Genomic DNA, 251,136 nt, shown 5'->3' on the forward strand with positions numbered 1-251,136 from the left:
GACACTGTAAGACACTGTCTTGTGGCACTTAACTATGTAAATATCTACGAAAATAGACGTAAGCCATGTAACTTATATTTTATAATTTTATACAGAAAACTGTTTTTTATATTGCAGAACTGCTTGTAAATGACAAACAGTCGAGAAGAGATTTGTCGCATGTAAATGACGAGCTATTGAAAATCATTGTGCAGCAGAAAACGGGAAAATATTGTGAGTGTGTGGGTTTTATTTTGTCAAGTTGCGCTGCAAGAAATAATTTCCACCTCACACTACTACATAAGTCAGACAGACGCTCCTAATGTGCCAACAAGAACTGCTTGAAACACATTCAGCAACAAATATCTTCTGGAGTCGTCCACTGTGATGAAAAGACACAAAAATATTCTATATATTCTTATGTAACTAGTTGAATACTTGGGTACTGGAGTATTGCTAGTTAGTGTAAGAAAAACATTAAACGAACGAAAAATATTATTTATTGCAAAAAATTCTGAGACATCAAGTAAAACATTTTCTTATAAAATAGTAAATTTCCAGGTTCTTTTCGGAACAGTAGTTAGCCTCTTATGGATAGGAATGCTATTACTTTACAAAGTATGGAACGCTTCTTTTCTCCTTTTCTTTAAGAATGTTATTTACTCGGCAGAATGGCTGAGAGCCGCGCCTACAGAACTTGAATAACTTTTCTAGGTATGGTCAAGGCTGTTGCGTGAGAAATGTGATGGGGTGTACTGTTATGGAGGACAGATGGGGCTTGGCATATGCTGTACTGCACAATACCATGAACTGCGATGACTGCTGCCTGTGTCACTCGCTGCTGACAAATAACACAACTATCCCTTTCTATCTGGATTGACCTTCGCCTATGCCTTGATGAAGTCAAGGACTCCTATCCGCCCCTAGTCTAACTATTGGCGTGGTACACTGGTCAGATAACCAGTCCGCAGCGATGCCACTCAATATTCGCTCGCAGGCGTTTAACTAGTACTCTGTCCATGTTCACACCGCACAATAAGTGTGGCAGCCAACACAGTGAACAACGCTTAATCGCAAGCGACTCAGTATAGAGTATCACTCCGATTCGCTAATGACAGAGGTGCTCTCCCAGTGAAGTACTGAGGAGAGACTTTGTTCCTCGCTCTTTGCGTATACGTACGAGCACACTCGCTCTCGTTACGTGTTCCCGCTCCAAGAGCGACAACGGAACGGCCCCTTGTTCTGGAAAAGTTGCAAGGGTATATCATTCGCTGCCTTCCCTCACTCCTCTGGCTATTTGCACCAGAAATATTCCGCCAATCAGCGTTGCTCTTTTAAATGGGAGAATGACGTTTCCTTTGAGTCGACCAATGCGGAAATCTGTAGCATCTCCATTAGGTGTATAGTGTGCTCCTGTGAGAACTCCATAACTATGCAGTCAGTCCATGAAAAAATGCGTCTTCTGGGCGCTTCCACACATTGTAGCGGTATTTGCTTTTAACTCGAACACGGGGGTCATTATCCCTTTGCTCCAGCAAAAGCTGTCTTCTCTCTGGGTGGTCGCTTCGGCCGAAGTAGATATGTTGTTGATATCAGGGCTCATATCTAAGGAGCAGTATTGTATTGAAAACTGACTCATTTGTAAATCTTTGTATCTGTATATATTTCAACATTCCAATCTACTGCTAGCAACTGAGCTGCAACTACAGCAAACAAAGTTATGTATTACTACTATTTGACATTAGATGTAGGATAAACTAATACCTGAGTTATCAGTCCACGAATCGCATCTGTTCCTCACTGCTGTACCCACTAACGAACCACAAAGCGTACAAAGGAAGTTACAACAACCACATTACCCTTATTACGCGATTATGTGCTGCAAACACTTTTTCCCTCAGAGTTATACTGCATTTGTGACTGAAAATGAGAAAATCACTTCAACCATGTGATATTTATGTCCGTCAAAATGTAATGTTATTCATAACATAAACGTCTAAAGTTTACGATCTGTATTGTATGTGGCTTCTGGTTAAGGTTATTATCAGTATAAACAGGTATGAAATTAGGGTATTCTGTTTCATTTATTGATTTAACCTTAAACAATATTTACAACAGGGGGATCAGACCTTGTGCAATATAACATTACATGTGTTTTGTCTACGTCTGGTGCAATCCATTTCCAGAAGACCACAAACTAATTATTTTATTTAAATATTAAATGTCCTAGTGTTGAAGTTCCTCCATTAAGCATTATTGTAATAGATGGATCGGCAGCAAAGGGAACTATTTCTTCCTTCTGAATATATGATGAAATCAGTTAAACATATATATCAAGAACAAAAGTGGACTTAATATATACTCCTGTGGTAAACGTATAGTGATTATTCCCCTTTCTGAAAATGCTACGTCTTTGTGTGCTCTCCCTCGGTTTGTTAATACAGTGCTGTTTTTCGACCTTTTACTGCGTCCTTGACGCCGTGACAGATGTCGGAGGAAGGAAGGAAGGAAGTTTGAGTTTAACGTCCCGTCGACATCGAGGACATTAGAGACGGGACAGCCATCGCCAAAGTCCATAAACTCATTGGGAGCGGAGGAGGAACTCTCTAAAGATGGGATCTTGTATTCTGAAAGCAAATATTGTGGACGGGAACCGACACCAAAGAAACCTGAATGACGCTTCAGTTTCTAGTACGTACCAGTTACGTTTAATTAGGCATGGTCAATTCCGAAGCAAGGACCATTTGAGTGCATACATGTTTGCAGCCTTTGCTTGGAGAACATTTGTGCAAGTAGTTTTCTCTAAGACTGCGCAGGGTTCCGCCAGTTCGGCTTCCCACTGAACGCATGACTACAGCTCTAGTAAACTGATGACCTGTGCCACTGCGCCGATCTATTGTGGTGAAATTTGTCACACCGTAGGTAGACAATTACGGTAATTTGATTTAAGAAACAGCAAACACCAATTCATTTGTTTTATATTTGGAAATTGTGGAGGTTCAGCATCTTACGGTCCTATTCCCTTTACCAAGCGGGCTTTCACTTGGTGTGGCGCTATTTTTCTGGAATCTCTGTAGGAGTACTGGAGCTACACGGCAAGGAAAAAAAAAGTGTTCACTATTCCGACACTTGGTTCTGAAGTTCGGACCACTAACTACTATTCATGGTTTTACATTTGTGAGACACGATGTCCTCGTTGCCCCGTTTTGATAAACAGATACTTGTGATCACTTCTGTTCTGGATCAGTAATCTTTATTTGCACGAGCACGTCATATCAGCTCCAGAGGTCATGGTCGGTTCCTCCTTGTTGATGTTGTTGTTAACGTTGCGGTCTTCAGTCCAAAGACTAGTCGGGAGCAGCACTCCACGTTATATTCCCTGCATATCTGCTCGAATGTCCGCCCCGATAGCTGAGTGGTCAGCATGACGGATTGCCGTCCTACGGGCCCGGGTTCGATTCCCGGCTGGGTCGCGGATTTTCTCCAGTCAGCGATTGGGTGTTGTGTTGTCTTCATTATCAATTCATCTCCCTCCGGCGTGCAGGTCACCCAATGTGGCGTCGAATGTAATAAGACCTGCACCAAGGCGGCCGGATCTGCCCCGTAAGGAGCCTCCCGGCCAATGACGCCAAACACTTCAGCAACCTTCTGTCGCACAACATTTCAAAACTTTGTATTCTTATTTTGTGTAAACAGTTTATCATTCACGTATAATTTACGTTTAAAGCTACACTCAGAACAAATATAGTTGGGAAAGAATTTCTAACATTTAAATATATATTCAGTGTTAACTAATTTCTCTTTCTCAAACGTGGTTTCCTTGCTACTGCCAGCCAGTTTCTTATATCATTTCTTCTTCGGCGACAGTGATTTTCCTTCTCAAAAAGCAAAACTGATTAACTACTTTTAATGTCTCATTTCCTGATTCCCTTACCATCGGCAAATTTAATTCGACTGCATTCCATTAGCCTTTCATATTCATCTGACAGCTTCTTCCCAGGAGCCTAAATCTGCCGTTCAATGATCTCTCAACTCCTTTTCAGTCTCTAACAAGACTACAACGTCACTGACAAATTTCCAAGTTATTTTGTCTTCTTCCTGAAATTTAATGCCCGTTATAAATTTCTCCTCTGTTCCCCTTACTGCTTGCTCAACGAACAGATAGAATTAAATAGGAGATTGGCAATCACTGTCTCATTCGCATCTCGGCTATTGTCAGTTCTTCATATCCGACAACTCTTGTTACAGTCTGGTTTCTGTAAGAACACCCTATATTTTATCGCTGCTACCTTAAGAACTTTAAAGTGTATGTTCCAGTCAAAATTCTTAAAAGTGTTCCGTAAATTTTGTTACTCCACTGTAAAGATAGGTTTATTTTATCTTTTTCTGATATCTTTCCCGAGATCGGCTTCTACGACTTTCAGCTTTTCTGTATAAAATTCTTGTCCGTATTTCGTGTAAGATAAAGAGTACACTTTTTCGCAATTTACACACACACATTCGTATATGTGGCTGCCGCTTGAAAATGAAGTTTCTCCGAAACTGATCATGCCTCGGAATGAAATAAAATATACTAATAAAAGTTAATCATGTGGTATCTTCTTTAGTTCTTATGTAACGCTCCCAAAACGAAAGAATTATTTTTTGGAGGGAAAACGCGAGATGCCTATAACAGTTACCAAAACGAAACTTTGTCTTTAAACCTGGCAGGAAATCCAAAGATATTCTGGTCGTATGTGAAGTATGTTAGTGACAAGAAACAATCAATGCTTTCTCTGCGCGATAGCAATGGAGATACTATCGAAGACAGCGCTGCCAAAGCAGAGTTACTAAACGCCGCCTTCCGAAATGTCTTCACAAAAGTAGACGAAGTAAATATTCCAGAATTCGAATCGAGAACAGCTACCAACATGTGTAACGTAGAAGTAAATATCATCGGAGTAGGGAAGCAACTTAAATAACTCAATAAAAGCAATTCTTCTGGTCCAGACTGTATACTAATTAGGTTCCTTTCGGAGTATGGTGTTGCATTAGCTCCATACTTAACAATCATATACAACCGTTCGCTCTAGGAAAGATCCGTACCCACAGACTGGAAAGTTGCACAGGTCACACCAATATTCAAGAAAGGTAGTAGGAGTAATCCGCTAAATTACAGGCCCATATCGTTAACATCGATATGCAGCAGGATTTTAGAACATATCTTGTGTTCAAACTTTATGAATTACCTCAAAGAAAACGGTCTATTGACACACAGTCAACATGGGTTTAGAAAACATCGTTCTTGTGAAACACAACTAGCTCTTTATTCGCATGAAGTCTTGAGTGCTATTGACAAGTGATTTCAGATCGATTCCGTATTTTTGGATTTCCGGAAGGCTTTTGACACTGTACCACACAAGTGGCTCGTAGTGAAATTGCGTGCTTATGGAATATCGTCTCAGTTATATGACTAGATTTGTGATTTTCTGTCAGAGGGGTCACAGTTCATAGTAACTGACGGAAATTCATCGAGTAAAACAGAAGTGATTTCTGGTGTTCCCGAAGGTAGTGTGTAAGTAGGCTGTTTAGGTTTTCTTATTGGTAACGCCATGTAGCGCTCTATATGAAAATCACTGGCTGTGCTGTGTGCAGTCTGTGGCTGGTTTGCATTGTTGTTGGCTATTGTAGTGTTGGGCAGCTGGATGTTAACAGCGCGTAGCGTTGCGCAGTTGGAGGTGAGCCGTCAGCAGTGGTGGATGTGGGGAGAGAAATGGCGGAGTTTTGAAATTTGTAAGACTGTATGTCATGAACTGCTATGTATATTAAGATTTTTCAACACTATTAAGGTAAATACATTGTTTGTTCTCTATTAAAATCTTTCATTTGCTAACTATGCCTATCAGTAGTTAGTGCCTTCCGTTGTTTGAATCTTTTTTTTAGCGGGCAGTAGTGGCGCTCGCTGTATTGCAGTAGTTCGAGTAACGAAGATTTTTGTGAGGTAAGTGATTTGTGAAAGGTATAGGTTAATGTTAGTCAGGGCCATTCTTTTGTAGGGATTACTGAAAGTCAGATTGCGTTGCGCCAAAAATATTGTATATCATTTTAAGCACAGTCTTGTACAATTTACCATAGGGGACGTTTCATATGGCGACCGTTAGCCGAGGATACCTCACTGGAATCTTCTGACTTTTTCTTGTAGTTTGTGTAATTAGTGTAGCTTTTGTTTATTGCTAGCGCGTAATTGTAGAGAGAATCTCCTTTGTAGTTGCAGTCTTTCACTGTTGTACAATAAAACAGTTGTGGCATGCATGTAGATTTGCACCAAGTATTTCGCAGCTGCGCTTGCAATTAACTAGATATTATTTTCAGCGCTATGTTAATGTGTTCTCTTATTTTTGCTCTTCAAATTGTGCTTTTCTGTGTTATCGTGTGAAATATTGTGACAATAATGGCGTGTGAAAAACGTAACACTAGGCTCCAAAGTAAACTGAGAAATAATAGTGACGACGAGCGTAGCTTACCAGCACCACTGTGTAATGAATTAACAGACATTCAAAGTGGTAATTTGGTAACTGTGCATAGGGAAATGGAGCGGGCGTCAAATAATGGTGTAGACAGTGAAACAGGTAGTGAACAGGGAAGCATTATCGATCGATCGGTCGGCAACAGCTCGCCTCAGGAATCGGGAATGACAGAACACAATATTGCAAATACTGTAGACTCAGGTTTTGGGTTCTCACCGTTTTCTCAAATGAGGCAAGACACATTTTCCGCTTGTCAAAATGTGAATGTTGCCGGTGCAAATTCACTGCCGAAAAGCACTGAGGAACATGTTTCAGACACCAGTGCATTGTTATTACAATTAAAGCAACAAATGGGACAAAAGCTTCAAAAGTTAGACACAATGGAACAAAATCGGAGACAAACACAGCAAAAGCTTCAAAAATTAGACACAATGGAACAAAATATTCAAAAGTTAGACACAATGGAACAAAATCTTCGGAAGTTAGACACCACGCTTGAACAAACACGTGAAGATTTAACTAATGAGTTACATAACATCGAATCGAAATGTCAAAAAGTCTGTAATGACGTAAAAACACAAATTTGTGAGCATTTTCAACCTATTTTTTCGCGGCATGAAAATGCATTACAGAATCACGAAGCATCCATAAAAGAACTGCAAACTATTGTTCATGAAAATCATGAGACCTTGCAAGCTAAAATTGACTCAGCTGCATCTACCGATTCGGTTATGCAACTTGCAAAAACTCATGAAAACTTAAAGGACACAGTAGATACTCTGAAAATTGGTTCAGAAAGACACATGGAGGAAATTAGTTCATTATCAGATAAAGTAGTCGAACTTTCGGATCAGCTAAATAATTTATCTACAAAGGTAGATGATGAGATGATTGACACAAGACCTGTAGCCTTCACTGACACTGAAGAGTATGAACAAATTAGAAAATTCAAACAAAATCAAAATCAAATCAATACACAGGACAAAGAGAAATCCAGGAAGTACAAGATCAGTTGGCACAAGTAATACAAGAATTACATATTTCAGAGGACACTCGTGCTCCAACACGGGAAGAGGAACTTAGAAATACGGAAAAGTCACAAAATAATAACACAGGGCATTTCGGAAATTATGAAAGAAATTGGCAAGGTGCACCGAATTTTGAGATGGAACCGCCGACACGACGTAACAATGACCGATATGCGACTCGCCGACATGATGATTTTGACTATAAGCTGTTTATTACTACACGTAAATTCAAACCATTTAAGAATTCCGGCAACGACATTCATCCACAAGTGTGGCTTCATCAATTCTCTCATTGTTTTCCTCCCAACTGGTCATTAGAGCACAGATTAGAATTTATGTGTGGCTATTTAGAGAATGAACCAGCTGTAAGAATGCGATCGGTTATTCACGATTGCCACAGTGAAGGAGAATTTTATCATGCCTTCCTCTCAGCATATTGGTCTCAAGCTACACAAGACTGAGTAAAACATAGCATCATAATGATGAAACATTTCGAACAATCTGAATTCTCCAGTCTTGTGAAATATTTTGAAGACATGTTGCACAAGAATCAGTACCTGTCAAACCCATACAGCCCCTAAGAACTCATCCGCATTTGCTTAATCAAATTACCTGAACATTTACGACATATTATTTTGGCAGGACGTTGCAAAGACGACATTGAAGCTTTTCAGGGACTCTTACAAGAATTAGAAATTGACGCTGACAATCGCGGAACGCAAAAACAGGAACACAACAATTACAGGTCACATCCGTCGCAATTCCCTGATGAAAGAAATAATAACTGGACACAACAAGGCTATTCTCACAACACAAATCGTGACCAAAACAGACACCACCCATATGACAACCGTTGGCAGAGTAGTAATAATTACAGGGAAAGATCACCTCCCCGCAGTAGTGACTATCACAGAGACAATCAGAGAAACAGACATTATGAGAACCAAAATAATTATTATCAAAGGAGACAGAATAACTTTAGACGCAACGGTCAAGCGCGCAGTTACGATTCATGGAGAAATTCTCCACCACGTGACCGACAAGAAAGAAACTATAGAATCTACCGACATGACGACAGACGATATGATCGTAACAGACCTGAATTGCATCAGAACTGGCGGGATTCAAACAGGGCGGGGCCCTCTCGACAAGGTGAATTTGTAGAAGTTAGGTCTCCAAATCCCAATAACGACGCGCGCCAACAAAGGAACAGACAATGACTCGCACCACAGGCAGCCGTGTGCGCCGGCTGGCTCAGAGAAAAATAACATAGACGCTAACCTTGAGAAAAATTTTACCATTCCTTATCAACGTATACCACATGATAATTACTTTGAAGTTGAAACTTTGTGCTCTAAAAATGGTAAAGGTTTACGCCACATTTCACATGTAAAACCGTTTATTGAAAGATAATCTGCTTTTTAACTTTGGCTTTGTCATATGACTTTTCACTTTACATTACTAGAATGCTTAGTCAGACTTAGAATCTGTTAACATGCAACAATGTTTGAAGTTAAATATCCAGTCAAGAACCTAGAGAATTTATTTAGACAGTAATTACGAATGCATTGTTATAGTGAACAGACGACACAGTGTTATTGTGTGTGTACATTCTTGCTTGTTAGTGGCACAATTACGTAACGACCATAACGCTCACATACTTAGAACGTGTACCGGTACTGCTAATGAGATTTTAATGCAACATTTTGGTTTATTTGAAAATACATTCTGGATTTAAAGTACTTTCTGAGAGATATCAGATGACACAGTGGTTAGTTTATTTGACAGCTACACGATTATTTCACGACGCTACTAATGAGTGACAATTTTCGATGTTGCTTTTGCAGTGTTTCTGTTTTATATCTGCACAGTTTTTCTGTATTATTCTGCAAAGTAAAAATGTTTTAGTAGTAACTTTTGTGGTATAGCTACAATGAGACTGCCTTTTTCGTAGCACAACAATATGTTACAGCACAGTACTTTCTTGATCAAGGCAATAAGCGTAATAACTAAGATATCTATACACAAAGCATTTCACTTTTGTTTATCATGAGGTAAGTACATTGGCTTCTGCAGAACTTAGCTTTCGGAGGACAGTAACTACGACACTTCCACAGAGGTTATCTTACAGCAAGACGCACATTTAGCGCTACAGGACACGTATTTGAGTGATTAATTTTGTACTTAAAACATTTATTTTTAAAGATTTTTGAATTACAATGATACAAAGGTTTTCCTTGATACATTTCACTCCATTGCTGTAATCTGTAACACCTGAGGGTATAATTACATTAATCCTCAGGGGGGTACACGCTTACTTTGTGTATCATGTGTTTGGCAAGCACAAGGAGCCCTAGCTATGGTATTTGCTTATACAACTTTACACATCAGTACCATATTTCTCTAAGACAGAATTACACAGCTATCTGATCATTTAATTGAGAGAGACAAACATTTTTTTTTGCTACATCAGTGACAGATGTTTACGCAATTACACAGCTGGATAACTTCACACTTATGAAATTGTATTTTGTCTGTACTGTGTGAACCCTTCATATATTTTGGAACCACTGTGATGCTATGAGAGCTTTGAATGATGTATTTGGTATGGGATCATGATTTTTAAAGTACGTTTGAGGTAGATGACACTATTGAAATGAGCAGAGAATTTTTTTTAGGTTTTGACATTATTGCAGAGAGCTACGACGTTTTTGAGATTTGACTGAGGTGTTATGATGTTATTTTTATGACTATGATGTGTATTATGCTGTTGAGGTATGTTCATGATCAATAAAATGATGCTACCATATATGAGGAATTTGATTATGCTACGTATTTATTATGATGAAATATTGAAGAAGTGTCAACGAATACGAATATAAATAATGAGTAGTGGTTAGGGACTCTGACTTGTGAAAAAGGTTGTTGGAATCTAAGAATCGTACTTTAAGAGCTATGAAATGTGTGTAAATGCGTGAATGTATCAGAATGCCGGCGAAAATTTTTTGGACACTGTTATATTTATAGGATTTTGTTTCTACTCATTTGCAACACAAATTCTCAGCCTGTGAAATTTTTTTATATGAGACTGCCACTGTAGCGGAAACTACTGTCGTAAATATTTTGGTAAGAAAGTTAAGTGACCACCTGCACGTAATGCGTCATGGGCACTCAGCTGCGTGACAGTCGCCTGAAAAAAAGCCATTAGTGTGTGCCTTTCAGAGGCACAGGTAGGAAAAAAAGAGGCCATTATCCTCGCTATTGACATTTCTTTGTAGAAAGCGTCGCAAATACGACACGCTCAAACTTGAAAACATATGATAACACTGTGGAGCTCTTAATTTATGATATTTACTGAAATGCCTAATGAAATGACGAGAAATATTTTTATGTCTATACACCTGATTATGACTACTGTATTTCTAGTTGAGAGATTTTTTTACTACCTTATGAAATGCCATATGGCTAATGAATGATGTTTCATGTCTTCCTTTGTACATATTTGCTCATTTTCTTTAATATCTCGTTTCTAGCTGCACTGCAGCATTGGTTATTATAAAATTTAATAGATGAACTAATATAACTATTTTCTGTCTACAGACCCAGTAAAGAATACGTTTATGATGTACTTTCTTAGAAAAGAGAGCACAAATAGACATTTTCCTTCACAGGAATTGCATAAATAATTTTTTTAATGACTTGGTAACTTTTGTGCAGAGTAAGTTTTTGTGATGCATCTCTCTAGTGTTAAGATGTGACATAGGTATTAAAAATGGCCATTTTTACTGTAATTTTTTTTCTGCTTGAGCTATGTCATGTTTAGATATAAGTTATTGCATTTGCTGCTGCTGTTTGCCAGGCATAGTGTTACTGAATTTGACTTTGTATTACTCTGTTAAGGCAGTTTTGCTACTGATTTATTTTTATTGTTTGCTGCACATTGCATTATATTAGTTGTAATATTGCAATTGCTCTGCTAATTTATTTTAGTGCTGCTTGCTTTGCCAATTTCCATTTTTTTTTCATTGCTGTTTGTGTTAATTGTTTTGTGTTGCTGCATTGCCTCGTCCCTTAGTTTAGCATCTGAGTTCAGTAGATTTAAGTTAGCTTAAGAAGGGGTAGACTATATAAGAGAATGTGTTGCGATGAATTGGAAGAAATGCATTGAAAAGTTACACGAAAAAAGTACAGAAAGCAGGTATAGATAGGACTTTTTGGGAGTAATGATGAACGAAGTGAGATCTCCAAGAAAAAAAAGGTTTTTTTTGCAAAATACTGCAGTACCAAATGTTACACTGAAAACAAACCCTGTCCTTTCCCCCTGTGTTATTCTGCTATGTGTTTGTGTACTCTTGTATATTTGTGTTTTTCCTGTCTTTATGTGTTTAGCTAATAAGATTTATGTTGTAGAATTTTTCAAATACTATGTTATTTTCTTTGTAAAGATGTTTAGACATTATTTATTCTGTTTTGTTTTAATGCTCATGTTGATGTTTAGATAGTTATTATGACCTTTTATTTATGTCATAATTCCTGTAACACTGATGTGTATGTATATTTCTATTCCTTTGTAAAGCCTTTATTACTACAAATGTTATCTGTATTGTTATGTTCTTTAATGATGTATTTTGTACCTTTGTTATTGTATTCTCATGTTATAATATTGTAATTGACACCAGTTCATCAAATTAAGTAACTTGTAAGCATTCATTTCACTGCACACATTTCTGTTGGTCATAGTACTGCACAATATGTGAGAAGTAGGTACTGTTAGTGTTTGCAAGTGTGTTAATAATTCAACAAGGGACTGGATAACAGCATTGCTGGTTCTAAGGACAATTCCAAAAACTTTGTGAGTGCACAAGTGGTGGTTATGGACTTGCTATATCATCTGCAAGACTCTTCGATGGTGATTGTGCAACTGCATAGTTGCAACAGATGGCTGCTGGCCGTCTCTACAAGGACTACAGTGGGTCTGCATCTTTGATGGCCCACCAATACCATTATCTCTACAAGGACTATAGTGGATCTACATCTTTGATGGCCCACCAATACCGTCATCTCTACCAAGACTGCAGTGGGTCTGCTCTGTGATGACCTACCTACCAATATTCTTCAAAACTTCGACTGACTCTGCTGTGGGTTTGCTCTGTTGTGGCCCATTACCTGTCTTCATGTCAAGAGTCAGCACTGTCTTTCCGTTGGAAAGACAACACTACTTCTTTAAGACTGCATAGAAATCCACTATTTCCGTGTGCATTTTCTTTTACTGCTCAGACACTGAGAAAAACACTGCTATTTTACTGTGATGAACGAACAGGACTGTCTTTATGGACTGTGAGAAAATTTTTGCTTTTGACTAACATTGTATCAATAAGTGTGTGCATTTGATATCTTTGTTATTGTAATTACGAAAAATTTCTTCAAATCTGTATTATTGCGTGTCAGTTTAAGCACAGTCTTGTACAATTTTCCAAAGGGGACGTTTCAAGTGTTATAGGCTCTTTGCTGTTCCTTGTGTATATAAACTATTTGGGAGACAATCTGAGCAGCCGTCTTCGGTTGTTTGCAGATGACGCTGGTGTTTATCGACTATAAAGTCATAAGAAGATCAAAACAAACTGCAAAACGATTTAGAAAAGTTTTCTGAATGGTACGAAAAGTGGCAGTTGACCCTAAATAACGGAGAATGTGAGGTCATCCACAGTAATGCTAAAAGGAACTCGTTAAACTTCGGTTACACGATGAATCAGTATAATCTAAAAGCCGTAAATTCAACTAAATACTTAGGTATTACAATTACGAACAACTTATATTTGAAGGAACATACAGAAAATGTTGTGGGGAAGACTAACCAAAGACTGCGCGTTATTGGCAGGACACTTAGAAAATGTAACAGAGCTACTAAGGAGACTGCCTACACTACACTTGTCCATCCTCTTTTAGAATACTGCTGCGCGGTGTGGGATAATTACAAGATAGGACTGACGGTGTACATCGAAAAAGTTCAATGAAAGGCACCACGTTTTGTATTATTGCGAAATATGGGAGAGAGTGTCACAGAAATGATACAGGATTTATACTGGACATCATTAAAATAAAGGTGTTTTTCGTTGCCACGGAATCTTCTCACGAAATTCCAATCACCAACTTTCTCCTCCGAATGCGAAAATATTTTGTTGACACCGACCTACATAGGGAGGAACGATCACCACGATAAAATAAGGGAAATAAGAGCTCGAACGGAAAGATATAGGTGTTCATTCTTTGCGCGCGCTGTACGAGATTGGAATAATAGAGAATTGTGAAGGTGGTTCGATGAATCCTGTCAGGCACCTAAATGTGATTTACAGAGTATCCACGTAGATGTAGATGTAGAGGATCTGACACTCCACTCTTTTTCACAGACGTCAGCAAAAACACCATGTGAGTGCGTTAATGTCATTAGAATAAATTAGTGGGGTTAGGAGTGGGCCCTTATTCTATTATAGAAAACATCAATGTTTATCTGTAAAATTTGTTTAATTTCTCTGTTGTTGTCAAAGAAGCACATGTGTTTACATAGATTGTGACAGTTGTCAAGATGTATTACGTCTTGTTTAGCAGATATAACACTGAACACAATATCAGATTTAAATAGAAGGTTCTCTACAAAATTTTTCTTACTTCTAGACGGTGAAACCTTGTCTGTGTTGGTCAATATTACAACAAATCATCCTATTCCAGTTCTAAGTTCGGTACTATTTAAGATAGCAATCAAATGGTTCAAATGGCTCGGAGCACTATGGGACTTAACATCTATGGTCATCAGTCCCCTAGAACTTAGAACTACTTAAACCTAACTAACCTATGGACATCACACAACACCCAGTCATCACGTAAGTCTGCAGAGGATGGTTAGTTTTTGTGAAAGGTGAGGAAAAGATTCCTCAAGGTTGCTGATGTTCACAGTGGACGCAAGCTGGTGACCCAACAATTTTATGCCTCTGCCAGCAGCATTTACCTTTAGCTGGGACGTGCTGGCGCATGCATGGCTGCTTTCACCCGCCTGAAAATTCTATAAAAAGCTGATCAAAATCTGTACTGATTTTATCAGCTGAAACTGTCCTCTGTTTCTCGTTAGGTGAGAAAACATGCACTCATCCCTAGCCTGGAAAAATATGGGGATGTGCACGTGCACAGACGGAGCAGTGTGTATACTTCAACGCCCTCTCAGTTCTCGCAAGAACAATTCACTACGTGGCTGTTTCTTTTCTCCGCTATCGGAGCTCAACGAGTCTTCAGCTAATTTCTTGCTGAATGTCAGGCAAAGTGAATGCAGTGTTCACACAAAAGTTCCTATTTTGGCGTCGTTCAGAGCGTGATCCACCCTGTTTTACACTTGACACTTGTTCAGAAGAGAGTCCCCGAAGTTTTCGGTACTGTGTCTTTCGTAGCAAACTCTCCCCCAACTGTGTCCTTTCGTGCTTCACGCCGCGACTTTTTCAGACCAATGGGAGCGTTCCTTTCATCTTGTGGGTCTACTCCTGCCAATTGCAAAGGGTCTACCTTTAAACTGCGTCGAAATATCGCCCCTTTTTCTCCTTATGCGTTTATTCCAGCCAATCGGACATTTTGTGCCCACTCCTGACGCCTAAAAGCTGCACACGTACACAGGCTTTCATGTGATCAGCTGCGTGTCTGGCTTGTTTGTATCATTTGGAAATTCTCCAACGCAGTTATCTAAAGAATCTCTCCGTCTCTGGCAGCGCTGGACCGCTACCTGCTCCTCTCGCTGTATCGCCCAGTGCGTTCGTTATATCTCTCGCTGTGGTACACCAACTCCTGTTAGAAGCGTTTTGTTGTATGCAGGCCATGACGGTGCAACTGACGCCTGCCCCCAGACTAAATTGCTTCTTCCAGCAGCTTTTTTGACCTTTTGCTCATTGACATGCAGGATTTGCGTTCAGTGTGTTAATACTGCTGAATCGAGTGTCATCCCATTTGGCATTACCTACTGTACGTTTTGATAGGCAGATCTGCTCACTACCACTGAAGTATGTCAGGTGACATATCTATCTACTTGTTACGACGTACAAAACTCATGTAAGGTGCGAAATTAACATAATGCCATTGTAACCAACTGTTAACTACACTATCTTTCTGCATTATTAGCCTTTTTTTTAAAACCATGTTTCCAAACATGTTTGCTTTCAGTAAGTTATTGTAGGTCATTACTTACAGTATTTGACTATAAGTTTCACTTTCAAAGTCAAAAAGTGTCACCGTCAACTTCAGTGCATACTGAAACACTTGGCCTGCCGGAGTGGCCGAGTGGTTCTAGGCGCTTCAGTCTGGAACCGCGCGACCAAATGGCTCTGAGCACTATGGGACTTAACATCTGTGGTCATCAGTCCCCTAGGACTTATAACTACTTAAACCTAACTAACCTAAGGACATCACACACATCCATGCCCGAGGCAGGATTCGAACCTACGACCGTAGTAGTCGCGCGGTTCCGGACTGAGCGCCTGAACCGCTAGACCACCGCGGCCGGCAACCGCAGGTTCGAATCCTGCCTCGGGCATGGATGTGTGCGATGTCCTTCGGTTAGTTAGGTTTAAGTAGATCTAAGTTCTAGGGGACTGATGACCTCAGATGTTAACTCCCATAGTGCTCAGAGCCATTTGAAACACATGCAGATAGATGTTCTCCTAATCGTAGCTGGTTTCCTTACGACAGGGGACCGCACCCTAACCACGAAAAATATCCCTATATCGTGTTATCACCTCCTTTGTACCCCTCTGTTGGCGCTACAGATGATGGAAGGTAAATTCCTCCAGTATTCGCGAAGCTCAAACGCTTCTGACGCATTTCACTAGGGGAAAGCGTGGTGCGTCTCCACAAATCACTCGCTTCCAGTCCATTGGTGGTGTTCTTTGCACCATCTCAAGCGTCGCTTACCACTGACTACAGAAACATGTGGCTTATGAGGACCTGCTCGACCATAGTACCCCATTCTTCTTAACTCCATATGCACCGCCAATGTGCTAACGGGACTACTGGCAGCAATTTGGAACTCACAAGTGGTTCCTTCCGCTGGTTCCGCACTATTTCTAACAACCACTCTCCGCAATGCTCAACGGTCTATGTCCATCTGTATGCAAGGTCTGCTCAGTCTTGATTTAGCTGTGGTTGTTTCTTCGCGTTTCATTTCACAGACTTATCACTAACAGTCTTCCTGGTTGGCTTTAGAAGAGTTGTAATGCATCCGATGGCTTTATTACTCGTATGACGACCACTGACTAGTTCACGATTCGAAATCATGCAGCTCTCCTGACGTACCCCTTCTGCTATTACTGTTTATCTAATGATCACACAATACTGCCCGCCTCCTTTCAAACTGGAGGGTCTGTCTTTCGTGAAATCTACTGTATCCTCACTACGTAGGGGTGTCCAGCTACTTTTGATTAGTGTATGTGAATTAAAATTCAAGGATAATTTATTTGAGTCATAATGAGGGTGTTTATTTATTTATATTTTTCTCTGCAGGTCTAATTTCTTTACTAACGACTCTAGGCTTCTATGTCGTTTTGTTAACCAGTTTTTGTTTCTCAAAGTACCAAATGTAGAGTATTTCCATTTTTTTAATTTCTGGTTAGCGATATGGTACTCGACTAATCCTTAAATATTCATGTATTGAAATCATGGGGATTACTGGCACGTTACCTCTTGATAACATAGATTACAAAAATCCGATTAACCCATATGAGTGAGTTGTTTTTCGTTTTGGGATAGTATTTTGCTTCTGGCCTTATCAGCAATTTCCGGACTGCAATGTATTTGTACTCTTCTAGCGATCAGTTCAATGTTTGTTACTGCACTAATTCCACCTGTTTTTTTCTCGCCACACGGAAACTGTAATGTAGTGTCTCTCGTGTGTGGTGTTTATTTCAGACACTGCTTTCCATCACACAGTTACGTGTAGCCCTCGTTGTTGACCACTACGTAGTCGACTATTTTGTACCACGCGTACTGTGTGAATTTGACTGCTCACACTTCTACATAGATTGCATCAAGGTTCCTTTTCTCGGTATTGCTTCATCTCTCTCGTTCCCACATTTTACTTAGTATTGTTTTCATTTTCTTCTAGGTGGTTTTCCAGATGATCTCGATTTAGTAAAACGGTTGCAGTTTGAAATTAATTGTTTTCCCCGTTAATGAATGGTTCAGATGCTACAGCTTGAGACTGTCAAAGGCGTGTCCGACAGATGTACGAATTTATCAGTTTCAATCTGGTGCACTAAAATTAATTCACCATTTTTGCTCTTCTTTTGGCTTTGACTGTAAAGTGTAAGCAGTCCATATTCTCATACGAATCATTTCATGGCGACGTAAGATTTTTAATTTTTATGTAGGGCAAAGGCAATATTTGTGCAAATGTAGTATTCATTGGACAGCACACATGGTAATTATGGATCTATTACTCTGGATTACATCGCTACGTCACGGTTTATTCTTTAGTAAGGCCCCTTCAAATTTTGTCACGATGTTTCTTCAATTGAGTTCTACAACTTTTACTGAACACATTAAAAGTAACTCCTTTTGAGATTTGTTGCTTGTCGGACTATGCTCAAGCTATGTCCGTTCCTTCTAACTAAGATTCAAAATAATGCTTGAATCCATATTAATTTTACCTACACTTGGTACAAATAAAGAGATAATTAGCCAGGAAAGTAGTGAATGTGAACTCGGCACTAGCTCAATAAATTTGAATAAGACGTACGTTTCCAGTGAGTAAATCAGCATAATAGTACAGTCGCCACACGAGATGTCCACATGTGTGCTGACAGAAGGACGAGGGACCGCGGAACATGAGCAGCGAAGTCCTGATTTAAGAATCAACCATTTGACAAACTGCCTGTTTGCTTCTGTCTCGGGTTCTTCGGCCGACGTTCATCTAATGATCTCATAGATACTGTTGTAAGTGGGATAATACTGGTAGTTGAGACTGTGGCGTTGGCACCAGCTCATATCCCTCCAAGCTGCTACACCTTCTTTTGACGCGAGGTAGGATGTGTTCCTGAGAAGTACGGTGGATCAGTCCACGGTTATGTTTGGATTACCCTTCAATTTGTGTGGGCCGGAGAACATGAAGTGGCAGTGTATTAACGTTGACTTTATTGGGTTATTCCTGGTGTTGCAGCCTCAGCCGCAGGCCTAATCTCACAACCAACCAAGGGGTGTCCAGGCGCTACCGTTGAGTGCTAAAACGGTGCTGACGCAGCATTGTGCAATACAACAGTCTGCCGTAGTTTTGGGCTGGGTTTCCATACTTCATGATACAATGCTCTGCTTCCACAGGCTCCTACGTGACAGTGCGCGGACTGCTGTCACAACACAGCTAGCCAGAGCGACTCTAAGTGCTACTAGATCATTGTTAGTTCTAGTTTTTCATCTACTTCTAACCCCCGCAGACGGTTTGAGATTCTCTGCGGCACGTGGCAGTCCAATGTGGGGACGAGGACAAGAAACTCATCCAAGGAGGGTCGTTAGATAGGTGAAGACGCAGGTCTACGATCCACAAGCTAGGCGTGATGGTTCCGGATCTCGAGCAGGTACTGTCTAGTGGAGGCCACTTCCAGGGTGTCATTCTTAGTCTCTCTGAGCGGTTTCAAGGGTTCTGGGTTTGGTGCACGGCGCCTGCACATTTGGGCGGCTGCTTCTAGCTGCCTGCAATCCATCGTAACCTGGCAGGCTGCTGGGCTGAACCCATCCTTGGCGCCAGCAAGGCCGTTGCACCGACTGTTGCTACTATGTTGTGGCGGCACCCCTCTGCACCAGTATACGCACCTGGCACCGTGGGGCCACGTGCGTTGCTATTATGTTGTGCTGAGGTAGCAAGTTGCTGCCTTGGAGGATCACTGCTGTCGGATGCATCGGGACATTACGCAGAATCAGTGTCGACGAGTGTCAATGTGTATCCAACCGGGATCTCCCACTTACTAGGCAGGTGCGTTAAGCACTACGTCATCCGGGACACAACATTACCGCAACTGTGCGGACTATCTCGGCAGGCCTCACGGCTGATCCATATTCCCATCGAGTGCCACCAACCCACAGTCTCTGTCCATTCCTTCCATGTTTACTACTCTGAGATTCCCGCAGAAGATCGGCTGCACTTGGGGAATTACACTGAAGAATGTGAATCCATTACCCAGCTACGAGTATCAGTTATACAGGGTGTTACAAAAAGGTAGGCCAAACTTTCAGGAAACATTCCTCACACACAAATAAAGAAAAGATGTTATGTGGACATGTGTCCGGAAACTCTTAATTTCCATGTTAGAGCCCATTTTAGTTTCATCAGTATGTATTGTACTTCCTCGATTCACCGCCAGTTGGCCCAATTGAAGGAAGGTAATGTTGACTGCGGTGCTTGTGTTGACATGCGACTCATTGCTCTACAGTACTAGCATCAAGCACATTAGTACGTAGCATCAACAGGTGAGTGTTCATCACGATTGTGGCTTTGCAGTCAGTGCAATGTTCACAAATGCGGAGTTGGCAGATACCCATTTGATGTATGGATTAGCACGGGGCAATAGCCGTGGCGCGGTACGTTTGTATCGATACAGATTTCCAGAACGAAAGTGTCCCGGAAGACGTTCGAAGCAATTGATCGGCGTCTTAGGGAGCACGGAACATTGCAGCCTATGACACGTGACTGGGGAAGACCTACAACGACGAGGACACCTGCAATGGACGAGGCAATTCTTCGTGCAGCTGACGATAACCCTAATGTCAGCGTCAGAGAAGATGCTGCTGTACAAGGTAACGTTGACCACGTCACTGTATGGAGAGTGCTAAGGGAGAACCAGTTGTTTCCGTACCATGTACAGCGTGTGCAGGCACTATCAGCAGCTGATTGGCCTCCACGGGTACACTTCTGCGAATGGTTCATCCAACAATGTGTCAATCCTCATTTCAGTGCAAATGTTCTCTTTACGGATGAGGCTTCATTCCAACGTGATCAAATTGTAAATTTTCACAATCAACATGTGTGGGCTGACGAGGATCCGCACGCAATTGTGCAAACATGTCATCAACATATATTTTCTGTGAACGTTTTGTAAGTAGGCTGTTTAGGTTTTTCTATTGGTAACGCCACCTCTGTATAAAAATCACTGACTGTGCTGTGTGCAGTCTGTGGCTAGTTTGCATTGTTGTCTGCCATTGTAGTGTTGGGCAGCGGCAGCTGGATGTGAACAGCGCGTAGCGTTGCGCAGTTGGAGGTGAGCCGCCAGCAGTGGTGGATGTGGGGAGAGAGACGGCGGAGTTTTGAAATTTGATGATGATATTAAGGTAAATACATTGTTTGTTCTCTATTAATATCTTTCATTTGCTAACTATCCCTATCAGTAGTTAGTGCCTTCCATGGTTTAAATCTTTTATTTAGCTGGCATTGTTTGTTCTCTATTAATATCTTTCATTTGCTAACTATCCCTATCAGTAGTTAGTGCCTTCCATGGTTTGAATCTTTTATTTAGCTGGCAGTAGTGGCGCTTGCTGTATTTCAGTAGTTCGTGTAACCAAGATTTTTGTGAGGTAAGCGATTTGTGAAACGCATAGGTTAATGTTAGTCAGGGCCATTTTTTTTGTAGGGATTTTTGAAAGTCAGATTGCGTTGCGCTAAAAAAAACAATGTATTTACCTTAATATCATCATATATATATATATATATATATATATATATATATATATAGCAGTTCATGACAAATTTCAAAACTCCGCCATCTCTCTCCCCACATCCACCACTGCTGGCGGCTCACCTCCAACAGCGCAACGCTACGCGCTGTTCACATCCAGCTGCCGCTGCCCAACACTCCAATGGCAGACAACAATGCAAACTAGCCACAGGCTGCACACAGCACAGCCAGTGATTTTTATACAGAGGTGACGTTACCAATAAAAAAAACCTAAACATCCTACTTACAGTTTGGGCAGGCATTGTTGGTGATGTCTTGATTGGGCCCCATGTTCTTCCACCTGCGCTCAATGGAGCACGTTATCATGATTTCATACGGGATACTCTACCTGTGCTGCTAGAACATGTGCCTTTACAAGTACGACACAACATGTGGTTCATGCACGATGGAGCTCCTGCACATTTCAGTCGAAGTGTTCGTACGCTTCTCAACAACAGATTCGGTGACCGATGGATTGGTAGAGGCGGACCAATTCCATGGCCTCCACGCTCTCCTGACCTCAACCCTCTTGACTTTCATTTATGGGGGCATTTGAAAGCTCTTGTCTACGCAGCCCCGGCACCAAATGTAGAGACTCTTCGTGCTCGTATTGTGGATGGACGGTTGTGATACAATACGCCATTCTCCAGGGTTGCATCAGCGCATCAGGGATTCCATGCGACGGATGGTGGATGCATGTATCCTCGCTAACGGAGGACATTTTGAACATTTCCTGTAACAAAGTGTTTGAAGTCACGCTGGTACGTTCTGTTGGTGTGTGTTTCCATTCCATGATTGATGTGATTTGAAGAGAAGTAATAAAATGAGCTCTAACATGGAAAGCAAGCGTTTCCGGACACATGTCCACATAACATATTTTGTTTCTTTGTGTGTGAGGAATGTTTCCTGAAAGTTTGGCCGTACCTTTTTGTAACATCCTGTATGAATGTGTGGTGTCGGTTCTTTCGTACATGTCCGAACCACGCACTCATTGCTTGTCAAAATATAGCGTTATCTTGGCACTGCCACCTAACTGGAAATTCAAAAGCCTTTCACCAGACTTTGGAACTTAGATGGAACATGGAAAGAGCAGCCAGGTATAATGGAGGACATGGGAGTGCTCAAATCGATGGCAATAATGTGAGACAGTGTCGACGAAACGGATCGTTCAGTGATGAGGCAGGCGTGGAACGTGTGGCGGATGTTGAGAGTTGCTAAGCAGTAACGGCATGTGGATGAGATGGATAACAGCGGGCTGTGAACGTTTGATGGGAAGAGTTTTATGACAGTACATGTCGTGGAATTTGCTTGAGATATTGGTTAGGTTGACGGTTGTGGATTTGCACTATATATACTACACCATTACTTTATATTTGCATCATTTGACTAAGGAAATAGCGTGTTACCCCAGTCTTGGGATTCATAAATTGTTCAAAATAGTTTTGTGCGACACTCAATACTTGCATATTTCATTTTTGATCGGAAAACTTAATTTTTTATATTCTTTTGACCACAAGCAATCGCAACATGTAGCCACCTTTATATCGAAGCAAATGATATATTCTCAGTGCACTCCAGTAGAGCGCGCTGTGTCTCCCATATTTTCAGAACAGTGAGGCTTGTGTACTCATTTCAATGTGTTGTCATACCATGAAGATTCATTTAAAGCGCAGGCTGTGCTCAAAATGCCTCTTCACGGCGAGGAATATCGTCAGCGCGAGAGATTTACGGTGGGACACCTGAGCGACGTCTTTCGTTCATTCATCATTCAAAACACTCAAGATCTGCCTCCTTGTGGTAGTCCGATATCTGTAGTACAGCTGATTATCTCCGTGCACAAATTGTAGCTCGTTGAGAGCCCAACGAGAAAACACAACAGGACTGCGCGCGATGTTGGTGGCGCCAGATAGAAGGGCAGTCGTCACCGTACGAAAAATTTGCCATCTAAACGTCACTTACAATCAACAATACAATCCCTCCCTCCTCTTCCAAACACCGAGGTGTGCTTAGAATGTTGGCAAGGGAACGCCAGTATTGGAACATAGATCAGTGGCATCGGGTTCTCTTCGCCAACGAGTGGAGGAGTTATGTGAAATCTGATGATCATCGAAGTGTGTGGGAGGCGGCTAGAACCAATGCATATCTACAGGCGTCGTTACACGTACCGTACATTCGAACGTCAACGTTGAGCGTCGCAAGTTTCGGAAGTTATAGGGCGGAAAAAAACACGCTGAGGAGCCTTTCCGAACATGCAGAGACGTTATATATTCTGAATGTGTATTTGAACGTAGACCAGTGACAATGCTACCTACCTACGCCAGATGCAAAGCTATATCCCTTTCTCTCTCTTTTGAGTAAAGAGTTTGGAGACACCAGCGCATCGTGGATCTCTCGAAAAAGCGTCCTTATTGGTATAATTTGTTGTAATGAAATGACGGGGAAACTTCAGACAGCTAGTTAAAGAATTTTCCTATTTAGATGTTTTTGCATTGTAGTTTGCGTGTTATGAAAGTATGCCGTTTCAAGGCACAGCGCAACGAAGACCTATCAAAAACTCGTTGTTCTTGGTATGACTTTTCATAGTTAAATGTTTCTCAGTGACAAATCGACGATTAAAGTATTCGCGAGGTGGTAACAACATAACATGGAGGTGTTTTGTGGGAGTTCAGTGTAGGATAATGAATAGCGACGTGGGGCTACGGAACCCTTTGTGTGATCAGTAGATGGCTAGCACCTCGCTAAATCCAAAACACTTTTTTAATTATCATCGCGTTTTCTAGAGTGATCCAGGACTTTTCTTACAAATTGAATAGAAGTATGTTCTGTAATATTCGATGTTACGTAAATGTAAGTCCCAGGAGAGCTTGCACTACTTGCAGTAAGATATTTTGCACTTCCATATGTCAAGTCTTGTATTTAATTGTTGAACACCATTCAAAAGCCAAGATCGCGCGAAACATTTTTTTAATTTAAGATAACAAGTTTCAACAGTCTTTGCTGTCATCTTCAGGTCTTAAACATCTTTTTGTAGTAAAACATGTTCGTCTTACGCTGAACCTCATGCACAAGACGTCAAATAGATAAAACTCAATATTTTATAAACGTTTGACAGCGCTCAAATATTGTATATGGACATGGTCTCTTGGACAATGTGCTTGGTGTTTTTAAATCTTCTAGCAGTGACGAACGTTTATAATTTGCCGAGTTTTATACGCTTGACATCTTGTGCATGACGTACGGCGTAAAATGAACATGTTTTACTACAAAAAGACGTTTAAGACCTGAATATGACAGAAAAGACTGTTGAAACGGGTTGGCTTGAATAAAAAATTTTGTGCGATATTGGACTCTGAATAGTTTTCAACAATTAAAACATATCGCCCTTCAATTCTCTCATAATGAGAAAATTCAGTCTTGCATTTCATAAGTTGTAGCTTAGTGTTTTACTAAAAAGTGACAATTATGAAACAATTTTCATCTTATGTGTAAGACTGAGAAATCTGTATCGCGTATTTTGTAATGAAGCTACTAAAACATGATGATGTAACTGACTGGACATGGAGCTTTCCTTTTTGCCTTATAATGTGTTCATGGCTACTGTAGTCTTAATTTATGTGTACCACAGACAGAACAACATGACTAGCATACGGACAATGGAGTAAAATGCGTGTTTTAATAAAGCTAAAGTACGAATTTTACGTCCGTCTGTTTCGCAAAACAAAGTCTGTGATTTGCGAGGCGGACAACTGCTGCCGGGTAGCGTCACAGTCGCAAATCACCAATTTTTTTTTTCATAGACAAATCACGTTTAGCAGCACATCCGATGTGACTCTGGTGCTGTGCCTCGAAGCCAGCTGGCTCGTCCCGTGTGAGGATGAGTTAAAGCTAGGTTACACTTGGGCGTCGCGTATGCTACGTTGGGGCTCACGTATCGTATGGTTCATATGGCTCTAAGCACTATGAGACTTAACATCTGAGATTATCAGTCCCCTAGACTTACAACTACTTAAACCTAACTAACCTAAGGACATCACACACACCCATGCCCGAGGCAGGATTCAAACCTGCGACCGTAGCAGCTGCGCGGTTCCCGACTGAAGCACCTAGAACTGCTCGGTCACAGAGGCCGGCTCGTACCGTATGCATAAGCCGATCGTTTCTGACTGTTCAGCAACGCGGTGGAGATCAAGTCAGCGCGTTGCATGTTGAAGGCCACGGCTCATGTGGCGACGGCTTAAGGCAGTCCGACACTTTCAGCAGGGAGGTGACTCAGCCGTGTTTCGGGCTTGTATCACGTTCAGATGTCACGCGTCTCTCATAGTTGTCGAAGGGAGTTTAAGATAGGGCTGGCGGTTGTCACTGAAACAACCGGGTTTCTGTTATATCGATTTTTTTCAGTTTCTGAAATAACCGATTTTCGGTTTTTTAATAAACAAGAAATCAAAGATTGAAAAATTCTGACAGTTTCGAGATATATAGAATCACAATGTTAAATTAAATAGGCAAATAAAAGAAAACGTAGTCCTTCCACCGACTGCTACTTTTTCTGAAAGGTGGTAAATCGTTGAATACTAGAAAATAACTAGTATTCTCTAGTTGATTCTAATTTTTTGAAACTCTGCTCAAAAATCCTGTTGTAATCTCGGATCATACCACTATTTGGGCATTACGAATGCTAAAGGGTGAAAACTAAGTTTGAAGAACACTGTTTTTTTGTTATTTGTTGGGTTTCAAGGGCCACAATCAGATAAAGGCGTATTACGTAGACACAGGAAACAGGTCAGCTAATTTCTATTTTCATTATAAACTATGAAAGAATTGTTACGTTTTAAGTTTTCTCCTTATGTGATCTCGCAAAACTGTTGTGCCTCCTCCCGTTTTTTATCTTTTAAAGCAAATAGAGCGCTGTTCTTTATTGATACTGTACTTTGTTAAATACTTCCAGACTAGGGTTGGTGTCAGTCTGTGTTACAGTTAATGTCCAACAACGACAGCGAGAAACCATCATATAGACCAGATGGGGCAAGTCTGGCACAGTGCATGCGCAGACATTCCATTTAATACAGAGCCCCACGTGGTAACAGGAGCTTCATTGTCTCTGCAATGCTGTAGCAATACTAATGCCGTTTCTTTGTTGCTCTTTTCCGTCGGCATTGTTATTAAAATAGCACATCGCTTTCTTCTACTCCCTCCCCTACAGTCGAATTCCAATAAGGGATGAGTATTAGATTTTCATCTCCTTCTACAAATCACATTTAAGAGCCTGGCAGAGGATTCATCCAACAACCTCCACAATTCTCTATCATTCCCATCTCGTATAGTGCGCGGAAACAATGAACACCTATATCTTTCCGTACAAGCTCTGATTTCCCTTATTTTATAGTGGTGATCGTTCCTCCCTATGTAGGTCGGTGTCAACAAAATATTTTCGCATTCGGAGGAGGAAGTTGGTGATTGGAGTTTCGTGAGAAGATTCCGTCGCAACTAAAAACGCCTTTCTTTTAATGATTTCCAGCACAAATTCTGTATCATTTCTGTGACACTCTCTCCCATATTTCGGGCTAATACAAAATGTGCTGCCTTTCCTTGAACTTTTTCAATGACTCCGTCAGTCCTATCTGGTAAGTTTTGTATCCCGCCTGGGAGGCGGCGTGTGGGTAGGAACCGGAAAAGATAATACAAGTCGGTACTGCAAGAAAATGGTTTACTGCTGCAAAAGCAAAGTGATAAACGATTACATAACTTCGTACGTAGGTGCGATGCTGAAGCGAAGTGTCCTGGCTGGCTGCACCTGATGAAATGGGCTGAATCTGTAGCGGAGCTCGTAGACCTCGACAGCCCCTGCTAGAGGGCGCTCTCCGCGGTGTCTCGTAGTAGTGCCAACCTAGCAGAGCGCAACTACGCTGTGGCATCGTAGCTATCGATACCACAGTAAGGATCCCACACCGCGCAGCAGTATTCTAAGAGAACGGACAAGCGTAGTGTAGGCAGTCTCCTTAGTAGGTCTGTTACATTTTCTAAGTGTCCTGCCAATAAAACGCAGTCTTTGGTTAGCCTTCCCCACAACATTTTCTATATGTTCTTTCCAATTTAAGTTGTTCGTAATTGTAATACATAGGTATTTAGTTGAATTTACGTCTTTTAGATTAGACTGATTTACCTGATAGCACTTATGTGGGTGACCTCACACTTTTCGTTATTTAGGGTCAACTGCCACTTTTCGCACCTTTCAGATATTTTTTTTTTCTAAATCGTTTTGCAGTTTGTTTTGATCTTCCGCTGAATTTACTGGTCGATAAACGACAGCGTCATTTGCAAACAACCGAAGATGGCTGCTCAGATTGTCTCCCAAATCGTTTATATATGTAAGGAACAGCAAAGGGACTATAACACTACCTTGGGGAACGCCAGAAATCACTTCTGTTTTACTCGACGACTTTCCGTCAATTACTACGAACTGTGACCTCTCTGACAGGACAGTCACATAACTGAGATGATATTCCATAAGCACGCAGTTTCACTACGAGCCGGGTGTGTGGTACAGTGTCAAAAGCCTTCCGGAAATCCAGTAATACGGAATCGATCACTTCATGTGAATAAAGGGCTAGTTGTGTTTCACAGGAACGATGTTTTCTTAACCCATGTTGACGGTGTGTCAATAGTCAGTTTCCTTCGAGGTATTACCCATCCAGTATCCTCGTGTACTTTGTCTAGTTTTGATTACTTAGAAAGGGGCTATACCTTTTTTCTTTTCATTTCGTGTACTGTTCGTCGCATTTGGTTGGGGCGGACGTCACATGACACCCACTGAAGCTCATCGTCGATCCCTCCACTTAGTTTTATTATTATTATTATTATTATTATTATTACTACAGAGGGTAGCAAGCTTTCTGACCGAACTTGCTGGGCTACCGTGCCGGCATTCCTAGACCACGGTGCTGTCTAGTTTACGCTTGTCCATTTCAGCAACTCGTGTGTGTTGTGTAGTTCACGCACATCACTCATTACCGCGAATTGTCGCTGGAGCGCGCTGTGGTCGCGTATGCCACGTCGAGGCACACGCACTGTACGCACTGTGCAGCTACACGGTCGAGGCAGGTCAGGAAGTTAAATGTTGAATATCACGGCCAGTGTAACAACATCTGAAGGTGGATCGACACTTTCAGCATGGGGGTGGCTCAGCCATGTTTTGGGCTATTATCAGTTATCACATACCACTGTTGCGGCAGCGTCCCTCTTCCTCCATACACTAATTTACTAGGGATAAGTTGTTTTCTGAGCCAATCCGCCCGTAAGGAACCTATGCACACATAGTTCGTGTTATCGTCCTAAGCGAATCCATACGAATCCGTGAACTGTGTAACTATCCCCGTAGTTGTCAACTGTTTCACAATAGCATTTCACCCTTGCTTTGGTATATCTGACTACACAGAGATTGCTGAGGGCGAACTCGACTGTGCCAAGTCTGGTGTAAAATTACCTCTTCGTCCGAAAAACTCATTTGCGTCGGATAAATTAATATTTACAAAAGTGCTTCGCCTATTCTACGTCCAGAAACAACCTTGATGAACCCAAACAATAAAATCCTATGATAATATCTGACTATCGTTCCACAACATAGACCAGTAAAATCCAGTATACTGAATCAAGTGCAACAACGTTTAAAATGCACGCCATCGTATTTTCCTATAAGTTATACAGACAAGCCCCATTTGAAGTCTTTTGTTTTATTTCGACTTTTTATACAGTTTTAGTGCTCGTACATCCACAGAAACCGATCTAGTCTATTCGGCGCTGAATCCATCAACAGCAAAGCACATAGATACTGCTACGGAACAGCAATTTCATTTTACTCATTTTTTCATGGACGTAAAAAAAAAGAAGGCAGATGGCACTATACACTTACGATGCATGCTTTTTGAAGCCAGAGTGAGCGGGACCTGCAGCTACCGCAAATAGGCCAAAACATCAGCTAGAACCCGTTGCCAGCGATGTGGAAGGCGTAGTATACCATTAGCAGAGCCTGTTCAGTTGATGGTGCGAATAGAGCAATCTTCTGCCTGTCGAATCTCTGGAACAGTTCTGAAACGAATCCCATGAAGTGGTTCCTTCATATTTGGAATCAAATCAAAGTCACAAGAACTTAAGTCTAAGGAATATGGTGGATGGTACAGTACTAACCAGTGCCATCGACCGAACAGAGCAGCCACAGCTTGCGCTGTATGCGCCCTCACATTGTCGTGCAAAGTGATGGGTAGGTTGCGCAGGAAGTGTCGCCGCTTCTTTCGCAAAGCTGGTCGCATCTGATGCTCCAAAAACGAACAGTAATACCACTTGAGTCCTTTCGACTTTGACTAGATTCAGAAGATGAAGAAACCACTTCGTGGAATTCGCTTCAGAACTGTTCCAGAGATTCGACAGGCAGCAGACCGCTCTATTCGCACCACCAACAGAACAGACTCTGCTAACGGTATACTACGCCTTCCACAACGCTAGCAACGGGTTCTACACAATGCTTTGACTACTCTGAAGGACAGTAACAGGTGCAAACATGTAACTCTTTTGTATCGGTTGTGAACAAGTAGTTGCCACTATTTAAGATCCAACCCTTGTATTTCGAAAAAACCAAGAAAAGCAAGGTGTGGTGTGAAAAAGATGCTTTCGTAATCAATTTGATTTCATTTTTACTATATTAGTATCGATAGCAAATGAAGTTGTTTGCTTACTGGTACTGATTTTTGTTTTCAGCTTTCAATTCTTATGCACAATACTTTTAAGAATTACTTTTGCATAAAACTTACCTACATCATCTGTGTTAGTCCAGAAACGTGTACAATGAGGGGAAAAACAAGGCATGCTGTCGCCTCTTGTGCGTGTCCACAAAGTGAACGTTTATTGAAAGGTTAACTAAACAGAACTGCATAGAGGTGTATCCCCAGGAGTAATAGAGTTCTTGTTGTCTCAGATTGTCAGTGCATTGGTCTCACAGTAGTTTACACATCTTCTCTCCCCTATGGTGCGACATTCAGTGCGTGACCAATAATAGCAACTCACGGTGTAAAAATAAGCAACACACTCGAAGTTCATGTAAACAAAAGAAAACATGGCTTAAAAAGTTCCACTTACGAATGAAATGTAAGTCCTTTAAATTTTAGAGTACGATCGGATCGATTAGTACATCCGCAAAAGACCCAAGATGGCGTTTTTTTGCGAAACAACAACGTCTCCACTGAATCAAAGGACCAGATGCTATTTTGAATACGACCACAAAGGCGGCAGATATCTCCAACGCTTGAAACTGGACACGGGTACTTCAGAGTGACGTCAGGGGAAGTACTACTGCGGTGAAACATTGAGACATGAATGCGGTGATCTTAATGTTTTGGCCTATTTAAGACGGCGGACATCGGCTTCGAGTTTGTGACCTAGGCCTAATGACACTCCCTTCCTTTTTTAACCTCCATGTATGTTTTGGCATTAATCTTCTGCGCCGGGTCTTTTTGGTGCCTATTCATCCCCGCCTGGCCGTTGACTGCCTGCTGTTACTAACCACCTGTACTGAATCCCCTGATTGTTTAGCTGCAGCGCCACCCCATAACTTATACTAATCTTTCTCTAACAGTTTACAACTTACGTTGATACAAAAACACGCCCCAGCTTCGGACAGTGTTTGCCGATTCGCAGTTATCCTTGTAATTTCTCATTCCAACATGCCTGAATCCCCTGATTGTTTAGCTGCAGCGCCACCCCATAACTTATACTAATCTTTCTCTAACAGTTTACAACTTACATTGATACAAGAACACGCCCAGGCTTCGGACAGTGTTTGCCGATTAGCAGTTATCCTTGTAACTTCTCATTCCAACATGCCATAAACTGTGTCTATTAGAATTAAAGATGGCCGATATAGCGTGACCGTAACAGTGTCAGATGCCTATCATCGTTGTCGAGAGTAATTTGAGGGCTGTACAGTATCGGAACTGGATGTGCAATCTACTGCCCATCCCCACAGTCAACATTTCGGCGGTCGCTTTGTCTATCAAAACGACGAAGCGCGATTACATGGCGTCCAACTCGTGCACTCCTTCAACCAGGACGCAAGGATCAACCAAATGCGAAGTTGTATCGGCTGACATGTACCAGAGTGAGCACGTCGGGGACAACTAAAACTCTCAGTGTGTAATCGCAGAAAACCTTCCATCAGTTCTGGAAGGCTGCCGTGAAAGATTTGGAGGGGCTTGAGCGACTATGTCTCGACATCCTTGTCCAGCAACCATGTCTGTGATTTTGCATGGGTTGGACCAAAATTGTATTGAAAATTTATCTTTAAATTCAAGCTCACTCTTGTACCCATGTTAGCCTACGAATAATTTGGTTTTTGGGTAGGTTCCGTCTTGAGCAAACAATTTTTTAACCACTTCCACGACATACTGTTTATCAGCACAACCCTGCTACTGAGTGTTACTTCGGAGTTTATTGTCCTCACTTTTATAGATTTACAAGTTCTCATCATTGTGAAAGTGAAATTTCTATCCTATAACAGGAATAATGCTTTTCCTCTGTCTGTAGAAACAGATATTCAGTTTTAAATAATTTATTCACACATTTTAAAAATGATTATTTAATATCTTGTTAATAGATGCTGTGATTTCTGTTGCTTTCTGTGCTTTAGATTATAGGTCTTTTTCTTTTAAACTTTCTCATCTACAACCATAGATAAAATGTGAAAAACTTATTTGCATCGAAAATTAGGCTGTCGCGGTTTACATCAACTTACTCTTAGTGAAAGATTGTCTGCACGTGTGTTTGTACGCAGTATGTTTACACTTTGTTTTACAAAATGGCTCTGAGCACTATGGGACTTGACATCTGAGATCATCAGTTCCTAGAACTTAGAACTACTTAAACCGTAACTAACCTAAGGACATCACACACATCCATGCCCGGGGCAGGATTCGAACCTGCGACCGTAGCGGCCGTGCGGTTCCAGACTGAAGCGCCTAGAACCGCTCAGCCACACCGCTCGGCCTTTGTTTTACAGATTTACACTGTGTCATCACTGTGAATGTACACTTTACGCTTTCTATGTCTCACTGTTTACAAGATACTAAACCAAGATGGCAGACTATTTGAATAAGGTTTGGGGCAGGAGTTTTGATCTTGTTTTGACCTTCGGCTTTGAGAAGCGAGAGGTCTCTCTCTCTCTCTCTCTCTCTCTCTCTCTCCCTCCCCATTTGTTTATATGTGTGTTTGGGGGGGAGGGGCGAAGGGGGGGGGGGCGGCGCTTGCGTGCGTGCGTGAATAAGATCAGGGTGTATACACGGACAAGGAAAAAAATCCCAGTTTTTTCCCGGATCCATCGGTTGAAAATACGCTTTTTCCCTGGTGAAAATACACGGTTTCTGTGTTTAAGTGACAGTAACCTTTCCCTCAGAACTGTGAAACTTATCAATCCTTTGAATGGTCAAGGTTTTATACACCGGTGTGGAACTTCCAGGCACTTTTTAGAATACGAACACCACCACGGAAAAAAAACGTGCTTTGGAAAGATTTTCGATGTGCAGCATCAAGTACCCTGCATATTTTCGTACTACGAAAGTATATATTCGAGTTCCATCAAACACAACACTTAGTTTCCGAAGCATTGAAATCTAGATTGCTATACACTTTTGTAAGCCAGTCATAATTTATGTCAAGTGATCTTGCCAGCCGATGATAGCAAATATTCAGAGCACAGGATTCGTGATGTAGTCAGCCAATGACATCACTGTTAAAAAGCGCAAGCACACAAATAGGAAAAGTTAATGGTTTAAATTAATATACATAGAAAAGCTAAGTTTTCACATATAATATTGGTCTTCTTTCCGTGTGTTACACTTTAAGAAACATCACGCAAATGTGACAGTAAAATTTTACATAATGACCTAAATGTCTGGTCTTCTGCGCTCGAGATTTTTCTACGTAACTGCCCTTCGGTGTTAAGCTTTACATGAGAGTCAAACGCTCTGTAGTTTAAGAAATTCAAAGGACATTCTTGCACGTAACATAATTCATCTTGCTTACAGTAAAATTTGCTTTAAACGTAACGCTCTTCAAACCACCATTCGTAATATTTTCCTGCGACCTGTTAGAATTCGTTTCAGCAATTGTCAGAGAGCACAAGAAAATTAGCTTTACTGCACCTGCGTAATTACAATGAAGTAGGAAGCCCGTATGTTCGTACATTGTAGCATTAAGAGATCTTAAAATGTAAGAAACAGGACATCAGATAATACTCCGAGAACACCGTAATTTCGTAAATCACACTAAAATACATAATTCGGCATAAAGTGCGTAATCGTATGCCCAGATTCACAAAGATATACGCCCCAAACTGATATTAAGGTTTTTCAGTGTGGTTTTCGGTTTGAAAATTTTCTTGGAGTACCAGCACTGTGTTATCTCATGTTTCGCTCTTTATTATGGCATAATGCCATACGTGCTGGAAGATGAAAACGTGCATTTCAAATTCAGCAAACATTTGAAACTAACCAATGGTGTGGAATGAAACACTTCGTTTCAAATAAATTAATTTTTTTCAGCAAATCGACAAAAATAGCTTCATTGCTCTGCAAGGCGATTAATGCTTGAATGCCAAAAACGTGGAAATAAAATAAAATCAGAAAACTGAAACTAATAACATACTTTGAACTTCCCTTTTTACTGAAATGTATTTTAATTCACTTGGATAGCTCCCGGCCACAGAATTCTATTTTGGTTTCATTTGACGTGAGAGCTGTAAACGAAGAGGAAACAGCAAAATCACTAAAAGTCACCTGGAAACCACTTCCCTCCCCACTACAACTCAGACTGCTCTGCGCATGTGTGAATCTGGCAGTTTGGGCTCGGCATAAAAATTTTACCGGGAGCATTCGGCTGTTTGTTGCTACTACTGAGACAAGTAGCCAGAAGTGGAAGCAGATATTGCTCATACGCGACTGATCTGCCCATGCGCATGAGCCCGTTGGCAACTGTTCGGACGAACCTAATGCGAGCAGTTCTGACGTCACACTCATCATAAGCAGTTTGTTGTTAAGATGATCTGTATAATATTCGTCCTAAAGCCGTTGACACGTTTTGATCTTGGCAGACGCTTGAATGTGCTCTGTGTTTCGTTGTTGTAAATAGCGCATTTCCTTTTATTTTGGTTTTTTTCTCTCGTTTAAGTTTTATTTAGATTTTTTTGTCTCGTTTATGTTTTATGGCCGCAGTATTGTTCTGCAGTGACGGGATAAAGTAAAATTCTTTGTCAGGGTATCAGTTCTTGCCAGTCAAAATTACAAAAATTTAACCGAAAACTAAAACAATGAATAATTCCCGGAATTCTGAAAAATTGTTTTTCCCGGATGAATAAATTCCCGGGTTTTCTCTGGATTTGCCGTTTGTCCCGGAGCGTATACACCCTAAAGATTGTGTAAGAATGAGTGTGTGAATAGAGAAAGAATAAAAGGGGGAGGCTTCAGACCTTCGTTCAACAGACTTACATTTTTCAGCAGGCTGCCTTTGTTTTGATTATTGTTTGGTTTTATTTCGCATTAACGTTAGAATTTTAGTTTCATAATGCTAACTGAATTTCCTACACCCCTGGAATCTAAACCCTCACAAAAGATGTGGAGGTGTTGCAGAACGTTTGTTGAGTAGTTCGTTTGGCCGTTCTTTTGCGAATGGTCAGCAACTAAAATTATACTCTACTTTTTAAGGTTGTCGGACCTGCTTATACAGGGTGTTCCAAAAAGGTACGGCCAAACTTTCAGGAAACATCATTCCTCACACACAAAGAAAGAAAATATGTTCTGTGGACATGTGTCCGGAAACGCTTACTTTCCATGTTAGAGCTCATTTTATTACCTCTCTTCAAATAACATTAATCATGGAATGGAAAAACACAGCAACACAACGTACCAGCGTGACTATAAACACTTTGTTACAGGAACTGTTCAAAATGTCCTCCGTTAGCGAGGATACATGCATCCACCCTCCGTCGCATGGAATCCCTAATGCGCTGACGCAGCCCTGGAGAATGGCGTATTGTATCACAGCCGTCCACAATACGAACACGATGAGTCTCTACATTTGGTGCCGGGGTTGCGTAGACAAGAGCTTTCTAATGCCACCATAAATGAAAGTCAAGAGGGTTGAGGTCAGGAGAGCGTGGAGGCCATGGAATTGGTCCGCCTCTACCAATCCATCGGTCACCGAATCTGTTGTTGAGAAGCGTACGAACACTTGGACTGAAATGTGCAGGAGCTCCATCGTGCATGAACCACATGTTGTGTCGTACTTGTAAAGGTACATGTTCTAGCAGCACAGGTAGAGTATCTCGTATGAAATCATGATAACGTGCTCCATTGGGCGTAGGTGGAAGAACATGGGGCCAAATCAAGACATCACCAACAATGCCTGCCCAAACGTTCACAGAAAATCTATGTTGATGACGTGATTGCACAATTGCGTGCGGATCCTCGTCAGCCCACACATGTTGATTGTGAAAATTTACAATTTGATCACGTTGGAATGAAGTCTCATCCGTAAAGAGAACATTTGCACTGAAATGAGGATTGACACATTGTTGGATGAACCATTCGCAGAAGTGTACCCGTGGAGGCCAATCAGCTGCTGATAGTGCCTGCACACGCTGTACATGGTACGGAAACAACTGGTTCTCCCGTAGCACTCTCCATACAGTGACGTGGTCAACGTTACCTTGTACAGCAACATCTACTCTGACGCTGATTTTAGGGTTATCGTCAACTGCACGAAGAATTGCCTCGTCCATTGCAGGTGTCCCCGTCGTTGTAGGTCTTCCCCAGTCGCGAGTCATAGGCTGAAATGTTCCGCGTTCCCTAAGACGCCGATCAATTGCTTCGAACGTCTTCCTGTCGAGACATTTTCGTTCTGGAAATCTGTATCGATACAAACGTTCCGCGCCACGACTATTGCCCCGTGCTAATCCATACATCAAATGGGTATCTGCCAACTCCGCATTTGTAAACATTGCACTGATTGCAAAACCACGTTCGTGATGAACACTAACCTGTTGATGCTACGTACTGATGTGCTTGATGCTAGTACTGTACAGCAATGAGTCGCATGTCAACACAAGCACCGAAGTCAACATTACCTTTCTTCATTTGGGCCAACTGGCGGTAAATCGAGGAAGTACAGTACATACTGACTAAACTAAAATGAGCTCTAACATGGAAATTAAGAGTTTCCGGACACATGTGCACATAACATCTTTTCTTTATTTGTGTGTGAGGAATGTTTCCTGAAAGTTTGGCCGTACCTTTTTGTAACATCCTGTATAGTCTAATCAGGAGATCTTGCGGTACACTACTAACAAACAAATAACTTCTAACATATTAACGCATTAGCAGCGTAAACTGAATGCTTGATTCTGCCTCAGTACTAAAACGTTGTATCTACAACTGCTGACTCACAGTAGCCACGCGAATGGCGTGCATGCTCCTGAAGCGTGTGCAGATAATGGTGCAAGTGACGTCACGGTCCTCTTATTTGTAAGCTGTTATCTTCAGCTAAGGTCGACATGCATGACAAATTTGTTGCTATCCTGCTGTTGCTCCGCTTCTCATTCAGTCACAAGACTCAAATATAACGGACGGCCCGCTTATCATCAAAATATTTACCGCCTGCAACACGTGCTTGTTTCCCAACACGACGCTGCTACTTACAATGACTTGACAGCTTGTTAATCCTTAGGAAATTGAAGGCCGGCCGAGGTGGCCGCTCGGTTCTAGGCGCTAGTCTGTAACCACGCGCCCGCTAAGGTCGCAGGTTCGAATCCTGCCTCGGGCATGAATGTATGTGATGTCCTTAGATTAGTTAGGTTTAAGTGGTTCTAAGTTCTAGGGAACTGATGACCTCAGAAGTTAAGTCCCATAGTGCTCAGAGCCATTTGAACCATTTTTAGGAAATTGAAACCATTATAGACACACTAATGCAAGAAATTTTCAACAGTACCTGAAAAAGTCATTAAATGGTTCTCGGCGAACCCTATAATATCGGTTAAACTTCAGCATATCAGATGGTTTGTGTTGATACTAAGGCCAGTCACTTTTTAATCCCTTTTTAAAACAGTTTTATTATTCCATTAACTAGTTTTCGAGGTATAGTAGGTTTACCTTTAGATGTTACACTTTTACACGCACTTTATGTTTTAGTTAGTTGCTGGAATAGAGACACTGGTAAGATAGAAGGCGTAAAGGTGTTTGGATCTTTTTTTTTTGCTTCTTGTGTGTTTTATTTCAACACAGACTTCTAATCCTGTTAAAAATCAATTTATTCAGCCCTCCAATGTATGTTTTGAACAGTACATAACCCGCTCCCTGGTTTAATGTTTTTACACGTAAGACATATTTCCGTAGCTCACTATCTGCCGTATCGTGGTAGTTACATTAAATCTCTTGTTGGCCTACTAAGCAGGAATATCCTGTTAACATTTTGTATGATGCATCTATCTCTTACCTGCGTCTTTAAAATCTTTTCCCTACTGCATAAGCTTGTAACAAACTATTTATACCTTCCTATCACGCCTATAAATTCCTGACATCTGTCTCTACCTATGTGTTTGCAAAAGAGCAGCTGTATTTGCTGATGCTTTGAAAGTAAAAATAAATAACAAATTAAAAAATAGTATCAACAGCCAAAGAAAAACATTTCCCGCATTGCATGAGGTCAATCAGAACATGCTGTCCCCGATTACATAGTTAAAGCTGAGGCCTTTTACAAGGGTTGGAACTTTAATAGTGGCAACTATTTATTAATAGCTCGTACAAAATAGATACGTGTTCCAAAGTGACCTTCAAAGTAGTCACCAGCATTGTGTATAACATGTTGCCAGCGATGTGGAAGTCGTAGGATACTCTTAGCTGTACCAGTTGTGCTGACAGTTCGAGCGGCGCGGTCTTTTGCCCAACGAATTTGTAACAGTTCTGAAGCGAGTGCCGTGAAGGGTTTCCTTCAGTTTAGAAATCGAGTTGAACTTACAAGGGCTTAAGTCAGAGGAGTGCAGTAGGTGGTATAGCACTCAGCAGCCCCATCAGTAAAAACGAATCAGTAACAGCTTGCACTGTGCGAGCTTGAGAATTGTCCTCAAAAATGATGGGCAGGTCCTGCAGAAAGTGTCATCACTTCCGTCTCTAAGCTGGTCGTAGGTTGTGTTTCGAACATGAACAGCTTAGAGACAGAAGTGATGACACTTTCTGCAGGACCTGGCCATCTTTTTGCAGGACAATGCTCAAGCAGGTACAGTGCAAGCTGTTTCTGATTTGTTTGACTGATGGGGCTGCTAAGTGGTATACCACCTACTGCACTCCCCTGACTTAAGCCTTCGTGGGTTCAATTCAATTTCTAAACTGAAGGAAACACTTCACGGCATTCACTTCAGAACTGCTACAAATTCGTCGGGCAATAGACCGCGCCGCTCGAACTGTCAACACAAATGGAACTGCTAAGAGTATCCTACGACTTCCACATCGCTGGCAACGGGTTATACACAAAACTGATGACTACTTTGAAGGTCAGCAAAAGTTTGAAACTGGTATGTATTTTGTACGAGCTGTAAATAAATAGTTGCCACTATTAAAGTTCCAACCCTCCTATTTCTCTATAATAAACATAATCATATTGCTTCAGTGAATTTTACTTATGCTCTGGATGTCCGCATATTTAGGGTCGTAACATACACACTCCTGCAAATTGAAATAAGAACACCGTGAATTCATTGTCCCAGGAAGGGGAAACTTTATTGACACATTCCTGGGGTCAGATACATCACATGATCACACTGACAGAACCACAGGCACATAGACACAGGCAACAGAGCATGCACAATGTCGGCACTAGTACAGTGTATATCCACCTTTCGCAGCAATGCAGGCTGCTGTTCTCCCATGGAGACGATCGTAGAGATGCTGGATGTAGTCCTGTGGAACGGCTTGCCATGCCATTTCCACCTGGCGCCTCAGTTGGACCAGCGTTCGTGCTGGACGTGCAGACTGCGTGAGACGACGCTTCATCCAGTCCCAAACATGCTCAATGGGGGACAGATCCGGAGATCTTGCTGGCCAGGGTAGTTGACTTACACCTTCTAGAGCACGTTGGGTGGCACGGGATACATGCGGACGTGCATTGTCCTGTTGGAACAGCAAGTTCCCTTGCCGCTCTAGGAATGGTAGAACGATGGGTTCGATGACGGTTTGGATGTACCGTGCACTATTCAGTGTCTCCTCGACGATCACCAGTGGTGTACGGCCAGTGTAGGAGATCGCTCCCCACATCATGATGCCGGGTGTTGGCCCTGTGTGCCTCGGACGTATGCAGTCCTGATTGTGGCGCTCACCTGCACGGCGCCAAACACGCATACGACCATCATTGGCACCAAGGCAGAAGCGACTCTCATCGCTGAAGACGACACGTCTCCATTCGTCCCTCCATTCACGCCTGTCGCCACACCACTGGAGGCGGGCTGCACGATGTTGGGGCGTGAGCGGAAGACGGCCTAACGGTGTGCGGGACCGTAGCCTAGCTTCATGGAGACGGTTGCGAATGGTCCTCGCCGATACCCCAGGAGCAACAGTGTCCCTAATTTGCTGGGAAGTGGCGGTGCGGTCCCCTACGGCACTGCGTAGGATCCTACGGTCTTGGGGTGCATCCGTGCGTCGCTGCGGTCCGGTCCCAGGTCGACGGGCACGTGCACCTTCCGCCGACCACTGGCGACAACATCGATGTACTGTGGAGACCTCACGCCCCACGTGTTGAGCAATTCGGCGGTACGTCCACCCGGCCTCCCGCATGCCCACTATACGCCCTCGCTCAAAGTCCGTCAACTGCACATACGGTTCACGTCCACGCTGTCGCGGCATGCTACCAGTGTTAAAGACTGCGATGGAGCTCCGTATGCCACGGCAAACTGGCTGACACTGACGGCGGCGGTGCACAAATGCTGCGCAGCTAGCGCCATTCGACGGCCAACACCGCGGCTCCTGGTGTGCCCGCTGTGCCGTGCGTGTGATCATTGCTTGTACAGCCCTCTCGCAGTGTCAGGAGCAAGTATGGTGGGTCTGACACACCGGTGTCAATGTGTTCTTTTTTCCATTTCCGGGAGTGTATATCTTCATCTAACACTACATTAAATGATTTTGACGTGGCTATATATTATATCTTTCGTCAACTGATATCAGCATGCTGAAGAACACTACTGGCCTTTAAATTGCTATACCACAAAGATGACGTGCTACAGACGCGAAATTTAACCGACTGGAAGAAGATGCTGTGATATGCAAATGATCAGCTTTTCAGAGCATTCACACAAGTTTGGCACCGGTGGCGACACCTACAACGTGCTGACAGGAGGAAAGTTTCCAACCGATTTCTCATAAACAAACAGCAGCTGACCGGCGTTGCCTGGTGAAACGTTGTTGTGATGCCTCGTGTAAGGAGGAGAAATGCGTACCATCACGTTTTCCGACTTTGATAATGGTCGGATTATAGCCTATCGCGATTGCGGTTTATCGTATCGCGACACTGCTGCTCGCGTTGGTCGAGATCCACTGACTGTTAGCAGAATATGGAATCTGTGGGTTCATATGGTTATAGTTGGTTGGGACTTCAACCTTCCCTCGATATGTTGGCTAAAATACTTATTCAAAACCGGTGGTAGGCAGAAAACATCTTCCGAGATGGTCCTAAATGCTTTCTCCGAAAATTATTTCGAGCAGTTAGTCCACGAATCCACGCGAATTGTAAATAGTTGCGAAAACACACTTGACCTCTTAGCCACAAACAATCCAGAGCTAATAGAGAGCATCATGACTGATACAGGGATTAGCGATCACAAGGTCGCTGTGGCTAGGCTCAATACCGTTTCTTCCAAATCCACCAGAAACAAACGCAAACTAAATTTCTTTAAAAAAGCGTATAAAGTGTCACTAGAAGCCTTCCTAAGAGACAATCTCCATTCCTTCCGAACTGACTATGCAAATGTAGACGACATGTGGCTCAAATTCAAAGATATAGTAGCAACAGTAATTGAGAGATTCATACCTCATAAATTGATAAGAGATGGAACTGATGCCCCATGGTACGCAAAACACGTCCGAACGTTGTTGCAGAGGCAACGGAAAAAGCATGCGAAGTTTAGAAGAACGCGAAATGCCGAAGATTGGCTAAAATTTACAGACGCGCGAAATTTGGCACGGACTTCAATGCGAGATGCCTTTAATAGGTTCGACAACGAAACATTGTCTCGAAATTTGGTAGAAAATCCGACGAAATTCTGGTCGGATGTAAAGTACACAAGCGGCAAGACGCAGTCAATACCTTCGCTGCGCAGTGCCGATGGTACTGTTACCGACGACTATGCCGCTAAAGCGGAGTTACTGAACGCAGTTTTCCGAAATTCCTTCACCAGGGAAGACGAATGGAATAGTCCAGAATTTGAAACACGAACAGCTGCTGGTATGAGTTTCTTAGAAGTAGATACCTTAGGGGTTGCGAAGCAACTCAAATCGCTTGATACAGGCAAGTCTTCAGGTCGAGATTGTATACCGATTAGGTTCCTTTCAGATTACGCTGATACAATAGCTCCCTACTTGGCAATCATATACAACCGCTCGCTCACCGATGAATCTGTACCTACAGATTGGAAAATTGCGCAGGTCGCACCAGTGTTTAAGAAGGGTAGTAGGAGTAATCCATCGAACTACAGACCTATATCACCGACGTCGGTTTGCAGTAGGGTTTTGGAGCATATACTGTTTTCAAACATTATGAATCACCTCGAAGGGAACGATCTACTAATACGTAATCAGCATGGTTTCAGAAAACATCGTTCTTGTGCAACGCAGCTAGCTCTTTATTCGCACGAAGTAATGGCCGCTATCGACAGGGGATCTCAAGTTGATTCCGTATTTTTAGATTTCCGGAAAGCTTTTGACACCTTTCCCCACAAGCGACTTCTAATCAAGCTGCGGGCCTATGGGGTATCGTCTCAGTTGTGCGACTGGATTCGTGATTTCCTGTCAGGAAGGTCGCATTTCGTAGTAACAGACGGCAAATCATCGAGTAAAACTGAAGTGATATCAGGTGTTCCCCAGGGAAGCGTCCTGGGACCTCTGCTGTTCCTGATTTATATAAATGACCTGGGTGACAATCTGAGCAGTGGTCTTAGGCTGTTCGCAGATGATGCTGTAATTTACCGTCTAGTAAGGTCATCCGAAGACCAGTATCAGTTGCAAAGCGATTTAGAAAAGACTACTGTATGGTGTGGCAGGTGGCAGTTGACGCTAAATAACGGAAAGTGTGAGTTGATCCACATGAGTTCCAAAAGAAATCCGTTGGAATTCGATTACTCGATAAATAGTACAATTCTCAAGGCTGTCAATTCAACTAAGTACCTGTGTGTTAAAATTACGAACAACTTCAGTTGGAAAGACCACATAGATAATATTGTGGGGAACGCGAGCCAAAGGTTGCGTTTCATTGGCAGGACACTTAGAAGATGCAACAAGTCTACTAAAGAGACGGCTTACACTACACTCGTTCGTCCGCTGTTAGAATATTGCTGCGCGGTGTGGGATCCTTACCAGGTGGGATTCACGGAGGACATCGAAAGGGTGCAAAAAAGGGCAGCTCGTTTTGTATTATCACTTAATAGGGGAGAGAGTGTGGCAGATATGATACGCGGGATGGAAGTCATTAAAGAATAGACGTTTTTCGTCGCGGCGAGATCTATTTACGAAATTTCAGTCACCAACTTTCTCTTCCGAATGCGAAAATATTTTGTTGAGCCCAACCTACATAGGTAGGAATGATCATCAAAATAAAATAAGAGAAATCAGAGCTCGAACAAGAAGGTTGAGGTGCTCGTTTTTCCCACGCGCTGTTCGCGAGTGGAATGGTAGAGAGATAGTATGATTGTGGTTCGATTAACCCTCTGCGAAGCACTTAAATGTGAATTGCAGAGCCTGCCGTGGTGGCCGTGCGGTTCTAGGCGCTTCAGTCCGGAACCCCGCGACTGCTACGGTCGCAGGTTCGAATCCTGCGTCGGGCATGGATGTGTGTGATGCCGTTAGGTTAGTTAGGTTTAATTAGTTTTAAGTTCTAGGGGATTGATGACCTCAGATGTGCTCAGAGCCATTTGAAACATTTTTGAATTGCAGGGTAATCATGTAGATGTAGGAGGGTAATACGGAACGCCGTCCTGGATCCCAATGGCCTCGTATCACTAGCAGTCGAGATGACAGGCATCTTATTCGCATGGCTGTAACGGATGATGCAGCCACGTCTCGATCCCTGAGTCAACAGCTGGGGACGTCTGCAAGACAGCAACCATCTGCACGAACAGTTCGATGACGTTTGCAGCAGCATGGACTATCAGCTCAGAGGCCACGGCTGCGGTTACCCTTGACGCTGCATCACAGACAGAAGCGCCTGCGAGTGTGTACTCAACGACGAACCTGGGTGCACGAATGGCAATTTTTTCGGATGAATCCGGATTCTGTTTACAGCATCACGATGGTCGCATCCGAGTTTGGCGACATCACGGTGAACGCACACTGGAAGCGTGTATTCGTCATTACCATACTGGCGTATTACCCGGCGTGATGGTATGGGGTGCCATTGGTTACACGTATCGGTCACCTCTTGTCCGCATTGACGGCACTTTGAACAGTGGACGTTACATTTCAGATGTGTTACGACCCGTGGCTCTACCCTTCATTCGATCCCTTCGAAACCCCACATTTCAGCAGGATAATGCACGACCGCACGTTGCAGGTCCTGTACGGGCCTTTCTAGATACAGAAAATGTTTGACTGCTGCCCTTGCCAGCACATTCTCCAGATCTCTCACCAACTGAAAACGTATGGTCCATGGTGGCCGAGGAACTCGCTCGTCACAATACGCCAGTCACTACTCTTGATGAACTGTGGTATTGTGTTGAAGCTGCATGGGCAGCTGTACCTGTACACGCCATCCAAGCTGTGTTTGACTCAATGCTCAGGTGTATCAAGGCCGTTATTACGTCCAGAGGTGGTTGTTCTGGGTACTGATATCTCAGGATCTATGCATCCAAATGTAATCACATGTCAGTTCTAGTATAATATAGCTGTCTAATGAATACCCGTTTATCATTTGCATTTTTTTCTTGGTGTAGCAATTTTAATGGCCAGTAGTGTATGTGATGTAGTAACTTGTTGTACTCAAAATAAATTACTCTTAGAGCATAAGACGAATGTCTCTACAAAAGTTGTGATACGTTTTTTGCAGTTCTCAAGGCTGCGGGGAGTGAAAGGACCATGTCCATCGAGGATTTTCAATAACAAATTTCATTTACCATAACGTAATAGCACGGCACACTGGTATCAGCATAGATATTCAGACTACAGTAACTGCTTCTCAGCTGGTAAACTAAATGAAATGTAACAACGTAATGAAAAACTAAAACAGACAACATATTAAATTTATAGACTGGCGCCACGGGCTATTCGCCCGTGATATGTAACACACAGAAACTAAAAATGTAACTTCTTAATAAGAAATAGAACTTCTATGAATGCCTCAGTGTAAAACAGAATCAATGCTAGGCACGAGCAGTGAAATATCTCAACTGAACTTAAATTTCAGTTTCAAATATCGCAATTCCATAAAAAATTAATCATTACAAGGCTGCAACCAATCCTTTTTAAGCAAAGCAAAGCAATTTTACAGCATTTAAATAAACTTATTTTAGAGAAAAATAGAATGACACAAAATGCTTCAAAGAGCTATTTTAGTTTTTCTGCAGCCTGATGGACCCAATATAATCAGTATCCTCTACTTCCTATTAAGTAAGATAGCATGATTTACAACTAAAAACTTTTTAAAGAAAGCAGTTTATGATCAACTCTGTGTTCCTGCACAACGGTACCCTTGATAGAGCGTAGGCCCCACTGACTGTGCCCGACGGCAGCCACACCTAACGCATGCCCGGACGTCAGACAAATTATTTGCACTCTGCAACATATGGAAAAACCAATAAATTTATAACTAATCTTTGTGACTCCTGTGAAGCCATGAGCCTTTTACCTACTTCTAAATTAAGGTAGCAAACACCGAATTCACCAATCAGAGGAATCAATTATTCGGTAAATACCACAGAACTCACGTTGTGGTTCATAAATACCAACTTTTAGGCAAGGAGGAGAAAATTAATTACGACTAATCGGATTCTACCTTTCTTGTTTAGATAATTACAGTGAAAAATAATAGCGTATTAGTATTTAATTACACAATAGAAATTCTAGAACACTCTGAGGAGGCTTAACTAACCGAAGTAACACCAAATACCGGTAACGCCCAGCAGAAAGATCTGAAAATTTCAGTGTTCATAATGACAAAATCCAAATTGACTGTAGCTTAAGAATTACTAACAGAACTACACGTGCTTAGCGTTTTATTCACTGGCTTCACACTGAAACGTTTTATATGATACGTGCCTGGCACAACCATATAAACTCATTCTTACGTCACAATCGTTAACACTGGCATCATTAACACTTACAACAAACTGATTTAAATATGAATAACAGTATAGAAGGGGCATAACCCGAGCGCAAGTGAGCGAGAAAGTAAAACAGTGCAATCGTAACAGAGTATAATATTACAGGGCCGTATAACATTACAGATCGGGATTAATCTATGACGTCTTGAATATCTTATTTGTGTCAGTTGGTATGGATAAATGGCGATTTGGAGGATTTCTTTATATAGTTTTGCGTGATTAAGTCCCGACGCTATGCAAAGCTGTCATTTAGTTACGTGCGATTTGCGATCTGTTACGTGTTACTTTCCGATAGACGGCCTGGTTGGCCGTGCGGTCTAACGCACGGTTTTCCGGGCGGGAAGGAGCGCCTGGTCCCCGGCACGAATTCCCCCGGCGGCTTTGTGTCGAGTTCCAGTGAACCGGCCAGTCTGCGGATGGTTTTTAGGCGGTGTTCCATCTGCCTCGGCGCATGCGGGCTGGTTCCCCTTGTTCCGCCTCAGTTACACTATGTCGGCGATTGCTGCGCGAACAAGTTTTCCACGTACGCGTACACCACCATTACTCTACCACGCAAACATAGGGGTTACACTCGTCTGATGTTAGACGTTCCCTGGGGGGTCCACTGGGGGGCCAAACCGCACGATAACCCTGGTTTCGGTGTGGGGCGGCGGAGGGGTGTAGTGGACTGCGGTAGTAGTCGTGGGGTTGTGGACTACTGCGACTGCGACGGGGATGGAGCCTCTCCGTCGTTTCTAGGTCCCCGGTTAACATACAATACAATACTTTCCGATAATAAATCATATTTTTTCTGATTACCGTTAAAATATAATGGCGATAAATGTTTGAGATCATTTGGAATAATATTTTAATAACTATGTAGATGACGTGACATCATTCGTTTACTCTTAGAAAAAAAAGTGTTAATTGTGCGTTTATGGGCGGTCAGTGTCGGGAACAGTGATTACAATTCCAGAAATAATTGATTGGACAAAGTTCAATTGCACACAGTCGTGTAGGGCGAATTATGACTTTGAAATTGGCTTTAGATGTAAGTAGGTCAATTTCGTGACAGGCTAGTAAGAGTCGCGAGTGTGTCGCGGTATCAAGACTGCTTTCGCGCCACCGATGGTTTGCTTTAAACTCGCGAAAATACAATTCACGCTAATTCTTAATTGTTGCGAAAGGGTAGAATATTTGATGAGCCATTGTGGAGGACGTAAGTTTGGATAGGAAGATCGATTTAAAAATCCAATTTAAATCCTGTTGATCGAAGTAGCCTAACAACCCAGAGGCTCATACGTGGTTATCAGCAGAAAAAGTGTACTATTTTTCCATGCACAGGTTTACAGTCTGCATCGAGGTGTGGATGATTTGTGGGCGTGAAACAAATATTTGAAAGCATTTGATTAAATAAAAAGGAAAAATTTTAAGAATTTTAATCGTTTATTTCGTTATTTCATGAACAGTGATATTTTCTTGTAGTGGTGTAGAGCCTTACGTATTATTGGCTCTGAGCACTATGGGACTTAACATCGGAGGTCATCAGTCCCCTAGACTTAGAACTACTTAAACCTAACTAACCTAAGGACATCACAAACATCCATGCCCGAGGCAGGATTCGAACCTGCGACCGTAGCTGTCGCGCGGTTCCTGACTGTAGCGCCTAGAACCGCTCGGCCACAATGGCCGGTGACGACAACAAATAGGTAAACACTAACATAAACGTTTCTCATGTTCTGATATCGACGAGGGAAAGAAGAGACGACAACGACGACATACACGTATACATATAGAAACGGTATACGTGGCGCCTTACAATACAACTACAAAACAGACGTCACGATATAACAGTACGGTTTCCAACAGAAAAATGACCGCCAACAACTTGGTTTTCAGAGCACAGAACTTAAAACGGCTAACCCTCTAGAAAGGACGCCTCAATAACAGCAGCGCGAGGGTTGAAGATCCTGCGTGACGCCGCAGGACGGGTCTCAGCCCTACCCAGGCCTAAACCGCCCACGGACAGCAACGGCTTCCACTGCGCACACTGCTAACCCCAGTTCCGCTACGACAACCTGGCCTCGCCTCACCGACCTACTCAGCTGTGTCGCTCCTCCGCGTCACGCCAGACCAACAAGCAGCCCCGCACTGCTCCAGCGCTGACTGGCCGCTGCGACCGAAGAAGCCGTTCCACACTCGTTTTTTTTTCTTTATTGTATTTCGATTCCTCCCGAAGGGGGCGGACTGGCAGCAGCTTAGTATGCCGCTCTTCAGCCTACATACTTTGTTTTAAAAAAGGAGAAGATAGTATATAATAAAAAACAGGCGACAGAATCGGAGACAAAGGGTAACATCGCGAAAAAATCGTGGAACTTAAAACATAGAACAAAGGGATGATGATGCTAATGAAATACGTATGAAGCAGACAGGTAAAATAATATACAGACAATTACAAAACACAGCGACAGTCTGGTTTCTGTTCGCAAAAGACATAAAATTCACACCCAGCGACAGCATGGTGTCTGTTCACAACAGGGAAAAAAGCGAAACAACACTGAATAGTCACTGGAACACTGCACTGAAATATGACATACCACAGCCGAGAGCAGATGGAGGGAAACTGGACAGATGATGGGAAAATAAAAAAGGGGGGAAGGTGAGGAAAAGCGAAGAGGGCGAGGGGGGAAAGGAGCCAATGGAGGATGAGGACCCATAAGAGGGGCGGGGGGGGCTGGGCAGACACGACAGGGAGTGGGGAAGGCAGAGGATGGGAAAAGGGCTCGTGGGGGGGGGGGGGCGAGAAGGGAGGTACGGAGAGGTTAGGCGGGGCGAAACACAGGATGGAAGGGGGGAAGAGGGAGCCCAGGGAAAGGACGGAGGAAAGGAGGGGGAGGTGAGGATAGGAGGGATAGATGGAGGGAGAGAGGGCATCATCTGGGAGAGGGAGTTGATGGAAGCCACCTTGGGAAAGGAGATGAAGGGTGTAGAGATGGAAGGTAGGGGAGACAACAGGGAAGGTGTGGCAGGGGGTGGGGACGGGAGAGGAAAGGAGCAACCAGGGGGTGAGAGGGATCACGGCGGCAGGAGGTGTAGAGTATGCGGATATGTTCGAGGAACAGGAGCAGATGGGGGAAAGGAATGAGGTCATAGAGGATCCACGTGGGGGCACACTTGTTACACGTAGAGAGCCTATTTAGGGACAGAGTGGCCAATCGGCCCGTAGCCGCCATGTTTTTACCAGATTGCACGTGGGGCGTGCAATTAGGTAGCGACGCAAGCAGGAAGCTAGCCACTTCACGAGTAAAATAAGGCATGTGTTTGACGCATGAGACCAAAGCAGATCTTTTAGCTTAATACTCGGTACATGATTAAAACAAATGCCATTCGTCTATTTTTATATAGGCCTAATAAATATGTTAGCAAATGGAAGTATCATGAAGCAGTGTGTATGTCTGCCGAATGTCAAGAGCTGTATTTTATGGCTAATGGCTCTGAGCTCTATGGGACTTTAAGCTGTAGCGCCTAGAACCGCTCGGCTACACCGGCCGGCCTGAATTTTATAATGCTACATAAACATTGACAACTGATTAATGAGAAAAAGAAGTTTCATTTAATGTGTCTCAGAGTACATGATGCTATTTCAGATTTTTCCGTGCGGATACTCATCGCTGAAACTGGTAAACTCTTGTCTCTTTCTGTCCCCACATAATGCATTTTAAGTGTATGTCGATCTTATAACATTTTCTCATGCTGGCAAAACATGTCATTCTGTACACACTTTAAGGAACTTTATACCACAGAAAATCGGAAAAATATCAATACTTAGGTACTCTACTGAAACAGCAGAAAGTAATTCAAAATAGGTAACTGAATATCCACACGATAATTATAATTTACAGGAATATGAGTAGCCATGACTACAGAGCCTAGTGCGAGTCGCCAGTCGGTAGTACGTAGACTTGGGGTTCCGTATACATGTTAAAACACATCGTGTAGCACGAATTGTCACTCTAGAACCATTAAAAGTCTAGAAAATAACGTTTCAAAAAGACATAGACTGAGCAGGATTCGAACTCACGACCTTTGAATCACAACATCAAAACTCAACCCCTGTGCTACAAGCCCGCATCGGTAGTACTGCAGTGTTCATATACTTTTATTTTCATGGAGGGGGATGTATCAATAATAAGATTGTTCTGTATTTTTTTATTTCGTTTTGTAGGTATTATAAGCATATAGAAAGAAATTGATTGTTCGATACACAAAGAAACCAAACGAGCTTTCTAACAGTTTCTTCATTTCTTGGGAAAACGAGCAAATCTTCACTTCGGTTTTTGCACCCAACAGCGGAGCAACCAAGCATTCCTCTTGACTGTCCTTGATGATTTTGTTATTCATATTATCAGTGACACTCAGTAAATCAATTTAAATAAAAATTTTGTCTATAAAATTGCTGTGTAGTTCTAAAAGTATCGTCACAGATCCGATCAACAGAGTGACTGTAAGGTAATTTACGTAAATAGAACCGACAGAACTTGCGAAAGTCCTTCAGTATTACCGTATTACAACCACTGGCCACTCTCTCCCTCTACAGGGTGTTACAAAAAGGTACGGCCTAACTTTCAGGAAACATTCCTCACACACAAATAAAGAAAAGGTGTTATGTGGACATGTGTCCGGAAACGCTTAATTTCCATGTTAGAGTTTATTTTACTTTCGTCAGTATGTACTGTACTTATCATGATTTCATACGGGATACTCTACCTGTGCTGCTAGAACATGTGCCTTTACAAGTACGACACAACATGTGGTTCATGCACGATGGAGCTCCTGAACATTTCAGTCGAAGTGTTCGTACGTTTCTCAACAACAGATCCGGTGACCGATGGATTGGTAGAGGCGGACCAATTCCATGGCCTCCACGCTCTCCTGACCTCAACCCTCTTGACTTTCATTTATGGGGGCATTTGAAAGCTCTTGTCTACGCAACCCCGGTACCAAATGTAGAGACTCTTCGTGCTCGTATTGTGGACGGCTGTGATACAATACGCCATTCTCCAGGGCTGCATCAGCGCATCAGGGATTCCATGCGATGGAGGGTGGATGCATGTATCCTCGCTAACGGAGGACATTTTGAACATTTCCTGTAACAAAGTGTTTGAAGTCACGCTGGTACGTTCTGTTGCTGTGTGTTTCCATTCCATGATTAATGTGATTTGAAGAGAAGTAATAAAATGAGCTCTAACATGGAAAGTAAGCGTGTCCGGACACATGTCCACATAACATATTTTCTTTCTTTGTGTGTGAGGAATGTTTCCTGAAAGTTCGGCCGTACCTTTTTGTAAGACCCTGTATACAGGCTCTCTAAGTCCGAAAGAACAAACATAAAGAACAGATAAAGAACGGATAAACAGATAAAGAACAGATATATAGATACAGACATATCTTCATACAGATAAAGGTTACCGGCCAATGATCTCCTTCGGTGCGGAAGCACTCATATTGCCCGAACTCTTACGGGAATCGATAGATTGACTGCCGCGAGTAATGAGTATAGTGGGCAGGGCCACTACAAATGTAGCGTGTGGACAATAAGTTCAGACTGTAGGTCTTACGGGGAGCGTGCCAGAGATAAGTCCCTGCAGTCGCACTATCCCTTTTGTCGTCGGTGGCTCAGCGGAGTGAGCGTTTGCCTTGTAAGCAGGAGATCCCGGGTTAGAGTCCCGGTCGGGGCACACGTTTTCAACTGTCCCCGTTGATATTTATCACCGCCTGTAAGCAACTAAAGCTATGTATTTCATAGTCATTTCGTTTGAATCGTTCCGCTCGCGCCTAAATAGACGATCGCGACCAACTGTAGCGCGGCAAAGCGTGCGCACGAGAAAGAGCCGACACACTAAACGTTTCAGAGGTAAGTTACGGCTCAAGTTGTGAACTGAATATATATATCAGAGCACTGTTTCCCGTGCTTGCATGTAATAGAGGTTTCGAAGTATTAATTTAAGGTATACGTAACAAAATAACTCCACAATCCTTTATTTATGAGCATAAAACTGTAGAGTCTAAATACTGTAGTACACACCAACTATTTTCACTAGTGCCACGATTAGAGTCATTAGCTGCACTTGGTATAGAACATAAAGCACCCGTAAATACCTACCATCTGATGATGCACTGGTTGTGTATCGAAAGTTAATTAATGGAAGAATAAAACTGTTTTGAAGAACGTTATGAACTGACTGCTTGTAGTGTCAATACGAAACATCTGACGCATCTGCGAAGATGATCAAAACTCTTTACCTGTAAACAATAATGAATATATCAATACCACACTGAAGTTAGTGCCCCTTTGATGTAGCTGTTTGATCGTGAACATAAAGGGAAGGAATTGTCCAGAAGAGCACTGCGCTTCCCTGACGATCACGAGACCAGAGAAGCACATACTTGGTTGCTGTCACCCCAGCGTGTTGTTCACGTGGTAACAGCGTGCGACCCATGCGGCGGGAGGGACGCTGTCAGAAGGGTGGCCTAAACTGTGACTTTTCGAGACAGTGATATCTGTTAATGTTACTTTTCGGCAACTAGAATTTATAGTTATGATTGTCACAGTTTTATAAAATTTACGCATTCACAACCTTATGACGACGAAACTGGTCAGATAATTAAGATACAATCACTTAAGAAGACTAGTGTTGTAAGTTTGGCTTTGTTAACCTTTGCTCGGTTCTCTTTGTTTCTTCTATGTGGTCGTTCGCTATTGTATTGTGTGCTCCACTGTGTGTTTCTTGCTGAAATTAGCAATAAATCCCTTTCATTTATACGTATCAGTTGTGATTCATGATACCACAACCTTTATCCCTCCACTCTCTACCAACATTAAAATGTGTCTTTTGTTTATTATAACCGTAGACGTAACACAGTGATTTGCAACAACTTTCAAGTATATCTGCTCACTAGTATCTCTGGCCAACTGAACTGTGTTAACTCAACGGAAGTAGCATGTTCTCCCCTGTAAAGCCAATTATCTGGCAGGACATTAAGTTAGCCCTTTTAGTAGCACAACAGACCAAACGTTGCGTGGAATGATACTTTTAATATTAGCACCCATTCTTTCTCATTTGTTACACGATAAATGTAAGTTACGTGAGAAGTTGACACACCTGTGCAGAGAGGACAATTCATACCGACAGACAGACTGTAGTTTGGTTACGTTTGTTCGTCCTTTCCTTTTAAATATTGTAGTAATGAAAGGAATGTAAAAACATTAATAGTGTGATGTGAGAATCATGACATGGATTGGCACACAGTAAACCACGAGTGCGGGTTTAAAATGCGATATCTAACTGCTTTGCTCTGTTCACAAACGTCTGCAACACAATTTCAGCCACTTAATAGAGAGAATTAAAAATGTCACTAACAGCAGAACTGGAGAAGTTCACACTGCCCCTTTAGGCCATCTTCGTCCAAGGAAACGCTCATTTTTAAGTCTATGAGTGAGCTTAAGTGAGATTGTTTATTGCAGGCGGGAAGACTTTCTCCACTCAACTGTTTTCCTTACTGGAACAACACTAAAAGAAAACCAAGAAAAAAAAGACACTCACCACGGGGGAATTATCGGAAAGCGACGGAAATCCCTAGATGTGACGCATATGTACATACAAACAAATGATTACAATTTCAGAAAAACTGGATGATTTATTCAAGAGAAAGAGCTTCACAAATTTAGCAAGTTGGTAACTTGTTGATCCACCTCTGGCCTTTACGCAAACACTTATTCAGCTTTGCGTTAACTGACAGAGTTGTTGGGTCTCCTCCTGAGGGACATCGTGCCAAATTCTGTCCTATTTGCGCGTTGGATAGTCAAAATCTCGAGAAGGTTAGAGGGCCTTGTCCATAATGCTGCAGACGTTCTCAGTTCGGGAGAGAACCGGCGACCTTACAGGCCAAAGTAGGGTTTGGCAAACACGAAGACAAGCTGTAGGAACTCTAGCCGTGTGTGGGCAGCCATTGCTTGCTGAAATGTAAGCCCAAGATGGTTTGCCATGAAGAGCAACAACATGGGACGTAGCATATATTCTACATGCCGCTTGAAACTTATCTGAAGAGCTAAAATTTTTCTGAAGTACTCTGTTTCTGATTGTAACACTGAGCTGTGATAGTAAATCAACTGCCGTATTGGGTAAGCAAAGCTGCACTGTAATAATATTTAATTGTAATGAAAAGGGAAGTCTTTCATAGTGTAAAAATTTTCAACAGTATAACTGTATAACTTGGACATGAAACCTAGATTAATTGGTTTTGCAAAATTTTATCACAAAACTGTCCCTGAATAACGTAAGTTGGCCCTGATTGAATAAATACAACACTCAAAATATTTTCCCCTTACCTCTAATCTGCGCAAATCTGGATAACGCGCTGCAGTATAGTATTGCCCTGTCTTGCGCGCCACTGTGCTAATGCTGCAAATTACTCTATTGCAGAGACACTCAAGAGGTGCAATGAGTTCTCTGTTAATTACAAATCGAACATACTTGGTTGGATCATTCATTAAAAAGGATTGTAAGACAAGGGTTGGTAAGAAAATGAAATATGCTCATAAATGACAACATTCTGTTTTTTTATATATAGAGGAAAAGTGCTAAAGGCAGATTTTAAATTTAATGAAGTTATCAACATCCAAACAATACACTTTCCTATCTCACAAATTTCAGTACAGTAACCACGTTCGTTCGATGGCGCAGCAAAAAGAAAAGAAAAAAGGAAAAATCCATCATTATTGTATTTGCCTCACATTCCATTAGATTTCTTCATTCACAAATCAGTTTCATTATCATGTTGACTGAACCTAAAGATAAATTTTAATTTGAATCATAATATTTCCATAGCTTCCTCACTAGCACTGCTTAAAATTATCATCTTAACTCTAATACAGTTTTACTCCGACTCCACTCGCATTGTCTGCTATACTCAAACACAGCTAAACTTCGACTGCTACCATGCGCCCTCTCGCAGGTCAAAGATGACAGCTTAACTTCTGCGATACAGATTACAACAACGCTGCTCGCTCACAATCGATTCAGATACCAAAAATTCACATACCAAAATTATACATGACACCTATCACGCTATGCTGTAACAGTGCCGCGGATGGCAACCAAAGGGGTCCTGCTATAAAAAGAAATGGCGTCCCAGACCATCACTCCTGGTTGGCGGCCTGCATGGTGGGCAACACTCAGGTTGATATCTCACCGCTGTCTGTGGCGTCTCCAGCCACGTCTTTGCTGGTCATCGGGGCTCAGCTTGAAACAGCATTCATAACTGAAGACAATTCTGCTCCAGTCAACGAGATTTCTCTCTATAAAAGTGTCTGGAGACACCCCTGCCGGTGGTGTGATGTCAACCTTATAGTCGCCCGCCATACGACTCGACCACCTGTAGTGATGATCTAGGATGTGATTTCTTATCTGCGGCACAGCGGTATGTCGACTATATTCTCTCCCCCCCCCCCGCCCCCTCCCTTTCCTGTTTTGATGCCCTTCATGGCAAGCCATACTGGGCTTACCTTTCAACAAGATTACACCCCCGCGCAGACGACGAGAGTTTCTAATGCTTCTTTTCGTGCATGTCAAACGCTATCTTGGCCACCAAAGTCGCCGGGTCTATCCCCAAATGAGAATGTTTGTGTGGTGTCACCGCCAGACACCACACTTGCTAGGTGGTAGTTTAAATCGGCCGCGGTCCATGTAGTACATGTCGGACCCGCGTGTCGCCACTGTGATCGCAGACCTAGCGCCACCACCAAGGCAGGTCTCGTGATACGAGAGTGGACTCGACCCCAGTTGTACGAGAACCAAGCTACCGCCCAGTTGTACGCGAACCTAGCTATCGCCCAGTTATACGAAGCCTTTCTCTCTCATTAGCCGAGAGACAGAATAGCCATCAGCTAAGTTAATGGCAACGAACTAGCAAGGCGCCAGTGGTATTAGTGCCTATAGCTTACAAGTATTCAAGAGAGATGTATTCCAAGGCCTAAATAAAAGATAAGTAAAAAGCATCTACCTACTTTTCTTCTTATTCATTTATAAGTTCTCGTGTTCCAGACTTCACGCCCGTCTGCCTTAGTCTAGCGTGCCTTTCTTTTGGCTACTACCGTGTGGCGTAACAGTCTTGTTACGTCACTACAGATTGGCGACGAGAAAAAGAGTTTGTATTAATTCATTTGCCACGTTGGCGCCGCTTTAAAGTGTTCTGATTGCTTACATTTCATTGTGTCATGGCTTCGCCACATTCTCCAGATGTACTGTCCGAATTTTATCGCTTGCAGAATCAGCAGACGCAGGTGTTACTGGGTGCCCTTGGACAGCTCGTCCAGGGTCAACGTGCGCTGCACACCGATGCGGCCGCAGCCGCTTCACCGCTACCGCAGCCACAACCTGCCGTTGCACCGCCTTTTAGGCACTACGACCCGAACCACGAGACCTGGCAAGAGTGGTCTCGTCAGTTCGCCTTTCACCTTGCTGCCTACAGAATTCAAGGTAATGAGCGGCAGCCGTTTTTGCTTTCTTGTGTCGGTGTGTCCACATACCGTGTGATAGTGAAATTGTTTCCCCGCCGCGACGTAGCAACTTTGTCATACGAGGAAATTTTGTCTGCATTAGATGCCTATTTCAAGGAAACAGTTAATGTGGTTGCAAAACGGTATACGTTTTTTCGTACAAAACGTACGGCCGGTCAAACTAATAGGGAGTGGGTAGCAACATTGCAAGGACTTACTAGGGACTGTGCCTTTGAATGTGACTGTGGTCTTTCTTATTCAGATACAATGGTGCGTGATGCAATTGCACAGAACGTTTCTGATGTTCGCATACGGGAGCAAATTTTGAAACTAGTTAATCCCTCCCTTCAACAAGTGATAGCCATATTGGATAGACAGGACACACTGGACTGTGCTCAGGAATCTTTTGAAACTTCGCCAGCCGTGTGTAACATTAACCGGCCCGCTGGACGCGCTCCGCGGCCCGGTAACCGGGCCGTGCGCACGGCGACACAGCGACCGCCGCGTGCTAAGCCAGGTGTGCCGCGCCAGCCCACAAATGTAGTGAAATCATGCCCGCGGTGTGCTACTAGACATTCGCGTGAACATTGCCCGTCACGCCAAGCTATTTGCTTTTTCTGCAATAAGAAAGGACATGTTCAAAGTGTTTGCCAGAAAAAGCTCAGATCAGACAATCACAATCATTCCAGGCCCTTTGCTTCGCGCCGGAATCGAACCAAGGACACTCAGGCTCGTGGACCTTCGCCTATGGACATTCATGTCGTTAATTCCACTTCGTCCAGTGACACTTTCTCTGACAGTAACTGTGTTCGTCCCACAAAAACTGTGCGTCGACGTCGCCGGAAATCACGTCAATTAGCAAGTGATTCTGTACCAGTGTCTGTTCCAATTGCACAAAACAGTCGCTCTTGTCGTCAGCAGGACAATAAACTTTTTGTGGACTTAGACTTTGAAGGCAAAGTGATACCATTCCAGCTCGATACCGGAGCTGCAGTTTCATTGCTCAATCACGACACATACAAACAACTGGGCGCACCTCCGTTGCGTGCCGCAAATGTTAAGCTAACTACATATTCCGGACAGAAAATTCCTGTGTTAGGACAGTGCAGCCTTCTTGCAACATTCAAGGGACAAACAAAACTTGTGTCATTTTACGTTCTTCGTTCTTCTTCTGCAGTGAACTTATTTGGTCTAGATTTATTTAAGTTGTTTAACATGTCTATTGTAAATCAGGTCCTATCAGTGAATCAGACTGTGCCTACGGACAGTGTTTCTCGGCTGTGTGACGAATTTGCAGACATTTTTGCACCGGGCTTAGGTTGCGCTAAAAACTATGAAGCACATGTAGAACTGAAGGTAAACGCGCAACCGAAATTTTTCAGGGCGCGCAATGTTCCCCACGCATTGCGTGATGAGGTCGCAAGAACGTTACACGATCTCGAATCACAGGGTGTAATTGAAAGTGTGCAAGCTTCTCTCTGGGCCTCACCCTTAGTAATTTTGCCAAAACCTTCCGGAAAATTGAGACTTTGCGTGGACTTCAAGGCCACAGTGAATCCACAGTTAGTGACTGCTACTTTTCCTTTGCCTCGCCCGGAAGATCTTTTTGCTAAACTGTGCCCGGGAAAATATTTTTCAAAGTTGGATCTAGCCGATGCGTACTTGCAAATACCGGTGGACGACGCATCCCAGCGCGTATTGGTGGTTAACACGCATCTTGGATTGTACCGCTTCAAAAGACTGCCATTCGGGTGTGCATCCGCCCCTGCCTTGTTTCAGCAATATTTACAAACTATTTGTGCGTCGGTCCCTACTGCAGCAAACTATCTGGACGATATAGTGATCTCCGGACAGACAGAAGAAGATCATCTTGCGAATTTACGAACATTATTTCAGGTCTTGCGGCAAAATGGTCTTCGCTTGAGGAAGGACAAATGTGTGTTTTTTGCTCGTGACTTACCATACCTGGGACATGTCATTAATGCCCAAGGCATACATCCGAGTCCAGAGCACCTCCGTGCCATACAAGACTTGCCGTCCCCTCAAAATCTAAAACAGCTACAGAGTGTGTTGGGTAAAATTAATTATTACCATAAATATGTGCGCAATGCCTCTTCCATATCAGCTCCGCTTCATCGCTTACGCCGTAAAGGTGTTCCGTTCGTCTGGACGACGGAATGCGAACGCGCCTTTCGCCAGTTGAAATCGGCGTTGCTTTCTAATACTTGCCTTACGCCATTCGATCCCCAGAAACCCCTTTTGTTGATGGTAGATGCATCGGATTTCGGGATCGGTGCTGTGCTTGCGCACAAAGTTGGCTCCCATGATCGCCCTATTGCCTTTGCGTCCAAATTGCTCTCGTCTGCGCAAAGAAATTATTCCCAGATAGAGAAAGAAGCTTTGGCTCTCGTGTTTGGTGTTACTAAGTTCCATGATTTCTTGTATGGTCGTCCCTTTACCATCATCACAGACCACAAACCTTTGACATCGCTTTTTCATCCGAACAAGCCTGTACCTCCACGTACAGCGCAGAAATTCATTCGCTGGTCTATTTTCCTCTCGCAGTACCGCTACGATATCTTGTATCGGTCCACTGCTAAGCACGGAAACGCCGATGCGTTGTCCCGTTTGCCTGTTGCTGAGGATAAAGCATTCGATTCTTCCGAACTTGCTTGCATGTTCATTGATTCGGAAACCGATGAAGTGGTCGAATCGTTTCCGATTGATTTTCGTCGTGTCGCTACAGCCACAGCTGCTGACCCTGTCCTTGCTACTGTTTTACGTTTTGTTGCTACGCAATGGCCTTTGTCAAAGTCTCGGATCGAGGATCCGTTGGTTCGCCGATTTTTTGCTCACAAGGAGAGACTTTTTGTTCGACGTGGTGTTTTGTTGTTGCGTTCTGATAATGATCAGTCCAGAGTCGTGGTCCCACGTTCGTTACAGTCCTCTGTTTTACGGCTTCTTCATCAAGGACATTGGGGTATAGTGCGAACGAAACAACTTGCTCGTCAGCACTGTACTTGGTTCGGAATCGATGCTGCGATTACGAATATGTGTTCTTCGTGCCCGGCGTGTGCCGAACAACAGTCCGCACCGCCGCGGAAAGTCTTTGCGTGGCCAAAAGCCACTTTCCCTTGGCAACGCTTGCACATTGATTTTGCTGGTCCATTCTGGAATGCTCGATGGTTGGTTCTGGTCGACGCCTTCAGTAATTTTCCTTTTGTTGTTCGGATGTCTTCCACGACGTCCTCCGCCACCATCCAAGCGTTGTCTGCTATCTTTTGCATTGAAGGTCTTCCGCAGACTATTGTTTCCGACAATGGCCCACAATTCATGTCCGCAGAATTCCAGTCTTTCTGCCAGGCCAATGGTATTCAACATCTGACATCCGCGCCGTTTTCGCCTCAGTCCAACGGTGCCGCTGAACGATTGGTCCGGACTTTCAAGTCACAGATGTTGAAATTGAAAGAGTCGCATTCTCGGGAGGACGCATTGTTGCTCTTTTTGTCTTCGTATCGCTCTCAGCCCCGAGATGGTCGCTCGCCGGCTGAGTTGCTCCACGGTCGTCCTCATCGCACCTTGATGTCTTTGCTGCATCCGCCGCATCAGGTTCCTGCGCAGCGGCAGACTCCTGCTTTTGCTCCAGGCGACGTTGTATTTTATCGCAACTATCGAGGTTCACGGCGTTGGCTCGCAGGGCGCATTCTTCGCTGCCTCGGCCGCGCGATGTATTTGGTTTTGGGGGCCTCTGGTGAGGTGCGTCGGCATCTCAATCAGCTGCGCCTCTGTCGTCGCTCGGGTTCTGCCGCTCCCCGTCTGCTTTCAGCGACGGTGCCGTCCGGTCAGCGCCCTGGGGACCCATCTACTGGCTCGCCTCATCCCCAGGTGTTACCGACGATGCCTTCCATTTTGCCCCATGGCGACGCGCCGCCGCCGCCGCAGCAGCAGCAGCAGCAGCAGCCGCCGCCGCCGCCGACCGCATTCGACGCTTCGTTGCAGCCGCCAAGCGCCTCCCAGGGACACGCGCCGCCGGTCGCTTCCCGTGACCACCTGTCCTCCGCCATGGAACTCCCGACCGCTCCGGACCACATGACGTCATCGCGCGTCGGCTACCCCGACGCAATGGAGGTCGACAATTCGGCCCCTCATGTTTCTTTACGGGCGCATACACCGCATGTTGACGTGCACCCTGGACTAGTTTTGCAGGCGTTTCCTAGCTCCCCTCGGACCGGATGGCCGGGTGCGGGTGGCACAGCCTCGCCTGTTGTTAGGCTCCCCACCTCATCGCATACGTCAACATGTGGTCCTCCCCACGGCGGGCGGAAGCCTTATCTCACGACCGTTCGCCGATTTGCGGGGGAGGAATGTGGTGTCACCGCCAGACACCACACTTGCTAGGTGGTAGTTTAAATCGGCCGCGGTCCATGTAGTACATGTCGGACCCGCGTGTCGCCACTGTGATCGCAGACCTAGCGCCACCACCAAGGCAGGTCTCGTGATACGAGAGTGGACTCGACCCCAGTTGTACGAGAACCAAGCTACCGCCCAGTTGTACGCGAACCTAGCTATCGCCCAGTTATACGAAGCCTTTCTCTCTCATTAGCCGAGAGACAGAATAGCCATCAGCTAAGTTAATGGCAACGAACTAGCAAGGCGCCAGTGGTATTAGTGCCTATAGCTTACAAGTATTCAAGAGAGATGTATTCCAAGGCCTAAATAAAAGATAAGTAAAAAGCATCTACCTACTTTTCTTCTTATTCATTTATAAGTTCTCGTGTTCCAGACTTCACGCCCGTCTGCCTTAGTCTAGCGTGCCTTTCTTTTGGCTACTACCGTGTGGCGTAACAGTCTTGTTACGTCACTACAGTTTGTAGGATTATGGGCGATCTAAAGCGCCAGTTGGACAGAATTTGGTGCGATGTGCCTCAGCAGGACATCCAACAACTCTGTCAGTCAATCCCAATCCCAGTTACTGCTTGCATAAGGGCCAGAGGTGGACCAACGCGTTGTTGACTTGCTCAGTTTGTCACTCTCCGTCTCTTGAATGAATCATGCAGTTTTTCTGAAATTGTAATTATCTGTTTGCTTGTACACTTACATCTACCGATTTCCGTCCCATTCGAATAATTCCTTCGTGGTACGTCTACTTTTTTTTATGGCGTATTAGCAGCTGCAGTCTGAATAACACAGCTAGTAATCAGTTGTAGTAGAAAAGTTAAGCAATTCTCGTGATTTTCCAGACGCATTTCCCACTCTGAGTATCGGATGTCGTACGTATCCATCCACATGTAGGAGAGAGACTGGTGAAAATTAAAGATATACACCCTCTGCGCGAGGCACAAGGATCTTAGAACGATTTACGCCGGCCGTTGTGGCCGAGCGGTTCTAGGCGCTTCAGTCTGGAACCGTGCGACCGCTATGATTGCAGGTTCGAATCCTGCCTCGGGCATGGATGTGTGTGATGTCCATAGGTTAGTTAGGTTTAAGTAGTTCTAAGTTCTAGGGGACTGATGACCTATGATGTTAAGTCCCATAGTGCTCAGAGCCATTTCAACCATTTTTAGAACGAATTACGAACGTCGATCAACAGATGGCACACGACATTAAATGTTATAACCTACTTTTAGTTGTTACTTGTCACTTAAAGGCCCCTGTACGTGTACAAACAATTTGTCAAACATTGTTATGTCTAACTATTATCTTGCCATCTACGTTGGTGTTTGACATGTTTGACAATCACAGAGCGTGTTTGAGAAAAATTCAGACTAACGAGAAATTTAACAAGATGGCGGACGTTGTGTTGATGTTTCTCTGTATATGTTCAGTGAAAAGGATTTTTATTAGAATTTATCGTACTGTATCGTCGGTTTCCACGACTATGGAAACTATGATCGTGGGTAAAAACAAAACAGCGCTGGCAGCTACCACAATGGTATAGTTGTCGATTCTTTCGTTCTTCCTCTGTTATACATTACGCAGAAATACGTTAAGAAAAAAACAGACACTATTATTACGTAAAGGATAGACTGCTGCTCACCATGCAGCATAGAGCGCGCGCGCGCGCGCGTTTCTGGTCGAAAGTTTCCTTATTTGATTGTCCTTTTGTTGTGCCTATCTGCGACTCAACATCTCAGCTACATACTAAAGTGAACGAAATCAAACTCTGTCCGAAAAGGCCATGAAGCCCGCCCAACGGTACCGACCGACCGCCGGTGAGTAGCAATCTATCCTTTTCATAATGCTGTCATTGTTCCATCCTGGATTTTCCATTGTGTAAGAAGAAATCAATACTTATTACTTATACTTTTTCTGAAAACAGTCGAAGTAACTTGTGACTTTCGAGGTAGTATGAATGCCATAAAAGACATGGTGCACATTCTAGTTGTGATTTTTAACAATTAAGTTATTTTTTGCCCACGTCTACCAGTCAAAGTCAGGGAAGGGAGTGACAAAGGACGACGTTCGACGTGAGAGAGCATGCAAAATATTGATAAAATTAACATTTGGGATAGAATGTCGAGGGTACAAAAATAGTACTATTATCAGAAGTAAAAATAATTAAATAAGTACAGAAATGATGTCAAGGTTCGACAAAATGTCTCATATGGTTAGTCAAGGCTGTACAGTCGGTGTAAGTTTTGTATATTAACAGTTGGTGAAGAAAATGCGAAATAAACAACAATAATTTACAACAAATTGTGTATTCCTTCTTTAATTTAATTTAATATAATCACATTGCGACACACAATGAAAGGAGAGACGCACTCAACCAGAACTCGCACCTTGTTGCAGGTAAAACAGGCACATTACTGTCATGCTCCGGAAGCCATTTCTTTAAGCCTGGGTGACGGATCATGAGACACTGTTTAACACGTGGTCTGTGAAATGCAGTGCTGTGGAACAAATATTGCGTGTTGGAGATTCTCTTATTAATATTTCCTTTCGAAGTCAGATTGCACGCTGAGGGTTCCGTTATGTATACAGGCAGGTCACTCATTCCGTGAATCAAACGTCTTGTCCACTATTGCCTCTTATCGACAATGATGCTGGCGAGATATCGGTCCTAGGGATTCAAAGACTTTCGAGAATCGTTTAATTTCAGTAATTTACGTGTAACATAAACTCATACAGGAAGCAGGTGATTATTATTATCACAGCAATCAGTATTTATCCATTCAGGCTGAGTGGGCCTCAAAAGTCCAACATCAGGCAAGGAATGCCTTTATATTGCCCATACGACTCATGTCTCACTTTATCCATCATCACATATCCATGAGCGATATTTTGCTTTTACAATTGCGACGCAGTCACCCTGAATGCACAAGTAATGACTTTTAGTTTCAGCTTTGACTTCAGATAACAAATGAAAAAAGAAATTTTTTCGTGTGGTATACTTGCAAATTAAGCATTTTCCGATTTTTTCCTTTACTTGTACTGTACAGCCTTACTTTTTGCCAAATTTCGTCATTGTAGACCAATGGGAAGAACTCTATACGTTTCGATCAGTAAGTTTGCGAACATCGAAATATGTGACATCTACATTTACATCTACGTCCATACTCCGCAAGCCACCTGACGGTGTGTGGCGGAGGGTGCTTTGAATACCTTTATCGGTTCTCCCTTCTATTCCAGTTTCGTATTGTTCGTGGAAAGAAAGATTGTCGGTATGCCTCTGTGTGGGCTCTAATCTCTCTGATTTTATCGTCATGGTCTCTTCGCGAGATATACGTAGGAGGGAGCAATATACTGCTTGACTCCTCGGTGATGGTATCTTCTCGAAACTTCAACGAAAGCCCGTAACGAGCTACTGAGCGTCTCTCCTGCACATTCTTCCACTGGAGTTTATCTATCATCTCCGTAACGCTTTCCCGATTACTAAATGATCCTGCAACGAAGCGCGCTGCTCTCCGTTGGCAACATTCAAGCAGTGGGAGAACAAGTGTACCGTAACCTTCTTCCTTTGTTTTCGGATTGCATTTCCTAAGGATTCTTCCAATGATTCTCAGTCTGGCATCTGCTTTACCGCCGATCAACTTTATATGATCATTTCATTTTAAATCACTCCTAATGCGTACTACCAGATAATTTATGGAATTAACTGCTTCCAGTTGCTGACCTGCTATATTGTAGCTAAATGATAATGGATCTTTCTTTCTGTGTATTTGCAGCACATTACACTTGTCTACATTGAAATTCAATTGCCATTCCCTGCACCATGCGTCAATTCCTTGCAGATCCTCCTGCATTTCTGTACAATTTTCCATTGTTACAACCTCTCGATATACCACAGCATCATCCGCAAAAAGCCTCAGTGAACGTCCGATGTTATCCTATTATTGGTCCTATTAAATAGCCCGCTAGGTCACCGGATTTGACGTCGCAGGACTTCTTTCTGTGGGGATATTTTAACGATACAGTGTTCCAGCATGTGCCAACATGCCGTGAAGACGTGATCATCCGCACCTCCTGACTGCATTGACTTAGAAGCTAACATTTATTACACTGCCAAGGTACCTTAATATATGATGTAAATTTCAACTTGATACGTTTACACGTTTCTGGGAAAAGACAGAATATACCTGCGCAGTCTTTATTGCCTGCACAGCTATCTATCATTTGGAAACAGTGCAAGTAGACGTTGCAACCAAAGTAGAAAAAATTGAAGTGATACTTATTTATGTAGAATGTAGGATAAATGTTTAGGCTGCTACTGCTTTGTACGCAGACCCGGTTCTCGGAGAAAGCTAACTCTCGTTCCTCCTCTTGTAAAGCTGTGAACGACTTCATATCTGATGGCAGCATACAGAGGGGCAAAAGGAAACGAAACAAACGTGTTACAGGAAAAGATAATGAAATAGCTGTACTGGCGGCAGCGTACTACAACCGACGGATAAGCGCCCGACAACTAAACTGTGGTTCCGTTATATCCGTAGTGAGTATTTGTGGTGTCACCTCCAGACACCACACTTGCTAGGTGGTAGCCTTTAAATCGGCCGCGGTCCGTTAGTATACGTCGGACCCGCGTGTCGCCACTATCAGTGATTGCAGACCGAGCGCCGCCACACGGCAGGTCTAGAGAGACTTCCTAGCACTCGCCCCAGTTGTACAACCGACTTTGCTAGCGATGGTTCACTGACAAAATACGCTCTCATTTGCCGAGACGATAGTTAGCATAGCCTTCAGCTACGTCATTTGCTACAACCTAGCAAGGCGCCATTATCAGTTGCTATTGATCTTGTTAATCATGTACCGTCAGACCGACGTTCACCATTAATGGATTAAAGTTAAGTATTCCACCAGCTACGTCCGTTTTTTCTAAAGTCTAATTTCCCTTTCCTGTTCCAGACCTCACGCCAGCCTGCGTGAGCTAAAGCGCGTGCCTTTCGGCTTCCTCTAATATTCCTGGGTTCGCTCTCCTGCCAATCCACAACAGTATTGACGCACTACTGCATCGCCATAAGTATCACCCATATCATGTCACCGCATCAAAGAACTTCATGGCGCCGATTTCCAGAACCGGATAGTGTCTTCTGAATGTGCACGTCAGCAAATGCAAACGACCCCACGTTCTTTGCCGAGGTACTATTTTCCGATGAGTCTACATTGACAAACCATGGTAACATTCATACAATGTAAGCTTTCACGGCCGGTAATGTCTTCACTTAAAACTTCCGAGCTGACAGGCCGTGGTCGAAGTATAAAACTCTCCCCTGACGTTTCGTCTCCGACTGCGGGAGACATCCTCGGAGGTACAGCGGCGAACTGCGAAGAGAACTCCAGGAAGCGCTGTCTGTGATTAAACGACGGGACGGAACGTTGGGCCATAAGGTGTATAGAAAGGCCACTCATACTGATAGTTATCTACATAAAGATTCAAACCACCACCCTAGACAAAAAAAAGGTGTAATGAAAACCTTGGTAGACAGGGCGTACAAAATTTGTGAACCTGTTTATTTAAAAGATGAGGTTGAACATCTACGGTCAACTTTCGTGAAGAATGGCTATTCTAGCCAGGATATAGACCGGGCACTTCGCTCTAGGCTCAGAATCAGGAGTAACGACGAACAACAGTCACCCAAGGGCAAAATTTTTCTTCCGTTCATTAGGAAGGTCACAGATCGCAATGGGAAAGTTTTAAGCAAGTATGGGGTCCCACCAGGAAAATAAAAGAATTTTTAAGATCGGCAGAAGATGCTACACCGGGGGTATACAAAATTCCTTGTAGTTGTGGACAGGTTTATATCGGTTCCACAAAGAGAAGTGTGAACACCCGTCTTGTCGAACGTAAGAGGAATTGCCGCCTGGGTCACACGGATAAATCGGCCGTAGCGGAACGTGCTTACCAGGAAGGTGATCATGAAATAAAATTCAGTGAGACGAGCGTCATATCAAAAACCTCGCATTATTATGCACGCTTGTATAGAGAGGCTATAGAGATTGATAAACACCGTAATAATTTTAACAGGAAAGACGAAGGTGTTAAACTGGATAAAATTTTGATGTCAGCGTTGCACTGCAAGCGTGACGATCGATTACTTTCAATCGAGAATGTTGGCATTACCAGAGACAATCTCATAGCCGACGCCACGTGATCGACAGTGGCGCCCTCTGTACTGCCCATATAATCAGCGCTTCCTGGAGTTCTCTTCGCAGTTCGCCGCTGTACCTCCGAGGATGTCTTCCGCAGTCGTAAACGGAGACGAAACGTCAGGGGAGAGTTTTATACATCGACCACGGCCTATCAGCCCGGAAGTTTTAAGTGAAGACATGGCAACATTAACCGGCATAGGATACATTACTGGGGTGTAGACGATCCTCACTGGTTACGAAAAGTTGACCATCAGCGTCCTTGGTCGATTAATGTATAGTGTGATATCATGGGGAACAAACTCATTGGTTCGTATTTTATCAAACATGGTTCAAATGGCTCTGAGCACTATGGGACTTAACTGCTGAGGTCATCAGTCCCCTAGAACTTAGAACTACTTAAACCTAACTAACCTAAGGACGTCACACATATCCATGCCCAAGGCAGGATTCGAACCTGCGACCGTAGCGGTGACGTGGCTCCAGACTGAAGCGCCTAGAACCGCTCGGCCACACCGGCCGGCCTTATTTTATCGACGGCACTTTGAATAAACGCAGATACCGAACGTTTCTGGAACAAGAACTACCACTACTGTTCCCCTTGACGTTCGACAAGGAATGTGGTTTCATCTTGACGGTTGCCCAGCGCAACACGCAGCTGAAGCACGGGAGATATTAGACCGTTTTTAAACGGTCGGCTCATCAATGGAGGCGGCCCTATTAACTGGCCCGCTAAGTCACCGGATTTGACGTCACCGAACTTCTTTCTGTGGGGATATTTTAAAGATAAAGTGTTACAGCATGTGCCAACAAACCGTGAAGACAGGGTCGACCGCATCAGAAACGCCTGTGTTGACAATCCTGCAGATATGCTTCTGTCCTGTGCACGGTCATGTGAAAAGTGGATCATTAAGTGTATTGAAGTTTGCGGTACTACGTGCGAACACTTACTCTAATTGGAAAAGTAGAGTAGCGTTCGCCTCGAGCCATGGCCACGGTGACTGATCGAGTAGTCCCCTGTTCGGTATGTCGGAGGAATACAACGTTGCGAATGGGGTTTCGAATTAGTAGTTATCAAATACCTTACCCTCGCAGCATGGAGTCTCACTCGCCATTCGATATGAAATAGCCGCTGAGTAGCATGCCGTAAATTACGATTGTGTACCCATTTCTATTATTCCGATTACTGCGCCATCTGTACCGAGACGAAGAAAATGCTTCAGACAAAACGTACCTAGATTTTGCTGTAGAGTCGTAATTTGTAATTAAAAAAAAAACAGGGTTTCTCAGTTAATATTTCGAAGTTGCTCCTCGCCACCCACGCACAGGATGGGTTGGGGGAGTCGAGTGTGGTATCATCGGATGTCCCCCTCCAATACAAACAAATTGGAATTATTACTTGTTTTGACTCAATGTGCTGGTTTTAGAGATATTTCAATGTCTTCAGTGAAAATGAACTGCCTGTATTACAAGTTTTAGACTGCTGTTTTAGATCTAAGAAACTCAAAGATATTCACGGCAGAAGCTGTGTGTGGCTGTATATGTGTTTATGTTCCACTGAACAGTTAGTAACTGCTAAACTGTTCAACAAGAAAAGCTTCATTTGTTTTAAGAACGAACATCCGACAAAGAGTTAGTATTGACTATGGTAGGTAATCCCATGACTGACAAACAAAAGCCTGGAACTAAAATAAAACAATTCCGTTATAGTCTGATTTCAAGAGTACTGCAAATTAATTGAGCTGCAAAAATTTACGCTGGAAATTAACATAGATGACATTCTTACTGAAATTACAAAACCGATAAAAAAGGTAATCGACAATTCCCATCACTTTTTTAGAGACAGAACGTTGCTTTTCAGCAATGAAAAGGATAAAAATTTTCTGAGAAGTGGTAAGAATTTGGAAAGACTAAACACGCTTGATGCTTATTCAATAGAGAAAATTTCATAATTTGTCATCCAGAAATCAGGGAGAAACTTATTGGCCATTTTCATTTTTAAATGGATAGATCAAGCCTTAACTGTAAACATCTAGGTTAAAGTAAATAAAAAATTTGATTTTGTTGTTTTAGGATTTTGTCAAGTTTATGAATAAATTTTACTTTTACACGTGTTTCTTTGGTTACGTAATTTTAAAACAAAGGCTAACAGTTTTCTGGAGTAGCGGCCCACTGACTTGTCTATGAGCTGCTACTGACTGATGGACCAATACTGTCTTATATTTACTCTCTCAGGTTATTGTCTGATACCCCATAAACAAGATATTCATTGTCTAATTTACAGTAAGGCCACATGAAGAAATGACAACAACATTATGCTTAGGCAGAACATTCAGACTAAATTTTGCTTATCAGGATGTGCATTATGGTGTAGGGTTGTAAATGCAAACATTGTTAACAGTCAAACAATGCAGTCTAGAGAGACATGGACCTCAGCTCTTATTCGGAACAACCCAAAAACATATCAAAATCCTAAGATCCCATCACTTGGGAAGGAAAAAAATCGGTAGAAGTACAGAAAATGGCACGGAAAATATGAGTAATCAACTAAGTTTTAGAGATACCCTTCCGAATCTCGGATGACCCGCATCTACTGCACTGACCAATAATTAGATCACTCTTCATGGACCCATATGCTTCAATAAAAACTGTAACCCAGCGGATTAATTATGGGAAACGGGTGGCCCTATTGAAACTTCCTGGCAGATTAAAATTGTGTGCCCGACCGAGACTCGAACTCGGGACCTTTGCCTTTCGCGGGCAAGTGCTCTACCAACTGAACTACCGAAGCACGACTCACGCTCGGTACAGCTTTACTTCTGCCAGTACCTCGTCTCCTGCTGTGAGTACCGGGCGTGAGTCGTGCTTCGGTAGCTCAGTTGGTAGAGCACTTGCCCGCGAAAGGCAAAGGTCCCGAGTTCGAGTCTCGGTCGGGCACACAGTTTTAATCTGCCAGGAAGTTTCATATCAGCGCACACTCCGCTGCAGAGTGAAAATCTCATTCTGGGTGGCCCTATTACATATGAGATATGGCTGTTGTACCTCACAAAAGACAATAAAAGTCGAGCCATATAACTATGAAATGAAACACTTGTGCAAAGTAACCTCCATGCATTGTAAAGTTCTCTACTAAAGTATATGTGAACAAGAATTAATCACAAGGCCTATTCCATCTCGATATGCAGAACACGTAAACTGACAATTACTAACACAGAGTAGTTCTAATCTAACACTTAAGTATGATAGATTAGCTGAATGGGACAAAGTCGGGATGTTACAAATAACTTATTGAAAGACAAATCTGTGATGGACTCGCAGTGATTGTCTGGGTGAAAAACTACGAGAAACAAATAATGCCACTGACCGAGTTACGTACAAGCTCTGATCAGTCGGAGACGTACAAGATTTCTGGAACCAATGTGACGCTAACAAAATGCCTACAAAGCTTGGCAAGTATTGTACCTGCTATTCTAAGCTGCGGTTTCTCACAATATTCTGCATATAGCAGTGCAGAAAGTCGCCAGCGCCGTGATCTGCTGCAGTACGCATCACATCAGCTGCTGATTGCATCCCTTCTCCACATCTGCAACTGAAGTATATTTTATCAGCCTCTGAGGACCAAGTGTCTCTCTCTAGATCCCACACGATATGTTCTCCTCATAATCCCCTGGCGAATTTATCTCTCCCGAATCTTCAGACCAAGTGCTCCCTACCCAAAAGGTAGGGAGGACTCTTCACGTCTACACAGTTCCTGTACACCTATGAAAAAGGTTCTGCAAAATGCTGACAAATAATATTCTTGTGAACAAAATAACTAAGCCCCACGTGGGAAACGTTTTATAACGATAGCCAATCATATAATTCCCATTTAACAGTTATTAAATGATTCTGTGTTACACTCCCACTTTTCATGTAAGTTCTTCACTTGAGCCACTACGCTTGTCTCCAAGTCTGAGTTCCTCAGATACTGGCATGCCTTCTTACAACTTTTTAGACAGGGTGAGGGCTTTCACCCCACGCTAAACGGCGCCAGAATGTCGGCTCATCACTTTACAAAGACTCCAAAGAATCATGAACGAAATGCCGCTTCATCGCTCCTCACAGAAGGCAGTGACCTGAAATTGTGACTAATAACCCACTCCATAGCGTCCCAGGAAGACCTGCCGTCGACGAAATACAAATTTCTTTTGACTAGATGGCACACCTTGTAAAAAACCAAGATTGTGCACAAGTACAGGTACTTGTCACAGTACGTAATACGACTTCTTTGTATAGAGACATGGACCTCACGTTGCGCAGGCACATTATGAGAAAAACTACCGGAATATGACCGCCAGGCGCCCGAGCTAAAGAATGGCTGGATGGCTGGAACGTGCCTCCCATTGCCCGATCTAAACAACGCTTGGGCCACACTGTTGTACGTCCTGTGGGAGGACACTTCGACCCATCTCCTAGCTTTTGACTGTGAAAAGCGAACCGAAACTCGCAGGTGTGCTCGCCTCGACACCGAGTCACTGCCCTGTGCCTCTGTGCCTACCCTGGCTCATCGTGGCCTTAGGTAAACCACATAAAATGTCACATTCACAAGTGCCACTAGAAAGGGGACATCTTAATCTTGGCAATCACTGAAGCTAGTTATTACAAACGTTAATTGTTATAGAAGATAGACTGTGATGAATTTAAAACAATCACGAATGAAACGTTAGACGTGACGCTCCAGTAATGGGTTGTCGATGTGAAGCTGAATGCGTACGGAAATGTTGTGAGTGCCACACATGAAGATCTACGTGGGAAACGCGTTGTAAATTTTTAAAGTACTTTTCCTACACGTGACTACTTGGCCGGAAAATATTCCATGTCCACAATTTAGGAACTTTGCGCGGATCCTAAAATGGAGCAACGTGGATTCCATGTAGCTGTACTGCTGGCTAATTCTCGGGCTCTGGATCTCCACACTTTATACAAGATATAACGGAAAAGGGTCACATTCGGAAAATTTTTGTTTTCACGACTTGCACAGACCTCGTAATGGTCAAGAATTCACATAAAGAAACATTAAATCACTTACCGCTGTACCATTTGGGCAGCTATCGATTCTCTGAATATTTCCTAGATTAGGAGACCTTTTGCTTTCTTCTCAGTGCAAATGGTTCAAATGGCTCTGAGCACTATGGGACTTAACATCTATGGTCATCAGTCCCCTAGAACTTAGAACTACTTAAACCTAACTAACCTAAGGACATCACACACATCCATGCCCGAGGCAGGATTCGAACCTGCGACCGTAGCGTCACGTGGTTCCAGACTGAAGCGCCTAGAACCGCACGGCCATACCGGCCGGCTTCTCAGTGCAAAACGCACCTTCGTACCTAAAAAAATTTTTCTATCACGACTTCTATAAGATCTTTCCAAAACTCCTACACCTGACGTCGCTCTGGAGGACCTCAGCCATGGCACAGCTTCATCATCTAAAGTGACTTACATAGTACCGTTAACAGTTTAGACGCCTACTAGATAATCTACAGTGATGAGGACAAAAGTGGAAACAAACACGAATTACTAGGAAACTAGTACGTGATGTCTTATTCCTTTCGACACATCGAAATTAATCACATAAGCAGTTTGTAGTTGCCATACACTTCTTTATTACAAACACATGCTCTTAATGAAATCAATAGTAACAACGATTATAATAAAAGGCACCTGCCCTACCGAACCAGGACTCAGATTAAAACATTAATGCATTTATGTCCGATAGACACAGATCTTTCAAATTTTACTCAACCAATTTTAACTAACTAAAACAATGTTCATAAAACCACTATTAACCAAATTTAACTGACATAACTGAATCACACAAAAATTTTAAACATTCTTCATGACGTACATAGAAGTGGCTTTCACATAACTCATATCAAATTCTAAAACTATTTCCAACAACTAAGACATCTTCCATGGACTGATCCTCAGCAGTTCTAACAAATTAAAAGTATTATCCGATTAATACACTCAACTAGGCTTCTCTTTAGTATTACTTACAGGTACGATGTTCACACACATTTCATCCCTAGAATATAATAATAGCATATTAAATAGTTTTATAAAGGGGCCGTTTCAATTTTACGTTGAAAATTAGAGATGGAGGCGAGCAGACCCAAAGGTTCTAACAGATACAGGAGATTCACGGACCAGAAGGTGAAGTAGAACTCTACTCAACCTTGAGCTACAATTAAGATTCCGGAAAACCACAACATTCCACCAGAAAGATGGAATTGCAGGACACTAACAACGTAACCATAGATACTTATCTAGGTCCTTAAATTTCCCTCTTCCAGCGTGATACCCCGATCGGAGTTTGCTCGCGTCGACCACTGCCAATTATCTGAAACATAAAGACATCAGCGGCAGACAACAATCTGGCGCATCAGATACAGTCCGGAACCGCAAGACCGCTACGGTCGCAGGTTCGAATCCTGCCTCGGGCATGGATGTGTGTTATGTCCTTGGGTTTGTTAGGTTTAAGTAGTTCTAAGTTCTAGGGGACTGACGACCTCAGATGTCAAGTCCCAGAGTGCTCAGAGCCAATTGAACCATTTTGATACACAAAACATATCTGCCCAACTGGTTATAAATAAACCTTTAATTATACAGGGCACAAAATGAACTCAAACAGAACTAACCTACGTGACCACTCGCCCATTAACGGCTCTTAAAATTTGATTAGCCAATTCTCTAGAACAAACAAATAAAATAACAACATGGAAAAAGGAAATAGGGAAAATTATTTCGGCCCGCTCTCGAACGCCAGGCACAGACTTACGGATCAAAATGGCTCTATGGGACTTATCATCGGAGGTCATCAGTCCCCTAGACTTAGAACTATTTAAAGCTAGCCTAAGGACATTACACACATCCATGCCTGAGGCAGGATTCGAACCTGCGACCGTAGCAGCAGCGCGGTTCCGGACTGAAGCGCCTAGAACAGCTCGGCCACTGCGGCCGGCCACAGCGGCCGGCCACAGACTTACGCACTTCTTCGTATGACTTCTAGCTACACATTAAGCACGAATTCATGTCTATTTATTGTGCGTAGCTAGCACTCCCTTAAATGCCGTCAACATATCAGGGGGCCAGACCAAATACAGTGACAAGTAACTGAAACAATCAAGATAGTTTTCAGTGCACTCAGGTACTCAATTAACATGAACAGAACCCACCATGGAACAATTCGACGACTCCAGTTCATTCACTTTGAGTAACATGTAACAGACGCGAAGGAAATCTGTCCTTCAAATCACAAGGAAATCCCAATCACCATCGGCAGCGGATCTGCATTCCAACGGCTAAACACGCCGCAGCAGATGCCCACGCTCCTCCGTCATAACGACTCGACCACTCGCCACGCTGCATACATCCACAGCCCCACACGTCACTGTCGCACACACAGCTGACACCCGAACTCAAGCCCCCAGCAGAGCGCGCGCGCCGCTGTCAAACAGCCATCCGCCAAAGATGCGAAGAAGACAAGCAGGGATCGAAAATCGACTCCCAATGGTCGGGATGACAATCGATGAAGACTGGCGCCAGCAGCGCACCAGCTCACTACGATCATTACATGCCATAAACTTCATGAATATTATGTATAACCAAACCGTCATACCAAATTTAGAGTTAATACCTGTAATCTACGGCAGATCTCAACATCAATTAAACGTGGATAAAATGCTGACTCGCGGACTACCGCCTGCCATGGCATGAACCTCCGACTGCTAGGCATTTATACGAGGGTTGAAACTTTAATAGTGGCAATTACTTATTTACAGCTCGTACAAAATAAATACCTGTTTCAAAGTTTTACTGACCTTCAAAGTAGTCATCAGTTTTGTGTATAACCCGTTGCCAGCGATGTCGAAGTCGTAGGATACTCTTAGCAGTGCCAGTTGTGTTGACAGTTCGAGCGGCGCGGCCTATGGCCCGACGAATTTGTAGCAGTTCTGAAGCGAATGCCGTGAAGCGTTTTATTAAAGTTTAGAAGTCGAGTTGAACTCACGAGGGCTTAAGTCAGGGGAGTGCAGTAGGTGGTATAGAACTTAGCAGCCTCATCAGTCGAACAAATCAGTAACAGCTTGCACTGTACGTGCTTGAGTATTGTCCTGCAAAATGATGGCCACGTCCTGCAGAAAGTGTCATCACTTCTGTCTCTATGCTGTTCATTTTTGGAACACAACCTACGACCAGCTTAGAGACAGAAGTGATGACATTCTCCGCAGGACCTGACCATCTTTTTGCAGGACAGTGCTCAAGCAGGTACAGTGCAAGCTGTTACTGATTTGCTTGACTGATGGGGCTGCTAAGTGCTATACCACCTACTGCACTCCCCTGACTTAAGCCCTCGTGAGTTCAATTCGATTTCTAAACTGAAGGAAGCACTTCACGGCATTCGCTTCAGAACTATTATAAATTCATTATCCTGCTAGAACAACACATCACGCTCCTGTTGCAAGAACGGCAACAGAACGGATCTAATACCATTCGCCACATGCCAAGAGCTGGTTAACGTCCCCTCCAGAAACATCGAAGGTGAACGAGAGTTATAGCTAAACGCACCCGAGACCGTAATGCCCCGGATGGGACCTGTGTGTCTTGCACAAAGTCATATCTGGCGTTCCCAAGGAAGTGCTGTAGACCCTCTGATCTTCCTGATTCACAAAAACAAATTAGGGAACAATCAGAGCAGCCCTCTTGGAATTTTTTCAGATCATGCTTTCACGTAGCGTGGTGAAAGTCATCAGATAATCAAAACGAATTTCAAAATGATTTAGAGAAGATATCTATATAATGCAAAAAGTGGCAGTTGATTCTAAATCACGAAAAGTATGAAGTCATACATATGAGCACTAAAAGGAACCCGCTAAATTTGAATTACACGATAAATCACAAAAATTTAAAGGCTGTAAGATTGATTGCTTAGGGACTAAAATAATGAATTTATTAAATTGGAACGATGACATAGATAATGTTTTGGGGAAAACAAACCAAAGACTGCGATTTATCGGCAGAACACTTAGAAAATGTAACAGTTCCACGAAAGATACTGCTTACACTACGCTTGTCCGCCCTCTTCACGAGCACTGGTGTGTGATTTGGAATCCATATCAGATATGACTGACAGAAGATATCGAAAAAGTTCAAAGGAGGGCAGTTAGTTTTGTATTATCCCAAAATAAGGGAGAGAGTGCCACTGATATGATACACGAATTGGAGTGGCAGTCATTAAAACAAAGGCGTTTTTTGCTGCGGCTGGAACTTCTCATGGAATTTCAATCACCAACTTTTTCCTCAGAGTGTGAAAATATTTTGTTGGCGCCCACCTACATAGGGAGTAATAATCATCGTAATAAAATAAAATAAATCAAAGAACGCACAGAAATATTATGTTTTCCTTTTCCCGCACACTGCTCGAGAGTAAAACGGTAGAGAAGTACTAGTAGCTTAAACGTGGGTCGATGAACCCTCTGCCTGGCACTAATTTGTGAATTGCATGGTAATCATGCGTATGTAGATTAAGATGTAGAAGAATAAATATAAGAAATTTCCTGTACCACTACTTCACACTGACATATGGATTTATATTTTATTGCTGATGTAGATATTATAGACAGGTTTGTCACTCAGCTGCAGTAACTGTCCCTCAAAAGTCTATGCATTCAACTAGCACATTTCCGACGACATCAGAATTTGGAAATATAAACTTGTTTCTTTTATCTCGTATGTAAGCGAAAAACTAGATTCAAAAGTTAAGAATTTGTTTAACCTTATAATATTTTGACGTTGTATTTTGTTTCTGTTGTAATTCATCTAGCCGGCCGGGGTGGCCAAGCGGTTAAAGGCGCTACAGTGTGGAACCGCGCGACCGCTACGGTCGGAGGTTCGAATCCTGCCTCGGGCATGGATGTGTGTGATGTCCTTAGGTTAGTTAGGTTTAAGTAGTTCTAAGTTCTAGGGGACTGATGACCTTAGAAGTTAAGTCCCATAGTGCTCAGAGCCATTTTTTTTTTTGTAATTCATCTACACCTCTTCTCCGTTGCCTATCCAGACATCTACTGCAGATCCGTTGTCCCAGCAGTTTCATTTAAATTGTTCCGAATTTCATTTAATTTCCTACTTTTGTTATTTATTTTTCGCTACTTTAAAGAAGAAACGTCTGTTTTAGTGCATCCAGAAATATTCAATATTGCTACTTTCAGGCAATCAGGTCTTCCAAATCTTTTCTAATGTACAGCTTTACTTTTGAGAGAGTTACTATTTCCTACGAAAACGAGTTAATTTATTTTTTCCCTTCCTGGTGGGCTTTCATGTACTCAGTGAGGTATTGTTTCGTGTTTATTGCCTTCTCTGCCGAAATCCTGCAGCTTTCCTCGTATTCTACATAGTTTGATCACGTTACGATCTCTTACAAAGCCGCGAGTTGCTGCAGGTGGAAGGTACAACCTGCGATCGGTTCTCGCTATAGGATTAACGTAGTAAAAGCTGTTTGTCGGACATTGAGCAGACCCTGTGGAGTAGCCCTGCTGACCGCGAGGTCGAATCACGTGACAAAGCATGTCACATGATTTCCATCGTGCTTACCAGCGCCGACAACACAGTCCACACACAAACAGACGCCCTTATCACGTAACGTCACTGACTTCTGACCTAACCACCTCGAGGGTCACATGCTTCGGAATCACATGCCACTGATAACAAACCTGGCTTGTCTTTCTTCGCAGCAAGCATTCATCTTAGGGTACACACTGCAACAAGCGCAAAATAAGAATATTCGACCATTATCCATTTTACCGCTTTCCAAGAAGAATTTCATGCTGTGTCCGCTGAAAAAATCGTGTGAATTTCGGCTACAAGCCATATGGGCAAAAACAAGGAGCTAATTTGTCGGTCTATCAGTGAGAGAGACGGATGGCGATGTGCTGCCGTTACTTGGTCATGAACGGTCCAGCGTATCAGTATAGCACGACACGAGTGTTAGGGCCATCCAAACTGAGTAAGAAGTTGGTGGGTTGAGGGCGAGGGGGGGGGGGGGGGGGGGGCACGAAGTGTGATCTGCAGAAAGTACAAATGGTGCGTGTTTCCTTTGAACCACCGTGGATCCTTGAAAGGATAAGCTAAACCGTGTGTCCAATAGATACTAGGGACGGAGTATACAGTGTGATTGTTAAAAAATATATCGTTACTGAGTTGTACCTAGTACATAGATAATACTGTCTACCCAGGACCCTTTTAAATTTTCAGTAAGGGAGAATGGAAAAAACTGGAAGAAGCCGACCTCGTGAAGACCAACTTGGATTTCGGAGAAATGTAGGAACACGGGAGGTAATACTGGCCCTACGACTTTTCTTAGAACATAGGTTAAGGACAGCCATACTAACGTTTGTACCACCAATAGACTTGGAGAAAGCTTTTGAAATTGTTGACTTGAATTCTCTTTTTAACATTCCGAAGGTAGCAGGAGAAAACACAGCGAGTGAAAGGCTATTTACAATTTATACACAAAATGGCGTCAGTAATAACAGTCGAGGGAAATGAAAGGGAAGCAGTGGCCGAGAAGGCAGTGAGACAGAGCTGTGGCCTGTCCCCGATGTTATTCAGTCTGTATACTGAGCAAGCAGTAAAGGAGTCCAAACAAAAATCTGGAGCAGGAATTAAAGTTCAGGGAGAAGAAATAAAAACTTTGAGGTTTGCCGATGACACTGTAATTCTGTCATAGACAGCAAAAGACTAGGAAGAGCAGTTGAAGGGAATGGGCATTATCTTTAAAGGAAAATATAAGATGAATATCGGCAAAAGGGAAATAAAAATAACGGAATTTAGTGTAATCAAAGTAGGTGATGCTGAGGGAATTAGAGTAGGAAACGAGACACTTAAAGTAGTAGGTAGTTTTGCTATTTGGGCAGCAAAGTAAATGATGAAGGCCGAAGTATAGGGGTATAAAATGTAGACAGGCAATGGCAAGAAAAGCGTTTATGAAGAAGAGAAATTTGTTAACGTCGAATGTAGACTTAGGTGTTGGGAAGTGTTTTCTGAAGATATTTGTCTGCAGTGTTGCCATGTATGGAAGTGAAAACTTGGACGACAAACACTGTAGGCAAGAAGAGAATAGAAGCTTTTAAAATGTGGTGCTACAGGTAGGTACGCCACGCAACTGGTGAGGCGGTACTGAGTTGAGCTGTTGAGACAAGACATTTGTGGCACAACTTGACTAAAAGAATGGATCGGTTGATATAACACATTCTGAGACATCATTTGATCACCAATTTAGTATTGGAGGGAAGTGTGGGGCGTGAAAATTGTAGAGGGAGACCAAGAGATGAACACAGTAAGCAGATTCAGAAGGATGTAAGTCGCAGTAGTTATTCGGAGATGAAGAGGGTTGCACAGGATACAGTAGCACGGAGAGCTGCATCAAACTATTCTTTGGACTGAAGACAACACTGAAAACTGGACTGACCACTCACCTCGTTTTTAGACAGTAATGACAACTGGTCTGTTTTTGTTACAAAGCTCTTATTCTTGCTGTTAAAACTTCAGTAATTTTAAACAGATCAGTGCCATTCGTGATTTGTCACCACAACAGACACTCTCAAGAGTTTCGTCTCGCACTGATAGTTCTATGTAGTCAGGGCGTTACTCGAGCACCTGCAACGTATGTCTATGGGTGCCATACGTCCGGGTTTCTCCGAATCTGTCCTAGTTTTGCGGGAGTCCGTGGGCGTCTTGTTAGAGAGGGGAGAGAGTGTCTATACAACTGTTCATGGAAAATCTGAACCTTCTTGTGTCTGGAGGTGTTCTACTGATTCGAAATAATAGGTTTTAATAAAGGTTAATTAAAAATCACAAATCCTTTAAGGAACCTAAAATCAGTTACATACTATGTAAAAGTGAAGAGGCAGCAGATAATGAAGGTGCAAGATGTAAGGGTTCAAAGGGAAACAGAATGTGTTTCCGACCATTTTAGTTACTTCAAAAATTGCTTTTCCAATAAAGACCAAAATAAAACAGGAGAAGAAAGAGAATGATGATGGAAGTAGCACTACGGTGAATCCAAAATATAAGATACATATTCAGCAAGAAGATTAAATCTGAGATTCAATGCAGCAGAGAAGTGCTAATAAGCTATACGGTTTCCTGAAACAGTGCATTAAGGGAGCAGCGGAGGTGGCCCTAGGAAAGGAAATGTATAACATATGATTAACCTCTGGGAGTGAAGAGGATTGGAACAGGTATGGGGTATATGAAAAGAGGGTTGAGAAATTATCAAGAAAGTGTAAGGAAGACGAATTGGGAAAGAGTATGTGGGGAAACTGGGCATCCGCTTAGACATTGGAAAAAGCACTTTGAAGAACCGCTTGCAGAAAAAAGAAGTGATCATGTGACAGGTGTCTACAACAAAAGCACTACATTACACGAAATGCAGAACATGTACTAGAGGAAGAAGTAGAAGAGATGCTGAAAAAGGCAAGAAATGGAAAGGCATGTGTACTGGAAGGAGCTGCGATGGAATTGTGGACATATGGGCCCCCTCAAATGGTAAGACTTATATGTATATTGTTCAGTCAGATTGTGGATGGAGGGGAAATACCAAGAGAGTGATGTGTATCACATATTTCCTGCTGTCTATAAAACAGGGAACAAGAAGCATCCAAATAATTATAGGTGGAATAGTGTTTCGCATCTATCAGCAGAATTTTTAGCGCTGTATTGAAAAGTAGGTTGGAGAATGACAATGAGAGAAAGATGTGAAAGGAACAGGAACGTTTTACTATTGGACGATATTGTGTGTATCGTGTTTTTAGCGTTAGACAAATAAGTGAGAAGACGTATTCTAAGGATCAGAAAGTACGCCTAACTTTTGTGGATTTAGAAAAAGCGTGTGATACTGAGCCCATCAATGCACTATGGGAAAGCGATGGAGTATACATGTGTAAAAGCACGGCAAATACCCCTAATCTGGAGAACAGTTAAAGTAGGGAGAAAGTAGAGTGAGACATTCCAAACATCGAAAGGTCTTAGACAAGGCTGCAGTATATCGCCGACCCTGTTTAAAATATATATGCATTATATATAGGAACGATAGAATCACTCATGTGGAGGAACGGGAATTCATTTCCAGCATGGTACTATGCACTCATTATTATTTGCAGATGATCAAATACTGATATAACAAAGAAAGAAGGACAAATTGACGCTAAAGAAGGTGATGGAAGCATTTGAACGAGGTGGGCTTAGAATAAACATGAGCGAAACAGAATATCTAGTAGTGAGAGGAGATGGAAGGGATATAATACCGCCGCGAGTAATTATTAAAGCTGTGAAGCAGTTTAAATACTCAGAATCGATTATCCATTCCTCGGGAAGTTGTGAAGCAGATGTGAAACACAGGATCCAGAAAGCAAGAGGAACAATTAAAATTCTAAATGGAGTTCTGTGGAGCCGGGTAATATCAAAAGAAACAAAGAAGAGGATTGTCCAAACAGTAATGGAAAGTAACTAACGTACGGTGGAAAAGGATGGAACCCGGGGGAGCAGCAGAGAAACAGAGTACGGGCAGTAGAGATGTATGGAATTAGGAGAGCAGCCAGAATACCGAGAATAAAGCGGAGAAAAAAGTGAGGAAATTATGGAGACGCTGCCAGGGAGGAGAAGGTGTGGACGGCCGAGATTGAAATGGAGAATGGGAGTAACTATAAGGATGAGAAAGAGAGATCTGAACGAGGAGGACTGCTACGATCGTGAAAACTGGCGAATGGGAATACAGCTGAAGAGTGGAGAATCCATTAAAAGTAAAAGTAATCAAGTTAAAAATCATTAAATTAGGGTTGGCGCGGGGGTAGGTTCGTTTTCAATGAAAGAACTATGTGCCCGAAAAAATAATCCGATTTGAATCAAATGTCCAGGTTTTCGAAGGCTTTCTACAGGGTCGGAAATTTAAGTGATGGCAGACCTGTTGATGGCTGGAATGAATTCACTCCTTCGGTAACGATTAACAAAAGCGGACTGCTCAGTACCGTGTAGTTAACACGTACACAGCTCCGAGTGCCCAAATGTACTGTCAGTTCCTGACTGTAGTCCTATGATGGTGTACTATACACCAGTTTCGCAGTCATTTGAAAAATTCTGAGAAACAGAAGTTCAGACAGGGAAATACAGAGCATGCTGTTCCGGAAGGACTTATTTCACAACTGCAACGATGTCTCGATAAATAAACCGTTTAAAGTGTACATGGGAGAGAAAGGGAACAATCAGATGATCGATGAAACCCGACATGAATTCACGCCGAAGCGAGCTTTAGAACGACCTACAATCAAACAAGTGTGTCGCTGGATAAAACAGTCGTCGTTTAGAATGAAAGAAGACGTTATTGTTAAATCTTTCAAAAAGTGCGACATAAATAACTGCATAAGGGATTTTAAAAGTCAGTTCGGTTTATTTTTTTACTCTTGCTTTCAGTGTAATAATGAAAATTGTAAAAATGTTGTTTTAAAAAAACTGCTTGAAAATTAAATTGCGTCTTATAGTCTATAGCGTTTTATAGTCCGTAAAATACGGAACTGCAGTTTATTGAAAATGGTAGCTAAACGCATAAACTTCCTGAGAATACATCTGAACACCTTTATGACAGCGTCGGGTTTCTTTTCTTTCTCTCTCTTACTACAGACAGCATAATTTAGGAGAGCTGCTGCCACAGTGCTGACTATGCAGGAGAAAGCACAATGTGTTTTGTATTTTCATAAAACACGGTCGCCTGTTACAGTTCAGCGAGAGCTCCTAAATGCCTATGGTCTAGATCTGCCAGATGTCAAGGGTATTAACGATGATATGAAAAGTTTAAATAGAGTGGCAGCGTTGGTCACGAGACAAGATGCGGCAGACACTAAGTGAGTGACGGCAGTATTGGTACCGTGCGCACAATATTCCAACACAGTCGGCAGAAATCAACGAGACGTGTTTCGAGGCAAACGGGCGAACACCAGAGCACTGTAGTGAAGATTCTACACAAGCAATGAATACAAAATCCAACTCTAGTAAACCACGCAACCAAATGATAGCTCCAGACGTAATAAGTATGCAAGAAACATACTGGAACGAATCGATGCACAGACAATGACTACGTTTAAGTTTCTTTTTTCGCCGAAGCGATTTTTCACATCTTCGGGAAAGAAGACAGCCATAATGTCCGCAACTGGGGGTCGGAGATCCACGAATCGTGATACAGCAGATAAGGGACAGCCCGAAAGTAAACGTGTTGTTTGACTAAATACACGACATATTTATTGGATCGTTCCTTTTCACTGAGCCTACGAAATGGTTCAAATGGCTGAGAGCACTATGGCACTTAACATCTGAGGTCATCAGTCCCCTAGAACTTAGAACTACTTAAACCTAACTAACCTAAGGACATCACACAGATCCACGCCCGAGACAGGATTCGAACCTGCGACCGTAGCGGTCGCGCTTTTCCAGACTGAAGCGCCTAGAACCGCTCGGCCACATCGGCCGTGAGCCTACGATTTTGGCAACAGTTTACCTCGACGTCGTGGAACATTACACTGCACCTCAGTTACAGGATTCCAGCAGGACAGCACACTACCACTTTGGAGGTTATTTATTCATCAGTTCTTACACGGAATGTTTCCAAACAGATGGATGGTAGAGACGGTACAGTATCATGGCCACCATGTTCACCATGCACAACCCCTCTTGACTTTTTTGTGGGACATCGTTAAGCACAGAGGTAGAGAGAGCTGTAGAGGTTGTGACGGAAGAGATTTTGTCACGGAAATGAAGAGAAATTATTTATCTCCTAGACGTTCTACGACCAATAAACGGAGCACATGTGGAAGCGTATAAATAAAAAATCTTTATGAGCTAAGCTATCATTTGTAACAAACCGTATAGTTGTATCTAGTATAGATCATTAGAAGTAAGTTATAGCAATCAAAGAAAGACTGGCGTCGCATGTGTTCATCAGTTCATGAGTAGGACCATCTGTCCTGACGGTCCACAAAGTATTCTTCTCAAACTTAATGTAATTGCTCAACCCGAACACATCGATATTGTTCTGAAGTTTCTACGGTGTTTCCTGATGTAATACAATGCTCTAAAGTAGGCCATTATTTCAGCAAGTTGAGTTACACTATGTGATCAAAAGTATCCGGGCATCCCCAGAAACATACGTTTTCCATATCAGGTGCACTGTGCTGCCACCTATTGCCAGGTACTCCATATCAGCGACCTCAGTAGTCATTAGACTTCGTGAGAGCAGAATGGGGCGCTCTGCGGAACTCACGGACTTCAAACGTGAGCAGGTGATTGGGTGTCATTTGTGTCATATGTCTGTATGCGAGATTTCCACGCTTCCAAACCTCCCTAGGTCCACTGTTTCCAATTTATAGTGAAGTGGAAACGTGAAGGGACACGTACAGCACAAAAGCGTACAAGGCGACCTCGTATGTTGCCTAACAGAGACCGCAGACAGTTGAAGAGGGTCGTAATGTGTAATAGGTAGACATCTATCCAGAACATCACACAGGAACTCCGAACTGCATCAGGATCCACTGCAAGTACTATGACAGTTAGGCGAGAGGTGAGAAAAATTCGATTTCGTGGTCGAGTGGCTTCTCATAAACCACACACCACGCCAGTATATGCCACACGACGCCTCGCTTAGCGTAACTGTGGGAAAACGTTGTGTGGTGTGACGAATCACGGTACACAATGTGGCGATCCGATGGCAGGGTGTGGGTACAGCGAGTGCCCGTGGACGTCATCTGCCAGCGTGTGTAGTGCCAACAGTAAAATTCGGAGGCGGTGGTGTTATGGTGTGGTCGTGTTTTTCATGGAGGTTGCTTGCAGCCTTTGTTGTTTTGCGTGACACTATCACAGCACAGGCCTACACCGATGTTTTAAGCACCTTCTTGCTTCCCACTGTTGAAGAGCAATTCAGGGATGGCGATTTCATCTTTCAACACTATCGAGCACCTGTTCATAATGCACGGCCTGTGGCACAGTGGTTACACGACAGTAACATCCCTGTAACGGACTGACCTGCACAGAGTCCTGACCTGAATCCTATAGAACACCTTCGGGATGTTTTGTAACGCCGACTTCGTGCCAGGCCTCACCGACCAACATAGATACCTCTCCTCAGTGTAGCACACCGTGAAGAATGGGCAGCCAATCCCCAAGAAATCTTCCAGCACCTGACTGAACGTATGCCTGCGAGAGTGGAAACTGTCAACAAGGCTGAGTGTGGGCCAACACCGTATTGAATTTCAGCATTACCGAAGGACGGCGCCACGAACTAATAAGTTATTTCCGGCCAGGTATCCGGATACTTTTAATCACGTAGTGACTATCTGATTGTGGCGCAGACTTTTCACGCTCCTTCGTGGTTCCATTCCTTTCTTTACACTTAGAAATGCGTTTTATGCATGCTACACCAGCACACTGCTATTTTTTTACTAAATTTTATTCAGAAGTTGTACTGAGAGGCACCCACATGCCTTGCTCATACTGTGGCATCAAGCAGTCAGGCCTGCAAGATGAGTGGTCTGCCAAGCGAGTGGATTCATTTTTTATTTATCAAGTAACATGAACTCTAGTACTCACAATTAAGTTAAAAGTTATTCTCCTGCTTGGATATTACGCAACGGAAACGCACATCTGACTATTAGTAATTTACACAACACTGACTGTTCACTAGGCACTGGCAATACCACATTTTCTTACTTACTTAACGGCTTTTATCAACACGTGGCCATCGCACTGAATATGAATGGCGCACACATTATAAAGTCTGGATATCATGACAACGTACAATTCGAAGGAAAAGGCCACCAATCTTTTTCTTTTCACTATCTTATTTATTCCGATAAATTGTATAACCTAAACACACAAATTCTATAACCTACAACAATAACACATGAGAAATTCCGCCCAGAGGGCATGGCTTTACATTGGTGATTCTCTATCTTATGGTCTCGTAATTCTTTAACGCTACTGTGCACTTTCTGGATAGGATGGTGGATCTTTTGCTATATCTCACAGTTCGACTCTCACAACCATCATCACGAAACTTTCCTCCAGACCGAGCGGTACAAAAGGAACATGCATAACCCACTACCTCTGAAACTACCTTGCTACTCTCCCATGCAAACCACACATACTTAAATTACATGACATACACCACACTGCAACATGGAATACAACATAAGGAATAGTCACAACATTATAATCACATCACTTTCAGCTTTCCTACTTTAATTAGTATTCATCCCAGTTCCACACGACACTGCCCCACTTCGTAACTTTTCTTTCCTACTACGAACTCTGGACGATATATGCACGTCTTCCTGTGCAATGCAAGCCAAGTGGCGTTGCTGGATAGACGGCTGACTCACCTTGCTTCTCTCTCAGAGTATTATAGTTTGAATCAAGCGTCACACGGAAACACAACACGCAAAGTAATATTAAGAACATATTCATCACACACGCGAGTCCTCAACTGATACCATGGACGAGTACTTCTCTTTATCCTTTGTCTCATACACAGATTGAGACTCACACAGTACTCACCACGTGGAAGTACTAGTCTCTACTTTCAAGTCCTGCAGACGCCATTTCTTAAATATTTCCAACTTATAGTACACACGCTAGTAATTCAGCTTAACTTAAGCACTCGGAAGTATTTCAACTTATTGCTACACGTGGTTTCATTGTGACCGTTGGTCACTTCCGAAGATTACTACGATCCCATTAATATTACCTGCCTGACATTTAATTCTCCCCGCAAAAGTTCCTGAAATAGAGAAATTATTATTCTAAACTACTCTTAAGGGGCTCCGGAAAGGCTCAAAATCATGAAAAGTTCAATTTTTACTTTTTTGCGTTTTCTGAATCTGCAGACTATTACCTTTTAATAGATATATAATTTATTCAATTCCGAGGACTACAACTATTTTTAATTTTTTTTTGAAATGTGTTCTACATGGGCGTGACCCACTGTGGCGCTGTTAAACTGCTGTCAAATGGTGTTATTATTAACGTCCGTGTTCATCAGGTACATTTTAGTGATGTGAGATAAAGTATGTGTTGTGGCTAACCTGTGATGGTTCAATATATATCGCTGGTGTGATTGTCGATTGTTTCATGTTTATTTACTCTGTCGTTATCTCGAAAATATTCGTAATTAATTCTGTTTCTTGAGTCTCTGTTTTGTTGAAGTATAATAATGAGTAAAAGTAAAGTTATTAGAAATCCTCTGAAGGCTTTTAAGAAAAGGAGAAATGTTGGAAAGCCAAAGGTATGTGTTATTACTGTAAACAATAAAGACGATAACCAAGTGAGTGAACCTAACCTCTCAGGTACACCTGCCCATAGCAGTCAAAGTAGGATAGAAAATACTTCACAGAAGAAGCTTGGTTCAATGAGTGAAAACTATGAATGTTTTATGGGCGAATCGGATGTGAATGAAATATTTGATATGTCGGTTCTCAAAGGAATTTTTTCAAACTGTGTAAGATGTATTCATTGTAGTGAAGTTGGTCTGGAACTCTCCATAATAAAGCACGTAGGACTTGCTAGTGAAATACAACTGAAATGTGATAAGTGTTCATACATGACCACCTTTCGGAACAGTGTTGCAGTAACTGCAACTGAAGAAAATGCTAGCAAAATCTACGAACACAACATTAGATTTGTTTATTCCTTGCGTTCAGTTGGTAAGGGTGCTACTGCAGGTGCAATTTTCTGTGGCATCATGAATCTTCCAAATCCCCCAACCAAGTTTACGACCTATAATAAATTAATAGGGTCTAAAGTAGAAGATGTCTGTATAGAATCTATGAAGAACGCTGTGGAAGAGGCAGTAATGGAAAATAATGGTAACAGAAATTTGACTGCAGCGTTCGATGGTACCTGGCATTAACGGGGACACACATCTCTTCATGGTGTAGTATCTGCCACCAGTATGTATACAGGGAAAGTTTTAGATGTAGCAGTAATATCAAAGTATTGTAGATGTCCACAAAAATATAAAGGTACACATGAAAATAATTGCAAAGCTAACTATAGTGGCAGTAGTGGAGGAATGGAAGTGGCTGGTGTTGCCAGTATATTCCAGTGTTCTGAGGCGTGTGATAAAGTGCGATATGTTAATTACCTTGGTGATGGTGATTCTAAAAGTTTCAAACATGTTCAAGGACTGAAGCCCTATGGTGATGATGTTGTAGTGCAGAAATTTGAGTGTATTGGACACGTACAGAAGCGAATGGGAACAAGAATTCGGCGACTGAAAGCTTCGTACAAAAAACAAAAACTCAGTGATGGTAAAGAATTGGATGGGAAGGGAAGGTTAACTGACAGTGTAATTGACAAAATACAGAACTATTATGGAATGGCTATTAGGCAAAATACACGAAGTGTCGACGAAATGAAGAAGGCTGTTTGGGCTCTTTTTTTTCATACTTCTTCAACCGATGAAAATCCCCAACATAGCTTGTCCCAAAGAAGAAGACAGTTGGTGTAAATATAACAAAGGATTGCTAACTGGTGAAGTGTACACTCATAAGCATAGTCTGCCTCATGCAATAATGGAGGTGATAAAACCTATTTTCAGAGACTTAGCAGCACCTGAACTGTTGAAAAAGTGTATTCACGGAAAAACTCAAAACCCCAATGAAAGTGTAAATAGTGTTATATGGTCGAGAATCCCCAAGACTGTATTTGTTGGAATAGAAACACTTCACTTTGGTGTGTATGAAGCTGTTGCGACTTTCAATGATGGCAACATTGTAAGGTGCAAGGTATTTAGAAATATGAGAATGAAGATAGGTTCTAACACGGTACGAGCGATGCTTGCTTTAGACAAGGAACGCCTTCGGGCTGCAGACAGGGCTGTAAAGAGTCTAGAAATACAAGCAAGAGTAAACAGGAGGAGGAACAAGAGGAAGCTGGAGGAGGAGTTTGCAGAGGATGAAGATAATCCATCCTATGGACCTGGAATGCACTAAAAAGTTAATCCAATCTTTGTCGCTCGATTCCCAAAACTTTTATTTTCTCATACTAATTACATGTTTTCTAAGGATCTTCCAAACATATTTGTTTCAAACTTTCAGTAAATGTTACACAGTACCTTCTGCATAATTTAACACAGCCTTTTTCCAAAAAACTATATATTTTTGAATATATAAATAAAAAATTGCAAAAAAATGTTGTGAATTTTCATTACAATTGAAAAAAAATCATCTCTAATAACTGAACTAAAATTTTGTAAAATCCCTGTGTTAAGTAGTAGCCCATATTCCAATAAATAATCTGTAAAAAGTTCAACTTCCTACCTCAAATACTTTGTGAGGAAAGATGTAATTTATAAGCGTTATTTTAACATTGCAAGTATAGGGCGTTCCGGAGCCCCTTAAATATTTCACATGCATACCATGTCTCAACTCTTTTGTCCTTACAGAGCACGCCTAAGACAGGTCTTACCAACACTAGACCCAGCGGCAGAGTGCTGAAACATGGCTGTTCTTCAGGTCCTCTCCCACCTCTGCCGAAGTGGGGGAAGACCATGCTACCGTATTGGTCAGCCACATTTCAGGCGCTCAAAGCTCCGGTAAGTTTCATCTCTTTGGTTCCACCAAAGGTGGCCAAAGGATCGTCTCAAAGATGATCATATATTCACATTCACTATCTGTGGTTAGCAGACGTCCATACATTCATTCATTTCACAGATCTCACTAAACTGGATGTAGGGATTTATTTTGTGGGAGTGCACATGTGATCAATTAAATAAATAAATTGTCATTCTTTCCCACACTAGTAACCGGCTTCGCTGTATTAATTGAAATTGAGTTATTTTTACAAAAAATATGTTGTACTGACAAGAATAACGAAGAATGTTGTACCTATTTTCAATGTCGGGCGGTACTATACCCTTTCAGTACAGTTTTGCGATAAGTTTCTTTCGGCTGCATTTCCGTTATCAAGCGATCCTCAGTTATAAAGCGCTATTAGCATATACAATTTTTACATTGTACATGTGACTGGTTTTGTAACAGCGAGTCGAGTACTTACTTCCATACCTCATCGATGACACAGTAGCTTTCATATAATTCTATGTATTGTATTTGCAGCGCGGATTCCGTTTGTTTTTGTTTGTGTGTATATTTCCATAACATTAGACGTTGTTGTTAAGTAATTTTTGTTGAAATTTTCGTTTTCTACAAATTTGACAGCTTTACTTGACAGAATATATATACATATACCACCACACAATTCCATAGATGAATAATATATGTTATAGATTCTTTGTATAGGTTTGTGTGAGTAGTCTTTCCTTATCGTGTTATTTATTACCGCACTCTAAAATTTCGACGACATTTTTAATGAAACTTTTATGCTCACGTTCAGTTTATTCGTTTAGAATTTGGCTTGGTATTTTCTTATATGTGTGGGTACTTTTATTTCTTCTAAAAGTTTTATTATTGGGCCTTTATGTATTATACGTAGGATTTTCATTGCGTGGACGAACTGGTTTAGACCGCAGGCTCTGAGGAATACAAAATTCTCTTTAATGTGACTCGTTGCTTCATGTCACGTCCTTAGAGGCGTTATTCTTTAGTTTTCCATCAATGTATGTTAAATAGCTGACCTATTAAAGTTGTTGTTGTTGTGGTCTTCAGTCCTGAGACTGGTTTGATGCAGCTCTCCATGCTACTCTATCTTGTGCAAGCTTCTTCATCTCCCAGTACCTACTGCAATCTACAACCTTCTGAATCTGCTTAGTGTATTCATCTCTTCGTCTCCCTCTACGATTTTTACCCTCCACGCTGCCCTCCAATACTAGATTGGTGATCCCTTGATGCCTCAGAACATGTCCTTCCAACCGATCCCTTTCTTCTAGTCAAGTTGTGCCACAAACTTCTCTTCTCCCCAATCCTATTCAATACTTCCTCATTAGTTATGTGATCTACCCATCTAATCTTCAGCATTCTTCTGTAGCACCACATTTCGAATGCTTCTATTCTATTCTTGTCCAAACTATTTATCGTCCATGTTTCACTTCCATGCATGGCTACACTCCATACAAATACTTTCAGAAATGACTTCCTGACACTTAAATCTATACTCGATGTTAACAAATTTCTCTTCTTCAGAAAAGCTTTCCTTGCCATTGCCAGTCTACATTTTATATCCTCTCTACTTCGACCATCGTCAGTTATTTTGCTCCCGAAATAGCAAAACTCCTTTACTACTTTAAGTGTCTCATTTCCTAATCTAATTCCCTCAGCATCACCCGACTTAATTCGACTACATTCCATTATCCTCGTTTTGCTTTTGTTGATGTTCATCTTATATCCTCCTTTCAAGACACTGTCCATTCCATTCAACTGCTCTTCCAAGTCCTTTGCTGTCTCTGACAGAATTACAATGTCATCGGCGAACCTCAAAGGATTTATTTCTTCTCCATGGATTTTAATGCCTACTCCAAACTTTTCTTTTGTTTCCTTTACTGCTTGCTCAATATACAGATTGAATAGCATCAGGGAGAGGCTACAACCCTGTCTCACTCCCTTCCCAACCACTGCTTCCCTTTCATGTCCCTCGACTCTTATAACTGCCATCTGCTTTCAGTACAAATTGTAAATAGCCTTTCGCTCCCTGTATTTTACCCCTGCCAGCTTCAGAATTAAAAAAAAGAGAGTATTCCAGTCAACATTGTCAAAAGCTTTCTCTAAGTCTAGAAATGCTAGGAACGTAGGTTTGCCTTTCCTTAATCTAGCTTCTAAGATAAGTCGTAGGGTCAGTATTCTCTCACGTGTTCCAACATTCCTACTGGATCCAAATTGATCTTCCCCGAGGTCGGCTTCTACCAGTTTTTCCATTCGTCTGTAAAGAATTCGCGTTAGTATTTTGCAGCTGTGACTTATTAAACTGATAGTTCGGTAATTTTCGCACCTGTCAACACCTGTTTTCTTTGGGATTGGAATTATTATATTCTTCTTTAAATCTGAGGGAATTTCAACTGTCTCATACATCTTGCTCACCAGATGATAAAGTTTTGTCAGGACTGGCTCTCCCAACGCTGTCAGTAGTTCTAATGGAATGTTGTCTACTCCCGGGGCCTTGTTTCGACTTAGGTTTTCAGTGCTCTGTCAAACTCTTGACGCAGTATCATATGTCCCATTTCATCTTTTTTACTCCATAGCTGTCCCTGAGGCACGTTCAGAGTCGAAACATGTATACCAAACACCCCAGATACATTCACATCGTGAATGTTTTGTTGTGTCAGGTAGCTCATCCCACAGAGCTTTTGGGCCCTGTGGTGAGTGTAGTCATTGTTCCATCAAAGCAGTCTGTGAAGCTAGCGCTAGTTGCGGCATCTACCGCCGTTGACCAGTGACAGCGTTACGTAGCAAATGGCTCTGAGCACTATGGGACTCAACTGCTGAGGTCATTAGTCCCCTAGAACTTAGAACTAGTTAAACCTAACTAACCTAAGGACATCACAAACATCCATGCCCGAGGCAGGATTCGAACCTGCGACCGTAGCGGTCTTGCGGTTCCAGACTGCAGCGCCTTTAACCGCACGGCCACTTCGGCCGGCCGCGTTTTTACGTAGCGCAGAGGCAAATGTGCCGCGTCGGACGTCACACGTGGAGATAATGGGGGACCTTTAAGGAGCGTAGTCCGTCACGAGGACTGTGGGGCTGCCCGTGGCAACACTCGTCTGTCTCGCTGTGGCTACTGCAACACACACTTGCCGGCAGGAAGACTGCACCTACTACAGTTGCAGCTGGCCACTGTGTGTGACGTCCCGACGTTTCGCCTACGTCAACGTTCAGAAAGGCGTTGGAAGCAGGTATGTCCGGCACATACGTTCCAGTTATATATCCAACAGTGTACAAAAACACATTTACATTGAGGTGACAATAGTTAGGGGATACATCCCAGTATTGTATCTGACCTCCTTTTGCCCAGCCTAGTGCAGCAACTCACCGTTGCTTACAAGGCGAGGCCGCCAATTGTGAAATTCAGATTCGATTCATACTGCGCATAATTAAAGCTCATGGCCAGGGGTGTAATGTGGCAAAGCACCAAGATGCACTTCTCAGCCGTTGTCGAGAAAATCGACAGTTAAAAGAAACCGTTGTGGTGAAATACTCTCTATGATCAATAATTTTCTACAGCGTAGTGGCGCAGCGGTAAGCGCTCGGGTTCGTAATTCGAAGGTCGCCTGATCGAATCTCGCGCCATGCAGTTTTTTTTATTATTAGTTTTTTGTAATCTATTAATGAATTGCTTATGCATGTTGGTGAAGGCGGATCGCTCTCCAATTGTACCGCCTCCATTTTTCCGTTTGTTTAACAGGGTGTACCAAAGCTCTCCCGTCCGCACTGATTTTCGACGATGTTATAAGTTGCGTTAGGGACCGGATCTACCTTCTTTCGAAGTTAGCAGGCAACTACGCTGGTATGCGGCGGCTCGTTTTGGCCCATTCAACATCTGTCCTTCAAGTGTAACGAGCGAGTAACGGAGTTTATTTTTCATACCTGCCACAGCAAATTTGTGTTCGTGGGGTCTCTATTCCAATTCGAACGTTTGACTTACGCTATACGTATTCGTTTCGGAATATCGTTTCTACGTCTTCGGTTAACTATACGTGGTTAACATTACGAAGACAATTAATAACATTTGTGAAATACAACTTTGTTCGCGGAAAACATAATGATGTTCGAAGTCGTCAGTTTTTCCACGACAAACGACTTTCAACAACTTATTATATGCATAATTGTTGCAACTGATTGCCAGGAATTATATATATATATATATATATATATATATATATATATATATATATATATATCTTTGAATTACAAAAAACAAATACTAAAAAAAAAAGGTTGCATGGCGTGATTCGATCCGGCGATCTTCGGATTACGAACCAGAGCGCTTACCGCTGCGCCACGACGCTGTAGAAAATTGTTAATCTTAGAGAGTATTTCACCGCAACGGTTTCTTTTAACTGTCGATTTTCTCGACAACGGCTGAGAAGTGCATCTTGGTGCTTTGCCACATTACACCTCTGGCCATGAGCTTTTATTATGCGCAGTATGAATCGAATCTGAATTTCACAATTGGCGGCCTCCCCTTGTTAGACTCAATAAGTCGTTGAAAATGCCATCCAGAAATATTGAGTTAAACTGCCGCCATAGCCGTGCATAGTAGCGAAGGTGTTGCCTGTGCAGGATTTTTGTGCACGAGCTGACCTATCGATTATGTCTCATAAATTTTCCACAGGATTCTTATGAGGCGATTTGGGTTGCCAGATCAATCGCTCAAATTGAATTTTATTCCAACCAGTCGTGAGAAGTTGTGGCCTGGTGACCTGACACCGTTGCCTGGAAATGCTAAGAGCATGAATGGCTGCAAATAGTCTCCAAATAACCAAACATAACCATTTCCAGTCAATCGGTTCAGTTGGATCAGAGCATCCATGCTATACCATGTAAATACAATTCACATCTTCTTGGGGTCACCACCAGCTTGCGTAGGGCCTTGTTGACAGGTTGGGTGTACGGCTTTGTGGGGTCTGCTCCACGCTCGAACCCTACCTTCAGCTGTGAATAACCGAAATCGGGATTCATCTGACCACGCCACAGTTTTCCAGTCGTTTAGGGTCCAACTGCTACGCTCGCGAGCCCAGAATAGGTGCTGCAGGCGAAGTCGTGCTGTTAGCAAAGGCGCTCGCTTCGGTCATCTGCTGCCGTAGCCCATTCGACACACTTTTCATAGCACTGTCCCACCGGGCATTCGCCAGATCCACATCCTGCCATCGGATCGCCGCATTGTGTACCGTGATTCGTTACTCCATACAACGTGGTCAGATGATTGGGTGTCACTTATGTCAAACGTCTGTACGCGACAAGTACCGGCCAGCGACAGCACAGTACAAAAACTTGTTATAAATAACTTTATTTGTTGTGAGTAGGGTGTGAGGGCAATCAGCATGATGATCGCTGCGGGCGACAATAGGCAAGAGAAGCAACCATCACGTGCACTACTGGCACAGTTTGATCTGTACTCATTATCTGCCATGGTAGAAAGTGCTCACGAAAGTAAAAAGAGTTCTTGAATGTCCTTTATAGTATGCTAATGTTCGAATGCGGTTATTTCGAGGGGCGTTCAATAAGTAAGGCATCATTTTTTTTACGGCCAATTGCGGTTGAAAAAATGCGGAATTTGTTGTTCATCATCGTGGAATATTTCCGCTTCAGCCGTTATAGTTTCACGAAGTTCCGATAGGCGGCGGCGCTGCACGTAACCTTCAAAATGGCGTCTGTAGCGGAAGTGTGTTCCAAGCAGAAAGCAGTCGTTGAGATTCTTTCGGCGGAAAATCAGAGCATCGTAGATATTCCTAGACGCTTGCAGAATGTCTATGGAGACCTGGCAGTGAACAAAGGCACGCTGGGTCGTTGGGCGAGGCGTGTGTCATCATCGCAACAAGGTCGCACAAACCTCTTTGATCTCCGGCGTGCAGGACGGCCGCACACAGCTGTGACTCCTGCAATGCTGGAACCTGTAAACACTCTCATTCGAGGTGATCGACTGATTACAATCAAACACCTCGCTGCACAACTGGACGCCTCTGTTGGCAGTGGTGACACAACCGAGAGGAGCTCACAAAATGTCATTGGACTGTTTTCCTCATCCACCCTACAGCCTATATTCCACCTACATGGCCTAGTGAGGATACACTCCGCGGGACCAGTGCGTGAATGAGGGGGAGGTTACTGATGCAGCAGGACATTGGTTCCGACGTCAACCAGTAGAGTCCCTCCCTGTAAGGTGGGGTCAGGCTGTTTCAGTGAACGGAGATTATTTTGAAAAATAGGGTTTTGTGAGAAAAATAGTGAGAAATAATATACAATTCTGAAAAAAAACAAGCCTGTTTTCAGAAAAAGAATGTGTTGCAGTACTTACTGAATGCCCCTCGTACTTGTAGCAATGCTCGTAATACCAATTTAAACCTTTTATAATAGAATTACGATACTGATAGCAAACATTGGCAGTAATTGCGACCACCTGAAGATTTATATCTTCTGCCGACTTTTGCTGATTACAAATACGGTGAAAAATGTTCTTTGTCAGAATTCCACGGAAATAACACAGCATTTCCTTCTATGTACATAAATTAATTTCATTGCACATCTCTGAATCTTTAGTTTCGCAGTTGCAACTAAAGTATCAGTAAGATAATAGAGCAGCGCATCTGACGGACTGGCCGGTTATAAGTACGGGACTCTAGGGGTTTAAATATAGCACTGGCGGCAATGTTAACAACAGGAGGGACCAGTGTGAGAACTGCATTGTGTGGCGGTACTTTCAAACTGAAAATATTTAATTTGTAATAACTCTAAATAAATGGAATTTTATAGACCGATCTTATGGAAAGTGCTCACTTCTTGGGCAGCACTGATAACTTTCTTTGGGCTGTGCACCGTGGGACACCCCTGGGCTAAGCAGTGTACTAATCACACACAATGTAAGGCGACCCTTTTCTTACCTCTGGAAGTCTGTAGACTTCGGGCCACTACGGAATCCTTACCCTCACTCTATATCTGCATCCATATACTTACTCCACAACTCACTATGTTGTGCGTAGCAGAGGGTATCTTCTACCATTACTTGTGTTTTTTTTTTCGTGTTACAGTCGCAAACAGAGTGAGGGAAAAACGACCATCTATATGCTTCCCTAAGAGCCGTAATTCTCTAATCTTATCTTCATGGTCCATACATTAAATGTACGTTGGCGGAAGTAGAATCGAATTGCAGTTAGCATCAAATGGTGGTTCTCTCTAATTTTCTCAACAGTGATCTTCGAAGTGAACGTCACCTTCGCTTCACCGATTCCCATTTGACTTCCAGAAGAAGCTCCGTAATGCCTGCTTGTTGTTCGAACCTACCGGTAACAAATCTAGCAGCCCACCCCTGAATTTCTTCGATGTCTTCCTTTAATCCGACCTGATGCGGATCCCAAACACTCGAACAGTACTCAACAGCGGGTCGCACCAGTCTCCTGTATGCGGTCTCTTTTACAGGTGAACAGCCTTTCCTAAAATTCTCCCAGTAAACCGAAGTCGACCTCTCGCATTTCATACTACAATCCTTGTATGCTCATTCCATTTCATATAGCTTCACAACATTACACCTAGATATTTAGTCGACGTAAGTGTCTCAAGCTAATGCTGTGCTCGAACATTATGGGTTTGTTTTTCCTACACATCTGCATTAACTTTCAGTTTTCTACATGTAAAAGCTAGCTATCATTCTTCACATCAGGTAGAAATTTTGCCACTCAACGACGACACCTTCACATATATCACAGCATCATCGGTAAACAGTTGCTTTCCACGCTGTCCGCCACATCATTTATGTATATAGAAAACAACAGCGATCCTATCATACTTCCATGGGGCGTTCCTGACGAGACACTTGTCTTTGATGAATACTCGCCGTCGTGGACAACGTACTGGGTTCTGTTACTTAAGGGGTCTTTGAGTCACTCACGCACCTGGCAACCTGTACCGTATGCTTGTGTCTAGGTTAATAGTCGGAAGTATGGCACCGTCTCATACGCTTTATGAGAATCTAAGAATATGGAATCCGCAGTTACCCTTGTTCCATGGTTCGCAGGAGCGCATGTGAGAAAAGGGCAAACAGAGTTTGCACAAGCGATGTTTACTAAAACCGTGTTAGTTTGTGGACAGAAGGTTTTCCTTGTCAAAGAAATTTATTATACAAAATTGTTAAGACTTTCGTGGCCACTTGTTGACAAACTGCCTACTGGCTTCTGTCTCGGGTTCTTCGGCCGACGTTCATCTAATGATTTTTCTGACGTTTCGTCAGCACGAGTGGCTGGCATTGTCAAAGCTTCACCCTCCATTGCCGGTGGTGAACTGGAGCCGAGTTCGCGGCCGCAGACGTTATGTACCTGGCGCGCCAACGTCCAAGGGCTTCTCCGCGGTCATTTCCGGTGCGGTTCTCCTCTTGCTACCTGCGACGGTCGTTCGCTGCAGTACGGGAAGCCAGGATCCGCTTACCTTAAGGCTTTCCTCTTTCTTGTTGAAACTGTTCGCGTGTTTTTGTATTTCTAAAGCTTCTCTGAACAAGCGCGTGTGATAGTGCTTCTCTACAGCCAGAACTTCCGTGTCGGCGAATTTTATTACGTGGTCGGTCTCATTCAGTGCGTGCACTGCCACGACCGATTTCTCCACCTGCCCCAACCTGCAATGTCGCTTATGCTCTTTGATCCTGGTGTTAATTGATCGTCCAGTCACTCCGACATAAACTTTTCCGCATGTGCATTGTATACGATATATTCCCGACATTGCAAGTGGGTCTCTTTTCTCCTTCGCCGATCTAAGACACTCTTTGATCTTCCTTGTCGGTTTTAAAATCGTCTTTACGCCATGTTTGCGCAATATACGGCCGATTCTGTCCGTCACTCTGGGAATGTATGGCAGAAAGGCCGTACCCGACATTTCTTTTTCTGGTTCCTTACTTCGGCCGTGGCAGAGCACGCACTGAATGAGACCGACCACGTAATAAAATTCGCCGACACGGAAGTTCTGGCTGTAGAGAAGCACTATCACACGCGCTTGTTCAGAGAAGCTCTAGAAATACAAAAACAAGCGAACAGTTTCAACAAGAAAGAGGAAAGCCTTAAGGTAAACGGATCCTAGCTTCCCATACTGCAGCGAACGACCGTCGCAGGTAGCAAGAGGAGAACCGCACCGGAAATGACCACGGAGAAGCCATCGGACGTTGGCACGCCAGCCAGGTACATATAGTCCGCGGCCGCGAGCTCGAATCCGCACCACCAAGAGTCATTTCGCAAGACAGAGCGTTTCCAAGGACGCTGGTTCTTCAAACACATCATGGGTATAGAGCCAGCCATTTCATGTCGGTCGGCTCCATTTCACCACCGGCAATGGAGGGTGAAGCTTTGACAATGCCAGCCACTCGTGCTGACGAAACGTCAGAAAAATCATTAGATGTACGTCGGCCGAAGAACCCCAGACAGAAGCCAATAGGCAGTTTGTCAAATTTATTATACTCGAACTGAGAATATGTTCAAGATACTGCAGCAAGCCGATGTTAAGAGTATTGGTCTGTGGCTCCGCGGGTCCGTTTAGTAGCCCTTCTTATACACGGGAGTCACCTGTGCTTTTCTCCAGTCGCTCGGAACTTTCTGCTGGGCGAGAGAGTCGCGATAATGTAAGTAAGGAACAAATGCTATAGAACACTCTTTGTAAAACTGAACTGGGATTCCACCAGCACCTGGCGACTTACTAGCTTTCACCTCTTTCAGTTGTTTCACGACACCAGATATGACTATTACTATTTCGTCCTTGCGGGAGTCCTTGCGATGGTCAAACGACGGTATGGTTGTACCATTCTCCCGAGTGAACGATTTCTTAAATGCGAAATTTAAAGCTTCGACTATACTTCTCCAAGTGTCCCAGTCTTAGGTGCGTAAAAATACTGTGTGCACCGTAGCAATAAACAGCCACTGCGAAAATGGTGTTTATTCGTGTGCGTTTTTGTAATCGTGGTTATTATTATGATACAGGAAAAGGGCGGAGAGGCTAATAATAAGTCGACTTCAGTGTTATTGCACCTTCGGGTGAGGGAGCTTCGCTCCGCTCATCAGGAATTAGCCCGTAATCTGAGGTGATATTATATACGCAACCGACTTGAAAGCGCCGGCCAGAGTGGCCGAGCGGTTAAAGGCGCTACGGTCTGGAACCGCACGACCGCTACGGTCGCAGGTTCGAATCCTGCCTCGGGCATGGATGTGTGTGATGTCCTTAGGTTAGTTAGGTTTAAGTAGTTCTAAGTTCTAGGGGACTTATGAACACAGCAGTTGAGTCCCATAGTGCTCAGAGCCAACCGACTTGAAAGCATCCACTGTGCGATGCGATTTGGCTTCACCATTGTGCTTGTTTACCGTAACTTCACCGCGCGTTTCCGATAACGGCCAGGTATAATAATAACGTGGTCGAGCAACGCATGTGCCTTCTATCGGCTCGCTATCACCTTCCGTGTCACTCCATCACCACATTGATTACCTTTTCTATTCTTATACACTGCTAAGCGAAAACATTATGACAACTGTGTAACGTGACGTTGGACGCCGCCTGGCGTCGTTGCGAGCATGTGAGGCTTTAACAAAACTATGTAAGCGGGTTTCAGAGAGAGCATAAGGGAGCAATTGACAGGAATGGGGGAAAGAAATACAGTAGAAGAAGAATGGGTAGCTCTGAGGGATGAAGTAGTGAAGGCAGCAGAGGATCAAGTAGGTAAAAAGACGAGGGCTAGTAGAAATCCTTGGGTAACAGAAGAAATATTGAATTTAATTCATGAAAGGAGAAAATATAAAAATGCAGTAAATGAAGCAGGCAAAAGGGAATACAAACGTCTCAAAAATGAGATCGACAGGAAGTGCAAAATGGCTAAGCAGGGATGGCTAGAGGACAAATGTAAGGATGTAGAGGCTTATCTCACTAGGGGTAAGATAGATACTGCCTACAGGAAAATTAAAGAGTCCTTTGGAGATAAGAGAACGACTTGTATGAATATCAAGAGCTCAGATGGAAACCCAGTTCAAAGCAAAGAAGGGAAAGCAGAAAGGTGGAAGGAGTATATAGAGGGTCTATACAAGGGCGATGTGCTTGAGGACAATATTATGGAAATGGAAGAGGATGTAGATGAAGATGAAATGGGAGATACGATACTGCGTGAAGAGTTTGACAGAGCACTGAAAGACGTGAGTCGAAACAAGGCCCCCGGAGTAGACAACATTCCATTGGAACTAATGACGGCCTTGGGAGAGCCAGTCCTGACAAAACTCTACCATCTGGTAAGCAAGATGTATGAGACAGGCGAAATACCCTCAGACTTCAAGAAGAATATAATAATTCCAATCCCAAAGAAAGCAGGTGTTGACAGATGTGAAAATTACCAAACTATCAGTTTAATAAGTCACAGCTACAAAATACTAACACGAATTCTTTACAGACGAATGGAAAAACTAGTAGAAGCCAACCTCGGGGAAGATCAGTTTGGATTCCGTAGAAACACTGGAACACGTGAGGCAATACTGACCTTACGATTTATCTTAGAACAAAGATTAAGGAAAGGCAAACCTACGTTTCTAGCATTTGTAGACTTAGAGAAAGCTTTTGACAATGTTGACTGGAATACTCTCTTTCAAATTCTAAAGGTGGCAGGGGTAAAATACAGGGAGCGAAAGGCTATTTACAATTTGTACTGAAACCAGATGGCAGTTATAAGAGTCGAGGGACATGAAAGGGAAGCAGTGGTTGGGAAGGGAGTAAGACAGGGTTGTAGCCTCTCCCCGATGTTGTTCAATCTGTATATTGAGCAAGCAGTAAAGGAAACAAAAGAAACATTCGGAGTAGGTATTAAAATCCATGGAGAAGAAATAAAAACTTTGAGGTTCGCCGATGACATTGTAATTCTGTCAGAGACAGCAAAGGACTTGGAAGAGCAGTTGAATGGAATGGACAGTGTCTTGAAAGGAGGATATAAGATGAACATCAACAAAAGCAAAACGAGGATAATGGAATGTAGTCGAATTAAGTCGGGTGATGCTGAGGGAATTAGATAAGGAAATGAAACACTTAAAGTAGTAAAGGAGTTTTGCTATTTGGGGAGCAAAATAACTGATGATGGTCGAAGTAGAGAGGATATAAAATGTAGACTGGCAATGGCAAGGAAAGCTTTTCTGAAGAAGAGAAATTTGTTAACATTGAGTATTGATTTAAGTGTCAGGAAGTCATTTCTCAAATTTTTTGTATGGAGTGTAGCCATGTATGGAAGTGAAACATGGACGATAAATAGTTTGGACAAGAAGAGAATAGAAGCATTAGAAATGTGGTGCTACAGAAGAATGCTGACGATTAGATGGGTAGATCACATAACTAATGAGGAAGTATTGAATAGGATTGGGGAGAAGAGGAGTTTGTGGCACAACTTGACCAGAAGACGGGATCGGTTGGTAGGACATGTTCTGAGGCATCAAGGGATCACCAATCTAGTATTGGAGGGCAGAGTGGAAGGTAAAAAACGTAGAGGGAGACCAAGAGATGAATACACTAAGCAGATTCAGAAGGATGTAGATTGCAGTAGGTACTGGGAGATGAAGAAGCTTGCACAGGATAGAGTAGCATGGAGTGCTGCATCAAACCAGTCTCAGGACTGAAGACCACAACAACAACAACGTGTAAGCGGGGCAAACAGGGGACCGCCCTAGCAGAGATATGGGCTGCAAAAGGGGAATCCATTGAGATAAGCAACTTTGACAACGGGTAGATTATTATTACAGAGAGCCTGTGAACGAGTATCTCGGCAATGGTGACGCTGGTCGAACGTTCACGTGCTACGGTCGTAAGAATCAACTGATAGAGGTAGAAGGACATTGAAACTACGACTAGACCGTGAAGGATGGTACGGAAATAAAAAAGGAATAAAAGTGACATATTGTTAATACTTTCGTCCTTCTTTACCTCCTCTGCATTACTGCAGATGACGTGTCACTGAGCACATTTGTACTGTGCATGCAGTACACGTGAGGTGCCTAGTTGTTTCCACTGCCCTGTGTGGAATACATAAGATCTTGTACACTTCACTAACCTGCTGTCTTCATGATGATGATGTCCCCAGCGCAGAAAACAGCACGCAGGTCGTGGATTCTTTTTCTTGAGGCTGAAATTAACTTCAGAAGGAACTGCTGCTACGAATAAACTATAACTCATTTGGGATGCCACTCGAGTTTTTATTGATATAGACACGAGAAACTATTCTTGATCACAACGTATTGAACATAGCTTTCCACAGTCATTATATCTGGGTAATACAACATGAAATACATCCTGCCACAGACAACAGACAACATGTCTGTCTACTGGAACCGTCAGAACTGGAGAATAAAATTACATGAATCAAATACTACTATTACAGACATGTCTGTACCTAGCGACGGTCGGAACCGTAGTAAATAAAATTGGGTGAAACAAATACTGCTATAACAGACAACATGTCTGTGTACGGGAACGGTCAGAACTGGAGAGCCGGACTGCCCGAGACGCTTCGCGCGCCAAGCCAGCAAGGCGTGACCCGAACGCCACCGAAGTGCATCGGCAGTAATATCGTCAGTCTTTTGTTTTAGTAATACTTTGACTTTAATAATTTTGAAATGACTGATTGATAGCTGGCTGTTGAGAGATGTTTATTTAAAAAAAATGAAGTAACTGGATGACAGGTTTAATTAATAATAGCAACTAAAGTTTAGCGTTTCAGCGCCCTACCGCCAAACACAGCAGCCAATCACAGAGCAGCAGCATCATGCAGGCGGTCTTTCTCACGGGAATGGTACCGAATCTTACGTCTGTCACCGGTACCTCATCCCACATTGCGTCATCTAGATGCTTCTTGCATCTCCACTGCCCTGGGAATAGCTTCCTGGAGCCTAATATGATGGCCGAATAAGCCAGAAATATTACAATGGACGTCCACGAATCTTCACAGAACGTGGAGTTCGGAGGCTTGTCTGGTTCAAAATGGTTCAAATGGCTCTGAGCACTATGGGACTTAACATCTATGGTCATGTCCCCTAGAACTTAGAACTACTTAAACCTAACTAACCTAAGGACATCACACAACACCCAGTCATCACGTGGCAGAGAAAATCCCTGAAGCCGCCGGGAATCGAACCCGGGAACCCGGGCGTGTGTAGCGAAAACGCTACAGCACGACCACGAGCTGCGGACGGGCTTGTCTGCTCTGTAAGGTAGTATAGATAGTGATCCTGACATCTCTACTGGAAGAGCACAATGCTGGTGACGCTCAAGTATTTCGGAGCACACCGCTCATCGTATATTGTTGAACAGTGAGCTTTCAACATTGAGCTCCGCAGCAGACCACTCCTACGTGTTCACATGTTGACGCAACAACATCGTCATGATTACAGTGGAGACGGGGCCATCGGGTTACGACCGCTGACCAATGGAAACGCGTCGGTACTTCGGTGAATCACATTTTTGGAACACTAGGTCGTTGATCGTTTCCACAAACGCCGTCATCGAGTTGAACGGCGGCTCGAAACGTGTAGCGCGCAACAGACGCAGGCTGGTGGAAGCAGTATCATGCTATGGAAGACATTCTCCTGCGCTTGGATGGGACCTGTGGTAGTAATCTAAGACACGCTGACAGCTGAGAACCATCCGCATCCCTTCATGCTTGATGTCTTCCCTGATGGCAGTGTCATCTCTCAACAGAATAACCGCCCGTATCTCGGAGCCAGAGCCGTGCTACAGTGGTTTGATCAGCATTATAGTGAACTCACGTTGGTGTCTCGGCAACAAAATTTGCATGGAAGATCTCTGTTGTGGGTTGGCAGCAGAGCCAACACAGGTTTACTAGAGGAAGCCGAAAGGCACGCGTTTTAGCTCACGCAGGCTGGCGTGAGGTCTGGAACAGGACAAGGAATTTAGACTTCAGAAAAACGGACGTAGCAGGTGGAATACTTAACTTTAATCCATTAATGATGAGCGTCGCTCTTGACGGTACATGATTACAGTATCAATAGTAACTGGTACTGGCGCCTTGCTAGGTCGTAGCAAATGACGTAACTGAAGGCTATGCTAACTATCGTCTTGGCAAATGAGAGCGTATTTTCCCTATGGTCTCGGCAAATGAGAGCGTATTTTGTCAGTGAACCATCGCTAGCAAAGTCGGTTGTACAACTGGGGCGAGTGCTAGGACGTCTCTCGAGACCTGCCGTGTGGCGGCATTCGGTCTGCAATCACTGATAGTGGCAACACGCGGGTCTGACGTATACTAACGGACCGCGGCCGATTTAAAGGCTACCACCTAGCAAGTGTGGTGTCTGGCGGTGACACCACATTCCTCCCCCGCAAATCGGCGCACGGTTGTGGCATAAGGCTTCCGCCCGCCGTGGGGAGGACCCCATGTTGACGTATGCGACAAGGTGGGGAGCCTAACAACAGGCGAGGCTGTGCCACCCGCACCCTGCCATTCGGACCGCGGGGAGCTAGGAAACGCCTGAAAACCTGCTCCAGGGTGCACGCCGACATGCGGTGTATGCGCCCATAGAGAGACAGGAGGGGTCGAAGGGTCGACCTTCATCGGCCCGGGACACCCGACGGGCGAAGACGACATATGGTCCAGAGCGGGCAAGAGTTCCATGTCGGAGGACAACTGGTCACGGGAAGCGATCGGCGGCGCGTGACCCAGGGAGGCGCCCGGCGGTTGCAGCGACGCGTCCACTGCGGGCGTCGCCGGCGGGAGAACAGGCGGCGGCGGCGGCGAGTCGCCATGGGGCAAAATGGAAGGCATCGTCGGTAACACCTGGGGCTGAGGCGAGCCAGTAGATGGGTCCCCAGGGCGCTGACCGGACGGCACCGTCGCTGAAAGCAGATGGGGAGCGGCAGATCCCGTGCGACGACAGAGGCGCAGCTGAGTGAGATGCCGACGCACCTCACCAGAGGCCCCCAAAACCAAATACATAGCGCGGCCGAGGCAGCGAAGAATGCGCCCTGCGAGCCAACGCCGTGAACCTCGATAGTTGCGGTAGTAGACAACGTCGCCTGGGCAAAAAGCAGGGGTCTGCCACTGCACAGGAACCTGATGCGGCGGATGTAGCAAAGACATCAAGGTTCGATGAGGGCGACCGTGGAGCAACTCAGCCGGCGAGCGACCATCTCGGGGCTGAGAGCGACACGAGGACAAAAAGAGCAATAACGCGTCCTCCCGAGAATGCGACTCTTTCAACTTCACCATCTGTGACTTGAAAGTCCTGACCAATCGTCCAGCGGCACCGTTTGACTGTGGCGAAAACGGCGCGGACGTCAGATGTTGAATACCATTGGCCTTGCAGAATGACTGAAATTCTGCGGACATGAATTGTGGGCCATTGTCGGAAACAATAGTCTGTGGAAGACCTTCATTGCAAAAGATAGCAGATAACGCTTCGATGGTGGCAGATGACGTCGTGGAAGACATCTGGACAACAAAAGGAAAATTACTGAATGAATCTACCACAACCAACCATCGAGCATTCCAGAATGGACCAGCAAAATCGATATGTAAGCGTTGCCAAGGGGAAGTGGCTTTTGGCCATGCAAAGAATTTCCGCGGTGGTGCTGATTGTTGTTCGGCACACACCATGCAAGAAGAGCACATATTCATAATCGCGGCATCGATTCCGAACCAAGTACAGTGCTGACGAGCAAGTTGTTTCGTTCTCACTATACCCCAATGTCCTTGGTGGAGAAGTTGTAAGACAGAGGACTGTAACGAACGTGGGACCACGACCCTGGACTGATCAGTATCAGAACGCAACAGCAAAACACCACGTCATACAAAAAGTCTCTCCTTGTGAGCAAAAAATCGGCTAACCAACGGATCCCCGATCCGTGACTTTGACAAGGGCCATTGCATAGCAACAAAACGCAGAACGCTAGCAAGGACAGGGTCGGCAGCTGTGGCTGTAGCTACACGACGAAAATCAATCGGAAACGATTCGACCACGTCATCGGTTTCCGAGTCAATGGACATGCAAGCAAGTTCGAACGAATCGAATGCTCTGTCGTCAGCAACAGGCAAACGGGACAACGCATCGGCGTTTCCGTGCTTAGCAGGGGACCGATACAGGATATCGTAGCGGTACTGCGAGAGGAAAATAGACCAGCGAATGAATTTCTGCGCTGTACGTGGAAGTACAGGCTTGGTCGGATGAAAAAGTGATGTCAGTGGTTTGTGGTCTGTGATGATGGTAAAGTGACGACCATACAAGAAATCATGAAACTTTGTAACACCAAATACGAGAGCCAATGCTTCTTTCTCGATCTGTGAATAATTTCTTTGCGCAGACGAGAGCAATTTGGACGCAAAGGCAATAGGGCGATCGTGCGAACCATCTTTGTGCGCAAGCACAGCACCGATCCTCAACAAAAGAGGCTTCCGGGGATCGAATGGCGTAAGGCAAGTATTGGAAAGCAACGCCGATTTCAACTGGCGAAAGGCGCGTTTGCATTCCGTCGTCCAGACGAACAGAACACCTTTACAGCGTAAGCGATGAAGCGGAGCTGAAATGGAAGAGGCATGTGGCATATATTTGTTATAGTAATTTATTTTTCCTAGCACACTCTGTAGCTGCTTCAAAGTCTGCGGCGAAGGCAAGTCTTGTATGGCACGGAGGTGCTCGGGACTGGGATGTATGCCTTGGGCATTGAGTACATGTCCCAGATAGGGTAAGTCACGAGCAAAAAACACACATTTGTCCTTCTGCAAGCGAAGACCATTTTGTCACAAGACCTGAAATAATGTTCTGAGATTGGCTAAATGTTCTTCTTCTGTCTTTCCGGAGATCACAATATCGTCCAGATAGTTTGCTGCAGTAGGGACCGATGCACAAACAGTTTGTAGATATTGCTGAAACAATGCAGGGGCGGATGCACACCCCAATGGCAGTCATGTGAATCAATACAAACCAAGATGCGTGTTAACCACCAAAATCCGCTGGGATTCTTCGTCCACCGGTATTTGCAAGTACGCATCTGCGAGGTCCAACTTCGAAAAATATTTACCCGGGAACAGTTTGTCAAAAAGATCTTCCGGGAAGGGTAAAGGAAAAGTTGCAGTCACTAGTTGTGGATTCACTGTTGACTTGAAGTCCACACAAAGTCTCAATTTTCCTGAAGGTTTTGGCAAAATTACTAAGGGTGATGCCCAGAGAGAAGCCTGCACACATTCAATTACACCTTGTGATTCCAAATCGTGTAATGTTTTTGCGACCTCATCACGCAATGCGTGGGGAACATTGCACGCTCTGAAAAATTTCGGTTGCGCGTTTACTTTCAGTTCCAAATGTGCTTTATAGTTCTTAATGCAACTGAGGCCCGGTGCAAAAATGTCTGCAAATTCTTCACAGAGACGAGAAACCCTGTCTGAAGGCACAGTCTGGTTCACTGATAGGACCTGATTTACTATAGACAAGTTAAACAATTGAAATAAATCGAAACCAAACAAGTTCACTGCAGAAGAAGAACGAAGGATGTAAAATGACACAAGTTTTGTTTGTCCCTTGTATGTTGCAAGAAGGCTGCACTGTCCTAACACAGGGATCTCTTGACCTAAATAGGTACTTAAAATTTGCGGCATGCAACGGAGGTGTGCCCAGCAGTTTATAAGTGTCTTGATTGGGCAGTGCAACTGCAGCCCCGGTATCAAGCTGGAATGGTATTACTTTGCCGTTAATGTCCAAGTCCAAAAAAAGTCTATTGTCCTGCTGACGACAAGAGCGACTGTCTCGTGAAACGTGAACTGACACTGGTACAAAATCACTTGCGACTTGACGGGAGTTCCTGCGATGTCGACGCACATTATTTGTGGGACAAACACAGTCACTGGTAGAGAGAGTGGTGCTGGGCTGAGTGGCATGAACTACATGAATTTCCATGGGCAAAGTTTTGCGAGCCTGAATATACTTGGGTCGATTCCGATTCTGGCGCAAAGCAAAGGACCTGGAATTGTTTTGAGCTTCTGATCTGAGCTTTTTCTGGCAAACACTATGAACATGTCCTTTTTTATAACAGTAAAAGCAAACAGCTTGGCGTGACGGGCAATTCTCACGCGAATGTCTAGTAGCACACCGCGGGCATGATTTTAGCACTGCATTTGCTTGCCGGCGCGGTACACGTGGCTGAGAGCCTGACGTCAGCGGCGCGTCCTGGTGCGCGGACTGTTTACTGTTCCGTGCAGCTCGCCCGGTGGGCCGGTGAACCTGACACGCGGGTGGCGAAGTTTCAAATGAGTCCTGAGCAAAGTCAAGTGTGTCCAGCCGATCCAATATGTCCATCACTTGTTGAAGGGAGGGATTGACTAGTTTCAAAATCTGTTCCCGTATACGAACATCAGAAACGTTCTATGCAATTGCATCACGTACCATAGTATCTGAATAAGGGAGTCCACATTGACACTCAAAAGCACAATCCCTAGTAAGGCATTGCAAGGTTGCAACCCACTCCCGATTAATCTGACCTGCTGTATGTTTTGTACGAAAGAAGGTATACCGTTTGGCAAATACATTGACTGATTCTTTGAAATATGCATCTAATGCAGACAAAATTTCGTCGTAGGACAGAGTTGCTACGTCGCGTCGGGGAAATAATTTGACTATCACATGGTACGTGGTTACCCCGACGGAAGATAATAAAAAATGCTGCCGCTCGTTACCTTGAATTCTGTAGGCGGCGAGATGGAATCCAAATTGGCGTGACCACTCCGTCCAGCTTTCTAGTGCAGCATCAAAAGGACGAAAAGTAGGTGCAACTGCGTGTTGTGGCTGCATTAGCGGTGGAGCGGCGGCTGCCACATCATGTTGCAGCGCACGTTGACCCTGGATGAGCTGTCCCAGGGCATCCAGTAAGGCCTGCGTCTGCTGATTCTGTAAGCGATAAAATTCGGACAGTACATCTGGAGATGGTGGCGAAGCCATTACACAAGTAAATCAGGGCAGTATAGTTACGAACGCGGTGTTGCCTCGTCGCCAATGTTGTGGGTTGGCAGGAGAGCCAACACAGGTTTACTAGAGGAAGCCCAAAGGCACGCGTTTTAGCTCACACAGGCTGGCGTGAGGTCTGGAACAGGACAAGGAATTTAGACTTTAGAAAAACGGACGTAGCAGGTGGAATACTTAACTTTAATCCATTAATGATGAGCGTCGCTCTTGACGGTACATGATTACAGTATCAATAGTAACTGGTACTGGCGCCTTACTAGGTTGGAGCAAATGACGTAGCTGAAGGCTATGCTAACTATCGTCTCGGCAAATGAGAGCGTATTTTGTCAGTGAACCATCGCTAGCAAAGTCGGTTGTACAACTGGGGCGAGTGCTAGGAAGTCTTTCTAGACCTGTCGTGTGGCGGCGCTCGGTCTGCAATCACTGATAGTGGCGACACGCGGGTCTGACGTATACTAACGGACCGCGGCCGATTTAAAGGCTACCACCTAGCAAGTGTGGTGTCTGGCGGTGACACCACACTCTCTGGGTCGCTATTGGGCGCCGTCATAGCGTACGCATATCGCCAGCCCGTTATTTACGAGAATTACATGGCATGTGCGTAGATATCTAATGCTGCATACCTCCACGAACGTACCAAAAAACTGTTGGACCCTTGATACGCAGAATTAGTGGTGTATTTCGTTCCAAATACGGACAACAAGCTTCACAGGTTCGAATCCTGCCTCGGGCATGGATGTGTGTGATGTCCTTAGGTTAGTTAGGTTTAATTAGTTCTAAGTTCTAGGCGACTGATGACCTCAGAAGTTAAGTTGCATTGTGCTCAGAGCCAACCATTTTGAACGTCAGTGTATAAGCTACAAGATGATTGTCGTGGGAGAAAGAGTCCAATGTACTACGAACCGATAGCAAGTTTTCGCTCCCAGAATTCTCTGCAAAATGGCCACCTTCAAATGTGTGATTAGTATCCTCGCTGAACGCAAAAGATAAATAAAATAAATCTCTAAAATAGTCTTCAGAGGAAAAAGTGTGGTAAATGCAAGATGTCTCCTGTAGATAAGAAAGTGACGCTAGTGAACTTTTTTATACTTCGACCAAGACCTCTCAAAACACAATTTTTAGCAAAAGTAAACAGCAGCAGTGATAGCGGCCCTTTTGTTACTAGTAACTTACTTCAAATAGAACCCACATTCACACCGTTGTTTAAGGATAGGTTGGCGATCCAGTTCCCAGTGACGACGTACACTGAGGTGACAAGAGTCTTGAGTTAACTCCTAATATCGTGTTGGACCCCCTTTGCTTTGAGTATTGACGTGTCATAAACTCAACAAGTCGTTGCAAGTCCCCTGCAGAAATAATGAGCCATCTACCTCCATACCCGTTCATAATTACGAAAATGGTATCGGTGCAGGATTTTTGTAGGAACTGACCTCTCGATGATGTCCCATACATGTTCGATGGCACTCATGTCGGGCTATCTGGGTGACCAAATCATTCGCTCGAATTGTCCGGAATGTTCTTCAAAGCAATCGAAAACAGTTGTGGGCAGGAGACATGGCGCATTGTCGTCCATAAGAATTCCACTTTTGTTTCGGAACGTGAAATCCAAGAATAGCTGAAAATAGTCTGCACAGTTCTGAACATGGGTGTCTTTCAGCAAACGCATAAAAGTTTCAACGGAGAAATGACACAGCCAGTCAGTTGCAAATAATTTTATTTTATTTATTTCTGCATTTATTTTACCTGGCAAGATTAGGGCCTTCAGGCCCTCTCTCACACCTAACCAGGCATACTCAGATTGAACGAGTTACAGTTTCTACAGAACATTAAGGACATATAACGTGTTAAACAGTATTAATGTAAAAGAAAAAAATAGAGATTATAACAGTAGTACAATGATAATATAACAATAAAAAAATAATTATAGCAATCGAGAATAATAATAATAATAATAATAATAATAATAGTAATGACTATGTATATGAAAGTAAACATATTTTTCTTTTATGAATGTCAGTCCTATTGCTAGTTGGGAATTTTCTCGTTATGTTCTTGCAGCTTGTGAGTTATTCTCATCGAGCAGAGACATAAGACGATAGAATGGGGTGAAAGAGATATAGAAGAGGTAGATAGGTTAGAGGAAGAGAAATAGAATAGTAAAATTCGAAGCTGTGATGGAGAGGAGAAAGAAAGAGATGAGAAGGGCACAACAACGGTGGCTATACCGTCCGTAATATGTAAGTTTTGAGTTCCCTCTTGAATGTTGAGTGGTTCTGGATAAGACGCAGATCACAGGGGAGCGCGTTCCATAGTCGTATGGCTGAGATGGAGAATGACACGGAGAAAGATTTTGTGTTATGTAAAGGTACAGCCAAGATGCTAGACGTATCCGATCTGGTATTGCGGTTGTGGAATGATGATAGGTGTTTAATGTGAGAAGATAAGTATTTGGGGCACCAGTGGCTAAGAAATCGATGAAATAAGCACATCGTGTGGAGATCGCGTGCCTTATGTGGGCGTATCCAACCAGCTGGGAGTATGAAGGACTGATATGATCATACAACCGAATATTGCACACGTATCTAACGCAAGCATTCATCATTAGCTCGAGGCATCTCGAATTTTCACTATTTGTGCCGTGCTGAACTACATCACAGTAGTAAAGATTAGGCAAGACTAGTGTTTGGACTAATTTTTGTTTAACATGGGTTGGAAATATTTTTCTAAATTTTTGAATTGCATGTAAGGAGGAGAGCGATTTTCGACAAGCTGTGACTGTTTGTTCTTCCCAGTTTAGGTGTTCATCCAAGATTATTCCAAGGTCTTTTACTGTTTTTTGGTATGGTAGTTGGGTACCATTGAGGAGTATTTGAGGGACTGTTTCGCGAAAGTACCGGCTGATTAATTTTGGATGAGATATAAGTATGACCTGGGATTTCTTGGGGTTTAGTTTCAGACCTAGGTTCTGTGCCCATCGAGAAACAGAGCAAAGATCTGCGTTCATACTCGCTACTGCGTCAGCAATGTTCTTGGGGCTTGCACTTATGGACAGTTGGATATCGTCGGCATATAGTTGGTAGTTGCAGGAGTGAATCACTGAAGAAATATCATTAATGTACAGTGAGAAGAGTAATGCACCAAGGACGGAGCCTTGGGGAACTCCAGAGCGCACGTTTTTCCATGATGACTTTTCCGACCCACAAATGACTTGTTGGCTACTGTTTTTGAGGTAGCTGTCGAACCAGTGTATTGCGCTGTTTGAGAAATTCAGCTGTTTCATTTTAATTAGCAATATATCAAAGTCAACTGTGTCAAAAGCCTTGCTAAAGTCAAGCAGTGTTAGGATGGTAGCTTCACGTCTGTCCATAGCATGTTTAATGTCATCAGTTACTTTGATTAATGCAGTTGCTGTACTATGGTGCTTTCGAAAGCCTGACTGATATTTGTCGTGGATGTTATGAGTTTTGAGGTAATCCGTCAGCTGTTCTTGGACGATGTATTCTAGGGCTTTAGATATTGCAGGTAGTATGCTGATCGGCCTGTAGTCACCTGGCGACTTAGGGTTGTCAGTCTTGGGTATAGGTTGAATTAAACTTTGCTTCCACTCAGTAGGATACGTACTACTGACAAGACACAGGTTGAAGATGTCTGTGATAACTGGAATAATAGTGTCTACGACGTTCTTAATCATGCCAATGCTCACTCCATCATTTCCTACTGCCTCAGAAGAGATTCTCATAATTGCCTTGTGTGCTGTGCCGGTAGTGACATGTTTTAGGAAAAACTTGTCTCCCGAGAGATTGATATCTTGGGGCTGGTAATTTGTCGCTGCGTGGCAGTTTACAGCTGTTGAGAAGAAATCGTTTAATTCTTCTGCAGACGCTTGATAAACAGCGTCAGATCTTCGCTTCCCTATACCGGAACTGCGCAGCTTTTTCCACAGTGCAGCAGGTTTTGATATGTCGCATACAACAGAGCGGGCATGTCTGATTTTGGCATTCCTCACGATTTGCTTGGTTCTGTTTCGGAGTTTCCTATAAGCTTCGTACGCCTCGGGAGTTGGGTTACGCTTGAAGGCCCTATGTGCAGCACCACGTTTATTCATTAACTGGCGTAATGCAGTGGTGAGCCACGGAGCGGGAGCTCTCTTTACCTTGACAGGAGCATGTTTATCATACAGTGCAATAATTTTGCGACATAATTCCCGAATTTTTCCGTCTAAAGTCGGTTTATTGCTTATATCATGCCAAGGGATGTCTGAGCAATCCTTTTGATGAGCGTCATGGTTAACGTTTTTTAAGTTTCTGTAGGTTACCAGGTGAGATTTTTCTTTGGTAGTATGCATTGAGTAATTTAAGAATATCACATCATGAGCAGAGAGTCCCGGAGCGGATGTCTGATTGGCGCGAATTATTTTATCTGGTCGATTTGTTGCTATTATATCTATGAGTGTGTGGCTGTGTGGCGTGTGATGAGTTGGGTCCAGCGGTGTTAAACTCATATCATTGGAGTGGAACAGTCTCCTTAGTTCTTCTGCAGAGGGAGATTTTAACTGTAAGTCGATGTTTGTGTCGCCCATAATGATTATGTGTTCATACTGTGTCAGGAGCGAGGACAGGGCAGACTGAAAGGAGGACATGGCACCGACATTTGGAGGTTCATAGATTACTCCAATTAGCAGTTTCTGATTTGATGTATTTATTTCGAAAACAAGAACTCTGCTTCTCCTTCGCCCTTTGCATCCGATGTGCATAGTACAGTAGGTGTCAGATCAGACCGAACATAGGCAACCACACCACCCCCGCGTCGTGTTTCACGATCTGCCCTTAGGAGAGAGTAACCACTGATTCGGATAGCGTCGGAAGAAATGTTTGGTTTCAACCAAGTTTCAGAGACGAAGATAATATGGAACAGCGATTGGCAGAACAGGTCACAGAACTCGTCAAGTGAGCCGTTAGCGACTGCGCGTTCACGTGGGCCACAAAGAGCCCGCCGCCGGAACCGGTCCGTCCCATTGTGGCCGCCTGTAGGACCGAGCGCGCTCCGTCTACCCGCTGACCGGAAGAGGGACAAAAGCTGGATTTCGCGGGGAAGACATATTTACAGGTGTGTCCAAGGTCGTGACTGACTCAAGCGTCTGTGGGCTAAAGGTGAAAGACAAGCTGGAGGTATCGGAGAAGGGAGTGAAAAGAAAGATGGAAAGTGGCAGTAGTGGTTACGAAAAAGATAATAGTAGTAATAGTGGTAGTGACGAGGATGAAAATAACAGATATAGAAAGGCGGTTGTAAGGAGATTCCTGTTAATGGAGAATGTTAATTCCCGTTTGACTGACAATATGATTATACATGAGCACTTATGATAGACAAATAAAGAAGCAATATTTATGTGAAACAATTGACTGATTTTAAATAGAGTACTTATGGTACTTATAGAAATAACGCAACAATATTTAAGCTAAAAAATGAAAAGAAAGAATAAAAATTAACTTATATTAGACAGAGTACAATATGAGACTTTGTGTCTCGCGAGATTTCGCTCAGTCTTTCAGTTCGAACATGTTCGTCACCGTTTTCCTCCCTCCTTCTGTCTTGACTACGATCCTGCCATCCTGGTTCCATACATTTTGAAGGCCGAACTGTGTGATCGCAGCGTTCAAAATTTTTAGTCTTTCGCGCGTCAGATCTTCCCTCAGGGTAACCCCACTCTTGGCGAGTTTTCTTTTCTGAGCAAACACTTCTCTTTTCCGATATGACACAAATTTAATTATTATGGGCCTGGGTTTCATGGCACCTGGTATCCTGCGCCCAACACGGTGGCTTCTGTCAATATCGGCCACGTCGATCTGCACGCCAAGTTTCTCACGCACGAGGCTAATGGCCAGGTCGTCGGTGTTTTCACGATCGTTTTCAGCTATCCCCAACAAGCGCAAGCTGTTCCTTCGCTGATATTGCTCAATTTCATCGGTGGCCGCAGACAATTTAGCTTCTAGGTCGGCGGCTTTTTTCTCTTGTGCGGCCAGGGACTTTCTAAGAGACTGGATTTCGGTGCTGTTGCGCCCGACAGACTCTTGCAGTTTGTCCATGACCGCGGCCGTCGCCGAGTCCGTGATGGATTGCACTATTACGTCTAGCGTGTCTTCACTGTGCAGTGCCGCACTCACCTGGGACCGGACGAGCTCCCCGATGTCGGGAAGCGGGGCCTCACCTGCCGCCGGAGACCGGGCGCCCGCACTGCCTGCGCCCCTGTAGCCTCGCCTGCTGCCGCTTACTCGTGCTCTTCCCATTTTTCACTCACTTTTTAATACATTGACTTAGGTTTCGACACCTCTAAGGACGTCTTCATCAGAATGAAAATTTAACTACCGTAACGTTACATTGCGAGAAAGCAACAGTCAAAGTTTCGAGCAGACATGCTCAGGCCAAAAATTAAAAGCTAAAAATGCTCCAGCCTTGGTACGTATACGTACGACGACCGTATCCATGAGAACAGTTGGTAAGAGCTGATGTTAGGGTTCGAGCGAGCTCTTACCAACTGAAACCGGAACTCTTCTGACCAGTCGTCTCGGGTCCAACAGATATGGTCACGAGTCCAGGAGAGTGCTGCAGGCAATGTCGTGTTGTTAGCATAAGGCACCCGAGTCGGTCCTTTGTTGCCACACCCCTTTAACACCAGATTTCGCCGCACTGTCCTCACGGATACGATCGTCGTACGTTCCACATTCATTTCTGAATTTATTGCACGCAATGCTGCTTGTCTGTTAGCACTGAGAACTCCACGCAAACGCTGCTGCTCTAGATCGTTGCCGGCCGCTGTGGCCGAGCGGTTCTAGGCGCTCCAGTCCGGAACCGCGCTGCTGCTACGGCCGCAGGTTCGAATCGTGCCTTGGGCATTGGTGTGTGTGATGTCCTTAGGTTAGTTAGTTTTAAGTAGTTCTAAGTCTAGGGGTCATGACCTCAGATGTTCAGACCCATAGTGCTTAGAGGCATTTGAACCATTTTCTTGATCGTTAAGTGAAAGCCGTCGGCCAGTGCGATGACTGTGGAGAGAAGTAATGCCTGAAATTTGGTATTCTTGGCATACTCTGGACACTGTGGATCTCGCAATAATGAATTTCCCAACGATTTTCGAAATGGAACGTCCCAAGCGTCTAACTCCAGCTACCATTCCCGTTGTGCGGCCACAATCACATTGGTAACCGCTTCTCCTGAATCATCTGAGTACAAATGACAACTCCGCCAATGCACTGACCTTTTATACCTGGTTTACGCGATACGACAGCCATCTGTGTATCTACATATCGCTAAGCCACCAGCTTCGTCACCTGGGTGTAAATTTCGTTTATCAGGATTTGGCCAGTCGAGGAAGAACGGGCAATGGAACGAGACAATACCCTGTCTCGTGATGTGGGAGTTCTAATGTCGCTCCATTGGCCACTAGAAAAATTATTAAGTATTCCTGATAAGAACAAAAACAACAAAGAGACAGGCAGCCTCGAAACTTTCCACTGCAAAATCGATTGTAACAACTGTTCCCTACTCTTACCAGGTCCTCCTTTCTTTTTAAATAAATCTGTCCTTTGGTGTTACTTTCGAATATGAAAATTGAAATTGACATTTTTATAAAAAAAAAATATATAGTGCTGTGGATCTTAATTACTGTCTTCTTGGCTCAAAAAGAGTAAATTATTAATTTTGCAGTAATGCGTGGCGTCTCCGGAGTGCAATCGGGCGCACCCAAGGTTGAAGTTCTTCTTAGCAGCCAGCGTAAGAATCAGCTTTCCAAGATTTACGTCGTAATGTAGCTGTGAAAAATTCTTGACGCTGTTATTGAAGAGCAAGTCAGACGGATACGATTCCGAACAACTGTGATAATCTGTGTCGGTAGGGCAAGTTCCACAAATTTTCGCTTTTCACAAAAGAGAATCTGTTCATTCCAAAAGTTCCTGGGCCGGCCGCGGTGGCCGTGCGGTTCTGGCGCTGCAGTCCGGAACCGCGGGACTGCTACGGTCGCAGGTTCGAATCCTGCCCCGGGCATGGGTGTGTGTGATGTCCTTGGGTTAATTAGGTTTAAGTAGTTCTAAGTTCTAGGGGACTTATAAATGTTGAGTCCCATAGTCCTCAGAGCCATTTGAACCATTTTGAACCAAAAGTTCATGTTACTAAACAGGGATCGCATAGAACTACCTAGCATTCAAAGTCGTAAGTCTTCTGCTTGCTTGCTCTTTGCATCGTAATCGCTAGGAGAGGAAAGATGAGCATAATATTCACTTCAGAAATGAGAAAAATTTTACCTTTTAAGGTAACAATTATTATTTCATAAAAACGTTCTTCTCATTGCTCAGCTATTGCAGTATATGTTCAGCTTCTTACAAGACCATATATTGACAAAAATTAATATTTTCTAATATCTCGCAGCAATAGCGGCTGTCGTTTCTTTCTTTAACAATAGAAGTACACCTCCTTCGAAAATACGTACTTCCGTAGTCAGGTCTACTATCAGGAAAAAAAACTCATTAGTAAAGTCACGGAATACACAAGTCTCTTAAAAGTCACGGAACGCTAACAAGCCAACGATGTTATTTACAATGCTGCGGTCTCCCAGGCGAAAGCGATAGTTCAGATTATTTATACCTGAGAGTTTTTCATTGTTACTGTGTTATCATGTTCTACTAATCAATTAAACAGTAGTCTATCTGTACCAAACAGAACCCTTTACAGTATTTTAGTGGTAAATAAACAGATTATTGTACTGGAACACGTCCTTCGAGCAGTCGCAGCACTCAGTATTTAGATTTATGTCACAGTTTGCATTACACATTATGAAATGATGCTATGGAGTATGTAACACAGTTAATTACGATCAGATGTCTAAGATCTATAACGTCTTGCGATGGATAAGCTGTGTCCTGTGGTTGATTTTGTGAGAACGTCGCCTCAGTGTCGATTGCTGACGCACTTCTATGAGAGATGAATCAGCACGAATCCTATTTAGTTGATAGTTTATGCGTACTATGCTAAGTCACCGTGATGCTCCTGCAGACGGCAGGACGTTTCTGATTGGCTATAACGAGGCCTCATAAAAGCCGCCGCTCCAAGTGTGCGGCGCTGAGTTTTCACCGTCCGCTCGTCCGCCACGCCGCGTCGCTGCTTCTCTACCGAGACACGGCCAGGTTTAGTAAGTCTCCCATCTCTGCCAATTATTGAACGTTTCCACCTGTAATGCTACGGTCGCAGGTTCGAATCCTGCCTCGGTCATGGATGTGTGTGATGTAGTTAGGTTAGTTAGGTTTAAGTAGTTCTAAGTCTAGGGGACTGATGACCTCAGTGCTTAGAGCCATTTGAACCATTTGTACTGCCACAGCTTAGCTGGCGAATAACAAGTGCGTACACAGTAGCGACTACGATTAGTACTCACATAATGTCGATACTAAAGAAAAACGACTCAAATACGCGTTCGACCATCCTGATTTAGGTTATCCGTAGTTTCCCTACAAGGCTCTAGGGCGGTCGTTGGCGAACTCATTAGTCGTCGGAGTCACATATCAACACTACTACGAATGAAATTTATTTTCGGAACTAAAATTTTTAAACTCAAATTTCAGTGACGGAAAAAGAAATCGCAATACTAAGGACGAGTTGTAAGACATAAACGAAAGTTGGTAACCATGTTTGTACATCTGAAAGATGATGTCTATTCAGATTTTCAGCCAGTCGTATGAGAGTGGCGCTCTTAGCGCCACTATGAGGATACGTATCAGGTCTGGTTTAAACACGCGCTGTAACGGTCGTGGGACTAGACGTGGCAGATTGATGTTTGTTAAGAATGCCTTTAAGGCGACAAAGACGCCACCATCAACAGTTCACTGAGTTGGAAAGAGGTCGTATAATAGGGCTACGAGAAGCTGTGTGTACTTTGTGCGATAATGCATAAACACAGGGCGAAAATGTACCCACTGTACGTGACCACTGGCAGCGGTTTCCACAAGAATGTACGGTCGCAAGAAGACAGTGCTCCGGACAGCCATGTGGCACTACCCAAAGGGACGACCATTGTGTTCGCTACGGGGCTCTGACGCATCGTACTGCATCTGCAGCAGCAGTTTGAGCAGCAGCAGTTGTCACCTCAGTGACAAAACGAACTGTTTCAAATCGGTTATTTCAGGGTCAGCTTTGAGTCAGACGCCCTGCAGCGTACCTGCCACTGGCCCCAAACCACTACTTCAGTGGTGTCGAGGGAGAGCTCATTGGAGAGCAGGCTAGAGGTCTGTTGTTTTTCTGATGAAAGCTGGTTCAGTCTCCGCGGCAGTGATGGCCGTGGGTTGGTGAGGAGCAGGACAGTCGGGGCCTGCAACCACCCTGTCTGCGCACTAGACTAAGGGTACATACATCTGGAGTTTTGGTCTGCAGTGAAATTTCGTATGACACCAGCAGCACTTTCATAGTCATCCCACGCACCTTGAATGCAGATTTGTACGTCAGTCTGGTGATTCGACTTGTTGTGCTGCCATTAATGAACAGCATTCCAGGGGATGTTTTCCAACAGGATAACGCTCGCTCACACACCGCTGTTGTAACCTAACATGCTCTACCGACATGTTGTCCCGGTCTGCTCGATCACCAGATCTGTCTCCAATCGAGCATCATCGGACGACAAAATCCATCGGCATCCAGATACAGCATTAATCGTCCCTGTACTAACTGACCGAGTGTAACAGGCATGGAACTTAATCCCACAAACGGGCACCCGGCACCTGTACAACACAGTGCATGCACGTTTGCATGTTTGCATTCAACCTAGGCGTTACGCCGCTTATTAATTTTCAGTAGATTATTTCGTGTTTACATTACCATGTGATCTTGCAACGCTAATTCCTTAAAAACATTACCGAGACAAATGTATTCCCGATATTTCATTACTCTACGGTAACTATTTTTTGGTGTTGCGATTTATTTCGCCGTTGTACGTAGAAAGGTAAACTGTTATTTTATTAAGTTGATTAGTTCACTGCTAAGCTGGCCTTTGCTAAAAACGCCCTCCATCTGATTGCGGTACATTCGTATACTTGTTTCGTCTGTCTCCTTTCGCTGATCCTCTCTCTATAGTTAAACCATCTGAACATACCTTTCTAATTACTAGACACTACATCTTCTCTCGTTGCAAACGCTGCCTAAATCAACGTAGTAAACCTCTCTTAAAGTTTTAAACCTTAGTGAATCGGTACATAGGTTGAATAAAACATGATACCGTATTTAGTATCGATGTTATTTATTGATAAAATTAAATTGTAAGATATTCATAAAATTAATAATGATAATGACTGGTAAACACTAATGCGAACAATGGACTTCCATCTCCTCGGAAAGTTAGAGAAGTCACCCTTGTATCTTGTTTTTATTTTTAGGAACGATGAGAGGTTCTCATCAACAACATATATTCCCAGTTCACTCTTGGTAGGGCTCATGCTTCCGACTTCACAGCAAGATAGACCGCCCCAGGCCGAAAACCGACTTCTGCGCATGGACCGCGAAGCTTCAGTGGCACTACGTGCGCGACCGCACGCGGTATTTTGTGGAAGAGTCATACTCAAGTGGCCAAAAAACCGCTATATACAATACAGTTTTTTGGTTTGGAACTATAAAATTCATGTTAGATGGCTTACCTCTATTGTTGTAGATATTTACCTATTTATGCGTCACAAGGCAGTATCTTGGAGTATTTGTTAAGACCTTTCTTTTTTCAGTTAATTAATTTATTTATTTATTTTGGAGATACCTTCGTTTGACAGCACAACCCACTCCAAAGACACATCATATGTTTGCACTAAATTTACAATTCATATTCACAGAAGTTCAGTAATAATAGCTACAAACAAAATTCAAAATATTCTGTGCTTTCATGGATTTGCTTTCTGTTGGGGGTTCTACTCTTTTCCCATTAATTTCCTTCCATCGTGACACACCGAAAATTACCTTCTCTCTTTTAAGGCGCAATTCCAGCAAATTTCTTAATGAACAAGCAGAACTAAGGCACATCCAATATTTAAACAACTTTATGACTTCTTAAATGTGAAAGGACGATTTTCAGCTTCTCGCGGTACCAAGAAGTAAACAGAAAGGACAGTTGTTATGACGTCAATAACTTCATCCCGATATTCACCATCTCCCTTACCCCAAAGCATTACTTTAGGATATTTTTATTTAGCTCAGAACTGGAATCGTAGAATAAACTGAGTTCACACACAGAGCCAGACACAATTTCCGAACAGAAATGCCACAGCATTGAACACAGTTTATCAGGTCCTTTATCGGGAAGTGTTTCGTCATATGTATAAAATACATATTTCCCAAAAGAAAGCAATTGAATATTGAACGAATAAAGTGATAGCTGCCTGCGGTAATATTCTTCGTTGATTGAAATAGTACGAAGTGTAAGATTTTTTGGTTACCCCTACAGGCTGCTTTCTTCATCATGGGTCTTCTGGACTTCAACATTGGGAACGTTTAATCTCGTAAAACGTGTCTGCTTACCTCTTATGCAGTTCATTTTAGATGTTGTGTCTACTTTTTCAAAGCTTGTATCTGAGTTTCACCTTTCTGTTGTTCATCTGTTAATCAAGGTTAGAAGAAATTCGTCACACACTAATGCGATTTCTACATCGGAGATTAGAAAAATTAGAGCGATTAGACATACGTGTCAGTTCTGAGGTACCTAAAACTTATGTTGTAGTTCGTCATAAAAATCTGTCCATATTGTTCGTACGTCACAGTGTCTGAAAGATTTGTCTCCGAATGTAATAGGCGCTAACAATCGAATATTAAATTCTTCTTGTAAATACAACCATTTGTCATCATGCGTGTTGTACTGTGTTTTTCGGCTGCTCAGTGACTGTATAATATGATGATGCACTTTAGATACGGTTTCTTCTTTAAGTTTGTTTGGTCCAGTATTATGTTTTCCTGTGGCCTCACAGCTACCTTCCCTGTAGTAGCGAATGCCTTTCTATGAGTAAAGACGTTGTTGGTGATGCCATGCAATGCCAAGAATGCTGGTTGACATACCTGACCGTCCTATATTCTTCCACATCTATTAATATGCATCTTACAGACAAAGGAAAAAATCATGACATGCAGATTCATCTGGACTTTTCTTTGGTCTTCTTCGCATTACAGGCTATGCACTGAAAAGTCCAGTTACGTGACTTGTGTGTAACACAGGAAGCCATTTGATTGCATTTCTTTATTTATCTATTTCTTTCTTTAAATGGAACATTCTGAAAACACCTCAATCGTTAGCACTTCTAATCGTCACCTGTAATGTGAGTCAAGCCTGTAATCTTTTCGAAGAATCAGAAATATGCCCCAGTACTTTTCTTGTACTTGTATACTGCACATGACTGGAATGTCTATATTCATCCTTCGACATTTCTGACAGCTACATTTCACTTAAGGAATAGCTTTATACACAATCTCGGTAATAGTAACACAAGAGTGTTTCTGTTTAATTTATTGAGAAAAACTCATTTTCCTGCGTACTTTGGATGCACAATGTGACGCATTTTTATATCGGCCTTTATTTTATTATTGTATAATGTAACGGTTCGAACATCGTTTTAAATGTGTGAGTAAGAAGCAAGCATTGCTGGAACGCTATTAAAGTGAAGCTACAGCATTGTAAGATGAAACGTATTAGGAGGAGAAAACGCTCTACATAGAAATAGATCTTGATCATTCTTCCTTAGCACCGAGTAGACCTCGATCGTTTCTGTTTCCGATCGCCGTAATGTTTTTTACAGAAACAAACGTTACCACTATTACGTACTTCCATTCCTTTATAAGAAGGCATTACGAACTTAACTTCAATTTCTGCTTGACCACGATTGCCGGCCGAAGTGGCCGCGCGGTTCTGGCGCTGCAGTCTGGAACCGCGAGACCGCTACGGTCGCAGGTTCGAATCCTACCTCGGGCATGGATGTGTGTGATGTCCTTAGGTTAGTTAGGTTTAACTAGTTCTAAGTTCTAGGGGACTAATGACCTCAGCAGTTGAGTCCCATAGTGCTCAGAGCCATTTGAATTTTGACCACGATTGCTATGCCCGAGTACCCTTCATATACACAGAATCTTTCTTACTATGCACACTTATGTTCATGTTTGTATGTGACAACTACATTGTAAATTTGCTCTCCTGTGTGATGGATGAATGAATAAATCAAATGGCGTATTAATAGATGTGGACGAATATAGGACTGTCAGATATGTCAAATAGCTTCCTATTATTATTACTGGTTTATCAACAAAGCTTTATGTAAACTCATGTACTTTTAAATCTCAAAATGAAATTCAGAGGTAAAATCAAGCAAGTTATTCCTTAAAAACCGAGACAGAAAGGTCCTGGCAAGAAATATCCTGGGAAATGAAGCAAACAGGCTACTTTTAAACAGATACAATAATTTAATGTGGAAACCAAGTGTGAAACTGTATGCTGTTAATTAAATCTTTATTGAAATATGTGGGAAACACCTCTGTAATGGGCACCTGCATGATACAGAGGTTAGGTTATCATTGTTTAAAAAAATGAGTTACATACTGTTGAAGCAAAATATTCATTATACGGGATCTAGCTTACTGAGATTATTCCATTATTCGCAATGCAGTCTTTTCCACTAACTAATATAGGAGCGATTAGTTTAAATGCTCATTAATACCATCACCTACTGGTGATCTTTTCTTTTTGAGTCATCAGTCTTCTTACTGGTTTGATGTGGCCCGCCACAAATTCCTCTCCTGTACCAACGTTTACACCTTAGAATAGCAGTTATAACCTGCAACCTCAATTATTTGCTAGATGTATTCCAATCTCTGTCTTCCTCTTCAGTTTTTACCTTTTGAAGTGCCCTCTAGTACCATGCAAGTTATTCCGTGATGTCTTAAAGACGTCCTATCATCCTGTCCCTTATCGGTTTTTCCACATATCCCTTTCCTTGCCTATTCTGCGGCGAACCTCCTCTTTGCTCACCTAATTTTCAACATTCCTCTGTAGCACCATATCTCAAATGTTTCGATTCTCTTCTTTTGCATTTTTTCCTCAGCCCGTGTTTCACTACTGTACAATACTGTGCTCCAAACTTACGTTCTCAAAAATTCCTTCCTCATTCGTTTTATCCTAGCAGACTTCTCCTGTCAAGGAATGCCTTTGTTGCCAATAGTAGTCCGTTTTCTTTATTTCCGCCTTGCTTCAGCCATCATGGGCTATTATGCTGCGTTGCTGTTGTTGTTGTTATTGTTGTCGCGATCTTCAGTCCGAAGACTGGTTTGATGCAGCTCTCCAAGATACTCTATCCGTGCTAGCGTATTCATCTCCGAATAATTATTGCAACCTACATCCTCCTTAATCTGCTTACTATATTCATCTCTTGGTCTCCCTCTACAATTTTTACCCCCACACTTCCCGGTAGTACTAAATTGGCGGTTTCTTGATGGCTCAGAATGTGTCCAAACAACTTATCCCTACTTTTAATCAAGCTGTGTCACAGATTTCTTATTCTCTCAGTTATACTCAATACCTCGTCATTAGTTACCTGATCTGCCCTCCAAATCTTTAGCATTCTTCTGTACACCACATTTTAAAAGCTTCTATTCTTTTCTTGACTAAACTGTTTGTCGTCCATGTTCACTTCCATATGTGGTTAGACTCCAGACAAATACCTTCAGGAAGGCAATCCTAATTCTTTAGTCAATATTTGATGCTAACAACGTTTCTCGTGCCATTGCCAGTCCGCAGTTTATATCCTCTCTACTTCGGACATCATCAGCTATTTTGCTGTCCAAACATTAAAACTCATCTACTACTTTAATTGCCTCGTTTCCTAACCTAATTCCCTTAGCCTCACCGGATTTAATTCTACCACATTCCATTTTCTTTGCTTTGTTTTTGTTGATGTTCGCCTTATATCATTCTTTCAAGACACTGTCCATTACGTTCAGCCGCTCTTCCAAGTCCCTTACTGCCTCTGATAGAAGACTGGTTTGATGCAGCTTTTCATGACACTCTATCCGTGCAAGCGTCTTCATCTCCGAATAATTATTGCTACCTACATCCTTCTTAATCTGTTTACTGAGCTTTAATTTCTATTCTAAATTCTGATTTGGTCTCCTTTAGTGCTTGCTCAATGTACAGGTTGAGTATCATTGGGGGTAGGCTACAACCCCGTCTCACTCCCTTCTCAACCACTGCATCCGTTTCATGCCCATCGACACTTACAACTGCCGCCTGGGTTCTTCATAAATTGTAAACAGCTTTCGCTTCCTGTATTTTACTCTAGATACATTCAGAATTTCAAAGAGAGTATTGCAGTCAACATTGTCAAATGCTATAAACATAGATTTGCTTTTCCTTGACCTACCTCCTAATATAAGTTGTAAGTGTCAGTATTGTCTCGCGTGTTCCTGCGTTCTTCTGTAAAGAATTCGTGACAGTATATTGCAGCGATGACTATTTATCCGTTAGTTCGATAATTTTCCCACCTATTAGCAACTGATTTCTTTGGAATCGGAATTATTACATTCTCCTTGAATACTGAGGGTATTTCGCCTGTCTCATACCTCTTCCTGACCAGATTGAAGAGTTTTATCATGGCTGACCGTCCAAAGGCTATCAGTAGTCCTGACGGAATATCGTCTACTGACGGACCCTTGTTTCCATTTAGATCTTTCAGTGCTCTGTCAAACTCTTCATCTAGGTCCTCTTCATCTAGGCCCTCTTACATATCTGTAATATTGCCTTCATCTCCCTTGTATAGACCCTCTATGTACTCCTTCCACACTTCAGCTTTCCCTTCTTTGCTTAGCACAGATTTTCCACCTGAGCTCTTGATGTTCATGCAGCTGGTTCTTTTTTCTCTAAAGGCCTCTTTAATTTTCCTATACGTGGTCTCCATCTTTCCCCTAGTGAAATATGCTTCTAAATCCTTGCATTTGTCCTCTACTCATTCCTGCTTAGCTATTTTGCATTTCCTGTCGATTTCATTTTTAGACGTTTTTATTCCCTTTCGTCTGCCTCATTTGTCGCATTTTTAAATTTTTCCTTTCATCAGTTAAATTCAATATCTCTTCTGTTATCCAAGGATTTCCACTAGAAGTATCTTTTTACGTATTTGATCCTCTGCTGCCTTCGCTGTTTCATCTCTTCAAGCTATCCATTCCTTTTCTACTGTATTCCTTTCCCCCGTTCTAGTCAACCATTTCTCAGTGCCCCCTCTGTAACAGCCTATGTAGCAGAATTCCTTAACTTCGACTACTTCGTGATCACCAATTTTGATGTTAAGTATCTAGCTGTTCTCATTTCTGCCAATTCTCATCACTTTCGTCTTACTTCGATTTAATCTCAATCTATATTCTTCACACATTAGACTGTTCATTCCATTCAACAGATTCTGTATCCTTCTTCGCTTTCACTGAGGATACCAATGACATCAGCGAATGTTTTCATTAATACTCTTTCACACTGAATTTTAATCACACTCTTGAACCTTTCTTTTACCTCCGTCATTGCTTCTTCGATGTATTAACAGTGGATGCGAAAGACTACATCACTGTCTTACATCCTTTTTTAGCCCGAGCGCTTCGTTCTTCGTCCTAATGTCTTTTTGTTTCCTCTCTGCTCTTGTTCGTATTATATACCCGCCTCTCGCTACAGCTTATACCTACTTTCCTGAGAATTTCGAACATCTTGCAACATTTTACATGTGGAAAGCTTTTTCCACGTTGACAAATCCTATGAATGTGTTGTGATTTGGCTTCAGTCAACCGCAAGGTGAGAACTGCCTCTCTGGTCCTTTACCTTTGCTAAAGCCCAACTAATCGTCATCTCACAGATTCTCAATTTTCTTTTCCATTCTTCCGTATATTGGAAGCATGAGCTGCTAGAAAATCTAATGGTACGTCGTCAGTCTTACACATCCTGCACACCAATGTGAATAGTCGTTTCGATGCTTCATCAAATTGCTTTCAAAAATGAAGTCACGTGTTTTGCTATTACTGGCTACACACTGGATGACAGTTTATATGGAAGATTTCAGAGTGACAAAATATGTAACCTAGAATGACACTGACGCACTGACTGTCTAATGAAACAAGAACTCAATTCTGCATGGAGGTATACATCTACGTAGTTTTGTTCCTTCTACATTTCGAGAATATTTCACTTTGTTGACATTCACAACTCATGACAGCAAGTCTTGCTCATTTATTTCCTCACTGCACAAATTTATGCCCTAGCAAAGAAACATTAGGTAACGTGAACACTGAACATGTTTGGGTATGATTTAAAATATGAAACTGTAACAAGCAAGAATCAACCAATAATTAAACAAGCATTGTTTTCAGAGCTCTAGATTCCTCAGCTATCGACGCAGATACGGTAGAAGAGGAATTAGGAAAGCACCCTTTTCGTATCACATACTTTTCTTCTCGTTTATTTGAAATGTTTAAACAAAAACAAAGCTACATTTACGTGAGCAAATGTGTCATATTACTGGATCAAATACTCATTTAACAACAGAGAAACGTTTGAAAGAGGCCTTCTGATAATTTTGTACCGTAAGCACTGTAATATTTACTATTTAAAACGGCTCTTACGTCTACACGACAGAAATAACGAACGGAACGCAACCCCAAGCAGTCTCCATGTAAACAACAGTCTGCTAATGTTTTGGGGTGCCTAACACGGCGGCACCGTCTTCAAAACAACACTGTAAGTGTACAGCGCCATCTCCCCTTATTTTTATATCCATGTATTAGACCCGCAACACAAAGTACGTCTTTGCACAGCACATGAAAACGTAGAGAATAATAAGGTCTTTGCATGTGTAGCTATCATCAATGAAATTTCGTGAATATGAATCGTAACTTCATGTATATGTCATTCGAAGATATTGTGCTGCCAAGCTAAGTACAAATAACAAAGTGCACAGAATATATCAACCTCTGACAAGCCTCAACAGCACGGAAACTGATAAACAGTCTCCACACTCTAAGAAGCTGTCTTGTGACAAACAGTTACGTAAATATCTACGAAAATAGTCATGTAACCTATATTTTATACTTTTATAGGAAGAAACTGTATTTTATATTGCAGGATTTCTTGTAAATGACAAATTGTCGAAAAAGGATTTGTCGTACGTAAATGACGAGCTTGTGCAGCAGAAAACGGGTAAATATATAATATGTCATTCACTCCTTTTTGTCCCACATTAAGAGTGCGTGGTGGACACTGGAAGTCTTCTCTTCTTCTAGCGTAATAATTACGAGCTTCACTTATGATTTTGAACTGTGATTGTTGACAATTAAATTCATAATGGATTATATGATCTGCGCGGCCTTTGTTAGTATGCCCAACTACTCAAAGAGTGGTTACAAGAAGTTCTAGAGTGGATACCGCTGCCGTATCGGCCGCCACCCGGTCGGCCTCTCTTTAAAACTCTCGCGTCTCCAGCCACGTTTCCTACAACCGACACCGCGGCACGAGGGTGCAGCCACGAACGCTTATGCCGCTACTAATGATATGCAAGCAGCTCCTCTCCGTAAATGCAGGGCGCGTCTATTTAAGTTCAAACATCGATGAACAGAGCCCATTTTATGTATTTGCCATTTCACAGCATTTATAGACTTCCATAGCTATCAGAGCTCGTATATACCGAGTAGTCATTGTATTGAAGACTGACTGATTGTAAACCTTTGTATCTGTATATATTTCAACATTCAAATCTACTGTTAGCAACTGGTTCTCCAACTACAGCAAACAAAGTTATTTATTACTTTCACCATTTGATATTAGTTGTAGGATAAATTAATATCTGAATTACCTGTCCACTAATCGCTTCTGTTCCTCGCTCCTGTATCCACTAAAGAACCACAAAGCGTACAAAGGAAGTTAAAACAACCACATTACCCTTACTACGCGATTCTGTGCGGGTAACACTTTTTTCCTCAGATATATAAGACATTTGAGAATGAAAATGGGAAAATTAATTCAACTATGTGATACTTACGTCTGTCAAAATCTTGTGTTATTCATGACATAAAAGTTGTAGGGTTTAGACGTTTATTATCTGTATTATACTTGGTTTCTGCTTAAAGTTATTATCAATATAAACAGATATGAAATTAGAGTATTCTGTTTCATTTATTGATTTAACCTTAAACATTATTTGTAATCGTGGGGTAAGATCTTGAACAATATAACAGTACTTGTTTTGTGTTTTTCTAAGTTTTGTGACAATCCTTTGCGAAAGACCACTTATTAATTTTTTTTTTTAATTTTACATTTCCAAGTGTTTTATTTATTTAATCGTATGGTGATTTTATACAATATACAGTTGATATAAGGCAAATGATTTTTGTACAATATACATATGATATTAGACAAGATTAAACCATAAAGTCCGTGTTTTTCAACCAGTTAATTAAGCTGGGTGTGAGAGTGAACGAGTCATCGGGAATTCCATGGTATGAATGAAGGGCACAGCGTTGGACTAAATGTTCAATTGTCTGCTCTTCTTGATTACATTCACACGTTGATGAACTGATCCAACCCCATTTGTACCTGAAGTACCTATAGCAACCATGTCCAGTCCTTAACCTATTGAGGCGGCACCAAAGCTTCCTCGGTAGGTCAAAACCTTTTGGCCTCTTTGTGGGATCAAGGTGATGGGCTCTTGTTCCCAATGTTTTTGCTGACCATTCATGCTTCCAACTTTCATTTAGATAAAAACCATCCGCGATGAGTTGTCCTGCAGTAACACTTGCTGGTCTTCTTGATCGCAGTCGTTGCTGTGGCGGATTACAGAATTCCTGGTGCAGTGGTAGAGAGGGTGACGCAGAGATTTTCTTGGCCTCCCTCAGAAGAGCTTGTTTCCGCCTTAAGTGAGAAGGAGGGATGTGACTCAGTACCAGTAACCAGTGGCATGGGACTGATTTGATGGAAGCAGTAATGCAGCGCATTTTGTCGTTAATTTTTGTGTCTACCTTCTTCACATGTACACTTTCCAACCAGACAGGTGCACAGTAGTCGGCAGGGCGTCGATTGTTGCTCACGTCCGTAGGTATAATCTATATTACCCTACACGTGACCCCTGGGTGGTGCTAAACGAGCAACAGTGTCATAGGTGATATACAATATGCCCGGAAACATAACTAATAACCGTCCCAGTGTTAAAGTTTCCCCATTAAGCAAGATTATAATAGATGCGTCGGCAGCAGAGGGAACTATTTCTTCCTTCTGAACATATCATGACAGACCAATTATACGTTGCACAAGAGTGACCTAATATTTACCCCTGTGGTAAAGCTAGAGTGGTAATTCCCCTTTCTGAAAATGCTGTGTCGTTGTGCGCTCTCCCTTGGTTTCTTAATGCACTACTGTTTTTCGACCTTTTACAGCGTTCTTGACGCTGTGAAAAGTATCGAGGGACGAAGTAACTTTGGGTTTAACATCCCGTCGACGTTTAGGTCATTAGAGAGGGACAAGTAACCTATCATCAAAGTCCATCAACTCATTGGGAGCTGACGAGAAATTCTCTAAAGATGCGCACTTGTGTTCTAAAAGCAAATATCTTGTACGGGAACTGACAACAAAGAAATGATAATGTTACAGTTTCGTGTACTTACCAGGTACTGTAACCGCTCAATGTCATTCAATACGATCACGACGACACCCCTCGATCGACGTTAGCACTCGTTGTGTCACTCGCCTTCATACATGGCAGCGGACGTTTGGAAATTCGTGACGCTAGCTCAATGGTCGTCAATTGATTTAAATGTATTTCCCGGCTGACTCTTAATTCAATTATTGCCACGGGGGTGAGAAGAAAGAACACATCCTGGTGGTACCAGCATTATGCGTGTTTAGGTGTTCGATTAATCTGAATGGTTTGCAATGTTCCAGCGATTCTATTCGATCTCTATGCTGATGTACCGACAAGGACCATTTTCGCAGATAAACATGCAAGTACGTAATGGATGTTCAGTTTCTCAATATAGTTCGTCGCACTCACACATTATACATCCACTGTAAGAACAATTTCAGGCATTTACATTTTTGGTGTCCCACAATATTGGTTGGCTAAATATTATGACGATACGTTGCATACAACTTTCACAGATATTGTTTATCATGTAGTCAAGACTACGTAATGAAGCCAAAAATTGAAATGTAGTTTGTTTATTAACACTTCTCTTTTCACTAATATGAACTATGAATCGGGATTGGAGGTGATGATCCTATCCTTCATATCTGGTAGTTAATAAGCGAACTGTTTTTATGCTGGCGCGTTGTTTGTATCAGTTCCCCCCACCCCCACCCCCACCCAACCGTCCAAGGATAAGATTCTCTTAATGTTCCGCGCATACACGTTTCACAATTTTGTAAAATGCAGAATTACCTAAACTATAGCTTTCCGCTGCGTACAACTTTCGTGGGTTCCACGACCATAATAGTTTCCCAAGAGTATTTTTCCCAGCTAACATAAAGTTCGAATTATGTTGTCGGATTCATTTTCACTTCACCCGACAATAAACGTCTCTGATCACTTCGTCACACCTAATGTATTTTAAACGTGCTTGAAGAGTCCTTAAATAATCTCCTTAACGAATTTCGCAATCGCGTACCACTTTTTCATCGACTAGCCCGATCGCGATAACTGAAGGTAGAGAGCTCAATAATGTGCTACATGTTCTTTTATATGTATTAAAAAACAAACGCGCCCCTATATCTTTCTGTCCCGCTTGGTCTTTGCTACTTTGCTTTTTATTATTTTTCATTGTATTGCTTCTTAGTAATACTGTGCAGTTATTAAAGTTTCGTATTACTTTGCCCTTTTTAATTCTTTCAAAATAAAGTCTATTTATACCCGATTTTAATTAATATGATGCTAACTGACACGCCTGCTCGCAAAGTACCGTTATAGTACGTTTAATTAGGCTTGGTCACTTCCAGAGTACGATCCATTTGAGTGCATAAATGTTTGCAGCCGTTGCTTGCACTGCTCCGAACATTTGTGTATGACGTGTCTATTGAGGCTGAGCAGGGTTCAAAATGGTTCAAATGGCTCTGAGCACTATGGGACTTAACATCTTAGGTCATCAGTCCCCTAGAACTTAGAACTACTTAAACTTAACTAACCTAAGGACATCACACACATCCATGCCCGAGGCAGGATTCGAACCTGCGACCGTAGCGGTCGCACGGTTCCAGACTGAAGCGCCTAGAACCGCTCGGCCACCCCGGCCAGCGAGCGCGTCGTATCAGCTCCAGAGGTCATGGTCGGTTTCTGCTCGTTGTTGTTGTTGCTGCTGCGGTCTTCAGTCCAAAGACTGGTCGAACGCTGCACTCCACGTTATATTCTGCACAAGCCTCTTCGCCTCTGCATCTTTGCTGCAATGTGCATTTATTTGAATCGGGTTACCGTAGCCAACGCTCGGTGCGCTTCCGCAATTCCCGCCTCCCACCCGTCAAGCCCTCAATCCCCGTTTCATCATAAAACTGACGAACCGTGATGCCTCAGGAGTGTTCCATCAACCGATCCCCGGTTTTAATCAACTTGTACCTCAAATTTCTTTTCTCCACCGTCTGATTCAGATATTCTCCATTAGTTATGTGATATACACTCCTGGAAATTGAAATAAGAACACCGTGAATTCATTGTCCCAGGAAGGGGAAACTTTATTGACACATTCCTGGGGTCAGATACATCACATGATCACACTGACAGAACCACAGGCACATAGACACAGGCAACAGAGCATGCACAATGTCGGCACTAGTACAGTGTATATCCACCTTTCGCAGCAATGCAGGCTGCTATTCTCCCATGGAGACGATCGTAGAGATGCTGGATGTAGTCCTGTGGAACGGCTTGCCATGCCATTTCCACCTGGCGCCTCAGTTGGACCAGCGTTCGTGCTGGACGTGCAGACCGCGCGAGACGACGCTTCATCCAGTCCCAAACATGCTCAATGGGGGACAGATCCGGAGATCTTGCTGGCCAGGGTAGTTGACTTACACCTTCTAAAGCACGTTGGGTGGCACGGGATACATGCGGACGTGCATTGTCCTGTTGGAACAGCAAGTTCCCTTGCCGGTCTAGGAATGGTAGAACGATGGGTTCGATGACGGTTTGGATGTACCGTGCACTATTCAGTGTCCCCTCGACGATCACCAGTGGTATACGGCCAGTGTAGGAGATCGCTCCCCACACCATGATGCCGGGTGTTGGCCCTGTGTGCCTCGGTCGTATGCAGTCCTGATTGTGGCGCTCACCTGCACGGCGCCAAACACGCATACGACCATCATTGGCACCAAGGCAGAAGCGACTCTCATCGCTGAAGACGACACGTCTCCATTCGTCCCTCCATTCACGCCTGTCGCGACACCACTGGAGGCGGGCTGCACGATGTTGGGGCGTGAGCGGAAGACGGCCTAACGGTGTGCGGGACCGTAGCCCAGCTTCATGGAGACGGTTGCGAATGATTGTCGCCGATACCCCAGGAGCAACAGTGTCCCTAATTTGCTGGGAAGTGGCGGTGCGGTCCCCTACGGCACTGCGTAGGATCCTACGGTCTTGGCGTGCATCCGTGCGTCGCTGCGGTCCGGTCCCAGGTCGACGGGCACGTGCACCTTCCGCCGACCACTGGCGACAACATCGATGTACTGTGGAGACCTCACGCCCCACGTGTTGAGCAATTCGGCGGTACGTCCACCCGGCCTCCCGCATGCCCACTATACGCCCTCGCTCAAAGTCCGTCAACTGCACATACGGTTCACGTCCACGCTGTCGCGGCATGCTACCAGTGTTAAAGACTGCGATGGAGCTCCGTATGCCACAGCAAACTGGCTGACACTGACGGCGGCGGTGCACAAATGCTGCACAGCTAGCGCCATTCGACGGCCAACACCGCGGTTCCTGGTGTGTCCGCTGTGCCGTGCGTGTGATCATTGCTTGCACAGCCCTCTCGCAGTGTCCGGAGCAAGTATGGTGGGTCTGACACACCGGTGTCAATGTGTTCTTTTTTCCATTTCCAGGAGTGTATTTATATACTCTTGAGCATCCGTCTGTCCCACTATATTTCAAAACCTTCTATTCTTTTCTTGCTTTTACCAGTCAGCTTTTTATATTATCTATTCTTCGGTGATATTTATTTTGCTGCCCAGACAGCAAAAGAAATCAACTACTTTTTATATCTCATTTCCTAATTCCCTCACCATCGGCTAATTTAATTCGACCGCATTCCATAACCTTCTTTTACTTTCATAATTTTACAGTCTTTTTCCGGGAGTCTAAATCTGCCGTTCAACTGATCTGTCAAGTTCTTTGCAGTCTCCTACAGAACTGCAATACCATGGGCAAACCTCCAAGTTTATTTTTTCTTCTTCCTGAAATTTAACACCCTTTGTAAATTTTCCCATAGTTTCCATTACTGCTTGCTCAACAGACAGGTATAATTGAATCGGAGATTAGCGGTAACTCTGTCTCAGTCACTTCTCGACTACTGTCACCCCATCATGTCCGTCGACTCTTGCTGCTCCGGTTTCTACAAGATTTGTTGAGAACCTGTCCTCCCTGTATTTTGTCGCTGCTACCTCAAGAATTTTGTAGTGTATGTTCCAGTCAACATTGTTAAAAGTGTTTCGTAAATTTGCTACTCTACTGTAAAGACAGGTTTGTCTTTCTTTTTCTAATATCTTCCCCCAGAACGGCTTCTACATCTTTCAGCTTTTCTGTAAAGAATTCGTGTCAGTATATTGTGTAAACAGAAGTGTACACTTTTTCGCAATGTACATACACGCATTCGTACATGTGGCTGCCGCATGTAAATGAAGTTATTTTGAAACTGATCATGCCTCAGTATGAAATAAAATTTAATCATGCTGGATATTCTTCAGTGATGATATAATGTTCCCAAAATGGAAGCATTATTTTTTGGATGGGAAACGTGTTGTAGAGGTGAAAAAAAACGATGTTAGTAGAGCATTTATTAGGAAACCTGTTTAAGTTCCACTCACGTTAAATATGTTGTTGGATTACAAAATTACCAAATGTGAAAAACGCATATTTAAGTAATGAATTCTGTGCATTAGTATTGCACTATGCGGCGTACTCACTTGACTTGCTTCACGCATGTTTATAGAAACTCACAAATATACTTCAGCTTCTCATAATTCAGATATGTAGAAAATGAATGTCGTGCAAAGAGAATAACTATTACGAGTTCCTAAGAAAGAAACTGGACAGGATGCCGATTTGAAAAAGGAATTGTAACGAACTATTGACTGCGCTCTGTTTCTGCGTTATTAGCCGTTTGTTTTAAAACCATGTATCTGAACATGTTTGTATACAATATGTTATTGTAGGTCGTTACTTACTGTGATTATAAGTTTACTTTTCAAGTTCAAAAATTTCACCGTCAATTTCAGTGCATATCGCAAAGCCTGTAGATGGATGTTCTCCTAGTCGTAGTAGGTTTCCTTAGGACATGGTCAAATGTTGGTTTCCTTTCAGAATATTTCATCCTGATACACCCAGCTTCTATTCTTGTTCAGGCATTTTTCTGGATATCGAATTTAATAATTATGCTATCTCTCATGAGTTAAGCAGGACATCCATCATTTATTAATAATTGACTATTGCAAATTGTACCTTCCATGTTTTTTCACCTTCATCGATTTTAATCGGCGATGATTGTACTACGACAGATATTCGTGTTAACAATTGTGAAGCTAGATGCTGTAAGGCTGGTGTTTTAGCTTAAAGTGACAACAAAATTATTCCATTAACATTTACGCGTTTTATGATACAGAGTATTCCTGCACATTTGTAATACACGTTCTATTGTGGTAGCAACATTCTAGGATCAAAACAAGATCTAATGTTACTCAAGACATATGCTCAACAATACGTTCTTGCTGCGTTCTATGCTTCCAGGTTACAGGTCGGGCTGTGGGCGCCTGAAGAGAGCCTCAGAGTAACCGCCATGAGCAGTAAGGCATGAACCCCAAAGCCTCATTGTGGGCCGACGAATCATTCGGTGATATCTGCGCACTGTCTAACAGCTGCTGAGGCGTTATTAACGATACGCTTTTTCACGTCGTTGATTTTGTTGTCCGATGCGGTTTACACCGCATTTTTCGTTGGTTTCACTAGTAGGAAGATGTGGTGACTACTAAAAATTTGTGCAGTACCTGAAACGAAACCCAGATTTTCTACTGTTCGTAACTAGTTGTAGTACCCAGTAGGCTAGTATATTTTTTGGAACCTCCTATCTCCCTTTCCAGCTTATCTTAAACCTATCCAAAAATGCCTTCTATGATTAGCTTCTCTCACTATAGTCTACAATGTTTTTTCTCCTGTTTTCCTTCTTTTATTTTTATTTGTGAATCATGATTCTTAAAATTAAATTTCTTTGTTCTTAAAATGGAAAAAGTTCCCTACTTCGGGATTAGACCATTAGCACCCCAAGAGAGTAGTCGGGTCCTCGTTGAATTTCATCTTCTATTCCTCTTCAGTGCAAACCAAGAGAGACGATCAGACTCTTTTGGAACTCCTCAACGTGTTTTTTCGCCACAATTTTGTCACTCTACTGTCGCTGTTGCAGATCAGAGTGGCTTAGATTAGCGAGTAGTGAGTGAAATCAGCCACGTACCAAGTATACGACCTGTTTTCGGTCCCCTAGAGCACATGCAAATCCGACTAGCAAATGAGGTTGAATTTTATGGTGGTAGAACTCGTTCTGGTAATTAAAGGTAATTTCTTCGTTGTCCACGACAAAGCTGCATTTTGATCTGAACAAATGAGTCTACGTAAGAGGGTATCCTGTAATATACTTTCTGCAGAGAGGGCGGTGTTAGACTGATGTGTAATTTATCTCTAACTTGAACCTTCCCATACATTACACCCAACCAAGCGTATTTGACATCTGAATAGAGGAGTTTTTGATCAACACTTCGCCAAAGCGTGCTCCAGTCTATCGCTGGGTAATTTCCGTAAAGTTGGTGTAACGGTGTGTGCTGAAATGCTTGTTGGTATAAAAAAGCAGTGGAATCGTGAAACGATTCCTCCCTCATGTAACTGGTCATAATGAACACGATTCCACGTAGCGAGCATTGATTCTGTTACAGGTGTGAATACTGTCGCAGACATGTCGTCTGGCCTAGAGGCATTGAACAAGGTTTTAGTTACAGAATTACCACTAGCTGATAAGAAATTGAAAATAGTGCTGGTGTAAATAATGTTGAAATGCGCTAGAGGATTTTGCAAGCCTAAATCGCCATTAGAAATGGGACTGGCTCTCGTTAGGAAGCTTAACTTGAAAATATTGGACGAGCAGATCGCGCAAGCAGCGGCTGTCAAAATTTCTTTCGCTATGATGACTGGGATGGGAAAACTGATGCGACGTGGTGGAGCTTCAGCAAACCACAGGTGTTAATGAAATGGACCATTTGCAATTTGTCAAAATGGCACAGTTGGTACTCTCGTAAAGTGAACACACCTCCAGGACTGATGCAAACGTTTCATGCCTCTGGCATTTGGAAGTAACAGGAGGAAATATCAGTAGCAGTAAAAGATTGACCCAGACCTGCAGGTGCCCTCAGGTAGGACATTAAGTCAGTCGGTCTTTGGCTGCCTTGGAGTACGGAGCAGTTGCAATAACAACACAATAACCTGCACAACACAGCTTAGCGATTAACTGTGAGTACGGCAGATAAGCCAATAAGGACGCTGCGATGAAATGGGGATAACCTAGTTTTCGTGACAATCGATACTTACATTAAATCCGGTCGCTGTAATAAGATAGGCAATGAATGTATTAGATTTCTATCGAGATTACATAAGCGAAATAAAATAATCACGCAAAGCTCATAATAATGTAATATTATAATATAATAATAATAATAGTAACATAATAATACTAATAATAATAATAATAATGTAAGAATCAGTTGAGAGGTGGGAAAACCTGTCTCTGTGCCACAGTTGTGTTCACTATTAAGAAGCGACCACCCCTAAGAAAACCGGACAAGTTCGAGTAGGACTCGGGTTCTGAAGATTCCGTACAAACTTAATTACGTGTACAGATTGTCCATCTATGGGTTTTGAAAAGTGACTTTGCGAGCACCATAATATGTGATGTAAATGGCTGTGTCTTTTGATTTGCATTGATGTAGAAGCTTAATTTTTTTACTCCGCCAGTATACCGTAGCCCTTAGTATTTGACATAAATTTCAATTTGATACCTCTAACCGTTCATGAGAAAAACGAATCTTGACAGACAGAGAAACAGCCGAACAACAAAGTGATCCTATAAGGGTTCTGATTTTATCGATTGAGATACGGAACCCTAAAAAATTATGTTGTCGAAAACAACATACTGCACTTCCGCTGCACAAACGCACATAAGCCGTAATTACATACAGAAATATCCGAATGAGCAAGTGAGTTTATCGAAGTTTTTGGAAGCTGCAGTACGACAGGTTTCAGAAAGTCTGTCACATTCTATCTACCCATGGTTCAAATGGTTCAAACGGCTCTGAGCACTATGGGACTTAACTTCTAAGGTCATCAGTCCCCTAGAACTTAGAACTACTTAAACGTAACTAACCTAAGGACATCACACACATCCATGCCCAAGGCAGGATTCGAACCTGCGACCGTAGCGATCGCGCGGTTCCAGACTGTAGCGCCTAGAACCGTTCGGCCACCCCGGCCAGCTATCTATCCATGCTTTCTGAACATTCCACCATTAAGAAATAACCTGCTGTATACTGATTCATCAGTGCCGAAATGTAATGGCGGACGCAAAATCTCGCGCGTAAGTCATAAATTGCAACAAAGTCACTAACAACACAACTAACATACACATAAGTAAGAGCACATCCAAAAAGCATGGAAAAACAAATAAAATGAAGAAACGAGAGTAAAAAATATCAAGTTAAAAATTTGCGTGCAGCTATTAATAACTCGAAAATGTGTGACATCTGTACATCCAAATCAGTGGAAAAGTTCACACAGTATAACATATCACTTTAGAAACAAAATAGTAAATCGTTTAGAATCTATATATTTAGAAATAAAATTATGTAAAATGGCTGGAACGAGAATTCCAAGATATGTAATACTGAGAACGACAATCAGTACGCAAACATTCAACTTAGTTATTGTTAAAGCAAGCATATTACGCTGGCCGGTGTGGCTGAGCGGTTCTAGGCGCTTCAGTCTGGAACCGCGCGACCGCTAGGGTCGCAGGTTCGAATCCTGCCTCGGGCGTGGATGTATGTGATGTCCTTAGGTTAAAGTAGTTCTAAGTTCTAGGGGACTGATGACCTCAGATGTTAAGTCTCATAGTGCTCAGAACCATTTGAACCATAAAAAAAGCATATTACAAAATAAAGATGCGTTGTAGTCTTTAAAAACGGAATTACATTCAAAAACTATAATGAAACTTTTCGTAAATTCTGCTGAGGGAAAGCTTTTTGACAGTTGGAAGGTTTTAAAGTTGCTTAGCTTGTGCGCGTTGACTGATGTCTTTTAAAGTTTAGTTTACACAGTAACGAATGGAAGCTAACACTGCCGAACGAGCATTCGCAGACATTTCGTCAGTATTCATATTTTCGCCTCCGTGATGATCACTATCGATCGCTTGTGTCTGTGTAACAAGCGTTTATACTAGAAAAAGCAGAAGAGAACACGAGATAACGCTGCGGTATTGTTTTTTGTTGATAATAAGCGTTACAGGATTCAACTCTGATATTCAGAGAGGATTCTTTTGCATGGCGAGTACACTGTTTATTAATAAGTACGCAAAATGGTGAAGGAAAATGGTGTATGTGGTGGATTTTGTAGGTAAGCGTGAAATGCATCGAGTAATAAGCCTCTGTAGCGCATCTCTATATTTCCCCATTTCCGGCATAATTTTATATGCCCCGCCCGGACAGTCTCTGTCTTATATTTTAACCTTGTTCGATTACTATTGGAAACCTTACGCGCTACAGCTGGCAAGTAACTATTATCTATGCACGTACTGCATGAACATAGTGTCGGGCGAGACCGATAATCCGATTACCAACCTCTCCCACGGCACCGAGCGTCTCTGTTCGCCTCTGCCTGTTTTACATTCTTCTATCTGTTTATTGTCCATTTCACTTTCTTACAACAGTTTTGTGTTTAACATTTTCGTTAGTTCTCTAACTCGTTTTAATGCTACGTCAACGCGTGTTAACAAACTGGAAAGACTTATATAATTCCATTCTTGATTTTCATTCTAGTTAAAAACTTCCTTCATTGTTTTGCGAGAACAGTTGAGTGTTGAACGTTTTATGCTCGTGAATTATTTCTAAAACTGTAGACAAAATGAGTGGTTTAAGTGACAGTGACACAGATAATTCGTCTAGAAGTAGTGGAATGCCTTCTAAGAAAGCCAAAAGGCTTACTGAGTATAATCCGAACTGGGAAAATAGTTATTCCTGGTTAAGACAAGTAAAAGAAAACTCGTACAAGGCGTATTGTCGTGTGCGGAATAAAGATCTCTCGTGTGCCCTGGAGGCGTTGCTGACGTAAAACAACATGCATCTGCTAAATCTCACATGACTGTTCTTAGCAATAGAGCACCAAAGTACCTTATTCAAATATTTCTCGAAGCCTGAATCATTTATCTTCCTCGGAGACGGGCAAGATTACAGCTGGAGAATTCACATCTGTTTATCTCACGGTAAAGCGTTCTCTAAGTTACAATAGCAAAGATTGTTCACACAAATTAGTACCATATATCTGCAGTGATTTAAAAATCAGTCAAAGTTTTAGCTGCGAAAGAACAAAAGCGGAAGCTATTGCATGCGAAATATTGGCCAAAGAATATGTTAAAAATATTTTAAAGACCATCCATGAAAAAAAATCTGTACTTCTCTCTACCGAAAGATGCAAATAATAAAGTAGAAAAATGTTTGTTTGCTTACGATTCTTTTTTTATGACACTGTGGTTGTAAACCGCCTACTGCAATTTGTAGAATGTGACGATGAATGCGCATATCAAGTTTCGAAGTTATTAGTAGACACACTGGAGAAGAATGGATTGTCTTTAAATAAACTTTCGACATTCACCACAGACAACACTAAAGTAAACTTAGGCAGCAACCATTCAGTTTATACACTTGTTAACCGAAAATGGCAAAACTGTCAGAGCTGATTGCCCCACCAATACTCTCCACAATGCTACAAAATGCAGCACTTACAAACTGGAAGTGAATGCAGAAAGTTTAATGTTGAAAATATGCAGTCACTTCAGTAGATCTGCGAAACAAAGAGCGGACCTGCAGCTCCAATTTGAAGAGATGAGTGCAATGGAAAGAAATAATAAAACTTGCTGCTACGAGATTTTTATCTCTTGGTCCTTTTGCCGAAAAAGTATTAAAAATATGGCTTGCACTAAATTCTCATTTTGTAGAATTCCGCAATGGTGTCTGTTAGAAAAGATAATCACATGTGAATTAAAAGAGAAAACCAAAAACTTTGGAGTATTTGTCGTCTCTGCATAACGTAACGTTTTCGGTAGAAAGAACAATGAAGGAGATTGAATCAGACTCTCTATCATTTGTTGAGACACATGCTGCAATCTCCAGGATTCACGAAAAGATTGAGCAAAGAATAAAAAACAACTTTCTCGGACGTAATACAACATTTTCTGAATTAAGCACTAACGCAAAAGACTATTTTGGAACGATTTTCTACAGTTCTACACCAGTTTTATAGGATATTTGTTACCACGATATGATTTCTCAAAAACTAACATCTTTTGGAAGATTCTGTTTTAAACTTAAAATAACCAGTAAATTTATTACGAAGAATTTCGAATAATTAACCCTCCAGCAGGTTCGTCAACTTTCATGACGCCACTAGTCGCGATGCATCCAGAATGAAATATTCACTCTGCAGCGGAGTGTACGCTGATATGAAACTTCCTGGCAGATTAAAACTGTGTGCCCGACCGAGATTCGAACTCGGGACCTTTGCTTTTCGCGGGCAAGTGCTCTACCATCTCAGCTACCGAAGCACGACTCACGCCCGCTCCTCACAGCTTTACTTCTGCCAGTACCTCGTCTCCTACCTTCCAAACTTTACAGAAGCTCTCCTGTGAACCTTGCAAAACTAGCACTCCTGAAAGGAGAGTTAAAATCTCATTCTGGAAACATGCCCCAGGCTGTGGCTAGGCCATGTCTCCGCCGTATCCTTTCTTTCAGGAGTGCTAGTTCTGCAAGGTTCGCAGGAGAGCTTCTGTAAAGTTTGGAAGGTAGGAGACGAGGTACTGGCAAAAGTAAAGCTGTGAGGACCAGGCGTGAGTCGTTCTTCGGTAGCTTATTATGATACATACGCCAACTTCCTCAGAGGAACAGTCATGTGAACTCCATTTTCGATGATGCGGTTCAGAACATGAAGAAACGAGAGACAATTTGATCTTTGAAAAACAAATACTATCAAGTGACGAACATCACTATCTGGTTTAGACTTGGATTTTTTTCTAAAATGCCAAGGAACCTGTAATTAATTTTAGTTTGTTTTATTACTTTTAAATGTCAGTTGAAAATTATGTACTACTGTGGAATGTTATGACTAATAATAATAATAAAAAAAAGATGGTAGAGCACTTGCTCGCGAAAGGCAAAGGTGCCGAGTTCGAGTCTCGGTCGGGCACACGGTTTTAATCTGCCAGGAAGTTTCAGTCGCGATGTATCTCGTGGATACATGCGACGATTTTTGTGGTTTTTTTGTTTGTTTACAGGTTCTTTTTCTTTTGTTTTTGTTTTAAATTGGAGTTACCTTTGGTTGTTACAGATTTTACAAATACAGAAGTGAACATCAGGCTCATTACACTTTCAAATTAACAGAAATATTTGACATTTTGTAATGGAAAAGTACATGCAATTCTTTTAAAAATTGATTTTATTATAGATACAAATAAATTATTGAACTAATCAAAGCATGTCTCTTTTTACTGATTGCCCTCTACAGAAAGATATTGTTCACAAATGATTTTTGCGTGCTTTTGCAAACAAAGATGTGTACCGCATTTTTCACATGTATACTTGCTGAGACAAGTCTTTTTTGTCTCCCTGGAATATGGCTGATACCTTTTTCTTTTCCTATTTTCTGATTCCAAGGATTGTTCAGCGTTTTCTTTCTCTTTTCCTTTAGTTTTGTACTTTACTAGCATTGACTTTATAGCATCAGGTAGAGTCATAATTAGAGCTCTTCTTTTTAGATGATCTTACAGTAGAGTCAGAGCCAAAGTTTTGAGGTACTCGCGCCGATTTGAGTATTTATTCTTGTTGCCCAAGAAAATTACTCTTGAGTTGATGCCTGCAATGTTCAACAGGTGGAAAAAAATCACCATAGACCATATTCTTGTTGACCTAGCTACATTGTAGGTTGCACAGAGTTTGTCAACTACATCAACTCCAGATTTGGTGTCATTATAGTGTAGAATAATTGCTGGTTTTTTCTCTAAACCTTCCGAAACCTCACTTGACGATACGTGCATACTCGAAAGGAGGACTACAGTTTTCCCTTTGTTCGGGACATACGACACAAGGGTTTCATTCTTGCTGTAGCCAAATATGCTATCATATTGCTGTCTACTTTTTGGTGCTACGAAATTCGATGGCAGTTCCTTCTTGTTTTTTCTAATTGTGCCTACAAACGACAGTCTCCTTTTATGCAGTTCTCTTACTAACTCCAAAGTAGTGAACCAGTTATCTGCTGTAATGTTTCTACCCGTCCCATATATTGGTTCGGCAAGTCTCAGAACTACTTCTTTGGCGGAGTTGTTAATCTGAAAGGGTCCTTCTGGTTGTAATCCACAATATATTTCCATGTTGTAAGTATAATAAAGCTTGGCATCACATAGGCAGAAAATTTTGATGCCATATTTAGATGGTTTGGATGGTATGAACTGGCGAAATCCACACCGGCCTCGAAATGCTGGTAGCTGCTCATCAAGTGTGGCGTTCTGACCGAGGGAGTAATGTGTCTTGCAGTTATTCAAACACATGGTGAACATTTCCCTCACGGCTGCTGATTTGTCTGTCTTGCGCCATTCTTGTCTTGTGGCTCCATCATCAAAACGAACACATTTTATTAGGAACAGGAAACGTTTTTCGGACATGGTCATTCTAAAAATATTCAGATCAAGGTCATCTGCTGTCCAGAAGTCGTGAACATTCTGTCGCCCACCACGGAACACACCAGCAAGGTATAACAAGCCAAGAAAGGCTTTTATTTCGATTGCGTCTGTGTCCTTGCAGTCACTCTCGCGAGCACAGTTTCCTTTTAGATCAGCTATACGCCTGTTAGTGTTGACCACAATTAGATCTAGGATATCATTACTGATGAATAGGCTCCAGCAGTCAATTTCAGTTACCATTTTCTTTGCGTCTCCAACTTCCCCGGGCAGTTTGGTTAGTATATTACGAGGCCGTGTCTGTGTTGCTTTCCAAGGCACTTTCCTCCATTTAGTTCCATCCTTACCTAAAATAAAAAATAAGTACATTACACCATTATTAGATATTGTTATTATTCCATCTGAAAGCATATTTATTGTCTTTTCTACTCACCAGAATACTAATGTTCATCAGTTTCCTGCGCTTCATTATTTTCCTCGTCATCAAACTCATGATCTGTGTCTGAGTCTACAGATCGTGTTTCGAGTATATCTTCGGTTTCTGAATCAGTTTCTGCAAGATCATCTTCATCTTCAATGGATACCTCGTCGTCGAGAAGAAGGCGATGTACTTCTTCCAAATCCTTAGGATTTTCTAGATCATATCGTTTACTCATTTTGAAAGAGAGTACACGTAGCTACAATGAAACGTTGCTTCATTTAGAAGACAACAACGCACCTGCCGTCTTGCTTACGCTGCAAACAATGCAACAGCTGCAGTCATTAGCGGCGACAAAGCGTTACCCGAGTAGGCGCGCTGTATCTGAGAGATACAGGCAGTACACGTTCCCACACCTGACTCATTTATGACCTTGTCAGTATCGGGATAAGACTGAAATTCCTGTGAAGCAATAAGAAAGGTATGACACAAGATGTCGTGGGCCAGCAAACCGTTACCACTGTTCATTGCGGCAATATTAGAGAAAAAGTAGGTCATGTATCTCACAGATACATGCGCGACTGTCGGAGGGTTAAAAGGAGCCTGGGCATGTCACAGTCCTTTAATGACAAAAATAGGAGAGCAATTGATGAATGGAAGAAAATCATGCAATGATTTTCTAAGTATGAAATCCATAACATTGTTCAAGTCTTACCGTTCACCTTTATTAATCCTAGTTCCGACAGCTTCATAGAAAGTTGTTGTTTCACAGATGGCATTAAAATGGACTGATGTACGATATAAATATACCCAGAATTTTATAAAAAAGTGAATTAATTACCATTTTCAACTAACATTATAACTGCTTTCATTTTTTATATATATAAAATCAAACAAATATAACGAAGACCAATAAATCACAAAAAAGTAATTTTGTATTTCATTTGTCACGAGTAAAAAAATGAATTCCCGTGTCTTTGCCCAACCGAAAATTTGTCCCTAACAGGGTAAAAAAAAAATCTCGCAACGCTAGTTGCCGTACTTACCTGGGTCCTCGTCGGGACACTCTGACATGGGGGTGTAGAAATGAAGTAAAAAAAAATTATTTAAAATAATTACATTTTATTTAAAGCACAGTTACAAGGAACGGTTGCGGCAGAGGTAGTTGGTACACCGTATTTTTCGGAATATTTCACTTACTCAGCAAGTCGTTTTTTTCCTTTTACGTAATTATAAAACTCTGTGCAAGTCAGCTTGTACTTAAACTGAGGCCACAGCCTATGGAAGGTAGAAAGTGTGATCACTTGTCGAATACACCCGTTTCGAAGCTTGGCGACGCTAGCTCCGATTTAAGCTTTACTCTCCCATGCAACCGAATTACGCTTTCGTGTTCGTACCTCTATCTTACGTATTATAAAGTCAATATTCTCATACATGCTATGGGAAAAATATTTAAACTAAACTATTTAAGCTCTGATTCAACAATTATAATTGATTTTTTAATTGTTCGGGCGTGAAAAGAGCAGAACACGGCAGTGCATAAAATGCATGACTTCACACACAGTAATTAATTTTTTGATTTTCATTGTATTAAAGTAGCATGAAAACTAAAAAAAGAAACCATTGAATGCTACACGGCAACACTAATATTTATTGTTACTACGTCACTTCAAATTTTCTACAGCTGGCCAACTAGGGAACCATCGTGAAATCTGCTAAAAAAATGTAACACATTAACAACTCACTTTTAGTAACGCTGTGAATAAACTCGAGTTATGATAGTGTATGTCATCTGTTGTGAAAAGCTTTCAGTTCTGTAGTATGTATTGCAGAACATTGTAAATCTTTAATCCTCTCCACATGTTGTGTTTTCAACCATTTCTTTCCATACTTTCAGTCAGGGTTTAGATTTTCTTGGCCAGTAGTCAACAATCAGCACCTATATCAAACAAGGCACAAGAGTACTATTACAATTAACGCTGCTTGCCAAAAAGTGACCGTAATGGAGTGTGCCTACAGCTGAAGAGAAAAAAAAATTCTCATAGGTCTAGTCCACAGAGCAAAACTAGATAGTGAATAAAAATTACTACACACTAGAATAAAAAATTGAAAACATTTTCTACGTATCTTCTCATCTTTTAACTGCTGCACGGTTTGGAAGATTTCTTTGTTGATTTACTCATTTTTGTCGAGTTAAGTTCATTCCTGAGTTCCTTCATTTTGAAACACAATCAACATCTAATGTAGTAAAAAATTAGTTTTGATACAGTATTCATGGCAAGTTCTGCGATACAAGCTAAGCCTGAAGTCTTCATTTTTATTTTTTCGATGCCTTCCAAACATTCACAGAACAAGTCACTCAGAAAGCAAATGGAGAAGAAAGATTAATACTTAAGGTTTCTTCCGTCTGTAGCAAGGCATTTAATAGTGCTTCTGAATGATAACATAAATAACTTTGTTCTTGCTGAGAACCATAGTCCTTCAAGTTAGTGATAACTGGAAAAGGACGATTTTCCACTGACGAATTCCTTAGTGAATCTAAGCAGGCACAACATTTAATGATTTTTGAGGCCTGGTGGACAATATAACTTGCTATGTTGTGTGCAACACATTGTTTGCGTTATCAAGAACGCTGTTGTTGGGCTCATTGGCTTTACTCTCAGAATGATTACCACTGGCGTTTACGGAAATCAGTTTTTGTTCTATACTTCCTAGTACAGACTTCTTTGATGTCAATGTATTCCTTCTTAGTCTTCTTTGTCAGGATGAGTGGTATTTCTTATCACCTCGGCACTTATTGAAGCACATGCTCTGACAATTCTCTCTCGTATATCGTGCAATTTTTTTTAGTAAATATTCGCCGAATACAGCGTATCCTTCTACGTGCCATTGATATGTAAAGACCATTAGACGGTTTCGCAATACACCACTAGTAGGAACGGTAAGACCAGTATCATGGAACTAAGCGAATTTGAATGATGTATTCCTTCGAAGAACAAGTCGATATGATTCCCATTTACGGAGAATGCCAACGAAATTCAGTGAGAGCTATAGATTTATACGCTGAAAGATATCCTCAACGTACACACCCTACACGCTATACATTTAGATATGTGTATGATAAATTGAAAACAGCTGGACTTTTAACACATCGGAAACATACGTATCCGGCAAAGGAAAGTTAACTAACGAGGAAACGGAAATTGGTACTATTGCCACTGTGGTTCGAGGTCTTCGCGTGCGTCAAATCGCAAGGGTATCTGGCATGAACCAGAGTAGTGTTGTTTGTGTTCCACATCCCCATAAATATCATCCTTACCATGACAGTCTGCAACAAGAATTAACTGGTACGGATTGTATGCGTCGTATTGAATTCTGCCGATGGGCTCAAATTCAGATTCAGAGGGATGACACATTTATTAATTTGATTTTATTTGCTGACGAGGCTACATTAACGAAAAATGGAAATGTTAATTTGCATAACATGCATTAATGGTCAACTGAAAATCCATGTTAGCTAAAGCAAGTTGCACACCAAAAACCGTGGTCGGTGAATGTATGGTGTGGGATTCTGGAGGACAGAATTATAGGCCTCTGTTTCATCGAAGGAAATCTTAATGGTAGGAATTACTCCACATTCCTGCAAGAAGCATTAGTTCTGTTATTGGAAGAAATACCTTTAGGAACAAGGAACAGAATGTGGTATCAACACGATGGGTCCGGCACATTATGCGCTGACGGCTAGAAATGAGTTTCAGAGACAATTCCCAAATCGTTGGATTGGACGAGGATGAGATGTGTCGTGGCCGGCTCTTTCGCTAGACTTCACGCCTCTGGATTTTTTCTTGTGGGCATTCGTAAAAGACATTGTTTATAAAGACGTACCAGCTACACCTGAAGATATGCGAGAAAGAATTGTCATAGCATGTGCTTCGATAAGTGCCAATGTGATAAGGAATACCAGTCAATCCATGATAAGAAGATTGGAGCATTAGACTGATATCAATGGTCATCACTATGATCACCTTCTGGTCAGTGATCTAACAATACCAGTGATCTAATAATACCAAAATGTCGCTCTAGTGGATCCTGATTGAGCTTGGTAGTCAGTACATACTCGTATTTGAACCCTTTATTCCAGAAGTATTCACTTGTTTCTAATGTGCTCTGTATCGTTACGCTGAGCGATTCCAATGTTCTGTTTGACACAAAAGTATTGTCTGGATTTGTCAGAATATGTGAAATATGCTGCAGAATTTTATGGCGATCTGAGTCTTTCCTCATAACAGATGATGGTGTTTTCGTATTCAGAGCTTCGAAAACATCGTTTATATACTGAGTAAATTTTTCAGTTGGCTCACTATCTTCAAATCCCTTGATGCCAGTTTCTCTTAGAAATTTACGGCTTTTTGCATGCTGGTACTAAACCACTGAAAAGCAAGGCGAGCATTATTTCACTGAAAGAAGGTTGCGTGTACTGTGTGCATATGTTAATTTGCTACATGCCTTTACACCAGCAAGCTCTAGTGAATTGTCAACGTCACAACGACGTTCATAAGATCCATACTTGATGATGACAGTACCAGCAGAACATCACGTTTATCATGAAAGTGGATATGTATGCATTTATTCAAATATGTACTGCCTCCGAAAAAGCGCAAACTGTTCTTTTTTCATAATAGGATTTTGAAAACGGCATTTAGTATTTTGCTTCTTTCCTGATATTTGCAAATGTTTCCGGCTTGGCTGACATCACATGTAAACTCTACAATTTTACAATCTTCTTTCCGCATTTGTATTATAACCTGAATTAAAATGTTTGCCAACAGTTCTCCAGGGCCGGCCGGAGTGACCGAGCGGTTCTAGACGCTTCAGTCCGGAACCGCGCGACAGCTACACTCGCAGGTTCGAATCCTGCCTCGGGCATCGATGTGTGTGATGTCCTTAGGTCAGTTAGGTTTAAGTAGTTCTAAGTTCTAGGAGACTGATGACCTCAGAAGTTAAGTCCCATAGTGCTCAGAGCCATTTGTACCATTTAGTAACGCTTGTCACCCAAATACGTGTCATACACTTCTGGCCCTACATGTCCGCAATACACACTTCAGACTATTACTAACTTGCACTCATTGTTCGTATTACGTTTAGAAATAATCGTCTTATCAGATCGCTATTCAGATGGAGCTGCTTAAATAATTCGAGCCCTGTACTACTGGAGAAGCCTGGTATTTTCTCGAATGACGGCTCTAGATCTAGAAGGTGCTTGTATCGTCGATACAGGGTCGCAATCTGCAACGCCATCTGTGAGACGATCTTGTCAACATAAATTTGTTGAGATAAATAAAACTAACGGAGGCTGCATTTACATTTTGCGCTAACAGATGGCATTACCTCAGTATTTGAGCCAAGCTCGTAAACGTACTTTGCAAAATCGGGACAAAAATAGGTATTGTCGGAACGCCAGGACAAGAAGGTCTATAATGTTGATGGCTCCGATACATTTGGGTGGATGGCAATCATAAGTGCACCTAACACTGAATTGCAGCTTCACTTTTCTTTAGAGTTATTCCAAATCTTTGCACATATATCGCTTGACACTTTTTGCTAGCGTCTCGTTACACCCCAAGAGGAAATTTAAAAGCCGAAAGTTATTTATCGATCGCAGAATTACTTGAAAAGAGGTTACCAGATACACTCTGGGGACAATATTTCGGTAGCCCCTATATCTAAGACAGTATCTTATGTCTCCAGTGACATATGTCAAGCACTTCTTTGATTTTATTAAAGCACACATGAGAAAGATAATGCAACATAGTAGATACACTACATATTTACTTTTAAGGATATTTATTGGGCTTTTCCTTCTTAATTAAAGGAAATAGAAAACTTCTACTGATACAAGTATCTAACAAATTTATCGTTTTATTCGTGTATCAAGGGATTGTGAAGGTTTCGGAAACTACTTGCTAATCATATCCTTTTTCCTTCTGCATTTCTGCTGGGGATCTCTTGAATCCCAGAAGCAGCCATGATATCTGCACTCCTCTATCAGCAATCAAATTCACTTCCAACCACTCCATCAGTCACTCTGTTTCTGTCAAGCAACAAAAACAGACAACACAGTATCCAAAAGCATTTGTACCGCTATCGCCTAAGCGGAGAGGACGTGATCTTCCTTTGACAGTCCCCAGCGATAATTGTCATTCGCTTGGGTTCGCTCCAGCATAAACCAGGCTTAATATGTCTGCGGCTAGATGGTGGTAGCGACGGTGTACCGTGCCCATAAATATTCCATTATAACCGTTAAATTCCTCGTGATTATAATTAGTTTGGCGACTGAAATACTAGTATTTCTGTTTCCACTGGATACAAGCTGGCTAGAAGCAACCACTGTCTTTGATCGTTTAATCCAGCACTTAACAAATACGTTTTCGCGACACGAAACTTTACTTTGTACAGTCTCGTTCTTTCTGTGCATGCAGAATCATATTAACCTGCAAAATACTAGACGGAGATCACCAGTTTATTTCTTTGAATGTGTCACACCAGCGAGCTAAATCTAGGCTGGAATATTGGAAGTATGACGAAGTAACTCGTGAACATCTGGCCCAAGTTAAAAAAAAAGCAACTGATAAACAAAAGTATGATAGATTAAGCTCACTACCTATATGGTACTCGTAGTATGAATTTATTTCTGTATGTGGTGAAAAACTGTTGGAAAACATTGTTGATACAACTCCTGACATTTCCCACTACGACCAGAGTGTACTCATTATGCGCTACGTATTTCAAAATGCAGAAAAAATTCATTCGAAGTTTGTGAAACACTCACTGAGTCTATGAACATAAGTGGAAAAACAGGAGAGGCCATAACTGATTAAATACTGTCCACGTTAGAAACCCTTGGAGTGCCATTTGCACATTGTCATGCACAAAGCTGTGACAATCGCTCACATGCGGGTTCACACTAGCGGCGTTCAGTCAAGAATACGGAGCAAAGAAATAAATTTCCCATTTTTTCTTCCTGCGGAACAGTCTCTCTGCACAGAGTTGGTGTCAGTCCCGCGAAACTGAATTATGATGTTACGAATATTTTTGGAAACCTTAAAAGCTTTTATTCTTAACTCTCTAACAGACTCAATCGTTAGGAATTGTTGAAACAGCGTGTTCCTTTGTCTGTGCAAAGCCTCTCTGAAATTCGTTGGGATAAAAGATTACCAGCTGTGCGCCTAATTTTGAAGCACTGTCCTTCGATCCTCAAGGTCTTAGATCTGTTTCTGGTGGTTTAGGCACCCACATTAACCCTTCGGCAATAAATACTGATTTGGGGCTCAGGTAGTACTTTGGATCTATCAAAGGCCCCTTGATACCATCATTTTACGAGTAGCACAAGGTCTTGGCCTCTATTAATTATCATTATAAAGAACAAAGGAATTCTCCTCAACGTAGAGACGCAACTAATTAAAAACTTACTACATGACATGCAAGTCCTATGCGATTCATGAAAAATCTTTTTAAATTAAGCAGAAGTAGTTGCCGAAGCAGTTGGCATCCGACTACAGTTTATTATCAAAAGGAAACCCAGGACAGATTCAAAGCAAGAAGCATCAAATGAATTCAAATATTTTGTTGTCCATCCTGTTTTTTATTTTGTCACGGCAGATTTGACAACAAGATTTTGAAGCTGTGAACAAAATTGTGATTTTTTTAACCCCCAGTTTTGCTTTCATGTACGATTCCGGTAAGACTCTACGGCTGAAAGCTCTTTTAGTGAAATGGCGAATTTTTTTTAAAACTGGCAAAGTGCACGATAGGCATAAGTCATCTCAGGCTTTTAGATGTTGAGAATGTGCTGCCCAAGACTCTAGACTTTTTCTGACGTAAATGATCATTTTAGTCAGAAGAAAGGTGGGAAGACTATTATTAAGCAGTCTTACTTTGTAGGCAGCACCTATTACTGACATAGATCATAATTTTAGTTTTTGAACCTGTTTTTATTTTAACCTTAAAGGAATATACTTCCTGTGATAATTTTTGAGTAAAATTACTTTATAAATAAAGCTTAGTTTGGACTTATAAAATGGTTACCATAATTATACCCTGCATTTTCAGTTTAAATTGCATTCTAAAATTGGTACTGCTACGAAATAACCATCCAATTATAATGTAGCAAGCTACTGTAAAATGAAAGAAAGCGAAACTGATCGACGGTCCAGGGCCCGTAATCTAATGTGGAGGCCATGATTAGACCATGCATTCTCTGTCTCACCCTCCGCTCCCTGTCCGTCAACGACCGATATTTTACCGCTCTCTCTCCCCCTCGCACTGCAGTTTTTCCTTGGTTGTAAGTTTTGTTAAGATCTGCATGAAACGTAAACAGTTCCGTAGTTATGTCTCACTACTAAACAACACATGAACTGACAAACATTTACTCATTGTTAAACTGTAACGCAGCAACGTAAAAAGGAAAAAAAAATAATATTACACAGTAGTAGCAGTGTGTTGACAACATCTTAAAGAAATCTGAACTGAAGTTTTACCTTGAATTATGGTTATTTGAGGCCTGAAGTTTCAGAGATCGACGAGTGATTCTGTCAGACGATAAGATTGCAATACAGTGAGGGATAGCAGAGTTTCAGTTCAGTAGTGAACACTAAAACGACTGTTCCCCACACACTTCTCCGCAATACTGCGCGGAAGCTTAGTTATTCGTTCGATTTCCATTACAAAAGGGATGTTATATGAGTATTAGCGTACCAATGTAAGGTAATGTCAACGTAGTTAATTGAAACGTTGTTTACTTTTCCATATCTCACCCCTGCAAACACTGTGCCACTTCTCAAAAATGGAATACTTGAGAAAAATCGCGTTTCAGAATTCTACAAAACTTATAATGAAATACTATGACCATCCTTTAAATTTCAAGAAAATAATGTTGGCTGTAAATTCCATTATAGTCTACACACCAATAATATGGACATTTAGGTCTATACTCGTCGAACATGAACTGATATCATGCTATTATTAATTAATCCTTTGAGTTCTGTTGCTTTTCTTGATTTTCTAGAAATGTATTTGTTTTTGTTATTACCCCTCATGTAATACTTTTGCCACTTTGTACCCCAAATAATACTTTTTTTTTACTTACTGCAATATAATACGACAGTCGATCCTTCATCAGGAAAACTTAGTACTTATGTTAAAATAACAAGTGAAAAACAGGTTGAAATTGTTGTATTATAAAATACAAAGTGCAAAATTTTAATTCATGAAAATTGCTATACTTTAGGAACATTTTTAAGTGCAATTTAAGGAACACAATGCACGAAAAGATAAAATCATGAATGGTCTTATATAATGTAGGAATACGTTTCGATGGAAAAGGGAGTCAATATGAAGTTATATGAACTTTCTTTGCAATGTACGAAAAGATAAAATCATGAATGGTCTTATATAATGTAGGAATACGTTTCGATGGAAAAGGGAGTCAATATGAAGTTATATGAACTTTCTTTGCAGCAGAAATTTCTTTTTATTTTATTTTTATTTTTTTTCCTTGAGCGCCACAAAGCACGAATTTCGTAATATATATACTACTGCTGTAATCGACAAAACAATGTCTGTTTTGACGAGACATGCATGCACATCAGAAGTACATTGTAATGTTAGACACAGACACGTTATAAACACAGAAACTGTAATAATCAATGATATTTAAAATTACATTCAACTTTCCTCACACGTGAAAAGTATCACAGCTCAGAATGTGCCGCACTTCTTGAATGACCCATTCACGCCTGCCAGTAGGAGCTTTGATATGACACTGTTCTTGCTGTGGCGGGTCGTGAAGTAGCCTACAACAAAACTGACGCAACTGTCCGAAAGTGGAAAAATTGCGAGATAGGGATGTGATGTTTTACTTCCACGATGGGACGCTTCAAATGAATTTTTCTATGACAGTATAATATTTGCCGTTTTTTGACTTGTATGACTTTTCTCACCGGGGTGCTATGTGTATGAGTGGAGTTCGCAATGCCTTTTGTTTTCAATGTCACATCAACAAATATTTTCTCATCTCTTCATCTGACATATACTGCATTCGCAAGGAAATTATATTGGAACCGTTTGCACATCAGTCTCAAACAACCACACAGGAATCTCTCAAATTTTCGGTGTCATATAACCATACATAAATGGAAACTTCACAGTAAATTTCCTTAAGGAGTACATGAGGCATCACTTCCTGTGCTCACAGTTAACTGCTAAGAAGCATATAGTGCATATAATCATAAAGGGAGTCAGGGCACTTGACTGACTCCGGTATACTCACCATGATTTTCAGAGCTGGTGACCATTAAAAAGGTACGTGTCCGTAAATCAAACCTGCTCGAGCATCTATTCACGGCTCCTACTACAGAAATCCATTCACCACAATGATTGGTTACTTACGAGAGCGTAACTGTAATCATAAAAACTATACTCCATATGTCGAAAGAAGAGCTCTGACAGTTGGCAGCGCAGTTGCCAGTATTCGACATGGACGGGCAGCGAGCCAGCAGCGTAGCCCAGCACTGCGGCAACACTGGGGCATTGCCACGGTAACGTAAAACAAAGCTCACGTTCTGATTGGCCGTAGTGCATGCGCAAAGCACGTGCGCCAAGACCGCGTCAACTGTCAGAGCTCTTCCCCGCCGTACGCACTGTAGTAGCCTAGAGCGGACGGAAATTTCCGATGCCGACAGGCCGCCATTCGCAGACAAGTAAACAGAGCGGCGGATCAACACGAGACGACCCTGCTGCCCGAACAAGAGAACGTCACACAACAGGATAACAACGCGACTCATCGCGAAGTTGTAAACACCACTTACGATATTTCAATGGACCGAGTAACAGTCAAATAGAAACAGGATTCTAGCTAACCACATATATCAATGGACCGGATAACAGTCAAATAGAAACAGGATTCTAGCTAACTACAGAAAGGAACACCCAATTAAATTACATCACAAAGATGGACCTACATCTCCTTAAATATTCTTCAGCATCTCTTAAATTAACTTCAATGTTCAATCGAACGGTCATGGATTTTCTCCATATCGAAAAGCGCATAACGTAACAACCCATACGAAACGTCTCTTAAGATCTTTGGCCAGCATTTGTTTGATAATTTTTCTGACGTTTCAGCAGCACGAGTGGTAGACATTCTCAAAGATTCATCCTCCATTGCCGGCAATTGTGCACTGAGGTAACAACGCTCATGGGATACCCTCTAACTTCGTCTCCGACTTCCTTTTTCCCCGTGTAGTGCAGCAGCTCGAAGTGGCATGGACTCCACAAGTAGTTGGAAATCACCTGCATAAATACTGAGGCATGCTGCTTCTAATAGCCTTCCGTAATTGCGAAAGTGTTGCTGGTGCAGGACTTTGTATACGAACTGACCTCTCGATTACGTTCCATAAATGTTCGATGGGATTTATACAGGGCCATCTGGGTGGCCAAATTATTTACTCGAACTGTCCACAATGTTTTCAAACCAATCGTGAGCAACTGTGGCGCGATGCCTTGACGCTTCGTCATCCATAAAAATTACACCGTTGTTTGGGAACATGAAATCCATGAATGGCTGCATATGGTCCCCAAGTAGCCAAACATAATCAGAGGACTCAGTCCGTTGTTATACGTCCTGTTCCATTATGACTGTTGTAGTGAACTCTGGAGAAATTATTTTGTGACTTCAGGTACCATGAAAATTTCCAATGAGATCACCCCGCGCTGGGCACCATAAATGTAGTGAACTCTAGAAATTAATGAAATCACACACAAAGGGTACAAAGTTAAGGTGTTCACATATGAATGTAAAAGATTGCTTATATGATGAAAACATGAAAGAAATGTATTTATTTTCGTGCTGTTTACATAAATCAAAACAGAAGTGTGAATCTCAGGGCCGATTTGACTGGGCGTAGACACGACTCAGTTATTAAGGGGAAGGAGGAGGGAACGAATCGTCTCACCTTTATTCATTATCGTTCGTCGTATGCTGCTGTCGGAGGCAGGCGCTGCGTCGGTACGGCGCGTCGCCTCAGAGCTGTGCTGCACAGGTTGGCTGCCCTCATCAGCAATCGCGGCTTTGCGGCGGGTCACAGGTACGATCTCCACGTTGTCTGCCCATTGTCGGTTGTGTGGCCGAAGCTGTGATATCACGGCGTCGGAAGGCGAATGATGGCGATGGGTGGAAGAGCGCCCATGTCCTCTCGCTTCTGCGAAGTCTCCGAGGGTCCCTCCTTTCTCGCTTCTCCTCCATCTCCCAGCTCAACTCCTCTTCGAAATGTTTTTCCTTTCGGCAGTGTCATTGGCGGACGAAATTTTCAATGCAGTCCAATGACAGATGGCCGCTTCACCGCCACGTCTCTTCGTGCGGGATAGAAATGTTCTAACTGGCGTGGGCTGGCGTGTGGCTCGCGAATCGGCATCTTCCTCAGAATTTCAAATTCTTAAGATGTTTTCCTGTATTCCGAGGCTGTTGGGAGAGCAGCTACACAATGCTTCTTTATAACCACTCACTCTGCGTGAACCCTGGATAGACTCATGCCTGGGCTCCGTCTCAAAATCTGCTGGTGTCCGTCATGAATGTCCTCACTGTCGAGAAAAACATCTTCTTAAGACTGCTGGCCTCTTCCACACGCCTCCCTGTGCCATTTCCCCGCTCTTTTGTGCGCTCCTCCCTGTGCCCATGGGGTGGTGGAAATTTCCGGCACATCCCCGCTTTCTAAGGCAGGTAAAATGACTGCCCCCATGGTGTTCCGTCCTAATGGCTGCAGGTGTCCATCAGCTCTTCGCACGGCGCGCTTCTCGTTGTCAGGCGGGCATCCGCAACGCCTCGCTCCTTGGGCGAGGCGACGGCGTCCGCTCGGCTTACCGCTGTGTCCCTGCAGAATGACTACATCCGGGGGCTCGCCCCAGGGTGTCCGGCTCCAGCCGCCTGCGGCGCGTTGGCGAAAGTGGCCGCAGTCGGACATATTACACTGTACTACACCTGCTATTTTTACATTATTCTTTATAATATCTAACACGTTCCACACAGATCAGTTAAAAATAAAAACAGGTTTGTCATCAATTATTTATTCTCGAATCAGAAACATACAAAGTTACAGTAGCCATACACATCAATAAATATGTACATACACAGGGTGTTACGAAAAGGTACGGCCAAACTTTCAGGAAACATTCCTCACACACAAAGAAAGAAAATATGTTATGTGGACATGTGTCCGGAAACGCTTACTTTCCATGTTAGAGCTCATTTTAGTACTTCTCTTCAAATCACATTAGTCATGGAATGGAAACACACAGTAACAGAACGTACCAGCGTGACTTCAAACACTTTGTTACAGGAAATGTTCAAAATTTCCTCCGTTAGCGAGGATACATGCATCCACCCTCCGTCGCATGGAATCCCTGGTGCGCTGATGCAGCCCTGGAGAATGGCGTATTGTATCACAGCCGTCCACAACACGAGCACGAAGAGTCTCTCCATTTGGTACCGGGGTTGCTTAGACAAGAGCTTTCAAATGCCCTTATAAATGAAAGTCAAGAGGGTTGAGGTCAGGAGAGCGTGGAGGCCATGGAATTGGTCCACCTCTACCAATCCATCGGTCACCGAATCTGTTGTTGAGAAGCGTACGAACACTTCGACTGAAATGTGCAGGAGCTCCATCGTGCATGAACCACATGTTGTTGTCGTACTTGTAAAGGCACATGTTCTAGCAACACAGGTAGAGTATCTCGTATGAAATCATGATAACGTGCTCCATTGAGCGTAGATGGAAGAAACTAAAATGAGCTCTAACATGGAAATTAAGCGTTTCCGGACAAATGTCCACATAACATCTTTTCTTTATTTGTGTGTGAGGAATGTTTCCTGAAAGTTTGGCCGTACCTTTTTGTAACACCCTGTATATACTCAAATTGTATTTATATTACATGTGCCCAGTACTTTGCAACCTCCAAGGCGCTTGGAGTGGCTTGCAGGAGATCAATCTTCGTGCAGGATGTAGGGCACAAAAGGCACTGGAGCATGTGGCTTGTGGTTTGTTCTTGTCCACAATCACAGGATGTATCTTCTGTTATGAAGCCCCATCTCTTCAGGTTGTCTCTGGATCGTCCAACTCCTGATCGTAATCTGTTTAAAGATTTCCACACCAGCCAGCTCTCGTTGTGTCCAGATGGTAGTTCTTCAGCTTCTGGCGTCTGCAGGTGATGCGTCGACTTCTTCCATAACTCCAGCCTTGCCTTCTCTGGTGAAATGGTGAGCTTCTCGGATGTTCTCAGGAAGCTCTTTCGCGATCTCAGCCGTTGCTATGGTGGATTATGTCTGTGCAGTGGATGGGCACTGTCCTGTTCCACTTTCAGTCTCTCCTTGTTGGCAGCCACTGTTCTGCGTATCCATGGTGGCGCTATTCCAGCCAGGCAGTAGAGCTTATCAGTTGGGGTAGGTCTTAAGCAACCTGTGATCAACCTTCAGGTTTCGTTGGGAGCAATGCCTACTTGTCTGGCATGAGATGACCTGTACCAGACTGGAGAAGCATATTCAGTGGTACATGAAAGGAGCCCCCACGAAGATTGCAATGATTTCCGACCAAGATAAGACTTGCAATCGGGCGTACCTTTGGCGTCAGGTTTCTCTGGCGGCTGATCCTTTCACACCAGAAACATTATCTTGATCCTTTTCAGCACCACAATTGTCATCAATAAAAACGATACAGTTGAAAAGCCCCTTGTGTAACTGGGGATGTCCACACACAACATTCCACTGATGCTTGTTGGAAGTTGAATGGAGTAACAGTGAACGCTCCCGTGTAGCCCAAGATCGGGACAAAACCCCTCCGACACATTTACAACTATGCCATGTGCCGATAGTGCTGTCTCACACAACTACAAGGCGCCTCCATATAATTCACAGAGATCATTCAACATCTGACGCTGGTCACACCCCTCATATACTCCACCATACATGGTAACAACACTATACACGAACAACACTAATGTACTCTAGTGCCCGCTGCTTTTAGCAGAGATTGCGGTTCTAATGGTTCAAATGGCTTTGAGCACTATGGGACTTAACATCTGAGATCATCAGTTCTCTCGACTTAGAACTACTTAAACGTAACTAACCTAAGGACATCACATACATTCATGCCCAAGGCAGGATTCGAACTTGCGACCGTAGCAGCAGCGAGGTTCCGGGCGGAAGCGTCTAGAACAGCTCGTCCACAACGGCCGACGCGGTTCTAATCATTTAGTGGTTGAAGAACATTTGACGGTACAATGGCAGGTCGTGTGACCTAGTGTGTTAACTCTTATGCGATAGTATCGTTGTGTTAGCAGGACAATGTTCGTCTACAGATGGCACGTGTTTGTATGAACTGCCTTTATGATGCTGAGGTACTTCCATTGGCAACAACGGCTCGTATGTCAACTCGTATGTCAACTCTGTCCCATTGCCAGTATTCTGGATATCAAGGATCAGCTACAAAAATTGTGGGCCAGTTTGCCTCACGGGAGGATACAACTGGTTTATGACACAATTCCCAACCGAATCAGTGCGTGCATCCAGGCCAGAGAAGGTGCATTATCATACTGATAAGTGGGCTCATAGTTCGAAGCTCTTTGTGAAACTGACTTGGTTGTCTAATCAATGAAATGATGTCACATACCCTCTCAAATCGTGAAGTTCCATTTCGTTTCCCCCTCCGCTTTCGAGTGTTTCAATTTTTTTGTGAGGATAGTATCACAACCCATCATGTTGGTAGCCACCTATGTGAAACTCTATTACAGCCTGTGTGTGCCATATCTGTCAGGGATAACTAGAAAAAAACCGACCAGTGTCCAACTCACAACGACCAGACAGACGCAAGTTCAGCATACAGTATGTTGTGTACATAGTTCCGCGTAGTCAGCGCGTACAAAGCTTTCCCACTAGAGCGCGCCCCGCTAAGCACAACAGCGCAGGCGCAGCGCTCGTCCGTCTCCGCACTACTGCTGCCTTTGAGATGGATCAAATTCTGCCTCCGCCGATCCGCGTATTAATATGTAACGCAGGCAATGAGATTGCTGCTAACGTAGAACCTTTTCTCCTCTCAGATCACACTCGCGCAGTGATACCTGTACGCGCGAGGTATTATAACGACTGTACAGACCTCCGATTAGTCAGTCTGCATTTGTCTGCACCAGTCTGTACGAGTCTGCATTTGTCTGCACCAGTCTGTACCAGTCTGCATTTGTCTGTACCAGTCTATAGTCAAGTTTCAGTCTGCACCCAAGAAGATTATCATATTCCTGTACATAGCCATGAAGATAAATGTATAGACACTTTGTCAAGTATCAGAGATATGCGAGAATAAGATTAACGTACCAAGACCAAAGGAACTTCAGATTGTCAGTTGTAAATAGCATCCAGAATCAAGTTAAGTAAGGTTTATGCTTTTTATTATGTTAATAAATGTGTGTGAAAATTAATCAAGTTCTGTTTAAAGTTGGTCACCGTTAATCTGCTACTCTAAGCGTGCAAGTGGCATTTCTATCGTCTGACCTAACGGCAGAAGATAAACACGCCACGATAAGACCACGAGACATATTGCTGACACTCGCCTACTTCGTTAGAGCGACAAGTCAAATAATCTGATGGTGTGTGTACCGAAGGTCTTACGGTACGCACACCACACAGTACAAGTAAGAGCTTCATCCAAGCAGCGGTTCCGTGTATGACGTGTCCGACAGAGCAAGTGTATGGTGTAGTCACCACAGTTTACAGGGAAAGCGGTGGGCAGATTCCTGCCCAACCACAGCGGTAGCTAACAACAAGTAGGTTAAGAAAGAACCAAAAAGTCAAAAAGTGTACACACGTGTTGTATTGGCTGTGCGCAGAACCGCGATGGCCTTCGACTGGTGGATGACGGGCTGCCTGGTGGTGGTGGCGGCGTGGCTGCTGTGGAAGTACCTCACGTGGAGCTACAGCCACTGGCAGCGCCTGGGCGTGCCCTGTCCGCAGCCCTCCGTACCTTTTGGGAACGTCAAAGAGCTCATGCTCGGTCGGAAGCACTTCTCAGAGATCGCTGACGATATTTATCGGTAAGATTCTCACAACATTTTTGTACTGAACCTATCTTTGCTTGTCTCGTTACTTGTTTCAATGTGCTAAACGTTGGCTCCATTTAATGATCTGTGCCAGCATAAACGTTTTCATTTGATAACTCCCTATTCGTGTCATCTTTCAGTTTCTTTCAGTTCTTACATTAGAAAGTAACGCTGTGTGTGAAGACTTTCTTCCAGGTTAGATAAGATATAAAAACTATAACATTTTGGAAACTCATTACTGGTTACTTTGTGTGTATGTGTGTGTGTGTGTGTGTGTGTGTGTGTGTGTGTGTGTGTGAGTGCATGTTTTAATACAACTAGGCAGTAATTGGTAACGTAAAGTTGTGATGCATTTTCTTAAATGTTTAAAGCATATGCTCAAATAAAATGAGACTTCCTGGCAGATTAAAACTGTGCCGGACCGAGACTCGAACTCAGCACCTTTGCCTTTCACGTGCGAGTGCTCTACCAACTGAGCTACCCAAGCACGACCCACGCCCCGTCCTCACAGCTTTACTTCTGCCAGTACCTCGTCTCCTACTTAATCTGCCAGGAAGTTTCATATCAGCGCACACTCCGCTGCAGAGTGAAAATCTCATTCTGGAAATATCCCCCTGGCTGTGGCTAAGCCATGTCTCCGCAGTATCCTTTTCGCAGGAGAGCTTCTGTAAAGTTTGGAAGGTAGGAGACGAGATACTGGCAGAAGTAAAGCTGTGAGGACGGGGCGTGAGTCGTCCTTGGGTAGCTCAGTTGGTGCCGGCACGGTAGCTCAGCGTGTTCGGTCAGAGGGTTTAGCTATCCTCTGTAATAAAAAACTGAGTCAACGGATCAACGAACAACCAGAACAAGTTTCATAGGACGTCCGCCACGAACAAAGTTAACGAACGATATAGAACAAAAATGAGATTAACAACAACAAAAAATAAAGTTGGTAGAGCACTTGCCTGCGAAAGGCAAAGGTCCCGAGTTCGAGTCTCGGTCCGGCACACAGTTTTAATCTGCCAGGAAGTTTCATATCAGCGCACACTCCGCTGCAGAGTGAAAATCTCATTCTGGAAATAAAATGAGATTGACAGAAAATGGAAAATGACTACAAGAGAAATGAAAAGCTGTAGAAACTAAAAACTCTCAGATTTTGGAAACTCATTACTGGTTTCTTTGTGTGTGTGTGTGTGTGAGAGAGAGAGAGAGAGTGAGAGAGAGAGAGTGTATTTATAAAAATTGGTGTCACGTGTAGGAAAATCAAAGGAACCCTCAGAAAAAAGCAATTGAATTAATAACATTAGCTCAGACAGCGACACAGTAAAAAGTGTAAGAAGGTATGACTGATAGGTGGAAGGAATAGGGTCGGTAGGCGTAAAGCCCCACATGGGACAAAAACGAGCACCGAGTTTTCTAGCTGACTGCCATCGATACAAGAGTTGACCACCAACTGGCCAGTTTGTCTTATTGTAACCTATTGTTCCATATTCGTCCCGGCAGGTACTCCAGAAGTGAGAAAATGAGGCAAGTCTGCTTTTTACTACTTACATGTGACTTTTCCGGTATTTTACTTGAACATTGTGTAATGCGGCATTTGAAAAGAAGCATCAATGACTTAATCGTTGACACTACTGTATATAAACTTAACTTTAGCGTGGAAATAATTGTTCCTGTTGGTCCCCAAAATCAACAATGGAGCATTTCTCAGAAAATGGTGAAATGGGGCAAAAAATGGCTCTGAACACTATGGGACTTAACTTCTGAGGTCATCAGTCCCCTAGAACTTAGAACTACTTAAACTAACCTAAGGACATCACACACATCCATGCCCGAGGCAGGATTCGAACCTGCGACCGTATCGGCCGCGCAGTTCCAGACTGTAACGCCTAGAACCGCTCGGCCACTAAATGGGGCAAATCCCCGCAGATGTGATGAAGTAAATCCCCGTTAAGTCCAACAGTGTGACAACAATCCTTTCAGGATAACCTGTCAAAAGACCACATTCAGCAGACACTATGTCCGACCCCGGTAGCTGAGTGGTCAGCACGACAGAATGTCAATCCTACAGGCCCGGGTTCGATTCCCGTCTGGTCGGAGATTCTCTCCGCTCAGAGACTGGATGTTGTGGTGTCCTAATCATTATCATCACATCCCCATCGACGCGCAAGTCGCCGAAGTGGCGTCAAGTCGAAAGATTTGCACCCGACAAACGGTCTACCCGACAGGAGTCCCTAGTCACACGGCATTTACATTTTAGCAGACACTGTGTGAGATTTTCTCAACTGAAAATAATATTCCGCTGCCTAAAATACTGATTTAGGAGAAACTTTCTGGCAAAGCACTGAAATCTGTACTTGTACCGTCGACACCCAATAAAGAACGAACTGAAGAAGAATGCATTGGAAGAGAAAAGCATGCTACTGAGAAGGAAAGACTTGCCAAAGAAATATTGCTAAAGGAACAAAACGACGTAAGTTATACTTCATTACATTAAGGCCAAAAAGAAAGAAAACAGTTCGAAGTGCCGGTTGATTATTCTTAAGAATCGGATTTAGACTTTTCATATCATGACAGTAGCTCAGATATAGATACGAACTTCCTGTTTGGCGAAGAACTATCCAAAGAAGAAGAACACGAGAACTTCAAGGAAGAATCCGAGCACCTAACAAAAAACACTATTTACTAAGTATGTAGATAGCTTAGTCTCAGTAATTGAACTCTTTCATGTTACCCTACTAATCTTCCTTCCGTAGTGAAGAAAGTATTATTTTTGTGCAAGTATTTTAAAGCATTATGTTCAAATGTGCGAGACATTTAAATCCAGTATAGTCTTTGGCACTTCGTTACAACAAGACATCAATGTTGCAAAGAGTCTTTTCAACTATTTTTATTATTCAGCCATCCACTTTTGTCTGTGTTTATCTCAAAGACCCTTATCATGGGGCTTTACCCGATTTTGTGGTGTAAAATCCCGAAATTTTTGTTCTTGTTAAACTTTAAATTTCTCTGTATTAATAACGAGCTGAACTATGAATGGAAAATAGGTAAGAACCCAACATACTGTATCACTTCATTTTGAAATCGTGGGAAAATCAACCCCTCATTGACCACAATACTATAAATACAGAAAATGGCGGGGCTTTGCCACCACTTACCCTACAATCAGCATCTATCATAATTAATTGCTAAAATTTACACAGGAGAAAATGTACGATAACAAAAGAAGGACATGTGAAGTGCTTATCGAGCTGAATCTCCAATCTACAACTTGTACAAAAACATGATTTCTGATATAAAAGTCGAAGGACATTAAAGGTAGGTAGCAGTCTATCTTTCATGTTATTGGTTCTGTCCATTGAGCAATCAGTAAAGCAAATGTGAATAATTTAAGAAAAGGGATTTAAGTTTAGCGAGAAGGTATAAACGTTTAGAACTTGTCGATGACGTAGTTACTCTGTTGGAGATGATAATGCACCTGCAAGACGATTTGAAAGACATGAATAGTATCTTTTAAAGTGGTTATGAAATGAACAGCAGTAAAAGTAAAAAAAAATGATAATGGAGTGTATTCGCATTAAGGTAGGTGATGCAGAGGCAATTACTTTAGGAAACGAACGCTGAAATAGTAAGAGGTTTGTTATTCGAGAAGAAAAGGGTTATGTATGTAGTAAAATGGAGATCTACAATAGAAAGATCAGTTTTCTGAAAAAAGTTAATATCAAAAATAAATTACGATGTTATAAAGTTTTTTCTGGAAGTGTTCGTCTGGTGTATAGCTCATGTAGAAAGGAAAGGTGGAAAACCAACAGCACAGACAAGAGGACAATAGAAGCTTTGGAATGTGGAGTTATAGAAGAACGTAGAAAATTAGATGAGTAGTTGGGATAAGTAATGAAGAGGTACTGAACAGAACAGAGGAGGAGGGAGAAGTCTCGAATTAGGCAGTCGTTGTTTTGTGGCTTCAGACCTGAAGATGATGAGAAACGCAGATTGAAACTGACAACTCTGTCCGAACAAGCCTCGGAAGGCCCAACGGAACCGACCGGCCGCCATGTCATCCTCAGACGATAGGCGTCACTGCATGCGGATGTGAAGGGGCTTGTGGACATCACACCGCTATGCCGGCCGTTGTCGATTTTCGTGACCGGAGCCACTACTCCTCAATCCAGTAGCTCGTCAACTGGCCCCAAAAGGGCTGAGTGCACCCCGCTTACCAACAATGCACGGCACACTCGGAAGGTGACCCATTCAAAAGTGCTAGCCAAACCCGACAGTGTTTAACTTCAGTGATATGACGGGAACCGGTGTTGCCACTACAGCAAGGCCGTTGGCGATTGAAGCGGTAGTTGGTAAACTACGGACGGTGAATGTTTACTTAGTGCGTGTGACTGTTGAAAGGGTTTCACTATTTCTAGATCGAATCGTCAATGAGGCTTGAATAGGTGACAGAAGTAATGTTTGGTTGAAGCTCACACCTTGAAAGTGTTTGAATAGTTGTGTCTCGAAGTGATGGATCACAAATGTCAGTGAGTTCTGAAGACAAATTCTCATTAAGAGTAAAGTTATAAGGAAGATCACTAAAAAGTTATACAAGTCTAGTCACATACCTTTCAATAAAGTGATGTAGCAGGCCGAGTTTTGACATAATCAGCCCCGCTAGGTTTTTTTCCTTCGTCAGCTAGGTGTTTATGAAGTCCGTATGTGGATGGTTACTGGGGTTGATCGTTGGCCCCAAAAACACGTCCTTCTTTTCAGAACACAGGAATTCTTCCTGAGGACAGGGAGAAAGAGTCTGACACGCGGTGCGGACAGAGGTAACGTCAGAATTATATTCCAAAATTATAGGTAGAAGACTCAAATAGAATATTGGTTAAAATAATTCGCTGAAGATGTCTGTAGCTCTGGGCTCGCCAGTTTAGACTTAGCAGACGTCGAATGTCTTCTGGCAAACAGCTTACCTTTTTCTTTTTTTTATCAGACTTCATACTGGTTTGACACAGGCCACCACGAATTCCTTAGCTGTGGTAACTTCTTCATCTCAGTGTATTATTTGTTGGATATATTTCAATCTCATTCTTGTCCTACAGTTTTTATCTTCCACAGGTCCCTCTACTACCATGGAATTTATTCCTTAATGTCTTATCACACGTCCTATCTTCCTGTCACTTCTACTTGTCAGTGTTTTCCACGTTCTCATCGCCTCTCCGACTCTGCGGAGAACCTCTTCACTTATTATCTTATCAGTGTACTCAGATTTCAACATCCTTCTATGGCACCACATGTCCAATGCTTCGATTCTCTTCTATTCCCGTTTTTTTCTATAACACATGATTTTCTTTCACACAGTCCCACGCTGCAAACGTACATTCTCAGAAATCTCTTCCTCAAATTATGGCCGATATTTGATAGCAGTAAATTTCTTTTGGCCAGGAAGGTCATTTTTGCCTATGCTTCTCTGCTTTTTTATGCCCTCCTTACTTCCTACATCACATATTACTGTGATTCGAAGGTATCAAAATTCAGTAACTCTGGCTACTTCTTGATTAAGAGCTTGCGGCTACATTTACCGCTAATCTCATTTCCGTCACTCCTCGTTATTTTGGTCTTTTTCCGCTTTACTCTTAGTCCATATTCTATACTCATTAAACTGTTCGTTTAACAGGTCCATTAATTTTTCTTTGCTGTCTATGCAGATAGAAATGTCATCAGCCAATCTAGTCATTGATATTCTTTCACCTTGATTTTTAATCCTAGTCTTGAACATTTTTTTTATTTCCGTCATTACTTCTTCGATGTATAGATCGATTAGTAGGGATGAAAAACTGCGTCCCTTCCTTGCACCCTCTCCAATCCGAGCACTTCGAACTTGATCTTCCATTCTTATTATTTCCCCTTGTCTCTTCAACATACTGTATATTACCCATCTTTCCCTTGGCTTGATTTCTACTTCCCCCAATGATTTTAGAAATTCCGAAGAATTGTTACATATGTCTTCCACCATATTTGATCGCAACCCTCCCTTATTCCTATAAAGCTCTGACTCTAATACAGGATTCCATATGTCTTTCACACTGCCTCCCATGTCTTCTTCTATCACGTCATCAGACATTTCTTTCCTCTCATAGAGGCCTTCAACATACTCTTTCCATCCATCCGCTCTTTCCTCTTGCACTCTTAATGTTGACATCTTTGTTTTTAATTTCACAGAATGTTGCTTTGACTTCTATATATGCTGAATGAGTCCTTCGGACAACCACTTCTTGCTCGATTTCTTCGCATTGTTCCTGCAGCCATTTCTCCTTAACTTCCTTGAATTTTCTATTTATTGCGTTACTAAGTGACTTATATGGCTCTTTTCCTATATTTTCCTGAAAATTTTTGTACTTCCTTGTTTTCGTCGTTCAATTAATATTTCATCTGTTACACAAGACTTTTTCGCAATGAACTTCCTTGTTATTATATTTTTCTGTCCTATGTCCGTTTTCGTCCTTTTTAGAGATGTCCATTCCTCTTCAACTGAAATGCCGGCTGCGAGACTTCTTATCGCCTTAGCTATAACTTTTGAAAACTTCAAAAGCAACTCATGTTTCCTCAGCAATCCGGTATTCCATTTCTATGCACATAGATTCTTCCGGACGACTCTCCTAAACCTTAGCCTACTCTTCGCCATTACTAACTTGTTAACGTAATCTATATTGCTCTTAGGTGTGACATACGATCCAATTGTTGATTTCAGAGTCTCTATCTGATCACGATGTAATCCATCTGGCATCATCCCGTGTCTTCAACGCTTTTCCATGTATACTTTCTCCTCTAGTGATTTTTCAACAGTTTATTCACTATTGGAAGCTGAAATATACTATAGAATTCAGTTAGCCTTTTCTTTCATTCCCACTATCGAGATCGTTTTCTCCATTATATCTGTCTTTTATTCCTTCCCCTACTGCAGTGTTCGAGTTACCCATGAGTATTAGATTTTCATCACACTTTACATATAGAATTATACGTTCAGTATTGCCATATAGTTCCTCCGTCTCTTCGTCTTCTGCTTGTGTCGTCGGTATGTGTTTTTGAACTATTGTTATTAGCGTTGATTTGCTGTCGATTCTGATGTGAATGATCCTATCACTGAACTGTTCACAGTAATTCGTTCTCCACCTTACCTTCCCATTTAACCGAGCGAGGTGGTGCAGTGGTTAGACACTGGAATCGCATTCGGGAGGACGACGGTTCAATCCCGCGTCCGGCCATCCTGATTTAGGTTTTCCTTGATTTCCTTAAATCACTCCAGGAAAATGGCGGGAATGGTTCCTTTGAAAGGGCACTGCCGACTTCCTTCCCTAATCCGATGAGACCGATGACCTCGCTGTCTGGTCTCCTTGCCCCAACAACCCAACCCAACCCTTCCCATTTATGATGAATCCTACACCTGATGTAGCATTTTCTGCAGCTGTTGACATTAACCTATATTCATCAGACCAGAGATCCTTGTTTTCTTTTGATTTCGGTTCACTAACACCTCTGTACACCTAGACTTGGAACCTACAACGATGACAAATCACCGACGTTTATTCCTATTTCGTCTTCGGCGTCTGTACTTCGATAATTGATAAAATCGATCCCAAAACATCAATATTAATGATGAATTTATATCATGGTGTAAAAAGCAACATATGAATACATCATATATCACATTGTGACGTATGAAATGTTCATTGAAATATGATAAGTCTGAATTTGAATGAAGAACTAATTTTTTATCGGTTCCCTATCTCCATTTAAAAGCTAGCTTACAAGATCTTTTGTGCCCGATCGTGGCAAAATCGGAAAACAAACCGACAGCAGGTGTTTCAAGCATATGAAGTTACAGAATAAAAGACAGGTGCAAGGCCATAAATACAAAACAGAAAAGTAGTAAATCAATTTAATAAATATATACTGACCATTTAACACTATAGAATGTGAGGTAGCATTTAACAGCACGGGACGTTTCCATTCCAAAATTGCGAATTGTCCTTAAAACAAGTATATATTTTCATCCAGAACTAGATAAAAATATTTCTGGTGTTAATTGTACAAAAACTACCGGTCCGTTTGCGTAGTTCGGCGAAAATCTATACTTCATATCTAGAACATTCTCAGAAATGTGAAGGTTGTTATGACTTTCCATATAGCATTCTTCATGACAAGACGGACGACGCAGCTTTCCGCTAGTACTTTATTTTTCTTTTCTTTTTTGATCTTCCCTGCAGTTCCTATTTCTTTCATTTTTGAGTGTCGTATATTGTACTGTTCTTTTATTGCTTGTCTCTCAGCCACGTAGGCCTGCAGTTCATTAGCTGACATTTTAGCTGTCAGCGAGTTCAGCTGATACCTCAGTTTCTAATTCTTTATTATGTTACAGACCGTCGTATTACCAAAAACGTTCCTGTTCTGATCTGTAACATCTTGGGTAATGACCGAGTTCCACACGATGTAGTCCAGGGTGCCGAATGTTCCACATTCACAAGTGTGTGTGGAGCGTTGTCATATTTTTAATACGTAGATGGGACATGGACCATGGACCATGACCCGGCAGGTAGTGTTTAGCCCCCTTGGTTGGAAGGAAGTATGATATTTTCGTTCTTTCTTTTATGGTAAGAAGGAACAGGTAAGTTCTACCTGTTTCTACTCTTTTCCTAATTCTCTAACAACAAAGGCCTTTATTTTTTTTCCGATATGGCTCTTGTGACTAATATCTCTTTATCATATCACATTTGTCCTTTTTAGCCAATATTGTGCACGTTCTCCTTGGAAGAGCTAATACGTTCTGCCCTGGTTCACCAATTTTTGCTCATCTTTTGCACAATTGTACAACATACCCGTACGTAGATGTAAGAGAAACTGCTTTAATGCAATATACTTCTCAGGATTTGTTAAAAAATCGAACTTCAGAGTTTTACAAGCCTGTTGAAGGCTCTGCGAGAGCGCCAGCTGTTGAATATCGCATTCACCACAACCTGTTTAGGTGACCTCTCTGGAGGCTGTATTCTTGAAGGGCTAAAACGGTGCACAGTGAACATTCCCATCCCCAGGTTGCCTATCTATCGTCTTCCAAGCGCCATAAATGTTTGCTTTTCAATTTTTTTATATAATTACCAACCAATAATAAAAATATAAGACACGGTCATAATCTACTCATTTTGCGGTGAAATCTTATGCAAAATGTTTCACACAATAAGGGAAGTAAAAAAGTTAGGAACTGAATGTACAGGGTGGTCCATTTATCGTGACCGAGCCAAATATCTCACGAAATAAGAGTCAAACGAAAAAACTACAAAGAACGAAACTTGTCTAGCTTGAAGGGGGAAACCAGATGGCGCTATGGTTGGCCCGCTAGATGGCGCTGCCATAGGTAAAACGATTATCTACTGTTTTTTTTTTAGTAGGAACTCCCATTTTTATTACATATTCGTGTAGTACGTAAAGAAATATGAATGTGTTGGTTGGACCACTTTTTTCGTTTTGTGATAGATGGCGCTGTAATAGTCACAAACGTATGGTTCACAATTTTAGACGAACAGTTGGTAACAGGTAGTTAGGTTTTTTAAATTAAAATACGGAACGTAGGTACGTTTGAAGATTTTATTTCGGTTGTTACAATGTGATACCTGTACCTTTGTGAACTTATCAATTCTGAAAACGCATGCTGTTACAGCGTGATTACCTGTAAATACCACATTAATGCAATACCATAAATGCTCAAAATTATGTCCGTCAACCTCAATGCATTTGGCAATACGTGCAACGACATTCCTCTCAACAGCGAGTAGTTCGCCTTCTGTAATGTTCGCACATGCATTGACAATGCACTGATGCATGTTGTCAGGCGTTGTCGGTGGATCACGATAGCAAACATCCTTCAATTTTCCCCACAGAAAGAAATCCCGGGACGTCAGATCCGGTGAACGTGCGCGCCGTGCTTCGACGACCAATCCACCTGTCATGAAATATACTATTAAATACCGCTTCAACCGCACGCGAGCTATGCGCCGGACATCCATCATGTTGGACGTACATCGCCATTCTGTCATGCAGTGAAACATCTTGTAGTAACATTGGTAGAACATTACGTAGGAAATCAGCATACATTGCACCATTTAGATTGCCATCGATAAAATGGGGGCCAATTATCCTTCCTCCCATAATGCCGCACCATACATTAACCCGCCAAGGTCGCTGATGTTCCACTTGTCGCAGCCATCGTGGAATTTCCGTTGCCCAATAGTACATATTATGCCACTTTACGTTACCGCTGTTGGTGAATGACGCTTCGTCGCTACATAGAACGCGTGCAAAAAATCTGTCATCGTCCCGTAATTTCTCTTGTGCCCAGTGGCAGAATTGTACACGACGTTCAAAGTCGTCGCCATGCAATACCCGGTGCATAGAAATATGGTACGGGTGCAATCGATGTTGATGTAGCATTCTCAACACCGACGTTTTTGATATTTTCGATTCTCACGGAATTTGTCTGCTACTGATGTGCAGATTAGCCGCGAGAGCAGCTAAAACACCTACTTGGGCGTCATCATTTGTTGCAGGTCGTGGTTGACGTTCCACATGTGGCTGAACATCCCTGTTTCCTCATGTAACGTAACTATCCGGTGAATGGTCCGGACACTTGGATGATGTCGTCCAGGGTACCGAGCAGCATACATAACACACGCCCGTTGGGCATTTTGATCACAATAGCCATACATCAACACGATATCGACCTTTACCACAATTGGCAAACGGTCCATTTTAACACGGGTAATGTATCACGAAGCAAATACCGTCCGCACTGACGGAATGTTACGTGATACCACGTACTTATACGTTTGTGACTATTACAGTGCCATTTATCACAAAGCGAAAAAAGTGGTCCAACTAAAACATTCAGATTTCTTTACGTATTACACGAATATGTAATAAAATGGGAACTCCTATTTTAAAAAACGCAGTTGATATCCGTTTTACCTATGGCAGCGCCATCTAGCGGGCCAACCATAGCGGCAACTGGTTTCCCCCTTCAAGCTAGACGAGTTTCGTTCTTTGTAGTTTTTTCGTTTGATGCTTATTTCGTGAGATATTTGTCCCAGTCACTATCAATGGACCACCCTGTATATCTCTAGGTAGTGTTGTTGTTTACCACGTCATACACAATGGTATGGCGAGTTGAGCTACAGGGTGGTGCAGCAACTGTCGTCGTAGGAGAGCTGGAGGGGAGCAGAAATGATTAGCGAGCAAGTTAATACAATGAACGCAATATTAACTTATAAACCTCCAAGTAAACCAATACTTCAATATAAATAAAGCATCAAGAAACAGATTGCAGCTTTTACAGTCTCTCAAGGAGGAGGCTCCCTGATTAATTACGAATGTAGGTCTTGTAGTGTGGCCGCGCAAGTCGAAGTGGAAGTCTGAGCGCAGGTCGGCTGTGTGTGTGTGCCGCCGACCCTCTTCGGCCCTCCTATATTGCACAGTATAGAGCGCTCGTAGTACGAAGCAGCTGGAGCCATGGTTCAGCGGGCGCGCGTCATTGGGTCCGTTCGTTGTCGATGTCTCACGGAGAGCTGCAATTCCACTGCCAACATAACTACGTCGATAGGGTGGTATCGGTACTTGATACTACAAGTGTAACTCAGGCTGCACAAATTGCCCAGATCACATGTATCAAGTATTTTAGAATGATATAATCGACAAAATTTTACACATAATTTCGAACTTCTTTGAAATTTTTTCTCACTGGCGACCCACACAAAATAATGAAAATCGTTTACTCCATTTTCGATGTTCCTGCAGTAAAACATTAGCCATGACATTTAATTTATAATTTTTACTACTAATTCTATTCGCAGCACATGTTGCAAACGGTATCCACGTATCTCACTGAATGTATCAGCAAAATTATACCATTGTATGAAACATACACTCCTGGAAATTGAAATAAGAACACCGTGAATTCATTGTCCCCGGAAGGGGAAACTTTATTGACACATTCCTGGGGTCAGATACATCACATGATCACACTGACAGAACCACAGGCACATAGACACAGGCAACAGAGCATGCACAATGTCGGCAATAGTACAGTGTATATCCACCTTTCGCAGCAATGCAGGCTGCTATTCTCCCATGGAGACGATCGTAGAGATGCTGGATGTAGTCCTGTGGAACGGCTTGCCATGCCATTTCCACCTGGCGCCTCAGTTGGACCAGCGTTCGTGCTGGACGTGCAGACCGCGTGAGACGACGCTTCATCCAGTCCCAAACATGCTCAATGGGGGACAGATCTGGAGATCTTGCTGGCCAGGGTAGTTGACTTACACCTTCTAGAGCACGTTGGGTGGCACGGGATACATGCGGACGTGCATTGTCCTGTTGGAACAGCAAGTTCCCTTGCCGGTCTAGGAATGGTAGAAAGATGGGTTCGATGACGGTTTGGATGTACCGTGCACTATTCAGTGTCCCCTCGACGATCACCAGTGGTGTACGGCCAGTGTAGGAGATTGCTCCCCACACCATGATGCCGGGTGTTGGCCCTGTGTGCCTCTGTCGTATGCAGTCCTGATTGTGGCGCTCACCTGCACGGTGCCAAACACGCATACGACCATCATTGGCACCAAGGCAGAAGCGACTCTCATCGCTGAAGACGACACGTCTCCATTCGTCCCTCCATTCACGCCTGTCGCGACACTACTGGAGGCGGGCTGCACGATGTTGGGGCGTGAGCGGAAGACGGCCTAACGGTGTGCGGGACCGTAGCCCAGCTTCATGGAGACGGTTGCGAATGGTCCTCGCCGATACCCCAGGAGCAACAGTGTCCCTAATTTGCTGGGAAGTGGCGGTGCGGTCCCCTATGGCACTGCGTAGGATCCTACGGTCTTGGCGTGCATCCGTGCGTCGCTGCGGTCCGGTCCCAGGTCGACGGGCACGTGCACCTTCCGCCGACCACTGGCGACAACATCGATGTACTGTGGAGACCTCACGCCCCACGTGTTGAGCAATTCGGCGGTACGTCCACCCGGCCTCCCGCATGCCCACTATACGCCCTCGCTCAAAGTCCGTCAACTGCACATACGGTTCACGTCCACGCTGTCGCGGCATGCTGCCAGTGTTAAAGACTGCTATGGAGCTCCGTATGCCACGGCAAACTGGCTGACACTGACGGTGGCGGTGCACAAATGCTGCGCAGCTAGCGCCATTCGACGGCCAACACCGCGGTTCCTGGTGTGTTCGCTGTGCCGTGCGTGTGATCATTGCTTGTACAGCCCTCTCGCAGTGTCCGGAGCAAGTATGGTGGGTCTGACACACCGGTGTCAATGTGTTCTTTTTTCCATTTCCAGGAGTGTAGTTTAGGACATATGTCGTTTTATTCTTGAAGGTCCAATTCCTCAAAGACTCTGTGGAGTGTTTGGGTGGGAGAGTTGTAAAACAGAGCCCGAAAATTGCATATGACTAGGGTTCTTTGGTTTTAGTGGGTACAGTGTCGAGCGCTATATGTTGTGACTGTACAGGCAGATGGACGGCCAGCCCTTCTGCGGCTTCTACCGGGTACGGCAGCCGGTGCTGCTGGTGAGGGATCCAGAGCTGGCACGCGCCGTGATGATCCGAGACTTTGCCGCATTCCACGACAACAACCTCTATATCAACGAGGAGCTCGACCCAATTCTGGCGAGGAACCCTTTCTTTATGAGAGGTGAACCGTAAGTACAACTTTGTATTGTCAAGCAACCGTGTGAAATCTAGTGAAGTGACGCAGCCTCACTTGCTGTAGCATCACTCCCTAAATAATTAGTTTTCTTCTTCTTTCGGCCTCTCTATTTCATTCGTGATCTATGTACTGTGAATATACGGAAACTCCACTTTGTTATTGGAGCTGTTTTTTTTGTACTCTATTATTCGGAGTATATTTTACAGACAGCTGATGACAATAGTGCAAGTAGTTCATGTTCAAATATTTTCTTTAATGAAATATATTGTAAATTTACTATTCATCAAAATTCGATCCTGTTTAAAATAGCTAGTTAGCACCAGGTGCCGGACGGAGTGACCGTGCGGTTCTAGGCGGCACAGTCTGGAACCGAGCGACCGCTACGGTCGCAGGTTCGAATCCAGCCTTGGGCATGGATGTGTGTGATGTCCTTAGGTTAGTTAGGTTTAAGTAGTTCTAAGTTCTAGGGGACTGATGACCTCAGAAGTTAAGTCGCATAGTGCTCAGAGCCATTTGAACCATTTTTTCAACCACCAGACCGTTAGCGGTAGAATACATTAAACTTATTCGCAGTTGCGAAAATGAACAACCATCAGATGTAGAATGGAAAGACAACAGTGAAAAATTCGTCCCGGACCGGGACTCGAACCCGGATTTCCCGATTATCACGAGCAGTCGTCTTAGCATTAGCTATCCGTTCACGGCTCACGGTCGTACACAAACATCCATATGTCGTCAAGCATGCGACTATAACCTGCACTTGTGCATGCATTACGTACATTCCCGTAACGGTCAGACATTTTACATACACCGGGCAAGCGACTTTCAAATAAAAAATTGTTGAAATGGCTCTGAGCACTATGGGACTTAACTGCTAAGGTCATCAGTCCCCTACAACTTAGAACTACCTAAACCTAACTAACCTAAGGACATCACACACATCCATGCCCGAGGCAGGATTCGAACCTGCGACCGTAGCGGTTGCGCGGTTCCAGACTGTAGCGCCTAGAACCGCACGGCTACTTCGGCTGGCTTCAAATGAAATGTCTCACCTGTACGGGAATATACATAATGGACGTACAAGTACAGATCATAGACGTATGGTTGACGACTTATAGAAGTTCGGGTCTGGCCCTGAGTTGTGCACAGGCAGCCAAATGGCCAGGCGACCGCTCGCGATAAGCGGCAGATCCAGGCACGAGCACCGATCTGACACAAAGTTTCATTGTCGTCATTCCATTCTACAGCTAACGGTTGTCTACATTCGCAATTGCGAATACATTTAATGTGTTTGATAACGGCCATAGCCGCCACAGTGCCTGTTTGTTTGGACATCTGTTCGTGTCCAAAGGAATTTTGCATCGTATTTCTGAATAACACAGGCACTGTACTATCGTAGATAGAGGAAGGTCTACGAGCTTTATGAGGCATCAGAATAGTTTTGTTATATATGGCTTGTCTACATCATGCTGTACTACTCTCCTGACAGGCTGGTAAAAAGGATCATGTCATATGTCCTCTGCTTTTCCAGTAATTGGGTGAAACCAACAGACCATACAACAGGCAACTATTTTTGTATAACAAAAATAGACGGAATCACCTCGAAAACAAACCAAAGTGTGTAGATTCCAAACGCCCGCAATCAGACGCTAGAACAGCAGGGCAGTGCCACACTGCTAAAGGTTGTCAAGGAGATGGCTGTTCTTACCTATTGCTTCCTAAGATAAAAGAAAGGTCGTGAGTAGCATACCTTTTCTATACAAGGAAGTTATATAATATCTGTCGGGACATGGTCCATATTCCAGCTACTTACTAAAAATACGAGAGGAATCGTTCAAGGATTCTCTCTGTGCAGGTAAATTTTTAAAGTGCTCAACAGATCACTCCGCAGATGGGCGGGAAACAGGAGTGCTGAAGAAGCATAATCACCCTTCGCTACTTTGGATTATGTTCAGATTTCTTCGAATGGTTCTGAACGGTCGGTAGGGGTTCCACCCTGTATACCAGAGCATACATTGTGGTCGCATTACAGTCCAAAGCGATCAGATCATGTTCAATGAGGTTGCATCCCCACAACGTCCTTAGAGAGGGGTTGAATGGTCAGGGGGTATCAGCAGTCCCAAAACCTGTCAAGAATATCAGTCTGTTGCACATCGCATTGTAAGTCTTCATGCTGAACGCAAAATGTGTGTAAAAGAACGGCCTAAGGTGTGAGGCCTTATGTGGTTGATTCTGAGCTACGGTGTGTCTGAAATGTTTTCTTCAGCCACCAGTAAGAATACCGCGTGATTTCAACACTGGGCGTTGCTGTTCTGATCTCAATCGAAGATGTGTCAAGAGGAGGGGTGAGATGTGGGTCAGCGAGGTATGACGGCTTTCTCATCTCGTGACGTGTCCACGGGGGCGTTGGGCAAAATTGCGGTAAAGTTTGGTGCCAGTGTGACATAGTTAGCCCAACTTACACCTCACATGAACGTCTGAGGTCTAGCCTTCTATTCGCATGTGTCAACACCTTGCTGTCTAAAGTGTTGCCGAATCCGAGGGGGACGATGCAGGGCGGCATACTTATGTATCATTGTTAAGCATACTCACGATGGTCAGTTTGCTTGTAATCCATTACGAAGATTTAACAGCACTCATTGGTTAACAACATAGGCAGTGAGCAACTTAACAAAAGTTTATAACTGACGTTTCATATTTATGATTGGCAGCACCGCATCAGGCTAGAGGTACAGATTTTTGTGCTTTTCTAAAGATAAGTTAATTAGATTGTAATTAAAGGTAGATTAGGTTGGTTGGTTTGTGGGGGTTGAAGGGACCAGACTGCAAAGACCATCTCTCTCTAAAGGTAGATTACAACAAATTACTCATTACATAGTGTGTTAGAGTGTTTTTAAGGTTACTACTCACTTTTCTCTACATATTATTCCAGAAAATGCAAGAAATTCGCAATGCCGGGTTACAGTAGTATTTTTGTTCAAGTTTTGACCTAGTGAACTTAGAGAATCCCGTTCAGTTGCTCTGTTTTTCGTTCCAGCAATTTAAGGAGATAATGCCCATTCATTATTGAGTTCATATTTCTGGAAAGTAGCATAAATCTTAAGTTGTTTAATTTAGAAACTTTTGCACTAGTCGTTGTTTCCATACCGTTTGCTTACATTGAAGTTAGATTAAAAGTTAATTCAATTGTGGATAAGTTAGTTAACAGATGTTGCAGTTAAGTGAGCGCTGGGTTCTTTTTGTTAAGGGAAATAATTAACTTTTTACGTTATGTCATACCACTGTAGCGCTAACCTGCAGACCGCAAATGAGAATAATTTGTGTATTGTAAAGTGTGTTTAGTGATTTAACTTCATTTTAAGGGTGTAATTTGTGTTGCAGTGCATGACTGGGTTGTGTGTTGCCATAGGATAGTCAAAGAGGGTGCGGTATATATAGAGTGCGGGTTCGGATTTCACTTGGGTGATCGTAGTGGGGAATGGAATGGGAAACTCAGTCAGGCTTTCACACTGAACTCTAAGCTCTGCAAAAAAGACAAGATAAACGCTAAACAGAAGACAAAGATTTGTGCCCTTCAGGCTGTATTAAAACATGCGAAATCTGGACTACATAGGTTGAAGGGAGAGAAAGCGGGCACATTATTCGCACGAGAGAATGTGATGCTTCCATCCGCGAAATTACTGCTCTTGTGGGAAGAGACGTTTCGGGAGTGCAACGAGTGAGTGCCGAATGGTTCACGGAAGGCCATAGAACAAGACGAGATGGGTTAGGTCACACCAACCAGACCATCCCACGAGAAGATCAACGCCTCATACGAATGGCATTCCAGGATAGATCTGCGTCCTCCTCGGCTCTGGTGCAACAGTGGAGCAGTATAACGCATGATACACTATCAGGAGTGACAGCCCGTCGCCGTTTATTACGGCGTGGGCTGCGTGCACGTCGTTTACTTCTCTGCCTACCCTTGACGAATGTGCAGAAACATGCTAGACGGCAATGGTGGGTGGAACAATATCACGGCGGACAGGAAAGGCATCAGATAGTGTTTTCGGGTGAATACAGGTTCTGTTTGTTTGAAAATGATGGCGCATTTTGGTTCGCCTCAGACAGGGGGAGCGCAGTCAGTGACTGCATTCACACAAGAAGTATAGCGCCAGCTGAAGGCCTTATGGTGCGTATCCAGGGCACTGTGCCCAATGTTAGCGACTTGAATAACATCCTGTGACCCGTAGCCACACCTTTCTGCACAACACCCCATATGCCATTTTCCAGCAAAGTAATTCACGACTACTTGTTGTCTTCTTGGTGTCACAGGACGACAGTTTTTGCCCTGGGGCGCCAGATCACCAGACTCGTCGCCTATCGAAAATGTGTGGGATATGGTGAAACGAGAGGTGCAGTGCTGTGAGCCAATGCCAATCATCACAGATGAACTTTGGAACCAGGTGTATGCAGCATGGATGGCTATACCACAGGACGCCTTTGCGCCTTATACGCGTCGATGCCACCATGCATAAACCAAGTCATCCGAGCCCTTGGCGTACCCTTTGGCTACTAGGCAACAGGACACATGCTGAACCGAGGTGACTGAAATGCTAATCATTTCTGCAGAACATAGTAATGTACATATCCTGTGGATATGAACATACTATCTCTACTCGTTGAACGTGTTCAGTTTCTTTCTGAGCATAAACGTAAATAAGGAGGGGGATAGGCCAGATGGTACAGGATTAATTAGGGAAAGGGTAACAGGTCACAGGTATTGTGGAGCCAAGTTCTAGTCTTGGCTTGGTGACAGAGTACATAGGGAATCTGTGCAAATATTTTGGCGAAGAGGATCAGATTATCGCAGTGAACTTTGGAACCAGGTGTATGCAGCATGGATGGCTATACCACAGGACGCCTTTGCGCCTTATACGCGTCGATGCCACCATGCATAAACCAAGTCATCCGAGCCCTTGGCGTACCCTTTGGCTACTAGGCAACAGGACACATGCTGAACCGAGGTGACTGAAATGCTAATCATTTCTGCAGAACATAGTAATGTACATATCCTGTGGATATGAACATACTATCTCTACTCGTTGAACGTGTTCAGTTTCTTTCTGAGCATAAACGTAAATAAGGAGGGGGATAGGCCAGATGGTACAGGATTAATTAGGGAAAGGGTAACAGGTCACAGGTATTGTGGAGCCAAGTTCTAGTCTTGGCTTGGTGACAGAGTACATAGGGAATCTGTGCAAATATTTTGGCGAAGAGGATCAGATTATCGCAGTGGTGGAGTGGGGAACGGCCTGTCTAAAGACAGAAATCACTTCATTAGAGGTGACCTGGATGAAACAGGAGTAGTAACTACACACGCAAATTTGAGATTTGCAGAGATTGTACAGTTCCATGACGAGTCCTGTGTTAAAAGTGCTGTGAGCTGTGTGAACACTGATTTGAGCAAGTTGCTGGTGACTGAAATGAACTCACATATATGTACAGTGCCTGCTGCTACATTTGGGAGATGAGAAAGTACTATGTGCGTCTTACAGATGAACAGGAGAGGGAAAGAAAGGTTGGCTGAGTTTTTTACAGAAAATATGTCGGGAGCCACCATCACACTATCCCTGTTGTTACTGGTGTCAGAGAGGTATCACAGGTGTTTGCCGGATTGAAGGTGGTTCCTTGAACCTCCTTGCCAGGCACTTTATTGTGAATAGCAGAGTAATCACATAGATGTAGATGTACTTTTTTTAGGTTAGGGTTAGGACTTAGGCTCAATGTTTTCAAACAAATCGAAATGACGAAAGGGCCCCACAAATGCTTAAGAATGTCCAGAAAAGTAAGGTTAGTTTATTTGATCAAAATATTAAATGATAGAGTGATAAGATAGAATGGCTTCTCGTTTGTTTGGAAAATTTAGAGAACTCTAAAAAGATAGACGTACTGAGTCTATCTGAGCACCACGCAAGCAAAGGAATAGATAAGTTACATATAAAAGATTACACTCTAGTAGCTTACTCATGCAGAACTAATATGAGAAAAGGTGGAGTTTTTACGTATATTAAGAAAGGAGACAAGTTCAGAAACATGGTGACAATAGATTATGTAGTGATCAGCAGACAGAACTGTGTGCTTGTCAGTTAATACTGAAAAATAGTTCACGTTTAATTGTATCTGCACAGGATATCCTACCAAATTCTGCCACTTCATAGTCTCCAAAAAGAAAAAGAATGTGAAAAATGTAATTGGACAGGAATGCACTTATGTCAGGGGGTCATACAACTGGCAGGAATGCATACTGCACAAAGGTAAACGAAAATCACATGTAACGTTGTTACTTTAATTTTTCTATGTAAGCGGTACTGATAGACAATAAAAGCGGGTTAAAAGCTGTGAGCTGTCTGGGGAAGTTAATCTTGCATTACCGAGCAACTGTTTCACCAGGTATCCTGTCTAGCTTACCAAATTCCCAACCAGACGAACATTAATTATAATCTTTTAATAGTCATACAACAACTGGTGATATATATATATACATATATACATACATATATATATATATATTATTTAAATAAAAAGAAATAAATCAGTTTATATTTGGAAATTTATTTTAACATTGATCATTGAAATTTCAGCATATTAAACGTGAGTTATAACTGAGCTCGTGCCTTATTTAGGACTGTGAAAATGTGAGTTTGTAATCTTACGGAACACATCAAATATGGAGCCAAGATTGGGAGACTGCATACGACACTGCATTCATAAAACAACAGACAAAGAACGTTGAAACATATGCAAGAGAAAATTACCCACTACCAACCGATTCAATTTTCACCCAAAGAAGTTACGTTCGTAGCACAATCCTGTCCGTCATATAATTACCACACACTGGTATACTAAATTCATACTAACTCTCTGTGAAATCTTCCCAAAAAGAATAGCTGAGGGCTACTTTGATGATTACACCACATGCTTCACGTGGTCAACTTGGTTTACACAAAGCGTATAACTCCACAATAATTTTGATAATTAAAATAAATTAGATCGAAAAGCAATTTACAAAAGAAAAACCTCGAACTGGTTACTAACGTCTTACTATTAACCTGATGGGTCAAACAATTATATAAGCACGTGGTAGTGGTCTCACAAAGTACACCCCACGTGGGTTGAACATAAAGAAAAGTTGCTATATTGAAAAATACTGTCAAGACGAGGCGTTATAATCTCACGCACATTCGCATTTAATATTGATGAACTTAGTTAGAGTTACTGATTAACACGTGGTTCCACTTTACTCACAAAGTAGTGACAAAACAACTACCGGAATATATTCTGAACTTCACACGAGAATTACACTGCGCTGCAATTTAAGATAACATTAGATATTTTAGAGCTAAACCTGAAATAAAGGTGATTAAATTTTCAGTTAGGCTGAACTTAAGAAATCCATTGTCCTACGGTCTTAGCAGACACGCACTTAGCCGGAGATCTTACCACTTCAGACGCTCGCCACGGACAGACTGACTGGTCCCTTCCTGAGGGGTGGCTCACAAATACAAACGGAAGTGGCCAGAGGGGCAGCTTCCTATACCAACATGACAATGGACGGACAGGACCATACTAAGGATAGAAACCTCTTTGCTTTTAGAAAGCGTAGCTACCTGTTCCGACGTTGGTCCTACTGTTCTCTAGCAGACAGGCTTGTCTGCTACCCTCAAGCATGCAACTAGAAATACATTTGCTCATTCATCCTCTCACACTGAAGGGAAGGGGGATAACAGTATCTTATCATATACAGTATATAAAAGAAAGCAGATGTAGGTTCCGTATGAGACTGTGTGACATGAATTACATATAAACTGTGTTTTAAAGTGTAGTAGTGTGACAGATCGTTCTTGTTTATGTGTAAAAGTAACATGTTCCACTACTCAGTCTCCTCCCAGATAGTCAGAAACGCCACAGTAAATTTAGAAGAGGAATTTATGCCGTGAATGACAACAGATTTAAGAAATTAAACATGAAAGGAATCCAGCAGAGACCTTTCATAACCCCAACGCTCCGGGAAAAGACTGTGCAGGGAATTTTCTGGCCATGCTAGGACATTTCCAAGCAGGCTTCTCACACCCTACTTAAACCGAAAGTGTAAAGAGAAGGCAAAAGGTCACCAGCTACTTGCTAAAACACAATAATTTCAACAAATCTTTAAAATCTACTAATTTCAAACAGAAAAAAAGAACACAATCTGTGACACCTATTTAAAAGATAGTGTAGACCTAATTCGGTCAGCAAGTAAAAACAATGGTTCCTGTGTCATTAATATGAAAACAATTTCTGGTTGTTACCCTTATGGAGTTCACCAGTATTTGCTCATTGCAAGAGCCAACTGATCACAGGAAAATTTATGACTGTTTATTAACAAGCAAAATTTATGAAAATAGCAAAGGTGCCACAGCAATTAAAAAAGAACATGAAATAACATCATTGTTATAAAGCAGAACATTACAATGCACAATCCGCAAAAGCAAAAAAATGATAAGAGAAAAAACATGTTTTACAAAGTGGTTATCGCAAAAAAATTCTATATCTTATAAAACTAATAATTTGTAGAATTAAAATAACTTTGTGGCACTAATTTAATCACTCTACTATATATCAGTTAGTTAGCAAACAATGACCACTGTGTCATTATACTGAAACTACAATTAATTGATTGTTACCCTTATGGGGTTCCTCACTATAAATATGCCCCATGCAAATGCTAATCGATCACAGTCCAATGAGAATGAATAGCTATCTGATAAACGAAGCAATGCCACAGGAATGAATTTATGAAACAAAATATCACAAATCTAATACATCACACAAGAACAAACATTGATCAATAAAACAGCTCTGAAAGTACAATAGTCAACATCTAAAAAAAAAACAATAAATAAAACACCTGCAAAATACAAGAGTCAAAGTCTAAAAAAAAACAATAAATAGAACACCTGCAAAATACAAGAGTCAGTCTAATAAACACCAATAAATCGAACCCCTGCAAAACACACGAGTCAAAGTTTCTGTGACAGAAACACACTTATATGCACTGGACTAAGAACTGTATAATCACTGTTCACTGACACACACAGTACTTCCACTGTTCCGAGGCACAATAAAAGGGGCGGGGAGGGGGGGGGGGGGGTTCGTCGCCGCAGCTGTCAGTAGGGATTTTTGTCCATCTGTTGCGTGCAATCCCGCCGTCTCTGCCCTCTCATGAAGTTTCTCTTGGTGGCCTGTGTCACGTACATCTCGATTTGGTTCCATGTTTGTGTTGTCAAATTTGTGTAGTATCCTCGTTTGACACGCCAGGTTGATATTCCTGGGCAAGGATGACACTTGATGGCTCTTCTTTGTGCCACCCTTAGCTACCAGAGAACATCGAACTATGATTTACTGTCGCTTGACAGTGGGCATCCACCAGGAAATGTTGATAGGCGTCGTTGAAGTCTGCCAATTTCTCTGGACAGTATGTGTCAAAAGGCTCCACGCCCCTTGTGTTGCTACATTCTTGAGTTATCCTCAATTGGCTAGCCGGTTTGATATTCCTGGGCAAGGATGACACTTAATGGCTCTTCTTTGTGCCACCCTTAGCGACCAGAGAACATCGAACCATGATTTACTGTCACTTGACAGTGGGCATCCGTCAGGAAATGTTGATAGGCGTCGTTGAAGTCTGCCAATTTCTCTGGACAGTACGTATCAAAAAGGCTCCACGCCCCTTTCTCCCCTGTCTTCTGTCGTTTCACCGCGGCCGTCTCGTCACGGTCGCGTGCGTGTGGTGCGTTGCCAGCAGATGGATTTCCGCGCGGAGGACCGCTCGCCCATCTCAAGTCATCGCCTCCAGGAAGGGTCGCACGGGGCGGCCGCCCATTAGCTCCAGGTGCAAGGGAAAGTTTTTGCCGCGTACCCTTCTTTTGTTGTCGGCCGCGCTCCCGAAGTGGCCCGGTTGACAGCGTGTCCTGCTGGGAAATCCGCTAGTTTACAACTAGCCCTCCTCCTCGCTGCTCCCGCTGTCTCGTAAGAGTTTAGCCGGTTCGCTTTCACGTTCTCAACTGCATTCACAGAAATTGTTCATCATACTTATGTCATTACCAAATGTCATACATAATACCGCTTAGTATTGTCTTTCACAATTTTTTAAGAACAAAAGTGAGACTTATTCTTTTTTTTTAATAAAAAAAATTACATGAATCGACAATATAAAAAATAAAAGTTAAATGACTTGACAATATTAAAAAATAAAAGTGAAATGACTTGACAGTATTAAAAAATAAAAGTGAAATGACTTGACAGTATAAAAATTAAATTTAAATGAACTGACAATATAATATTTAAATCCACATCACTAATGTGGTTCACTTACGTTTTAATAAATCAAATGCTACTTATTAATTCACTAAAATGAATAGGATTATGCCTTGTGCAAGTATAGGTCAGGACAGCATAGGGTTCACATGTTATTTACACACACACACATGCACACCTGTTGTCTATTCTACATACTAACTACCCATAAACATGCATTACTCAAAATTTTACTTCAATCCACTACTAGTTAAGCCAACAAGCTACTTCAATGCTATTTCAACACCGTGTATATACCACTACAACATTGTTCTAATTCGTCCTCTTCTTGACGCTCGCGGCATACGTCTTGTCACATGATAAACATGGAGAAACGTTCCTTAAACATACAAAGTAGAAAGAACAATGGTTATTTGCAAATCAAAACATTTATACCAGTTCACACACCTGATAAGAGACTCGCAACTATACATTTATCATACTTATATATTCACACATAAAACAGTAAGAAAATTTCATCTAAAATTACGTTATCACAAGAGTTAATCACACAGATGACTCTGAGAAGGTTAATTTTTTTTTTACATTTTCTTACCCATTTTGCTCCAATTTCGTTCCTTCTTTAAGTTAACTTTCGCTTCCAAATCAGTTATTTCGCCTGTGGTGGTTATTCTGGATTCATTTCTCACGAATGGCAAAATTGTGGTCTCCTCTATTCTGTAAAACAGTTTCATCTTAACATATTGAACTTACAACAGACACAAAAGATCCGAATCCTCCTGTAGTTTAAATGACAAATGTTTTGCTTCATCCTTATTATATTAAACCAAGCTTTCCTTCGGTCGCATAATCAAAATTATTTAATCTTCCTCTACCTTCAAGAGGGAAATTTCCTCAGTACAAATCGTATAGGCTGCAGTGCATCCCGCACCAGCAAAAACAGTAAGCTGTAATGCTCACAGCATCAGCAAAACATATTAACGTCTCTTTTCTGGGACAAGTATTAACGCAGAATAATTTTTCAGGCTCTGGCTCAACATCAATCAAGACTACAGAAAGGATTCATGTTTCTGTTCCATTCTCCATTTGCTGAAAAACTGCTCGTATTTGACTACCACAATAAAATTTCAGGGCCACGTAAATTACACAAACCACAATTCTTCTTTCACCTTGAAGGGAAGCAATATACTGACGAAATCCACAGACAGCACTTTACATACTCAGCTATAAAGAACAAAAACGACATATATCATCAATATTAACACATCATCGCATATTGGGAAGCCATTGGTTAAACAATTGTATTATCGCATCCTGTTTTCAAGATTCCAAACTTATTCATTCCTTTCTCAGAGTTCTCCTATCTTAAAATACTCATACAGCACGCATACTATAGTAAGAGATCCTCATTTATACTGACAGATATAGAATAGTAATAGATAGATAGTAGCACTGAAAGCAGAAAATCGGAAACAAGGCTACTAACAGCTGAGGACCTGGGTTTGCCAGACCCATAATACCCACAGATCGGATATTCCCCTGAGTTTTGCATTAATTCAACACAGATCTTGCTTCTCTCAGGAGCGACTCTTTTCAATTTACACCAAAAAAACCATAAACAGCGTTTCACTCGTTCACAAACAAACCTTTTATCTTCACATTTGGAACCAACCTAAATCCTAATTGCACAACGAAAGAAAAAAAACTAAAAACATCACATAGAAACATCTTTATCATTATTTTTACCAACGTATTATTCAAAATGCATACGTCACAAATTTAAACTAATCAATTCTTTCTCCTCACCGTCCTCTCTACTTCTCACTGTCCTTTCTACTCATTTGCCATGTCGCTCATTTGTTCCGATTGGGCGCCTTCTGCGCTGATCGTTTGTCATTGCCGGTTTTGTTCATGTCCACTTGCTGGATTATGTCTAGGGTTGGCCGGCCGAATTTCAACATCATGTAGGGCTCCGCCTACAATCCTACTCCCACCGTGTTCATCGTAGTATCGATTCTGGTTGCCGTACCTGTAGCGTTCACGATCCTGTCCACGTCCTCGATCATTTCCGTTGTTCCACCTTTGTTCGCGACTGTTACCCCAGTTTCTATACGGCCGGTCCCGATTATTGTTCCGTTCGCGTCGCGACGACCAGTCACGCCGTTGATTAGTACTACGGCCACGACTGCGATCGCGCTGCTGTGCCCCGTAATAACTTTGTGCCTGATTAGGCGGGCATTCTCCTGTATTGTATTCCAACTCTTGGAGAAGTGTCTTAAACGTTTCCACGTCCTCTTTGCATCGTCCCGCAAGAATGACGTGGCGCAAGTGCATCGGCAATTTGGTGATGCATATCCTAATTAGTTCCGCAGGCCCGTATGGGTCGTATAAAAATTGATTTGCCTGCAGCATGTGGTCGAATAGGCGTGCAGGGCTGCCGAAACCAGACTGGTTCAAATTTGGCAGCAGAATTATGCCATGCTTGACCCTATCTTGTGCCGCTTCCGACCAATAGGCGGACAGAAAGGCTTGTCGAAACTCCCGAGTGGAGTTGCAGTGACGCGCTGCCGACCTCATTCGAATCGCCGGTTCGCCTTCCAAATAGCCACACATATATTCTATCTTATGTGAACTTGCCCAGTCGGGGGGAAGACAAAACTCAAATTGCTCGAGCCATGCTCGTGGATGTATTCCTTTTTGCGAATTTCGGAATATCTCAAACTTTCTCACCGTAAGGAAATGTTTGAAATCAAATCCCCGCATTTCCTCCCGGCGAAGCCCTTGAATGTTTCTATTTTTCTCATGTCGGCCCCTCAAAATACATTCTTCCCTGTCGTCAAAATCTCCCTCGTGGCCGGAGTCCCTCTCTGCACTGACACGTTCCACTACTCAGTCTCCTCCCAGATAGTCAGAAACGCCACAGTAAATTTAGAAGAGGAATTTATGCCGTAAATGACAACAGATTTAAGAAATTAAACATGAAAGGAATCCAACAGAGACCTTTCACACATTCAGCACAAAGTTACGTTTTTTAAATTGCGCATGTATGTTGTTTCCACATAAATGAAAACTAGAGGTACAATTAGTGATGGCAGACATGGTTTCATTGCTCTATAGTTGCCTCCACAGTCCTTCATCCTGCTGTAAACAGACCACTATCTACTAGTGCATGGCTTAACAACTGGCCGGTTTTGAGCGCGAGTACTCGCGTCTGCTCAGGCATGTGCTCGCGAGCAGGTGCATGGTCGTGGAGTAGGGTAGGAGGGGAGGGAGGGGAAATGCGCGCGCACGTTTGAATAGGGCCGCAGCATGCCTATTGAATTCGCATCGACTGTGTAACGTTTAAAGTACTACGATCAGCTCTAACAGTCACTTCGCTGGTTAAGAATATTGTGAAGTCGCCGTTGTGTAACCCCAACCATGCTTTCGCAGTTCAACCCCCATTGGGAGGAATTGTATCTATTTACAGAAAAAGATGGCGTTGCAAAATGTTTAGTATGTCATAAAACGCTGAATTCTTTTAGGAAATTTAATTTGCAGCGACATTATATGTCGTACCACGCGAAAGACTACGGAAATGGAAAATGTGATGGACCAGATCGTGCACAGGAAGTTATTAAACTTAAAAGGAAGCTATCCGAAGAAGACCTGGACGACGAAGAAAAATCAACTGAGGCAGCTCTCAGAGTGGGTTACAAAATTGCTTTGCTTTTAGCAAAATCCCTGCGCCCCTTCACTGATGGCGATTTAATAAAAGAATGTTTGGTAGCTGCAGCGGAACATTTGTTTCCACCTCAAGTTGAACAGTTTCTGATTGTGCCATTATCTAACATGACCATTATGCGTCGCATACAGGACATGGCAGACGACGTCCAGAGCCAGCTTGCAAATATCTGTAAAGATTTTATGGAGTATTCTCTAGCTCTGGACGAAAGTGTTGATATCACTGGAACAGACAGCTTGCCATATTTATTAGAGGTGTTAATAGAGATCTTCAGGTGAGGGGGGAGCTCCTCGATGTAGTAGCCATGAAGAACACTGCAACTGGAGGTGATATTTTAAGTAGTGTTGAAGAAAGTGTTGAAAATATAGGATTGTCGTGGAATTCTTTAGTTTCAGTGTCTACAGACGGTGCACCAGCGATGACAGGGAAAAAAATCAGGTTTCGTTGCGCTGTTGAAGGAGAAAATGCAAAAACTGACCGTGCCGGGTGAAATAAGGGGCGTTCACTGTGTGATCCACCAGGAAAACTTATGTGCAAAGAGTATCACTCTAAAAAATGTGATGAGTGTTGTTGTTCGTACAACCAATTATATAAGGAAACATGGGCTACAACACAGACAATTTAAAAGCTTTCTTGAGGATGTATAAAACCAGTATGGTAGCCTGCCTTATTACAGCGAGGTCCGCTAGCTTAGTCGTGCCGAATTATTAAATCGATTTTTTTGCCTATTAGATGAGATAAACATGCTCATGGAAATAAATAACATGTGTGTTCCTGAATTGAAAGAGCCTTCATTGAAATGTGATCTCGCGTTCTTAGCAGATTTAACTAGCCATCTGAATGCTTTGAACATTTCACTACAAGGTAAAGACAGCACTAGACAGTGATTTTGATCTGTTCTCCTCTCCATATTCAGCGAATATTTAAGAGATTCGTCCTGAGCTGCAACTAGAAATTATTGACTTGCAGTGTGACAGAGAATACAGAGACAAATTTATGAACAAGAAAAACATTTTGGAATTCTACAGACACTTCCCTCAGCATAGATTTCCTCGTTTGCACAAACTGGCGGCTACAATAATATCAATGTTCGGTTGCACGTATGTTTGTGAACAACTGTTCCCTGCAATGAAATGTAACAAGACGCGCCTGAGAAACGCATTTTCTGATCGAAATTTAAACTGCACGCTGCGCCTACGATGCACAAGAACAATTACTCCGAACATAGACGCAATTGTAAAGGGCAAAAAGTACAAGATAACAGAGAATCCCACACTTCAGTGATACCTTTTATTGTGTAACAGTTCACAAATTAATACGAATGTAGAGGCATACACTAAGCTAATAAAATTATGTGGCACGTGTACATTCTCCTTTATTTGTTTCATTTGTCACAGTAATAATTCGTGAGTGATATCCCTGCAGGTGGCCGCAGATTTACATTGGCTGGCGGCAGCTGTTGTGTTCCCCACGTGACTCTCCCCACTCTCCGCTCTGGTCCGGTAGTGGGGGTAGCGTGCTCGCGCTGCTCCGTGCTCGCGCCTTGCTGCTCACAGCTTGCTCCGCGAGCACGTATGTTGTGAAGCCCTGTACTAGTGCTATACTGTTGTCAGGTCAAACGACGAAATACACTGTGATGCATTTCACGTACGTTTCGGAGAGTGCGTTCCCTGTTTTGGTGTGGCTTGTGACATTTGCGACCGTCTCGTCGACATGCCGATTTTCAGTAATGAAGAAAAGCTAGATAACCATGGTATATATGATGTTAATTTACGCCGAATGTCACACAACTGTAGCAGGGTACGCTGAACGCTACTCAGATCGATGGCGTACTTCACGTCGTACCATCTCCAACAATTGCATGAGTTCCGGAAACAGGCATACGAGTACCCAGAAAGCGGCAGCGTACGAACAGTGAACCTAACATTGACATCGAAGTTGATGCTCTGGCTACACAATCCTAAGTTGAGTGTGCGACAGACTGCACGCAGTTCTGGAATAAGCCATAGTAGTAAGTGGAGAATTTTGCGTAGGTGTGCGTTTCAGCGTACCATATTTCACTTAAAGAAGAACTGTACGGAAATGACTCTGAATCCCACACTGAATTCCGTTGTTGTGCACTTCAATGGTTGCAAGGTCATCCTGACTTCCTATGTTATACGTTGTTTGCCGATGATGCTTCGTCCACAAATCATGGCCATGTGAAACTGCTGAACATACAGTACTGGTCCGTACACAATTTAGCGTGGTTGCTCATTAACAACAGCGGGATGCCAGTGTGTGGTATTGTAGGTACCAGGGAACATTAACCAGACGACGACATGCATAATTTCTGCAAATCACTCTACTCCTTCTCATGGAAGGTGTGAGACTAGATACTAGTCTGTCAGTGTAGTCCCAGCATGATGGATGCCCCGCAGTCTACGCACTTGTTTGAAGGGAAGTTGTGGAGGTAATGTTCCCAGACAGGTGGACAAGAGAGGGAGCTACTGTGAGCTGGCCAGCGAGAACCTCCAGCATGACGTCATCAGACTTCTTTTTCTGGGGCGCAGTAAAAGAGTGTGTGTACCACGAACCACCAACGACTCCATAGGACATGCAACAACGTATTACAGCACTGTGCGCAGCAGTATCTGCGGAAACACTATATTCTGTACACGCTCACTTCCTCACCGACTCCACAAGTGTACTGGCGCAAATGGTGGGCACTTCGAACATCTGTCGAGGTGACTCACTTTCATCGTACGTGACGCTACCAGTTATTTGTGCTTTTATGTGCTGGATTTCATGCGCAAATTCGACCTTTCCGTGGGCAACATCCCATTAATTATCGTGTTTATGGCACTGAAACCATGCATTATCACTAAATTGTACCTATAGCTTACATGTACCACTTAAATAAACGTAACTTTGCATTTTTGTAGAAACATCATACATGTTCCATTTAAATAAACCTACGTTTGTGTTTAAGGTGGTGTTTGTCGACCTTTATTATTATGCATTTCTGCCAATTATGTGAGCCCCTGAGACATGTGCATCCCTGGCTAATAGCATTTTTCATATTTTGCTTCATTTCGGAAATACGGGGGTTGGAGCTTAAATAGTAGCAACTATTTATTCACAACCGATACAAAAGTGTTACATGTTTGCACCTGTTACTGTCCTTCAAAGTAGTCACCAGCGTGGTGTAGAACCCGTTGAGAGCGGTGTGGAAGGCGCAGTATACCGTTAGCAGAGCCTGTTCTGTTGATGGTGCGAATGGAACGGTCTACTGCCTGTCGAATGTCTGGAACAGTTCTGAAGCGAATGCCACGAAGTGGTTCCTTCACCTCTGGAATCAAATCAAAGTCACGAGGACCTAAGTCCGGGGAGAATGGTGGATGGTACAGTACTTCCCAGTCCCAACGACCGAACAGAGCGGCCACAGCTTGCGCTGTATACGCCCGCGCATTGGCGTGCAAAATTACGGGTGGGTTGCGCAGAAAGTGTCGCCGCTTCTTTCGCAAAGCTCTTCGCAGGTGATGCTCGAAACACGAACAGTAATACTGTGCATTGACGGTCTCTTGTGGAGGAACGTAATGCGTTAGGATAACACCATCACAGTCGTACACGAGAATCACCATAACTTTCAACCTACTGAGGCTCTGACGCACTTTCGACTTTCGCGGCGACCCATAATGACGCCATTCGTTGGACTGGCGTTTTCAGTTTTGGCTCGTGCGATGTGGCCCATGTCTCACCCAGTGTTACGATACGGCGTAAGAAAGCCTCTCCTTCACACTCATAGCGCTCCAAGTGCGTCTGAGCGTCTTCGCAACTCATCCATTTCTGCATTTCCGTCAAGTCATGCGGAACCCATGATGCAATTTTTCGCATGCCCAGGCGTTGTTTCAGGATGCGAAGCACAGTCGTATGCGCTAATCCGGTTTCGTGGGCGAGCTCACGAATCATATGGCGTCGATCACTGTCCACTAAAGCGGCAACAGCATGCACTTCTTCTTCAGAGACGCTAGGACGACCTGCCCGATGCATGTCTGCCACAAATTTCCGACCTTCGTTGAAGGCTTTCACCCAACGTGCCACTGTTCTGTACGGTAATGCCGAATCGCCACAAGCCTCTTGAAGACCTTGATGACACTGTCGTGCTGTACGACCTCTGGCACATTCATTCTTGATCCAACTCCGTTGTTCCTGTTTCGAAAAAATAGTGACACTGTTACGTTAGACCATTCGCCCACAAGTGGTTGTGTTTCCCTCGATTGTGTGTACGCCAGTGACGTGAGACGGGCGAATCCATTTGCTCGGAGATATGTCAACAACGTGTGCTATCAGCGACAATAGTAGATTCCATTGCATAGTGTCTCCACAGCAGTTTTGCCACTATTTAAGTTCCAGTCTACGTATATGAGGTGGCAGAGTTAGGCGGGACACCCAGTGTATACATTCCCAGTGGAATTTTATGAATTGTTTATAAGGAATGTGGACTCCTTATTACTACTCTACATTCCCAATGGAATTTTATGAATTGTTTGTAAGGAATGTGGATTCCTAATTACTACTCTATCTGTCAGACAAAAGCAATCAGTTAATAGCCTGTAGTGACTTCAAGGTAGATTTTCTGAGGGATTCTGGTAGGAAAAATGATCTGAAAATCTTATTTTGATCCTACCATTTGATTTTAGTAGTTAACTTTCCAACACAGCTGGATAAAAACAAAAAATCTGAACTGCTAATGTTTTCTTTGGTGAGGCTCAAAGCAAGAAAATAACTTTTTACCCAGTAACGAATGCAGTCCCTGATCAGGATGCACACTTAGTTAAGATAGATAAGATAGTGTCTTACAGTATGTTTGCTCCTCAGTGGAAATCAGTTAGAATAATTAATCACTTCAGGTCAAATGTTTTTAAGAATAGTCTACAAGAGATGACCTGACATGAATTTTATAGTGAATCAAAGATAAAATTTAATCTATTCATGATAAATTCATATCAGTATTTGAATATAGCTTTCCACACAATCTAAAGATATAGACCATTAAACAGCCATGTAAAAAGCCTTCGAAAGGAAAAGGGAAATGTATTTGTTAGCAACGACAAGTACAGAACCTGCAGTATTTGCACTCTACAGAAGCTACTCAAAATTACTAATTTTTTTAAGAAAATCAAGAAACATACACATGTCAGAAATCAGTAATTCCAAGAACAGACTTAAGGCTATGTGGAATATAGCGAAACGATAGGACAAAGGACAACCAGCCACAGCACAAGATAACATCACTACTGAACTGAATGGAAGGTTTATAAATTATCAATCACAGGTAGCAAATACATTTTAAAATCATTTCTTAGATACAGAAGAAAGTTTAGGGACAAATCACAGTAGTTTGCTGAAAATGCAACTCTCATGAAATCTCTCACATGAATGCATCACTAACTGCTCTGTCCGAAATTAAGAAAAGTTATACATTCTCTCAAAATTAAAAATTCATCTGGTTTTGATGCTGTACCCCATAGAGTACTAGAGATTTGTACCCAAGTAGTAAGCCCTGTCTAATCTGAAATATGTAACGCATCACTAACTCGAGGCATTTTTCCAGAGAGACTAAATTTGCCATTGTCAGACCCCTCCATAAGAAAGGCGATAGGACAGATGTCAGTAACTGCCCAACTGTTTCATTGCTGATACCAGTTTCCAAATTTTTTGAGAAAGTGATGTATTCTAGAATAGTATCTCACCTGAGCAACAATGTTATCCTCAGCAAATCACAGTTAGGATTTCAGAAGAGTTGCTCTACTAAAAATGTCGTTTACATGTTCACTCACCAAATTTTACAGGTATTAAATAATAAAATAGCACCGGCTGGTATCTTCTGCGACCTATTTAAGGCAACTGACTTTCTGAATCAGTGTAGCCTCCTAAATAAAGTGAAGTTTTACGGGATGGATGGTACAGCCAACCAATAGATAATGTCATATCTCAGCAAAAGAAGGTAATTCAACCAATTTAATCGATGTACATTATTCTGACTGTGAAGAAATCACGTACAGGGTTCCCCAAGGCTGAATCTTTGGTCCAGTATTGTTTCTACATCTACATCTACATACATACTGCGCAATCCACCATACGGTGCGTGGCGGAGGGTACCTCGTACCATAACTAGTATCTTCTCTCCCTGTTCCACTCCCAACAGAACGAAGGAAAAATGACTGCCTATATGCCTCTGTACGAGCCCTAATCTCTCTTATCTTATCTTTGAGATCTTTCCGCGAAATATAAGTTAGCGGCAGTAAAATTGTACTGCAGTCAGCCTCAAATGCTGGTTCTCTAAATTTCCTCAGTAGCGATTCACGAAAAGAACGCCTCCTTTCCTCCAGAGACTCTCACCCGAGTTCCTGAAGCATTTCCGTAACACTCGCGTGGTGATCAGATCTACCAGTAACAAATCTAGCAGCCCGCCTCTGAATTGCTTCTATGTCCTCCCTCAATCCGATCTGATAGGGATCCCAAACGCTCGAGCAGTACTCAAAAATAGGTCGTATTAGTGTTTTATAAGCGGTCTCCTTTACAGATGAACCACACTTCCCAAAATTCGCCAATGAACCGAAGACGACTATCTGCCTTCCCCACAACTGCCATTATATGCTTGTCCCACTTCATATCGCTCTGCAATGTTACGCCCAAATATTTAATCGACGTGACTGTGTCAAGCGCTACACTACTAATGGAGTATTCAAACATCACGGGATTCTTTTTCCTATTCATCTGCATTAATTTACATTTATCTATATTTAGATTTAGCTGCCATCCTTTACACCAATCACAAATCCTGTTCAAGTTATCTTGTATCCTCCTATAGTCACTCAACGACGTCACCTTCCCGTACACCACAGAATCATCAGCAAACAACCGAACATTGCTATCCACCCTATCCAAAAGATCATTTATATAGATAGAAAACAGCAGCGGACCTACCACATTTCCCTGGGGCACTCCAGATGATACCCTCACCTCATGTTTCTCATGTGTGTAAATGATCTCCTGTCTAATATACAGCAAGTTGAACTAGTTCTTTTTGCAGATGACACTAATGTTGTAATCGATATGAATATTGATAAAGAAACAGAAAAAACGGTAAACAATGGTCTCAAAATGTCATTGACTGGTTTTCTGCAAATGGTATAACTCTCAGCTTCAAAAAGAAACAGCATATTCAGTTATGCACATGTAGAGGTAATACACAAGTGCTATGCGTAACTAATTGTGGCGAAATAATAAACAGAGTGAAAACTCATCCTGTTGATGAGAATTTAAACTGCAAAAAGCACACTTTGAAATTCCTAAACAACTTAGTTCAGCCACATGTGCGCTTAGAATAATTGTAAATAGTGGGGAGAGACAAATCAGTATGCTGACAAATCTGAATATTTTCATTCAGTAATGCCATGTGGAGTAATATTCTGGGGTAACTAATCTTTAAGAAAGAAAGTCTTCATTGCGCAGAAAAGTGCCGCAAGAATAATATGTGGTGCTCACCCATGACCATCTTGTAGACATCTGTTTAAGGAGTTGGGCATTCTGACTACTGATTCACAGTATCCTTATTCCCTCATGAAAATTGCTGTAAATAACTACTGCAGTTCAAAATAAACAATGACGTACATATTTGCCGTACCAGAAGGGAAAATGACATTCATTACTCCACATTGAGGTTTTCTTTAGCACAAAAAGGAGTGCACAGTGGTGGAACTAAAATTTTTGATAACTTACCCAGAGACATAAAATGTCTTCGGACAACAAAGTAACATTTCAAAACAAAGCAAAAAATTTTCTCCTTGACAGCTCCTATTTCGTAGAAGAATTTCTATATGACTTGTTCCACATCATAACGATTTATCGTGAAAATGATTCGCGGAACATGAAACTAACTAACAGATGAGTGTTGTAGGCATCTTTGCGCCAAATTTCAAACCTCTGTCTCGCAATGAGGGAACATGATGGGATTTTAAAAAAGTGACCCTTTAATTCTTTTGTGTAGTGTATATATTTTAATTTAGGGTAATTGAGTCAGATGTGCGATCTTGTAACGTCACAAGAGATAGAAATTCAGAAGTGACACTAGGTCAGGTGGTGATGTGTCAATAGTGGCAGGCAGCTACTACTATTGGTAGGTTATTTGTACAGAGTAAAGTGTTCACAGAAACACCTGACGTTGACTCTGCCCACAGGTGGAGAAAACTACGCTCGCAGCTGAGTCCGTCCTTCACGGCGAGCCGCCTGAAGCCGATGTTCCTGCTGATAAAGGAGGTGTGCGACGACCTGGTGCAGGTGCTGCAGAAGGAAGGAAGTAGAGGTAACCACCGCCTCTCCACAATACGCTCGATCGCTTAGGCAAAAAAAAAAAAAAAAAAACACCTGCGAAAGGTCGGAAAAATAGAAAAATTTCCTGCATATACAAGATGATTGTACGATTTGATGTTTTCATGTTATAAAAAAAGTGCAGCCGATTGAAAATTATCCATTTACTTTTCAATATTTAAATCTACATGGGAGGAGCTGATTGGCTGCATAAAAGATGCAGTGTGAATCAGTAAAGAAGTAAACAACTGTCTCTCAGCAGAAGAAAAGCTGTTTCTTGCACTGAAATAGTTGGTGCCATAGATTTTACATAAATTTTCATAATATATCTTCTGGGATTATTTATAATCTTGGAAAAATTAGTAGTGATAAATAACATAGGTGAAAAAACAACTAAATATTTACATCCATGTGTGTATTTATAAAGCAAGACGCAGCACATTTCATGCAGAGTATATTATGATCTGTCACGAAAACTGGAACGCGTGAGAGTATATCATGATAGAGACGGGAACGGTCCAGAAAACATGGGCCTCCCAGTTTCTGAGATAACTCTGAATGTGTCGTTGCTGTCCACCACTGAGTTGACTATGACATATTGTCCTAGTCACTACAAATCTTCTTCATTAAGTTCCCATTAAATTTTGGCTACTCCAATAGCGAAAATGGTGCATTATTCCAAAACTCAACGGAATTATTCAGGGTAAGTAAAAAGGTAATCAAAGACTTCCAGGCACACTATATTGAAAATTAATATTTATCCTATGTGTCACGAATGAACTTCATTATTCGCAATTCATTGTCGTTTACTGCAGAATCTATTTTGCTTAATTTCAAGTAATATGTGACTGTTGCAAATAAAATGTAATTTCCTTTGAGTTACTTTTCACCATAATTCTTTTACTTCTTATTACTGAAATTTGACTTCATTAATTCCGTGCAACAGTGACCATTCGTTACTCTATGCACCACTTGCAGCTTACCTCCAACTCAGTCCATCCGTTATTCGCTTTTAATTACAAACTAATGCTTAACCCCAATTCGTTTCTCAAAAATGGTGGAACCAAAACAAACGTAGTAACACAAAGAACATATTACAATATTACGATTGTAATTAAACTCGCCTCTAACTGCAAGAGTGGTTTTTAATTTGGTTAACGCATAATGCGCTTTGAAATATACGTCTAATCGATGTTAGCCGTCTGCTGTCGGCCACTGAGTTGTTATAGGTGTCATTTTATGCGGTGTTCTGGATGCGAGTCTCCCGCTGTGATCCCGGAAAGATAATAACTGACATCGATTAGCTGTATATTTCATACGTGCAGCTGAATATGAGGATAACAGTCCCGATATCAATTACGCATTAAAGAAGTTAAAAACCATCCTTGCAGCCAGAGGCCAATTTATTTATACCTGCAAATCATAAGACTGCTGTCTTTCCACCATCCATAAGTATGGAATGTCACGATATTACAACAATGACTTTTTTAATTTCACAGGTTTTTATAGCTTCCTGTACTCACGTTTTTCAACTACATATCGTTACTTACAATTATTAAAGCACTATTTTATGTGTCGTTTGTGACAACTTTGTTACATATATCATTACTGTTTACCAAATATAGCTATAAGTAATATAAAAAAAAATAATTTTAAAATATCTTTATGTAAAGTGGTGCATGTTTCCTTTCCTTTCGTTCATCAGTCTTTGTACTGATACTTCTTGCCACGACTTCCTTACCTCTGCCAACCTTTTCATTTTGGAGAAGCAGTTACACACACTGCCATGAATCCTTTGCTGAATGTATTCCAGAGCCTATCTTCCTCTACAGTTTTTACCTTTTACTGCTCCCTTTAGTACCATGATGCTATTCCCTGAAGTCTTAACGCATGACCTATCAACCTGTCATATCTTCTTGTCAAAGTTTTCCACATTTTTCCTTTCCTCCTTGATTCTGTGGAGCACTTCCTCATTCCTTATCATATCATTCCACCCAGTTTTCCACATCTTTCTCCAGCATCACTTCTTAAATGCTTAGATTATACACTTTTCCGGTTTTTACACAGTCAATGATTCACTTCCATAAAATGCTGTGCTTCAAACCTACATCATGAGAGATATCTTCCAAAAATTAAGGCCTCTGTTAGATCTATCACTCTCATATTAGCGAGGAACGCCCTTTTTGCCTGCGCTGTTCAGCTTCTTACACCTTGCTTGCTTCGCCCGTCATGCTGTATTTTGCTTCCAAGGTAGCAGAAAAAAATGGCTCTGAGCACTATGGGACTTAACATCTATGGTCATCAGTCCCCTAGAACTTAGAACTACTTAAACCTAACTAACTTAAGGACATCACACAACACCCAGTCATCACGAGGCAGAGAAAATCCCTGACCCCGCCGGGAATCGAATCCGGGAACCCGGGCATGGGAAGCGAGAACGCTACCACACGACCACGCGCTGCGGACAAGGTAGCAGAGCACTCTCGCTTGCTCTACTTCGTGGTCTGAAATGTTGATGTTAACTTGATTGCTAATCTTAGTTTGCTACTCCTTAGTACTTTAAAACTTTTTTTGGTTTACTATCAGTTCGTATTTTGTCGTCATTAGTCTGTTGATTCCTTTCGCCAGGCCCCGTAATTCTTCACTTTGACTTTGACAGCAATTTCATCACGGAACCTTATGATTGATATTCTTTCACTCAAAATTTTAGCCCTACTACAAAAACTTTCTTTTATTTCTGTCATTCTTTTTTAAATAGACAAACAGGACAGTAGAGGAGAAAGACTGCATCGCTTTTCTAATCCGAGCGCTTCTTTCTTGGTCTTTCATTCTTATAGTTCCCTCTCGGTTCTTGTACATATTGTACACTACTGGCCATTAAAATTGCTACACCAAGAAGAAATGCAGATGATAAACGGGTATTCATTGGACAAATATATTATACTAGAACTGACATGTGATTACATTTTCACGCAATTTGGGTGCATAGATACTGAGAAATCAGTACCCCGAACAACCACCTCTGGCCGTAATAACGGCCTTGATACGCCTGGGCATTGAATCAAACAGAGCTTGGATGGCGTGTACAGGTACAGCTGCACATGCAGCTTCAGCACGATATCACAGTTCATCAAGAGTAGTGACTGGCGTATTGTGACGAGCCAGTTGCTCGGCCACCATTGACCAGACGTTTTCAGTTGGTGAGAGATCTGGAGAATGTGCTGGCCAGGGCAGCAGTCGAGCATTTTCTGTATCCAGAAAGGCCCGTACAGGACCTGAAAAATGCGGCCGTGCATTATCCTGCTGAAATGTAGGGTTTCGCAGGGATCGACTGAAGGGTAGAGCCACAGGTCGTAACACATCTGAAATGTAACGTCCACTGTTCAAAGTGCCGTCAATGCGAACAAGAGGTGACCGATACGTGTAACCAATGGCACCCCATACCGTCACGCCGGGTGATACGCCAGTATGGCGATGACGAATACGCGCTTCCAATGTGTGTTCACCGCGATGTCGCCAAACACAGATGCGACCATCGTGATGCTGTAAACAGAACCTCGATTCGTCCGAAAAAAGGACGTTTTGCCATTCGTGCACCCAGGTTCGTCGTCGAGTACACCATCGCAGGCGCTCCTGTCTGTGATGCAGCGTCAAGGGTAACCGTAGTCATGGTCTCCGAGCAAACAAATCCTCAGTATTCTTTCCCGTTGTTAGGTATATTATTCTTTTCAGCTACTTGGATGCATGAGTTGTTAACCTGATTATACTACTGTTCTTGCATTTGCCTACCCTTGCTGTCTTCGGGATTGTTTGGATGAGATCATTCCGAAAGTCTGATGCTATGTCTTCAGGCTCATAGACGCTGCACATCAACTTGAATGGTCGTTTTGTTGGTACTTGCCCCAGTGAGTTTTAGAAATTCCAATGGAATGTAAACCCTTCAGTCTAACTTATTTCTTCGGAAGTGTACCAAAGCTCTGTGAAAGTATGACCTTAACACTGGAGCTCCTATATATTCCAAATCGACTCCTTTCTCTTCTTTTATCACATTAGTAGACAGTTCCTGCATCTCGTAGAGACCTTCAGTGTACCCTTGTCACATGTTAGTCTTCTCCTCTACATTTAACAGTGGAATTCCTGAACCACTCTTAATGTCAACTACTTTACTTTTTATTTCACGGAAAGTTGTTTTGGGTTTTGTATATGACGATTCTGTCCTTCCAATAACCATTTCCTTTTCGATTTTTTCACATTTCTACTGCAGCCACTTCACCATAGCTTCCCTGCACTTCTTATTTATTTTATTTCTTTATGATATGTATTACGTTGTGCCTGAAAAATTTTGAACTTCTTTCGTTGATCAGTTGAAGTATGTCTCCTGTTACCCGTGTTGTGTGTCCAACTTGTGTGATGGCTCTTTTTAGAGACGTCCATTCGGGTTCTACAGAAATGTCTGCTGTGGTACTTATTATCGCAGAGTCTACGGCGTCACAGGGCTTCTAATGTCCGTCGTCAATTCTCAATTCTTCAGTGTTTCATTTCTTTAAACACTGGCTTTTCATGGCGTTTCTCTTAAACGTCACTTCACTCTAGGCATCGATACTAAATTTTTTTCTGAGTCTATATGTACTCCCAGGTACACTTTACAAACCAGCCTCTGATTTTGGAATCTGTCTTACGAAAATGTGCTGCAGTTGGTATCTTCTGTTGTTCCAAATACACTCCTGGAAATGGAAAAAAGAACACATTGACACCGGTGTGTCAGACCCACCAAACTTGCTCCGGACACTGCGAGAGGGCTGTACAAGCAATGATCACACGCACGGCACAGCGGACACACCAGGAACCGCGGTGTTGGCCGTCGAATGGCGCTAGCTGCGCAGCATTTGTGCACCGCCACCGTCAGTGTCAGCCAGTTTGCCGTGGCATACGGAGCTCCATCGCAGTCTTTAACACTGGTAGCATGCCGCGACAGCGTGGACGTGAACCGTATGTGCAGTTGACGGACTTTGAGCGAGGGCGTATAGTGGGCATGCGGGAGGCCGGGTGGACGTACCGCCGAATTGCTCAACACGTGGGGCGTGAGGTCTCCACAGTACATCGATGTTGTCGCCAGTGGTCGGCGGAAGGTGCACGTGCCCGTCGACCTGGGACCGGACCGCAGCGACGCACGGATGCACGCCAAGACCGTAGGATCCCATGCAGTGCCGTAGGGGACCGCACCGCCACTTCCCAGCAAATTAGGGACACTGTTGCTCCTGGGGTATCGGCGAGGACCATTCGCAACCGTCTCCATGAAGCTGGGCTACGGTCCCGCACACCGTTAGGCCGTCTTCCGCTCACGCCCCAACATCGTGCAGCCCGCCTCCAGTGGTGTCGCGACAGGCGTGAATGGAGGGACGAATGGAGACGTGTCGTCTTCAGCGATGAGAGTCGCTTCTGCCTTGGTGCCAATGATGGTCGTATGCGTGTTTGGCACCGTGCAGGTGAGCGCCACAATCAGGACTGCATACGACCGAGGCACACAGGGCCAACACCCGGCATCATGGTGTGGGGAGCGATCTCCTACACTGGCCGTACACCACTGGTGATCGTCGAGGGGACACTGAATAGTGCACGGTACATCCAAACCGTCATCGAACCCATCGTTCTACCATTCCTAGACCGGCAAGGGAACTTGCTGTTCCAACAGGACAATGCACGTCCGCATGTATCCCGTGCCACCCAACGTGCTCTAGAAGGTGTAAGTCAACTACCCTGGCCAGCAAGATCTCCGGATCTGTCCCCCATTGAGCATGTTTGGGACTGGATGAAGCGTCGTCTCACGCGGTCTGCACGTCCAGCACGAACGCTGGTCCAACTGAGGCGCCAGGTGGAAATGGCATGGCAAGCCGTTCCACAGGACTACATCCAGCATCTCTACGATCGTCTCCATGGGAGAATAGCAGCCTGCATTGCTGCGAAAGGTGGATATACACTGTACTAGTGCCGACATTGTGCATGCTCTGTTGCCTGTGTCTATGTGCCTGTGGTTCTGTCAGTGTGATCATGTGATGTATCTGACCCCAGGAATGTGTCAATAAAGTTTCCCCTTCCTGGGACAATGAATTCACGGTGTTCTTATTTCAATTTCCAGGAGTGTATGTTTCTTCCTCTTGATATACGCTATTATAAGTTGAAATTTATTGCAGAGCTCTGTGAGTCTTCCTACTCTTTCATTCTTACTACTACGTCCATAATCTTCCGTAACTGTATCTTCTGTTCCTTTCCCTAATTCAGTTTTCCAGTCCCACATGATTATTAGATTTTCATCTCCTTCCACATAAGAGTTACCCATTCAATGTCTTCATTAATTTTCTTCTGCTTGAGACGTCGGCTTTTATATCTGAGATACTGATGTTGGGGTTGAGATTCTGGCGATTCTAAAGAGAATAGTTCTATTGTTTAAATGTTCACAGTGATTGTCAGCCCCAAGTTCTTGTTGATAACAAAACTTACTCTCATTGCACCATCTTCTGCTGCTGTTGACAATACCCAGTTTTTATCTGACCTGCGATTCTTGTCTTCTTTCTGTTTCTTCATTGATCCCCACTACCTGACAATAGAGCTCTCGCATTTTCTCTTTAAGATTTTGTAGTGTCTGTAACACATTTAGACTTTTGTCAGTTCAGGCTGCGTCTCTTAGAATGTTACCCTTTCGTTGATGATTCTTTTTCTCATTGTTACCTCCCTCTCGGTAGTTCCCCTGGAGATCCTAATGGGAGGCCAATCCGGAATATTTTGTCAATGGAAAGGTCCCCATGATGCTTTCTTTCAATTACAGGCCACATATCCTGTCGCCACACATCATGTGTGTATTTAATGCAGTGGTTTCTACCACCTTCCCCATCCTCATGCCGTTCATCATTGCTTGTTCATCCAATTTTAGAATGAGTTTCCCAGTCCCAAGGATAAGAGGGCGCCCTGGGCGACTCTCCTATCCTCCGCTCCCTTTGACAGCGCCATAGGCAGAATATGGGTGACTCCTTACAGCGGATGTCCTCAGCTGCCATTATTATTGATTTTTTAATTCAAAATTTAAACTGTTGCCAGAATCGAAACGGAGATCCAGGACGTTCTGGTCGTTAGGCAAAGAAGCTATCTCACAGATCACGACGGAAACATTGAAATGTAATTCATAATATGCACAATTCATATATCTACTGCCGAAAACTATACTACTGCGAGACTGTATTATTTTCACAACGCCATGTCCACTTATGCACTTCTCCACACAAATGCGAAACAAAGTATTAATATCTGTCTACTAATTGAAGAACCATAAAAGTCAAAACTGGACACTTACATCACAACAAACATTATTTTACTTTAAAATTCCGTTGTTAATTTTAGTCTATTTTTATTTTATTTTTATTTCATTTTATTATGTTCATTTAGTCTAAGTAAACAAATATGAAAGAACTGCAATTGAAACATGCACATTGAAATATTCATACAAAAGTTTTGTGTGAAATTGTTCAAGTGTAAGCTATTGATACCCCATTGTTGTGATACATAACGACGAGCAGAAAAGGCAGACAGCTATAGAAAAAAAAAGAAAAGAAAAAAAAAACTCAAAGTCTTTCGAGGACAATAGTACTGGAATTATTCCTTTATTAATGACAAACCAACTGTTTCTCCTGTCCAGAGGAGGTTTCACGCAACACGTTATTCACGTTCCGTGCAACCTGCTCACTCTGCTTCCAGGAGAGCTCGAGGCACGGGAGCTGTGCATGCGCTACACGACCGACGTGGTGTCCTCGTGCGCCATGGGCATCAGGGGGGGCGCGCTCGATGACTCCAGGTCCGACATGCTGGCCGAGCTCCGCAAGATACTCGCCCCGGAGACGCTGAGTGCCGTCTCCTTCAGCCTGGCCACCATGTTCCCTTTCCTGGGAGGCCTGTTCCGTCTCAGGTAAGTTATCTGCAGTTTTTTTTCTGCCACTTCGGTCCTCTGCCATACGTATTGACATGAAGTCGTCATCCTTCCGTCGGTAGAACTTTCTTATCTGACAAAATACTGTAAAAATTAAATTGCTAATAAGTATGAGATTAACACAGCGGATACAATACAGCAAAGGCAATCACTCTTTTGGTGGGCACTAATTGTTTCGGAAACTAATCAACCTCGGCAACCTGACTCAAACAAGTGGCAATATCCTTCACAATCAGTGTCCTAGCGTCCTTCCTGCGTATTCCCTCCTCGATATTATTATCGATTACACTCACCTGTTCAAATTTGTACTTTGATTCTGTAGCATGTGATGTGCCATACCAGGTCAAGACAGCGCACACGAGGGGCCATAGCTGTATTTTACTGAGTCAAGGCAGAAAACACCAAAGTTCTGATTGTCCACCACCGAGGTGTCTCGAACGATGTTCGAGTGCAGTGATAGCACTTAGGCCACGTTGACCGTTATCTTGGCGCGAGGCTGTAATGAATGTTACTAGTGAGAGAGCTAAGGCTCTCTAACTACCGACTGAGAAGTCCAATTTAATGTGCAGGTCTGTCAACAGCTGTACTTAAATGAAATAAATTACCAGTTAAAACTGTAAACCCTTTAAAACTGATATACGAGGGCTGTTCGGAAAATAAGGTCCGATTGGATGCAAAATCTAAACCACGGTGAAAATCGGAAGAAGCTTGCATACATGTATGTCTTGGGCAGTTTTCTAGTATGCCCGTCGACCGGGTCACATCCATCTTTTCAGCTCCGAGCGCACAGTAAGCACGTAAAGGTGCCTAGAACACAGTGTCTCCCGCCAGGTATGAGGGCCTGGAAAGAGATTTCACCTGATGTCATGCAGCGAGCATAACTGTCGTGCGTTTCCTTCTTCACGACAATCCTTGGCCGCATTCTGCTGGGGCAATGAAGATGCTCCTGCAGTGTTTTCGATCGGAAATGCTTTGTCATCCACAATACAGCCCGTAATGGACTTCCCCCGAGTTTCATCTCTGTTCACTCGATCCGCTGGCTGTGAAGACAACATTTTGGCACAGACAACGAGCTGTAGACCAGCGTAGATAACTGGTGGAAAACAGAGGCGGCTGTCTTCTATGTCGAGTGTGTTGGAAAGTTGCTACAATGCTACACCAAATGTCTGTGTCGAAGCGGCGATTATGTAGAGAAGCAGCCGGAAGGTGTAGCTAGGTGTTGCAGATAAGTCATTGGTTTCCATTTCGCGACCGATCGGGTCTTAGTTTCTGAATAGCTCTCTAAATAAATGTTCGACCATTGAATCACACGCTATTCAAGCAGTTAACAAAGTTGAAACAGACAACAAAAGTTTGTATACTATACATATTAAAACAACTTAATTTTTACGCAATCTGCTGTGCATTGTACGCAGAGTCACGGTACATTAGTATTTACATACTAGGTGAACAAATAAGATCTCATTCAGCTTGTCTACACCGAAACGTGTAGTGCTACTAACAACGAGCCAACCCGTTCATGTCTTACACATGACTCCAGCTAACAGAGCCTGGATCACTTGGTTTCTCTGTCATCGTTGGCGCACCAAAGGTTGAGTCTGCGCCGTGGCCAGTTTTCGTCAAAAGCGCTGGGCGAGTTCATTCGTTTGTTCAGAAGCGAATTGCGTGAGTGTTTCCTACCTCTCGGCCTGTCGGCAATAACAGAATCGGGGCACGCCCTGCAATCTTTCTCGAACGATTTTACAGAAACTATTCAGTAAAAAAATTCATTTTTGCCTTACTTATAGCTTTGTATGTCAGGTTGATGATGATGGGCCCATCATTTCGTTAATGGTCATAGTTGTGATATATCTGTGGAAGTAAGATACTGCGCGAAATTCTAAAAAAGTGTACAATGAAAAATAGGGGTCGCCATGATTTTGTGTTTGGTGCATGTTACATAATATGTTGCTGCGTATGAAATTCAGCTAACATACCGAATTCTTCTTTAGAATTGGATGGAGATCACTGTCTGTCGCCAATCTCGAGATGACTGATTTGATGTAGCACACTCATTTGCGATTTGCCATTGATAAAACCAGAGTGAATTAGTCAACGCATTTCTAATATTTCAAGAATGGTTTGAGATATCGAAATGAGATTTTAGCAAATGGTAGCATGCAAATAGGAGAGTATTTTTCCATATAGTTAACACGAAAAATTTAATTATCTACCGTGTTACTCCACCAACCATTGAGTTTTTCGATAAAAGGCGATGAAGGGCCATCGATGTCTATTGAAATGAGGAATGCTATGGGTTTTGGAACAACGCAGGTGACGACTTACACGTTTAATTTGTACCGAGGGTGTTCTTTTTCATCAGATACTGACTTAGCGTTTCCTCAGTTCCTCACTCAATAAACTTAATAAACCACAGTTTCAGAATTCTGTCACAATTGTGTCTGTACAACACGTAAGTGAGGTGAGACTGTGTAAACGTAGCTGCGTTTTGGCAAAAGAAGGATATTGTAATATGGCAACAAGAGAAACATGTAGGTTTTATTCAAAATTCGCCACTCATGACACTTCTCTGAAAGTTACAAATGGTTAACAAACCAGGCGAGAATAAATCGCTACATTTTCAACGAAATTCGTTTTAGATACTAAGCAAATCAGAGATTGCAATAGATCTTTTTGAATGGTCATCATGCGTGTGTGGGTTCGAGGTTCTCCACTTAATATTAAGAAAAAGTGTGAGCGAAGGTTTCAGTTTAAAATAGCACTTCCCTCCAGCGCTCGGTATTTCTCCTGCAGCTCCTTTGTAGTGACATGTATACTCTGATCACTAATATCAAAAGATGAGTCGCATATAGGAATGAAATATATTTACCTTTTGGTCTAAAAGATATCTGTCTTCGAAAAGTATTGAGTAGATGGTTATCAAATGTTTAAAATGCAAGAACTTTTGTGTATTTGATGCCAAACTGCGTTCGTCTGCGCGACACGTTCTCGTAATCACCCAATCGTTTATATAAAAAAATTACCATTTTTGATTCTCGGCTCCTTTAGAATCAACTTTTACGGAAGCTATGATGCTTCCAAACGTGACCTGAGACTTCAACAGAATTTGTATTCATCTGGCACGGTAGTCACACAGATGCTGATTGCGAAAATATACACGCTTTAATTAGCTGAATTAATTGCTTAGGTATTGTTTGAGAAGGACGGAGAAAACACCGAATAATATTGGGGAACCGTCAAACACGAGTACCTAAATCAGGATAACAGTAAAACATTATTACCGACTTGGTAAATGCTTGTACATTTATTTTGTTGCTCTCTAAACCTTCCACGTTCATTTGAAACGAAATCTTCATTCCTAAATAACAAGTGGAGATCCACACGGCAATTGGTTAAGCAAGAGTTCAGGAGCAAGTTATTCCAACCGATACCACTGCAGTCAGGGATACGGCAGCACTTTTAATCACTAATTTGTCTCTTTCCTACAAGTTATTAAAATATCATAATAAAATCACTGAGCTTTAGATAGACGTATAATGTGATCTTGCCTTCATTAGCACGTTCTTGTATCATATAATGGAGGTGCTTTCAAGCTCTGAGGTTTCCGAGTTTTTTCCCTCAGGTCTGGAAGCAGATAGAGACATAAACACTGTTTTTGTTGTGGTCTTCAGTCCTGAGACTGGTTTGATGCAACTCTCCATGCTACTCTATCCTGTGCAAGCTTCTACATTTCCCAGTACCTACTGCAACCTAAATCCTTCTGAATCTGCTTAGTGTATTCATCTCTTGGTCTCCCTCTACGATTTTTGCCCTCCACGCTGCCCTCCAATACTAAATTGGTGGTCCATTGCTGCCTCAGAACATGTCCTACCAACCGGTCCCTTCTTCAAGTCAAGTTGTGCCACAAACTACTCTTCTCCACTATTGTATTCAATACTTCATCATTAGTTATGTGATCTACCCATCTAATCTTCAGCATTCTTCTATAGCACCACATTTCGAAAGCTTCTATTCTCTTCCTGTCCAAACTAGTTATCGTCCATGTTTCACTTCCATACATGGCTACGCTCCATACAAATACTTTCAGAAACGTCTTCCTGACACTTAAATCTGTACTAGATGTTAGCTCATTTCTCTTCTGTAGAAACGCTTTCCTTGCCATTGCCAGTCTGCTTTTTATATCTTCTCTATTTCGACCATCATCAGTTATTTTGCTCCCCAAAAAGCAAAACTCATCTACTACTTTAAGTGTCTCATTTCCTAATCTGATTCCCTCAGCATCACCCGACTTAATTCGACAACATTCCATTGTCCTCGTTTTGCTTTTGTTGATGTTCATCTTATATCCTCCTTTCAAGACACTCTTCATTCCGTTCAACTGCTCTTCCAGGTCCTTTGCTGTTTCTGACAGAATTACAGTGTCATCGGCGAACCCCCCAAAGTTTTTATTTCTTCTCCATGGATTTTAATTCCTACTCCGAATTTTTCTTTTGTTTCCTTTTCTGCTTGCTCAATATACAGATTGAATAACATCAGGGATAGGCTTCCCAACCACTGCTTCCCTTTAGTGCCCCTCGACTCTTACAGCTGCCATCTGGTTTCTGTACGAATTGTAAATGGCCTTTCGCTCCCTGTATTTTACATTTTACCTCTGCCACCTTCAGAATTTGAAAGAGTGTATTCCAGTCAACATTGTCAAAAGCTTTCTCTAAGTCTACAAATGCTAGAAACGTAGGTTTGCCTTTCCTGAATCTAAGATCAGTCGTAGGGTCTCATACATCTTGCTTACCAGATGGTGGAGTTTTGTCAGGGGTGGCCCTCCCAAGGCTGTCGGTAGTTCTAATGGAATGTTGTCTACTCCCGGGGCCTTGTTTCGACTTAGGTCTTTCAGTGCTCTTCACGCAGTATCATATCTCCCATTTCATCTTCATCTACATCCTCTTCCGTTTCTGTAATATTGTCCTCAAGTACATCGTTCTTGTATAGACCCTCTATATACTCCTTCCACCTTTCTGCATTCCCTTCTTTGCTTGGAACTGGCTTTCAATCTGAGCTCTTGATACTCATCCAGGTGGTTCTCTTTTCTCCAAAGATCTCTTTAATTTTCCTGAAGGCAGTATCTATCTTACCACTAGTGAGATATGCCTCTACATCCTTACATTTGTCCTCTAGCCATCCCTGCTTAGCCATTTTGTACTTCCTGTCGATCTCATTTTTGAGACGTCTGTATTCCTTTTTGCCTCCTTCATTTACTGCATTTTTATATTTTCTCCTTTCATCAATTAACTTCAATATACCTTCTGTTACCCAAGGATTTCTACTAGCCCTCGTCTTTTTATCTACTTGATACTCTGCTGCCTTCACTATTTCATCTCTCAAAGCTACCCATTCTTCTTCTACTATATTTCTTTCCCCAATTCCTGTCAATCGTTCCCTAATGCTCTCCCTAAAACTCTCTACAACCTCTGGTTCTATCAGTTTATCCAGGTACCATCTCCTTAAATTCCCAACTTTCTACAGTTTTTTTCAGTTTTAATCTACAGTTCATAACCAATAGATTGTGGTCAGCGTCACATCTGGCCCTGGAAATATCTTACAATTTAAAACCTGGTTCCTAAATCTCTGTCTTACCATTATATAATCTATATGAAACCTTCCAGTATCTCCAGGCCTCTTCCTTGTATACAACCTTCTTTCATGATTCTGATTAAGTTATGCTCTGTGCAAAATTCTACCAGGCGGCTTCCTCTTCCATTTCTTACTCCCATTCGATATTCAACTTCTACGTTTCCTTCTCTTCCTTTTCCTACTATCGAATTCCAGTCACTCATGACCATTAAATTTTCGTCTCCCTTCACTATCTGAATAATTTCACTTATCTCATCATACATTTCATCAATCTCTTCGTCATCTGCGGATCTAGTTAGCATATAAACTTTTACTACTGTGGTAGGCGTGGGCTTCGTATCTACCTTGGCCACAATAATGCGTTCACTATGCTGTTTGTAGTAGCTTACCCGCATTCCTATTTTTTAAATTCATTATTAAACCTGCTTCTTCATTACTCCTATTTGATTTTGTATTTATAACCCTGTACTCACCTGACCAGAAGTCTTGTTCCTCTTGCCACCGAACTTCACTACTTCCCACTATATCTACCTTTAACCAATCCATTTCCCTTTTCAAGTGTTCTGACCTACCTGCCCGATTAAGGGATTTGACATTCCACGCTCCGATCCGTAGAACGCCAATTTTCGTTCTCCTGATAATGACGTCCTCCTGAGTAGTCCCCGCCCGGAGATCCGAATGGGGCACTATTTTACCTCCGGAATATTTTACCCAAGAGGTCGCCACCATCATTTAACCATACAGTGCCGGCCGCAGTGGCCGAGCGGTTCTAGGCGCTTCAGTCCGGAACCGCGCTGCTGCTACGGTCGCAGGTTCGAATCCTGCAATCCTGCCTCAGGCATGGATGTGTGTGATGTCCTTAGGTTTAAGTAGTTCTAAGTTCTAGGGGACTGATGACCTCAGATGTTAAGTCCCATATTGCACTGAATATGCTAGACTCGTACATAGAGCAGAAAGCAGAGTGAGAGTTGCAAAACTAAATGCACAGTGGAATGTACAGTGTATTCCTGCCTTCAGTATGTGTGTGTGTGTGTGTGTGTGTGTGTGTGTGTGTGTGTGTGTGTGAGGGGGGAGGGGGATTTTTTAGGAACGATCATTCGAAGCAAAGAAGCCAAGTAAGCACCGACTAGAAAATGCATAGCTTCACATCGTCTTCGATACTGTAAAGCAAATGACCAAATGACTTCCACTGCAAGCTTTGCTTCCTATATTGTGGGAGGAAGGGAGGTAGTATGCAAAATAAATAAATAAATAAATAAATAAATAAAGGAAAGTGCAGTAAACATGGGCTCCAAGGCGCATACCGTAAGAGCTATGAGCACTTACTCATCTTTGCTACTATTGTGAACCGGAACCAATGTTCATAGCTCTTAAGCTATGCATTTTAGAGCCTATGTTTACCAGACTCTTTTGCTTCGAATGGCTGTGGCCGTTCCTGTTGTCTCTCTTAATACTGACCACTTCTGTTGGGACACCCTGTATGTTACTAGACGCCTAAAACAGTGGTTTGTCACCCGATCCCAGTTGCTGCTTGCCTATCTAACAGGTTCCAGGGGCGACAAAAACTGAATTTTGATTCAGCATTTTATACTGATGGAAACATGCTTCTCTCGGAGCACAACAAATGCGAATATGCCCCTGCCTGAAAGACTGACTGAGAAGTGGTGTACCCACTGCCTCCTTCTACTTCCTTCAGTATCTTCAAAAAGTTCCCCAAAAATTTTGGCACGCGAACATATTCGCGCTCTTTTTTACATGCCGCTCAACTCTTCTCCCACAAGCTCCTTTAGCTGTAACTCCCTCACACCCACTAGTCCGTCACTGCAAGCCGTTCACACCATCCTGCCCAACTTGCCCATTCTCACTGATTTAGCCCAGCTCATTGTCATTATTTCTTTGTGTGTGGTCACCGTCACCCGCCTTTTATCCACATTCTCCTTCGTTCTGTCTTACTATTACTTTCTCCTTTCACTGACACTGTCACCATTTTGCTCTCTCTTATTGCTACTCTCTCTTTCATTCCTTCTCACTGCTGCTGCCTCTTCCCCCTGTCATTATCTCTCTCTTCCTCGTCTCACTCTATCTCTCATTATCAATGGCTCTCACCCACTTCCACTTTCTCTGTCTCTTTATTCCTCTCCTATTTCCACTATCTCTTTCACTCTTTTCGTTGCACTGTTCTGTCACTGTGAACCATGTTTCAATGGCGTTGAGTCTCTCTTTTTCTCTCACACTGACATTGCCTCTTTCAGGAATTTCTATATCAGAAACACTCTCTATAATCTTCCAGTGTTTATTAATTTTCCATCTCTTTGCCACTGCCACTGTGTTCTTCTCTCTCAGTATAAAAAGGCGCGAATATGCTTGGATGCTAAACTTTGGGAAAATGTTTAAAGGTACTGAGGATGGTAGAATGAGGCAGCTGGTCTCCACTTTACAGTTCGAGTCTTTTAAACAGGAGCATATTCAACTTTCATATGCTTCGGTAAGAGCATTTTTCCCTGGATCCATTCTATTCCCTGCTACGGCAGGACATGTCACTCATATGAAAATAACTATATGGGTCAGTAAAATTTTCGTAGTTTACTTGTGTCAAATTGAAATAACGCAAAAATTAATTTTATAACTCAGACCGGATATTACGATCACAAAAATTTTGCATGTGCTTCAACGCTAACAGAGGCACTTTACAACATATTTTTCTACGCTATCTCACTTTACAACCTACATTTTCGCCTTCACAGGATTTTACTTGCGAATTTTACGTGTACAAGTGGGTTAAATTTGAACCACTGTATCTCGGAAACGCATAAAGATATCAACAAAATTTTCAGAATTATTCGACATCGCAGTCTTAGGAATACATCGTAAAAATTACACCCTTTTGATGTGCATAGATAGCCGTCTTGGTATTGTGTCTCGGTTTGTGCACCCAAAAAGGCATGTTTTTGCGGTATTCCTCGATAAATTCTGAAAACAAGTAGATGGCACTTGTAGAGAAATGCCTATAGAATATAACGTTAAAATGTGAGCAATTTTCTACGGTAATTTATCGTTTAGATTACGCCTCACACCGGATTTTATTTGAGTATTTTAGGTGAAGAAGTAAGGTAACTTAGAACCTCTGTATGTCGGATAAAAATATCAAGGAAATTTTCAAGGTTGCGTGATATCATGATCTTAGGATAATATCATAACAATGTCTACCATTTTCTGTGCATAGCAGTCTTGGAATCCGCGGCTCAGTTTTGGTAAGAAAAAACGGTAAAAATTTTGTGGGCGTTTTCTAAGGAACCGCTCATGAACTAAAGGTGCCTCCATAATCCCCCTATGGCCTACCGTAGACATCAATTGCAAAAATAACTAACTGATTCGCTCCATGTATCTGGACAGGAGGAACTGTTTAATTTTCATAATTTGATCCTGTACTGGAGGATAGTGACACTAAGACGATCCTTCTGCTGGGTATACAAATGGTCCCTAGCCCAACGGCTATCCAAAACAATTGACTCTACCCTACTATCACCAATAGAACGCGAGGTATAAGACCGGGAAGAATCCCATTTTTATGCGCAGCCATAATACAGGGTGTTTCAAAAAGAATATACGTATTACAAAATATTATTTTGTCCAAACTATCGATCGCTGCGCCTCGGCTCGACTCTAGTTTATGTTAATATCCGTTAGATGTCAGTTGTCTTCTGTTTTTCTTGGTAACCGGCATATGTTTAAAATGGCTACTCCGCAGCAGAAATCATTTTGTGTTCTTGAGTTTCCGAAGTGCAAGTCCGTGATTACAGTGCAAAGACGTTTCAGTTTGAGGTACCAAATTGATCCTCCAAATGGGTGGAACATTCGTAGATGGTATCGACAGATTGTAGATGCAGGATGTAAAAGAAAGAGTCCTGGCCGCCCCCGTGTTCCTGAAGAAAATGTTGCATGAATCCAAACTGCTTTCGAATATCAACTCATCGTGCCTGTCTGGAGTTAAAACTGCCTACAATAACAAGACGGGGACCTCCTCACTGGAGTCGCCAAGGGAGTGAATATCTGAACGAACCTCTACCGAACCGTTGGATTGGTTGTAACGGAGCTGGCACTTTAGCGTGTCTCAGCTGGGCTCTGTGGTCACCCGATTTGACACCCTCTTACTTTTTCCTGTGGAATTTCGTCAAAGACAACGTTTATGTACCACCACTCCTACAGAGCCTGGAAAAGTTGAAGAACCAGATCTATAGGCCGGCCGAAGTGGCCGTGCGGTTAAAGGCGCTGCAGTCTGGAACCGCAAGACCGCTACGGTCGCAGGTTCGAATCCTGCCTCGGGCATGGATGTTTGTGATGTCCTTAGGTTAGTTAGGTTTAACTAGTTGTAAGTTCTAGGGGACTAATGACCTCAGCAGTTGAGTCCATAGTGCTCAGAGCCATTTGAACCAGGTCTATACTGCCATAACATCAGTGACGAAGCACATGCTTGTCAGAGTATGGGAGGAATTTGAGTATCGATGTGATATTGTTCGTGTCGCTGATGGAGGATATATTGAACATCTGTTATCTGAACTTGAGAGGTTCGTAAATATGTGTGTAAAGTTTCACATTCGTATGTCTTAAAGTTTAATAAATATATGCATTCGAAATATGTATATTATTTTTGAAACACGCTGTATACTTACTTTAAAGATTAAACGCTATAAGTCAAGTATCAAAGTTAGAAATTGTGCGTTCCTCTTAAACTCACGGCTCGCAACCTGCCGAGACTATAATCAGTGTGAATTAGAATAAGCATTACACATAGTTTCAAACCTTTTCGAGACTGTTTCTCACAATATAATGGGAGGAAAAAAGTTTATTGCTTACCACAGTTTCACGATTCATGAATTAAAACGTCAGTATCAGGCATGACTTAATTTATTACTTCTTTACTACCAATTCTATTCGCAATGCATTTTACAGACAACGTATTTACAAGGAAAATGGTACAGATGTCACCACATGGAAAAGAATGAGAACAGACAGAAATAAAGTTCATGTTTGACAAAGGTCAGACTCGCAATATAAAAGTCGATGTCGGACTCTCAGAAATGAATATGCCCTTCTCGGTCACTAGTGCAAAATTTGCACCTTTTGTTCTACATGGCTACTAAACTGTTGAGGATAACTTGGGGGTACTGTACCACTCCTCCCTCAACGCGGTTTTCAGTTCTTGCACGGTTCAGGGAAGGAGTGTTCGTAGGGAAACACGTCTGCAAAGAGCATCCCTATAGAGTTTCGGTCCCGGGAAGTATACAAGCCGTTCAATAAGTTCAATATCTTCACTTCCCAGTTCAGCGGTTCTGTGCCGGCGGATATTGTCATCCATAAACAGAAAGTCGGGACCTACCGCACCCCTAAATAGATGGACATGATCGGAGTGCAATACCGCTGTGCTGTAATGGTATCTAGCGAAAAGATACGCAGCGGTTTTCGACCGTTTTATGTAATGCCTGCTCACACCATTAAACCTAGACCATATTGATGACTTTGATGAACATTCTGTGACGGGTAAAGTGCTCTCTCTCTCTCTCTCTCTCTCTGTCTCTCTCTCGCTCTCTCACTCACTCACTCTCTGTCCACACTAACTGGTGGCCAGAATCACCTGCCACAGTGAAAGAGGATTCGTCGGAGAACATCACTCTGGACCACGGTTGCTGACCGTAACCAGCATGTTCCCTACACCAACGAATTCTTTCTCGATGGTGGCTAGTATGAAGTTGGCTACATTTAACAAGCTTCTAAGCATACAAACCAGCTTGATTTTAGTGCCGCAAAATGTTTAGGGTAGAGACAGGTGTACAGGTAGCGGTTTCATAGTCTGCAACTGAGATGTCTTTTCCTTTACACCACTACGGCTACGTATCGATCCTCTAGCGGAGTTGTGGGCAGCAAAAGATGTCCAGAATGCTTATGCATATCGTTTCCACCTTCAGCGTCTTTCATAATCGTGAGATGACCTCTTTGGACACAGCCATAACTGTGGTCACAATAGTAACCCTTTGACGGGCTTCAGTTCCACAACAACCTTCGTCAGATACCGTACAGTATCAACTGTCGAATGCGTACAGAACGTTCGTGCACAGAGTTCGCTGCAGTTAATACTTTCCGTCTCTACAACTCCTTTTACTATCGTTGGTTGGCTGTTCCATAACCATTGTCGGTTATTCCATAGCAATTGACAGTTGTTCTTAGCAAGTCTCAGTTCTTCCTTAGCAAATGTCAAGCTGTGCATGACACATAGTTCAGGAGATATCACGTCACAAATATTCAGACGCGTCAGAACTAGCTAACTAGCTGTTTAGTTTCCTGCCCATCTTCAGCAACTGTAGTATTATGCACTGAAGCGCCAAAGAAACTGGTATAGGTATGCGTATTCAAATACAGAGATTTGTAAACAGGCACAATACGGCACTGCGGTTAACAGTGCCCATACAAGACAACAAGTGTCTGGCGCAGTCGATAGATCGGTTACTGCTGCTATAATGGCAGGTTATCAAGATTAATGTGCGTTTTAATGTTGTGTTATATTTGGCGCACGAGCGAAGGGAACAGCATCTCCGAGGTAACTATGAAGTGGGGATTTTCCCATTTGACCATTTCATGAGTGTACCATGAATATCAGGAGTCCGGCAAATCATCAAATCTACGACATCGCTGTGGCCGGAGACAGATCCTACAGGAACGGTACCAACGATGACGGAAGAGAATCGGTCAAAGTGACAGAAGTGCAACCCTTCCACAAATTACTGCAGATTTCATTACTGGGCCATCAACAAGTGTCAGCGTGCGAACCATTCAATGAAACATCATCATATGGGCTTTCGGAGCCTGACTGGAAACATGTTTCCTGGTAGAACTAGTCTCGTTTCAAACTGCATCGATCAGATGGACGGGTACGGGTACGGAGACAACCTCGGGAATCCATGGACCCCGCATGTCAGCAGGGCACTGTTCAAGCTGGTGGAGGCTCTGTAACGGTGTGGGGCGTGCACAGTTGGAGTAATGTGGGACCCTTGATACGTCTAGATACTACTCTGACTGGTGACACGTACGTATGCATCCTGTCCGATCACTTGCATCTATTCGTGTCCATTGTGCATTTCGGCAGACGTAGGCAATTCCAGCACAACAATGCGACACCCCCACACGTTCAGACTTGCTACAGAGTGGCTCCAGGAACACTCTTCTGAGTTTAAACACTTTCGCTGGCCACCCAACTCCTCAGACATGAACATTATTGAGCATATCTGGGATGCCTTGCAACGTGCTGTTCAGAAGAGATCTCCACCCCCTCGTACTCTTGCGGATTTATGGACAGCCCTGCAGGATTCGAGGCGGCTGTTCCCTCCAGCACTACTTCATACATTAGTCGAGTCCATGTCATGTCGTGTTGCGGCACTTCTGCGTGCTCACGGTGGCCCTACACGATATTAGGCAGGTGCACCATTTTCTTTGGCTCTTCAGCGTATAATGAAATATATGCAGGAGCAATGAGTAATACTTATTGTTCCTGCATGTATTTTTTAGGACTATGGCATTGAGCTGTATGCACATTATTATTGACACTCGCAAATAATGCGATAGGTATAACCTTCTGAAGACTGGCATTAAATGCCCAAAACCAGTCAATACATTACATTTCTTACATGCAACTAGTAGGCTATCATTTCTTTATGTAACTAGCTGTTTTATACATAGAAGTTTGATTCTTAAAGGAATCAGTGATGGGGGAGGGGGTATTGGTGTCTTCTGATGTAAGGTGTACTTGGTTCGATCAGTAATGTAGAAAACGATGTTGCACCGCTTAAGTTCGAGTTCAATAGCACATTTAGAAAATCCGACGTTGATATGTTGTCGCTCAAAAATGCTACGTTACGTGAAATTCAGCGTCAAGACGCCACGTTCTTCGTACCATGTGGGGACTGCTCAAGTATTCCTGGTGGTGTTGTGCTGCAGGATTCTGCCGCTGGAGGTGCACAACTTCCTGTGTGACGTAGTGTCCCGGACTGTGGCGCGGCGGCAGCACGAGGGGGTCTACCGCAACGACTACCTGCAGATGCTGGTCGACCTCAAGACCAAGGGCTACCTGGACGGCGCGGGGCAGGAGCTCGCCAGCAAGACATGTGAGTAACACCAAGGACACGCGTCTTCCTCAAGTACAGTGGCACTAGCTTACCACCCACGCGTGGTAAAGTAGGGCAAGGCTATGCTTTACGTAACTCATTCCTGGAACTTAACTAAATGTATCTAAAGTGTTTTGCACTACTCACATGCATAATTTTCATTTGTCTTTTTTATCGGTAACGTCTTTCCCAATACTATTTACACCGTAAGATGTCGTCATCTATGACCACCTATCATACCCACATTCTCAGACCAATTCAGTAAAGCGCACTATGTTTTCAATAGTGAATCAAATGATGTGCCTTATTTGTCACCAAAAAAGTCGCCCGCCAAATAGACGTAGACCACTGTTAAACCATTCCAAAATTCATTCACTATCTTAAGAGGCAAACCACTGAAGATCTGTGTCAAAGTGGTGACCTTGCAGCCAATAAATCAGCTGATGTCTCCATTCTACAGAATATGGCTTGTAACTATCCCACAAATAATGCAGTAGAATAGTGAAATGGCGTTTTGGACACACAACAGACCTTCCCAGAACCGCCAAGTGGTGAGACGCTTGTGAGGACAGCCACACAATGCCGCAAGCAAAAAAGGAGCTGTAACGTTACTGTACTGAGCTGTAACGTTACTGTCACATATCTCTACGCGATATTAATTAATTTTCTGCCACTACTTCACAGTCATTTTAGTGAGAATATTGGAAAGGCAGCTTTGCACGTGCCACGCAGGGATGATGTGACCTCGGAAACGTCTCTGCCGCCTCTTTTGTTGGCAGATGACAGTCTGTGTATTTCATTATGTCAAGAGGGCCCTCTCTGGAGATACGGGCAGTTTCGTGGAATCTGGGAAGTGACCTGCTCCACAGTTATCGAATGCCAGGCAGTCACCTGCAACCCCTGTGGTCAGTGAATGCTGTGGCCGCATCACAGTCTGCAGAGAATAATTGAGCACGGCGTTTCCGCCTTTCTGCATGTACTTCAGAGAGTTAGACGCCACAGCGTGGTCCAAGCAGTGTGCGAGAATCGCTTACATTCACTCTAAACATTTGGTTCAAGCAATACTACTGCATCGCTCTGGACAGCATTTTTTGGGATGTAAAGTTTACCAATCATTAATACACAGTACCAACTTCATGTTTAGAAATGTGCATTTTGTATTCAAAAGGAGGGAACTTACGTGCGCTTGCCCCTGCTTTTTCATAAATTTAACAACATTTCTCACCCATCACATTGGCAGCAGCGTGGAGTCGTTCCCTCCACATAGAGTTTTTTGAAAGTAGGGCTGTGAACATAGAGTCTGGGCATTCTGCTTCAGGCCATCTTAGAGAGAGGATTATATTTGGCAGCTGTCTCATGCTGACTGGAGCACACAAGTGTTTAGGATAATGTAAGTGTTGTAGCTGTGACAGTGTGATCCATATTCTGTGAAGCTCATTTCTTGCTTACTTTGCCACGCGACTTGTGTTGCTTACTTTGGTTGTAATTTGTGGCTTCTTGTTGTAATGTAATTTCAGGAGCTGCCCAGATACGTAGATTCTGTCCCGTGTATTCCATACAGTCGTCCATACCTCCCCACAATGTTAGCATCATTTTGTAATTTGACTGATGAGTTGTATGGACCTTTGCTCTGTTAATGTCATTGTGATTTATATGTCAGTAGAACAAACAAATAACTGAGAGTCTCACTCTTGGTTTAGTTTTCAGGATCCTTTAACTTGTTCTACAACTTGCTCTCATAAGCCGACCGGGTAAAAATGAATATAACCTGCTGTTCATCCAATTGGTTCACTTCACTGTGTTGATGTTGCCGTTGTGCACAGCGACCATCTACAGGGATAATTTACTCATTGTTTTGTGCAAGCAACGAGCATTCCACTTGCTCGTCCTGCATTAGTACGATTTACTTTTACTGTTGTCCTGTGACGACAACGAGTATTGCACTCGTTCGTCTTAAATTACTACAAGTTGGTTTTACTAACTCAGAGGCGAGAACTTTCTGGGCAGTCACACGATAGATTCAGTATCTTTGCTAATAAACAGCCCACCAAAGCATCCATGTTTTCCCTACCATTTTTATTTCAAATTCCTTGGAAATTTAATCACGAATTAGACCTTTAACGAAATTTCCTAGAAAAAAGACTTTATCACGTAATCATTCCTAACCTACTGGAGGACCAAATCTGAAAACAGATTGCGGCTGCCATCATTTCGAGAGGAGTTGGTAGTATATTTAAAATGACAGCACCCGTTTAAACCTACTCCAGATTTAAACGGTCGTTTTCCTTCATTTGGATGTATGAGGATAAAGGTAGCACCACCTTTTCGACGACTGGAACTGACCCAAAGTAGGCAACCTCTGTTGGCGGAAAGACAGTGTCATCTCCAATGTCTCAGCAGCTATTCTTTGGTCCCTGCCTTCTCATGTGTTTGGCAACACTCCAGCTTTGTCTGTGTACTCGGTTTCAGTACATGTGCTCTGTGGCGTTTTTCGTTGAGTAATATCACTGATGCCTGCCCTCAGCGAAATATTGTGGCAGTTCGCCGATTGTCCTCGGAGGATGCCTTCCGCAGTCGAAGGCAACACGTCAGGGGAGAGCCTTATGTATGTACTACGGCATTTCAGCCCGGAAGTGTTAAGTGATGACAACACCTGCCGTGAAAGCCTTCATTCTAGGAGTGTGTTTTGCTTAATACTAATTTGAAAATACATTAATTTTCTTGTTACTCCTTATTTCTCTCTTATTAGAGCTGTGATATCTTCCCACGTTTCCCGCAATCGAACAAGTGTGGAGTCCCTTCAAGTAAGAATACTGCCGATGTCTTAGATGATCAAATACTGGATAGGTTATCAGTTTAAATTACCAGAAGCCTGTTGACGTTTACGGCACCCACAAACTGGGGCAAGCTCATTTCGTTTTCGTTCGGAATTGCAAGAGCTGTGGGCCAGAGTGGGGTGTGGTAACCACAAGATATGAGAACTGTACCTACCTAGGCAGTACGCAAATACCTCCACACGATCAATTTGGCGTTTATTGTCCAGTACACTCAACAGTAACAAAACACCCAGCAATGTGATGCGGGCACAGTGCACACTGGATTACCTGCAAGAGAACTTGGATCAGTTATGTCTTGTACGCGTCACAACAAGAAGAGGATTTATCCGACCGTAGATGAAAGTGGAGGCGGCTAGGTAAAAATGGACATTTATGGTCTACAGTCCCATAAATTAACTATAGAGCTTGGTCAGTCATGTTTTGTGTTAACATGGATATCCAACTTGTTCGGTCGCCACTGAGGATAGTTTGATGTACTGTCTTGAGACAGAATCCTTCAGCCTATTGTCCAAATCCATAAACATTTCAAGTGCTGTACCCGTCGTTGAATTCGACAATGCACGAGGACACCGCACTCACCTCGTGCACACCTTCCTCCAGGAGGCAGGAACCAGATAATTGGAACGGACAGCGATGTCTACTGACATGAATCATTCTTGGGGCCAACATCTTCGCAGGAACCCTCCTCACACACTGCGTGACCTCAGGAGGCTGCCATCACGGGACGAAACAGGCTTAATCTGCAATTCACAGGATGAATACCACAGTGTTTATTTACCCAGTAGCAGACGTTTATTTCACAGGTGTGTACATTCGAAGAGACTGTCTTTATTTTGATTATTGTTTTATATTCATTTCATACAGAAGTCCATTATTTTTTGTTTCATGGTTCTTATTATTTCATTCTCTGCTCCTCTTTAATCTAAATATACGAAATGCATTCAAGTTCTAAGGCCTCCGATTTTTTTTCTAATTAACTACTCACCCAAAATCGATGAAACTGGCCTTACTTCTCGACGTAATCGCCCTGCAGACGTACACATTTTTCACAACGCTGACGCCATGATTCCATGGCAGCGGCGAAGGCTTCTTTAGGAGTCTGTTTTGACCACTGGAAAATCGCTGAGGCAATAGCAGCACGGCTGGTGAATATGCGGCCACGGAGAGTGTCTTCCATTGTTGGAAAAAGCCAAAAGTCACTAGGAGCCAGGTCAGGTGAGTAGGGAGCATGAGGAATCACTTCAAAGTTGTTATCACGCAGAAACTGTTGCGTAACGTTAGCTCGATGTGCGGGTGCGTTGTCTTTGTGAAACAGCACGCGCGCAGCCCTTCCTGGACGTTTTTGTTGCAGTGCAGGAAGGAATTTGTTCTTCAAAACATTTTAGTAGGATGCACCTGTCACCGTAGTGCCCTTTGGAACGCAATAGGTAAGGATTACGCCCTCGCTGTCCCAGAACATGGATACCATCATTTTTTCAGCACTGGCGGTTACCCGAAATGTTTTTGGTGGCGGTGAATCTGTGTGCTTCCATTGAGCTGACTGGCGCTTTGTTTCTGGATTGAAAAATGGCATCCACGTCTCATCCATTGTCACAACTGACGAAAAGAAAGTCCCATTCATGCTGTCGTTGCGCGTCAACATTGCTTGGCAACACGCCACACGGGCAGCCATGTGGTCGTCCGTCAGCATTCGTGGCACCCACCTGGATGACACTTTTCGCATTTTCAGGTCGTCATGCAGGTTTGTGCGCACAGAACCCACAGAAATGCCAACTCTGGAGGCGATCTGTTCAACAGTCATTCAGCAATCCCTCAAAACAACTCTCTCCACTTTCTCGATCATGTCGTCAGACCGGCTTGTGCAAGCCCGAGGTTGTTTCGGTTTGTTGTCACATGATGTTCTGCCTTCATTAAACTGTCACACGCACGAACCCACTTTCGACACATCCATAACTCCATCACCACACGTCTCCTTCAACTGTCGATGAATTTCAACTGGCTTCACACCACGCAAATTTAGAAAACGAATGATTGCACGCTGTTCAAGTAAGGAAAACGTCGCCATTTTAAGTATTTAAAACAGTTCTCATTCTCGCCGCTGGCGGTAAAATTCCATCTGCCGTACGGTGCTGCCATCTCTGGGATGTATTGACAATGAACGCGGCCGCATTTTAAAACAATGCGAATGTTTCTATCTCATTCCAGTCCAGAGAAAAAAAATCGGAGACCTTAGAACTTGAATGCACCTCGTATAGACTTTAGCAGATATACAGTTGGTGTAAAGCTTTTTAGAGCAGGTTATAAAGCACAGATTCAGTGCAGGGTGTCCCACTCGTAAAAGGCCCTGGGAAAAGTGTTATAAAAACCTTAATAAAAGAGGATTTGAAACCAAATTTGTAATTGACATACCTTCATGGCTGAGAAATGAAGGTACATTACAAAAGGTGCTGGAAGTGACCTCCCTCCACCTGTATTCACAGTTCAACATGGTGCTACGTGTTTGTGACTGTTGCTACCAGAGTACTGGATTTCACGGAGGGTGTTCTCATATAAATTGTCAACGTAGCAGCATCTGTGGAATGTGGCGACAGCGACATTCTGCAAGCTATGAGTAGGTATTGTGTTTCAGAGTAGCTTGGTTTACTGTTCAGGGTGTTCTGTGCGATTTGCTTCTTAAATTGATGTTTCATTCTGCCGTTTTATCGATTTTCTGTGGAGGAGCGAATCTTTCTTGGCGAAACAATGTTGGGTAAGTTGTTCCCTTAAGCCATGTCAGCGACTTGGTGATCGACATAAACCATTTAAACACTAGATTCAAGACGCGGTGACGGAGATGGAGATAAAGAAAACATTCTTAGATCTGCACGGTGGGAGGCGCCCGCAGTTATCCGAAGAAAGGGTGTGTGAGGTAAAGACACGATTGTCAGCGTCGCCCACAAAATCTCGGAACCTCAGTCTTGCCACATTTCACAAATGCTTCCTAGTCGACGAGTTCCATGAGAACACCCGCCGTGAAATCAAATAATCTGGCAGCTACATCCACGAACATACAGCGCCATATTGAACTGTGTGTCCACATGGAGGTGGCTTACTTCGAATGTCTCTAGTTCTATCCCCTCATTTCTTAACCACAAAGGTATGTCACGTACATATTTCGTTTCATATTCTCTTTCACCAAAATTTTTATAACACTTTTCCATGGGCCATTTATGAGTGGGACACCTATTCTTACGTTTTTTCTTAGAGTATAGAGTCTCAAAAATGTGGATGCCAGTATGTCTGTGGCCGTCGCTTTGTTGTGTTAGTCAATTATCGTGGTGGCTATGCATCTCACTGTATTTGTAACAATTGTAGATTTATTAAAGACTGTAGAATTCTTGTTGAGCAGTTGTGTAGAGATGCAAGACAGCATACAGATTTTATAGGAAACTTTGTCTGATAAACTCAATAACGGGAGAGAAACTAAAATTTTGGTAAGAACACAGTAACATTAAACAGACTTGTTACCTCCAGTGAGACCACTAACACGAAAGTCAGTTCTGGAGCCAGAAAATGTCTCCTATTGTTGCACAGTCTTTACGGACCTGGACATCGCGGCGCAGGTGATGACGTTCGTGGCTGACGGCATCCACACCAGCTCCACAGGGATGTCCTACTTGCTGTACGAGCTGGCGCTCCACCCAGACATCCAACAGCGGCTGCGTCGCGAGCTGCAGGAGGCGGTGAACAAGCATGGCGGCCAGCTCGGCTATGACGTCATCAACGAGGCCTCCTACCTCGACATAGTTGTCTCAGGTGAGCGAGGAGCGCATCTCGTTTACTGTCACTAAAACGCTGCAACATACTACTATCAGAGCAAAAGAAGCTTCTTAAGTAATGGTTTATTCATGCAATAATAACCCTCTTCTTCAGTGAACATGATAAACACACCGCACAAAAAAATTGTCACCCTCAGCACTGTAAATAATAATTGCTGATTCTGGTGTAATTGCAGTAAGAGCTTTCGTTTGATGATAGTAAAATCAACTCTGTGACCCGACAAATTTCGTTTTAGTTAAAGCTATCGATGGGACAACGTAATCGTCATGCAGTAGTACTGAGCTATTTAGCCCATTGATATCCAGTCAAAAATTTGTAGACACCTGTGTAACATTAAAATTAACGTTTGTAAGCTCATCAGATATCTTGTCTTCATCGAGTCTGTCACTCTCCATATGCTAGCAATTCCTTGGGGTTTAGTGGATGTCAGTTTTGTTTCTTCTCTTTCTTCGTGAACTTGTTGAAACTTCCACAGTCTTCTCGACGTCCTACTACGATTGGCTAATCAGTTATAGTGAACAGTAAGTGTTTCACATTAATTCATCTACATAGTACTTTCCCAAAAAACTAAGTGATGATCAATTGTGCCACATCTAAACTGCGAACCACATTACAACTCATATTTAGATACTCATTTCCAGCAAGTACCCTTATGATAAATCCACTGGCATGCAGGCCTACAGCCAGTTGATTCTGTGAGTCAGTTTGTTTTATTTGAAGTGGGCGGCTGAGGGGAGTGGTGGGGAACAGGACTGCACGTGATAGGCAGGTATATGGGTTCGTTTCTGTCTACTATCAGTACAATGACTGGCTTCTCGACTGCAATGAAAATATTACGTCATGAATCATTAGTCCAATACTTATCAAATTTTATGGAAATGTTCATTACATAATGAGTATTAAAAAATCAAACATTCATTTCATTTGGAACTGATGTCCAGCATCAACATCTCTGTGATGTGAGACCCCAATGAGCACGAATATATGTATGTTGTGGCTTGGAATGAAACAGCTTCTGAACATCATTTTGAAATACTTCTTACTATGCCTGATGTGATAGAAGAAGATAGAAGAAGAAACAGCAGTCGATTTAGAAGAGATAGGGGATCCAGTATTAGAATCGGAATTTAAAAGAGCTTTGGAGGACTTACGGTCAAATAAGGCAGAAGGGATAGATAACATCCCATCAGAATTTCTAAAATCATTGGGGGAAGTGGCAACAAAACGACTATTCACCTTGGTGTGCAGAATATGAGTCTGGCGATATACCATCTGACTTTCGGAAAAGCATCATCCACACAATTCCGAAGACGGCAAGAGCTGACAAGTGCGAGAATTGTCGCACAATCAGCTTAACAGCTCATGCATCGAAGCTGCTCACAAGAATAATATACAGAAGAATGGAAAAGAAAATTGAGAATGCGCTAGGTGACGATCAGTTTGGCTTTAGGAAAAGTAAAGGGACGAGAGAGGCAATTCTGACGTTACGGCTAATAATGGAAGCAAGGCTAAAGAAAAATCAAGACACTTTCATAGGATTTGTCGACCTGGAAAAAGCGTTCGACAATATAAAATGGTGCAAGCTGTTCGAGATTCTGAAAAAAGTAGGGGTATGCTATAGGGAGAGACGGGTCATATACAATATGTACAACAACCAAGAGGGAATAATAAGAGTGGACGATCGAGAACGAAGTGCTCGTATTAAGAAGGGTGTAAGACAAGGATGTAGCCTTTCGCCACTACTCTTCAATCTGTACATCGAGGAAGCAATGATGGAAATAAAAGAAAGATTCAGGAGTGGAATTAAAATACAAGGTGAAAGGATATCAATGATACGATTCGCTGACGACATTGCTATCCTGAGTGAAAGTGAAGAAGAATTAAATAATCTGCTGAACGGAATGAACAGTCTAATGAGTACACAGTATGGTTTGAGAGTAAATCGGTGAAAGACGAAGGTTATGAGAAGTAGTAGAAATGAGAACAGCGAGAAACTTAACATCAGGATTGATGGTCACGAAGTCAATGAAGTTAAGGAATTCTGCTACCTAGGCAGTAAAATAACCAATGACGAACGGAGCAAGGAGGACATCAAAAGCAGACTCGCTATGGCAAAAAAGGCATTTCTGGCCAAGAGAAGTCTACTAATATCAAATACCGGCCTTAATTTGAGGAAGAAATTTCTGAGGATGTACGTCTGGAGTACAGCACTGTATGGTAGTGAAACATGGACTGTGGGAAAACTGGAACAGAAGAGAATCGAAGCATTTGAGATGTGGTGCTGTAGACGAATGTTGAAAATTAGGTGGACTGATAAGGTAAGGAATGAGGAGGTTCTACGCAGAATTGAAAAGGAATATGTGGAAAACACTGATAAGGAGAAGGGACAGGATGATAGGACATCTGCTAAGACATGAGGGAATGACTTCCATGGTACTAGAGGGAGCTGTAGAGGGCAAAAACTGTAGAGGAAGACAAAGATTGGAATACGTCAAGCAAATAATTGAGGACGTAGGTTGCAAGTGCTACAATGAGATGAAGAGGTTAGCACAGGAAAGGAATTTGTGGCGGGCCGCATCAAACCAGTCAGTAGACTGATGACAAAAAAAAAATGCCTGAAACGGATGCTGTGCCATTTCATGATGACCGCTGGCTTGAGGCTGGTAAGAAAGAAGAGTATGTCGTCCCATGGCACCCCGGTCAGCTGTAGGTGACAAATGAGGGGACCTTAAAAGCCAATCCAGGATCCATTCACTCCTCAAAGTGTTTTCGTGTGAACTGCAGTGTGCGGGTCTAGCAGTGTCCTGCTGGAATATTCTGTTTGGTACCTAGGTCATGCAGGATAAAAAACAGGATTTATCGCGGTCGCCATTTACTGGCGACCATTCTCTCTCTCTTCGACTATTGCAGAAAAAGTCTTGTTGTCGTACTCAATAGCTCTCCTCCCACTGATTTCAGGAGATGGAGCAGTAGGGGTCTTGAGAACAACTGCTTCATCCGACCTCCCACCAAATCGTCTGTGGACACACTGGCATCGATCTGACCTCCACAGACAAGAGCGCGAATCATCTTTGAATACCATACATTGACACTCAACGTTTTTGTTGTCAGCGTTAAACGTTGCATAACAACTCTACACCTCAACTCAGTTTCCAGTTATTTCTTCCCAAAGGTTCGTGGTGGTGCTATGCAGTTAACCTCTGCCTCAATTTTAGCTTTTGTCATGTATTTATTCATCAGAGCCAGTCGAACAACCACACAATCTTTTCGCTATGTAGACGCTATTGAAGGACCAGACCCTTATCTTTATGCTACACTATAGCCTTGAAACCTTCTTGTTAGCATTATCTGTCCTGTTACTGCACTACAGCCAGTTGTCTGTGTGATCTGTCAGTATGATGATTCCTTGTCCCTCATCCCAATGAGTAAACCTTTCTCAAAATCCAAAAGATGGCAACAACCAGCACGTGGTCATCTTCTGGACATGCTATGTTGCAGTCTCTGTCTGCAAAGTTCCAGCAACATTAGGCACACACTACAGCTATCAGATAATCATATCCTTCTTCATCTTTTGGAATGGGTTATTTTCTCTACTTGCCTCAATGAATACAGCTGTTTCGTCAAATCATCGAAGTTAAGCAATGCTGACCATGTCTAGTAAGGGACTGGGTGAGCCCTGGCTACGCCATGTACTGCTGTCCTTTGCCATTACATCAAATGGAAGGAGGTGTGATGCTGTAGAGTTTCTGATCATCAGACTTTGGGCCAATTTCGTGGATTAAATTCCAATTCTCTTTGCAGTGGCTAATGAAGTGAAGGCATGTGTTTGTTGATTCTGACCTGTCCTTCGGATGGTGACGTTAAGCTTGGTGACCCCCTTGATGCTATTCAAGAGGCTTATAGTCTATGCTGGCACCAGGTTTCACCCTCTCCCCTTCCTTCATTCGTAACACAAACCCAACACTGCAATATACAAGCACTCCACAGTCATCTACACGGCACACACACTTGACATGTCATAACAGGTCGGAGGAAAGCAATGGCAAACTACCTCCATAAGACATTGCCTAGAACGGAGATGCACGATTTCTTCCCCACCAAGCTCAATCCTTGAGCATGGCACTACTTTGATTATTGTCCCACATGCACTGCAACACTGGAGTATGGGTTTTGTAGCATTCGGTCAAGATGTTCATGGTGTAACTGTGTACAGTTCCATCAGTGTAAATGAGAACACTGCACAATGCAAATCTGGAAAAATACTTGATGGTACACAGTAATCAACTGTGGTTCCGCCTGCTGTTCCAGAGTCCCTGAGACTGCACACACCGTTCGCCCCGCTGGAGAAAATCTGCACTGCCCCATACAATCTGACGGCGCCCACGGGACAGACGGTGTCGATTTCACCTGGCACGGCAGTAGTCCTCCCCATAAGCTCCATACACGCCGACCCGCAGTATTTCCCCAACCCACACGTGTTCGACCCAGAGCGCTTCTCGCCCGACAACAAGGATCGCACAGCCAAGCTGGCCTACATGGCTTTCGGGGCAGGACCCCGGGCATGCATTGGTAAGTAGTCGGAGCTACCCTTAAATATGGCGGCTGCTGTGCGAGAACGGTGTATGTAAGGGAAATGGGTAAAATATGATTTGCAGGCAGGCATATATCTGGCAACCTTAGAATCTGTCTGGTAATAGAGAACCCGGCAATGCATCTCAGTTCCTAAATATGAATTGGAATTGGATGTATGTAGTAATTTCCTACTTCCTGCTCTCTCTTTGGCCACTCCTCCTCCTCCCCCTCTATGTACATTTCCTCATCCCCTTCTCTGCCTATCTCCTCTCCCTCCTCTCTCTCTCTCTCTGATCTCGAGCCTTGTTTATTCTTGTAGCAAACAAAATCTTGATAGGAAACTGCAGTAGCTTAAAATAGGAGGATAAAATGGTTGGTATCAATGGTACATGCGGATCAGAGAGAGACCCCTGTAACTAATGGATTTGTGAGGATAGTAGCTTCAGTGACAGTATTTCACGTAGTTTTAATCTGTTAACATGTAGGGTTACAAACTTTCGTATCATTCAGATTCTGTAGTAGTATTCTAATCATAGGGTGATAAACCATAAATACAAATCGTCCGCCCGGTTGGCCGTGCGGTCTATCGCACGGCTTTCCGGGAGGGAAGGAGCGCCGGTCCCCGGCACGAATCCACCCGGCGGATTTTTGGCGAGGTCCGGTGAGCCGGCCAGTCTGTGGATGGTTCTTAGGCGGATTTCCATCTGCCTCGGCAAATGCGGGCTGGTTCCCCTTATTCCGCCTCAGCTACATTATGTCGACGATTGCTGCGCAAACAAGTTCTCCACGTACGCGTACAGCACCATTACTCTACCACGCAAACATAGGAGTTACACTCGTCTGGTGTGAGACGTTCCCTGGGGGGGGGGGGGGGGGGGGGGGGTCCACCGGGGGCCGAACCGCACAATAACCCTGGGTTCGGTGCGGGGCGGCGGAGTGGTGAAGTGGACTGCGGTAGTCGTCGTGGGGTTGTGGACCACTGCGGCTGCGGTGGGGCGGAGCCTCTCCGCCGCTTCTAGGTCCCCGGTTAACATAACATAAAATAATATAACATAAATACAAATTTCCTGTTTTCTGTTAAAACTGACTGTGAGAAAGAAAATAAAATAGCACTTTGTTGTGAATGCAATTTTTATTTAAAATTATGTATAAGTAGAAAGAATAATGTAGAAGAAACACTCTGTCTAATGACTTAAATACCCTGCTATCATAGTTCAAACTGACTATGAGAAATAAAACTAAGCTGTACATTCTGTGTGTGTGAATTCCTAAGGGACCAAACTGCTAATGTCATCGGTCCCTAGACTTACACACTACATAAACTAACTTATCCTAAGAACAACACACACACCCATGCCAGGGTGAGGACTCGAATCTCCGGTGGGACGGGCCGCGCAGTTCGTGACATGGCACCTGTGACCGCGCGGCCACTCCGCGCGGCTAGGTTGTACATTTTCACAGCACAGCACAGTACATTCCCTTTCTCGCAGGCAGTTTTACAGAAAACCTCTTCATGTTGTTTAAAGAAAATAAACTGCGTACTTCTGTCTGACTGTTTATTAGAGTGTTGTGTAAGATTTTGAAGTAAATAGGTCAAGAACTTTATGAGTTTTTGGCAACAGCGTTTTCCCTTCGTATATCGTATGTATTTTTATACGGGGTGTAATAGGTATAAGAGCAGATACTTCCATTGTTGACTGAGAACAGTGTACTGAATAACACTGCATCGGTATTTTAGTCATCTTCAGACTAATAATTATAGCCATAATTTTTAAGTTGGTTGGTACCTCCAAGTATATGAGGCAAGGGCAAGCCATTCATGCTTATTTTCTTCTAGGCGAGAGATCAGGTGTTGAAGTGTAGGCGCAAAACGGAATCTACACTAACAGGTGTAGCCCACTTAGTGGTGCAGGACGAGTTTGCGGAAAACATCAGGCCGTAAAGTTTGTGACGTGTTTGAGAGAAGACTGCTCGATGCAGGCACCGTGTGGTTCGTTCAAAATGGAGCCAAACAAAGTTGCACCTAACGGGTTGAACAGTGATTTATTTTCCAAGAATATTGTTAAGAATGTATTTTATTTACTAGCGATTCAACAAGAACAGTAACACATTTAATCACACTATGTAAGTATGGAAGTAGTTGCCAGGGAGTAACTGATGAAATCATAACCAAATTCCTTTTAACAAATGGGAATTTTATTCACTTTAATAGTGCCTAAAAGCATTTTTTAAAAAATAAACAGGTTTAAAATTATAATCAGAAAGCACCCTCTAAATATCAGAGTTACAATTTATTCAGAGGCAGAAAGAAAAAAGTTCTGACTGTATGAGCTTTCGGGCAGTGAACCTTGCCGCTCCCCTTTGACACGGCCATAGTTACGACCGCCCACAACAGCCTCTGAAAGACTACGCTGGTGCATATCTGCAACACACCAGATAACTTTAAAATAAGAATTTTAACAATTTACACAAGCACACAAACTACGCACCCCCGGTAGGAGAGATGGAAATGGTACAAAACACTAACAATTAAAATATTAACCTTGCCACCGAAGGTGCAACTTGATTGTAACTTCTAAGAAAAGTCTTACGGTGAAAGGGTGGCAACTTTATATACTAAAATGATCATTTAAATAAAAGCCAATGAAATGCTCTACAGTACACAGATACCGCCTCTCAAGATCATAGGCAATAATATCAAAGTTTCCAAAGATCAAAACATATTTCAGATATTAGGCCGTCACACTCCAAGCATATATTCGTTAACACACCAAATCCGACAAACATGACAGAGGCAGCTACTAACGTACGGTAGATTGATAGGGAGATTACCGAACAACCCGAAACGCAGGTTGCTCTAACCCGCCCCTACTCCACAAGGGAAAAACGGACCACCCAATTTATAAACAACCACCTTCTGCGGGTGGGCAAAGGAAGTAGAATGGTGGGACGACCCCAAAGCAAAACGACTGGTGACCTCACCAAGAACACAAGTAGAATTTATCAAGAGTAAATCAAACAACATATCACGAATCACTTAACTTCTAATAAACTGCGATTTCTCGAGAAGACCTGGCGCATCACCCCCAAATCGCTCTCCCGAACCGTCCGCTGCCAGCCGCTTCAACGGACACAGGAAGGCGCGCCGATCTCCCGTCTCACGGCGTCGCAGCTCGCACCGGTTAGACTGATGTCGTGGGTTGATTCCTATTGCTCTCGTGTCGACCGCGAAGTCACTACCCCTCGCTATACGCCGCGGCCCACTGGACTCAACGTCGCGACCTCACATGCGCCGACGCTCAAGACGGACAAGTCATCTTGTGTCTCAGTGCGTGACCGACCAACCGATCGATCCAACCGCCAATGACCATTGCCTGAGCAAACTCGAGCAGACTGGCTGCCTAACGCGCAGACGGAGATGCAGGAACTAAGCCCCGACCGGGCGACCACTTGCTGAGTTCTCTTACTGGCGGAGTGGAAAGACTAATTTTACCGGCCTTAAAGGTTGATCCGAACTAAAGACATACTAACACTCCGGACAACAGACAGACACTAACAGCCTCACAAATGCGGACGAGAGACAGGCTAGCAAGCTGGGGACGTGATACTGACCCAGACTTACTAAACAGACCCACTGGCGAGCTCATAGCGCCCCTTAAATACACGTGAACAGGCAACCTTTCCCCTTTCCCACCAGAGGGAGCCACCAAAGCTGCGATTGCCACAGCGACGCCACCGCCAGAAACGGAGAGCGACTGCTTCACACTACGCGCTGCGGCGCGCTCTTCAAAACAGCAATTTTTACCACGGCTCACAGGTGTTTCACTTTCTTGATAAATCGAGTCATTGTATTGGACCACTACAAATTTACTGGCGCAGGCATGGACTGGCCTCATATTCGCCCAGTCTGACTGCTTGTGACTATTTTTTTGTGGGGCACATTGAACGACACGGTCTACCGAACCGTCCCACCATGCTAGACAACCTTGAAACGGATGTGATGGAAAATTCGTAGTTCGTTTGCGTCATCCCCATATTGTGAATGGTGGAGATTTTGAAAAGATTGTGATATGATTGCAAACACTTCTTGCAGGGGACGAGTTTAATAATGCACGACGATCCTGTACAAGCTGCACAGCATAAAAATGACATCTATTACCAGATCTTCAAACTATTTCGAAATTTCTACATAACTACTCAATCAGATTCTTACAGCTTTACAATCAACATACTTTTTGATGTACTTGTTGTCGATATGACAAAGGAACTGAAATTTTTATACAGGAAAAATATACTGAAAGAAAGAAATGACATAATTTTTGTTGCTAAGACAACTCGAAAGTATTTTTTTAAATGTTGAAAATTTCCAAATTCGTAGCTCGCCAGGCGGATCGAGAAATATGAACCCCTGCTGTAGCTGTAGCAGACAGAGCATCCGCAACACGGCAGGCTCATACCCCTAGCTGACGGCACATCTGTGAGCAGATAACACGACACAATATGATTGTAATTCGCAAAGCAAATTTCACTTTTCATTGACAATTTTTCTCACACAATAGTTCACATTTTGAAACACTCCCAATTGATATGACGTCGTTTGTTACATACCAAAATAGCATACCGACTTTAATTCTGGCGTGACTGTGACCTAATAGATAAGTGCTAATAATATCTAGCTGCTTCGGGAGTTGTTTGTAATCAGGATGTGGCTGCTCAGCAACACAATGATAGAGGGTGTTGCAATAACGAGTGCCAGGATGTTTTACTCTGTTTGACTGATATGCTGATATACTCAAAATTTTGAGGAAGACACTACTCTCGTCTCACTCTTCTAGTTACGGATGGTACTGTGTCACTTGCTGTAACAATGATTAACACACACAGTTCACACTGTCATTCAAGTGGGTGGCCGGCGCGGCTGACGAGAACGCGAATTATACGCCACACTGTAAACCTTTATAAAACACTGTGAGGGATATAATTTGTCACGAATCGTTAAAGCTTTGCTGAGAGTCAACCCACGGCGGTGGGAGTTCACCCAGCCTGTATGACACGAGGCATAGCTCACGGCTCCGTCTGGAATCGATGGACTTCAAACACGAATTCCCGCTCACACTTCACTCATTTAGCGCTAGTGGCGCTTGATAGTCGACATTGACTAGCATCGATTGTTTGACGCAGAAACGTGTTTATCATCTGGTCATGAATTGCGCGCACCTTACAAGTTCCTATTCGCTCGAATTCGCAACTCACTCAATATCCATAACAATTATCAGTTGCCTTTTTGGTATCATTAAGTGTTAAAAATGGCAATTGCGGTGTGCGTACTGTAAGACCTTCGGTACACACACCATCAGATTATTTCACATGTCGCTCTAACGAAGTAGGCGCATGTCAGCAATATGTCTCGTGGTCTTATTGTGGCGTGTTTATCTTCTGCCGTTAGGTCAGACGATAGAAATGCCACTTGCACACTTAGAGTAGTAGATTGACGGTGACCAACTTTAAACAGAACTTGATTAATTTTCATACACATTTATTAAAATAATAACAACATAAAATTACTTAACTTGATTCTGGATGCTATTTACAATTGTCAATCTGAAGTTCCTTTGGTCTTGGTACGTTAATCTTATTCTCACATATCTCTGATACTTGACAAAGTATCTAGCCATTTATCTTCATGGCTATGTACAGGAATATGGTAATCTTATTAGGCGCAGACTGAAACTTGACTACAGACTAATGGAGACTAATGCAGACTGACTAATCGGAAGTCTGTACACTCGTTATAATACCTCGCACGTTCAGGTATCACTGCGCGAGTGTGATCCGCGAGGAGAAAAGGTTCTACGTTAGCAGCAATCTCATTGGCTGCGTTACATATTAATACGCGGATCGGCGGAAGCAGAATTTGGTCCGTCTTTAAGACAGCGCCATCTCGTAGTGCAGAGATGGACGAGCGCTGCGCCTGCGCTGTTGTACTTAGCATGCCGCGCTCTAGTGGGAAAGTTGTGTACGCGCTGACTACGCGGAACTATGAACACAACAGCAATAAAGCTGAATTTCTTTTTTTGCTTCTTCGTATATAAATACTAATAATATCTCTCTTTGTGCAGGTTCCAGAGTTCCACATTAATGCGGAATCCAGTTAATGTTTCAGGTTTCCAAACTTGCATAGAAGAAACACAAAGAATGTGGTATTCACCCGAAATCGCCTACTTCTCCTGAAGACCTACTTATATGTTACTTATTTGTTAATTTTTAGGACATTCATTCGAATGATGTCGATTTTTCGCTAAAAACTATGGAAACACTAGAAGAAACCGGAAGTAGCTTGGACGATTCTGTGAATTATGGTTCGAACAATTATGGTTGTACTAATTATAGTCCGGAACAAAACCACATTATCTTCCTAGCCCAAATAAAAAATGTACAGTAATAGCTTTCACTGACAAAGATAACGTTGTTCATTTTTTGATTAAATGAATTAGGGAGAAAACTCTTGAAGTTAAGCAGTGTTCAAAGTCAGTTTTTGTTTAGTAAAATCTGAACGTGAACTGTATAAATGGAAGAAAGGTTTACATCATATACAAAATACACACCAAATCGAAACTCGCAGGAGTTTGCAAGAAAAACTATTTGAAAGGTTTAGAACAGTTCGCAAGAGTCAATCCACCATTGCTGAAGGAGGTTTACGAGACTGGGTCTCCTGAATTGCAAGTAAGATGAACATTACTGATGTACAGGCTTCCTCGATCTGGTTAAACAGATTCAGGAAATTACACAGAAAATTATGAAGTATATAAGATTTTTATAAATAAAAGATGCCATTAATAACTAATACTATAGAATAATATCTAATACTATAGAAGCTAATACTATACAAGAATTCAAAGCTTCTTGCTGTGTATGAAGCAAGTCAGCTTTCGTGGTAGAATGGCGTGCAGACCGCACTTCATCGTTTTGAGGGTAAAAAAGACAAGAGTCGCATCTGCAGTCGGTGAATGTTATGACGTATTCGTATATAACAATGCCAGTGATCGTATCGGTGGATTACCGTTTTTGCAGCTTTATACCTGTCTTCAGGTACCTCAAAGCAAATCAGGGCCAAAAATTTTATAAAAAGTCTGGTTAGTGGCAAAAATTTTGTAGTCGACGTAGTAAAATCTGAAAAAAATGGCCGAGAAAAATTTTCAGAATATCATCCAAAACGTCTTCTTACTAGCCTCAAAAAAAGTTCATTACTTTTGTAGGACTCTTGGCCTTTGACCTCTGTCATTTGGACGGCAGAAAGGCTGTTAATATAATTCGGATTCTATCCGGAACAAATAGTGTGATTCAGCCTCTCTATAAAGAAGTTTCGACAGCGTAAAGCATTTTTCAGGAAATTGTCAGACAGTGCAATTTTCGATAGTTTTTTATCATTTCACGTTTATCAATGGAGCAATGTTGTTAAACTTAGTCATTTGTGCATTGTCGGTTTGCATCTCCACGATTTACTAATTTGATCAAGTATGCCTGGTATGCAGCACAATATGCAGAACAACGGCCACGACCATTTCTCACTCCATCCCAATTCTGTCTAAGTGAAACTAGTAATTACTGTGAAGTGCCTTAATGCATCCATTTTTCTTTTACCACGTGTACCAGGTTTTCGTCATCCAATAGGCACTTGGTATTTTTGTGACGACTATAGGGCATAAACAAGGAACTGTTTCATTGTTAGCAAAATATGCAGTATTGAACTCTTAAGGACTGTGCTACAGGAATGATTGTAAAATATTTAATGTCAAAAAATTAAGGTCCGACTGATGAAAGTCGTTTGTGATGAACATTATACGCTGCCTTGATTTTCTCTCCTCTATTAGTAACAATTACATCTGCAACAATTTAGCTGACAATGTGAATTGTAAGTTATTCAAAAAATTAATAAGCTGAGAAATTTTTGGTTGGTTTAAGGGCGTAAAGTTAGCGTGTGCGTACTTTGGATTTAGCGTTACGCGGCACCACGTTGCCTTTTTACAGCTGCGTCTGCTTTATTCACCGATTCACGAGCTGGGTAGCAAGGGCCGTACAAACTGCTGCTATAAACGGTTCTTCATTAGCAAAAATGAGTATCTTTACCGTTTTTTTTAATATACTTGAAGTACGCCTTAGCAACTTAACTTTTGACAGTGCATTTCTTTCGGTATTCTCTTTCCCTGTGAAAAATTTCAGGGTACGTTTCGGCATGTCGGACTGGACAATTGCCATGTTAGTTTTCGAAGTATTTAATTTTGAAATCAGGGGCTCCTTCGCTGGACACGGTATAGTTACTACATAGAGGGTAACATACACGAATATTTGTTCACTTACGACTGAAGCTTTTCGATACTTGCTGGACAACACAGTCACAGGGACTTTTCTCTTTATGACAGGGCAGCGGTTCGCGCTGTCACAGGTGAAGATGGGCGTGGCTGCCATCGTGCTCAACACGGAGATCCGCTGCAGTGCGCGCACCCCGAAGACCATCAGGATCAACCCTTTGGCAGTCCTCCGGCTCTGCAAGGACGGGCTGTGGCTCAACTTCAAACCACTGCACCACTGACTCATTCCCCACCGTTGACGACGCGTGGAAGATGGAACGTTGCTTTCTTCTAAATGTTACAAGGATTTTCATTTAACCGCAAAAAAGTTTAAAAATCCAATTGTTAACTAGTTTGTAATTCAAATACACAATCTTAATAAATAAAACTCTGATAAACCATATCATTTAAAAATTCATAACCCTGAGACCTACTTGTAATTCATATCCCTGAGACCTACCCGTAGCTCATTTTAAAAGGCGTTCATTCGACCCCATACTAATAAAATAGACCCAAAATCTACAACTGTCATGGACGTACGTACCTTCTGGTCGTTTGTTAAAAAAGTGGCTCTAAGCACTATGTGACTTAACATCTGAAGTCATCAGTCCTCTACTTAGAACTACTTAAACCTAACTAGCCTAAGGACATCACACACATCCATGCCCGGGGCAGGATTCGAACCTGCGACCAGCAGCAGCGTGTTTCCGGACTGAAGCACCTAGAACCGCTCAGTCACAGCGGACGGCTAGTCGTTTGTTGTGCATGGTTGCTGGTCCATGGCTTCGTGTATTGGGTGAAGTGTTGTTTAACTTTGATGCCCTTTGTGACTGCAGAGTTGTTCAGGAGAGCTGCAAGTTCCGGAGTGTATTAGACAACTGCTGCGTGGTTCTAAGGTCCAGTGTAGGCTAAAATTATCGTATGACAGGAAAACTTGGTCGATATGCTAATGCGTTAATGTGGAACCGATTTACGCTGGAAAAATATTAGTTCTACTTTTGGCGATCAGGTGCAAATCTGAGGCTGTTTAGCATCTCATCGACGTCTCTAGTACTCATATGGAACAAATTGTGTAAACGGCACTTAATAAATTCAATATTAGGCTTTCCTCACTTGTTTGTCCTTTTCTGCTCACGTTCCATTCCTAACCCATTACATACAGAAACATTTCTATACGTCTTTCTGGCGTTCACAGCACCAGATTGCACCTGGTGGCCAAAATCGGAACTAATTTCTTTCCAGAGTAAACCGGTTCCGCATTAACGCGTTAGATTAGCTACAAAGTTGCGCTGCCATACGATAATTACAGCCCACACTGGACCTCTGTGATAGAATAACCACCGAGTATGTGCTTGGTAAAATGGAGTGGAGAAAAATAGCATAGAATGATCGTACATATCTTGCGAACGCTGCATTCAGAACATTACCTGGTTCATATTGTTGCTGTTCCTAAACCATGAGTTATATGTGTTGTTCCAGTAGCAAAATATCATGCACACATATCTCGTGTCACCTAGCATGCACTCCGAGGTGTTCATTAATACCTCTCGTCATGTCAAACGTATGTGTGATATTCGAGACAGAAGATACAGTGAAAGTCCAGTCTCTCAAATCACATCTGACACCTATATTACCATCAATCTCCCCATTTGCAAGACTGGGTTTGAACTACATTCCATTCGGCGAGAGAAGATCCCTGTGTGTTGATACATGTCTTACCATTTTTCAACAGCAAAGTGCAGAAGACAGCCGCAACACTAACTGAGAGCCTATCTCCCTGGAACTGCCGCAAAAATCTGTCGTTGCTGTAGAAATGTTAACAAAATCGCGTTACTCTGATCGTGAAAGAAGCGCGAAGTTGCCTCGCTAAGCTCATATGAAGTATCGTGCACCTTCTCAGGCTTCACGAACTGTGGAAGATAGCATTAAAAAAATGAAACTGTGCTTCGCCTATAATACGATATTCGGTGTACAAAAATACTACAGACCTGTCTGCTTTCCATAACGCAAAAGATATTCGTACGAGAGTTGCCCAGAAAGTAATGCACCGCATTTTTCCTTCAACAACTCCTTATTGAACAAAATGAGGATTATACACTCGAAAGAATGGTGTTTTATCTACACACCCTATTTTTCCACGTAATCTCCATCCCGTTTTGCGACCTTCTTCCAGTGCGAAACAGAGACGTTTATGCCCTGCAGGTTCCAATCCTTGAATTCGTGGTGGAACCAGTGCTTTACTGTGTGAATCACTTCCTCATCGTCCTCAAAATGTCTTCTGCGAATGCCATCCTATAATGGCCCGAACAAGTGGAAGTCCGAGGGGCTAGGCCAGGGCTGTAGGGTGGATGGGGTAACACTGTCCCACCCCGTTTTGCGATGTGTTCAGCAGTCCTCGGACTTGTGTTGGTCGAGCGTTATCGTGTTGCAGCAAAACATCTCCATGGTTGCTGTGGCGCCGAAGTCGCCGGCAGCGCGTCTTGAGTTTTGCTAATGTGTTGACATATGTTTCTGATTTAATGGTAGCGCCTCTTATCACCACATCAATGAGGATCACACCTTCACTGGCCCAGAACACGGTGATCATGACCTTAATGGCGGAAGCATTTGCTTTGAATTTTTTCTTCTGTGGGGAGTGGGAATGTCGCCATTCCATCGACTGTCGTTTTGTTTCGGACTCAAAATGGTGAACCCTGGTTTCATCACCTGTCACAATCCGGGACAAGGAGCTGCCCACCCCCACCCTCAGCTTCAAAACGTGAGAACAACTCACGAAAAAAGTTTTTTCTGTGCAATTTGTGATCCACCGTTAGATACCCCGGGACCTATCTTGCACACACTTTTGAATATCCGACAGTGTGGAAAATTTCATCCACACTTCCTTTGCTAATTGACAGATGCAGCGCCAACTGCTGAGTCATAGTACGTCTGTCCTTGCGAATGACAATATCAGCTCGCTGCAACACGTCATGTCTGACAGCCGTGGATGGCCTCTCCGACCTCTGCAAATCGTGGAGCTCCGCCGAACCGCCTTCTGATCACCTCATCTTCCATGCCAAGCGACTAACTATACTACTGTCGTCAGCAGATGCCTCACAGACTTAGCACAAGCGTGTGTGAATATTCCCCACAGTTTCTTTCTCTGCAGTGAGAAATTCAATGACGGCACGTTGCCTGTAACGTACATCACATATAGATGCCATTTTGAAACCATCCTGCAGCTACGCTATCTGTTGGAAGTGACGGAAACTTGGCGCGCTCGCTCAGGAAACTTCAAATAATACATATGTAACGTTTCGCATTCGTAGCATTGTTTTCGGCTGAGAAAAAAAATGCGATGCGTTACTTTCTGGGCAACCCTCGTATGTCAATGCGCCCAGATCTGTCGCCAATAAAACATGTGTGGGACCAGCCCTGACTTCCACTGTCACAGCGACAATATCAGGATGTCAAGATACAATAGCTGTGGACCAGACTGCCATCGCAGAGTCGACAAAGACTTTATGAGACCCTTCCAAAACGAATCAGTGCTTACACCCAGGCCAGAGCGGATGGAACGTCGTAATGACACGTGGGCGTATACTGCCAAGTTCGTTGTTATTCTGACTTGATTTTGTAATCGCCAAAATTACAATAAATATTCTTTCAATCCGTGAAGTTTCATTTCGTTTCCTTTCTCCCCTACTGGCTGCTCCATTTTTTGTCAGGAAGTGCATTTATTTTCCAGTTAAGCGTGTTATCAGTACATCCATGTATGATTTCGGTACTGACGTAGCTCTGTGGAAGTGCAAACGTTGTTATTGTTTCTGTTTAGTACTTTATGTTTCAGATATTGGAACTGATATTTACACTATACGTAATTAATGAGTACTTTCATAGAATAAATGACGAAGGGACAAAAACTTTTGAATGCTGTTTTACAGTAATTTTATCGGCAAAACGCTGCCTCCTAACCTCACAGACATAGTCTACAACAAAACCACCACACCTGTGTCGTATGTAGTCACGCAAAATAATTTGTAGCTAATAGATGGACGTGTGATGATTACAGCATCCCAAAATGCGGCGTACCATATCAATATTGCTATTGAACCACACTGAAGGTACGTAGAGTTTATAAAATGCAAATGACAGTCATAGACGTAACATAATATTGATTTTGAAATACATTGCGACTTTTCTTCAAACTGCAACCCGTCAAAAATCTTGTTTCCAGGTGTATAAAGGATGAGTCAGCTGCCTCTACCTAGGGGTTCTATGCAATCCGCAGCACTTTCAAATATCACGTGCATGATTTCCACATTCTCTCGCTTGCTATGCATAAACTATTAGTCTTACAGAAAAAAATGAACAATGCCTTTTTGTAGGAAATTTATTGCAGTTGAATTTTATGCTGGGAAATGTTTGCACTAGAGGCCGTAGTTTTGGAATTATTCAAGAAAGATGCACAAAAGTGATCTCCAAACACATTTTTCTTGAATAACTCAAAAACTATGGTCTCCAGCGAAAACATATACAATATAAAATTTGACTACATTAAATTTCCTACAAAAAGGTTCCGTTAATTTTTTCTGTGGGTCCTACAGTCTGCACATTCGAGTGAGAATATGAATATTTCTGAAGCTTGTTGCATAAAACCCATAGGTTTGGGCAGCTCAATCACTCTATAAGCTTGTTCTTTCGTTATTTTAAAGGACACCGATCGAACTGTGTACGATACCAACATGCCGCATCAATAGTACTGAATGGATATTAGCTTCAATGTGTTCCGTGTCGGTGCTACCCATTTACAAGATTTTGAAGACAGAAGTAAGCCGAAAGTTTATCGTGGAGGAGAAAAGGCCAGTAACGACACATAAAGGAAAAGCAATTATGGGATGTTTGGAGCACTGTCTTTATCCCATTAGCAGCAATTTCTATGGGCTGGCTGTGATGCAAGCCAGTGCCTTTTGGCGATTTAACAGTGTTTACTTGTTGACTCAGCACAGTTCAACACGTACAGCGGCGCTTTGAGACTATATTGGAACAACGCAGGCTGCCATAACACGTAGGTACATGAAAGCTCTTAACTGTAAGGCGTCACAGTTGACAGTAGCCTCTCAAGACCTGCTTATATTTGAATACTTCATCTAGGCTCCTGCTGGCAGATCTATATTGCTCAGTACACAGCCGTGATTACCATAAAGTGCCTAACTACTTTCTATTCGCGTATACCGTTAACTACACGCCAACTCGTGAAATTCCTACAGTATCCAGAACCATAAAACAGGAGCAGGACTCAACAAAGCGAAAAGTTGGAGATTCTTATGTTGTATCACACAAACAGTATCCGCCTTGTTCAGAAGGAAGTACCGCGAAGAAATTTGACACGATGTATAAATCATTTCAGTTGTTGACCATTTTACTAATAATGGCTCAGTGCTGTTCTAAACCATGTGGAACTCGCAGACATCTCAACATTCAAGAAAAATCGTTAATTCTGACCGATTTTCTTAAAAAGTTCCATTGCAGTTGCGTATTCCTAACCTTTTCACCAAGGAATCACACGGATGGTAAGACTTACTTCGTATGTATTTCTTTTAATTAACCTGCTTGTAATCTCGCTTGACAGTAATGTGTTATACAAGTAGAATAACCAACCCTGTGCCATTTGTGTGTACAGTAAGTGTTAACTCCCGCTGTAAGTAGGTATTTAAGTCTGTCCGCGAACATCAATTCACTTCCGTAAACTACTGACTGGACTTCCTACATCATCCAACTGTACACTTTCGCCATCTTGTCTGACGAATATCTAATACTGAGTAACGTCACCACAGACAGTTTTGCGGTTGGAAACAGACGTATGTGAGTAAATTAAAATTTAGTGATAAATAGATCGTAGTTACTGGTCAGCTAACTATGCAGAATATATTGTTACTGATGAGCTATGTGTCCCAGATGGCAATGCCTTTATAGAAGTAGTAAACGTTTGGTACTCCAAATGACGTCTTACTGTTTGCGTGGACGAAAAGACTCTCAAACTGGCCATGTTTCAGATCCCATACGTCATAAATTATTTCCTGGATGTATGCCAGTCTCCATCTTCCTTTAGAGCTTTCACCTTCTACAGCTCCCTGTAGTACCAAGAAAGTTATTTCCTAATGTCTTAACATTAGTCCTATCATTATCTCCCTTTTTCCTGTCAGTGTTTTCCATATCTTCATTTCTTCGTTAATTCTTCATTCCTTATCTTATAGTCCACTTTATCTTCAATATTCTTCTACAGCATTACATCTCGAACGCTTCCACTCTCTTCTGCAAGGCTTCTAGCTTGTTTTTAGTATTTGAGGAGAGCGATATGAGATCTCTTTTTATTCAATGAATCATACTTGTACACTGTATACTTTTCAAACGGAAATCTTTAATAGTCGATATGTTATGCCACAGAGGTTCTGAGTACAAGCAGTATGATCTTTTGTTGTCAGTAGTATTGTCGTTGCCTATGTAGCATTCGAGAAGTATTGGGTGAGAGAGTCTGGTGTCGGTCACGCTGCTGAGAAGTCTGAGAATAATTAGCGGCACATAGAGATGCAAACACAGGGGATGCTGATTTTTGGAAATAAGACTTTGTAAAGCACAGACAAAATAAAAATGTTGCATTTCAAGTATTAATGAGCTATGCCCAGGCCTCTTTGACGAATGCTACTGAAATCTGAAGTGGCAGCTTACTATTTGCAGTTCTGAATGCTACAGGGCCTTCAGTTGCACATATAGCTAGCAGCATCTGTCTTGCAGGTTGGTGAGCCCCCATGATACACAATACAACAGGTTTTTTACTCCACAGTAAGCCAAAGAGAATCTCTTTTTACGTAACACACAGTTTAGCTGCAACTAACGTATAATAGTAGCCTCATTCACGAGTCACCTGAGGCTAACTTTACCAGCGCTCGATTTTCACCACGCAAACACCATACACGTGCACTGTGCTCACAATACTACTGACTACTTAGGCAATCTTTGTTTGAGAGCTATCGCTTCTCCGCTCCCATTAACGTGCGGGAATTCCTTTAAAAATCATTACTCATTTCTAAAGGCAAGACTGTTTTTGAGACACAATACATAATTTTACAGTCATTTTAACACCAAAATAAACAGTGTGGTGCCAAGAAGTCTAGCAGTGGCGCCGCCAGAGAAGTGACATGCACCAGCATCACTGTAGACTGAGCACGTCCAAGTCAGCTCGACTACCGAGGAGACCGCCTTCTACTCGTGTATTTCGCGCCGCATCTTCTGCTTTTATTGAGTCCACCCCAGCCCGTTGTCAGTGAACATTCTAGTGGGACAAGAACTCTTTACTGTCTAGCCTGATCTTCTGGAATAGTAGTGGAAATTCAGGATCTGCTGTCTGAGCCGATTTGTACAAAATTGAGTATTCTTCAATAAATGTACATGTTCTTGTCACTAATCGTCAATATTTCAGTGTTCTGCTCCTCTCATAGTTTCTCCGCTCAGAGCACTATAAATAGTTGAAGGTGGTGACGAGTAAAATCTCCTTCTGTGGTTGTATCATAAGTATGATACAAGGAACAGAAGATAATATAATATTTGATTATTCCTAATATAGTTAAGTAAATGTGTAACTTAGGTTATTTGCCATTGCCGCCACAAGCCGGCAGCACGTTACAATGATTCGTAACCATGGAGATAAAAAGGGAAGTGGCATACGTCACGAACTTGTAGCCTATGTCCGCTATCTTAACTAGCCCAAAACATTAGGTTCACCGCATTCATACCCCCTCAGTTCACCCTGGTGACACACTTCCCCATGAAGTCGCTCTGACTGTGTCTTATAACTAGAGCAAATATGAATTTAAGAACAGAAAAACGTTTGAAATTGCCTTCCAGACACTACATTATTCATGTAAGCTCTATAATTTTTAGTATTTAAAACAGTTGGTGCGCGCACGTGACAGAAGTAATGAACAAGAAGCACTCGTAAACAGTAGTCTACTAATGTTTTGGGCTACTTAAAATGGCGGCAGGCCCCACCCCGTCTGGCTTCAAAACAACGTACACAGTAATTCTGCAGTGCCACCTTCCTTCTTTCTTTACCTCCAGGTTGGTAACCCACTCATTTTTACAACCAGATTGCATCATTGCAACCGCTAGACGGCATGAGCGTCCACATTACGCGTGTCTCATACAGTGACCTCAATGCCAAAATGGTTCAAATGGCTCTGAGCACTATGGGACTTAACTTCTGAGGTCATCAGTCCCCTAGAACTTAGAACTACTTAAACCTAACCATCCTAAGGACATCACACACATCCATGCCCGAGGCAGGATTCGAACCTCCGACCGTAGCGGTCGCGCGGTTCCAGACTGTAGCGCCTAGAACCGCTCGGCCACCTCGGCCGGCCCCTCAATGCCAGTAGACCCCTGCTTCAGTGATGCCAACTGTTATTTTTCAAAGTTATGCTGTATAAAGATGAACAATTTACCTGATCGAAATTTAGTAATTCTGTTAACAAAGAAGTTGTTTAGTGTTGTACCGTTACATGCTCCATTGCGATTTGTAACTCATCATCATTGACACACTACTCTCATACATTCACTATATAACACTGCATATTTACCACTGACTGGTCGGATGCGCTTACGTCGTTTGTAAAATGTAAACTTTCACGGCTAGAAATGTCACAATTACTAAAATATTCCGGGCTGTTACGCCATGATCGGATGGATTTCACGTTAAAACCGAAAGGTGGGATGACATTTTGAAGGGAGATCGTAGCTTCTTTAAGTGTCCGATTCACACCCTGGCTCACTACTGACTGCAGTAAAATTTCATTTATACGTACTCCCGCGCAGGGGCTTAGCGTCATATGCTTTGAATACCCGATCGCCATTGGCCGTTGTTGGCTGCTGTTGTTACCAGCCCACGGTGGAATATAAGTACACGTCTTCTAGAGTACAAGGGCAAATGCAGAAGGGTAGAGATTGACATATGACCTGTTGCGGAACACGTTTTTCAGCCAGGAGACGACAACATTCATTTTGTTAGGGCTCAAGTACTGGCAGCCAAAAGCGGATATCATGAGACGCTGTTCAGAGAGGCCATAGAGATTGTTAAACACCCCTGGAATTTCAAAAGGAAGGAGGAGGTGTGACACTGAATGACACCTGACCCTGGTGGTGAAGAAAATGCGTACTGGTCTTTCACCTTGGGGTGACAACAACAGCAGACGACGGCAACCGACAATGGCCAAATGCTCTGGACTATTCAAAGCATGTGACGTCATGTCACTGCGCTGGAGCACGCATAAGCGGAATACTGCTGCAGGCAGTAGCCAGCCAGGGTGTCAATCAGACACTCAACGAAGCTACGACCCTCCTTGAAAATATCCCACGACTGCCATGCAAGTATTGAATCGTTGAGTTCAGGAGGACCGTACTCAACGCCACGCAGCATCTCAATGGTCCCACGCATCTAGAGCCCAGAGAGAACTCTGACGTGCAGCCGTCCCGTTCCATGAGTCAGGAAATGGGTTTGTTTGCAGCGAAAGCACCACGTGTCATCCTGATGCACAGCTACTTTAGAGCCAATGATGCTGCCACAGGTGCCAGATCTGTGCACTACACACATGAACAGAAGTTTTGCATCACCCTGCCGTGCACGTGTGTTGCTACTGTGACTGTTGCTGTAGCTGTCGGAAGGTCACCCCTGACGTTGTTTGTAAACATATACAATTAACACTGGTGCTACCTACGAGCAGAACACCACACTCGAATGGATTATAGCATTTCGGCTGAAAGCAAAGCACCTGTGCAACAGTACAGTGAACGTCCTGCATTGCACAAAGGACAATCGCGACCAATGATCGGGTCTGCATCATCACGTTATGGACTGAAGGCTTATCAACCAACTAAGTTGCTCGACGTATGCACTGGGGTCAAACCTGCTGCGGAGATAGAACTGGCCCAGTTTATAGCTCGTGCTGAGCAGTTACACTGCACAAGCCGTCCACGTTCGATACGTGCACAGGGTGATCGATATCTATGACTTCTGAGCCAAACCTACCGTGGGATAACTGCTCCAGAACTGAATTTGGGTTTCGAAGATGCTAGACGTCCTCATATATTGCATCTAAGTATTAGAAGACGATTGCACGATGCAAATCTCCGTTCCCTATGACCATGGTGAACACCACAATATCGTGGAATCCGTTACAGAGAGGCAAGCTATAATGCCGAATGGACACCACAGGATTGGCATTGTGTGTTATTTGCGGACGAAACTCGGATCTGTTTGTGCCATGATTGTATTGTATTGTATGGAACAGGGGACCTAGAAACGATGGAGAGGCTTCGTCCCCACCGTAGCCCTCAGAAGTTAACATACAACTCCACAACAGGCCCACCTCCGCACCCCACTTAACCCAGGATTACTGTGTGGTTCGGGCCCCAGTGGAACCCCCGGGAGCGTCTCACACCAGACGAACGTAACCCCAATGTTTGCGTGGTAGAGTAATTATGCTATACGCGTACGTGGAGACAGTGTTTGCGCAGCAATCGCTGACATAGTGTAACTGAGGCGGAATAAGGGGAACCATCCTGCATTCTCCGAGGCATATGGAAAACCGACTTAAAAACCATCCACAGACTGCCCGGCACACCGGACCTCGACACAAATCCGCCGGGCGGATTCGTGGCGGGGATCGGCACGCCTTCCCGCCCGGAAAGCAGTGCGTTAGACCGCACGGCTAACCGGTCGGATTTGTACCATAATAATCGCATACAATGTGTTTGCAGACAATCCGGTTATACCGAACACCTCCGACAATGTGACCCACATGTGCAACAGGTTGGTGGCGTAATGATGTGCGGTGGCATTACAGGAGGGCACAGTATACCTCTCGTGGTTATTGAGGGCACTCCCACTGCTCTGCGATAAAGGAACAAGATTCTGCAATCAACAGTGGGACTGTATCGCCAACATTTTGGTGACAGTTTCGTCTCGATGATGATAACTCGTGAGTTCATCGTGCTGTTCTGGTGAGCATGTTCCTTCAACATGCTATGATAACGCAGAGTGGATTATCCTGCCTGTTCCCCAGAAATGAACCAATCGAACATGTGTGTTATCGATTAGCGAGACTGACGCAGAATCGCTATTGAATAGTCGGAAACTTAGACCAGAGGCGTCCCGATATCGTCGATGATATGACACGACCAATTCAAGCCTGCATCAGAGAAAAGGGATGTTCGAC

The 251,136-nt window shown here is 42.7% G+C and overlaps 1 protein-coding gene and 1 non-coding gene across 4 annotated transcripts; both read left to right on the top strand.

The window, feature by feature from the left end:
- The first annotated feature begins 51,484 nt into the window (after positions 1-51,484).
- Trnat-ugu lies at positions 51,485-51,558 on the top strand. Its single transcript has one exon. It is a non-coding gene; the product is annotated as a tRNA-Thr (tRNA).
- A 41,148-nt stretch (positions 51,559-92,706) lies between these two features.
- LOC124805101 (probable cytochrome P450 6a13) lies at positions 92,707-240,288 on the top strand. 3 transcript variants are annotated; one of them, XM_047265544.1, is made up of 9 exons: positions 92,707-92,883; positions 162,212-162,415; positions 175,945-176,133; positions 198,426-198,550; positions 206,302-206,509; positions 220,145-220,311; positions 226,722-226,943; positions 231,276-231,536; positions 239,960-240,288. In XM_047265544.1, the coding sequence occupies exons 2-9, from the start codon at positions 162,219-162,221 to the stop codon at positions 240,127-240,129; spliced, it is 1,539 nt and encodes a 512-aa protein (XP_047121500.1). In that variant the 5' UTR covers positions 92,707-92,883; positions 162,212-162,218; the 3' UTR covers positions 240,130-240,288. The 3 variants fall into 3 exon arrangements, with proteins under 3 accessions (XP_047121500.1, XP_047121501.1, XP_047121502.1); XM_047265545.1 differs by lacking the exon at positions 92,707-92,883 and adding an exon at positions 118,760-118,828; XM_047265546.1 differs by lacking the exon at positions 92,707-92,883 and adding an exon at positions 138,323-138,392.
- Positions 240,289-251,136: the final 10,848 nt, after the last annotated feature.

Source organism: Schistocerca piceifrons, chromosome 7, assembly GCF_021461385.2.
Source record: "Schistocerca piceifrons isolate TAMUIC-IGC-003096 chromosome 7, iqSchPice1.1, whole genome shotgun sequence".
NCBI lineage: Eukaryota > Metazoa > Arthropoda > Insecta > Orthoptera > Acrididae > Schistocerca > Schistocerca piceifrons.

What these genes read in the sequence shown, in the direction of transcription:
- LOC124805101 (XM_047265544.1), top strand. Translation starts at nt 162,219, where the DNA reads ATGGCCTTCGACTGGTGGATGACGGGCTGCCTGGTGGTGGTGGCGGCG. An exon ending in GCAGAAGGAAGGAAGTAGAG is followed by an intron (nt 198,551 to 206,301) that starts GTAACCACCGCC and finishes CTCTGCTTCCAG; the next exon opens with GAGAGCTCGAGGCACGGGAG. An exon ending in GGAGGCCTGTTCCGTCTCAG is followed by an intron (nt 206,510 to 220,144) that starts GTAAGTTATCTG and finishes GTTGTGCTGCAG; the next exon opens with GATTCTGCCGCTGGAGGTGC.